The 288358-nt window shown below is 36.6% G+C and overlaps 1 protein-coding gene and 1 pseudogene across 6 annotated transcripts in view; both read right to left on the bottom strand.

Moving 5' to 3' along the window:
• The window catches only part of TP63 (tumor protein p63), a 137909-nt gene extending 41663 nt beyond the window's left edge, over window positions 1–96246 (bottom strand). For 2 of the 6 annotated variants that reach the window (XM_036017841.1, XM_036017840.1), the window contains exons 1-3: window positions 96122–96245; window positions 95140–95272; window positions 33717–33971 (exon numbers count right to left, since the gene is read on the bottom strand). In XM_036017841.1, the coding sequence (XP_035873734.1) occupies window positions 33717–33971; window positions 95140–95272; window positions 96122–96195 (462 nt within the window). In that variant the 5' untranslated portion in view covers window positions 96196–96245. Of the gene's footprint in view, window positions 1–33716; window positions 33972–52269; window positions 52477–95139; window positions 95273–96121 lie in introns of those variants that run through there. The other 4 variants (XM_028504748.2, XM_028504749.2, XM_028504751.2 and 1 more) reach the window with 3 other exon arrangements.
• Window positions 96247–130759: 34513 nt separating this feature from the next.
• Window positions 130760–287375, bottom strand: LOC114490655 (annotated as a pseudogene).
• Between the last annotated feature and the right edge of the window lie 983 nt (window positions 287376–288358).

The raw sequence follows: 288358 nt of genomic DNA, 5'->3' as shown, positions 1-288358 counted from the left end.
GAAGAGCCATTTTTTTCTTGAGCTTTAAACAAATGTTCTTTTACACAGTCTTGAACATGTACACAAACAAAGTATTTCTACAGTGGCATGGAACAGAAATACCTCAAAACTAACACACAAATTAAACTCTTGCTATACAATATCCCTAAAAAAACAAAAATGGAAAAGCAAGCTTTGCCTAAGTTTTGTTTTGTTTTGGGAGGGAGGGGAGGAAATCTGAGGTACTGAGGAGTGAGATGCTCAAAGCCAAATATCATGTTCAAATAAAATGAGTCCAGCGGATTTGGGAAAACAAGAGTAAATTCAGCTCCTTTACTAATAATATGTTGCAAAGAGAAGGGGGTGGATGGCATTCCTGTAACTACAACCTCACCATCACCACCTGCCTCAGTAGACATACTATATTACATGCTCTTGGCTGCCAGACTGGTAATTTGGTATCACAATGCATAGAGATGCCAGCTAATATCAGCACACACCTGCATAATTTTTCAACATCTCCCTTTCCTAAAGGTGCAGCAAAGACCCCACCTCTCCACTCCATCAAACAAACAAACAAACACACACACACACACACACACAAACAAAAGACAGTGTGGTGGTTACCAGAGGGAAGGGGATGAGGGGTGATAGGAGGTAGAGGGGGCCTAATATGAGGTGATAGAAGATGGTTTGACTTTGTGTGGTGGACACACAGTGCAATATACAGATCTTGTATCATAGAAATGTACCCTTGAAACCTATATGATCCTGTTAACCAATGTCACCCCAATGTTTTTAAAAATGCAAAACTTCACTCTATTAACCTCTCCCAGAAGAAAACAACATATCTTGTGTAAGTCCCATATCACAAGGCTACCCTGACCCACAAATGTCCAAGGATATGGATACAATAAAATTCCATAAAATAAAGAAATCAATAATTATGTAACCACCTCACAACTCAATCCATTGTCAAGGGAAGCAACTCTATAGAGCAGCGTCAAAGCTATCCTGATACTATCAGGCCAGCTTCCAGATAAATGCATATCTGGCATGCATAAATGCTAACGGGAAATGTTTTAAATTTTCTGTAATATGACACTATGTACATTATAACCTATTGGCCATTATCCCACAGAAGTCACCTCAGTATGTAAAACCAAATACAGCTGTGGCCACTAACACTTAGGGCAAATTACCTACAACTGAGGGTGGGTGGGGCTTAGTGAAAGGTAAGTTAAGGCTTAATTAAATACACCAATGATATTTTTGGCCTTCTGACTGAATTTGGGTTGATTAAAATAAAGTAGAAATAAGGAGATGCACAAATAATTTAAAACACACCAACATTTATTAACAGGAATGCTAGGTACACTCCTAATTTATGTTTCTTATTTTCAAATAGTTCAAAGAATCCAAGTGGTGTAAGGTGGGGTCTGTGCTACCTCAAATAGCCTAAAGTATTTTCCAGGGGGGAAAAAATAACAAGTCCCAAAGCTGTCATGACTCAATTCATCCCAGTTCAGCTATCAAGCACAAAGCCTGTTTGAATTTAGACAGAGCTATCCTAAAACATTCGGTGACTTCTTTTCTTTTCTTTTCTTTTCTTTTCTTTTTTCTTTTCTTTTCTTTTCTTTTCTTTTCTTTTCTTTTCTTTTCTTTTCTTTTCTTTTCTTTTCCTTTTCTTTTCTTTTTTCTTTTCTTTTTTTTCTTTTCTTTTCTTTTCCTTTCCTTTCTTTTCTTTTCTCCTTTCCTTTCCTTTCCTTTCCTAATCTATATTTTTGGGAACTGCCAAGTTAAGAAGGCCCTTTTATAAGGGCAAGAGGGTAATGAAATCAATAATTGAAATTAGTATCGAAAAAAGTCATATGAAGCAGATGGCATATTCAGAGAGGACAAAACTAAGTTCTGGCTATTGACTTGCTGGTGGAGTATAATGGGGGAAAAAATAAGATACCTGAAAGTAAAAAATATAAGGATCAAATCCCAATTTTTGATCAAGAATTTTTGGGAAATTAATTATATATATCCAATTAACTGAAATGTGAAGAGTCTTAGCTAGAAAGAGCTAGACACAGCTTCAGTGTGATCCACTTGAAATACATTGAATAATCTCACCACATAGAATTGCAGAGGCTAGTTAAATTCTATATCCCAGACTTGTACTCTACAAATAAACTCACTGGAGAAATGTGATAAATTGTACTTTTGGGAAGAGAGGTTTCATTTTAAAACATTTAATAATTAAACAGTAATCATGTCAAAAAGTTTCAGTTAAGAAAATATACTCTAAACAAACAGGTTAGCGTGTATGAAGGCTATGATGGATGGTGTACCAAAATACCAAAATACTAAAAACTAAATGAGAGAGTGCATGCATGTATATGGTTGGAGGGTGGACTGGGGGTGTTGTTTCGAGAAGTCAACTTTAAAAGGTTAAGTGGAAAACCACAACATCATTCAAGAGCTAACTAATAACCCTTCCTGGGACTAGACCAGTCTCATCACCTCATTTCTATCCTGCATCTGCATAACAGCACAGAAAATATTGCCCAAAGAATTGTGGAAGTCAAGGTTCTAGTCTTACACCTGCCCACTGACTTCCTGCATCATCTTAGGCAAATAATTTCCCCTCTTGGGCTCCAGTTTCTGTATTCACAAGTCAGACATTGCACTTCAGACAGTATCTACTTCAAAGGAATGGGAAATCTGCAAAGTGAGCTTGCAAGCAGGTCCTGAGCTACCGTATCCCATCGGATCTATCATAAAGATCGGCAGGAAGAGATCCCAAAACTGGTCCCATAGTCGTCTGGCAAGGCATTCACTTCTCCTCCCCGTCTCCTTTCCTGCCACAGCTGTCTAGGTGCCAGACATGTACGAATTGTGCTCTTGATAGTTTTACAAAAAATCCTTCCTCCAAGCACTTTTCCTGATGGCCCCAGCCAAAGGGCCGCCTGTTGCCACCTGTCAGTTGTGGGGATTAATTACCTGAGCTGAGGCTGGGAGCGGCACATTCTTCCTGGGGCCGCACCCACAGATGTTGACATCAAGCAGGTGGGCTGTCTGCTACCTGCTCACCGTGAAGACCAGGCTGGAGCCCACAGGGCCTGGCAGGTGTGTGTATAGGGGGCACTCAGACAGCACCACAAAGCAGCAAAGCCTCGGCAGGGAGGAATGTGCCCTAGGACTAATCTGGGAGGCCATGAGCAGCCCTGTGGTCAGCTCTGGACACCAGCCCGGGAGGCAGCTGCAACCTGCCTACTAAGGGGACAGCATGTTATCACCAACCCTGGGACAAAGTAGGGGTGGAGCTCACCAGCTCCATTCTAGCTGCCTGAGGGTATGAATTTGCAAAGCCAACTTGGAAAAAAAAAATTGACAGACCTAACTGATAAAGTTGCAATTTTATCTCCCTCCGAGAGTAAAATGACCTTTTATTTATTGTCTTCTGCCACTACCATCGCCAGCCAGCCCTACTTGACCAGTAACACCATTCGCAGTTACCTTCACTGGGAGGTACTTGTCAGAGTGGCTGGTATACAGCAGGTGCTCAATCAGTCTTAGCTTTCCTTGGATGTTTCCTGAAGTCACAACAATCAGGAAGAAAAGCTGGGATGAGAAGCCTTTCCTATTTTCCATGTGCAGAGACTGGGGCGTGAATGTTTAAAGCCACATTCCAATGAACAGTAGAAATGAGAATGCATGTCAGGGAGTTTGTCTTCTTTTCAGCTCCAATTGCACACCTTCAAACAACTGTCCTGACTACCTGTCATACATGTGCTCCTTGTCCCTCAGTAAAAACAACTTAAACATTCCTCAGCAATACAGGGAGATACAATTATCTGGGGAGCAAAATTTCTCCTAGCAGGAACTCTGGTGGGCAGAGAACTCTTCTCCCTCACACCACTAGACATAGCTCGCCTAATTCCTCAACGTATAAATGAGAGAAGAGGGTCAGACGAAAGGTCACACCAGAAGTCGGCGGCAATAAGACAGAAAGAATTAGAACCTGTGACTCCAGCTCCCATCCCCATGACCTTTTCAATATAAAACATTCCTACAGCCTTTTCTTCAAGAAGGTATTCTCCCAGGGAGGGTTGGTGGGCACACTGGACAGCTTCCTAGGCACGCATTTTCTAGACAGGAGACAATCTGTGCCAATCACCTGCTTCCCTTTAACCATGGAAGTAGCCAATCTGACTGACCAGGTTACCCTCCAGGTTTTTAGCTATCATTTGCCCTTAAGGGAAAAAAAAGTGTCTTCCATCCACCTCACTGTTCCCAATACCCTGCAAAGCCCTGGACTCCTACACCTGTTCTTTCTCTCCCCTTGGGACCCAAACCTGATGCCTTCCCCTGCACCCCTGCTGTTTCTATAGCTCTTACATTGGCATATCAAGAAGGCAGCCCTGAGACACAAAGACAGTGGTCCTGCCCACCAGGAACGTGTCCTTTCCTCTGATCTAGGAGACTGACTCACACTATGGCTCTCCAATGAAGAAGAGTCCCTCCTGGTGGTCGCCCTTCCATCCCCCACCCCAATGCTAGAGCTGAAGTTACTGTGTATACTTCCACACACATTTGGTGCTCTCTTTTAAAATGAATCACAGTGTACAGTTTCTAAACCTCTTTCCAGAGAACTGAAACATTTAGAAACCATTCTTTGCTGGAGGCACCTATGGCCCTATTACTGTGTTATATGCCAGGCACCCTTTGCAAGACAGTAGCACATCTGTTTGACTTTCGTCCACTCCATTGCCTATTTTGGAGTTTCATTTAGACATCAACCCTAAACATGTGCCCTCTTTTCCAATCAAGGTGATTTGTTTAAGCCTGTGGAATATTTTTTCTATGGGAAGGCTAGGTAGGAACAGGTGGGAAAATACATGTAAACAATAGGAAGGGTAATAGCATCTACTGATTTCCATAAATGACACCGTTACCCACCCATCTGGGCAGTCTTTAACAATTGATAGAGCATTTTCATGCACATTATTAATTTAACTTTCAGCTAACACTGTGAGAAAAGCATCTGCATCCCCTTTTGTCAATGAAGGATCAGATGCTCAAGTAGGTGAACCAGTTTGTTCACAAAATAAGGATAAAAGAGGAGGTCAAGCCCCTAATCTTGGCTCTAACTTCAAACCCAGGACACTAACTGTACATATATGCACACTGTATGTGACATTGTAGGATGCTTCCCCAGGCATTTATGGAGTTCTTGCTTGCTCACATCACAGTATTGCATGCTAGGACAGTAAAAGGTGGGGACCAAGTTCGTGCCCTCCAGAAACTTACCACTTAGGAAAGATCAATATATATAAATATTTATGATGTAAAGCAGAATATATAATTAAGACATGCACACACACAGGAAACATAAATACCAAAGTGCTTTCTGCCTTCAAAGTCCCAGAAGGCATGGAACAGCCTTAAAAAAAATTTTTATCACCTCGCCAGAATGTAGGCTTACGAAATTGTAAGCTAATGCCCTTCAAACCTTTATTGTGTCCTAGGTAATGCCCTTCAAACCCTTAATGCTTACCATTATCCATTTATTTATTTCTCTCTCTTTCTCTCTCTCTCACACACATACACACACACACACTCTGATTTAGAAAATCAAGAGTTTAACACTTTTTTTTATTTTGAGAAGAAAAGTAACTCAATTCATTCCTGAAATAATTTTATAGCTTCCAATTTAGGTTCCAAACAGTAGAATGGACACCTACAGTTTTCTTTTTCTTTATAAATTATTTTATTGTTGTTCAAGTACAGTTGTCTGCATTTATCCCCCACTCCCCCCTACACCTACACTTTTGAAGATTACTGAATGAAAGTGAAAAATCTGCACATTTTAATGAGCTACAGTATCTGCTATGCTTAATGTATGATCCACTAGTCTCAACACTGGGGCCTGGATGGTGCAGCTTAAGAAAATAGGATCCATGTTGGAAGCATAAAAGTTTTTAAAAAGCTAGCACTTACTGAACATGATTTAGTCTAGGTGCTTTGCTTAGTTCTTTATGCCATATAACCATCGCAGTAACCTGGGAGTAGATTACTATTACTCTCATTTACTAGCTAAGTGAACTGAGACTGAGAACGTTTAAATAAATTGCCCAGTCTTCCCCAGCTGTTAAGTGGCAGGACCAGGTTCAATTCCAGGTCCCCCTACTGGTAGTGCCCTTGCTTCAGCCTGCATGACAACAGCTCTGGGCAACAGGGAAGAGAACGGCCAGACCCACTGCAAAACTTTAGCCATGTGGTGAAGCCCTCCCGAACCTCAGGTCCTTCATCTCCAAGACAGAAATAACACCACTAACCGCCAGAAGCTTGTCATGGGGGTTAAATGGCAGGAAAACCATATGACGTTTGTTTACAGAGTCCAGCGCCTGAGCAAGATCTAGACGAACAACAGCTCTCATCATTGCATCGCCGTGGTGAGTCTTAGTAGTTATTTTCACTGGGGAGCTTTATTGATAGACCAGTGAACAGCAAAATTAATTTAGTGACACAAATTATTTTCAACATGAACTTCTCAAGATGAATCTTTGACTCAAGTACTAGCTAATATTTCATGGGAAGCTGGGCTTCTGAGTGAATCAGGAAACCAAGAAATGAAAGTAAAAATAGAAAGAAAACAAATTAGAAGGGTCAGTTTTAGCACTATAACTCCAATCAATATCACTGGACTCTTCATTCTATTTCTGACATTCCTCATAATGCATTGTGTTTTATTATGCTGTTTTCTGTTAGGGGAAGCATGACAAGTCCCACTTTGTGCTTCTACCCATAATATTTAAACTGTACGCCTACTGGACCAGCCTTGTGTCAGGAACTAAGTCAGATTAGCAAAGAGGGTTAAATCTCTTCAGCAATAATTGTTGAGAATCATTGTTACTCTGACATTTTATATCCTTCATTCCTTTCACCTCAGAGAAATGGATGCCCAGGTGTAGATATAATAGGGTTTAAAAATGAGGGAAATGAGTAGCAAATGGATTTCAAAACATAAACAGAGGCCATGCACACTGATCTTCTCTGATTTACTGTATTTCTATGACACTTAATATACCAGGTGCTTTTAAGTATGCTGTATATGCTGTAATGAATTTACAAAAAATTTAAGGGACTTAAACTCTTTTTTGTTTTTAAGTTTCCTTCGACTACAGCTGTCCCTAAGGTTCCAAGTGAAAAACAACAAGATGAATTTTTTTCAAGGCTATACCATCTTATAGGCAAATTGCTGAATTTCTTTATTACAGATTAGTATAGTAAGTCAACATGCTGAAATGCTGAGGCTTCAGGAGTATTGTTAATATACTGCCAAAAAGGAAGGTGTAACTTAATAAATTAGATTGGAATTGCCTTTTAATACCTTTAAACCAAGTCTTAAACTTTTGCTCATCTCCCACTTTGAAAATAAATCCATAAGAAATAAAGTAACTCTGAGATGTCTTGTTCCATGACTGGTAGTTTGGGGCTGTGAGGGCCACTAAAATGTGTTTGTGTTTGCTGGGAAGTAGGGGAGGGAGTAGGAGCTAGTAGGTGGGGAGAAATTTAAGCAAACCTTTTCCTCTACTTATAACACTTCTTAAGGGCTTATCATAATGTTACTTCCTACTTCTTTACAGTTCATTTAAGATGGAAACATGCTTCATCTTGCTCATTTTTTCTTCTTTGTTTATAAACTTAATATTCTAATTAGCCCCAATGCAGAAAAGAATGCAACATGACCGTCTTAGACTGTGAAGTTACTAAGTACATCTATTAAAATGTTGTAGCAATAACAAGAAAAATATTAAAACAAAACTGTAAAGAGCAGCTGCCCTTGCCAACAAATCTGAAATATTACCAGGAGAGACAAGAAAGGAAGGAGAGACATATGGTACTTACAAAGAAAACAGAAGACAGGAAGGAAGGGAGGGGGAGAAGGCTAAGAGTAAAGAGAGAGGGGAAAGAAGATAGGAGGAAGAGAAGGAGACACAAGAGGCTGTGGGAGACAAGAGTGGTAGCTCAGCTTGTATTTAAACTCACGTGCAAATTTTTTTGTCACCTCACTAATGCATAACTGATGCTCAGTTTCGTTAAAGGGATGGAAAGCTCATTTCTATTAAAAGAGCTGTTGTTTGAGCTGGGAATCAGATGGCCAGATAAAATCCAGCACACTTAGTTAAAATTTAATTTCAAGAACTATGACACATTTTTAACATAAGTATATCTCAAATATTATATGGGGTACACTTGTGTTAAACATGTTTTGTTGACTATCTGAAATTCATATTTGACTTAATATCTTGAATTTTCCCCCCTAAATCTGGAAACCCTAGTTGGGAAAGATATACATAAATTTTTATTAAAATGTTTGAATTTATTGAATTCTACAGGTGCATCACCTTTCTTCAACAATTAGTCACATTTTGCCAATATGTTTCAGGACAAAGGGAATTTTGACAGGAGTGCGGGGGGGCCTATTTTGGAGAGAGGGGATAGTAGAAGAGCAGGCACAGGAGTGGAAGAAATGAAACAAAAAGCGTCTTCCGATGACGGTGGAGCGCCACCCACAGCGGTGGCACAGAGTGTGCATCTAAACTCCAGGCGCACTGTGAGGAACAGAGGGACAGAAAGTTCCCTCCCTTATGCATCAAACTGTGCACGAGCTCAAGGAAAGTTACATAACTATTCGAGAAGTGAGGGTGATACCTGCCAACTGAACAGGTTTGTTGTAAGGATTAAATGTAATAACATACATGTGTGTTTTGAAAAATATAAAGCATTTTACAAACAGAAAGGGATTAGTAGTAGTAGTAGTAGCAGTAGTAGTAGTAGTAGTAGTAGCAGTAGTAGTAGTAGTAGTAGTAGTAGTGGGGGATTGGGCCAAAAAGGAACACTCTGATTGGAACACGCCATGCTGAGAGGTCTGCATGCAGTCACCAACAATGGTCCATCAGTGATCCTTCATCTGAGCTCTGTGTTAGAAAGACCCTCCGTCTGACTCTGAAGATGAAGAGCTGGCATGAGTGAGGATGGGGCCAATCACATGAGCTGAACTAGAGGTATGTGGGCTTGCTGGGAAACAGGAATATTTAGGACAGGTACAAGAGTTACTGTCAAAACTGAGTCAGAAACATGCCACTGACTCTAAGTTTCTGGGGAGAGTGAGATAAGAAACCGTGGCATAATTTGGCTAATTGATGTCATTATGTCTACAGGTCACAGGGCAGAACTTTCATGGTTTATCCAACCCTAGACAAGGTATACTTTCTAATCGCTTACTACTCCCAATCTTAGAAGCGATTTCCTAAACAATTCCATTTTCCTTAGGGGAAATGACCATTAATAAGTGTCAGTGATTCTTGTAAGCCTCCAACACTTTAGGCATATTCAATTTCATAACATATGTCAACTGAAACAGGAACATTTCCTCTTAAAAAGAGGCTTCTTGACATTCTAATTTGCATTTCTACATTTGATTTATCTCCGAAGAACCAAGTAAAAAATATTTCTTCTTCCAAAATTGCCATTTTCCTGAATGTGGAGTGGCACAGAATCAAGAATGAAATCTCTTGAAAACGGCACATACTCATAGAAATAACCCATTATCCATTTGGCCAAAGGAATGTTCATTCTGAGCACTTGCTTCAAAGATAGACCTGCTGATGGAAACGTCTGACTAGCAAGCCAAATCTTTCCTAACCCACTTGTGTGGAACATCTTACACTGATTCGAACCCAGATTTGCTCTGGTTTCAGGCAGATGGCTGCTAACAGAACAGGGACTGAGCAAGAGATAAGAATGTATGGCAATGCTTTCATTATGCTCATTATACCCAAGACACCAAAAGCCTGGTAACACATACACCATTGCTGACATTTCTACTCACTTTATCTTACTGGCTACCTGATTCATTTCCAATTAGGACTTAGACCAAAAAATAAAAAATGCTCAAAGAATTCCCAGAAGACTAAGGGGAGAGAGCTAGTAAAGATCTCTTGTTTTAAAGGCCGTTATCCCTACAATTTGTTTCCCTTCCTTTTAGTTTGTTAGCATTAGCTGTTAAAATTTATCAAATTTAATCATCTATCTGTATTTTTTCAGACTATACAAATCACCCTATGTGTAACTTCATAAACTATACAGAATCTGAAAATATAAAGCTCAAAGGAATTTAATTCTCAAACCCTGTAAGTCTACATGTGTTGGACTCAAATCTGGGCCCAAGAATGGACTCCACTGAGGTCACCAGTGAATCAGGGACATATTGAATTAAGGATTCAGGTTTTCTGCCTGACAGGATTTCTTCATGGGACCAGACCACACATCTCTATTAAAATCAAGACTAATATATTTAGAAACACATGATCCAGTTCTCAGTTCTCAAAGCTGAAATGTGTACCCTTTAACAGTTTAGCAAAAGAAAAAAGAAAGAAAAAAAAACAAGTTAATTAAATCAACATCCATTTGTTATATTTAAACAAAGTATCAACAGACACATGATTTTTCCTCCCAGAATGACTATAGTCTAAGCTGAGATTTAGGTGCAGAGATTTAGGAATTGTGTTTCTGATGGAAAAAAAGGGAGGGGGTGGTGTACTTGCTCTGTTGGTGCACCAAACTCTCATCAAACCAGTTGGATTATGGTCTTAATCACCACCATAGATGAAAGCAACCTACAAATTCGGGAACCCACAGCCAAAGTACGAGGAAGAATCCATCCTGTGGGAACAGCAGCAGTGCAATTAGGAGACACGTGCTCACAAAGTTCCAGAATAAATGGAGTTGTACTTTTGTTGGTTTTCAGTAGAAAGCCCTAATGGAAAATTTCTGACTTAGAGTTTATTAGGAGGAGGAGCAATTCCATAATTTGAATGGCACAAAGCCCACTCCCTTCCACCCCCACCCGACTAGCAAGTGAGTAAGCATAAGAGTCTATGTTGTCCAAATAGATTATTAAACTCCCCCCAAGTCTCTCCTTTCCAAAACTTAAAAAAAAAAAAAAAAGAATCTGTCAGACTATCAAAGCACTGTCAGTGCCAGTAAAACACATCATTAAGGTGAGTAATTTTCCTGTTTACTTCAAACACTTTTTTTTCCCAAACTCAAACCTGGACAGGTCTGATCAGGTAAGGCTTTGGAACGAGTAAAAGCGTCCCCAATTTCCACATAAACGCTGCAGGCCATGGGGCAGAGACAAGTCTCAACGGAGCACTCCACAGTAGTCAAGCTTCCCGGCGCCTCTGGTCTTGTCTCCCTCATACCTTACAAGTATCGTCATGTCTCTTAACCTGCAAAATCTGTTTTACATGCGCACACACATCCCGTTTGTTTTCTTCCTTTTACCTGCAATTAATGTATATGTATGTTCTGAACAACTCTTCACAACAATTCTTTCTTTCCTGTGCATCTTTCAAAATAAAATATTTTCCACTTTGAATTCACAGGTTCTTGATGTGAAGACAAATGGCCAAGTGCAAAAGAATAATCTTTTCTAAGTGTTGAAATACTCTAGTTGTGAAATCAGTGGAGCAGAGATCTAACTTTTCCCTTTTTGGGTGGGGAAACAGGTACTACTGTCTTAATAAAACAAATGTTTCAAGATCTATCCTTCATGCAAATACATTTATTAAGTAATCTGCGTTTTCCTTCTTATAAATAAGGAAAGTAGAGAAAATTGCTTTTTTTTTTTACATTAGATTGATCTTTCAGTGTGGTCTGTTTCTAAGGAGACAGGAAATTGGAGTTAGGGCTTAGTCCTAAATCTATTTTGTCTACATGGAGAGATCAGTAGAGGTCTACAACTTGACTCCCCACTCTATAAAATAGGGCATTAAAAAAATAAAAATAGAAGTTCCCTAGATCACAGGTGTACTGTATGTTCTACAGTCTGCAAAGCACTCTGCATTCTTTGGGTGAGAGGTGTTGGGCTTGTTATTAAGACACTGCACTTACATAATCCTAAATATGCTCACAAATTGGGAAGGCAGTTTTCAAGCCAAGGGTACAATTTTTTTCTATCCTAGAGATAAATATATTAATATATTCATCTGAAGTACTTACTTGCTCCTATTCATTTGCCCTTTTTTCTTGATGCCATCACTATCATCGCTACGGCTCTCTTGTCCACTGCCCCAACCCCACCATACTTACTTTGTTTTAGGTAGAGCAGAGAAACAGGAAGAATATTAAGTAATGAGTGACACAGAGCTTATGCTGAGTGGAAGTTCATTAATGTCCCCACTCTGGGGGCCAAGTAAAGGAAGCAGAATGAGGGAGAGCCTGAGCAAAACTGGTCCCATTGACTGTATACCACTAGGAAATAAGGAAAGATCCAGCTCATCTTTGCCCTTGATCTCTTTATCACATGGTAAGCACTTAAATTTGGACAGGCAACAATCATAGCTATGATAGAAACAGGTACAAATAATGAAGGTCAAGATACTAGTAAGATGGGCCCTCCTTTCAAGGGCCATTCATTCCTGAACTTAGAGCGTAGCTCTGCTATGTATTTGCCAGATGACTTCAGGCCTGGAGAGGTAAATAACTGCCTCTGTAAAACGTAAGTGCTAATTAGCTCCCTCGCAGGATCGTTGAGTGAATCAGTTAGCACAACGTGAAGTGCCTTATGCAGTTCTTCGCCCTATGCTCAACAAATGACAAGTTCAGTTTTGTCTCCATTATCTAAATTTTGGAGCTGGTCTTCAGTTTCCAACTTCTGACACCATAATACCATCCACAGAGGAATAAGCATAATCAATCCTATTGACAGAGGAAGAAATGTCAAGTCAAACATTATATTTTACTAGAAAATGAAGGAAGGACCAAACAGCTTTTATTTTATTCATCCTCCCCATGTCATTAGTATAACTTGTGGCCTTGGAAGCTAAGGTGTCTCTAGCTCCAGCTATTTCATGTAAGATTTATCAGAGCTACCAGTCTTCCCCAGAAAGTTGACTCTGAGGAATGTCCTTGGATTTGGGACATTGCCTCTAACAGCTGTCTGTCTGGCAGTCCTTGGGGTTGAGCATAAGAAGATTGGTCAAGCCCTATGCAGAGGAGTCTCAACTAACTTTCATGTTTTCCATTAGCCAGTCACTTAGTAAAACCCAATGAGAAGAAGAAATCTGAATGTGCACAATGTCTGAAGATCCACATCTCCTAATGAGAGCACGGCAGCTTTCATGGAACACCAAGTTCCAGGACAAAAATCAAAATGTAAGCCCTATATGTTATAAATTACAACCTACTATTTATCAGCCAAATGCCCACTTCTTTAATTACAGTGCTCCTATAATAAAGGGATAGGATTAGAAAGGGGAAGGGGCTCCAATAGTGCAGACTAGGAACAGACTTGCAAAGCTACTGTAAAGTGAACAACTGATCAGAAAACCAGTCCTAACTCTGCCACCTAGTAGCCTAGGGCTTCAGATTTCTCACTTCACCTGTGAGCTTCAGCACCCTCATCCTTAAAAGGAAGATGAGGATAACACTGAACTTGCAGTGTTGTGAAACTCAGTAGCATGGAAACGAAAATAATCTGTACATTATAAATATATAAATAAAAATTACTCAAAAATAATTTAAGCAATACCTACAAGAAAACTGTGAAACTTTCTCCCTATTTATGCTATCCTCTTCAATAGATTTATACTTAACTCAATTCACTGGGTGGAAAATTCATAATCAAGATAATTAATCAATTCAAGTGGAAATATTTCATAGGCACAGAAAGAACTTGGGAGCCAAGGAACCTGAATCAGCAGCTTTAAATAACAATCTTCCACATCAACATCACAAGGGTTTTTGTTGTTGTTGTCACTGATGCAAGCCTGTTCTCACCTAACTAGACTCTGGAGCCCCTATCAGTTTTCATTTCAGGGGAAGTTTGCAGCTTTGGCACCCGACGGGGAAACCAGGCGGAGAGCAGAGACAGGCTGCTCATCTGAATTAGCACTTCTGGCCCACCTCATTCAGAAACTGCTGGTACAGGAGGTTTTAGTTTTTTTCCATTTCCCTAGTACTGTAACAGGACAATTTTACACAATGTTTTAAACCCTACAGGAGTCCACAGGATTTTTTTGTTTCAATTGCTCCAGACCTTCAAGTGATATTCATCCCATGTTTACACATTCATTCCTTTATTCCAACAATTTTTACTGAATGCCTATATACTCTCTTACTCCTTCAGAGCCCCAGAGAAAGTGCATCTTTAATTTGTCTATTATAATTACAGGTCTCCTTTGTTTTCCTTGCCAAAAAACTATGAACTCCTAGATGGAGACCTCTTACCTTATCCATTTTTGACTCCAGCAGAAGGATACTAAAGCAAGGACAACAAAATTGCATTCTATGTAAAGGAAAATGACACATACAAAACCAATAAAAGGAAAACTATATTTAAGATTAATATATCACTGAGGTCTGTGACACAAATTCATTATTATAAAAAGATGCTAATGTTTTCAACTCCTGTTACTAAACCAGAAGTTTTTCACTCCAATAAAATTCATGCTGATATCCAATTTCCAGACGGTTTCAGGATGTTTTTTTTTAGTTTGCTCTAATGAACTTTGTCCCTAATCTTTGCTTTGAAAATGGGAGTTGTAGTAAATCACATTGAAAGGTAGATTTTGTTTTGCGTTGTTTTTCAAACCCACAAGTTATCAATCCTTTGCATCAAGAACTGTGGCAGATTGTTAAAAAGGTAGCTCTTGTAAGTCCCATTTATTCAGGTCTAGCTTTATTCACCACCCAGATTCCCTTTGTCAGATCTAAAATCTGAGCTCCAGGTAGGCTGTGCTGTCTTTGTTTCAGTGAGAGCTTCACACTCTTGCCAAAGCCCCTCCTTCATCGTACTCTAATCTCCTTGCCTTTCCACCACAGTCTGGGAAAAATGAAGGTCGACTGTATAGCTAATGTTTCATCAATATTAATAACCCCCAAATTGTATACAGAGAGAATATTGTATATCAGATGAGATGTGCCTGTGAAATAAATACAAATTTATCCCAGAAAAAATAATTCATCTCAGTTGAAAAAAAGTTAAGGTTACATTTTGCATTGCTAATTAAATGATTAAAAGGACAAATATCTGAATAAAATTCTCAGAGCAATATAGATATCATTGGCACTAAAATATAGTTAGAAGCAAATGAACTAATTTTTAAGGAAGTTGTTTCAAACACTGCCTAGTTATACCTTTAAAGTAATGCATGTGCTCTTCTCTAGCTCTTTCATTCCCGCCCTTAATATCTGGGCCAGATAATCAGGTGCAGCAGGGGTGGGGGAAGCAGATTCTCTATAAACTGAAAGTCAGATTCTAACTTGTTTGCATGGATCTAACCTTCAGAATAGATATTTAAAGTTCTTAACCATATTAAATGTAGTATCAATTAGAGCAATCTTTGTAGCACACATCTCAAAAACAGCACGTTCCAAGCACTACAGCAAGAAGAAACATTTAATAGGACTCCTGATTCCTCTTTTCATACAAGTTTCTAGTCAGGGGTTTGCATGGTCTTTTCTCTTAGTCCTGTTCTCATGCCTAGATTTAGAAACATGGCATCAGTCAAATATTTGAATCTTTTTTGGGGTACCAATAACAATGAAAGAAGTTTATTACCAGTAAGTATCCTTTGTTACACATCCACAATAAATATTCAAAAAGGAATAAAAAGATTCATAATCGAATTCACTAAATATTCACTGAGGACCAACCATGAGTCAAAGCACAAATACATTTTTCTAGTTAACTGACTTTATAAAAATAACAGTGCTGTTTTTGTTAGCATTCTTTTTTTTATTCCCAAAGCAAAAGATCCTTCCATTTTATTTGAGCTACTGTTAGATATATTCTTTTTTACTCAGTAAAAGGCCAAAAGTGTTAATCCTTATATATAGGATAAGAAACAGGAAGAAGGCTTAAGATTTTAGTCCAATACATTTCTTAGATAAGAAAACTGAAGCTCAAAACTGCAGAACAGCCTGGCCAAAGACATCAAGTCAGTCACTGACTTCCTAGCCAGAGCACTCCTTTCTTTAATCAATAAAACTTTCTCCCAGAAATTTCCAGTGCAAGGCGGGGCAGAGAGAAGAAAACATGTTCCTTTATCTGGCCAACTATAGATCTGTGGGTCCTCTGAAAGCAACAGAATGAACAGCCAAGACTAATCCTAAGAGAAGAAAGGAAAGCAAAGAACCCCAAACTCCCCAAACGGTTGAGGGATAACAGCATTTGACTTGTTGGTTACCGCAGGGCTGGTAAAGTGTAGCTCTAAACAAATGTGTAGGAAACGATACTATGTTAGGATGATGCAAAACAACCCTTATTATGGGAAGTGGGTTTCTAGCTCTAAAATATGTACTGCAAATCAACTCCCAACTTCACACTCTCACCTCCATTTCCCTTCTCCCTCACCTCTTACCTAAATTATTGCAACAGCCTCCCAATCAGCCTCCCTGCCTTTAGTCGTCTTCCCACCTGCACATTGCTGCCAGTTATCTCCCCCCAGTAGAATATTAGGTCATCCTCCTCACTGAGAGCCCTTCCATATCTCTTCGATGCCTGCAAGATTAGAGCCAAACCCTGCAGGATGATTCAGAGCCCTTCCCAACACAGCTCTGTGGACAGCTCTCCAGCCTCATTTCTGCTTCTCTCCCATTCTTCTAGATGCTGCATGGCCCAGACATAGCAGACTGCTAACCACTCCTACACTTACACAGCATGCTCATGTCTCCAGGCCTTTACTCCCACCGGTCCTCCCCCTGGAATGCTCTTTCTCTTCCTCCCCCTTGCACGGCCCTGGTCATTTCTGGAGAGCCATCTTGAAATGTCAAATCCTCTGTAAAGCTGAGGTAAATCAGTCTGTTTTCTCTGCTACAACACACTTTGTTCAGACAAGGAATCTTTTTTGTTTTTTGACAAATATTTGTTAAGACCCATTCTATGTGCCAGCACTCAGACATGAAGATAAAAAGACAAAGTTATTGCCTCTGAGTCCACAGGGTAAAGGTGAGCAGGCACACTGTGCACTGTCATTCTGAATCTGTGAACAGAGCATAGTGAAGATAAGAAAATCCTGAGCAAGTATGTGTGTGTTGGGGGCAGAGGGGTGACAAGGGAAGACTTCATCTACAATTAAGGCTTCCAGTGACTTTTAAAGGATGAGTAGGAGTCTGCCTAGCAAACAAGGAGGGTGGTACGTAGGGGACATTCCAGGCAGATTATAGCACCTGTCACACTGAATTATAGCTAGGTTTATCACTTTGCCCTGACAGGCTGTGAGCTCTTTGAAGAAGGGCTAACTTACCTATTCATATGACTGCTCAATAGCATTTCACTCTGATAGTGACCAGCATGAATTATCAAAGGCCTGCTCAGTGGCAGGCACTGGGCTACAGGCTTCACACATTAGCTCTCAACAATTTGCATGGGTGGCTATCTAGACTTTGAAGAGGAGGAAATTGAGTCTCAGAGGGCTCTGGTCACTTGTAGTAAACTGTAGAGTTATGTCTGTTTTCATTCAAAGTGTGTGCACATTCTGGTGCTCAAGAGATGCACTTTGAAACTAAAGGTGTGATTTAGTGAATTTTAACAACTGAGACCTAATGATACAGGGCCTTCAGCTTAACTTCAATAAAGGCACCTAGGGACATGTGTGCACATGCGTGTGATGTAAAATATACACAGCACCAGCTGAAGAAATCCTATGCAAGTCACGATAAGTGTACACTTCATTATCCCAGTGTGGGTGGGTGGTAATTCTGAAGCTTCCGAGAAGATAAAATTTAAAACATTTCAATGAAATTCATTTTAACTGTCTTTTTCATCCAATTACTAAGCTCCCTACATAGCTGGTATTTCTTAAAATTACGGATTAAGGATCTTCTTTATTTTTTTGTTGGGGTATTTCACTCAGATATTTACATCTGTATATTTCATTAATTTAATTCATTCTGTATTTTCTTAATATTTTCTCAAGTAAAAGTTGTGTGTGTCTTGAAGTGCCAAGAAAAGTTAAAAAGAGAAAATTAAAAATAGTTAAAATGAAAAATATACATAGTCTCACTTCCTAGAGAGGTGCACTGTTAACATTTTGGTGTTCATAAAGTCATTTCTAAATTCTTTATGAGCAAAAGGGAAATTAAGTTTCTGGAGGTGAACTAATTCCTTCCCAGGAAATCAGTCAAATATAATCAACCCAAATTCATTTCGGTGACCAACTGCCTCTGAATTTCCCAGGCAGAGGGCAATGCTTGTTCTTGCTGCATACGATACTCATAGAGTCCTCAGAAAGTGTGCCAAGATTTGGTTTTATGGACAAGAAATCTTTCATTATGCTAACCCCCCTTTTAGAAGCCCCAGAGATTCATTTTATGGAAAAGAGCTACTAAACTTTAAGTTTGGAAGTTCCCTTACTATTTTTCTTATCATTCCGTATCCATTCCTTGCTTTCTTTGTCTTTGGCCCATGTGGCTCATGTTCTGGGCAGAACAAAAAAGAAGCAAGAAGGGTAAAAGAGGAGGAGAAGACAGAGGAGGAGAAAAAAGAGGAGGCTCCAGGAGTAGTGGGGAACATGCATCTTGTGAACCCCGTATGTTTATTACACATTACAGCACATTCCCAAAGGTGTGTCAAGAAGTAGATCACTGCCATAAAATATCACTACTTCTTAAAGTACATAGATCTAGAAAGGCATACAAGTAATACCTGTGAAACAAACAAGCAAACAAAAACACCAGTTGGCTTCTCACTACCTCTCCCACAGGACATTTCCATATATATATATATAAACAAAGCACCCAGAGGAACAGACGCAATTAAAAATCATGCTAATTGATTTTGAGGATATTCAAGTTATTCTTCCTTATTGACTTATGTCTCCTCTTCTGCTATTTTCTTTCTGGTCAAGTTTTAAGCAACACCTCTGAGTACCTTAGCACAAATATCCAGGTGCTTCTCTTGTTATTCTTTGCCCCAAATCTCTATCATGATCATTTAAAAATTTGAAAAACACAGTTTCTTTTTGTGTATCACTGGGTTAATAGGTAGACTCATGAACTACTCCTGACATCCCTAATACTTATGTATACACTTTATGTTGACAAGCATTTTTCACCACTTGGGTCCATGTTGGCATTGCCCACACACCATGAGGGATACATTTTAAGCATCAGGCTATAAATACATATACTTACTATGAGAAGAAATACCATTCATTTTAAAGGGAATCCTCTAAAACTTTATAAATCTTTTTAAAATTAGACGTGTTTGAACAGGCACCAAAGCACAGACAAGCCTTGGCCCCATCTCACACAGAACAGGCTGGCTGCAGATGTTCAGGAGAACAAGCTCCATCTTGCCTCTGACAAGAACATCCGTCTCTCAAACACATCATTTCACCTACTCTGCCTGAAGGAAAACAAAACACACACAAAAATCACAGCGTTTTAAAACGGTTATTATTAACTCTTAACAAAACTCTTACACTCACTCTACATCCTTAAAGAGGAGAAGAACCGAGTGTCTGGTTACCAAAATGCCACCGTCTGATACTGGTCTGGTTTGCTTTCCCTCTGTGTAGACTGATGGCCATAGGGGGAATCTAACCTGAGCCTTCATTTTTCTTACCTGCAGGACTGATGCCTGGACCAGCACTGACTCATAAGGCTGGAGACATTAGCTCATGGCAGTGATTCAGTCATGAGAATTCTGACAGGAGCCTCTCCCCTTACAGTGCTTCAAGGGGGAAATCAGTCCCTGGGAGGGATGGCTCATGACCTAGGCACAGTGTTATTGTGTCTGTGATTAAATACTGTAAAAAAGGTGCAGTGTTATCTGAGTGAGAGCGGCCACTCTAACGATAATATAACTGTCTGTATAGGGAGGGAAGCATCTGCCACACACTCCAGTTAGAAAAGACTTACAAAAGGGTCCTTATCTCCTGCAGCCAGCCATTCCCAGCAGTCCAGGAGAAGAGTATGAATTCTGTTCTAGAAACTCCTTGGTTTTCTCCTCAGCAAGAGACGAAAGGCAGCAAGGTCAGGAGTTTGCAAGCCAGTTGGTTTCCTGCTTTTATTACAAGAGGTGAGAGAGAATATGGCAGGAAGTTTTGAAATAGGTTGGATATGAATCATCTCATTCAACCAGAACCTTAGGCTTGGACCCCAGGTGAATGAATGTGGTTGCAGTTTTACAGGATAGGAAAGTCCGAACCTTCTCTGCTGTGTGTCCCAAAGCAGCAGTAACGGTGCATGGGGATAGGCTTCTGAGTTTACAAACCATTTCCTCTCATTATCTCATTTGATCCTTACAACAACCCTCGTGGTTAAGCATCATGATCTCACTGTAAAAGATGAGAAAACTGAGGTACGAGGAAAATAAAGTGATTTACCTAGGTCCCGGGTAGAAGATGGCTGGCTGCATAGCCATTACTAACAGATTGCTTCTAGTAAGGCAGTTAATCATGTCAGCGCCTTCCCTGGTCTTGATTCCTTCTCACTACCTTCCTTTGCAGCCCCCAGGAGCAGGGTCTTCAGCAACTGACACTTGCCCTCTTCCATTTCTGTCTTTTGTGTGTTGAGTGCACTATATAACAGAGTGAGGGCTCAGCCCCATCATCTCATGTCTGCACGACCGTGGCCTTTTCCAAACTGCTTCTGTCACTCCAATCCCTCTCTAACTAACCTCCGCCATATACTGCTAATTAACTGACTTTATGTACAGAGCTGAGCATGGTAATTCCTGTGCTCAGAAAGTCTTCAGTGTCAGTACATGGCCCATGGGGTATAGTCCATATGTCTTAACCTACACAGGCTGGCCCCTTCCTGTCTTTTGAACCTTACTTTCTGCAGTTTCCTATACAAGACCCCAGTTCTAGTCAGAAGACTAGTGTTGGTGTCTTGGGGGGAGTGCAGCAGGCTTATCCCTGAATTTTTACTTTATCTGCTCACACTAGCGGACTGGAAAATCTACCCTCTGCCCACATTACCGACTGCCTGGCTCAGAGTAGCCCAGTCGTCATTCTCCTCTCTTCTGGTAGCCTCAAAAGTCTTCTCTCCTGGATGCACAGAATTTTTCATTCACAGGGAACTTCAGCATTTTTTTCCTCATCTAAAACCTGCATCAGCATCTTGCCTGCCTCTATTTTCACACAGTCCCGTAGCCAAACACTCACTACCACTAGGGGCAGTGCATCCCCTCCCTAGAAAACCCTGACCATTCTTCACTCTGGGATGGAACCGGCCTCTTTCTGTGGTAATTGTGCCCTCTGGAGCTCTCCAAACAAGATTAGAACTTGGCTATTTTCAAGGAAGCTGGCAATAAATAAGGAGCTCTGCACAACAGATTAGCAATATCACCATTTCATAGCATGGGTCCTCGTAAGTTGGGAGCTGCAGCTGTAATCAATAAATACACCTGCGCTCTCTTTCAGGGCACATTAATTTATTTAAAACTGTGCTGCTTGAGAAGTTGTTTAAGGTACTCATACATCGGAAGTGCTCATGGCAGTGTGCCTGCCTGGGTAAAACTCAAAGCCACAAGGTAAATATTACACATCTTCCTGGAACTTCAGTTTGAAAGACATTTTTTTTTAATGAGGAGAGGAGACATTTACATTTAAATAATATATTTATGATGAAGTGCAAAATTGAAATAAATGTTACAAGACAAAAACTAGAGATCATATGTCTTTTACCGAACACTACAGATTTTACCCTCAGGATACCCAAGGCGGACATTCATTTCCCACTGCTCCTAATTGGGGTAAAAGATTTAAAGTATGTTCTAACTTATTGTCTCCTCTACAAGGCAGAAGGCTAGGCACCAGAAGGTAGACTTATTCCACAAAGAGGGTACCTACTCTGTTACAGACCTGATGAATCTGTGAGTGAGGGCAAATTTAGTCTAAATTATCACCCTTCTGTTATGATCCATCTTAATAAAATCAACATCTACCAGGCACATGGTTGACAGTCTGAGGCGTTTTCCATTCATTATATCCAACCCTATCAATAACAGTGCTACCTAAGATGTGTTAGCTGTTTAGAAGCTGCCCTAGAGATGGTGTCTTGCCCAAGGCTATTCATAGAGGGAGATGGAACCCAACCCCAGGTCTACTGGCCATAAAGCTGGAATTCTTTCCACTCACCACCCTGCCTCCTTAGGCACTTTATTTAGTTTGTCCTTTGGTGAAAGAGCCATAGCCCTGCTTTCAGGAAGAGGCAAGGATATGCTGGGGAGCGAAGCACTAAGAAAGTCATAAAACCTGTTACCTTCATTTCTGTAAGATACTTAAAACAGGTGTACTGCAAGCGTCTCTCATGTTACAGGATTATGTGCTTTATACCACATCTCTTTATAAGTTAGCAGTTGAAAGAACATTTTTATTTTAAACCAGGAATTTATAAAAAATAATTCCCTATTCTGTTTCAATGTTCCAAAGTACTAAATTGTCTGCTTCTGAAGTCCAAATTCCAATGTCAAACAAATTAAGAAAGCAATAAATTAGGAGTAAATCTATGCCACATAACCATATGCCCAAGTAACAACTTCAAAACAAATTTCAAACCATTAAAAAAAAAAGAAAAATCTGTTAGCTTAGAAATGCTGCCCTGGCTGGCATAGCTCAGTGGATTGAGCGTGGGCTGTGAACCAAAGTGTTGCAGGTTCAATTCTCAGGCAGGGTACATTCCTGGGTTGCAGGCCATGACCCCCAGCAACTGCACATTAATATTTCTCTCTCTCTCTCTCTCTATCTCCCTCCCTTCCCTCTCTAAAAATAAATAAATAAAATCTTTTAAAAAAAGAAATGCTTATAAGCAAGTCTTAGAAGGAGGTAACCTCTCTCACTGTTCATTTGACAGTGTGAGCAGCACACAGGCAAAAGACACCCATTCTAATTCCTCCCCTTTCTAATTTACTTTGTCTTGAAATGTTTATTCTCCATGTGGTGAGCATGGTCTACAGTCTTTTGAGACCAGTGATAAGAGATATTGAAGTAGCTCTGGTCATTACTTTGTAGTACACATGGATATTTTCTGTGCAAAGGCAAACAATGTCAGAATCAAATCTAAGCTCTGTGAGTTAAGTTGTATTCTGAGTCAGTGAGAAGGAAAGCTTAGAATAGAAAGTAATCATAATAAGAATCCTTCTAACAGGTAGAAAGAACAATTAACATTTTTACAATGCTTCTGTGTGGAAGTACTGCTTTAACTACATTATGGCACTAACTATGTTAAGAGTCAAGCCCCACACTTACCAACTATCAGTACTACACATAAAAAGGACCTTAAATTTTAATTGCTTATCTTTATTTCACTAAAATACTTCAAGATAATTACAGAAACCTTCTTTCTTGGAAATTTCAAAGCATTTTAGGAAAGTACAGAGAATGACATATTTATCATATTCATTGACTATGACCACCTAGTATTGGGTTTATTTTGAAAAAAAAAATGTACAGTACTCAAAAAGGAACAAGACTTTCTAGACCAAAGAAAGTAAGAAGTTCCCTTTCTGCTCCTTTCCTGAAATAGGTCAATTTGCCTAAGAAGACAATCAAAGAAAATGAGTGTGTTCTGATACTTTGAAGCAAAAACTTAAAACAGCAATCTATAGAAGGTAGTGATCAAGAAAATAAAGATTCTACGTTGAACTTGAACATTCTATCTGAATTGGTTTGGCTGTTTTCCTCTAAATTGATGTCCATACCTTGAAAATATACTATAAAAGCTACAAAATTATGTTAGAAAACATCCACTAACACATCTGAAGTGAGCATGCTATACTTTTATAGAAGGACCCAGTTACTATTTTCTAAGCATTTCACTTCCTCTCTTTCATATTCTTTCTTTTGATTACCCTATCCCTTTTCTTACTCCTAATCCCAGAGTATCTAAAATGATAATTACACTTGGGTGGGGGTTGAGGAGAGAATCTATAAAAACTTAAATGAAAAAAAAATCTGTTCCCAGTTCTTATGCCTTTTAACACCTACCTCCAATGTTTGTGTGAAAAAAAGCATTATAACTGAAAACCAAGGAGTGCTAGGGAAGAAATCCATTCTGCAATATAAGTACATTTTAAAACTTACACAAATTGCTATGTATTTAGCTGCTTCTTGAGTAGGAAAATGGACTACAAGAAGTCTGTATTTCCTTGTGGTTCTGCTGCTGAGTAAAACATTTTCCTTTCTCTAGAGCACAAGTTCCCAGGCCCCTGACATTCTAGCTTTTACACCAAAAGGTTCACAGGTGAGTTAATGTTTGTGAAATTATATGATGATTCTCAGACATAGTCTATGAATATAAATATAAAATATAGTCTATTACCAGGGAGTACTATGAAAGAGCAACATAAGCCTATGAATGAGGTATCCATGGTAACTCCTACAGGTTGATGCTTTTATTTTCAATAGACCGATTAAAATAGTTATTTGCCAATTGTCTTCACAACAGGGTAGATTTTCTATGCATCCATTTAACTGTGGAAGGACAGAAAATATTAATCCCAACTTTTATTATGAAAATACCTTCCCAGTTACCTGTTAGTCAATCTGCTTTATCTAGTTATCAATAAACGCTATTTCCCAAGAGCCTTCCCCATTACTTCTATGGTTTTGTACAGAAAGGTTAAAAAAGTGCAGGTAAAAAACTTAAACAGAAAGTATTCAAAGGCAACACCAACCCTGTATCCAATACAAAACTTGTGTCCTTAAATACCTTACTATCATGGAAACAACAGATCAGAACTCTGTCCGTTAGCACTCCCAGCCCTTCTCAGAGCCAGCTGCCTTTGGGGCATGCCCTCCTCTCAGCACACCTATGTAGAGAGCACAGTGGCAGGCACAAACAAAGCCTATTATTTTCATATTAAACAAAAGCCAATTTTTTTAACAGATAAAAATTCTTAGTAATATCTTCAAAAGTTGATCCGGTCTCTGAAAAAATGGTCTATACTATAGAATTTCTTTTTCCCAGTATCATTCCTGGCAATGTTAGATAACTGTTCATTCTAATTTCCTAGATAAAATATTGAGAAACATAAAATTATTACACATCAAATGCTTCAAAATCCTGGCATGTCAATGCTAAATAAAATATTAATCATAATAGAATAACTGTTTTTGATGTGACATTTATAAAAATAACTTAAAATTTTATGTTTAAGTAAACTTAATAGACATATGTCAAAGCACACGAGATATTTCAGCAAATTTTATAGGACTATGAGAATGATTTTGCTATTTCAAATGATTATAGTGATTTATAGTAGTCAGAGCTTTGCTTTATGACACAGAGTGAATCAGATCTTTGACTTACTTGATGACAATCCTTTGCTCAGAAATGGAATCCATAATTATAACATTGTTCTTATGGAAAATGAAACTGGCTTTTCCAAGAATACAAAGGAGTGGGGGGAAACAGGAGAGGTAACTTACATTGGTTGGCATCAGGGCTGTATATTCATAAATATGGAAATCTCAAAGCACAGGGTAAAAGAAAAAAGTAAATAAAAGAGGAGAGAAAAGAAAGAAATACCTTTCTAGCCCAAATTATAATTATTATAAATTAACTTTTGTTACTCAACTAGAGTAACATACTTGCATTTATATAAATATGCATATTTATTTATTGCATTTTAAAGAAAAAGAGTAAATTTTCCCTAATGATTTAATCAAAATGATCATAATTTCAACTTTGTTATTGATTTGCTAGAAGTTAGCAATGAAACTCTAAGATTCTAAGAAAAAAGTAACTAACAGTTACAGGACCCAATTAATTTTAATAAAAACTATTTTATAGTAAAATATGTATATATACACCCATATATACTTTTATCTCATTTATTTATTGGGATTTATATATCACTATTTTTTCACTAATGTCTGTTTATAACTGGAAAAGCTCAGAGAACTGCCTGAATTGTAAGCATGGGTATGATTCTGTATTCATGTATTCATGCAAGTAAATGTAAGTCTGCCTAACATCTTCTATAGGTTCTTGGAACAGTGGCAAAGCGATTTATAAAGAAACCAGTTTTACCATAGGCTAATTGATACAAATAAGAGTTAAATTCCTACAGCAGCTCATCAAAATTATAATGAAACGACATTATTCGAGGCCCTGTGGTATTCCAGCACCTATAGAACAGGTGGCAGAGATTGAGCGACTTGCCTCAGATCACATGGGGTCGCAGGACCCCAAAGTTGTCCTTTTGAACCCTGTGTTCTACGTCATGAGCCACACTCTTCCCAGGCTGTCAGGTGACTTCTTAAATTTAGATAAGAGTTCTTGTTAAGTAATCATTAGATTTTTTTATTTAACACAACTTGAAAACCACTCAAGGAAAAGTCTTTTTAAATGGTGTCCTCTTCTTACTTATTATAATTTTCACAAAATTTAGTGATACGGGTTAACATCATAAAAACTAAAGTAAAAATAAAAATGAAATGAGTTACCCATGAAGGAACACCTGATTGATGAACCTGAAAATTCAGTATTAACTCTGTGTAAAACAATCAGAAATTATGTTCCAATTCCTCAGACCTTTCTAATATAATATTATGGTGGCAAATTATAGGGTTTTCTTTTTTCACTAAGAAATCACGATTCTTCACTATTAGATTCAAACAAAAAGAAAAGGCTCATTCTATTTGTAAAGTGAGAATCCCTCCCCAATTTGCCTCACAATAAACTAGATTTGGGTCTCTGGCTACCACCAATTTTGTCTTAAATTTCAGCTGAGAGGTACCTGACGACAGGGCCATCATCTTATTGAAAGCCACAGGAGAGACAGCTGTTCAGATCGTTACCTTTGGGCCTCTGTTTGCCTAATTACAGGACCCCTTGTTCTAAAAACCATTCCACGGCTGGGAAACATCTGCAGGACTTCAAAGAGCAGAAGATGTTTCCTTTCTATTTTACAACAAACTCTCCTTTAATCTCCAAGAACTGGAAGTCGCTGGGCAGAAAGCGGTGCTATCTCAAGTCCCTTCTGGTCCTAGTGACCTGAGCAGACATACTAATTGCTGCTGATAGAAAACTATGAGGATTTATTTCATATGCAGTTGCTTTTACTCATGACATGACAGCTGATTGCGAGACACCTTTCCTGAGAAAAAATACATCTGCCCTTTTCCACCAGAATGGGTGGGAACTTCTGCAAGACTTGGCCACACTGAGGAAACGGCTAACACTGGGGCAGGCAAACAGAAGAAGGTGCAAAGCTCATGTGGGAATGCATCAAGAGCAACAATCCCACAGTAAATGGCCCACCCTGTTCAGGGCTGATTTTAAGGGATCGCTAGTGGAGCTTAATGATATACTGTGTTTCCCTTGAGTCATTAAAAAATTCTCATGACATTATTCTGTTTACACCTCAATTTTCAGGTGGTTTTTGTTCCTACACACTCTCCATGTGCCAATTAGAAACAGGCCATCAGTTAATGGGCTCAGAAAATTGATGTGAAGCCTTTTAAATCCTGCTGCCCTTTTCCGATTACAGCTTTGGCCAGTTTTAGAGTTAAGTGACAGAAACCCATACATTCTATAATGATAAAAACAAAAACAAACAAATGAAATCCTTTCTGCAAAGGAACCAGAACTACATAACTTTTTTAAAAAAAATAAAAATGTATAGGAATGTGGAGGTAAGGATGTCATTTACCTCAAAAAACAAATTGAGCAAAATCTACTTTGACAATGTATTGCTTAGGTTTTTATAGGAAGAAAGTAATCTATAAAACATTTGAAAGGGATAGAGAATTATTACTTCTGAATGGAATATATTTATTAGTAACTTTTCTCTTAGATGCTTCCTGTAGTTTCCAGTTATTTTATTTAAATGTTAAGTCATCATCCCTTGTCATCATTAATATATTGTTAAGAATGGCATTCAGCCTGCCTATTGTTTTGTTTGGTCTGTAATGTTTTACAACTTTAAAAATATATATACTACCATTTAAAGAAATGGAGATATTATGTGCAAATCCAGGTTTCTAGCTGTTCCTGAAAAATTTCTCTTTTAACATCAGGCCTGCTCTCCTCCATGACAACAGGCTGGGGTTGCAAAGCAGCTACCCCTGTAGACAGGGTATGTAAGCTCATTTTGCCCCCATCTCTGTTTGCACCACGAGACTCAAGTATGCTGCCTTCCTGTGTCCCACTGATATTTAGGTTTGTCATTTCCATTACCAAAGTTACTTGTTCAATGAAAAAGACTCAGTGATCACATTCCTATTCTTGGAAATTTCCTTGGTGATTGATTCATATCAGGACCTTTCCCTTATAAATCCACCATTCTGAGAAAATGGAACTACAGTGAAAAAACAAGATACTTAGTGACTGGTAATATCTACAAAACCAAATTGACTATTAATGACAGCAGTAATGAAGAAGGAGAAGAAAAGAGGGGAAAAGAGAAAGGTAGAAGGAAAGGAGGAGGAGCAAGAGAAAGAATAAGAAGCACAAAAAGGGGTTTTGCTGTTATGCTTTTTGCAATAGTAAAAGAAAAGCCAATTTTATTTAAATTTGCTATTTATTTCCTTTTAATCAGTAGTATGTTCTAATATTGGATGCAATGAATCAATATGAATTTTTTAAAATAGAAACTCTACAATGTATTCAATATATTACTCACTAACATGTGGTACAGGCCATAAACAATACATTAGGGGAACTTAGATGATCACAAATGCATTGATCTAGAATCAATTTAAATAAGTTCAGGCAAACATGCTGATTAAGTTATTCTTCTCTGGACTTGTAACAACACCTCTGCAGCACGTCTTACAATGGAAATTCATTTGTAAGTCCAAAGTCAAGAGTTAAGTAAGTAACATGAACCATTACTAAGAGTCTCCAAGTACTTTATTTACAATATTCTTACTTAATACTCTGAACTAAGAAACAGCTTAGTCAACAGGTGAATGTGCTCAAACGTATTATTTTTATCAATCATGGAAAAGGTATAAAAAGGCACTTCTAAATGTATGTTGGGAGACTTACAGGACAGCTACAGCAAGAAGTGAAAATAACCTTGTTATGATTAACAAATGTATCACTGGCAGGAGCCAACTCAACTCATTTCTCTCCCCTCCTTCACCATTGAAATCTAGCAGCCACTCAAATGTAAGACCAGCTCAAGCTGCAATTAAAGGCTCCAGTTCTTAAGGGAGAAGTGTTCCCTTTGTGAAAGGAAGCTGATAAATCATATTCACCATTGAAAAGTCTGTCTGTACATCATGTCCTTTGATGAGCTATCCTTGAGAGTCCCAAGATTCCAGAAAGCCACGTAATGGGCTGGCTTGCATTAGGTTTCTGCAGAGCTGGCAGCCTCATTCTGGAAGTCTTACATTACAGGTAACCTGATGACATGGAGGGTGGGCCACAGGCACGCATCTCACCCCTCCTCTGGAGCCAAGAGGAGCAACTTGCAAGGCCAATGTGCTGGGATCAATGAAACTCTCCGGGGAACTGGCTGTTCCCCTTTCAAAAGCCACCTCCTTAAACTCTCCACTTACTCAAGTCAGATTCTTCAAAGTTCTGAGCACAACATGAGGCTGGCATGATTGGGAAAGGCAAAGGAAGAATGCTCTCTATTAATCATGGGTGGAGGTAAAAGGGACCAAATTCATGGACAGTTAATAATCCAGATAAGAAAGAATTGCAGAACACTCCTTGGAACTATAATTGTTTCCTTTAACGATGAGGGAAGAATAAAGTTTCTTAATATTTATTAAGGGCCTATCATATGCTGGAAATTGTGATGGTCAGAGTGCCCACTGTCTAAGATCTTGAAGTCTATGAAGGAAGAAATAGTCCATAGCAAAAAGTGGTCATACATCATAAGGCTGGGTCACTATCTCAAAGTGAGTGCAACAGAAAAACACTAATCTGAGGATTTTCACAGTGTTTGCACACAAAATACAGTCAGCCATTGGTTGTGAGAGAAAAAAAAAACTAGCTCTCAAACTGACAGAGGTACATGAGTTTAATAATCAAGACATTGACCTATATTCACAAACAGGCCTCTTCACTGGAGCAAAAGAAAACACTCTGGCCCCAGAAGTGGTGTCCTTACCAATACTCTCAATTCTTAAGTAGGTGCCATAGAAAGCTTATCTTTTCCCCACTAGCACTGCCATAAAGCATTGCAGATCAGTACTTGTGATTCTTTTAAATGTACATAGAGTATTTCTCTATATGGATTAGCCACAATATCCTGGGCCAGTTCCACACTGGTGAGTGTTTTGGCGACCTACAGTACTTTGCTACCACAAATTAATATGCTGACTCTTCAAAAAGTGTGGTTCACTGTTATCTGTTATTTAACATGGGGAATAAAAGAAGATATCCCTATGAATTAAGTGGCAGATTAAAAATGAGAAATAGCCCTGGGCAGTGTGGCTCAGTCAGTTGGAGCATCGTTCTCTGGACCAAAAGGTCGCAAGTTCAATTCCTGGTCAGGGCACACACACATGTGGTGGGTTCGCTCCCAGGTCAGGACACTTATGAGAAGGCAATCAATCAGTGTTTTTCTCTCACATTAATGTTTCTCTTTCTCTCTCTCCCTTCCTATCTTTCTTAAAGCAATGACAAAATATCCTCTGGGAAAGATAAAAACAAAAATAAAAATGAGAAATAAATGCTGGGAGTCTACAGGTCCTTAAATCTGGAAAGGGCCCATCCTTGAGCTGGTATCTGTCCAGGCAGGCCTAGGAAAGGAGCACAGCCAGCCTAAAGTCCATCTATGGGACACTCCGTTATCATCCTATGTCATCTATTCATATATTTGGATAGTGGATTATTATCACAGTCCCAAAAGCACTAGGAAAAGAAGTAGAAGATATTTTGCTTTGCATTTTTTCAAATCATTACTTGTACAAATGAACCCTCAACAAAACTACAACAAACTCATAAAACAAAGGAATTCAAACTCATACTCATTTAACACTTACATGTGCCTATGACTAGCCAGGTGCTGGTAGGTGTCCCTACACATGTCATGTAATCCTAGTGATAAGAAAACTATTAACATCTCCATTTGTAGGTGAGAAAAGTGAGGTTTAAATAGATTGAATTCTTTGGGCAGGTTCCATATGCTGCTAGTAAATTTCAGGGTTGAAATCTGTACCGAAGTTTCTTGCCATTTCCGAATTATCATTCTGTCAACTATCCTATGACTGATGATTCCTGGCTACAATACTAGACCAGCACTCTGTTAAATTAAATGGTAGGCCTTGATAACTAGTGGCAATTACACTGTAGACATAAGAAGTCTGAAACTAAATCCCAAATTCAGTGTTGATGTGTGTGTGTGTGTGTGTGAAATAGAGAATATGGAACAACATTATCACACTTCATTTCATTGGAAGAAGTTTAAAATAAATACCATATTTTTATGAAACTGGAAACACAATCACATTTGTTATTTAAAATATAGAGAAAGCAAAGAAAAATATGCATATATACTTTAAATATATTAATTACATTTTGGCAGTAACTCTAAGTAAACCAGAAATTAAAGAAAAAACTCAACATGAAAGGATGACAAGTGATAAAACGGTACTAAAAAGATTTTGTTAAAGAATCAGCAGAATAGTATGCAATAAGTGTGGCCTCTTTCTAAAGACAGCTGCTTCCAGTTTGTGGGCAGTTTTAAAATACAGTCTTTTATTCTGAAAAATTGCTTTAAAGTACACAAATGCCTAAGAAATAGGTATTACGGAATATGGTGTAGAAATCTCCAAACTTTTCCTGTGAGACAATTTACTTCTGTAAGAGAGGGGCTGTGGTTAAAGATGGTTGAGGATTGTGCTAAATCTGAAAAAACAAAAGCCTTCAAATGTCTGTATGAGGCAGGGACGAAGGAAAGAGGAAGACTGATAGGACGTTGTACTTGTATCAACCCCCATCCCCAAAGTTCTTAAACCATTTTAGAAGAGAAGTGATTAACATTTAGTGGCCCCAATCTGCCATCATCCGTTCAGATGTGCTCACTTCTAATAGAGTGGGACTCTGCCTGAGTGTGCCAAACAAGAAACAGCCTTGAACAACCGTGATTACAAATGTCCAACTGGTGACACTTATTCTAAAATTCATCAATGCTCGATTTATGACATGCTTATTTGATTGTTTCTTCAGCAAAAGATCACTTAGCTTGATCAACCAATATTTATTTAAGGCCTATGGGTTCTAAATTGACTCACCTTTAGTGTCCATCTCCAGGATTATTACTATAAAAGAAACTAAAGATTATGACACAATTGATAAATAACACATGAAGGAGAGATCAAGTTTTAAGCTACTACTTAGATATCATGGTTGAAATGTGAAGCATGACAAAACTGCTTCTCAAATCATAAAAAAAGCACTAAAATAAATTTTTAGATATGTGGGACATCCTGATGTGAAATGGTGATAATTGGAAGGGCACAATTCTGTGGGGGAGAGCAGGGTCAGAAACAGGTCCAGTTACACAAAAGCCTCTGTAACTTTAGGGAACTCACCTGACCTCCTCATTGTTCAGCTTTCCTCGCTAGTAAAGTGGGAGTTACAAAACGTGTTCTACCTAGTCCGCAAAGAAGTGAGGTCAAAGCAAGAGCACGTGTGAAATTATGTTGGAATGTAGTGTTACGAATACAGATTATTTCATAAACTCTTTTCAATTGGATTAAAGCCTGTAGTGAGTGGATACTATAACACAAAAAGGGGAATGCTTTCCAAAGAGGCCTATTTGCCAGCGAGGGGGAAAAACCTGTTAAAACTATTTTAAAGGCACTTCTCAACAAGATGATGATATTTGGAAGCATTTCTATAATTCATGAAAACATTAAATTGTTTGACAAACATGCATGCCACTTTGGTCTTGGGCATTCTTTAATCAACCAGTTAAAACCAGTCTTATAAATCCCCTCCCTTATGTTTGGACTTACTGATATTATAATCCATTACAAAATAAACTTTGAACATTCATGTACCTTTTGAATTTTTGAAAATATTTCCATGTTTTCTTAGAAAAGTTATATATGGAAACTTTTTTTTCCAGTGTTTTGAAAAAGAATATTTTTGGATTAATTCAGGGCTCTAATACATAGTTTTAGAGCCTTCTTTTTGGGAAAAAATGTTTCTAAGTAATAAATATATATGTATTAATAAAGTATAATTCATGTTATAGAACCTACATGTATAAACAAACTTAGGCCTGTGTTAATAATGAGGTTTGAATTTCTTGTTACAGATGCTGTATTTGTGGTTTTCTTCTTCTTTTTTTTTCTTTTTTGTTAAATCCCCCCTTAGTGTTTACTTTTTCAAAATATGAAACTGGTAACCATCTTACATTCTAGGGACTGCAAACACATCCTATGATTATGATAATTCTTGTTGGCATAATGCTTTACATTTTTCAAAAAACTTAACACATAAAGAGCTTCCCAGCAGCGTGAATGAGGCAAGAACAAACACCTCCACTGAAACTGCTAGGAGCCCGCCAGAACGCAAGGCTTTGGTTCCCAGATCCAGGCTTTTCCCCACTAAATGGCACTTCTTCTCACTCTCTCTTTCAGTGTTAAATATTCAGACACAAAATGCCCTCAGAGGACAGGAAAATTTTTCCACCTTTCAATATGGATCTCTCGGGTTTGAAGGGAGAGAAGTCTCTGCGGGGGTGTTAAGATGGCCCTTGTACTTGAGGTCAGGTTTAATGGCCTATTGGTTCTCAGTGCTCTTACCGTCCAGGTGGCTGACTTAGCGGTGCTGGACTGTTGGAAGGACACGTCGAAGCTGTGCGGACCCGGGTAGTCGGTGTTGGAGGGGATGGCAGGCGATGGTGAGAGGGCATCAAAGGTGGAGCTGGGCTGCGCATAGGGCGAGGGCGCCGTGACGCTGTTCTGCGCGTGGTCTGTGTTGTAGGGGCTGGTGGACGAGGAGCCGTTCTGAATCTGCTGGTCCATGCTGTTCAGGAGCCCCAGGTTTGTGTACTGTGGCTGTAGGACACCCAGAAAGCCCAATGTTAGCCATTTAAGCTGCAGATCAATGCTCCTAAAAAAAAGCATCATTTGGTGCACACATTCCACAGAATTTGACCTCTGGACCCTAACAATTGAGGTAAAATGACCAATTGGCATTACACAGAGACAAGAGAAGCCTCAGACATGCCTGTGTATGTTGTATGGCCTGCACAGATCACACAGCCCCTGGATGAAACCTTGGAGACTGTGGCTTCTCAAGAGCATTTGCAAGTAGGCTATGTTTTTATTCACAAATGGGGCAAGAAGTGCCTAGTCCTAAGTAGTTGCTCAGGAATTCTTTAAAATTAGTGAATACCTCCTACTTTTCCAGTGTTTTTTTTTTTCCTTTGTCTTTTTCTTCTGCCATGCTGTTCAGAAAGAGACCACAGGGTAGATGTGTTCTTGAGGGGATTTAAGCATCAGATTATTGTATATGAAACATATACATTATATAGTTTTATAACTCTAAATTCTGTCCCAAGGTATCCAGAATTGCCCCCAAGGGCTAGTTTCTTAAAGGCTGGAGGGACATGGGTAGCAGGGTAACAGCCAGCTGTATATTTTAAAAGGTAACAACATGCCAGTACAAACATAACCTAATTTTTAATCTGTTCTTTAATTTTCTAGCAGCTTATTCTTTCCTAGAGTACAATATATGTAAGTAACACCTTGTAGCTATGATTAATATTCTATATTCAATATAACTCAGAAGTACAGTAGCTCATGTAGCTCTTCTGCCAAATGCCGGTATGTGAACAGAACTGAGTACAGAGGAGGTACTCAGTGAGATGTTTATGCAAAGAATGAATTAGTTTCTTCTTATTTAATCTACAAAACAACTTTACTACAGTACTGTCAGAGAAGGGTAGCAATTTACTTGAGCATTGGCTAATAAGCAAAGAATGGGGCTTCTGAAACAAAATCATCTAGTTCAGAGTCTAGGGCCCTGCCCCGGCCACCACAACTGTCAGCCTGATCAGATCATTCAAGTCATTCCTAAACCTGAGTCAAACTGGACACATTTCCAGAATACAGCCTATTGTACAGTTTTTCCTTTGTGAAACCTTTGGACACATGGAAATCTCATTGTTCCTACCAGTTAATGAAGGGAGGCCAAACAAAAAGCAAGAAGAAAAAGAAGACAGTTCTGTGGTACTGTGGTACCTATTTTATCAAGGAAATGAGTTGTCTGGCTCTTCAGTTGATATAGAGGGTAGGACACAATAGGTTTACAGTCATTCATTAGAAAATTTAATAATTAATAAATAATAATACAAGAATAAACTCTGTGCTTCACATACTCACAACTGTAAACCTACATTTGTCCCACCCTGTGTAACTCTGAGACTCAGACTATGCAAAACAATGGAGAAGAAAAAGCTCACAAAGGAATAGACACTTGAAAAATTGAATTAAACTTAACATTTAATAAAAGTATTTTACTAAACCTTGTGTATTTCACTTCATGTGGGGAGAAGAAACGAACTCTGCCATTCCATTCAGTCCAGAGAGCATCTGTCTAAATGTTAACGGTCGCCTGCTCGTTCCATCACATTTATACATTCGCATTCCACTGCTGGATGCCACGTCCCCATTTGCTCTTCAAATAACTATTAATCTCTTTACACTTATCCCCATGCTGACAAGAGCAGCTGTTCATCTCGCCTTCTCTCCCCTCTGACTTCTGCATCTCTTCTCCTCCACCTTCAGCTTCCCCAGCTGACAAGTACAGCAAAAATGTAGGTAAGACAACTAGAGGGGGGAGAAAAACCCTGAGGCCTATACAAATGCATCCATACCCCTGGCTAAATTAAACCTGTTAGGTTTTCAAGCATGTGGCGAGAACCTGAGAAGGGGGTTGAAAAGATATTCGTGTTCAATTTAAGGGTCAATATACAAAGCACTTCTGAACATCCTGTGGGAATCAGATAATGCTCCCGGAGGCACGCGCTTCCCTACAGCAGTACAATTAGGGAGGCAGCCATCCCTGACCCAAAGGACAAAGAAACTTGGAGGAGCACTTTCTCACAGGCAGTAAAATGCCTGCTGGGCCACCCCTTTCCTCCTCCTTCTAGCCACCCAGAATGGAACTTAAGCTAATTGTGGGCTTGGATGAGAATAAAGAAACATGGCCCTTTGAATTTTCTTTTCAATATATGTAAAGAGTCAAGTTTTGGAACCCAGCTTTAAAAGCCAATAAGCAAACAGTGCTTCTCTTAAGAGAAATGAGAACTCCATTTATCTTAGAGACACAAAGAAGACCCCTGGACTGAATATATTGGGTGGTCCCAAAGCAGCAGAAACTGTATCCCAAAAGTCATTAAGCATGATTTTGAGTGCCATGATTTTCTTAAAAATATTTATTTAGCCCTGGCTGGCATAGCTCAGTGGATTGAGCTCGGGCTGCGAACCAAAGTGTCGCAGGTTCGATTCCCAGTCAGGGTACATGCCTGGGTTGTAGGCCATGACCCCCAGCAACCACACATTGATATTTCTCTCTCTCTCTCTCTCTCTATCTCCCTCCCTTCCCTCTCTAAAAATAAATAAATAAAATCTTTAAAATATTTATTTATTTATTTATTGTTAGAGAGAAGGGAAGGGAGGGAGAAAGAGATGGAGGGAAACATCCATTTGTTGCCTCCCACACACTCCCAACTGCGGACCTGACATGCAACCCAGGCTTGTGCCCTGACCAGGAATTGAACCTGTAACCTTCCAGTTCACAGGCCGGTGTTCAATCCACTGAGCAATACCAGCCAGGGGTGAATGTCATAATTTTTAATTCCACACAGTTCCAGGTGCAATATTTTACTTGACCATGACGGGATTTGCTTTCAAAGCAAATGCCTCAATTTATAACTTAAAGCTAGATTACTCAGGCTTGGGCAAAGCTGCTTACTATCCAAGGTAAAAATGAAAAAATACATTCCAATTTAATTTTTTCTCAAATTTTACTTTAAATAAACATAAGTAATGTGGTATGCTCAATAATCTTAAAAACAAATTAAAAAGCATTAAAATCAAAACTATGAACTTTGAATTAATTAGCTGAAAACACAAACAACAAACCCGTCAATGAAAGAATTGTATTATTGGAAATTCACTTGGGTACTTTTCACAGCTTACTTAAAAATCAATGTCATAAACTTGCCTTCGGAAATGGTACTTTAGAAGTTCATTTAAAACACATTTCGTTAACAACAACAAAAGTTTACTTGCTTATCCTTTGATTTGAAGAGAGAGTGGATATGTTGACAGTGTATGATTGGAGGTGCCAACAGACCAACACAGCCGAGAAGAACAAGTGTTACACAGGCAAGACCCACAAAATAACGTCCAGGGCTCATTGTAAAGTGAAAATTCAGGGCCTCTCGCTCGTAAATTATTAAGAGTTCCAAAATGGTGAGAGCAGAGCATTAAACCATCACAGGGCTCCTGTGATGGCACGCTGCACTTCTGTGAAACTGGTTCTGTACCAAGTTAATGTGCGTAATATTTGTCCTTTATTTTCCACCACTGTGAAGCTGGTGGAGTGAAGGGAACAGTATGTATGCCCCTTCTTTACTGTAATTCCATAAACAGAGGGGAGAAATTTGCATTAAGCTAGGATGCTAATTTAATGTCTATTTACAATGACAAAAGAGGCTTAGAAGTTAGAACATGACATTTTCATATCAGTCATAGAAACTGCCCTTGGAAGAACTCTATGGGGGGGGGGTCCCCTTTGTCCCATGTGCTTCTCACATAATAAAAACTATTAGAATATTTGAAATGAAATGGGAAGTAGACTATCCCTTTCTAACCAGTAGGTATCTTAATCTCTGAATAACCTTAACATACACTGTAGACCATGAATAAATGAATGAATGAATGAATAAAAATGTTTTCTGTTTCTCCTATCACATCTATAAAAGGTAAGTCTTCTTTTCACAAAATAGAAAAGATGGAAATGACCACAATTTGTCTGATAGCTACTATAAGATTGACAAAGTAAAATAATCAACTTCCTCTGAATTCTAACAGGTGCCTCATTTCTTATAAAATAACTTTCAAATAGAAGACTCACTGCCTTGGCCCAGGAAAATTCCCAACATTTGGAGCTGGAATTATATTCAGGTTCATTACAGACTAGCTGATCTGACCACAGAAAGGATGAAACAGCTTTGGTCACAGAGACTTAGCATATTCTAGATAATTACAGACGAGCCTGGGGTGCTCTGAAACATGAAGCTGTTGTGATAAGTGTAGGGAGACCCCGGGGCTGAGTCTTAAATTGCTTGCTTTCGTCATTAAGAAAAAACCAGTATAACTACCATTGCCACATATAGGAAGAGTGTTTTCTTCTTCTGTTTTTATTCCCCCTCCCATAAGCCATTTTGCATTCTCATAGCCTCTACAGACTCTAATTTATTTCTTCACTAAAATTCAATTTGGATACTTAGAATTAAAGTAACAATATAAAAGATCAAAATATTTTTCTGACTGGTCAATGCTTTAAAAGTGTCCTATAAATGCAATTGCTTCAGTTTCATTGTATTTTTCTTTCCTGGATTACACTGTTTAATGATCTTAAATTCTGAATGTAGCACAGGTCTGAATTTTCTTCTCATCAATTCAGAAATAATGTATCAGTAGATATTGCTATAAATAAAACTCATTATTGAATATCTGGATTTATACTTAATTAATACACTTACCTTCCTCTAAGGGGATTTAACATCAGAAAAGTATTCCAATCAAGTCATCTGATCAGTACAGTGGAAACAGGGGCTTAGATATAATTCGTGCTTCTGAAAACCTCTTTCCTAGATATTACTATCTATAATAACTACTCTATGACCACATGGCAATAATAGCCAACAATACATGGTGAAAGGGAAAAAGAGATAAATCAGGGGTGGGAGAGGTTACTGTTAGGATATATAACATAATTCATTTACCTCAATTCAAATGTTCCCTTGTCACAGGAAATAATTATTTGCCCACATTTCCTTTAGAAGAAATTATATTTATAAGCACTGAATGACTGTTATCTGAGCTTAGGGAACTGAACATTTTTCAGCACTCCTTACATTCCTGAAGGAATCCTATTAATGTAAAAGAACTCTGGACTTCGAACTCTGGTGATACAGGGGTCTAAGTCCCAAACCTGCCCCTGATGTGTTGCCTGCCCTGGGGCAAGGTACTGGAACAACCTGGATCTTAGTTACCTATAGAGAGAGTGATTCTGATGGTCAAACATAAGACTGAGTCAATTCTAATGTTCTTCTAGAAATGAAAATGCTCATCTGCAGACCTATTTTAAAATGCCATGAGATTACTTTAAAGAAAATAACTTTTTTCTTTACACCAATTTGCCTAGCGAAACCTAGAAATTGAAAATGTTTCAGGCAGCATATAGAGTTTCCTCAGCTGATATAACCTTTCACCTTCAGTTTCATGGACAAGCTTTTGTGAACATTCTAAAGCTCCTTCTGGGACAAGAAAAACAGTTTTTTTCATGACCCTGACTTTACAAGGCATTCACTCGCTTATACTCTAGCCAACATTACTACATTTTCATCCACAAATATCAGCAGGATAGTGACTTTTCAACAAGCACTGCCTTAGGGAGAAATACTTGTCATTTTTTAGTCTTCTACCACCTGCCTCACCTCAAACAATAATAGTTTGTTTTATGCTAGAATTAAACACAATTGACTTAAAGTGCTCCATTCAAGGTCAAGAAGATATTTATGTTATAATGTCAAGTTAAAGTACCTTTTTTCCATCTTAAGAATGTGTTTAGCATCACATTTTTCTCAAAACCAGATTTCATTAGATGTAAAATATTTCACTTCTTTTGTAGTTCAAATGATCCTAAAGAGTAAATGTTTGGAGGTATAATGCACTCATACCTTGTAACAAACAATATGCAAGAATAAAGCAATCAACACACACAAACCTGGAAAGACAGTATGCAGATTGTTTACCAGAATTCACTGTTGTTCTGACATGAAGTGTCGAGATTCCTTTGAGAACCAAGTTTCCATAATTTAGGAGAGGGTTTTTTAAAAGGCCCAACTAACACCACACATGGCAGGGGAGATAAATAAATATAAAACTGGCTGATGAGGTGGCCACGGTGTCAACAAATGGTAGACATAGTATTTGAAAAGCCAGGAAGTGTGAAATGTATTGAAATTAGAACTTGACCCAAATATAGCTAAATTACTCTGTGTAGAGCTGTGTAGAGCTTAATTAAGGAAAAATAAATTTAAAATTCTATGATTTCAGTAAGTACTCCCTTCTAGTAATAATGACAAATGAACAAAATTATAATCATGAGCATCTCAATTCTTAAATAAACCTATATCACTTTACATACCAAGGAAGCACTGGGCTTAGCAGAAAAGGGAAAGATGTAATTTCAATATTCAGTGATTCTTGATCCAGATAATAGAAAAAACATACAGAGTTTCAGTTTCTTTAAAGTGAACAAGGACTTATTAAAGTCCTTGGAACAAAACTATGTTTATTTGAGGACATTTTCAATCTATAACAATCCCATTTTGACAATTTATTTAACAAACATAATAACATTAAGTGAAGAAAGGATACAGTAATGAAAATTTTCAGTGAAGTTTAAACCATTTATATGGAAAGCATACAACGGTGACTTTAGAAGTTCATCAGTAATGCTTTGTTGGTTTTTAAAGTGAGTCTAAAATGTTTAAAAAGAATTTTGATGTCAGAAATTATGAATTAAAACAATGGAATGATTAAATGTGATGAACGTTATTTTTATTTTTTTAATTCTCTCTCTCTCTCTTTTTGTTGTTCAAGTACAGCTGTCTCCATTTTCCCCTCACCACTCCCCTGCCTCCCCCCACCCCACATTTTATCACAGGGAATAGCTTTGCTCACCATGATCTGAAACTTAAGACATCTCAATTTCAATAAAATAATTGTGACTATCAAGATTATTTAAAAATTGGCTTACAACCTTTCAGGGAACAAGGGAAGTACCGTGGGTAAGGAGGGCTCTGAGTCTAAGTGCTCTGAGCTTCCCCAAGGTTGGAATATTGTAAATAAAAATGTGTTCCTTCCAAAAAGGTTATTTAAAAATATGAAACAAATTGAACATCCATATTCCATCCTCTAATACTCAAAAGAGCATTGGGTATTACTATCACTTCTATTATGAACACTCTGAGTCAGTACTAAGTTCTTCACAGTGTTCGAGTGTTTGCATGTATTTACTCATTTAATCCCCATGAGCCGGGTGGCATTATTATCCCATGTTTTATACATATTTTACAGGTGAGGAAACTACAGCTCCACTAAATCAGGTAACTTGCTCAGGGTAGTAAGTGACAGAGCCCAAACCTGAAACCAGTATATCTGGTTATAGAACCCCCTTTCTTAAGTAAATCAGAGTCACTCAATTTTCTTCCTGGAATTTTTTTTTCCTAAAAGTTACACTCACTGCAAGCATTCCTTTTTTATACTTAAAGAAAATATTTTCTATTTATTAAAAACAGGATATCAAACTTTAACCACTCCTGGAATGTAAGTAATTACAAAGAGTGAGAGACCAAGCTCCTTGGAGCTACCACCTGGAATTCACTGCAGAGCCGATCACGTCATTCCCACGCGGCAGTCACTTGAATGTGTTCCTGTTCTCTCAAAATAAAGGCTTCAAGTCTGTAATATGTTACTTGAAACTTTCTTTTGCTCACTAAAGAAAGGCCAAAACCCTGTGTCTTCGGTTTTGCAAAAGTGAAAAGCTCATTCAGTCCTCAAGCCTTTTGCACATGTAAGTTTTTCCCACTCCTTTTGTAACTTTTAGCTTCAACGGCATCTCTCAGGAAAAGCCTCCTTTAACCAGACAGGTGTTCTTTGTTTAATACTGTCATAATGCTCTAGCTTTCCTTTTGTGTCATACAATTACAATTACAATTGTATTAATAATTTTTAATGTTGGATTTCTCTGCTAGACCATAAATTTATGAAGATGACTTTATCTGGTGTGGTTAGTGCTGAATCTCGTATCTGAAACAGTGTCTGAGACACAGTAGGTGCTCGGGAGATATTTATTAAAAGAATAAGGCAAAACCTTTCAAAATAAAAACCACTTGCAGCAAGCATCCCTTTTCTTCTAACACAACTAGATATTGATTTTTATGCTGAAGTCTGTCTCCCAACTGGATTCACCTCTTTATAAACTACTGCCAGGTGAAGGTTATAGTGCATCTCCAAATAATCTCTGTGACCTTTACCTTGTATTGTGCTTTGTTTTGGTAGGTGGGAATTGTGCTTTCAGCTTCAGCTTTTGCAGGAACTCATAGCAGAATAGCTAGTCCTGTCACTCACAAGGCAGTGACTAATAATTGAGCACACCTAACTGGGAAGTTTATTAATGAACTTCTACTTCCTTAAAACAAATACATTCACATTTTTGTGCCAATGTGGCGTCTTTTTACCTGGTGGTCTATATTTTGTTCCTAATGTATCTAGGTCAGCAAGAAAAATCCAAATCTTTTCATTCATGTAATTATTTACTTCCTACCAACAGTGCTTGTGGCCAAAGACACATTGCTTAGGAAAGAAATCACCCAGAAAAAAAGCTGAGAGTAAGATATTAACTTCTGATAGATGGGCCACAAAACTGGTCCTTCTGTCTTTAAATTCCATGATTTTCTGCCCAGTTATCTAGAATGCATTTTAGAATAATGCCATAATTAGGGGCTTACAAATGTATGTTTTAAGGAACTAAGATTGTAGTTTATCAAACCTAAAGATCGTTTCTTACAAATGGTCTGAATTTGTGACTTCATTTTCCAGACTGGAAAGTAAAAGCTCAGAGGCTGAAAAATGGAAAACTAATGAAACAAGGAGTATTTTTCTCAGTCCCACTATTCCATGCATATTCAAATGAGAAACACTGTTTCAAGAGTTTTAATTTGCTTTTGCTTGTCAAGTTCTTCTCTGATTGATACATTTTTCATTACATTTGAGATAATTAAATATTTTAGTTGTTTACTATGCTTTGTAATTAGACATGGTGACTTATGAAACATTGGGCTATTCCCTTTAAGCTGTCACTTTTAACAGCAAAATAAAGATGAAGTCTCCAGCTATGCAGAATACTTTGAAGGATACCCCCCTATTCATTTCATTCTGCTTACCCCATTAGAAAAGTAACAATCAATCAATCAGTTTAGTAATTACAACAGCTTATTAGTGTCTTATTTTTACAGAAAAAAAAACTGGGATACCATTTGTAAGAGCAAAATGAGGAAGATTTCTCAGGCATCCTTCAGTAGTAACCATAGAAAACAAAAAGGTGAATGTGTGTGCATATCATCAAGCTTACTCATCCATTTCAAACCGCCCTCATCTCTGGTGGTGATGGAGAGACATGCAGGGGACAAAATGAATCTAGGGAACAGTGTGGAAGCAAGTAAACACTTTTAAAAAGGGACTGCAAAGCCAGATAAAAATCTGATTTGTTCAGGGTTGTTTTTTTTTTTTTTTTTATCAAAAGCACTCTCTGTCTTCATGAGTAATCAATTAAGTGAAAGCAGCACACACTTTACACTGTTTACCTCTGTTAGAGTACATGTCATTCCTTAGGAAACTGCCCTGTCTTTTTTGAAAACGTTCTTGCCACTTGAAATATAATTGAAATAAATAACTCTCTGGGCTTATTACACACACACACACACACACACACACACACACACAAGACTAGCAAGATGTCAAGGAAAACCATATGATTCATAACATACAAGCGGAGACAGGATTTGTACAATGTGTGCGATTGCACGACTTTTTGCACAGGTCAGTTACAAAGACCTATTTCTGTAAGTATACATAAATATGCCACATTGCTTTGTGAAGGTACCACGTGTCCTCCAAGAGTCTTCAGTCTACAGATGGGGAGAAGGTACCTCGTCTCCCTATACATGGATAGTAATGAGAGAGGAGCAGAGAAGCACAGGAGTTCAAAAGAAGAAGGGGTTATTCTGAATGGGGCTGGGAGGTCTGAGATATTTTGAATGGTGAAGTGGCCCCCAGAAGAGCCTTAAAAACTGTAAAGGATTTGTCCTGGAGGTAAATAATTGAGTGGTGGTATTGGACAGCAGAAAGAAGTCGGGAAAAATGTCTTCTCTAAAATCTCACTGTTCAGATTTTTAGCCCTTCAAGCTGGTCGTGGTTGTCTATTGAAATAATTTCCCAGGCCTGAGGCTTACAAAGGGTGTTCTACTCCACCCAGTGTAACCATTTCTCTATGTCTGTCTTGTAGAGTCCCCAAACTCAGTCTGGTGACAGAGTCTCGCATGGTCTATTTAAAAGTAATCAAGCCATTCCCAAAACATCTGATGTTGCCCTTTGAGAGGGTAATGGTTTTCCTTTTAATTCTGACTGCATCAATAGAGTGACACTAATCCAGACTGATTTGAGTAAACAGGGCATATTCCTCATTGTCTCTGTGATCTGAGAAAGAATAAACTTGAGAAAGATCACTGCCTGGATTGGAAATGGCCCCTTTGGGTGTTTTGTGCAAGCTTAAAAGGAAAAAGAAAATGCCTGTACAGAGTTCTTTCCAAGACAAGCTCACTTTGGGGGTGGTAATTCTCATAGGGGTATTATGTTAAACTGCACCTATTAGTGGCTTTAGCACCAATAAGAAAGTAGAACAATTTCTTTTGTAGTGTTTCCAGACGAGCTGACGAGAGTGTTTCATAAATTTCCGCCTCTGGCAACACACCATATAGTTTGACTCAAAATTCCCTCTTTCAGCTTTCATAATAATTTTTTTCCCATTAAGAAACACAGACAACATGCAACTCGGATCACAACTTTTGCATGAGATATCAGTTTACACTCTACACACATCCACTAGCATTCCACACAAGTTTCATTCTTGCCAGTTATTCCCTCACCTAGAACCAACGTGGCCTTTCTGCTTAACATAAGTTACTGAATTTTAACTTGGCAGGCGAACATTATCCTGTGAGGCCATCTTAGCTTAAACCTACACGACAGTGCTATTGTACCTTGTCCTTGGAAAAGAAAGTTAGTGTGTATAAAGTTAGTCATTGTCAAACATGAAATAAGAAACTTTCCTTTTTGCTGTTGTTGCAAAAGATGGAAAGGACATTTTTTTAATAGTGTAGATGTGTTATATTATCAATCCAAATAAGAAAACCAAATGTGGGGAAGTGTAAAGTACTGTTTTTGAAAAGACTTAACAGACACTTCATTTAACTTATTTCTGCAGAGGAGGTTGTCTAGCAATGTAGTAGTTTGTGGAAATTCATTGTTTCCCCTGATGTTTTCACACAGTTAAATGCATGACAATCACATGCCACCACTGGATACTTTTCCAAAGACAGTCTGCGCAAGTGGAGGATTCAGTGGGAAAGGAAGAGAAAGGAATGAGCTATAAGATTCAACATCCCCTTATTTATCCTAGAGCTCAGTTCTTCCTCCCACCTACTCCTAAGGCCTTTAAATCAAGTCACTGAGTTTCCTCTCCCATGAACCTACCTTTGCCTACCCCACTATTATCTCTTTAATTGCCTACATTTTTTTTCCTGGTTGGAATGGAAGTAGTGAAGGAGGTTGTGGAAGGAGAGTATATTAATATGAGTAACACATGTCTTTGTCCAATATTTCTGTTCAGATTTTAAATGCAAATGTGTATCCTTAAACGAAATGAAATGTGAAAAATTTATAGCAAAGCTTTTTGTTTGAAATACTAAGATCTTGATTTTTATTATTGTTTGTTGTTGTTGTTGTTGTTGTTGTTGTTGTTGTTATTGTTTCATTTCAGGGGTTGTTTGTTTCTTAAATGGGACATCCACATTTGCTTCAGCTCTATCATTTCCCGATTAGAATTGGGAATTCTCATTCTTGGACAAATGTCATACTTGGTATATTGTCTCACATTTAGCTCCAGGATTACTATTTGCATTTAAAGCAAGCGTCCAGCGATCAAGGTTTTCTTGTCCTGATTCTAAGATGAATACTTAATAAAGTTGATCCTAATTAACATAGAGAATCAGTCTGGACTTTGTTCCCAGCTTTGATTAACTTTAAAATGTGATTATTGAATCCCTAAATGGGTAAGGCACTTTATCTGTCTACAGAATGAGGATGAGAAACCCTCACTTCACCTATCTATCGCAAGCAGTCCTTTGGGTTATTTTCTTCCTCCCTGCATAATGCCACTTACCATGCCTGAAGCACACAAAGTTTTGAATCTCAAATTCTGAACACTGTCCATGCTTTTAAAATATGCATGGGTTCTAGCTTCTAGTGAGATAAAAGCCCGTATCATCTTTTGTTGTTATTTCTGCAAAATCGTTCCATTTTGACCTACGTAATGAATACAGATCAGTGTTTAAATCAACATTCTCTTTCCAAGTCAATATACCATGATCTTTCTTTTACCTGGCCCTGTGTTATTCTCCTTGTATTTTTATTTATTTCCTACCCTTTACACAGCATGACCTTCCGCCTTTCCACCCTAGGCTAGATTCTGACCCTCAAACTATGTGAAATATGACCTTCGTCATGAAGAGTTTGAAGCCATTTCACTGTCTTTGGGACCTTTTGGTGTCTCTTACTACATTCCATTTTATACTGGGGTCATTTACGAACACTTTATGTGCACTCTAGGATTGTGAGCTCTTAGAGACCAGTGACTGCAACTTAGTAATTTCTGCTTTCCTCATGTTGCCTACCACAGTGACTATACTTAATTAGCTTTGTAAATGCGGGGTTGTAAGGAAATGCTTCTTTTTGTGGGGGAAATAATCTAAATAGTTTGGAGCTTGGGTATCAAAATCACTCTATCTGGTTTACAATAGTATAAGTTTGTAAACTTTATCATTTTGGAGTCAGGGGTTGGGAAAATAATAAACTAGAGAGTGAGGTCTTTGTTTACAGGATGACCATGCACTTTGTCTTCTAACTGGAATATATTTGAAAGTGCAAGTGGTGCTATTAATAATTATATTTGAATAGAACATAATTACATAAGGACAAACCAAAACTAACAGTTCCCAACTTATCTATGGCAGGGGCCACAGTCATTAAAGAGAGCTGGAGGCAGAGAATACACAAGTCATATGAGAGTTTAGAAACAATCCATTTCTACCCTTCCAAAGGTCCCAAAGAAGCAATGGATATTCTTGCAAAATAGGCAGCTGATGTGCAATGCAGTGAAAAGGTTTTTATACTTGTAGGCAGCCTTAAGCAAAGCCATTTTTTCTCCCAACTGCAGCCTTCAGATCCCATTACACCACTCCTAGGTTCAGAATCCTTCTAGGGCTTATCACTGCCTCTGTATTAAATGTGTTATGACCCTCTGTGAGCCATTCCATCTTACATTTCCAACTTTATTTCCCACTTCTTTTATGCTTTCAATTCTATCTGAACTTTTTGAGATTTCTAAGTACACCAGCATTCGCTCCACCTCTGTTCTTCTATTGAGGCTTGTTTCTTCACCTGAAATCCTCCTTCCCTCTTCTCTTTCTAGGACTTAGAAAGCTCTACCTGTCCTTCCAAGTACAGCTGCATCCTGCATATACATGTTGACTTCCTCGATCTTCCTGCTTCAAGGTACTCTCTTTCTGTGACCTTTACACTATTTTGCTCACACTTCTCATATGACACTGAATATATATTCTCTGTTATGTACATATATTGTCATTCCCCCTATAAATTGTTAACTTTTTGGTGCAGGATTTGTTTCTTACTCATTTTTATAGCCATATACCATCCTATATGTAACTGATGCTCAGTAAACATTTATTTAAAAAGAGTAAGTCATTCCTTCTTCTAACCTCAGTTTCTTCACTTCCATACTATTATTCATGAATATTACAACTTAATTGAAAGATAGAAGTGAAAAGTATAAAATATTTAGAAAAGTAGTACACAAACAAGCCACTGCTTACTCTTTTCTTGTGCTTATTTTACCCCAATATTTCAATACATTCTCTCCAAAACCAAAATTCACTCCCCACTAGATATCCTTCATAGGCAACCCAGTCCACTAAATCAACACTGAACAATAATGGTACACCAGTGTTATGACTTTTTTTTCTCATCACACATTTGAAGGAAAATTGAGTCCACTGGGCTTGAAGAATTTTTATTTTCACAATAGTAAGACTTTTCTGGAAATAGCCCAGTTATTTTTCACTGAGATGTCTTTTAGGCATCTGTGCTGGCTCTTCCTTATTTATTGACATAAAACAATTAGAAGTTAAACCTGTACTCAACGAGGGAAAAAGTTTAACTTCACAACATTGCTCTGCAGGAAGGAGACCTTTTACCCATCCCCCTCTATCCCATTAGCTCAGGTCCCCCCAAAGGAATCATACCAGCTCACAGAAAGCCTGAGTATACTTGTAGTCATATATTTCTCAACAGTTTGACCCATATCCTTCTTTGAAGGTCACACAGATACCGTGACCTCAGATGTATATTCTCTTAATAGGAAAAACATAGGATCTAAACTGTACATAGTCTCATTATCTAAGACTTTTAACAGTTTTGCTTCAGAAAATGTAGGATATGATGAAAGAACACCCAGGATATTTTTGGTTGCTCTGGCTAACCCAGGCGTTCATTCATGCTTCCTACTGTACTCTCCACACCCTTGTTGAGGATCACTGCCCTTCTAAAAACCTAACCAAACCAAACATGCTTTTTCCTTATCTAGGGAAAAGATAAGTGATTTATTACCACCACTCATTTCTCCAATAGTAGTGAAGGTAGGTATGAGCTATGATCTGTGATCTAAGATCTCTTTCTCCCAGTCCCCTCTGGGCTTGAGGGCAACCGATTGTAAAACAAGACGTGCAATCTAAGACGGGGACATGGAGTGAGAAACAGCCTGGCTGACACCTGAATTAAACCTGCAGCCTCTGTTCCTTACCAACTGTGCTTATACTTAAGGTGTTAACCATCTCAGGGGCACAGCATGGACAAGCTTAAGATAATGCATTTATTAACTAGTCAGAGAAAAATGACTCCCATGTGGAAAATAGGATACTGCCCTTTAGGATACTATTTCTTTTGACCATGAGGGCCCTGAGGACAATTATGGCAATGACCTGGACTTTGAGAGCTTATATTCCTGCCACAGCATTTTCTTTTTGCTCTCTAGATTTGTGCATCTATTCTTTATGAAAAGTTTTTTTGGAGCATCTACTTTCACAACAGTCATTTTCAGGTCTCTCTTTCCTTGACAGTAAAGAGAAGAAGGTTAGGTAAATGGGACACATTTCTAAACCTATAGCTCCCTCAACTACAGAAAGAAAATTAACTTCATTTTATAAAGACAGGTATTTCGATATATAAACTTTGAAGTCCTGTTTAGTTTTAGAATATTGCAACCCATTCCTCAAAGTACCATTCCCTCATCACCTAGGACCCCAGATAGGGATTTTTAAAAAATAAAAATGCCCTTCTAATGAGGAGTTTGAGTCTCTCTCTCCCCCTACCCCCCCCCCCGCTCTCTCACACACACACACACACACACACACACACACACACACCAGTTTATTGGCAGAGAGTTGAGCTAAAACTTAATCTGTCAAGAATTTTGTTTCTTTTGAGCCTCTCTCTCAAAGTCTGAGACCAGTCCCAGAGGCTGTGTCATTCCAAGCCTGGCACAATGGTGTGGTGATTGCTTGAGGCCTCTCCATTGTAACCCAAGGGTGGAACCTTAAGCCTTGCCTGTTACATCCTGCCCATGCTCTTTTCCCTTCCTGTTCATTAACAGCTTCCCAAAATCCAATTCTGCTTGAGGGGAAGGAACTGGAAATTTGTGGAGAATGGTATATGGTGTTCTTATATTATTTTGAGTTATCAACCCGAAGAAGTTACTAGCTAATAAATTTTAAAAGTACTTGAAGTTTGAGAATGGATTATAGTTTTAAAATAATATTGACTCTGATGGGGCATTATATGCTTTTTTATTCTTTTTTTTTCCTGCCATCACTCTGTTTTTATTTCAGCAAGGTAACTGCATCATTCGTCTTTCCAGTCACAGGTGGCTCCATTACCCGGGAGGCCTATTATTTTTCTGAGTTATACCAACCTGTTTCCAGACACCCACCACTACGTCTGTGTCCTCTACATTTAGTACATGCCTTTTTATTCTTCGTGGGCCCTATTTTTAGCAACTCTTCTATGATAATAGCAGATTGCTGTTTCTGTATTGACAATTACTGATAAACATTGCTTTAAGGTGAGTCCCAAAATGTTATAACTTTGAGTTAAGTTTCAGGATTTCCAGAGCCACGTATTCCCGGGCACTTCATGTACTCAGATGTGGAACTGCACTTTTACAGAAGTTAAATACAACCCTATACAGAAAAAGAAAGCTGTTCATGAGAATAGAATGCAAATCAAGCCATGAAGATAACACCCAGTACATGGACTGGCAGAAGGATAAGACATTCACAGTGACAATACACAAAAAGAGGCAGGGAGAGAAATCCAGCCATATTTTTTCATAGATATTTTCTATGTACATTAGCAACATTCCAACAGAAAACAGACAACTGCTACCTTTTGAGCACCTGACCACATATTTCCCTAATGTTTTAAAAACACAAACCCATGTAAAGGTATTTTTTTTTATCATAAGGATGTCATACTCTCACCTATAGCACAACTCTGCCTCCATTAAAGGCAATAATTCCCACAGATAACCTCTAGTCACAGCATTTATGCAGGGTTTTTTTTTCCTTTTATGAGAAATAATAATTTCTTTCCACTTTTTGTCAACTCTATTCTTTTCTTACAGATATCGCTAAACCAACATTTGCTTCTACCCCATTATACTCAGACACACAGAGTCAAATCCCAGCCTGCTTATACATACTGGTCGTAAAATAGCTCATGAACAAACACAAAGTCAGATATGATATGACTGATAGATTTTTTTATTCAATGATTAAAACTGGACCACAGAGGATCAAATAGACACAAGATACTTTTAAAAGTTACCTCTATTCTTTTAATTGTTTTGGTAACATTTTAAGCTAACTTTCAATATTAAAGTAAAACAAGAAACTCAAGTTTCTCCACTGACAAGCAAGCCTGCTGAATGTTTTAAAGGAAAATAGGCACTTCCTTTTCCTTCATTAGAAAGCTTGCTATTTCCCCTGTTATATTTACACAGTTCAGGTGTCTAGACAATAACACAGTCAATATGACAGCACAAACCCTGCTCTGCTGCCTTTGCTGGATTCTTCCCTTTGCCGTCCACACCAGAGCACCATGCATTTTGTCTGAATTTTCAGGAGCTCAGTTTCAGCACTCTAGTCTACTTTTCCAAGCATTCACCTGCAAGCATTTTCATCGGAAACACTGAACTCGCTTTCTTCACACAGCAACCCCCCCAACAATGTGATTAGTGTCAACACAGCTGCCCTATTCTGAGGAATGTAAACTAATATTGTTGTTAGACCTCCCTCAACCTTAGGAAACTTCCTCAAAGCCTTACAGTCTCTTCAGGAGTTTTTTTTCTTATCCCTTTGCCCAGTGATTTAAATCCCTGAGACAAATGCTGAGCAGAGATCAGAGAGGCAGATCATTAATTCCTTAAATAAAATTCCTCTATGTAGTAATACACATTTATATGTGTGCATGTATAAATATTTAATATCATATTGCTTCAAAATAACACAGCAAAAGTCTAAGTCAATCACCAGACAATAGAGACATGATTGAAGTCTCCTCGGGATTTAGGTGGGTCTCTGGATTGATAAAATTCAAAACAAAGATGACTTTAAAATTCTTGCCTGATTATCTTGAAATAATCTTTATTTGCTTTTAGGGTAAAATCTGAAGATAGAACTGAGAACTGAGTTGAGACACAGTCAACTACTATGTCTTACTGGTCTGTGAACACTCCACAGAGGAGTCATTTCAATGTCTCTAGCAGAATGTGATCTGCTTTCTCAGTTTATTCTTACAAAAAGTGATTTTATAAACTCCTGAATATTAGGTTTTTCAAATGTATAATATCACCGGAAAGTTTTCTTTTCCCGTTTCTCCTACTTCTTCATGTTCTACTAAAGAATAAAAATCTTACAGTCACCACAGAAAATATTAACCAAGAAAAGGAGACTCCTCTACATAATTTACAAAAACATTATGCTGGATAACTGAGAACCACAAATATATACGCTTTTATTTTAAAAATAAAAATGAAAAAAGCATCTCTAAATGAAGAGCTAAAATCTAAAATCCTTACCTCACTAAATTGAGTCTGGGCATTATTTTCCAGGTACAACATGTTAGCTGTGAGATTGATCAGTGCCGCTGTCCGTTCTTCTGGCTCCAGGATTTTGCCAACCCCCCCACCCCCTCTGAGACCCTTACAATAGGAATCTACTAGGAAGATAACAGAACTCAAGTCCCTCTCTCTCCTTCTCTCTCTGTACATAATTTTAGGTTCCTTAATATATACTCAACTATAGGCATGAGGGGGCGGTACTCTTCTCTTTACCTGTCCAATCCATCAACTTCCACCTGGACTCCTCCACTCCAATGGAGTGAGGCCTCTCCCATCTCATTAAGTAGTTAGAATTCCTTATCACCAATCTTTAAAGAAAAAGAAAGAAAGAGGGGAAAAAAAGCAGGAGAGACAGACAGGTAAAACTTTCCCTTGTCTCTTTCACAAGAAAGTACATCCTCTCCTAAAAATAACACCAAATCTCCCCAAACAAACCACAAAGCATACCACCACCAAGACTTACAGAAGGCATTTCAGCAAGTTATTTTACACTTTGCAACTGAAAAGTAAGACTCAAGTAAAGCTTTTGGAAGGGTGTTGTTGTCTTTTTTTTTTTTTTTAACCTAGATGAGGAGTTTCAAAAATGATTTCACAAAGATAGAAAAAAGTGGAAAATACTCAAATCCACGGCTATATTTCCTCAATATAAAAATTAAAATCCACTGCCTGATAGGTGAAAAGTTCCAACTCATTCTCCCCAAAGAAATACCAGTGGTTTCATACAAAACTATGTCAACATTAGCCACTTGATTTTTCAGAGCCTGGTCCCGTTAACTTGTAAAAACAAACAAACATGCATATTATGGGCAGGAAATAGAAATTCTGGGAAATGTGCCCAATTTTTTAAAGCCCTTAATAAAAACTGTTTCTTTTTATCATAATCTCTGGAGACAAGAATCAATATAATAGTTCATCTATTTGAATATTTATTTTCTCTATTACATTTATTTTTTATCAATGTTCAAAGATAACATCCTCTCCTATAAATAAGTAACAAATTACTAATAAAAAGACTTAACCTTAAAGTATGAGAGACAAATTAGCCTTTGCCTTAAAAATAGATTTATATAACTACATAAGAACATTCCTGTAGAATCTGTCCTTGGTTACCGTGGACTTAGGATGAAATGCACCCTGATGGTTATTTGTGTGAGTCACTAAAATACTCTCATTACTGTTGAGAGAGTATTCTATGTAATTCAGTTAGATTTATATCTGAACATCATTCCCCACCCCCAACTGCGAAACCAATTCCCTTTGTGCTACCACAAAGTTAAAACTGGCCAACATACTTATAAGTGAATATTTAGATTCCTTCTAAAAATTAAAAGATTAGAAGAAAAATTAAAATCCAGAATAGATTGGCATATAAACACTAGAAATAGTCTCCCAATATATTCATGACCTTGGATTGCCTCCTCTTTACTTCTCCTTTCATATCAATACAAAACATGCACATAAAGTATGAAGGGATCTTTGGGGTGATATTTATTTTAAAGCCTCTGAGCTCCTAGTAAGGATGTTTCTTTTTCCTTTTTCTTTTTTCTTTTTTTTGTAAAAAGAATTTCACTTGATCTCAAGTGTCCAAAAACATGACAAATTTACATCAAACACATTTACTTTCTCACTGAAATATTGGGAAGATGACTTCTTACTACCTGTAATTAACCAAATGAGCACTGAGTACAAGGCAAAAAGAAATTACTTACAAAATGCAGTATAATTATCTGTACCATGTATTTGAATTCTACACCTACTGCCCACTTTAAGGTCAATAGTAGAAAGCAGGTGGTGGCTTCCTTAGACCTGTGCTGTATTCCAGTGATTCACAACCTTGGGTGACCCCAAGTGCTTTTAAAAGCAGATTTCTGGACCTGCCCCCAAACCTCCCAGAGCAGACTTTCCAGGAATGCGGCCCCTATGTCTGTATTTTAAATAGCCTAGTAGGCAGTCCTGAAGGAGTCAGGTTTGGGAATCTGTGCTCTAGAGGAACTACCACTAGGTAGCACAACTTCCCAGAAAGTCATTACTGGATTCATTTTTATACTAGTGGGATACTGTAACTGTTTGAATCCCTAAATCTAGCGTTCACAGTCTTAACTATTGGTGATGTTCTATCAAAATATAAAGAAATTTCATCTTTACAAAGTCAGAAGGTTTCCATCAGAATTTGACCAACTAAGAGTCAAATTTCATCTACCGATTATCTCAGCTTTCAGTTTGATCTAGTCTGACTGTGGTCTCTGCCTAACATAACTACCAAGATTCGGGACAAAATCTAAGACCGACATATCTTATATATAAGATGTGATATATCTGTCTTGGCTGTTTTGGGTAGTCAAGGGAAAAGAGCTCTGAACTGGGGTAACATATGTAACTAGAAGACACAGGCTCTGTTCCCAGCTCTGTCTTTAGCTAGCTCTGTGCCCTTGGGGCAGGTTACTTAACCACTCTGGACTCAGGTTCCTCATTTGCGAAATGAGGGGCAGAACTAAACGATTTCTAAAGAGCACTACAAAGATAAGAGTCTCTGGCCTGAATTCACGTAAGTGGTTGAGAGGATTATTCACATTTTTCTTATTTTACCTGAATATTTGTACCTTAATCTGCTCATCTCTGAACTGTATAATTGAAGCAGTCGAGGTCATTGCACAAATACTAAAATGCTGAAATGACAAAGGAAAAGGTACAATGTTTGGGAGAAAATTTCTGTTGATTGCTTTAAGATATCTTCACAACAACAAAAAATTACCTAATAATGCATTTAAATTTGAATTTAGCACAAACATTTCCATAAAAGAGCTAATTAAAGTATATCTGATAACATTTAATTTCAGAATTAGTTTGAATACCTGATATAAATACCATATATTTACTTAAGCTGAAGGTTATTTACTGCACTTGCCACAAAACAATGCTTATCCTTGGATCTCAAAGGTTTAGTAATGTATATTAATTTTCATAACAACCTAGTGATGTAGGTAAGTATTATTATCCCCATTTTGCAGATAAATTAACTCAAAGAATTTGTGTGTTTCCCAAGCCCTCAGAAGTCAGAACAACTCTATTTGCATCTCATAACTTTCTATTCTCAGCCATTTCCCTCAGATTTATCAAAACTTCATGGCCTTAGAATTTGGGGTCAGCACCTCCTCCTGGAAGAAGATACCACTGCTATAAATGCAGTCTGTTGGCAGCAGAAGTCTTCCAAGATGAGGGGATAACACATAGGCTTTCCTGAACTAATACTGTTAACATTTTGTTGAACAGCCTTCTTAAAAGTTACTTGTGGAAGAGCTCTTCATATGTTGGAGATATCAACCCCTTATCATACATGCTAAAGCATTTTTCTGTAAGGTCAAGTAAAGACCAATATGGTCCCTATAGAACTCTAGAAAGCAAAACTGGGAGTATTTTGTGCTTCTGGATCTATATCTACATTCAGTGGCTGGGGTAGGTGTAGAGAGTAGGGAAATGCTTAGGTTTTATGAAGCCATGGAATGAAGATAAATGTTTAATGGGTTCCCTCATGAAGACCTTAATTCCATTTAATTATGAGGAAAAAGGAGTTAGAATAGGGTTGGGTAAGTTTGGCTAGGATTGGGTAGTCATTTATTAAAGTAAGGTTACTTTTATAGCAGCAGCTGAGATTCCAAGAAAGAATATGCACCTGGTTCTAAACAAATCAATCCTTCAATGCTTAACCCAAAATTTACCTGAGGGAGATGAAAAAAAAAAAGAAAGAAAAGAAATCCAACACTGTCTCCACTTTCTCCCCTCCCCTTTAGACTTCCCTCACCATCAGTTTATCTTTCCTAAATAACTCTGATCATGTCACTCCTCAGGCTACTTCAATGCCAATGTAGCAAAACCAGTATTTCCATAGGCACTCAAGGCCCTTCAGAGTCTGGTCCCAAGCAATCAGCTCATCCTCCCCTTCCCCATATTTCTCTCTGCTTGCCATATTCTGTCTTCTGATGACCATTTCTGCCCCAGGGCTCAACCTGGTCACTTAGTTTAAAATGCTTCCATTTTCTTTACCTGATAAATTAAAACATTTCCAAATTTTTAAATACCACTTTCATGTGGAGTTTTCTAATTCTGTGTTGAATTTCAATCTTCTCTTATATGAATGTATATTTAAAAATAACAAAATACAATCTTACAATGCAAAAAAATGGTATACTCAGTCTCCCCCACTAGGCTATGAACTTTGGAGGCTGGAGTGCATATCTGTTCATCATATTCCATTTTGTGTGGAAAAGCTTGAAGAATTCAAATGAAGAGTTTAATTCTGTAAGAACTGGAACACTGAACAGTATATTCCTTACCCAAAGTATTTGTTATGACACAGATGTGTTTCCTATACAAATCAATGCACAATATCTAATTCAAAAAGGAGAGGGGAAAATGATGCTTTCAATCCAAGCACAGTACCTCAAACCCTCAATAATTATTTGTCAAAAAGGAAAATTGTCAACATTATAAACCTTCAATAGTCAAAAAAGATTGGACTTTTATAAAGCATGTGTGAAAGCTAAGAAATGTGGGGACTTTCCAACTGCTGCAGAACTAAATCAATTACCGGTAGATCATTTTAACTCCTGCTGCCATAAAGCCAAACAGTAACCCACGGAACATGTGGAGTAACTTGCAAAGCTCTAATCTTTCCCAAGTCCAGTGATTTCTTTCCCCTCCTGCCTCAAATAGATAAGAAAATTAGCATTTGTAGAAAAACTTGAGGCCACTAAATTAATTCAACTAGATTAACTGTCTTTTCAGTTCAAGATCAAATTCCAAAGCCCTGAAAATGTGTAACCTTATGGGCACAGGACAGGAGATGAGTTTTGTCCTCAATTTTAGGGTTATGCTCAAGCTATAATTTATTTTTGTTGACCTTTGAGTAGAAGGTAAAATGATAGACAGGGTTGATTCTCTTTCTTGGTGTTTTTTAATGGGTCAAGTACTCTTCAAAGCATTTTGTATATCAAACTTATTTAATTATCAAAAAGTATACAATTTCAGTAGTCTTCTTATCCCTATATCAGATGAAGATGAAGACACTGCAGTGCGAATACTAAATTTTGAAATCAAGATTATAACCTGTATATTTTGGCCCCAAACGCACTTAAACACTATGCTATACAGTCAGATTGTGCCTTCATGTATCCTCCAACCAGTGTTTACCCTCCTTCAATGTCATTTCTATAGCAGTGGTACAGCTCATTGACCAGAGCTAGCTCACTTTATGATTGTAATAACACTGTCTTTATCCACTTCCCCAGATTTAAATAGTCTGTTACTTTTGAAGGGCTCCAGAACATGTCGAAATAAATGTAGAGATATTTTCTCTGCTCACATTTTCTTTCATTTTGTATTTAAAAATTCTTAGATTACAAAAATATTATTTTCATAGACAAAGTTAAAAAATTAAAATAAAAAATAAATGTTACTTGTTCTTTTGTGTTATGTACGTATTCTGTAAACAAAATTAGTAGCATATTCAACATAATTTTTAAGTTATTATAAGCATTCATGTATTCTTATAATTAAAAATACTGGGTCAAAGGTTACATACTTGTTATTTGTTAGGTACACAATTAAGTCATTTTCCAAAGGACTGCATCAAATTTCATTTTTTGAGGACATGATCCACATATTAAGGATTATATTTTCCAACTTTACAATAGAAAAAAAAATAGTTTCTTATTTTAATATGAATCTCCCTGACTGCTAGTGAGATTTTCTTACTTGTATTTCAATGTTTCTTAGCCCTTTGCATTTCTTCTTTAATGTTCTATTAATGTCCTTTGCATCCCCCCAGCCCTACTCCATATGTGCAGCAGTGTTTTCCTCACGAACACAGTTATTCACCCTTTGACATATTTTCCAAGTTTATTCGCTTTTTAATATTATGTATATTGAAAGAAGAACTCTGATTGTTTTATTGCATAAGAATAACATCTTTTGTCATTTATTTCAGAACACAGAGGAAATCACTATAAAAATTTTGTATATTCTCTTCCAGAGGTACATATTCCATGCAATTGTGTATGTTTTACAAACTGTACATTTGATAATATGTATTAAAATACATATTTTGTTAAGTATGCCTACCTATATGTGTCTGTATAAGTATATGCATGTGTCTAATTTTAAAAATTAATCTGTCATTAATATGAGTGCATACTCAGGTAATTAAATGTATTTTTTTAAGTAATGTTTTAAAACTGTTTCAATCTTATTGACTTAATTTAGCTGTTTCTCATTAATTGGGCTTTCAATTTGCTTGTTTTTCTTTAACACTATAACCTTAAAGCAAAAAGTACTACACTATCAGAGGCTAAATTATTTAATTAAGAAAATAAAAGTATTTTAAAGGTCAACAGATATTCCTACAATGATTTCCAGATATTACACCAGCTTATGTTTAGACCAACAACATAAAACAGAGCTTACTCTACCACAACAACATTAGCAGCTACTATTATTTACAATATTTTTTAATTTTAGAGTAAAATCTCACAAAATTAATTTCCTCCTATTGCTAGTATATATTGTTCATTAAAGAACACATACTCATCTCCATCACCATTGATTGGACTACTTGTGTAAGGGCAGGTCTTTAAATCAAGCCAACTTGTGCTTGTTTGAAAACTGGTATGTTTACTTAGCTTTTAATAATCTTTATTGGTAAAATCAAAATATCACCTCTCATATAACATTTAACTTCCTAACCAACCAAATAGCAATAATTAGTTTATGATAATTTTCAAATATATTTTAGTACCCTTTTATCATTGTGTTTATCTACATCTGTAGTTCTGGACATGGCTATTAAATACGTTCTATAAAATCTTCATTTTTTTAAATATGAGATCGTCTAATGTTTCAATAGTAGTCTGATTAAAATGATATGAAATTACTTTCCTATCTACTTCCTGCCATATCCTCCAAACGGCTGCCACCGCAGTAGGTGGTCACAGGCCATGCAGTCAATTGCCAGCTTGGAGCCCGGGAAGGGCACTGGAATCCACAACAGAAACCTGGGTTCCATTTCTCACCTCTGTAATTTTGAGTTAGTCCCTTTTGTTGAATGGATAGATGAACAAATATTCACTCAAGCTAATTGCATAACACATAACCTTTCCTTCTTGTTCCACACTGGGATATATTCCAATATAATACCAGCTTTTAAATAATTCTCCCTACTGAAAACCATAGGAAAGACAGCCTATCTTGCCTTTAAGTATCATGCCTGTCCTAAGAGTCATGGACTTTGAGTTAAGTTCTGCCTCTGCCATCAATGATTATATTACCCGAAGAAGGACATTTCACCTCCATCCTGAACTGTTTATTGGACTCGGTTTTGTTATGTATTTGGCATCCTATACTGCTGTGATTCTGGTCTTCTGGGAGTTCATGTGTGACTCTTTAACCATGGACTGAGTTTCACTATTGATAAAGACACACAATATTCCTATCAACTTTATATTTCACACCTTTTCCGTGTGATAGTTTCTTCCTGAAGAGCCTGTGAGGCAGTTGAGTCTATAAACCAGTTTATTTTGATCAACTTTTCTCTCCTCAGCATAAGTAATAGGTTGGACAGAGGATGCCTCATTCTTCCTGGAGGCTGTATTTTGAGGCAATGCAACTTTCTTTGTTACATAAATGCTCTTTGCCCCTTCTAGGAAAAAAAAATCCAGGCAAAATAAAAAGAAGGTCTATTTACTTTGGAGTCCTGGATGAACTCCAGGGGACAAAATCACATTTTGTCTCTTTTAATTCAGATGCTCAGAGACTTCCAGTGTCTTTTCTCTGTGGTGACAGGCCATGGGACAAAAAGACCCGTCTTTGGAAACTATTTCCACTCACCCTAAGGGTGGAGTGTAGGAGACTTTGGCTTACAAAAATAATAAAAACTTTATGTACCCCTATGTTCATTGCAGTATTATTTACAATGGCCAGACCATGGAAGCAACTCAAGTTTCCACCAATAGCAAGTAGATAAAAAAGCTGTGGTGCATATGCACATGGAACGTTACTCAGCCATGAAAAAGAAAGAAATGATATCATTTGCAATAGCATAGATGGACCCAGAGGGTACTATGCTCAGTAAAAGAAAATACCATATGATTTTACATATATATGGAATCTAAAGAACAATATAAACACAAAAAAATACAGAAATAGACTCATAGATACAAGGAACAAAATGATGGTTGCCAGAGTGGAAGGAGGTTAGGGGAATGGGTGAAAAACATGAAGGGATTAAGAAGTATGAATTAGTAGTTACAAAATAGTCATGGGGATGTAAAGTACAGCATAGGGAATAGAGTCAATAATATTATAATAGCAATGTATGGCACCAGGTGGGTATGAGAAATACCAGGGGGGACATTTTGTAAAGTATGTGTTTGTCTAACCAATAGGCTGTACACCTGAAACTATACAAAATAACATTGAATGCAAATGACAATTAAAATAATAAAACATAAAATAATTAAATCTAATATTATTAATAATAATAAAGACATCAAGATAAGTGCCTTTCTGGTGTCATTTTTGTCCTGAGTAGAGAAGAAAGTGAAGCATCCCTGGAATTAGAAAGCAGGGCCTATGAAGAAAGGTTTAGAGGTGAAACCTGGAGATTGTTTGCCAAAATGGAAAACAAAGTCCAATTTCAAGAGTACATACCAGTGTTGTGTTAAGAACTCCATGCACAATTCTAGTTTTAAAATATTTCATATTTCTGGCTAGGATGATCTTAATCAAGTCCTCCTATTGAAAAAGTCCTGTTAATGGCCAAAGAGGGCAGCAGAAGTGTAGAGCTAATAATAAGAGCACTGGGAAATGTATCATGCATTGCAGCCAAACAGTTCATATATCTTATATTCCATAATTTTACAGCTTAGTACACCCAGATCCCTTTATTCTCTCTGAAAGGCAAACTCATATATGTTCTCTAACACTCATATAAGTCATCACCTTCCTTTTGGTAAACATCTGAGTGTGTGCTAAGTACTCAGCATCACGCCAGCATCTGTGGACCCATTCTTGTCTTCCCTTGCTAGCCAGTTACCTTTGCCTCTAAATATTTATACAATTCTGAAGATACATAAATTATTACAGATCCATCTCATTACTTTTTAAATTCTGGTTTCAGGAACCCCACACTAAAATATGAGCTCAAAGGCAAGGGTAATGCCCAATTTAGTTCTGTAGTTCCTGCAGATTAGGAAGTGTGCAGAATCAGCACTGAAATTCTGTTTGCTAGATGCCTATTCTGGATTGAACCATAAAATATGCCCAATTCTCAGATAATGAGTTCAAGTTACAGCAGAGATAAATGTTATATTCAAGTTCACACACTAAGTATGTTTAAAGCTGCATGCTCTCCTGAGCCACACAAGTTCCTCTGTCACAGAAGAGATAAGCCCCTTACATGCACACCCCAATAATGGGGAGTAATTCTGTCTGGAGCAAATCAATTTGTCTGCATGGTCTGTAGGAGAAATCAGAGATCTTGTGGTCACAAATGACTCTCAAAGATATTCTTTCACTTTCAGTAGCTTTTGTTCTCTTAATGTTGATCTCCTTAGCTTTTCTCTGCTATAGACACAATAAACTAACCTAGTTCCAGCTTCCCAAGCCTGATTCACAACTCGATTAAAAAGTGGTGCAACCAAGTAGGTGTGCCTCTGTGACCTGGGTGGTTCAACTAGATCTTCTGGCCTAAGGAGGCCACTGGTTTGATTTTGGATGGCAGGGGGTGGGGGCGGGGCATCATCTGTGTGGATCTTTAATTGGGCTACCTGCAACAGTTATCACAAAGAGATTAACCAAAAGACTCAAGAGGAGTGCTATTATAAAATACATAGGTAATCTCTAGCAAAGACTGAGATGTGCTTTAGAATTAAAACATATGTTGCTTAAAAGTGAAGGGAAATGAAGTATTACAGCCTAATAATGATGAAGAAATCATTTCTTCAGATGGAAACAAGTACAGTAGTGTTCAAACCACAGAAAGGATAAAGTATATGTGGCAAATAGTCCAAACACTTTATAGATAACCTGAACACACACACAGTGGAGCAGTTGACCCCTACAAAAGGAAAAATAAAACTGAGAGATTATTTGCCAAATTAGTTGCTAAGTGAAGGGAATGGGTATACTACTTTCATCTTAATCAACTACACAGTCCTCTTTAATGATTCCTTCTCATTCACAGATTTTGTAACTGCAACAGATTTCTGCTGGGTAAGGTGTTTAAGCTACAGTGTCAAAGGGCGGAGTCGCTGACAGTGTTAAGTGGTATGTCCTGAATCTGTAAGATTATGACCAAACCATAGTACAGATGCTTCAGTCTGGGCATCTCTCTAAAAGACATACTTAACTTTTTCTCTCTAAACTCATTTCTCTAATGGGCCACATTCCTATCATTTTTATTTAGCAACCATAATAAAATCTTAGTCATGGTTAATAGCTTGAAGACCAGGTAAACTGAAGTTCATGCACAATACCGAAACATCAGACTACTTGCCTTTTGATTTTCACTGTTATTCTAGAGAGGCACAAATCAAAAATGTTTAATCAGTTCACCTCACCGGGGAAATTGTCAAGTTTGAGTTTTACCTCTTCTCCCTTCCTAACTGGGGAATCTAGACATAAAAATGAAAGTCGAGGCTAAATAGTAAACTGATTAAAAATTAGTTGTTTTGATTTTATTACAATTTCAAATCATAGATCCATTTGGGATATGTTATGCTAGAAGGAATATTAAAGACAATTGGTTGGAGACCATTTCATATCTTTTCAACTCACACACCTGCACATTGCATTTCAAGCAATCAATTTATACTTTATTGTATATGGCCTTGCGATGAGGCCTAATGAAGGATAAGATTCAGCACCTGTCCTCAGACTTCCTGATCTAGTGGAAGATTATATATACACACTAATACATTTACCACAAAGATGAAATATATATATGAAATAGTAACTAAAATAAATGCTAAATGAGTGTCAAGTAGCAGTTCTATGGAAACAGAAGAGTGATTATCTATAAGGACATAAGGAGCTAAGGCTTTATGGTTGAGCAGGATTTTGAAAGAAGAGGAGGAGGAAGACATTCCTAAAATAAAATGACAACATGGGCCAAAAGAAAGAGATATTAAATTATGTATTCAGAAAAATAAGACAGAGTTGGGTGAGTATGGAAGGACATGGGAGATGGAGATACAGTAGGAGAGATATATTGGTATAAGACTGACTGTGGTAGAGTTGAATTCTTTTTATATTTTTCATATTTAAGGTAACTAAACCTTTATGATTATAGTTTACAATTTAACTTCCCTGAAGATAAGTGTCTGAGGCAGATTACCTCTTATCTCCTATGGGTTCATTTTTCTAACTCTTAGGATTAAAAATAGAACATCTTCATGTGAATTGAAAGAATATATCAACAATACCCCAAATTCAAAGTAATGTCTTCTGTCATTGCTATCACCAAAGATCATTATCAACTGCTCTTCTTGGTCTCATCCTCCCCAGAGAGGCATGCCTTCCAAGCCTACCCAACTGTCACAACAGCATTTGCCCCCTGACCTTCAGCAAATGATGCACAGAATGCCTTTTTAAACTGCTGGGTGCTACATACTTGTTTCTTTAAGGACTTACCTACAAGGTTAATTAGAAAGTTCAATGTTCTCTCTGCCCAGAGCTGACATTTACATTTAGAACTATAGGCTTGGAGGATTCCAACCTAGCAGGAGCTGGCCTCTACTCTCAGGATAATTTAGGAAATCAAAGACAAAGTCTCATTTCTTCATCATTACACTTCTATAAGACTATGAGTCTCAGTGGTTAGTAACCAATTAAACATTGGCTCATAAATACTTCTTTCTATTATTTCCTAGGATTGTAAATGGACATGCCCATAACAATAGTGTCACTTTCCCTTCGTGTGCCTCAGCAAGAACAGCAGGGAAAGAAGACAGGGCTCTGTCACTTTTTTTGAGAAAAAAAAATTGGTATTTCAAAGTAAAGAGATGGAAGAGAATGCCTAGCTTATAGTGATGAAAATATATGAGCAGTAATTCTAAGCAATGCTAAAAGTAGAACTGAAGAAAATTACATCATTAAGAAACTTTAGAAATCATATAACCAAACACTTTCATTTTAAAGACAGATGATATACAACCCAAAAGAGGAAAATAAGTGTCCTGATGCTTTGCAACTATTTTGTGAATGTGAAATGATTCTCCTCATTCTTAGTACTGCATCCCTATTTGAAATAATTGCATTACCCACTTCATTTAACTAAGAGAAATACATTTACATATGTCACCATGGCTTGTCTTCCAAGGATACCAGAACTTCAGCTCATTGGCCAGCTCAAGTTCTACTTTGAAATATGTTAGATTTTGGTTGCTACAACAGGTTTGCTAATAAACACATTAAAGTATTAGTAAATGCTACATACTTCCTCTCTCTGGTGGAGATATTTTCATTTCTAAATTTAGGCATTATAAAAGGTATAGGAAATCTGTGAGGTGAATGAGAAAGGAAAAGATAGAACATCAGTAAAAAATGATGGCAAGATGCTTTAGACACTCAAAGAACAGTAATGGGTACACAAGTACATTGGAAGATACCTCATGAAAACCTGGAAGCAAAGAACACACCCAAGCAAACAGCATGACAAAACAAAGTGGACACAGGGAGGAAAAGGTGACATTAGAATCTCGGTAGTTGTGTGGAAGAAAGTTCTTGCCTTACACTGAAAGGGTAGAGCTTAGTACCTAGCAAGAGGAACAGCAGCCTCTAGATATGGGGTAAAAAAAAAAAAGACTGACTTGGGGGAGAATGAATTCAGAGTCTTAAAAAAACTTATCTATCTATTAAGTTAAATCAAGTATACTCAGTTCATGGCAAATAACTTGTTTATAGGTAGTTTTTAATTCAATTTCTTTTCTGTAGGGTGTTGGCTTATACCCAATACAGCCAATTGAATACCTGGGTCTTGAAGATATGTTTGATGAGAGGATATTAACATTTTGTACTAACGTTTGTACAGCACTTTATAAAATCAGACCAATGTGCTGTATCTGATGCTATATGTGAAAGCACTTCCAACTAGACTTGGAGAGCAGTGCCTTCAAGTCAAAAGGTCTGCCTTCAAGTCTTGGTTCCACTAGTTGCTAAATCTATGGGATAGAGGAAAACCTAAAACGGCATTTCACTTTTATTAAACGGGGATACCACCAACTACATGACCTCATGTTCAAGGTAACTGAGGATTATCAAATGAGATAGTGTTTTATAAATTATAAAGAGGAAGATAAAAATAGAGATTAGAATAACCAATAGTATATTGAGATGGCCAAAAACGGTGATACATGCAGTATCTGTGTGTTCTCCTTATCAGATCCCTTCCCCACAAACACAGACATACATGTGATTTCTTCCTTCAGTTATCTCAACTAGAGAACTGTCAGCTCACAAAAAAATTTAGTCATATTGAAAGATGGCTGCAGAGGCACAGTTAAGTATACACAGTTCGTTTTCATCTTCTGCCAAGTATGAAATGTGTTTTAGAGGAAATGCTGTTTGTTAAAAGAAAGCAAATTTGTCTTTTGACAAACTGTAAAACCTGAAACATCTAGCCACGAATCAGTGGTGTTTTTTTTCTTTATATTTTACATATCCAGTGATATTTTATGATCTTCAGAGAACACAGATTGGATGAATCTGTGTTCTCTTTCCCTCCTCAAGTTATGCCCTTTACTTACATATTATAACTACAGAACTAAAGGTCAGACTGCATGGGTGGTTAGATCTGATGAACTTTAAGACTTCTCCTAACCATAACATTTCTTTAAGTAAAGAAAAAAACAAACAAACATTACACATCGCCCCAACCCCATACATACAACATAGTTAAAGTAACAACAGCAAAAACAAAGACAGAGATGGACAGGATGATTCAACAATATTTTTAATATCACTTATATTTTTCATATTTAGTATTTATATTTGGTGGTTGAATTTCTAGAAAATTATTCTTGTCTTTTTAAAATAAGGAACAGAGTTGCCTACAAAAACATGTGGCAGTCAGTATGGTTCTCTAACTCTCCTAGGAAGTAGCTTCTGAATTTTGAGTCATGGTCTGATAAAATGAAAAACTTTGGCTTGGCAACTTAGCTTCTTTGTCTGAATTAACAAGATGCGCACAAATTAATGAAGGTATACTCAGGGAGATCTCTAACTGGATCCATCAAACTTACTAAACACAGCTTCACTTCACAATAGTTCCTTGGAGCCATAATGAACTGAAGCTGTCAGAAAGATTTACTATCTAAGGATTTTGACCTAACATAAGGTTTACAAGGGAAATTTTTGAGGTAGAAAATGAATGCAAGAATGAGAATTACTCAAAGGGAGTCAGTGAGCCTCACATGATCAGAAGGGATTTAAAAATACAGTAAATGCCTTCATTCGTATGGTAGAAGTTTTTTGTATATTTTTGCAGATCCAAGTATTATAAGGGAAATGCTTAGAGAACGTTGCATCAAGATCAAGATAACTTTTAGAGTGATTGCTTCATATCTTCGTGGCTTACCTTGCAAGAGAGAGGAAATAAAAATCTTTATCACTCTTTTTTCTGTGGGAATCTTTTCAATGATTTATTGATTGTGGAAGAGGCTATTGAGTAAAAGTAGAGACCCCATTCTCTCTTCACATGGAGACGCCTTGATGTTTTTGAGGATACGGCTGCTTTCAGATGCTCAGATAAAAGACATTAAGTGAAAAGTAGTGGTATTATGTACTTATTACCCCACTTATCTGCTTATTTCCCCCTTGAAGTCCTACTTCTGTAGCAGTATCAATCACTTCTCTGGCAGCTTGTCTCACTACAAAGAGAGGATCTGATCCCCTGCTTAGCCCTCCAGAAGCCGCAGACTCGTGCAAGACTAATTCATTATACCACCAGGGCTGCAGGACGAGATTGTCTGGGGGTTGGGGGTGGCAGGCTCTTAGAGCACAATTCTTGAAAATGAAACAGAAATTCAATCCACCTTTCCATCAAACATGATCATCTAGGCACTACACTTGGCATTGAATAAGCACCAAATACATTCGAGGAAAAGTCTTGATCCTTTCTCTAAGAAAATAAGAGCTGTGTTAAAAAAATGACAATGTGAAAGCAACTATTTAACATTAGCCAAAGAAAAGTTTAGTAGTCTCAAGATGGTATACATCAACTGATGAAATATAGTTAGTTTCAAGAGATATAATATATATATTTAATTTTTTTTTAAAGGAAGCATCATAGTACAGTGGACACCAACAGAAAACCTGGATTCTAGGCTGGCTCTTTGACCAACTGGCTGGGTAACTTAGAGCTTCTCACTTCACTTTTCTGAGCTTCAGCTTCCAAATTAGTTTTTTAAAAAGCACATGCTACTAAATGATTTCTAAAGCTAGTTACAAGCACTGACATTCTAAATGAGGGAGTACAGTGTTAGGTTATGAATTTAAAAAGCTGGCTTTCCATTAAATTCAAAATAGACCTTCTGCTTGGAAAGAGAGACATAAAAATTTGGGCCAAGGACAAGAGGCAAATTTGCAGACTGTGTCTGTATGAACTCCTAGATTCATTATTAAGATTTGTTTATTTAACTGTCTTCATTAGCTGCTCTTAGTACATCAAAGGAGTGTTTCTAAACCCTTACAATTAGCCATGCAAACAAAAGTACAATTTATCACTTTGCCATGCTCAACAAACAAAGTTTCTATGCACTACTAACTCCTACTGAGGAATATCCCAACTAAAATCATTAGGTTGGGCATACAAATATTAAACAAGGTCTTATAGAGAGAAAGGTTTCAATAGATTTTAAGAAGTGAATCAATCAATGAATTTGCTGAATGTTGATGAGAAATGACCTATTGACCAACATTAACTGACATTGAGCAACATTAACTGACACTGCCCAGGCATTTTCTGCTTTAGTTGAATGAGAGCCAAGATCTCACTCTCTGATAACCAATCAACCAAACCTTTATTTAACCCTAAGTAGAATTGATACTATTGAGTGTGCCCAACTATTCAACTCAGGAGGTCTGAATAGAGTTTTTAGTATTATTAAAAAGAATACAATCATGAGTAATTAGAGAAAGTAAGGGCTCTTCATGACCAATCAGGTAAGCAATGCTGCAAATACCTTTCATGGTGGCTTTATTAAAAATGTCACGTGAAGGCAGTAGATGAAACAATATTAAAGAACATGTACCTTTGAGATGCTATTATTTAAACTTGGAAATCCAGAACAAGAGCCATATTTCAATAGTTTAACAGTCTAACATATTATGGATGTCTTTCATTTAGTCATACATACTAACTTGTACACTAATGAAGTTAAATGGCTTTTAATAATACTTAATTACACCAAAAATCCAAAGAGTTAATATAATTAGAATGGCATGAAATATATATTGCGTGTGGTTGTGAAGATCAAGGATGATAATGGATGTGACATAACTTCTAAACTGCAGAAGGTTATTCAAACAAGATATTTATTTGTTTGTTTTTGATGAATAGGTACCATTTTCTAAATCCATACTACAATTAACTTTGATTCATTCAAATGAAAGCCTCTGACATAGAACATGATTTATACACTGAAAGTGACTAATTTCCAGAGAAAACTTGCAATATTAAGCATTTTGTCCTGTCTAATAATCTTTAGAGAGTACTTGGATTAGCCTTTTCAAATTTGCATAAACTCAAAAAATGTTCTTCAAAGATAAAAAGAACAGCCTTCTAGGCAAAATCCCTTTTGATAATTCCCTGAATGCCCAAACTTCTGCTGCTTAATTCTAATGCAAATTGCTTAATAGGTGTCAAAGAAGCATTTTAAGTGGATATTTACACATTCCAGATGAACAAAATATTGATAGATAACATAAGGAAATAGCAAAATAATCCAAGCAGGATGGGCAAGAGATTGTTGGGGGGATTGCATCTAGTTTTCAAACCCTATGTCAAGAAAATGGCAAAGTACAACTGGCCTGATTTTATTTTATTTTTTAAACATTTAACACTTAGTCTTTATTTTAATTTACTTTGAATCATAGACAGCATTAATTAATTTTCAGCACCATTAGTAATATTTTCTTCTTTTGGGTCACAGTCTTCCGTATTCTAATTAGTCAGTAGCCATGGCATTAGAGAAAAAAGAATGGAGCGATTTGTGTTTTCCCTGTGGATTGGATGAAGATGGAAGTTTTTGTTGCTGTTTCCCTTCTTCTTTTTCAGAGAAAATTACTGGGGAAATGATTTCTTTGTCTCCATTACTTTTCGATTTATAAGTGATTTTTATAGTTCTGAAATTTTTAGTCCACACTATTGACTCTGAAAATAAGCTTATAAGGTTTTAAAACTTTCCACTCCAAAGTTACACAAAATAAAAATTATTTTATATAATAAACTTCAAATTGTCTTAGTAAGCAAATTTTACCTTTAAAACCTGCTAGGGGAAGGAAGAAGTCTTTCCTGGCAAGGAAAACAGTATCAAGAAAAAAATAAAAAGCTTGTGTTAAGGAACTATTGGCTGGAGCCAAGGGTAGGCTGGGAACCAATGTGGGTGGGAGGAGGCATGAAGCTGAAAAATAATTATTAGCTGTATGGCTAAGATTATTTATATTTTCCAGCTATAGTTGACATTTAATATTATAATAGTTTCAAGCACACAGCAAAGTGATTACACATTTATATAACTTACGAAGTGATCCCCCAATAAGTTAAGCATCCGACCCCATAAATAGTTATTACAATATTATTGACTAAACAGCCTATGCTGTACTTTACTTCTGTACTATTTTTGTAACTTCCATTTGCACTTCTTAATCTCATTACCTTTTTCAGCCAGTTCCCCAAACCCCCTCCCATCTGGCAACCATCAGTTTATTCTCTGTGTCACTGAGTCAGTTTCTGTTTTATTTGTTTATTATTTTTTAGATTCCATATATAAGTGAAATCATATGGCTTTTGTCTTCCTATGTCTGACTTATTTCACTCAGTGCAATACCCTCTAGGTCCATTCATGTTGTCACAAGTGGTAAAATTTCATTCTTTTTCATGGCTGAGTAACATTTCATTGTTTATATGCACTTCACCTTCTTTACTTAAAGACCTATTGATGGACATGGGTTGCTTCCATAGCTTAGTTATTGAAAATAATGCTGCAGTGAACATAAGGATGAATATATCTTTTCAAATTAGTGTTCTGGATTTTTTTTGGATATTTACCCAGAAATGGAATGGCAGCATCATAAGGTAGTTCTATTTTAAATTTTTTGCAGAACTTGTGTACTTTTTTCCATAGAGGCCATACCAATTTGCAATCACATCAATAGTGCATGGGGGTTTTCTTTTCTCCACATTCTTGCCAACACTTGTTTGTTGATTTATTGATGATCACCATTCTAAAAAGCATAAGGTGTTACCTCACTGTGCTTTTAATTTGCATTTCTCTGATAATTAGTGGCACTGAGTATCTTTTCATAAGTCTATTGGCCATCTGTTTTCTTTGGAGAAGTCTCTATTCAGGTCTTCTGCCTATTTTTAATTGGATTGTGGTATTTGTGTGTGTGTGTGTGTGTGTGTTAATTATATGGGTTCTTTATATATTTTGGGTATTAATCCCTTATCAGGTGTATCATTGATAAATATCTTCCTCCATTTGGTAGGTTATCTTTTCATTTTGTTGATAGTTTCCTTTGCTGTGTAAGAGCTTTTTAGTTTGATGTAGTCCCATTTGTTTATTTTTTTCTTTTATTCCCTTGCCCAAGGAAATGTATCCAAAAAACTATTACTAAGGGCAATATCTAAGGTTTACTACCTATGTTGTCTTCTAGGAGTTTTATGTTTGGGGGGTCTTACATTTAAGTATTTTATCCATTTTGAGTTTATTCATGTAAATTTTGTAAGAAAGTGGCCTAGTTTCATTTTTTTTTTTTGCATGTATATCTCCAATTTTCCCAACACCATTTTGCAAAGAGATGGTCTTCATCCCATTGTATATTCCTGCCTATTTTGTCACAGATTAACTGGCCATATAGGCATAGGTTTACTTCTGGACTTTCTGTTCTATGTGTCTCTTTTGATTATTATAGCCTTATAGTATGGTTATAGTATAGTATAGTATATAGATACTATATACTATAGTATATAGTATATACTTTTGATCTCTTTTGATTACTATAGCCTTATAGTATAGTTATAGTATAGTATAGTATAGTATAGTATATAGATATAAGGTAGCATTGTACCTCCAACTTTAGAACTGACCCCATTTTAAATTAACAAAATATTAAGGACTTACTATGTAGTCTCCTTTAGATTCTGTGGGACACTCTGAAAGTTCAGATTGAACCACTTCTTTCAGGAGCCCACCGTACCTCCAAACCACTTAAAATAAATTTGCTAGACACTGACACCAAGCTTTGTAATGTATTTTACAGAAAGAAAGTAAGATTTCTGCTTTCATGGAGCTTTGAGCCTGGTGAACAATCTGTTGTAATTTATAAATCAGTTCGTGACTCATTATTGAAATACAATCAATGGTGACAAATCTTTAACCTTTAAAAAAATTAACCAAAAATGTATTCAGCACTACCACATTTAGTGTGCAGAGTGAGTGATCAAATTGCATAAGATAATTCTAATTGAGAAAAAAATCAGCATTAAAATAAGGACACATTTCCTTATGTTCCTGATTAGTTTTCACTAAAGATGAGTGACAAGGTGAAGAGCCAGCAACTGAATTGCCCAAAGTGGTCACTTTGAAAGGTAGCTTATCTGAATGTTTAATTGGGTTTAGTCATTTGAAAAGTTTTATTTCTCTTTTGATACATCCCTGACAGGGTACATAAATCATCTCTACTGTATACTATTTATTATAATCACATTTTCACTCAGAGACTATATTTATTCTATTTGATTAATTCTACCAAGTTATTATGCTTCAAATGCCAACTAAGTGGAAGAATAACAAGGAAGGATCAAACATAGCCTCTGTCAGGGGTGTCCGACCTTTTGGCATTTCTGCACCACACTGAAAGAAGAAGAGTTGTCTTGGGCCACACATTAAATACACTGCAACAAGAATTACCAAAAAAATCCTATAATGTTTTAAGTAAATTTATGTTTTTGTGTTGGGCCACATTGACAGGATCCTGAGCTGCATGCGGCTCACAGGCCGCAAGTTAGAAGCCCCTGGTACACCCAGTGGGCATACGATCTCTAACCTAATAGATAATAAATCTGGTTTCTCAGACATAAATCACAATAAACACACACACACATAGGTAACAACATCCATAACATTCCCAAAAGGACTGACTAGAGATAACATGTAAGAAAATAAAATTTTACTTTTTTTACACACAATAAATTTTTACTCTATCATTTAACTTGATCACTGCATAGAATCATAGTATTGGAGGCTGACAGAAATTATAGTACCTTTAAAATTAGGCATTTCAAAAATACTCAAATGAACAGTCAGGAAACAGCAATAGCTAATATTTATTAAACACTAAGAGTAGGCATAATTCTCAATGCTTTATTTATGTGATGTGATTGAATATTCACATCAGTCCATGAGGAAGTTACCATTATAATCCACATTTTACAAGTGGAGGGAGCTGATATAACTTGGCATATCTCACATCACTAGTTCAATGATAGGCATGGTCTTTGAACAAGACTGTGCAGTCAAATTAACCTGGTTTTGTGCCAAAAGTGGAATAAAACTTCTCTGGCCACATCTGTGCCTATACCAGTACTTCTTATAAAAATGTCACCATTGACTAGAAAGTTGTGCACCTGTGCTTTTTTTTTTTTTCCAGACCTGCATTTTATCCATTAGATGCACTTGGATCTACACATGAACTCCTACTGTGGTATTCATGTGCCACTGCTAAAAAATTTCTGTACATGCCCTTGTCACAACCCAGTGTTGTCAACTACACAGTAGGTCAGCCCCCACTGCACAGTAGGTGCTATTATACCACAGGTAGTTTTAATGCATATGATAAATTATGGATTTGGGAGTCAGAATTGTTTATTGTTTTATGATAAGAAATAAAAGTAATTGTTTGATCGAACTCTAACTTTAAAAAAAATGTTCCTGTTGCTCTTTCAGGATTTTGGAGCAGTTCAATAAGCAGTTATCCAGAGGGTTGCCAAAAAAGCATAGAAAAAATAACTTGCAACTACTTATAATCTTTGTGACTCAACATTTTTTAAAAAAGAATTACACAATAATTAAAACAGCACCAAAATAAAATAAGAATTGGATCCTGAGCCTGGTGGAAAAATGTAACTTCTGTACAAAACTATGTCTTGCTTTGTGTTTATTTAAAACAACCCTCTGTGTTTCATGACTGATCTAGTAAAAAGTAACATTTTAAAAAGTCAGCATTTATGGAGCTATGCTATTGGGATAATCTCTTTATATTTAGTATTTGATTTAGTTTTTACAGTAATCGTATTAATCCCATTTTATAAAAGAAAAAAAACCCCTAAAGCTCAGAGAGGTTCAGTGATTCATATACCCACGGTATTAGAACACAGAGCCCAAAGTACTGAGCCCTTGAAATAAATCTGTAATAAAATACTACTTGATTTATTTTATGTGTTGGCATACTGTGTGAGATTTTACTCTTATGGGTTGCTCTAGGAAATCCCTGATACCTAAGTCTAAAAACAAAATACCTAGATTTGAATATCCATTGTCAAGATTATTTTTTAAGTGAAGAAACTGAAACTAGAGAGGGTTTGTGACACATGTCGGATCACTTGGCTCAATGGTACAGAATTCATGACCAGCACTTTGGTTCCCAAACCCCCTCTCTGTACAATATTCTGTTTGCATGTAGACTATAAAGTCTATAGGGATGTTTGAATTGATAACTTTTTTCTTTCTGTAATTCAATCATAAGATAATGGCTTATTTCTACTCCTTACCAGACAATTTAGTTCTCTAGACTCTACATGATAAAAATTAAGAGTCATGGATTTCTAACCATGAGCTACTCTTTAGCTGAACTCCTTGATAGGTGAATAAGGTTAGTTTTATCATGTTGTTATAGAAGGAGAATTAGAAGTTAAAGCCAAGCTTCAAATTTGCCAAACCTGAAGTGATTCTAGGGATTTCTTCAAAAACAAAAACAGCAAATAAAGAGCCTATTTTGTTCCACACCATTTACACTTTCACTAGATGAAGCAAGAAAATTAAACGCTACAACACTCTGTATCAATGCACAAATTCAGGCATCGGCTCTTTTAATCTTTTCGTTTTCCTCACTAAATTCAAATCACAAGCTATCCCTGTTTAGTTTAGTTTAGTTTAGTTTAGTACACAATCAGAATAAGAAAACCTTAAGTGAATCATTACCACTCCTGATTATTAGTAGGACTAGATGGGCAACTAGGTCAGAAAGAAAAAGAAAAAAAAAAAAACAAACCTCACAGATACTTAAATTATTGTCTGAGACACTATTATACAATGAAGTAAAGTTTCAAAGTACATTATTCCATAATTATTACATTTCACTCCTAGATTAAGACCTTTTTATATATTTGTACGAAGGCAAGATTGGTTACGTGACAAGATTTGTGTCAGTCTGTAGTTTATATCTTTCACTTCACATTTTAATATTTGTTAATTTTGAAATTCCAGCCAAGACATCATACACATAATATTTTCATACAACCACCCTTAGGCTGTGGGATAAGAGATCAAGGAGGTGTGCGTGTGATAAGCAGGAAAGATTACATCAAAAGAGTTTAATTCCTGTCACCCCAAAGAACAAATGCAACCCAGAAAAAAAGTCTTCTCTTTAAAAGGAGCAAGGCAACTGTTGCCCTAATTGCTTTCTTTGTTGTTGTTATTTCAAGGTGGGGTAGGTAAGTTTGCTTGTGCATGTTTTTTAAACAAAGAAAAGATTTTGTGTGCAACATTTAGCAATGTTTTTTTAAGGTGATTTATGCTTTTAGAGAGGTTCATTTTCAGAAGAAATCTGAATGAGGAGACAGTCTGTAGAAAGACATTCCAATGAACTGGTTAGGCAAGTAGTTGTTTGGAAGGAACAGTGCCTCCGGGACTTGGGAAGAAGATAGAGAGGCAGGGCTTTAGAGGAGGGAGTGGGAGAGTAACAGAAGGAGTTAGTTACTTCTCCTTTCACCAGCTCCAGACAGTATTCGTATTTATGACTAATCTTTATGAGTGTAATCCCTCACCGCCCACCTCGCCTCCACAAAAAGCACTGATTAGGAAGCATTCATTTTCTCGGATATAAAAACGTTGCTTGTGTGTTCTAATTTTTACAAGTCTCCCCAGCCCCCTTGCCCCACAGAATAGAAAGAAAAGAAAGACAGTCACAAACTCTTTAGATTCCATGCCACATAACTTATTATTTAGAGTAGGTTTTATTATACGTTTCAAACAGGACACATGGGTGTATATGTGCTTTCACAAATGGTTCTGGAAAATGTGTTCCTGGCTTATGTTCCCATCAAAGCTACACTAAGACACAAGAGGAGTCCTGGTAAGACTGAATTAGGAAGAAAAGTATTGGCAATTTATCTATCACAGAGAATGGGAGAATTGAGTAATAACCTAGACCAATTTCATGTTTTTGCACATAAAGAAACTAGGGCCCAGTGGGGGAAGTAAAGTCAATTAGTGACAAGAACATGAGGACTAGAAGCCAAGGTTCCTGACTCTCAGGCCAGTGTTTTTTTGTTTGTTTTGTTGTTGTTTTTGTTTTGTTTTGTTTTTTTCTTGCTAAGCTTCATGCCTTCTGAAGGCCTTTCAAAATTCAAGGGATAGTAAAAGTATAAAACTTAAAAACTTAAATTTCCTTCCTAGGCCAAAGGACCTTCGATGAGCTCAATTTTACATGTGATGTTAAAATACCCTGGTTAGATGGGAAGTAGGCTGTGTGTATTTAATTCAGTAGCGGAGATGGTTTGTGCTGATTGCTCACACCTAAGGCAGTCAGCATTCCTAAATCCATGATGCTCTGCTAAAGTTCAGCTTATGGAAAAACCATCTTGATATCCAACCCAGACATCTAAAAGACAGGGCTATTTTTAAAAGCCATATTTGATAAGGACATCTAGTTCTGATTTGAAAGAAAGGAAGTCATGACATCTATTGAAAGAAAGCATATTTACTTCTAAGACAAATTTTGTGGATTTTACCTCTAATTTAGTTTCTGATTCACTATTCTGTGCTACAGAGATACAATATTGAGATGTTAAAAATACTTGCTCTCTTTTTACCTCTTTAAGAGGGTGTGGTGAGAAATGGCTTGAATAAAACCCATTAAGAGCTCTCAGCTTCTTGGAAGGATGGTAAGTAAACACAGTGAAGTAAGAACTGTTTTTTTCTTTTTAATCTATAGGTAAATTATGTCTTTCCTAAACACAAAGAATAACTTTGCTACACAAAAGAGACCAAACTTAAGCTCAAATCACTGCAGACAATCTACATACTTCTGATAGGCACTCCACTCAACTAACCCGTATCAACAAAGTGAGAAGCCCATACTGCACAAAATGAGTCACACACACACAGACACACACACACAGACACTTCGAATTTTACCTTTTACCAAATGAAAACTCTCATAATCTCTCTAACCAGAAATAATCAACCCAACTACTGATTGTATCAGCCTTGTTTTATATCTACATGTCAGCATTTTATCAATGCAATCCTTGTTGTCTAGTTAGTGAGATTTGTACCTTTATCCCATATTAGGTTGTAAAGTAAAGGGACTCTCTCATTTTCATCTCTGGTCCTACTTCAAGAACTAGCACTTAATATATTCTGAAAAAATCTTGAAGAAGTGAAAGGAGAAAATGAATCGGTCCAATAGTCCTCCACAGAGATGTAAGCACAATCTCAACACACTGCTTCCTTTGGCAATAAGCACATGATGTGGCAGAGTTTGAGATCACATGCACTGCAGGCACCTCCACCCCTCCAGCCACCCATCCTCTAGTTATCCACATTCCATGTCCTACATCCATTCGGAAAGGCCACCAGGTTAGAATCTCTTATGATTTTCCTTGAATTGACCCCAACTCAACCATTTGTCTGTTCCCATACTCCTTCTTTTGTCTGCTGGGTTCCAGCCAAACCAAATTGACCCTCCTCCCATTACACAGTTTACCAGATTCATGAATACACTTAAGTCAAAGAGTCTCAATCTGAAACCATAAGTGTGTGTGTATTCTGTTGTTCTGTGGGTCCTGGTAATTAAAAAATAATAATCATTGCATTACTAGGTGACACACATATTACCCAGTTTTCTCTAAGCATCACTATTTCTCTTCTCTTTTCACAGACTGCCTCACACATTTAAGCCTATTCCCTAACTCACACAAATAATCCTCTGCCTAAAATAACTTCTCTCCCTCTGCCTTCATATGGCCAACATATTCCCCAAGATTTCAAATAGAAATGTTCATCAGAATTCCTGCTGAGTTTTATCTATACCCTCCTCTGGTGCTATCCATTTTCTAACTTGAGAGTAGTTTGTACATGTCTCCATATAAACTAGGTGGTATTTGGAAGCAGAATGTGCTCCTTATTTACTCACAAATTCTCCAAATTCTCTCAAGTATAGCAAGATTAAATGTTTGTTGGATGCAGGACCACTGAGCTGCTTGATGACTAAGAGTAATCATTTCCATAGAGTATGATGTGAATACTGTTTCTGAGGTCATACAGTCCAGCAGTCATTGCTGATGACTGAACCTGGTCTGTTGTTCCTGATGGATACCCATTTATGGTCTAATTATCCCTCAATGCTAAGCATCAAATATTTTCTTGGTATGATTATTTAGATAATTTATAATCTAGTTCATTGGCCTTATATCTTTCTCCCTTGACTCAACTATTGTATCAAAACTTTGTGCCCTGAGCAGTGTATCTTGAACTTAGAAAATCATCAGTAAATACTTGTTGAATTGGTAAGAATGTAAATTTGAAACGTAAGCATTTTGCCAGGAAAAAGATTCCTATGAATCATCTCTGCAGTTAAAGAAATACAGGTATGAGAATTTCTTTAACACCATCTTACTGATAAAGACAAATGTAGCCAAGCTGTTTCATAAATATGACATATGTCCAGAAAGTATCCAGCCATGTGCTATGAAAAAGAGACATTTATTGAAGAAGATACAAGAAACATTGTATATAGGACAGTGGTGCCTCAGTCCCTTTAAAAGTAGGCAACTTGGAAACTCACACAGTTCTTCCAATTGCCATCAGGTGCCCCGCTGTATTTTCCTGAATCTTATCAATGGTGTGGCCTGAAATCTCTTCCCTTTCAAAGGTGATTTTAGTTTTAGGAAAACCCAGAAGTCACAGGGTGCCAAATCTGGGCTATAGGGGGGCTGAATCACCTGGGTGATTTGATGTTTCACCAAAAAACTCTTCATGAGACATGATGCATTTGTTGTGATAAAGCTACCAACCAATAGTTGCCCATTGTTGTGGCTTTCTGAATCATCTGAATAGTTTCTGTGGAGGAATGTTCAAGTTTAACACAAAATATGATGCAGATTCGTGGCTCTACTCACTCATTTTAAATGTCAAGGCCACACAGTACACATGCCTACTCAACAGAGTTTAACGTCCCTGCTGACTAGTACAGTGAAGTTGACGTTGTTTATGTATGTGCATTCCAGTCCACTCTCCTTGGCTGCCAGGTTACATTGACATGGTCAAACCAGTCTCATTACATAAACAATGGTTGGACTTTTTCCAGACATACCTCATTGTATATTTAATTATTTCTTCTAAAGTGTTCCACATTTTTATTTGTTAAATGGCATAATTCTGAAGACAATTTCACATGTTTTAAGATGAGTCACAACTATAAATATTTCAAAATAGAGACTGGCCTAAAAGTTTCTTCTCAACATGGCTCTGTACCCTTGGGTAAGCCCCTCCCCATTTGAGGCCTGAGTTTTCCTGCCTATAAAAACCTATATGTTGAATCACTGGATTTCCCCAGTGAATCTCAAACATCAAAATTACTTAGAGGGCTTACTGAAAGATTGTTTCCCTCCTTCTCCAGTTTTTGATTCAGTAGATATAGAGTAGAAACCCCAAAATTATACGAACTTCATATCAAGTTCTTAAGTAATGCTGACACTGCTGGCTTTGAAACTACACTGTGAGAACAAATGCATTAAACTATCTAGGAGTCCATGAAGCTGTGATTTCATTATCATGTTAAAATTCAAAACTAGGTATATCAGTAGTATATCCAACTCCAAAACTTGTGTTTTTAATTACTATAGTGGAAAGGGGAATATTTCATTATGATAAAATTACTGAATAATATTTAAATAACTAAAAATGATATTTAGAAATTCAATTATTTTTTGTCTGTGAGACCTAATAGACACAAGGGACTATCAATTATTTTTTTTCTGAAAAGAAAGGTAGAATGCCACATGCAGGATCTCATTTGGATGTGTCTGAAATCTTGGAAGCTTGACTACCCTACACTGTCCTACAAATGGACCTTGAGAACTTGTTTGGTGGTTCTAGCACAGGAGCACAGCTACTCCTATACCCGTGACTGAAGAACAGGGAAGGTTGTCCTCTTCCACCAAGCACAAAGCTTCAGGAGGGAACCACATGGAGCGGTGAGGACACCTATCCAGCAAGATCAGCTGAATCAACCCTGGCAATCAATGCGGTGACAGATGTTGCAGCCAGCTCACCCTCCCATTCACTATCAGATTTTAAAGAAGTCTGTTCCAAAATTTGATCTTAGCCCTGGCCAGGTTTCTCAAATCTGGTTTGGTTGGAGTGTACTCCCATATACAAAAAGGTTGTGGATTCAATTCCTGGTCAGGGCACATACTAAGTTGCAGGTTCGTTTGCCAGTTGGAGCACATACTGGAGGTAACTGACAGATGTTTCTCTCTCACTTCAATGTTTCTCTCTCGCCCTCTCTCTCCCTTCCTCTCTGTCTCTAAAATCAATAAACATATCCTTGGGTAAGGATTTAAATAATAAATTATCTTAATTTGAAGAAAAACTCAACATCATCTAGTTTAAAATGGAAAAGAGTGATCTAGTCAGATTTTATAGCATGCTAGAATATCTTCAGATATTACTTTCCCTTTTTAGAAATACCAAAATACAAATCTATACAAATTATATATTTTCCTGTATCAGTAACTGCTCTAAATGGAATTAATGATCACCATTTTTCAGATTTATCATGTTCTAATGAGCAACAGCCACAATCATCACCACTAACTGACTGCATGCAAGCTACCGTGCCGACTGCTTCATACGTCATATCTCACATCTCAGAACAGCTTTTCTATGGTGTGTCTCCCACACAATCATCCTCATTTTGGTAGATGGTGAAGCCGAGGCTCAGAAATATACCACAATTTAGCCATGGTCATCCAAATAGTAAGTAACAGCTGGAGTCAAATACAGACAGCCATTGACCTCCAGAGACTGAACTCTTACCACTCTGTCTGATAGTAGATGGAAAGGCAGATCTAGAAATTTAGAAAGTTGGGTTTAATCCTGACTCATCCACAAACTATTAAAAGTGTTGAATTCAACAATGATTAACTTGTACTTTAGCCTTCCCTTCTATTAAAGGAAAGTTGAATTAGAACTAGATCATGCTTAAAATTCCGAAATCTAGTATTCAAGAAGTTTCCAATTTTTATAGATTAAAATGATATTAAATAAACTGGTTGCCAGAGTAACATGGGTATTACTTCAAACAAATCAGATTCCCTTTAAGTCAGCATGCTAGGATTTCAACCTGATCAGGTTTTAAGAAGAGCAAGGTCAGAATGAGCTCCCCTGTTTCTGCTAAAATCCCTTTCTGTTTATCTGCCCTCTTCAACTTTGTCATTCTGAATGCATACACAGGGAGCACAGTGTCTTGAGTAACATTGTTGAGGTTACACCAAAGACAGGTGTTAGGGGAACTATTTCCCTGGGGCTATCATTTCCAATTCTTCCTTCTCAGAAACAGAGGGAAGGGTTTCTTCTTAGATTAAACAAGAGGACTGCAAACACCTCCCCGCAGGCAATAAATTCTCTGCTGGCGAGCGCTGCCGTTTACCCAAACACCAAAGCAGAAAGCAAACAGCCCCTTTTGTGAGGGAGGAGCTGTCACCTCTCAAGTGATGTTTGTGAATTTCTAGAGAAGAAAAAAAAACCTTTCCTATATTTTATTAAGCAGACTGTTTGTTCAAGGTTTGAAATGCATACTTGTGTTTAAGGTAAAGTCCCCAGCTTGGCACTCCTGAACAAAGTGGTGCCTTCCGATTGGCTATGCTGTACAAAGAACAGAACAGAAAAACAACCTGCTCTTCTAGGACACCTGAACTCAGTCTAAACTGAATGGATATTCAGCTACCTCATTAGCAACATAAGTAACTACAAACCCATTTTCCAAAAATTACAGGGGTTTTGCTATGTGTGATATGTTTTTGTTTCATTTGTGTTCATAGAACTAACTCATAAAATTCTATCTGGCATAAATTTTGGTTGAATGATTATGTTAATGGTACTAGCCATGAGGTAAGGCTAATAGGATTCCTTAAAGAGTTAAGATTGCTGGATGGAAAACGAGAAACGTTACGTCCATTCCCATGTTTAAGACAAATTGTAGGGGAAAGTGTGGAATTGTACTTTGCCCATCCTTCTTTCGCCACCTCCTTCCTCATATTGTTCCTATTCTAATTAGGCCTGCCCCTCCACTCACAGACACTCTGTTCTCCAAAATGTCCTACTCAACTCCAGTCAAAGCTACCCTCTTCCACAGATTACAGTCAAAGGCGTATATCAAGAGGAACTATTTCATCTTGATGTGCAAATGATGAGAAATTCCTTTAACCACCTAGAAGTATTTGTACATTTTGAAGAAGAGATTGTATAACCAAAATTGAATTTGAGTACAGAGACCATTTTGCATGGTTGGTGTGAATGTAAATTAAGGGCAAAACAGGGCTCATGAAAAGAAATTTGAAAATAAGTATCAAGAACACTGGTGTTCATACACTATTACTTAATGATTACATTTCTAAGTATCTAACACAAAAATATTTTGTATATAAATATTCTTAAAAATCTGTGAGTAAAAGAACAGTTAAATATATTATTCTATATCTATGTAATTATGTATAATACAGCAATTTAAGTTGTTTTAAAGATTTGTAAATAAAAGAATGCTTATTATAGGATGTAAATGAAAAGTAGGTAACAAAATTTATATAACATGATCCAAATATGTTTAATGAAATCTATTTCTTCTAGAAAAACAACTGGAAAAATTATTAAAATGTTCATAATTATTATTACTAGGTAGGAATTATATATGCGTTTGATACTTCAAAAGTTACTTTAATTAGTATGAATTGCTCTTGTAATAGGAGTGGTATATTTATTTGCATTTTACTATAAAAAGTAATACATATTCACCTATCTCACAGAATTCTTAGGAAGATAGCACAGACAAGTGATAACAAAAATAATAATTTTTAATTGACTATATAAATTTACATGCTAGGATCTTTGAATGAAAACAAATCAGATAATGAAAATAACTTAGGCATCACAATTCTCTGAGGCCTGATAGATACTATATCTATCCATACAAATGAGCAAAGAAAGGCTCATAGATTATCGAGTTCACACAGCTGAAATTGGTAAAGACAAGATTTTAATTCCATTGTGTCTGAATACAAATCTCATGCTGTAGCTCTAATGTCAGTAATACATCATAAAACCCTATTTTAAATATAAGATAGTTATAAACTTTTTTTAAGCCTTTATTCAAATATGCCTATACTGAACTATAGTGGTTTTCTGGAAGATCAGGAGAGGGGGAAGTGGAAATAGGGGAGAATTAGGGAACTTGAAAAGGAGCAAAGGAATGAATAGGAGGCAAGAGAAGAAGGTGGTAGCAGTGCTGTGAGAGGAGCTCTGGGAGCCTGAAGAAGACCAAAATAGTAAGAGAAGAGAAGGAAGATAGAGATGCTGTCCTTGAAGTGAGCTATTGATATTGATGTCAGGCCTACAACTGGGCAACATTGTGCATCTCAACTTCCTGGAGACGAAGACACATAGAAAATAATTGATGTTTGTATGGCATATCAGGAACCATATTCTTTCTGCTTTTTGACCCAGGATGAGGCATGTAGGAAGGGAGATTTCAAATGTTTGAGTGATTCCTGAAACAATGCTGTCAACCAGCCCCTTTGCAGCCAAACTGAAGTGACTTACTGAAAAATAATTTTCACACAGTTTTATTTATTTATTTATCAAATGAAAGCTTAAAACACTTGGCATACCAAAAATTATTATGATGCTATTTTAGAATATTTAAAAATAGCTATAGATGTGGTTCAAATTGAGTTATATGTGAGTGAATATATATGTAATTGTGTGTGTGTGTGTGTGTGTGTGTGTGTGGAGGTAGGGAGAGTGAAAAAGATAAAGAGCTAAAGAGCCATGGAGAGAATATTTATAAACTCTTGATCAATTCAAAATTCAGCAATTTAGAGCTTTGACATAGTGCACAATCTTGCTTAGAAAATACAGATATTTATTTTCCTTAAAAGTTCATTCTGATATATGAGAATATTTATGAAATTTTGTATTCTTCCTGATAATATCTAGTGACAACTATCACTTTGGTACAAAAGAAGGGCAACATCAAGGATAAATATTCTGTTCAATAAAATAGACTATTCCTTGAGTTCTTTAAAATATATTTGACAGTTGAAAGTAACAATTATAATACTGCCTTATGAAATATTCAATGTATGTAGATGTTATATATATATGTGTATATATATATGAATGACAAGTACAACATCATGGGAGAGGGTGATAAAACCAACATTGTGGTCAGTTTTCTACATTTCATTTGAGGTGGCAAAACAGTGACTATCAATACACTGTGAAAAATTATGAATATTGAAAAGTCCTCAGAGCAACCATGAAAAATATGCAGAGATGTAGCAGAAACCAAAATAGAAAACTTAAAATTGAATACTAAAAATAGGTCAAATAATCTACATGACAGCTTAAAAGGGAAACAGAAGAACAGAGAAGGAAATAGACAAAATATAAATGATTGAAAAAATATCAATAATTATACTAAATATAAATGATGTAAATATACCAATTAATAGATAGAGATTGTTAAAATGGATAAAAAGCAATTCAATTGTATGTTGTCTAGAAGATATTCACTTCAAATATAGTAATAAATATAGGTTAAAAGTAAAAGGATAGAATAAAGATTTACCATGCAAATGTTAATCAAAATAAAGTTAGATTGGTTATGCTAATTTAAACAAAGATATTAACTTTAGACCAAACTAAATTATGATAAAAAGAAATATTATATAATGATAAAAGGATCAATTGAAAAAGAAGATGGAACATAGTATACAAAAATGAAATCTTGTATGAATCTTGGGTCATATAAAATATAAGGCATTATGCTAAGTGCTATGATGTAACCCTTTCCAAATACAAACACACTACCTGCTCTTTTGATATGTAGAGGGGAAGAGTCTTCAGGTGTATCTGGGCTGTTAAAGTAAGAATTTATAAGAATGGATAGGTCAGATAATTACCACTCAAATCTCTAGGGAAAAAAATTAATTCAGCTAAACAGGGTGTCTTTCAAAGTATAAAGAATAAACAAATGCAAAATTAAAGAAGGGAAAGGGCCAAGTCAGTGATCATGTATAGAGGACCCATGGACAAAGACAATGTGGGGAGGAGTGAATGTGGGAAGTGAGGGGTGGGGAGGGGAGGGGAGAGTAATGGGGGGAAAATGGGAACAACTATAACTGAACAACAATAAAAAATGTTTAAAGAAAAGAATTATGTAGTTTGCAGCAATCGTTTCAGTAGAACATTCAGGTGTTAACATCACTATCCACCTCTTGAAAATATGATAGAAATGATTAGACAGTTCATAAATATAAAGCTGAGATGTAAAGTCATATATCAGACAACTGAATACAGAATCAAGAGCCAACAAGGGCCTTGCTAACCCAAAGGAGCACATTCTTCAGTGACATTAAAATCATTCTAATGAAGAAGGCACAGACATTCTCTACATTTCAAATTTCCTTTGTCAATAGCCGGAACAACACATTATGATCCCATTTCAAGACTGGGTGTTAAGGTGAAGGGTATATTAAAAAATCAACAAAAATGGAGTGACACTCTTAATTTCAAGATTTCTGTCCTTAATTTGACTTGTCAGTTCATGTCTACAGATTCATATTTCTTGCATAGTAAAACAATGCTTGGCTGAGATCCCAATTTTTTATATTATATTCAAGAGGAAAGGAATTTATGTGCAGAGTTTTGGGACTACATAGCTATTAACCTATACACAGAAAAGTGAACAACATGCTACCACGTAGTGGAACAAAAGAGCTCCACACCAGTTGCAGCAGCTGTCACTTTAGAAGGACTAGGAATCTCAGCAGATCCTAGCTCTTACCCTCCAAAGCAGGACACTAGTTACAACATTTGAGCAAGCTCACAATTTTGCCACTCCTGTTGTGTGGAACTGTTGTTATTATCTAGTCCTGTCTATGTGGCCTTCACACGTGGACATATAAAAGGATGTTGGTATAGTTGTCAGACCAGGTTAGACCCAAACTTCATATAGACCAATAATTTATTACCAATGTTTTAGTTCTTTGGAAACAAAAATAAGGCAGCCACAGACAGGCAATTTTTAAAAATTAAGTTCATTCTTACTTTAATAATATATTTCTTTCAATAGAGCTGTTTCCAAGTAACCTATTTTGTTCCCTCTACTGACAAAACCCCATATCCTTTTGTTTTCCACTTGTTTCTGACTCACTTCAATCCCACACTTATTTCAAATTTTTCTCTCCTGGGTGTTATTTTCTAATTTATTGTTACCTACAATTTAATCTGGTAAACAATTTCAAGCTCAAAGGTGCTAATAAATGATGGACAAACTCTGTTTCAGCAATCCTAATTAGCAATGGTATCTCTTCAGAGGAGTGAAAAGTGTGGAGATTCTGCATTGCACGATTACCCCATTGGGGAAGGGTGGAGGCTTCCCATATAGCATCTCTAAAATACATAGAAAAAGAAGTACCCAAGAAGAAATGGAGCTCAGGTTCTTCTCCAGTGCAATACTTTGAAGGAAGAAAGTCCTTTTGAACAGGGCTGTTTAAAAGAGAACTTTTGATTTCTTAGATAACTTCAAAGTCTCATTTTTTTTTAATTCAAAAATTCCTGAGGGTCTACTATGTGCAAAACATTGTAAAAAATAAAGGACATGACAAAATATGGTCCCTGTACTCTTCTTTAAAATTTTTTTGCATTTATTTTTTATTGTTCAAGTACAGTTGTATCCATTTTCCCCCTGCCACTTTCCCCCACCCCACCCTCTTCCACCTCCAACCCTCAGTCCTACCTTCCTTTGGCTTTGTCCATGGTCTTCTATAAATGGTCATTGATGTCATTTCCCCTTCTTTTCCTTGTTTATGCCCCTCCTCCTCCCCTCTGGTTACTGTCAGTTTGTTCTTTACTTCAGTGTCTCTTGTTCTATACTCCTTGCTTGCTTGTTTTGTTGATTAGGTTCCACTTAACAGGTGAGATCTTATACCCCCTGGTATATGTCTTTTACCCTCTGGCTTATTTCACTCAGTATAATGCTCTCCAGTTCCATCCATGCTGTTGGGAAGGGTAGGAGCTCCTTCTTTCTTTCTACTATGTAGTATTCCATTATTTAAATGTACCATAGTTTTTTAATCCATTCATTTACTGATGGGCACTTAGGTTACTTCCAGTACTTGGCTATTGTAAACTGTGCTGCTATGAACAGTGGGGTGCATAGGTTCTTTTGAATCAGTGTTTCAAGATTCTAAGGGTATAATCCCAGCAGTGAAATTGCTGGTTGAAAAGGCAGTGCTGATTTTAGTTTTCTCAGGAAATTGCACTTTATTTTTCACAGTGGCTGCACCAGTCTGCATTCCCACCAACAGTGCACTAGGGTCCCCTTTTCTCCACATCCCCTCCAACACTAGTTTATTGATTTGTTTATGATGGCCATTCTGACTGGTGTGAAATGGTGTCTCATTGTGATTTTAATTTGCATCTCTCTGATGGCTAGTGATGCTGAGCATCCTTTCATATGTCTCTGGGACCTCCATGTCCTCCTAGGAGAAGTATCTGTTCAGGACCTTTGCCCATTTTTTAATTGGATTGCTTGTCTTCCTGGTGTGGAGTCTTGTGATTTCTTTATATATTTTAGAGATCAAACCCTTGTCCAAGGTATCATTTGCAAATATATTTTCCCAAATGGTTTCCTTTTCATTTTGCTGATGTTTTCTTTAGCTGTACAGAAGCTTTTTAATTTGATGAAGTCCCATTTGTTTATTCTTTCCTTTCTGTCTCTTGCCCTAGAGGACATATTGGTGAAAATATTACTGCAAGGAATGACTGAGATTTTCCTACTTATGTTCTCCTTAGGACTTTTATGGAGTTGTGACTTATATTTAAGTTGTTTATCCATCTTCAGTTTATTTTTGTGCATGGTGTAAGTTGGTGGTCGAGTTTCATTATTTTGCATGTATCTTTCCTGATCTCCCAACACCATTTGTTCAAGAGGTTATTTTTACCCCATTTAATGCTTCCCCCCCCTTTGGTGAATATTAATTGACCATAGAGACTTGGGGTTATTGCTGTGTTCTCTATTCTGTTCCATTGATCTATGTGTGTTCTTATGCCAGTACCAGACTGTTTTGATTACAGTGGTCTTGTAATATAGTTTGATATCAAGTATTATGATATCTCCTACTTTAGTTTTCTTTCTCAAAATTGCTGAGGTTATTCAGGGTCATTTATGGTTCCATATAAATTTTTAAAATATTTTTTCTATATCTGTGAAATATACCATTGGTATTTTGATAGGAATTGTGTTAAATCTAAAATTGCTTTGCATAATATGGACATTTTGATGATGTTACTTCTTCCAACCCATGAACACGGTATGTGCTTCCATTTATTTGTGTCTTCCTTAATTTCGTTCTTTAATCTTCTGTAGTTTTCTAAGCACAGTTCATTTACCTCCTTGGTTAAGTTTATTGCTAAGTATTTTATTTTTCTTGTTGCCATAGTAAATGGGATTTTTTTCCTAGTTTCTCTTCCTGATATTTTATTGTTGGTGTACAAAAACGCTTTTGATTTCTGAATGTTGACTATGTATTCTGCCATTTTGCCAACTTCATTTATTAAGCCAAGTAGTTTTTTGGTGGAGTCTAAAGGGTTTTCTATGTACACTATCATGTTATCTGCAAATAGTGATAGCTTTATTTCCTCCTTTCCAGTTTGGATGCCTTTTATTTTTTTGTCTTGTCTCACCACTGTGGCTAGAACTCCCAATACTACGTTGAATAGAAGTGGTGAAAGCTGACATCCTTCTCTTGTTCCTGATCTTAGTGGGGAAACTTATAAGTTTTTCCATTCAGTATAATGTTTGCTGTTTGTTTCTTGTTTATGGACTTTATTATGTTGAGGTATGGTCCCTCTACTCTAACTTTGCTGAGTGTTTTTATCATAAATGGGTTCTGTACCTTATCAAATGCTTCTTCTGCATCTATTGATGTGATCATGTGATTTTTGTCTTTTGTTTATGTGATGTATTATATTCATTGATTTGTGAATATTGTACCATCCTTGCAACCCTGGGATGACACCCACCTGATCATGGTGTACGATCTTTTTAATTTAATTGCTGGATGCAGTTTGCCATCATTTTGTTGAGGATTTTAGTGTCTATGTTCATCAGCGTTATTGTCCTGTAGTTTTCTTTCTTTGTTGTGCCTTTATCTGGCTTTGGGATTAGGATGATTCTAGCCTCATACAAAGAATCTGGAAGTCTTGCCTATTCTTGGAATTTTTTGGAATAGTTTGAAAAGGATAGGGGTTAGCTCTTTCTTAAATGTTTTGTTAAATTCTCCTGTGAAACCTTCCAGTCCACAGCTTTTGTGTGTCAGGAGTTTTTTTATTACTGTCTCAATTTCACCAGCTGTTATCAGTTTGTTCAGGTTTTCTGCTTCTTCTTGATTCAGTTTTAGAAGATTATATTTTTCTTTAAGTTTGTCCATTTCACCCAGGCTTTCAAATTTCTTGGCATATAATTTTTTGTAGTAATTTCTTACATTCCTTTGTATTTCTGTGGTATAGGTTGTAATCTCTCCTCTTTCATTTTTGATTTTACATATTTGGGTCCTCCCCTTTTTTTCTTGATTAGGCTGGTTAAAAGTTTGTTGATATTTTTATCTTTTCAAAGCACAAGCTCCTGGACTTATTGATCCTTTGAACTTTTAGTCTCTATATCATTAAATTCTGCTATGATCTTGATTTTTCCTTCCTTCTACTCACTCTAGTCTTTGTTTGTTATTGTTCATCCAGTTCTTGTAGATGTAGGGTTAGGATGTTTATTTGAAATGTTTCTATCTTTTTTATGTAGGCCTGTATTGCTATGAACTTCCCTCTCAGGACTGCCTTTGTTGTACCCCCATAAATTTGGGAGTCCTGTGTTCATTTTCATTTGTTTCCAGAAACTTTTTGATTTCTTCCTTGACCTCATTATTAACCCATTCATTGTTTAATAGCATACTGTTTAGCCTCTATGAGTTTGAATGTTTTTGAGTTTTTTCTTTGAGGTTGGTTTCTAGTTTCAGGGCCTTGTATTCCAAGAAAATGCTTGATATGATTTCAATTCTCTTGAATTTTTTGAGGCTTGTTATGTGTCCTATCATGTGGTCTATCCTTGAAAATGTTCCATGTGCATTTGAGAAGAGTGTGTATTTTGCTTCCTTGGGATGAAATATTCTATATATATCAATTAAATACATTTGATCTAATGCATCATTCAGTTCCACAATATCCTTATTGATATTTTGTTTGGAAGATCTATCCATTGTTGATAGTGGATATTAAAGTCACCTACTATAATTGTGTTATTGTCTATCTTCTTTTGAAGTCCTCCAAGATTTTTCTTATATATTTATGTGCTCCTATTTTGTGCATATATGTTTATAAATGTATGTCTTCTTAATGGATTCTTCCCTTAAGTATTACGAAATGTCCTTCTATGTCCCTTTTTATGGCCTTTGTTTTGAAGTCTATTTTGACTGACATAAGTATTGCTACCTGGCAATCCTCTCTTGGAATATTTTTTCAATCTTTTCCTTTCAGTCTGTGTAGGTCTTTTGTTGTGAGGTGTGTCTCTTGTAGGCATAATGTGTGTGAGTCATGTTTTCTTATCCATTCAGCTACCCTATGTCTCTTGATTGGAATATTTAATCCATTTACATTTAAGGGTATTATTCATAGGTATTTATTCATTGCCATTTTACCTGCCTTGAACCTGTGCATCTCTCTCTCTCACTCTTTTTCTTCATCTTCTTAAAGCAGATCCCTTAGCATATCTTGCAGTGCTGGTTTGGTGGAGGTGTATTCTTTGACCCTTCTTTTGTCCAGGAAATTCTTTATTTCACCTTCCATTTTAATGAGAGCCTTGCTAGGTAGAATAGTTTTGGTTGCAGGTCTTTAATTTTCATTACTTAAAATATTTCTTACCATTCCCTTCTGACTTGTAGAGTTTCTGTTGAGAAGTCAGCTGCTAGTTTCATTAAGGTTCCCTTGTATGTTACTTCCTCTTTCTCCCTTGATGACTTTAAGATCCTCTCTTTGTGATTTTTGCCATTTTACTTATGATGTGTCTTGGAGAGAGCCTCTTTAGGTTCTTTTTGATGGGGACCCTCAGTTCTTGCTGGATTTGTGTGACTTTTTCTCTCATGAAATTAGGGAAGTTTTCCATCATAACTTTTTCAAAGATGTTTTCTGCCCCTTGCTCCTCTTCTTCTCCTTCTGGTATCCCTGTTATACAGATATTATTATGTTTCATGCTGTCCTGCAGTACCCTTAGCCCCTCTTCATTCTTTTTGAGTCTTTTTTCCTTTTCTTGCTCTTTCTTAGAGTTTTTTCCTACCTTGTCCTCCAGCTCGCTGATTCAACCCTCTGCTTCATCTAACCTGCTTTTGATCCCTTCTACTATGTTCTTCAATTCTTCAATTGAAGGAAATTTTGAATCTTCATTTCCTCTTGGTTCTTGTTGGTTTTTTTCTATGTCCTTTTTCACGCTGATATAGTTTGCAGTAAGTTCCTCATAGCTCCCCTATAGTTTTTGATAATTCTCACTGAGCTCATTGAGTGTCCTTATAACCATTGTTTGAATTCAGTATCTGATAGTTTACTTGCCTCTATTTCATTTAGCATTCTTTCTGAGGATTCCTCTTTTCCTTTTGATTGGGGATTCTTTGTCTTCCCATTATTTGTGAGACTCTTTGTTTGTTTCTTAAAATGATCTGTTTTGACTCCCTGACTTTGTGGTTAGATCTTGTATGGTAGGAGACCTGTGAGATTCAGTGGTGCAGTTTCCTTGATCTCCTGAGCCTGATGCTCTTGGGATGCCCTTTATGCCATTTATGTTGGCTTTCTGGATGTAACTGGGTTTTGATTGTTTTGGGGTCATTCTTTGGTGGGTCCTTCCCTCCAGCTGGTTGACTGAGGGTCACTCTGCCCACCACATCTTATATGCTATTGTGCAGGTGCTGCCAGAATAAAGCCATAAAGCCCAGAAAATAAACCCACACCAGCAAAACTAACTTTCCCTTCAATCCCACTACCAACAGCAAATGAACCAGTATTAATAAGGGTGTAAAGAGATTAAGACTATTATAAGAAAAGAGAATGAGTATGAGATGACCTACTGAAAGAAAAATGATTTTGAGAGGGTAGAGGGAGGAGCACTAATAAGAGCTGTGAGTCAGAACAATGTGAAGAAAGAAAGTAAAATTTACTTTGTGAATAAAAAAGGGAATGAAGAAGGCAGACTATGCACAATGTGGAATATCCATGTGATGGATAAAAAATTAATGTTAAAAATCTATGTAGGAAAGAAAATACCACAAATCATGGAGAATACCACAGTGGATTTCATCTTGGTAGCCTCTAATATTTACCACTGTTTTTTCTCTTTGGATCTCCTTCTGGTGATGTCAGATGTTGACTCCATCTGACCTTGGGCAGCCTATTGGAGGCTTCCAAGGAAGTACCTCCGTGGCCCTCTCAGTCAGTTGTTAATCTAATCACCCTGCAGTTAGGCTTAAGCCCCATAGGGTGGGGCAGAGTTCCTGCTGGGGTTGGAGCTATTGTTTCCCCATGAGGCAGCTGCCACTCAGGGGAGTGGTCTGCCTGAGCACAATGGCTGCTATGGTTTGGTGGATGACTCTCACACTGGGATCTCAGAGTCTACTCTCTCAGTTCTCTCCCCAGAGCTTCAGATCCCAGTTTCTCCTCAGGCATCTCAAACCCACTCTGCCTCCCTGGGAGCCTTTTCTGGAACCCTGGGTAAGTGGCTGCAAAAGAAAATTTGTGTGTTCGCCCTTTATATGGCTCTTTGTGTCTCCACCCATCTGTTTCCGGCTGAGAGCAACTCGGCCGCTTTTCCCTGCTGGTTGTTATCTGTGTACTTTTGGGGCTCTGCTGTTCTAGGCTGGAAATCCCAGCTTAGGGTTTAGACCCTACTCTTCTCAGGGCCATCCAACCAAACTGCTTAATTATTTTTTGGTGCTGCAACCTGTGGGCACCCAGGTAGCCTTCTGGAGTCTCCACCGCACCAGTCAGGTTGTGCTGTGTTCCCTATACTCTTTAAAGACAGAGAAACAAACTGTAATGTGGTGTAATAAGTAATACGTCTAAAAATATACATAGGTTGCTTCAGAGGAATGATCTCTAATTCAGACTGGTGGATAATAGTGATAGAGAAAGTTTTCTCAGAGAGGGTATGATAATTGGGTGTTGTGGGATGAATAAAAATTGGTCATAGAGGAGGAAAAAAATGGGATGTTCTCAAGGAGAAAATCTCTAATAAAACAAAGAAGCAAGAAATAGCATGGTGTGTTAAGCAAAATACTTCAGTATGGAAAAAATATAACAATAGGAACTTTAAATGAAAAGGATTGATTCTCAATTTTAACTTTATAACTTCTACTTGCTCTTATGAGTACAAGAGTAAGAACAGAAAATCTCTGGAAAAAATATACAAAGATAGATTTTCTTAGGCAAGTGCTACCTATTAATTTGAGGCAATATTATTTAGTAGATTGAGGTCATTTCTAAGTCACTGCCAAATCAGAATTTATATACCTTTATATTCCATAACAATACACTCCAAGGCCTTGAATGACCCACCCCTTGGATTTATCTGTCAGTTTCTTTTCAGTAGTTCAAGGAAAGCTGAGGACTATACTCCTGTTAGAATGGAAGGAGCCAAGGAAGAAGAACATTTTTCTCTGGTCAATATAGTGACAAAACATGATGTATTTGCAAAGTCACAACTTTCTATTTTGGGTTGTTTCCTCTATTTCCCCACTTCAGCTTCTCCCAATAATAAAAAGTACAATTCGTATCAAAAAATATATTGTGAAAATTCCTGTAAAATCTTATATTAGACAGGATAGGCAAGGCATTCCAACACATGCCATTCTATAAAATAAAGTCATTTAACACCCCCTTCCAAAATAGGCATTTTATAAAGCTCTCTCTTTTATCACAGCAGTGGATACTCTATGACACCCCACACTCTTTCTCATTTAAAAAAATTGTCTAGAAGTCTCTTTTTGTTTTAAATTTTTATAGAAAAACATCAGGACTTGTGTGGTAAGTGAAATGTTTTTAAAAAATTTAAAGAAGCCCTGGCTGGTGTAGCTCAGTGGATTGAGCGCGGGCTGGGAAACAAAGTGTCCCAGGTTTGATTCCCAGCCAGGGTATATTCCTGGGTTGCAGGCCATAACCCCCAGCAACCGCATATTGATGTTTCTCTCTCTCTCTCTCCTCTCCCTCCCTCCCTCCCTCCCTTCCCTCTCTAAAAATAAATAAATAAAATCTTTAAAAAAAAATTAAAGAGAGAGAGAGAGAAATTCCTCAGCATTAAGGACGGCACAGATACAAGAAATTTTATCTAAACATCTCATAAAAGTGTTTTACTATCATTAACCCATTGTGCTCCTTAGCGGTCTAGGAGATATGTGGCATGTAAGTTCTGATCATTTTATAGATGGGAAACTGAGGCTAAAAGTCATAAGTGACTCAGCAGTAAAGCCGAAGAAAGCCTATTTATGCATTTGTTATCTTCATTCTTCCTATTCTATTATTAGGTAATGAAATGTGTGTTCTCAGAGCTCCTTCATTAAAGAAGGATAGTTCCATGAGAGAGATGCAGTCTGCCATAGTACTATAGAAAGTGCTTTGGATAGAATTCAAATCTAGATTCTGGTTCTGTCTTCCCCAGTAAAAACTTGGGCTGGTACCATGCCCTCTAAATCAAAATAGGCATGAAGAGCAAGTCAGATACATGACGTAAAAAATAATTTCCAAGCCTACCCCTCACATCAGTGGAAACATGTATTATGGAGAGTTGAGGCAGATGCAAAATCTATAAGCTCCTACGTTTCTCTCTGCTGACCAAATTGACTCACTTTCCAATGGCCTTCCCCATTAAGAGCCACCTGCCTTTTCATACACTATGAAAAATCCAGGAGTAACAGAGGTTAGCATGGCTCCACATATCAAAGGAGAGACCCATGCCACTCACCCACATGGGATCACTCAGGTCCGAGTCCTGCATGCGGATACAGTCCATGCTAATCTCAATTTTGTTTGTCGCTCCATTTTCTGATGGTTCATCTACAAAGTTCAAGTCAATGGGCTGAACTGAGCATATGGGCCTATCATAAAGGAAAAACAAACAAAAAAGTATGTTAGGGCTTGGAAAGGGACTAAAACACACTTACCAGTTGGTAAACATTAGCTCTTTCTGTCTCTGAGTTGGCCAGGCTCAGTGGTTTCTATCAGAAACCCTAGATTTGAATCTTGGCTTAACCACTTGCCACATGTATAATCACATGCAGTTCAAACCTAGGCCCTATTTGTAAAATAGGAATTATGAAGTCTGCCCCCCATCAAAGAATTGCTGGATGTAACACGGGAAGGAACAAAGGCATCAGGGATGGAATATTTTACTACTCTTCCCTTACAGTCCCAAGTGTTCTGATATTCTTTCATCTTCCATTTAATTTATTCATTTATCCAATCCAGATCTTCAGAAAGAAGATAATAATCCTTCTCTTAGCAAGACATAAATGACCAACAAAATTTAGTTTTTTTACTTTCTCAGTGGTGTATTTCCATTGTAAGAGTAAATGAGTCTTTAAGCTGAACAGACTTTGAATATCAGAGAATTGTTGGGGAAGTTATTTTGGGTTGGGCAGGAGATACCTTCTGATCTTCCCAAACTACACCACCTTGGAATAATAATGAGCTTTTGGTGTTGGAAAATGGTATTGCAAAATGTAGTGGGTTCTCTACTATATTTTGAACACAGAGATATGTGTTCAAATAGAAATAAAAATTTTCCAATTTCATTCCGGAGAAATAAAATTTTTCCAATAATATTAACTGATTTTTATCAATTCTAGAAATATGCCTTACTAGTGCAATATTATGTCAATTCATATTTATCTAGTTATACTAGTTAAAATATAAGATTTTTTTTTTCCTGCTGATTTGATACTTACTGTTCCAGAAAGTCCCAGATATGCTGGAAAACCTCAGGACTGAGGAATTCACTTGTCTGTGTGCTCTGGGACATAGTGGATCGATAATAACTTTCTTTCCAAGAAAAATGAGCTGGGGTTTCTACAAACCTTAAAAGGACAAAAATGAAACTAGGATTATAGTTTCTGTATTTTTGCATATAAAATATTTAAATTAAATCATATTTGATGAAAAAGATTTTAAGTGAATCTTCAAAATCATGCAAGTATATATATATACACACATATATATATGTAGTAAATTTTACAAAGTTGCAAAATTGTATTTCTTCAGGTAGTGTCACAGATCTCATTTTGCAATAAAATCAGGCAATCATGTTTTCTACCAAAGCTTGTCTCTTTAACTAATAATGTTGCTACACCTTACACTTCTGCTATCCAACATCTATGTTCTGCATATTTCAAAAAGAAAATAAACATTCCCTCATTAGGTCTGACAGCAAGTCTGACCTATTATTAAACTCATTTTATAAGTGTCTTAACTGATTATCTGCTCATTCAGCCTCCAGCAAGTAAAAAGTAGAATCAGAAAACAGAAGCAAGTTCAGAAACTTAAGTTTCACCCTCAGCATAATCACCCCTCTCATAACTACCATCTTAGCATCATGCCCAAGGATAATAAACTCAAGTTTCTGAACCTAGACTTTTTTTTCTTAATCACTAGTTACCTACTTTGATGTGTGTGTGGGTGGCTTTTAATTGGAGAGTGGAATTCTAGTCAGACTAAAGGATAAGCAAACATCTGAATATGTTGCAAATGAATCTTATTTCTGTTTGCTTTATTTGGTTGCTGGATCCTCAAGTTTGCCTTTACATTAAAAAATTAACCTTGATCTATATATATGGAAAGGAAAATATCAGCTCTCTCGAGTGATGCTTTCTCCAAATCTTCATGTTATCTGCACAGATCATCTTAGTATGTAGCTCATTATCACTATCAGTAGACTAATTTTATTCCAGGGTGAAATTAGCTAAGCTGTTAAACATTACTTCTATTGTTACAAAGAGTTAAATAGTGTACTAGAATAGTCAATCATTTTAAATTTGCAAATGAATGCTCTGGTCTTATTACATAATAGAAGATAACAGCACTGAATTTACTGCTGATTTCAAAACTGTATGGAGAAGCACTTCCATTTACTAGTCAAACATGTACACAGAGCATCTGTTATTTGCCAGAGAGTACAATAGGCACCGGAAATAAAAAGCGAATGAGACACTCTCATTCTCTAGGAGATTATGGTGTAGAAGGTGAGACAGGAAAACAAATCTCTAATAAATGTAGTAATAGTGTGTATAAAATTATAAAAAACAAAGAAGAAATATATCATCTCATCTAAGGGGTCAAGGAAAGAACCTTTAATGATGATAAATTTGCAAGGCCAAGGAAGGACTAGTAGTATGAGTGATCAGCTATGGAAAGAGCATAGACAAAACACTAAAATGGGAAATAATTTGACATATATAAGAAAATTAGATGCAACTTAATATTAGTACAGTGCAAAAACTTGTGGTGGAGAATGTTGGGAGGTAAAGTTGAAGAGGGAAGTAGAAACTTGTATGCTATGTTAAAATAAAAGCTCAAATACTTCAATACTTCTGAGTATTGAAGAATACTTTTGCAAGGTATTTTTCAGTAAATTTTTCATTTTGAGATTATTGTGGATTCACATGCAGTTATAATAAATAATACAGAGTGAGCACAAGTACCTTTTATCTAGTTCCCCCAATGGTAACATCTTGCAAAACTACCATGTAATATCAAAACTAGGATATTCACATTGATAACAATCCATTGAACTTATTCAGAAATTCTTACTTTATTTTATAGAACTAAATACACAGAAACACACACACACACACATATACAAATAAGTGTGTGTTTTGTGTGTATTTAGTTCTATAAAATTTTTAGAACTAAAATTTTTCACATATTTAGGTTAGTATATCCACCTCTACAGTATTGACACAATTGGCTTGACACTGTCAGAATATGTTTTATATTGATACATCTAAAAGTTGTGAGAAGGAAGGATTTAGAGCAAAGCAATTTATAGGCAAAATGGTTATAGAAGTTGGTGCACCAGTTTTAATAAGACAATAGGATGATAGTAGACATGGGGATGCGAAGATGTGGACAAATTATTAAGGAAAAGGCTAAACCAAATATTGTGTATGTTATTAATGCAAGGAGAAGGAAGATTTAAGGAAACCATGTTTCCAGTTTTCTTGGACTCCACTAACTAAATCAGTAAATACAGTTGGGAGACCTGGTTTAAAGTGAAAGGAGAAATGAGTCCCACCTTAACATACTGAGTCTGAAGTACCTATGGAATATATCAAAAGTAAAGCAGACAGTTAAATAAACTTAAGCTCTAGAAAGACAAATGGATGAGAAGTTTAGAAGCGAAATCCTTATCACAAGGTAAAAGAGAATCAATGAGGGTAGATACCGTGACCTCTGCATAGCAGGGTTAATGAAGAGAGGAGGGACTCTATGTGGAGAGACTAAGAAGTTTACAAGAAGACACTGAAAAGTTCATGGGTCTTAGAAGCCAGAAGAAAAATAATTTTTAAAAGGACTGACACTATTGAATGTGGCAGAGGGATTCAGGAAGACAGGACCTGAAAGTCATCTATTAGGTTCGATAACAGTAGGTTATTGGGGTCCTTGACACTAACACTTTCCATAGACAAATGAAAGCACAAAGTACATTTTAGTGATCTGAGAAGTAAATAGAGGATAAAGGAAAATGTTCCTTTGATATATTTGGATAAGAGGAACTTGAATTATATTTGAAAAGGTAAAGCAGAAAGGAAGCAGTCAGTAGGGAGAGAGAGAAATTTAAGACATGGGGGAAGGGCAGGGGTGTCCAACCTGCAGCCGTGGGCCACATGTGGCTCCAGGATGGCTATGAATGCAGAGCAACACAGTATTGTAAATTTATTTAAAACATGATGAGATTTTTTTTGTTTACATTAGTGTTTGTGTATTTAATGTGTGACCTAAGACAACTCTTCTTCCAGTGTGGCCCAGAGATGCCAGAATGGTGGAGACTTCTAGCTTAGAGAATGGTCCTGAAAGAAGTAGACAGGAAGGGGTTGACAGTAAAGGTTGAGATAATAGCCTTGAAGTAAGCCACTAGACCCCTCATTCCAGGATGAAATAAAGGAGACAATATGAAGGGTGGTTATATGTGTTTACAGAGGATGGAGTTCATGCCTGATAACCTCCGTTTTCTTGATGAAGCAGGAGATGAGGGCATCTGCTAAAAATGAGGGAATAAGGCATTGAGTAGCTAGTTGGAGATAAAAAATGAGGGTTTAAAAAGGTCGGTGAGGTTAGGAAACATGATTTTTCTATAGTCCCAGCTTGCATAGTTTTGTAATTCTCTCTGGTTTATACCATCTGAGAACAGTGAAAAGAAAAACAGATAAAAGCACCATTACTGTTGTTTCACTGAATATGTGGTGGGTGCCAGACAACTGAGAGAACTGTGAAGACCAGCTTGAGATCCAAATTGGAGAGAGCAGAAAAAAGTCTGGGGCAGGGGTAAGGCTGGAGGAACAAAAAAAACTAGATATTTTTTTTGATTCAAAAAGCATGTATATATAGAGGAAGGTGAGAAATTTAAACTTGTGGAGAAGGAAGTAAGAGTGGCCTATCAGAGTATGTGTTGTCCCCAAAGACCATATCTAAAAAATTACCTATAGCTAGAAGAACATCTGAAAATACATTACCTTTAAATTGAAAGAGTAAATTAATTGTATTTATTTCCTTTTTAGAGTTGGGACAGACTTGGTTTGTACACTTCTGACTAGTGAGTAAAAAAGAAGTGAAATTTTATTGCTTTAATACTAAAGTGAGTGTTACAGAAAATAATTCCATGAGTGACACTTTTAGGTGTGTTTGATTTACAATAAACATTTTCCTCAGGTAAAAGTAAAGAAGAAAATGGGGAAAATATAAGTAAAAGAAATTCCTTCACAGTGACAAATTTGGAGGTGAAGAAATGAATTATTCAAATACCAAAGTGTGCAAATAAATTTGAGTTGTGATGTACATGGGCCCACAAGTTCATCCAAAGGCCTATGTATACTGTGACTGGTAGCTTGACAGCCAGGGGAGCCCTAGAACATAAACACAGAATACAAAGTAGATTCTCAGCAATAATGATAGTCACTGTGTGAGAATCAATACAAAAAAACATGCAAGTTTTTAAGTTGGCAGAAACTTAGGTGTAGTTTCTGAAAAGACTGGTACTTAATCTAACCTAGATCTTGAATAACAAAAAATATGAGATTGATTCAAGAAGAGTCAGTGGAGAAGAAAGAAATAGTCCCTCTAAAGCAAAAGAGAAAAATACTGTTGGCCCCACAGTCTTCCTCTATTTCTGTTTCTTCCAGTATTTCCCCACGCAAGTTGTGTGTTCTCTCTGTGCTTACTCTGCCATGCCATTGTTCTACATTTTCCCTCTAGTTTCTCTCTGACTCCTTTATAAAAAAAACCCTTTCCTGTGTTTAGGATGTCACCACTAACCAGCTGCAAAACCTTGGAGAAGCCTCCCTATTCCAGGAACTTCAGCTTCTTTGACTGTGACCTCTACTCTGCAGACTCCCAAAGCCCAGCCAATCCTAGGAGCTCTCCCCACCACGGTGGATATCCTTGCCCCTTTATTTAAAATATGATCTTTCTGAGTGGAGGAAACATTGGTTTTGGAGTGAGACAGACTTGGATTAAATCCTAGCTCTACTATTGACATACTGTGAGGTCTTTTTATACCATGCTTCCTTTGTGGCTTGGTTGAGAGATTTACTTGAAATTATATGCCTAGTAGTCAATATGGTGGTCTTATTTATACCAAGTACTACATAACTTGTATCCAGACAATAGTTGATGAATTGAACTAATTTAATGGTGTATCTGAAAGGTCCTTTACAGATATTAAAATGTCACACAAAAATAATTTTATTAAACCTGGATTATCCTTCCATTCCCTCCAGTTCAGACTATTCTTCCTCTATCTATGTCCCTGGACCAAAACAATGCCCCATCACCTCTCACTTTTTTGTAGATCACTTTTGTCTCCAGATTGTTACACTGACTTGGGCAACTTCCTCATTCAGAGATTCAAGTTTCAAGGGGCTTTGTTATGGAAGGTGAAAGTGGGGTTTAGCATTACAGATCAATGATTTTCAGACTGTGTTTCACGGAGCCCTGAGGCTCCTGTTGCCTCTGTGTTCACATATGTAAACAAATAGCAGTGGTAGTAGGCTTCTACACACCCTTCCGTCTTAACACCATGAAGTGTGGCTTTTGCTTGTCTCAGGGTTCTGAGCAAGATTTCATTTGAGAAAGAGTGTTGTTAAAGATCAAAAATCAATGGTCTAGCTCTGGCTGGTGTGGCTCAGTGGATTGAATGCCATCCTGTGAAACAAAGGGTCGCTGGTTTGATTCCTGGTCAGGGCCAAGACTGACTGGGTTGTGGGTGGGGTGTGCAAAAGGCAACCACACACTGATGTTTCTCTCCCTCTCTTTGCCTCTGTCTAAGAACAAATATATAAAATTTTTAAAAAACTCAGTGGTCTAGGTTTGGGGATCTTCAAAGCCTCTTCTTTGAAAACTCAGCTTCTATTTCCATTTTCTGAATAAATATGTAAAACATTGAGAGAAAGAAAGGAAAGAAATCAGCTGGTGCCATAGGGCAGGAGGAGTGAGATAAATCCTATTTTCCTCCAGGGCTTTGCCTTTGGGTGTAATCTCAGTATCAATTTACTCATAGATTAATCACTCTGTTCACATGGCTTTGTCAAGCCAGTCATATCCGATAATAGGAAGCCTCAATTCAATTTTTTATCCAGTTTATTTTTCCTAGGTTAACTATCATCCATTCTTTGTATTAACTCGGAAAACAGAACCAAAACCAAAGCTATTCTTTATAGAATTCACCAGAAAACATGAAGAGACACCTGCTGACCATTTGCATTTCTTCTTTCTTTTCCTGTTTTGCCTTAAAAATCATCACCTAAGTTTGTCTTACATGTAATTTCCTTCAGTGCTCCTGAAAAATCTCCAAATCCCCAGAATTTCAGAGCTTAAAATGTTAGTTTTATAGTTGAATTTTAGAATTAATAGATTTCAGAGATTAATTCAGTTTTTCTTATTGGAGAAAATGCTGAAATTTAAAAAGAACTGGTCCACTTTAGCTATACTGTATTTAACTTAGGTCTTTATCAATAACCAATAGGAATAGGTGTATGCATCAGACACTAATTCTGAGCATGAATTACCCACCTTGTGGCCTTTTGTACCAGTTTCCAGACTTACAATTTTCTGGATTTTTAAAGCTTCCTTGCTCTCATTTAGAACATCCAAACTTAAAGTTATAAAAGTAGAAACATACTTGATTCTATATAAACCCCTACCCCACTTAATACAATTTAAAAAAGCATTTAGTAGTAACTCAGACCAGCTCACTGGATGCTCTTCGATTTTCTTACTCAAAGGCCCCCTTGATAGTGTCAGTTGTTTTGCTAGACAGAGAGTGTGCTACCAGGAACTTCCATGAGAGCAGACCTGGTGGGGCCCCCTCACCCACTGAGCTCACGGTTGGGGAGATGGGTTCACACAGGAGTCTAAACCTTTGAGGAAGTTATAGAAGTCTAAATTGGCTGTGCCCTTAAGACTGCCTAGTCCTGTTCCTTATTTTATAGGAAACAGACGCCTGGACCTGAAGAACTTTCCCTAGATCCATTGTTGTGCTGAGTACTGGGTAATGGATGCAGACTTAAATTTTCTGGAATTTCCCAAGTCAGTTGTTAAACACAATCATTATCATTTCTTATTATAAAATATTAAACTTAAATTATATTCAAAACAGAACAAACACTTAAAACTGATCACTTCCTAGTTATTTTTCTATCATCTGTTTTTGAAAGCCATTTGAAAAATATAGTAAAGTTGCTCAGATTAAACAAAAACTAATAAAATTCTGTCTAAATTTATTTCAATTAAAGGTTTATGTGCAAAGGATTCAGCGATATGTATATTGAGTATTTATCATGTGAAAGGCTATGTAGGAATTTAATGATGAATGAGACATTATGCTTTTCTCAAAGTTTTTTAAGTTTAGTCCTGGAAATAAAACACCTTTAATGTTTAATTTTTACCCTTTGTCATAACCTTTTGTGTTCCAACTGTTAACTTCCCACTGGACGGTGAGCTTCTTAAGGGCAGGAAAACCAGCACTGGTCGTTCATTCTGGTTCGTGCTCCATTTGCCTGCAGAGTGGCAGGAGAGAGCTGCCATGGACTGTGAGAAGCTCTCACTTCACAGGGCCTGTTTTTCTCGTTTACGCACGGCAATCTTTAGGCTCAGAGAGGATAAGGAAGTTGTTCAATGTCACTCAGTAAATGATGGAGCTGGGATCTAAAGTTAAGGCTGTATGTCTTCAAAAGTTATGCTTTATTAAATTACACATATGCCTTATAATTTTTATTTATCATAAAACTTGGGTGATATGAAGTTTTCATAGTTGGTATAATTATTTTTTCTATAAAAGGAAATATATCCTACTAATTCTGTTAGTCACAATAGTTACCATTTTTCCTAAAAATAAGCGGAGAAATGGCATGAGAAAGCTAGTACTGATCAGTGAGTGATATTACAGAGTATCTGACCCTCAGAGTTTCTGCAGATGTACAGTGTTGCGTAAACAGCTGACTGTTAAATGTAGTGTTAGACAAAGTAGCCGAAGTCATTATTGCTTCCCAAGGGGAAGAGAACACACAAATACTCTGGTAATGTCTCCAATTCTCAGATAAAAGTGTTTTGAAATTCTGAACATGACTTTTCCTTCCTTCCTTCCTTCTTTTCTTCCTTCCTTCCTTCCTTCCTTCCTTCCTTCCTTCCTTCCTTCCTTCCTTCCTTCCCTTCCTCCAACCAATCTATTAATCCGTTACATTATTGCTTAAGACTGTGTTACCAGCCTCTCTGGATCTCCCCAGACAAGTCTTTTGGTTGGCCTCAGGAGCATTCTAAATCACACATTTCCTTTTATATTTTTAGTTCAGAAACATTCCCACACTTTCGGTTTACTCTGCTATTATTATAACCATTATCATTATAAACTATCATGCTTAGTTTTAAAGATGCCAAAGAGCACCTTGATGCCTTTCAGTAAATTACCTCTTTATTGCACCCAACAGTGCCCAAGTGCCCCAGAGAAGAAAATTTATTCACATGCCTCAGATAAATCCTCCTCCAGAAAGTCACTCATATAATCTAAATCAGGTCCATTAACAACTTTCCTTTGTTAGATGGAAATTTTTTCCATCAACTTTTCTTTTCAACTTTATGATGAAAATGACCAGTTTGCTCCTTCACTCTGCTCACCCCAAAGTCAAACCCATATGTCAGGTTCTTGGCAACAAAACTTAAAAGGATAAAATGCACTTAGAGTATAACTTATGCCTTAACATTTCGGTCTGCCACCACTTGAACAACGTTTCATCATGAAAGAATTCTTTCTTGTATACTTTTGCTGAACTAGTAAACTAAAGTCTTAAGAAAATCTCTTTTGTGTTTTTAACGTCCATTCCTCCTTCATTATACCATATAGTTGACTTCCCTTTAATCTTCAGAAGGCTTTTTTCTTCTGACTACCACCTGTTGTAAGACCTAATGGCCCACAGCTTGCTTCTTCCATAACCCTTTACTGTGCAACCCAAACCCCAAATCCTCTCATCAAAGTTCTGTGCATCTAGTGTTAGCTCATCAGTGGTTACTTCTGAGGGAGTGACCTTTTCCTCTCTTAGTTACCAAATCCTCTAAGTTTTATGTTTTGTGCCCCACCCTCTGTCCTAACCAATTACTGCCTTAGCAGCAATACATTAAACATACAAATGGACAAAAGGGAAGAAATGGTTTATATAATAAGAAACCACAACTTTTTAGAGGGCTTTTTTTTTTCAGAATAAGATCTGACACACGTTAATAGATAGTACCTAGCAGTAATGTCTTATATTTGGTCATAAATCATAAGGATTTATTTATTGAGCAACACATTTGTGGACATCATTGTGAAAAGAACCAGGAAAAAACAGAAAGACCCCTCCACCTCTGTCATATTCTATGCACTACCTCTTTGTGTATTTTTAGATCACCTCCCTGAAAATGTATTGTCTATTTACTTGACTGCTGTGAGTTTCCACCACCAGAATGTAAACTCAATGGGAGCAGATTGCCTGGCTCACTGCTGCAATTTTCAAGATCTAGAATACTACCTGGAAGTAAGCACTCTAGAATGCTTGTGGATAAAGAACAGGAGCATGGGGGATTTCATGGACTGGAATCCTCCTATGTATATTTAACTGTATCCCTCTCCTACGTTCCAGAATGATTCCTAGCACTTCAATGTTAGCTATTGCATCAGTTCCACTTAGAGATGTGAGGAAATCATGGCTATGAACAATTAAGAAACTTCTGCATTATAACCTCTTGAAGACAGAAACTTACATGAATACATATCTTTGCATCCCTATAAATAACAAAATGTCTGACATAATAATGGGGCACTCATAAACATTTGTTGAATGAATGAATAAATGGCCTTTGCTTACACAGACTAGTAGGGTTAGCATAAAAATACAGGTTAGATCAACTTCCAAGTCTTTATTTTCCTGATCACAATGACTTCTGTGAGGAGGAAAGTGGGTATTTTGCAACAATGAAAGAAAAAAATTTATGAACCAAGCACGAGAACAAAGAGACACATACCCCTCAGAATTTCCTGAAGACTTTGATGTGATAACACAACCCCAAAAATGAAGTTCCCAGTGGTGATCCTGAGTCACTGAGAGAAGTTTACATAGCACACACTATTCTTGGCTTAAAAAGACAGCAAAGTATGCTTTATTTTCAGAAATATCTACATTCAAATATAAAAGGAAAAATAAAGTACTAAAAATTATACGTGTATCTAGAAAACTCAGCTACTCAAAATGACATATTTCCAACCATCTCCTGGTAGGTAAGTCCCATTTTTACTAAATCATTATGGAACTTCTTATTTCTTTCTGATCAGAAGTACTTCTTGTTTTATAGTACAGTTTCTTTATAGTTTCTACTGAAGTGGTTGGTTCTTAGTGATAAAAAACTCATTGACTTCAGTTTCTGGCCTTTCTGGGTGGCTTCATAGTCTAGCCTAGTACCTGGCACCAAGGGGGTGTCATCAATGCTTGTTGAATAAAATGTGTGGAAAGTAGAGTAGAAATAACAATGCAAACATCTGTAGTAGAAACAATGGTTAATTGTTTCTACTACACCACCTCTATGGACAACAAGGTCCTCTGCGATGTGCCTGATGTGCATTAATTTTTGTAAGTTTCTATGATGTCCATACCATCATTATCCCATGTTACAAATAAGGAAACTGAAACCTAGTGGGAATTCACTTCCTCAAGATCACATGGTAACTGGCTAGATGGTGATTCTGGGGATTTAAGGATTTGGCTACAGAGCCTCTTTTCTGGTATTTACAAAGTTAATGATGCTGGGCAAGGTCTTCAGCCTCTTTAAGCCTTAAATTTCATACCTGTAACCATGAAAAAGAGAACAGTACCTATCTCTCACATGAAGAAGGACCTTGGATCCTTAACAGAGAAGGTTACTCCACTTCCCTAGCAAGGGGCAGGAGGTGTCCGGCATACTTTAAAGTTCAACAGAATCCCCTGGCCCACATTTGGAAAATACAGAACCACTGCTCCTACCTCCAAGAGGTTCTGTTTCAGATGACCTGGAGCGAGACTCAGAATCGGCACTTTACAGAAAACACATGGCTTTGGGATTCACCTAAATGTAGTATCTTTACAGTTTTTAAATCTGATTTTTTCCCAAATATCCATCTTCAAATAGGCAAGTTATTATCACAGTCTTGTTCACTGTGCTATATTTTAATCACTGAGTAAAACAGTATGGTGGCCTTGGCCGGGTGGCTCAGTTTGTTGGAGCGCAGTCCCATACACGGAAAAGTTTCGGGTTTGATGCCAGGTTGGGGCGCATATGGGAGGCAACTGATCAAAATTTCTCTCTCACATCGATGTGTGTGTCTCTCTCTCCTCTCTCTCTCTCCCTGTCTCTGCCTCTCTCTTTCTCTCAAATCAATAAACATAACCCTCCAGTGAGGATTAAAAAACAGTATGGTATAACAATTACAGTTAATATATAACTCAAAAAAAGCTAGGCATTGTTCTAAACACATTATGGATATTAACACATTTAATCCACCCCACAGCCCATGATAAAGTTAGACACAGAGAATGTAAGTAATTTCCATAAAGTGAGGACAGCAAGCCCGCCACGCTAACTCCATAGCCTGTGTTCTCATTATATTGCACTGACTCTCCCAGTTAGTGCAGACGGAGGTCAGAGCCCTGGCTTACAGGTGATCTGTGGCAAATCTCTGCCCCTCTGTGGGATTCAAGTTCATTCTCTCTGAAGTGAGGAGGCTGACTCCGATGATCTCTATGGCTCTCCAGTCCAAAAAGTCTATCATTTTGACTTTGCTATTTCATGCACTAAAACCTTGTAATTGCTGGCATAAGATACACTCTCCCTTCTAGAACTGCCCAATTATTATTATTGTTTTTACCTGTCAGTTCAAAAAACTTCCTTCTGAGTCATTTGTCCTATGCCATTTTTTTTTCTTGCTGAGGAAGCCAAAAGTTCTTCAGCCTGGAGACAGAGATGGTGTCTTCAAAGATTTTCTTCTAAGGCCTGCTGCCTTTGTGTAATCAGGCTTCCAAGTGCTTCTACCTGAGGCTGTTTGAACCTCATTACTCTCCCCCAAAGGCCCACCAGCTTCTAGCCCCTCCTTTTCCACTCTCCCCTTGAGCAATGGCACTCTTCTGACCTGATTTGTCTTCTCAATAACATCTCTGCAAACAGTTCTTCTTACCTCTTCACGTGCCTGGTATTGCCCCTTTCCAGGCTTGCACTCCCTCTCTCAGGCTTCTTGTAGCTTCCTACTTCTTAAACCTGGCTACACATTAGAATACCTGGAATGCTTAAAATATAGATGGCTAGGTACTACACCAAACCCCAAAAACCAGAATTTTGAAGAGTGGGATCTGAGCGGGAGTATTATTTTAAAATGTAGCAGTTTTGTGAGTGATTCTAATGTGTGGCATGATTAAGAATCATTGTCTAGCTCTGTGATTCTCAAGTGGGAAGAATAAACAAATCAGAGTCACCTGGGCAGCTGGTTACTACTGACTCCCAGGGAGGGGAGTCTGGGCATGTGAAATAAACAAGGACAGGCCTTCCAGTGGTTTGGAGAAGTCCCTTTATGAAACAAAGCTCTAGCTGAACCTCTAAAGCAAGGGGAGTCACTATACCCTCCCGACACTCACCTTAGCAGAATAACCCAAGGCTTCTCATGGTGTCCTGCACCGAGTTACTATTTCTAATCACAAAGAGCAATGCAGAGAAAAAGCACTTGGGAGTAAAATCCATATTCTTTTTCTCTGTCTGAACTAACTGCTTAGGTGACTTTGGGGGAATCCCTTTTCTAAGGCTTCACTTTCCCCTACATGTAAAAGGTTATCAAATTACTATATAATCACTAAGCTTCCTTTCTATTTTATTATTATATTATTTTAAGGCCTCAAATGTATTGTTCCTCAACTATTACGTAACCAGGCCCAGTTCTTTCTACCTTCAGCTGCCACCAGACAATGCATCTAGACATGCCTATTTCTGACCCCTGGTCAAAACTGTCCATTGCAAGCCAACACCAGCACTGCAAGGTCTTCTTCAGGCTTCCTCACTATACCAAGATCTATCACTGCCCACACTTCAGTGTAGGCCACTGAACCTCCACAGAGATCTTCTCTGTCAGTGCCCTCTGATAGTAACCCCCTTCCGCATTTCTGAGCTTCCCACTTCCTGCAGCAAGGCTGCCTTTCTGAAGATGTCTCAGAGAGATGAACTGTGTTCATGGACAGGCCCTCTGCTCTCACCACTCCAGCAGCCCAGTGTGATACTCAGGAGGTGGTTACAGGTGTTGCAGTGTGGCACTGCAGCCCTCTCTCCCTCCATCTATTTGTTTGTTTATTTATTTTTATTTATTTACTTACTTACTTATTTTTGCTTACTTGCTTTGTGTTAGTGTGAGATTGCCGAGTCTGTTAGCAGGTGCTGGTTGATCGCTGTGGCACTTGGGCAAGTGTAGCCCAAGTCTCGCCCTTTCTTCTCTTCCAGCTTCCAGTCCTTTAACTCAGGAGATGCAATATCTATCAGCATGGGAGAGAGGACGGCCTCTAAAGGCCACTTACAACAATATTCTTTCTAGGTACTATGCGCAAATGTGTGTGTGTTTTAAATGTAATTAAAATATACTTAAATAATAGTACTAAAGACAATAAAGGCAATATTGACGGGATAAAAAATTAAAATGAGGAATGTTCATGCTGGGTTTTGATCTGCTTTCTGGTGCCCTATATTCTCCCTTTTTGTCCTAGTTCTTCAAATTTTGAATCTAAGCACGAAGGAAGGAGAAAAAGAAAGAACAAAGATCAGCAAGGCTATTTTTGCCAGTCTATGAAATGAAGTGCCTAAGTCAGAGATGTCAAGGAAAAAATAAAACTGCGTTGGTTGAACTTGCTGGGAGAGGGGGATTTGGGACAGGGTTTGGTGGAGATCAGTGGAGTATAATGTGTGTGAAAACAGGAGAAAAGAGTAAAAAAGAAAAAAGTGTTATACAAGGTTTGAATTGGTTCTTCTGTAATACCCTTCTAGAGACAAAAGAACAAGTGAGACTTTTTAAAAAAAATTGGAGTTAAATGAATGAAAATTCTTTTATGTTCTACTTGATTGTTCTGTGCTTTTTTGTTAAATTCTCACCCAAGGGTATGCATATTGATTTTTTGTTTGTTTGTTTGGTTGGGTTTTTTTTTTAGAGAGAGAGAGAGAGGAAGGGAGAAAGAGTGTGAGAGAGAAACCTTAATGTGAGGCCAACTGAGACTGAACCCAAAACCTGAGGTATGTGCCCTGACCAGGGATCAAACCCACAACCTTTTGGTATACCGGACAATGCTCCAACCAACTAAGCCACACAGTGAGGGTGGCTCTGTGCATCTTAAATGCCATTCCACTTACCAAACCCATGCTAGTCATAGATTAAAGGGTATAAAAAGCATGATCATATTAAAGACATTTATCTACATTTCAGGAAAAAGAATTTCAAAAATAGTCCAGAGAAAAAGAGAGGCATGATTCCACAGAAAGAATCTCTCAAAGGAAATTTAGATCAAGAAAAATGAAAGATTCTCATCTAAAACAGGAGTCTACAAACCACCACTCACAAAACCTACTGTTGCCTGCTTCTGTAAATAAAGTTTTTGGAGCACAGCCATGCACATTTGCTTAGGTACAGCCAAGGGATGCTTTCACACCTCAGCGGCAAAGTTAGGTAGTTAGGACAAAGACTTTATGGCCAGCAAAGCTGGAAATACTAGTTGATCTTTTACAAAAAAAAAAAAAAAAAGGTGTTTGCTGACTTGACCTAAAAAATAAAATTTTAATTATACTTCAAATTCTAAAGGAGAGACTGGGCAAGTGTGTCAGTCAGTCAGGTGGCATGTTTATACAAATGGTTTGGGTGTATAAAAATATTGTGACAAATGAGATGCAAAAAGAGCATGTACCTAGGGAAGTGCGAAGTGTAGGCAAATCATCAAGGGTGAACAGACTGAATGTGATTCACACTGCAAGATCGGATTAGGAAGCTTGTAACTCAGAACAAGCTTTTCTCAATAAAGCTACAGATGAGTTTTAAAATAGATGGTGTATGAGACTGTATGATAGAAAGTCATGATTACTAGGAACAGCATGACTTTCCTAAGAACAAGACTTATGCCTTCCCCAGAACAATTTGGAACACTGTTTTCTGTGGATGGTTTTTTCCTCTTTCATCTATGCATTTTGTTTTTGACAGTTTTTTTTTACAATCCTCTTCAATTTTCCATTTGAGAAATCTTCCCATTTTCATGCAGTTATGTCCCTGTTCCTCACACAGAACACTTAAACTGGAGACAATCACACATCTAAATCCCCTTCATTACCTTCTGACTTACATTAAATATATCCCTCTGTAAAAATATCTACAACAGCTGATTTTTCTTTTTTTAGGTAAATTATTCAAGGTAAGTTTCAAGTTATTTTATCCTGTTTCCCCCACCTCCCCACCCCAACGAGCCAGTGTCACATTCATAGTTTCTCTAACCCCATGGAAAGTCAAATCTCTGCTAGTTGGCTATTTTAAAATGTGGTATGTTTCTTTAACACGGGACTATTTTCTCTAGTCATCATTTCATTTCTAAATGATATGGCAATGATCTTCATTCATAGTCTGTGTAATATTATTTATTCCGTATTCTCAGGTTTATTTTTCTCTATACCTAGTTTATTCAAAACAAACATAGTATCACTTCTGTTCCAGGAATCTATGCCCTCTTCTTCAGTCGTGGTTCTCTGGTCACTGCCAAGTTATCCCCGCGAATTCCCTCCAGACACTTGGTAGTCAATGCTTGTTTTTTTCCAGTGTGCATCTCCTGTCCTTCAGAGCATTAGATGTCTTTACCAATTTTTAATTTTAGCTTCCTGGAGCTGAGTGAAACCACAGATTACACAGCAGGCTCTTTTTTTCTCCATTAATATATTTCTTAATTTATTCCTTGAATATAATACATTCTCTATTACTACTAACTCTATGTCTTCCTTTTCTAAGCTTAGGATAAAGAGTGACTGTTGGAGGCTGAAAGAAAAAAACTTAAAAAGTAAGAAATCTGCTCTGAAAGAAAGAGCTTTATCCAGGGCAGAATAGATATCCTCAGGACTAATTGTCAGATTTTACATAAGTGGAAACAGTTTAGGGATTAGACAAACGTGATTACTTTTGATTAATGAGATAAACCTCTTTTAAGCAAGATGTTTATAACTCTGATATCAGATAGTCTCTGTGACCTGCAGGCTTGTGAGGTCACATTGTGCTGTAAGGGCTTAAAACAATTCAAATTCAGTATCTTTGTTTTTAAAAAGCTAGACAAAGAACATATATGCATCACCCATGGATGTATGCTATACGCATCAACAGTGGTGTGGGGATTGATTGTGGGAATAGGGGCTGGCGGGGAGAGACGAGGGGAAAAATGGGGACCGCTATAATAGCATAAACAATAAAAAATTAAAAAATAAAATTAAAGAAAATGCAAACATAAAAAACTAAAAAGCTGTAGCCATAGCTGTATAAGGACAGTATAGCTGTCCTCCCTTCCCATTCCGTCTAGATCTTTCTAATGGCAGTCAACTGCTATTTGTAGTTATGTTGTTCCCATCCTAGTTATCAAAAAACTTTATTTTTCAAAGTAATTACCTTTGTTTCAATTATTTCAAACACCCTCTCTTCCAGCTAAGTAAATGATTTGATCCACATGAAAGGTGATATTTAATACATTTTTTATTATGAGACGATCTGTGGTTATTCCAGTTGATGTTTATATATTTGTGTGTTGGGAAGGTCATCGAACAGCTTTAGTAACTATAATTTCAGAGATGCCGAAACACAGGAGCAGCTGTAGGGCAGAAAACACTGTGTGTTTTTGTTTATACATGCATGCAATTATGTTTCAGGAAGCTGTTGCAAGCAATGTTGTGAATTAGATCTAAAGATACTTGGAGATTCTGATAGCACTGGTCTCCTCCAAGAAAGAATTGTGACAGGTAGTTAGTTACATTGCAGAATATTTTCAGAAAAATAGATTAGTGCCACGATGGCAAAAGGATGCAAATGAGATAACTGTTATTTCACTCAGGTTCATTTTCAAAGGTTTGGCTGTAAAATTCAGGCTATCATCAAACCCTTCAGTCCTGTCACAGTAAGGGCTATGGACTTCTGGCATCTCCACTGTGTTTACTGTCGCCAAAGCTGAAATGTTCCCTTTCCAATGAGGCCATTCCAATTTTGTTACTGTGTGAGAAAACAGAGTGGTCAATTCCATCTCTTTAAAAGAGAAGTGATCTTGGAATAATGCTTCCCTGGTCTTTTGAAATTCAAGTTCAAAATAAGAAGAACATAAAATGAGTAAATTATTACATTGCTTCTACTTATATCCAAAGTTTGGTGACTGAGAATCTGAGAAAATATTTCTGATGTAAACTCATTACAATGTAATGGTCTTGAACAAATATGATATTCCTGGAAGTTTGGCCTCACTCAAGGAAAGAGGGGATTATATATATACTTCATAAAAGGGAGCATTAGTCATGAAAGAGAGGTAACTAATATAAAATAATGTAATGAAAGAATACAAAGGTCCATAACAGGAGCACTGAGCACTGATTAGGAACATGAATTTTTGAATCTTGGCTTTGACACACTACAGCTGTTTGACCTTGAGCAAGTCACTTAAGCCATCTAAGCCTCAGTTTCCTCATTTAGAGAACAGAAATACAAAGACCTAATGCATTATGTTTCTGTAAAAGTCAAGTGTCTAGCACAGTACCTGGGAGGTACTCAGTAAAAGGGAAGTATTGGTTATAGCCATTCTAGATCGTGGTCTAAAGATAAATGCTGAGACCTCTGGGAATGAGGAAGCACAGGCATTACAATGAGGAGTATGGTTCAGTTTCTGGGAGACTTAGTATTTAAGGATCTTTAGAGTAAATTCTCTGACAATTTTATGGTCTCTTTTAACAAAAGAAAAACAAACAAAACAAACCAAATCACTGCACAGAAATTTATACAATGATAAATCTTTACTGTTATACAGTAAGGTTCATTGTGATTTACATATAGTACTCAAATTCTTCACCTGACTAACCGCTATAATTTTTAGCATCAGATTTACATATTGTGGTGACTACACCCAAAATCACCACAGGGATGGTCTCAGACTCTGTACTTCGACCTTATTAAGGGTATAGTCATTTACCATCAATGATAGCATGAAATTGCAATAATCCAATCTGCTGACCTGTACACACCTATTAGGTCTTTATGTTGATCAAAACTTATTTCCTAGAAGAACAAAAGTAGTTCATTGATTGAGAGGCACAATATATCCTCCCTGATAACTTCCTCTAGCTGCCAGGACATGCCCTACCTGTTCTTGTTTTAGAGTAAAAGATAACTATAGTGAAAAACAAACTCCGTGATCTCAAAACAAATGTCACAATCAAACTTTATTTGTAACTCACACAAAGTCTTACAAAGATATTTCCTTTCAGGCAGTTCTCCTGAGCAGCTCCCTACAGGTAGTGACTCAGAGATCTAGAATCCTTCCATCTACTGCCCAGGCTACCCTTCAGGGCTCATAATAATGCCTCAGGGTCCTCTCCATCCAGCCTGTGTGCAAAGAAAGGGGGCGACCAGAGGGGAGTGATGGGAGGCAGTAAGAAAAGAATGTATGGTAATCTTAGCTTAGGAGGCCTTGAAGTAGCTTGGCACATTCCTGTCTATGGTGCGTTGGTAAGAACAAGGCTACATGTCCACATCAAACTTAAAGGGAAGTTGAAAAATGTAGATAACTGTGCCCAGAAGAAAAATGAAACAGTTTGCTTAACACATACCAAAAATTCCTTTTTGAATTTTTTTGAGGGGTATTGGATTTGGGATTTTAGACAGCACTTTAAAAATAATGCCTTTTAGACCCTGGCCAGGCAGCTCAATTGGTTAGAGCGCTGTTCCCATATATCAAGGTTGTGGGTTTGATCCCCAGTCAGGGCACATACAAGAATGAAGCAAAGAATGCATCCATAAGTGGAACGATAAACCAAAGTCTCTCTCTCTCTCCATCCCCTCTCTCTCTAAAATCAATAAATTAAAAAATACATTTTATGTAAATGTGTGGGCACATACAGGCATATATGGGTAGAACTGACTTAATAATTCTGAGAAACATGCTGTATAAAATCTTTGGCATTTTTCACCCCTTCGTGCTCCCTCCTAAGAAAACCGAGACCTCATTTTTGAGAGTACAGTACTTTGGAATGATGTAAAGATGATCCCCAACCAAGAGAAATCTATCAAAATCTTTTAAAATATATATTGAAAGAAAGGTTTTTGAGACACTTAAATTGGAAAGAAAACTTCCCAGTATTTCCAAACATTTGACTACAAATGTACACCTTACCGAACCTCTACCAAAGCAGGATATGTTTTATGTACTTACCTTTTGAATGTTGATATCTCTGTATTTTTCTCTGGTAAATTCTATGGCTTGGGCAATAAGTCTGTACTATGAAAAGGGACCAGAGCTAAGACCTAATCTCTTTGCATGTGTCTCTGTAAACTTTTTGGACAAACAGAGCACCAGGAATAGGAGAGGACACTGGAAATACGACCACCTTTCCATATGTCATAGCAGGGAAGAGCATAGATCTTGAAGGGAGAACACTTAGAAATTTAATAAGGCTTTTCCACATTCCAGCTTATGAGGATCCTGTGCCGTCATGTCACACAACATGCATGCACACAATTCAGTTTGCATGGTGTGCTTTAATTTACCTACAGGTAATGACAATATACCACTGAGTATTAATGACAAACCTATACAAACTGGAAAGTTAGACATCCAAATGTACCCAAATTGCATGTAGGTTTTTAGATGTGTTAAGTAAAAAGGGAAACTATTAAAAACATATTTTGAAGAGAATAAAGACCAAGCTTTAACCATTCTTTCCATAGTGGACAAAAACATTTCCCTTGATCACATATTTCCTATTTAGTGATTTTGGATGTCTCTTAAAAGACTTAGAAATTGATTTGTACTTATTATTTTATGATTGACTTATTTATTAATATAACAGACAATTGTAGATGTTATGAAATCAAAATGAAGGACACTCGCTTCAGGAAAATGAGCTATTTATTCAAGGATCAAATGAAATGACCCAAGGCTAGTTTTCTGTCCTGCTCAAAAACACATGCTCCTGTGTGGATTGTTTACTCAGGTGTGGAGAACCAGGTTCTTCCCCGCAAGTCTGCAGTTCATTCATTCAGAGAACATTCACTGAGTACCCGTTACTTGCCATGAAGTATGTCTTGTGCCAGAAATACAGAGAATAAATCAAATGCTATGAGAGCCCACAGATGAGGTGGAGATGGAGTGGCTATCAAGCCCATATTAAGAGCTAGATTTGTGCATTTTAGTATATATCTGACCCTTAACCCAAATAATCTAAAGCTCCAGCCCTGGTTAGTTAGCTCAGTTGGTTAGAGTATCAGCCTGATATGTTAAGGTTGTGGGTTCAATCCCTTGTCAGAGTACATGCCAAAAGCAACCAATGAATGCATAAATAAGTGGAACAACAAATCTCTCTCTCTTCCTCCCCCCTCTCTCAAATCAATAAATAAATTTTTAAAAAATAATCAAGAACTCCAATCCTGACTTATGCTTCTATGCTATGGTGATCTGAGGAATTCTCAGACAAATATAGCTTGTTTCTGGAGCATATGTGGCAATAAAGAACTTCCTGGTACACCTGAGTTCCTACATAGATTTAGCTGTCATGTCATGTCTCAGATACCTTCAATGGCTCCTGGTTGAATTTTAAGTTCAAATTCAATGACATGACTTTGAACATGTGTGAAGATCTGACCTTAATTTCATCTCATAATAAAGTATAAATCACATCCTTGTCTTAATTTCTAAAATAATTCTTGCATTTTATGGCTTACTCTTTCCATCAATCAAAATGCTTTTTCACATTTGTTTACTAATCAACAGCCTAGCTAATCTTTACATCTCACTTCAAATATAATTTTTTAGAAATATTTCTTATCCATTCTAAGTCAAAATAAATCTGCCTTCATACTCCCATAGCAAATTGCTAGCTCTTTCTGAATTCTACCTTGTGCAATAGTTAGTTGCCCACATGTCTGTCTGCTTTTATTCCTTATGACTAGAAACAAGGACAATGTATTACTGTATGTCAATATCTACCACTATGCCTATTACAGTGTTTGTGCAAGTATGTGCTCAATAAGTGCACATTAACTTGAATTACTCTGTGTTTTCCTTGTCTAGATTGGGTGAAACTTTCAAGAAGAAAGCAGACTCAAATCCTGCCCACTCACTAGCTACTACTATTTTTCCCCAGGCACTGGAGGCCCACAGATCATCTCCACTTTGGTGCTTCTATCCTTGCTCTTCTTCTGTCCATCCATCAACACGCAGACCAACATCCTCCTATTACAGAAGCTTCCTCAATCCACCTGTCCCTTCTATTTTTTATTTAAGCAGAAGGATCACAAATTCAAATGCCTATAAGTGCATGGCATATGATATAAATGCAAGAATCCAGCTGCTATAAGGTAAGATGTAGAGCTGGAGACAACATGCCCCTATGAAGTCAACCACGCTGTTATTTTTTTAATTGCCAGACAAACATGCTGTTTGTATTATAATATAGTTACAATGCTACCACTGCAACACACCATTCTTATAATCCACTAAACTCCATTTTCTGTATCTTTGCTTACATTTGTTTTCTCTACCAGAAGTACCTCCATTTATCTGTCTTCCAAGGCCTGGAGCCAATATTACTTCCCCCTTGAAACTTTTCCAATCCCTGTATGTAGAATTTGTATTTTTTCCCATATTCCCATTATGCCTTTTCAACAACTTTAGTATACAACTAATCAGAGCTAATCTTGTATTAGTCCTATTAGTGTATATTAATTAGCCTTTTCTTATGTTGTCATCCTCTACTTCACTCAACATAGTGTCTTGCACACATAAATTCTCCACAGATACTGCTTACTTAAACTCATGCACCGTTTATTCCTTCTCTGAGCAGTAGCAACTGGGTTCTTGGCCCTAAACTCCACAAAGCAGGTTTCTGAATAGCACTACACCCACACAGTGGATGGAAAAAAAATCTATGTTTCAAATGATTAGGCAATGTTCCTTGACTCAATTAGAAAACTAGTGGCAAATCAAGGTCAGAAGCTTTATCTGCCAAAACAAGACCCATACCAAGTTGCCTTAGACATGGGCACTTGTACCAATGTGTCTCTCCAAGAGAATATTTCAAACTCTCCAAGAGAATAGAGAGGCACTATAATTGATGAATACACTCTTGATATTGAACTTACAGTTTTTGAAGGGTAAGGAGGTAGTTTGGTGAGTGTGCTGTGAAAACTCTAGGAACTTGGCAGCAACCAGTGTAGAGGAATTTTCCCCCACTCTGCATTTTAACACTGCTGTGATTTGTAGACATCGCTATTTAATGAAGCACACAGCTGTGCAAGAAGAGCAGGAGGCAGGATTTAGCAATAAAGGGCCAGCGGGAAATCTGGCAATCCTGGTCATCTGGAATTTCCCTAACTCACAAGCTGCTTCTCCTTCCAATGTCCTCCTTTAGCTCAACCTCCAGTCACTCTCAGAAACAACATTTTAATTACATAAATAACTGAGCCAAGAAATTGCAGCATAAGTCCTGCCCTTTAACTCATCTTTAGCAAGTGTATTTTTATAAGTCCAGGACATAGAGTTCGACAAATGAGCAAGATAAAATAAGACATGATCTACAGCTTCAGCTAAAACTGTAATGGAAATATTGAGGGAAGCTAAAAAGAGAAATCTCTTTGGGTAATGTAAATTACTTCTTCTAATTAAATTAGCTCTGTCCTTTCCCATGTTAGCTTCACGCAAAAGTTTCCAAAGCAGCAATTAGAAAAACTTTGTGATGCCCTGTAAAGCTGAGTTTTGCAGTACAGTTTAAATCCTTAGCTCAGTGACTTATTGACTGTCAGACATAAGCAAGTCATTTGACCTGTTAGAGGTATATTTCCCTCCTCTAAAACATGGGGTAATAGGATAGTCCCAATGAAGTTGTTGGAAAGATTACCTGAGAAAGTACATTTATAAGATCTAGCACCTAGAGATACTCAGTTAGTGTATGTTTCCTCTTTTCCTTTTCTCCCTTACCCCTTTGCCCCAACACATACACAGAGCTGTATGACTTGATAGTGTAGTGTAAGTCCAATAAAAACTAGACTGCTTTTTAAAGCATAATAGATTTAAGTACTTAATATCCGTACTTCTTGCTATTATACATCTTCTTGCTATTCTTCACACAACACATTCTGCTTGCTATTACTAAGTAAATGATAAGTGCCTTTATTTTAGGAATTCAAAGCATTTATTGATACATATATTTATCCATTTCCAAAATATTGCTATGAAGTAGAGCAAAGGCACAAGTATCATTCCTATGAGTAAAGGACAGTTAAATTGCATGACCGAAATCTTTAAAGGAGAACTGAGACCCTTTTGCTATATACTTCCTTCCTTATACTACACTGCCTCACATTTTTCAAAATTGAAGACAAGATGAATGATTCACAGAAATATTTACTAAAGTCATTACCAATTAAAAAACAGCTATAATTATTTAATAAAGAAAAAATCAATCTTCTCTTCACTACTTTTCCATTAAGAATAAATAACAAAACTCCATCAAGTAGAGATAAACTTAAAATAAAGGAAAAGGAAAGTTTTAACATTATATTTCAGTTTTAGAGTTCGTCCTCATCATGGAAAAAGAAAAAAAATTAAACAAAAAAATGATGCGTGCCAGTCAAAAATAGATCTCAATGTTTGCCAAAGACTGATGAAATAAAGCCATAAGTAGTTGATAGAGTCAATTCTTTTGAGAAACAAAGGTATTTAGATTATAAGTAGGAAAAATTCATGGTGATTTTGTTACAAAAGCAAATTTAAAAGCATACCAAAAAAAGGAGAGTAGTAGTTTATTTAATGTTTATTTAATATGCTATCTTTCTTGTTTTCAATAAAACCAAAGAGTAACTGCTGACTTAATTGTGTGAAAAAATATCCATATTGCAGCTGATTTTTAAACTTAAGTTATACATAAAACAAGCAATATACTATATCATAAATAGTCAAAAGTGGTATGAAAGAAGAAAGATAAAACAGGGCTGAAAACTAAACAACTCCATGGGGGTATATAATAACATACACCACAAAACTTACATTGTAGATATGTGAAATGATTGCTTTTTGTAGGAACATGTGAAAAAATAAGTTGACACTCTAAAATTTATTGAACAATAGAAAGGTTTATAACTCTACTGTTTTATCACAATCTCTGAGCCATAGAGCAATTTGTAGATATAAGAAATCTATGAGCAGTAATGATAATTTTAAGTACTTTGAAAAGTTAAAAGTTTTTTCCTTGCATATTTCGTTATTTTTTCTAGCAATTTAAGCAATACTAATTATAGTCTGAGAAAACAGTAACTAACGAAATAATTGATGAATGATTCTGCATTTCTGAGTGCAGGTGGTCTTGGGGACTTAAGCCCCTGACAGGGTTGCTCTAACTGCTCTTGCATGTGTCCTTCTGTAATCTGTTCATCTTCAGTCAGCAAACATGCTTTAAGGGACCACTTTATGTGAGCACTTCAGCATAGTGAACATGTAACATTTGAGTTAATCCTCAGATATTATAGATTCAGGCCACAGAAGCAACCAAATTGAGTGCTGTTATATATCATTAGTCAGAGTTAAGATTTTAATATAAAATGTACAAGGTGACAATCAAAAATCCGATTCTAGCCAATGAACAAAAGAGGAAACACAGACTGTGGTTTCTTTCAGACCTTTATTTACAAAACAAGTTGGTTTCCTTAAGTGAATATATTTCCCTTGACAGTTACCATTGGCAGATAAATTATTTGCTAAAACTGGTTCCACATATTAAGTTAACAGGTAGTACATATCATTGTTTGAATTCAATGTTAGTAAGCTATCTTATTCTACATATTGTCAAAGCTGCTTTTAAAGAGTATTTATCAGTCTGTAGGTCAAGATCAAATGTATGGGCTACAGATAGCTTAAGAAAAGAAAGGGAGAGAGAGAGGTGGGGAAGGAGAGAAAGGGCAATAGATGACTCTGGAATGGAAATAATGGGATATATCAGATCCTAGTGCATGTAGTTTTATGAAATATCATAGGTCAATTTACACGGTAGGGTCTGTCCATAAAGTATCCAGCCATGTACAATAAAAAATAGAGGCATTTACTGAAGAAGATACAAGAAACATTGTACATAGGACAATGATGCATCAGTCCCCTTCAAAGTAGGCACCCTGGGATCTCACACCATTCTCCCAATCAGCATTCGCTGCCCCATCCTATTTTCCTGAATCTCATCGATGGTCTGAAATCTCTTCCCTTTCAAAGGTGGTTTTAGTTTTTGGAAAAGCCAGAAGTCACGGGGTGCCAAATCTGGGCTATAGGGAGGCTGAGTCACCTGGGTGATTTGATGTTTTACTAAAAAAACTCTGCATGAGATGTGATGCATGAATGGGCACATTGTCGTGATGAAGCTGCCAATCACCATTTGTTCATAGCTGTGGCCTTCTGAGCCACCCAAATAGGTTCCACAGAGGAATGATCAGCTTAATGCAAAATTTGATACAGATTTATTGCTCCAGTCACTCATTTTGAACACAGTGGACACACAATACACATGCTCACTCAATAGCATCTACTGGCCCCACTGACCAGTACAGAGAAGTCATCATTGTTCATGCATGTGCATTCCAGTCCACTCTCCTTGGCTTCGAAGTTACATTGATGTCACACAAACCATTCTTGTAATATTGACAATTGCTGGACTTTTTCCGGATAGAACTCGTGGATGTTTATGCATATTTATGTGCATATGACATACACAACATATTTTTATTATGGCTAGTGTCAAAAATATTGGAAAGCCACTTCAAAGAATAGTTAAGATCAATTTTTAATTAAGTTTCTATTTATGTAAGTATACTAAATGTTTAAAAAATTTTTAATGTGAGCTTTAAATTTGCCTTACTGATTAAAAAAATTTATTACTTTTATTGTGGTATAATTGACATACACTATTATATTAATTTAGGCCTACAATATAATGATTTTATATTTATGTATATTGTGAATAATCACTACAATTAATCTAGTTAACCTCTGTCACCATGTATAGTTATAAGTTTTTTTTTTCTTATGGTGAGGACTTTTAAGATCTACTCTCTTTGCTACTTTCAAATATATAATACAGTATTATTAATTATAGTTTCCATGCTCTGGTACATCCCTTTGACTTATTTTTTTTATAACTGGTAGTTTGTACATTTTTACTTCCTTCATGAATTTTGCCCCTAACAATAAAATGATCACTTTATGGCAAATTTGGAAAAATGCAGATGTGAGACATATAAGTAATACAATTTTATGTCTGCTATGAATATAGTTATTCAAACATTATGCAAACATCTAGCTAGATATTGAAAATGAACAGGAAAATGGGAATGTTTAATTCACTGAAGTAATAGAACAGTAGATGATTTCTAAAAATTCTGCTTTTAGCTAATGTTATCATAAAACTGTGCTATTAAAAATTACATGTTAGTATGGTTCTAAAATCTTTCAATGTTGACAGAAATTATCAGCAAAGTTAAAATGCTCCATCCACATATATATCACTAAAATCTTAGGTCAGTGAGCTAGCAAGAGTGCTTTCAAGGAATCACAATGAAACAAAGTGAGATGAGACCTAGTATATAGAGGGTGTAGATCTTTTTGCAGGAAGAAAAAATTATGCAAGATGTGAAGGTTTGTTTCTCCTGAGTTTGGGGGCCCCTTTCCATTGAAGCAACATGGTTTGCAGTCAGGTCCTGCTTTAGGCAATGTTTCAAGCCCTCTCTCTGGTCCTACTTTGTTAAACAAAGCAGGAGATAATCTGTATTCCTTGGTATCCCTTTCTCCTGGCTGATATTGAGGATCTAGGTAATTCTGATTTATAGGTGTTAGACAAGTTCACCAATATCTGATGTATGGCTGGATGTCATGAGATGCTAAAAGTCCATAGGCAGAGGATAGGAAGAGTCTCTGGGACATAAAACAGAATTAAGGACAAAGGTCACAATGGCAACCTGACCTCTCTGTTTTCTTGACAAAATAATGGTTGCCATAATTGTCATCCTGTGCACCAGTTAATTGTATTGGGGGAGGTGGAGCTGAAACCAGGGAATAATCATAAAATATTCCAATGTAGAGATTTTCCCCATATTTAAAAAGCACATTTCAGATGAAAGTAAGAAAAGTCCATGCCTTGGTAGACAGAATACCAGATAGACAATATAGAATTAATAAATTCTTTCTTAGTTCTGCAAGGCAGGCTGGCTTTCTTCTAGGATATTCCAGCCCTGAAGTGTCACCGTTCTTGTTAAAGGGCTGCTGGCATTGTTCATCCACAGGAGACTGTTGTTTTCTTCCTAATATGAGCAACTTAAAGTGGCAAATGATCTCCTTCCAAATCTAAACCAGTCTCCCTTTCTACCTTTTGACATGAAAAAATCTTTCATATGTTTAGAGAATCCAATATATCCCCAAGAGGATGTTCCTTTAGTGAATGTCTTAAAAGCAACAGGCTTCTTCTCAGTTTTCTAAATATAAATTTTTTATCTTATATTAAAATCTGTTTTATGAAGTCTACATGCTCTCCAGCCCATTAGTGGTTCTGACTTAACTTAAGGGCAAGAGGCATGACCCCTCCAGGGTTGTAACCACCTGACAATGATGATCCTGTTCTTGTGGTATTGATATTCCTGTTATAAAGTAGGGTGTCACCATGTGGAATCAGCTTATGAAGTGGTTCCTTATTTGATGTAACATTGATTGTTTGAAGACATGTATTATATATTGCACACTAACTAGAATACTTGTTCTTAGCACTTGCTGAGACTGGTGACTTATACCTGCTTGATTTCATGGTCCTCCTATTGTCCTGCCTCAAAGTCCTAAACATAGTTACTTAAATTTAGCTAATAAAAACATCTGTTATTATAAGAATATTTTTTGAGAACCCAGATAGCTAGATATATTTATTTTAATAGCTCAAACTTATTTACCAACTATGATTATATATTAAACACCATGCATTATCACCCCGTATTACCAATGAACCCTATTACCCAGTTAACTTTTATGCTAATCCAGTTAGGTAGGTTTCACTGTTATCCCCATTTTACATATGAGAAAACTGAAGCACAAAGTGGCCAGGTAATCTGCTTGCAGGACACATCTAGAAAGTGACAGAGTAAGGATCATAACCCATTCTGATGCTCAAGTCCCAGCTCTTGGGCCTGTACTATATAGCTCCCCAGATAGCTCAGGCATGGAAAAACCTGAGCTGCCGACAACTAAGTAACATGCTTAATGACCGTGTGTTATACAAAAACACTGTACCAATGTGGACAGTACTTCTAGGAAGTAACACAGCTAGATACATGTAAAGCTAAAAACCACAGCATTTTACAAATATTTGGGACACTAGATTTCTATATACTTTTTCCTCTCAAGGAGAAAAAGTCAGTTTGAGGGATTTTTCTAGCTGCCTGGATTTTTCAAAATTTATAAAACTTCCATGGAGAAGGGATTTCAGCATAATTTATTCATTTTACTATTTCAAAACTTAAAAATAAATTGGCATTTACTAAGTGCCAACATTGTACTAAATTCTAAGGAAACAAGATTCAATGATCATACAAGGTACAAAAATTTATGCCACACTGTTTATTCGGCAAGAAACATTGAGTGGTTTTCTGTGCTGAACATGATACCAGGTCCTGAGGAAATAGAACTCTGACCAAGAGACCTGTCCCTTCTTAAACTTAGAGCCTAGTGAGGGGGACAGACATCGATCAGATTGCCCTTATATGACTCTGGCAAGTGTGTGAAGAAAAGAACAGAGGGTACGATGAATGTATATGGAAGGCCAGAAGCTGGTATCGAGGTATTTCCCTGAGATGCTGACAAACTACGACCTGAACACTGGGTGGATGTTAGGTGCTGGGCTATCTAGAAAGCTGAAGAAACTATTTTATAAGCTATAAGTTGCTTCACAAAGGAAGTGAGAACTGGGGCTTGAAAAGTTAATTCAGTATTGCCACATAGAAAGCCAGATAAAGAGTATCCTGGGAGAAAATAGTATAAGTTGATATGACCTTGCTATGTGACCTTTTAAGTCAAAACAATACAGACCCACACACAGGCATCCACGCAGCTATCTACACACACTCACACACTCCTCCATGCTGAGCATTTTCCTGCCACCACTGTGGTTCTTCCTTCTTCAAGCCTATTGCACAGGGCTAGGCTAATGTGTAAATAACATCTTTTGGTAAGTGGAAAGAAGATATATGTGGCTTGGTTTTCCAAATAGAAATCCAGAGAAGTGATCTCTGGGACAGGTAACGACAAAGTGCCTTTAATTCACACTGAAGTGTGATTCTATCAGACCCTCTCCAGTGAGTAAGATTTTGTTAGAAATCATGAGGCTGTTCATTTACTGCAGTTCCTCCATTAGAGGCAAGTTGAGGTTGCACAAGGTGTGGTAGATTGGCATGCTGGGGAAATACAAGTGTATTTCAGCCTTTGTTCTCCCAACAACTGACTTGTGTGACTCTGGATAAGTCAACCCACATTTATGAGCCTCTGCTTCCTTCTTTTTTGAGAACAAGAACAAGTTGCAGAGCTCTGAATTCTACAGATCGTTGATGACCCTGTAACCAAACTACAGTGTTGGTGCACTTCCTGGCTTTCCTCTGTCTTAGGATTTAAGCAACTGGGTTTTGAAAACTACTTTTATTTAAAGCCATAAATAACTCTTCACTCTTCCTCTCCTTTCAGTCCATACAAACTTGGCTCAGACTGGCAGACCTTTTCATGTAGGCAGCCCTCTGGATTGGGCCCCATGAAAAAGCAACAGTGAAAGGGGTGTTAATGGATGTGAGATGCGCTTTGGAGTCAGGCCTGGCTCTAGTTCTGGCCACACCTCTAGCCTGCTGGCTAGAAGCAAGTTACCAAGTCTAGTATGTCTCATTTGAATAATAAAAATGAAAATGGCACCTACTTTGAAGACTGCAAGGTGATGAAATGTGAAAATAGTATGGTATACATAGCATATTGCCTGAGTCAGTGATCAACTCCTATTGTTAATGATATGATTTACTAATTTTCTATTATTCTTTATACACACATTATATTTCCTTATAGTCACTATTATCAATAACAGTTTGAGAAATAAAATATTTAGTGAACATAACAGAAGAGGAAAATAAATGTGAGAGTTCAGTGCTTCCAAAAGTCACATTTCAAATGATAGAGCTAAGACTCAAATTCAGGTCTGTGCTTTTTGATCAGTCCTGATTCTTTATCTAGTTCAAAACAGAGTAGCAGACAGGATGCCCCTCCACCCCCAGCACCGTTCAACCTGGGCTTTATCCTTTGGTTCTTTCCCTTTGGCTTCTGCCCTGTTGTTACACCCTTGGCAAGGCACAGGCTGATTGCCTTGGGATCCAGGCAAGGAAGAAAGCTTGGTGGAATGTACTGTCAGAGTCCTACTGATCTTTGAATAAGCAAAGAATTTAAAAGCCTTAGGGAAGAGGTGACTTACCAATCAAATCTTCCCCTGGACAAGTCACGAAACAATGGGGAGATAATCTATGACAGCCAGAAAAAAGCTCTCTAATGCTCTAAAGTCCCAGAGAGGCCCCTGGAGGTTTTTAAATCTGAATCATTTTGGCTGAGGAGGAAGTTGGTTTCAAATGAATTTGGAAAGTTGAGATTCATTGTCAATACATCTTCCCTACAGTTTCTCTCTGATGTGTCACATTCACTTAAAACCCTTAATTCTCCCAGGGAAGCTCCTAAAACAACAAGAGATCCATTGGAAGCTTAGTAACTAACACACTAATGCAGCTCCAGAGCCAAGGTACTCCCAAAAGGCCAATTCAGCAGGGCCAATCCTCAAGCACAGATGAATTTATAATTTATAATTAATGAAGTTGAGCATCTTTTCATATATATGTTGGTCATCTGTATATCTTCCTTGGAAAAGTGTCTATTCAGATCCTCTGCCCACTTTTTAATTGGGTTTTTGCTTTTTTGTTTTTGAGTTGTATGAGAATATTAGCCCCTCATCAGAAGAATCATTTGCAAATATATTCTCCCATTTGGTTAGTAGCCTTGTTGTTTTGTTTCTTTTGTTGTGCAGAAACTTTTTATTTGATGTAGTTCCAGTCATTTACTTTTGCTTTTACTTCCTTTGCCTTTGGGGTCAAGTTCACAAAACTGTCTTTGAGGCCAAGGTCCATGAGATTAATACCTATGTTTTCTTCTATGTACTTTATTGTTTCAGGCCTTATATTCAAGTCTTTAATCCATTTTGGGTTATTATTTTTATTGTTTCAGATAGCAATCTAGTTTTATTCTTTTTCATGTGTTTACCAGGTTTCCCAACACCATTTATTGAAGAGGCTATTTTCTCTCCATTGCATGCTTTTTGTACCTTTGTGAAAAATTAGTTTCCCATAACTTTCTAGATTAAACCATGAAGAATTAGAAAACCAACATAAAACAATCACAAGTAAGGAAGTTGGATTAATAATCAAAAACTTTCCATAAAACAAAAGTCCAGGACAAGATGGCTTCACTAGTGAAGTATATCAAACATTCAAATAATATTTAATAACTATCGTTCTCAAACTCTTCCAAAAAACTGAAGAGGAAGAATATTTCTTAACTCATTTTCTGATGCCAACATTACTCTAATACTAAAACCAGACAAGGAAAACACACACACACATACACACACACAATGGTTAAGGGCCAATATCTCTGCTGAACATATATGCAAACATTCTAAACAAAATACTAGCAAATTGAATACAACGTTGCATTAAAAAGATAGTAAATCACAATCAAGTGGGATTTATTCCAGGGATGCAAGAATGGTTCAACATATGTAAATCAATCAATGTGATATACAACATTAATAACATAAAAAATAACATATACTCATGTAAATAGATGAAGAAAAAGCATTTGACATCCAAGATACAAAATCCATTTATGATTAAAACATCCAGTAAAATGGATATAGAGGTTAAATACTTCGAATTAATAAAGACCATATGTGACAAATCCTCAGCCAATATCATATTTAACGGTGAAAAACTGAAAGCTTTTCCTCTAAAATAAGAAAGAAGACAAAGATGCCCACTCACTGTTATTCAACATACTACTAGAAGTCCTAGCCAGAACAGCCAGACAAGGTAAAGAAATGAAAGGCATCTAAATTTTGAATAAAAAAATAAAGCTGTCACTATTTGCAGATAACATAATTCTATATATAGAAAACTCTGAAAACTCCACCAAAAGACTAATGGAACCAATACAGTAAAGTTGAAGGGTACAAAATCAATATACAAAAATCCATCACATTCTTATATATAAATGATGAAATATCAGGGAAAAAATGAAAATAATCACATTTATAAATGCAAAAAAAGATAAAATATGTAAGAATACACTGAACAACAGAAGTGAAAGACCTGTATACTGAAAACTACAAGTTGAAAGAACTTGAAGAATACACAAAGAAATGGAAAGATATTTTGCGTTCATGGATAGGAAGAATCAACATTGTTAAAACGGCCATATTACCTAAAGCATTATAATACAATGCAGATTTAATGCAATACCAGTCGAAGTCCCAATGGAAATTTTTCACAGAACTAGAGCAAATAATCCTAAAATTTATATGAGATCCCAAATAACAAAAGCAATCATGAGAAAAAAAGGGCAAAACCACAGTGATCATAATCCCTGACATCGAACTATACTACATAGATGCAATGATCAAAGCCGCATGCTATTGGCAGAAAAACATACACACAGGCCAATGGGACAGAATTGAGAGCCCAGAAAGATAAGGGTATCAAGATCAACTTTAGAGGGCTTGTTTTGAGTGTTAAAATGAGGCAATAAGTTTGGAACTCCTGGGGCAGAAGAGGTACTGTGATTTGTGAAGGAAAGGACTTATAAATTTTAAAAGCAAGCAGGAAAATTAGTCTTTCCACCTAGTCTGTATGTTCTGTCAAAGCAGAAACCATGGTGGTCATTTCATTGTGGGCCACAAACTTTACCATGGCCATTATTTAATAGGCATTCAATAGCAGTTTAATTGAATCTAGTTGTATTAATTTTTACTGTTTCTTTTTATTCCAGTAGAATTTTTGTGAGGCAAGTGTAATTGATATTAATCTGTTATACATTGTCAATTCTACAATAGTATAGTTCTATATCTAAATAAAACATGATATAAAGTAATCAAATATTACTCAAAAAGTTACCTTAAGCAGTAATCTAAATATCATTTGGTTTAAGTAAAATCAATAGGCCTTTACTTACAATGGGCAAAGTAATATGCTAAGTGTGAGTGATAGAGATATAATAATAAAAAAACAATTGTATAATTTAGTATATGCAGATATTGTTCTAAGAACTTTAAATGTGTCAATATATGTAATCCCCATAACAAGACAGGTCTTATTACTAGTCTATTTGTACAAGTAGAGAAAATGAAGGAGTAATGTATATATGGCTTTATAGCCAATTAAAAAGTAAAGCTGCACTGTGAACTCAGGCATTCTGGCTTTAGAAAAGTATCATTAACTACTCTATTTCTCTTTATGAAGTGTAACTTATAGCTCCTACCTTACAGGAAGAAATAAGTGCCAGCTCTAATTGATGAAAAAAGCAAAATATAAAGAAGCAAGGGAAAAAAACCTAATTACCAAAGCTCAAGAGACATTTTAATTTAAACATTTAAAAATTATTTGAACAAGCAAAAGAAGAAAAACTCTGTGATCATGATAACTGATACAGAAAAAAACATTTGACACTATCCAATATCCATCTAAAGAACTAGGAATTAAGGGGGAACTTCCACAAGTTTATCAAGAATGTTTACAAAAAAATAATAAAATTGTTTATGTCACATGTAATAGCAAGAAACCAGACACTTTTTAAGATCCTAAGATTAGGAAGAAGGCAAAGGTGCTCTCTTTCAGGTGTTCTGTTCGAAACTGTACTGGAAGCCCTAACTGGTAGAATGAGATAAGAATAGCATACAAAATGTATACAAATTGGGAAGAAAGAAATGAAACTGTGTGTATTCATACATATATGATTGTCTGTGTAGAAAACCCCAAAAAATCCACAGAAAGCTCTTTAACTAATGAGTAAAATGAGTTCACAAAATACAAGGTTACTATGTAAAAGTTAATTTCCTATATATCAGATATAAACAATTAGAAATTAAATAATTTTTAAATTTATGATAATACCAAAAAGAAATATTTAGTGTATAGCTAAATATTATAGCTAACAACATTATAGCTAATAAACAATATAGGACTTATATAAAGCAAACTATGAAACTCATGAAAAGTCAAGAAAGATCTGAAAACTTGGAGATATATTTTTGGTTCACAGACTGGAAAACAGTACTGTCAAAGTGTGAGTTTTTTTAACTTAGTCTATATGTTCAACACAATCCCAATCAAAATCACAGAAAGTTATTTTTTAACCTATTTAAACATATATTTTTGGGAAATAATTTAAAAGGTTGACTTCAATTAGAAAATAGACTCAAGGTGACTAAAAAAGTTATGATGCCTATTTCAGCATTTCTTCTATGTGACTAAAAATGCTGGGGTCTTCGAGTGTAAGCATTACCAAATAAGGTTTGCTGTTAACAAGGGCAGACAAAGCTGCCCTGGGAATTTTGTCAGACCTGGTTTTGAGTAACTGACACACACTACATTTTGAAAAGTAGCCACAGGGCCAGTGCTCTGTCTAACCTGTTTCACAATTTCTTCCAAAACTTGTTTCTCAGTTGTATGTAAACCTTTTCTCAACACACAGAGGGCTAAAGGGACATGACCTTTCAAAAGATCTTCCTTGCCAACAACAGCTCAGGCTACCACAATGCCATGGGAAAGGACTTTTCAATGGCACCTGCAGAAATCCTGCGACAGGCAACATTTATCACATCATCAACTCGACACATATATGAAATAGCCTTTTTCATCCATGTGACCATCACCCATGGTGTCATAGTATCTAGGAAAATTTTCAAAGTGTAAATGCTTGACTGCTGATTCTCCCCGAGTCCTGAAAAAGCCCCTGGAGGTAACAGCAACTTCACCACAATATTGCCTAAACACTAAGCCTTCTATTTTTGCCTGTTGTCATCCCAAATCCTAACTTTCCATGCCTAGAGATGTCAGTGACTTCATGGAATATCTATTTCTGCCCTGTAAAAAAGTCTTATGTCTTTGTATAAATACATTTTCTGGGTAAAACCAAATGATCCTCAATTTGTTAACTAGTCATTGTCCATCATATCCTGAAACACATTTTGTTGTTCACAGTAATACTAGTAAAATGATTCTAAAGTTTATGTGGGAAGGCAAAAAATATAAAATAACCAACAAAACAAAGAAAAATAAAATTGGAAGAGCCTACATGATTTCAAGACATACTATAAAGCTGCAGTGATTAAGACAGCTCAGTGTAGGCAAAAGAATAAGCATGTAAGTCCATGGGGCATGGCCGGATACAGATAAATAAGGGGAGCAAGCTAGTTCATGTGGGACTGGATAAAAGTTGGGGACATAAGTTTAAATTCGTAAATTCATATTTAGCTTAATATAGAATAGGTAGTTATATATAAAAATTGCTATGAATTGTACATACTTTAGTATAAATATTCCTTTGTTCTGTTTGTTGAGATGGACTAGAAGCAAAAATACTCCAGCAGCAATCAGAATACCTAATGTCCAGATCTTGGTTTATAATATTGCTCTTCAATGAAAGGGACCAGGGATCTTTGAATACATAGTTGACTCTGGGACTGGGACAGAAAACATGCAAGATGAGCCTGGAACATATTGTATAAACATAAATTAAGAAAGAGCCAAAAACATTTTAAAGAAACAGTGACATACACAGACAGCAATGAAAGTATGTTGAAGCAACACAGAAATCAGCTGAACTCTCCCAATGGCCCAAACTGGAGCAACTTAAACAACAAAATAAAGAAAGTGGTACTGAATTATATCCCGAAGTATGAAATCACTATCTATGATATGACTTCATACTCATATGAAGAAATAATTAAATAAATAAGTAAATGTGGAAGAAAAGGCAAATTTCCCATGCCGGATAATTTCAAATAATTTGTGCAGATCCTCTACCCTCCAAGAGGTAGAAAATAACTCCCCACTCCATAAGCGTGGGCTGTACATAGTGACTTTCTTCCAAAGGGAAGTGGGGAAAATAAATAGCTTTACACTAGAGAAACCTGATAACACAGTTCATCAGCCCTGTACCAATATTAACATCAACAGTGATTATTCAAGGTAATAGCATGTATTCTTAATGTGAGAGGAACCTAAACAACAAAACAAAGAAACAAGCAAAATATAACCAAAGACACTGAAATAGGGGACAGACTGACAGTGACCAGAGGGGAGAGAAGAGGGAATTTCAGGAGGGAATGGGAAGGGTTCACAGGAACAAATTTAAAGGACACATGGACAAAAACTAGGGGGAGGGTGGTAATGCGAGGGAAGTGGGGAGGGTTGGGTGGGTGGGCTGGAATGGGAGTAAAAGGGAGAAAATTGTACTTGAACAAAGATTAAAATAAAATTAAAACAAAAAAGAAAATGTCACTTTACCTCTGTGGTTTTCCTCCCCAAAACCCATAATCCCAGTTTTATCACTAAAAAATCAAATTATAATTGAAGGGTATTCTATAAAATATCTGACCAACAGTTCTTAAAATAGTCAAGTTCATCAAAAATCAAGAAAAATCTGAGAAAATGTCACAGCAAAGAGGAAACTAAGGTGATATCCCCAAATAAGTGCATATGTTTCAGGTGTTTTACCAAGTTTAATTCATACAGAAAACCTGTCACACCTCATTCCCTTCTCCCTTGGGTTTAATTAATGTGCACTTTAAAGGAAAACATTTCCTTGGATATCTACCGCTCAAAATTCAAAATTGTTCTGAGGAATATGAATGTATAAAAAATCTTTAATGAATTAGTTAAAATAATTTGAATATTTAGTTGAACACTACAATGCATATATTTTTAAAAGTGTTTTGTTTCCATTTACAAAAAAATCTCAACTCAGGGGGAGTACCCATTTTATCTATTCCTGTCATTTTACCAATGAATCCATGCAAGTGGATGCTTGAGACAGAATCATAAATCCAAGATTATATGTAATATGTGCCTGTAACATAGCTGAAAACAATGGTGATTTTTTCTTTGTTTGTTCATTTTTGTTTGTTTTGATTGGTAGACAGGTCAGCCACTCATAAGTGTGTGGACACTCTTCCCAACACCTCAGTTCTTTGCCTCTTCTTGCAGCTATAGATTCTTTTCCTTTTTTAAATACTTTTTTAAAAATTAAATTTATTATTGCAACATTGGTTAACATGATTATATAGGTTTCAAGTGTAGATTTCCATGATACACGATCTGTATATTGCATTGTGTGTCCACCACCTAAAGTCAAATAATCTTCTGTCACCATATACTTGGCTCCATTTACCCTTTACTACACCCCCACACCCTTCCCTCTGGTAATCATCATACTATTGTCTGTGTCTTTGCATGAAATCATATGGATCTTAGTTTCTATATCCCACATTTGAGTGAAATCATATGGTCTTAACTCTTTCAGCCTGACTTATTTTGCATAGCATAGTATTCTCAATGTCCATCCATGTTGTTGCAAACGGCAGTAATTTTTCTTATGACTCACTAGTATTCCATAGCACATATGGACCACAACTTTTTTATCTGATCATCTACTGAAAGGACAATTGATTGTTTCCATGTCTTGGCCACCATGAATAGTACTGCAGTGACTGTAGAGGTACATATATCTTTTCAAATAAATGCTTTCAAGTATTTAGGGTAGATTCCAGGAAGAGGGATTGCTGGGTCATATGGTAATTCTTGTTACCATATTGGTAATTTTTAAAAAATGATTGATTGATTGATTGATTGATTTTTAGAGAGACAGAAAAGGAGAGAGAGAGAGAGGAACATTGATTTGTTGTTCCACTTATTTATGCATCCATTGGTTGATTCTTGTATGTGCCCTGACCAGGAATCAAACTCACAACCTTGGTGTATTGAGATGATGCTCTAACCAACTAAGCTACCTGGTCAGGACTCTTAATTTTATGAGGAATCTACATACTGTTTTTCATAGTGGCTGTACCAGTTTACATTCTCACCAGCAGTGGATGAGAGTTCCTTATCTCCACAACCTTTACAACACTTGTTATTACTAGTCTGGTTGATAATAGCCATTCTAATGAGTGTGACCTGGTACCTCATTGAGGTTTTGATTTGCATTTCTTTAATAGCTGGTGAAGTTAAGCATCTTTTCATATATATGTTGGCCATTTGTATGGCTTCTTGGGAGAAGAGTCTGTTCAGGTCTTCTGCCTATTTTTAAATTAGATTGTTTGGTATTGAGTTGTATGACTTCTTTTTCTTTAATTTATTTTTTATTGTAGTTTTCTATTGTCATTTATTCCCCTTATACCCTTTTTCACCTCCACTCACCCCCCCAACAATTGCCACAATGTTGTTGTCCATGTCCGTAAGTCCTTTTACTTTTTTACGTGATCTCTCCACTCCCTAACACTCCTCTTAACTTCTCATGAGAGCTGTCAGCCTGCTCTTTATCTATGAGTCTGTCTCTATATTGCTTATTAGTTCAGTTCGTTCATTAGATTCCACATATGAGTGAAATCATACGGCATTTGTCTTTCTCTGACTGGCTTATTTCCCTTAGCATAATGCTTCCCAGGTCCATCTATGCTGTCACAAAGGGTAAAATTTTCTTCTTTTTTATGGTGGAGTAGTATTCCATTGTGTAAATGTATCACAGTTGTTTTATCCATTCATCTGCTGATGGACACTTGGGCTCCTTCCAAATTTTGGCTAATGCAAATAACGCTGCAATGAACATAAGGGTTCTTATATTTTTTGAATTATTGTTTTGGGTTTCTTTGGGTAAATTCCCAGAAGTGAAATAGATGGGTCATAAGGGAATTCCATTTTTAGTTTTTTGAGGTAATTTCATATTGCTTTCCACAGTGGTTGCACCCATCTGCATTCCCACCAACAGTGCAAAAATGTTCCCCTTTTTTCTCATCTTTCACAGCACTTGGTGTTTGTATATTTACATATATTGATGACAGCCATTCTGACACAATGAGATGATATCTCATTATGGTTTTAATTTTAATGTCTTTGATGATTAGTGACATTGAGCATATTTTCATGTCTATGGGCCATCTGCATCTCCTCTTTGGAGAAGTGTCTATTCAGTTCCTTTGCCCATTTTTTAAAATTGGTTTGTTTGTGTTTTTTTGGTGTTCAGTTTTAAAAGTTCTTTATAAATTTTGGATATTAACTCCTTATCAGATGTGTCAGTGAATATGTTCTCCCATTCTGTGGGTTGCCTTTTTATTTTGTTGTTTGTTTCTTTATTATGCAAAACTTTTTAGTTTTAGTCCCATTTGTTTGTTTTTTTCTTTTGTTTCCTTTGCCTGAGGAGATATATCAGAAAAAAAATACTGCTACAAGCCATGTCTGAAGTTTTGCTACCTATGTTTTCTTCTAGGATTTTTATGGTTTCTGGTCTAATACTTAAGTCTTCAATCCATTTTAAATTTATTCTTGAGTGTGGTGTAAGAAAATGGTCTAGTTTAATTTTTCTACATGTATCTGTCCAATTTTCCCACATCACTTATTGAATAAACTATCTTTAGTCCATTGTATGTGCTTGCTTCCTCTGTTGAATATTAATTGACTATAAAGGTGTGGGTTTATTTCTGGACTCTCTATTCTGTTCCATTGATTAATGTGCCTGTTTATATGCCAATACCATGCTGATTTGACTACTATGATCTTATAATACAGTTTGATATTAGGTAGCATGATTTTTTCAACTTTGCTCTTTTTTCTCAGGATCATTATTGCTATGTAGGACCTTTTGTGGTTCCATATAAGTTTTTAAATATTTGTTCTAGTTCTGTGAAATACATCATTGGCATTTTGATAGGAATTGCATTGAATCTATAGATTGCTTGGGGTAGTATGGGCATTTTAATGATGTTAATTCTTCTTATCCATGAACATGGTATGTGCTTCCAGTTATTCGTGTCTTCTTCAGTTTTTTTTCTTTAGTGTCTCGTAATTATCTGAGTACAGGTTTTTCACATCTTTGGTTAGATTTATTCTTAGGTATTTTATTCTTTTTGAAGTAATTACTGTGAATATTAATCCCTTGTTTCAGCTGTTGTTTGTGAATATCATCTACCATATAGTGGATGGCCTTTCTGTTTTGTTGGTAGTTTCTTTTGCTGTGCAGAAGCCTTTTAGTTTGATGTGGTCCCATTTATTTTATTTTGCTTTTATATTATTTGCCTTTGGGGTCAAATTCATAAAATCTTCTCCAAGACCAAGCTCCATGAGTTTAGTACCTACGATTTGTATGTAATTTATTGTTTCAGGTCTTATATTTAGATCTTGATACATTTTGAATTAATATTTGTACATGGGAACAAACTATAGTCTATTTTCATTCTTTTACATGTAGCTTTCCAATTTTCCCAACACCGTGTACTGAAGAGGCTTTCTTTTCTCCACTGTGTGGTTTCAGCTCCTTTGTCAAAAATTATTTGCCCATATGCATGTGGCATTATTTCTGGACTCTCAATCTTTTCCATTGGTCAGTATGTAAATCTTAGGATTTTTGTTTTATTTCTTTTAAAAACAGCATTGGAGCCCTGGCTGGTGTAGCTCAGTGGATTGAGCGCAGGCTGGGAACCAAAGTGTCCCAGGTTCGATTCCCAGCCAGGGTACATTCCTGGGTTGCAGGCCATAACCCCCAGCAACCGCACATTAATGTTTCCCTCTCTCTCTCTCTCTCTCTCTCTCTCTCCCCCCTTCCCTCCCTTCCCTCTCTAAAAAAAGTAAATAAATAAAATCTTTTAAAAAAACCAGCATTGGGATTTTTATGGAAATTGCATTAAATCTGTATATTCTTTGGGTAGTATGGGCATTTTAACTGTATTGATTCTTCCAGTTTATGAACACAAAATGTCTTTCCATTTGATTGTGTCTTTTTCAATATAATTTAATAATGTTTTGTAGTTTTTGGTATATAGGTCTTTCACATTCTTTGTTAAGTGCATTCCTAGGTATTTTATTCTTTTTGTTGCAATTGCAAAATAAATTTTTACAATTTATTTTTCTTATATTTTATTCTTAGTATATAGACATACAGTATACTTTTATACATTGGTTGTGTGTCTTGTAACTATATTGTAATGGTTTATTGTTTCTAATAGTTTTGGGTTTTTTTTGGTGGAGTCTTTAGGGTCCAGTCTTTCTGTATACAGAATCATGTCATCTGTAAAAAATAACACTTTTTTTCTTCATTACCAATTTGGATGCCTTTTATTTCTTCCTCTTGCCTGATTTCTCTGGCTGAGAATTCCAGAATGATGTTGAATGAGTGGTGAGAGATGATGTACTTCTATTGTTCTTGATTTTAGAGGGGAAACTTTCAGTTTTTTACCATTGAGGATGATATTAGCTGTCAGTTTGTCATATACAGCCTTTATTATGTTGAGGTACTTTCCTTCTATACCCATTTTATTCAGTGTTTTAATCATATATGAATGTTTTATCTTATGAAATGCTTTCTGGTTCAGTGATTTTGTGGTAGCCATACTTTTTTTCTCCCATTGTTCAATTGCTCAGATTCAGAATAAAATGAATTTATACATTATATTTTGTCCTTTTTGTTACATTCTATTATAAATGATATAAAATTTATTTTCACTTATGGAATGAGGAAAGGTTCTATTTTTTTCACCATGACCATTGTCTATTTTTAGCCTTTATATTGCAAGTTATGTCACATTCCTATTGGAATGAAGTGTAATCTATATTTAAAAATGTAAGCATGGAGAGGAAAAGGAAGAAAGTAAATAGCAGAAGATATAAATAAAATTAAAATACAAAGGCAAGTACAGAAAATAAAAAAGAATGAATAAATAAAAAAGAATGGAATGAATCAAAAAATTAGAGAATAGAAGGAAGGAAAAGAAAAAGAGAAAAACAAAGAGCATCTGTTCTAAAAATAAAATCAAAGTCTTTCAGAAGTATTTTACATTTGTTGAAGTAAATGTCAAGTGCCTAAGGAAACAACTTAAAAGAAAACCAAGCTCATAGAAGCAGAGATGAGATTTGTGATTGCCAGAGGTAGGGGATGAGGGTTAGGAATGTATTCTAACTCTAGTTGAAAACACATATAAGGTATCACACAGAAGAATCAGATACACTTCTAAAAACACTTTTGTAACTTTCAGAAGGTACACTAGTGAATAAAATGAATAATACCTAGATTGAGTTGATCTGGATAACAGAGAGGGAAAATTCAAGGAACAGTTAAGTAAGCCAATGATGGGCCTAAGCCATCATTCCTCATTTTCCCTTATTCTAGCCAGGTTTGGTTTACTTCTTGAGGAACTCAATTCCTGGACTATGAGAGTATCATCCAAGATCAATGCAAATAAATGTCTCTCTAGGAAGTTTAACAAGGTGAAGCTGTGAAGGAATCATGAAATAATAATAATTTCCACAGATCCAATGAGACTTCATTGGCAGCTGGAGAGACCACAGAATGTTAGAGCTATAAATAAAGGAGAAATCTGTTTTAACTACCTGAATCATCAGACAAGGAGAGAGAGGTCCTAACATGGGGATGAAGAAGAATAGTCCAGTGTAAAAGAAGAAATTAATGTTAAAGCCAGAATCCTATTCTCCTGAATAGCTTGACCCTCATTAAACTGATGATGGACATGCAGGTTAAGTAAAAATATACTCCATACAGTATTCATTTGCTCCTGTATATGTTGTTGATTTCACCCATGTAATAGAAAGCACTATATTTTATTTGACTGAAAATGTTTTCCAGGAGATTGGAAGTCTGAAAAGGTAACTTTCCCAAGGTACAAAGCTAGCAAGTAGCAGAGCCTGGATTTAAACCCATTTCATCTCATTCTAAGTTCAAAATTTGTAATTATTTGTGTTCCTCAGAGTTGCAGGGGTGTAGTGAGGTAGAGAAGAGAAGCCAAGGATTACCATTACATTAGAGATGAAAATACTCGAAGATTTTCATGGATACAAATATAAAGATTTTTATATAAAAATACAGAAAATTTTAGAAAACTGACTCCTTGTTTTCAGCATCTTTCTTTAATTGCCTATCCTGTAAAGTAGATAATAATATCTAAAAGCAGACCCATTTATAGAAATATTACTTTAACAAAGACATGAAGGACTGGAAAGAGTGTTCCAGTAATTCAAGGCAGAATCTCCTCATGTGCATGAGCTTCAGCCATTTTTAAAAATCATAACTGCCATTAAGAGCAGGTAATCTAAAACATACTTATTTTCAGGGGGATCAGAACCGTTTTGAAAATCTAGTGAATGTTATCAAAGCTCTCAGAAAAAAGGTACACATTTGCACACTGTTTTGACACATTTTCACATACTAACAATTCATGGAAACCCTTAAACTTTTAGGTGAAGAAATTTTGTTTTAGAACAAGCTCTGCCACTAAGTAGACGTATGACATAGTAAAAGTTAAATAAACCTCAGTGTCTCAGTTTCACCACCTGTGAGAGAAGGTAGATTTGTATGTGGGCCACTCCATCATTCTGTTGCTGATGGATACAAGTCAGTATGGTGGAAAGTATTCCAGGATTTGGGAAACCACATCTGCCTTTGGAGCTGTGTGATTCAGGGAGGTTTACTTCTTCTCTCTGGTGCTTCATTTCTGCCACTGTAGAGTGAGAAATTAATACCTGATGACCTGTAAAGTAGCTCGTGGCTCTAATGTTTTGAGATTCTTAATTCAGTGAAGAGTAATGTGGTGCAGGAAACAGTTTTATCTCTCTAATAAGCATGTAGAGCCAGAGTCACATGCTGTAAACAGAAACCTTCCCATGACCTCTCAAGCTACCACTTACATAGTCAGGACATCTACTAGCTCCTGGCTAGGTCATAGGGTGTGACAGGTGAGTAGGAACGCTGCAGCAGTGGATAACAGTTTTTTGATCAGCTTTCTTGCCAGACTTTGTGGCCATAAATCCCTGGAGGATTGAATGCTATCAGCAGCCACATCTTCACTTGCTAAAGGGCACAGCGATAAAGACTCAATTGAGTTTGGGGAGCAGACTGAGTCAGGAAGTAACTTTGGAGCGAGAGGAAACTAAACAGCTGTTTCTTGGATATAGGGGTGTTGTGGCCAATACTTTCAGTGTCAGAAGTGTGTGTAAACTGCATCCCAAGAGTCTGCCTGCAATCAAGGAGGTTTCCCCAGGCACGAAAGGCCTGGAATAAATCTTTCTTGTCTTAGGAAAGATCACACCCTATAATCACATTGACTGATTACATTTTTGAGACCTGGAGATCTGGAGACATCAGTTAAATTATATCCCCTTTCTAGGTCTGAAGTTACTCATTTCTACGATTGGTGAGGGTCCAGGTGGAGGGAGAGGGAGATGACCCCTAAAGCATTTCAGTTTTAAGATTTTTAGTGTATTTTTGTCAAAACCAAAAACATTTCTTTAAATTCAGTCCCCAACCCCAAATTCTTTCTAAGGAACCAGTCATTAAATCTTATTTCAGGACTTTCTGATACAGTCACTGCTTTACTTTGCCTCCAATAAAATTGCAGAGCCATAATAGTTAAGCAAGTTGCAACTTTTCAGACCACAGTGCATTGAAAGTTTCTTTGTAATGAAAAGGAAGTAAAGAGCAATAACACATTCTAATCTTGATAGAAGTCCTTCCAAACAGACCTCCAATTGTTTGCTTCACATTTTATACGTTCACTCAGTTAGCAGGTATTTTTGAACTCTTGCTACATTCCAGAGAACTGTGAATAAGACACCATTAGCAATCTCAATACTCATATGGTAGAAAAGATATTGGGATAATGATAGCATGATGTTCACAGTGCCTCTATCATAAAGTTTTAGATTTTGAAGGTACTTTAAAAGGCATGGAGTGCAACCCTGACCCTCACCCCATTTGAAGTTTGGTATTTCTTTATGGTGGCCCTGCCATGTGGTTGTCTTGGTATTTGTTGGGCAACTCAGATAATTGGGTATCTCACTATTTCTTGTAGCTGACCACCTCATTTTCATTTCTAATTTCAAATTCCTTTGAAATTATACAAGAGCACAAATTAGGTTTCCAATTTGTAAAGAAGTACAGGTGTAGGTGTCAAGGAAGGGCAGGGCTGGGAAGGGGGCCATCAAGGTCATGCCGCAGGCTGGCATAGAGGGTAGAAAGAAACTGGTTTCTGACAGAGAGATGAAGTCTTTCAAACCAAGCAAGTGATTTTCCATCTCTTGTCTTGGTTTTCCCATCTCTAAAATGAAAGGGTTAGATTGTGTAAAGGGAAAGCTTTGTATTTACATAAGCTCTAGCCTAGGAAATATTGAAACAGTTCCATTTCATTACAACTGAGTGGAATCAGGTGAACCAATAAGGGACCATGGACTTGGAGTGATCCTGCTTCTTCAATACTCTATCAAACCTAACAGAAGACTTTTTCCTGATCAATGAATGGTGTGACTTATTTTACCCCACTGTGTATAGACTTATAAACTACTCCTCTCTTACTCAGAGTATGAATTTTTCAGTCTTTCAGTAGCTCAGTCAAAATGAACTTCTTATTTCTAACCTTTAAAAACCTTGATCTTTATCTCAATAGACATGTCAGTGATTTTTTTTTTTAACTGGTGGTGTGTTCCCTTACCTGGAAAAATAGTGAACTTTGTAGTTATTTTTTAGCTCTTGGGTGGTTTTTGAGTTATTCTTTTTCAATTAAGTGGACTGTAAAATCCTACCTAGTTTGAGCAGTCCATGAATCCTTGTTTCTGAAAAAGCCACCTGCAATTCCCTTTTCAAAAAACAGTGTTTGAGCGTCTGTGTTCCCAAAGAATCAAGGGCATTCTGCTCTGCGATGTCTCAGTTTCTTTGAATGGCATTCCCACCCTGCCTCTGAGTGAGTCCTGCCCCTAGCCTCTCTTGTTTAGGTTATTCACGCTCTTCCTTTCCGAGTCCGTGTGCAGTAGGACAAGATGCAAAGGCTGGTTCTATTTTTTTTTTTCTTTTGGTCTCACAAAAGAAGCAAGTAAGAGCAGGGACAAACTTAGAAATCAGTACCTGGGATGGATCTGGACCTGAACACTCAGAGCACACATTCTTACCCGACTTTCCTCTCCCAGAGGGACTAGTCACAGCTTTGCACTCTCTCTCTCTCTGTCCTTCTACCAAAAAAAAATAATGTATGGACTTTCTAGCTAGACTCCTCACTGTACAGGGGAAAACTGCAACTCAGAAACATGAAGTGTAACATTCAAGACTGCTGAGTTACTTGATGGATAGCCAGGCTGGAATATGGCGTTTTCAGTTTCAAAACTGTGCTCTTTTTACTGCTCCTTTCTCCTTTTCGTGCTCATTTGTATTTTAATACAATAGTCTCATTGTGTGCGTATGTGTGTATGGGGATATGGTGTGTGTGTGTTCATATTGTCTCCAGGTTGCTGCTTTCTTTAAAAAGTGGAAATATATAACTTCTGATACACCCTTTCACTCTTTAAAGGTAAGACAAATGCATTAAATAAATATTGTTCTCAAATTTCTAATTTTATAGAAAAACCAACTGAGAGGAAGATCTTTCTTTTCCTTTTGTCCTCTTTTCTATCCTTCCCTCTTCCTTCCATTGAACACACAGTTATTGAAGACAGACTACAGACCAAACCCAGAAATAGGCCCCACATGAGTTCTTATAAAAATAATGGAGTACACAGAAAATAATGTCCTACAAGAGAGATTCAACATAAAAGCTACAGGAAATCAGATATAGAAGACAAAACCGGCAGGTGGAATCTGGAAAGTCTCATCTGTGTGGGCCTTAGAAAATGGAAGCTGAATAAGATGAGTAAAAGCAGGGGTGAAAAGAAAGTGATATACCAAAGGCAAGGAAGAAAACTGTTGGAAATACTCAAAACAAAGTGAGGCCAAGGAGGGAACACATGCAAAGGACAAAAGCAGGAAGACAACTGGCAGAAGAGACCATCTCTAGTCCATTTGGCTCTTGGTCGTTTTACAAACTCTAACTCAACCAGATCCCTTAGAATACCCGCCACAGCCTTTTTCCTTCAGTCCCTCCTACCTCATGCAATCTTCTCCCTGTACTGGAGTCCCTTCTGTGCTATGCTTATCTATTCACTGGTCCCTGTCTTTGGTTATATTCAAAATGATCTCATATATTTTTAGGAACTGCTTATCATTTTCTTAGTATTCTGTTTGGCTGTCCTCATTTCTAGTTTTTCTGGGCCCATCATATTTCATGATCTTCCCTATGCTCTTCTTTAAAAAATATTTTACTCTACATATTTGTTTGTCTTCATTATTATATTCATAATACATTAGTACATTCCCTTCAAGAAATTCAAATAATACAGATGATTATAGAGTAAGACAACAGGGACTCTTAATTTTACACACTCTCATTCTTCTCCTCACAGTTAGCATTATTAATAAATGCTTTTTTATTTTTGTCTCTACATCCTTATTTCTTTATAGTCCCATTCCAAGAATAAATAGTTGCGAATGCCCTAAAGATATATAGATTAAGTCTATACCTCTTAGCGTCACCCACAAGGTGACAACTTTTCCTCTGCCTTAAACTACTCCCTCTTTTTCTCATAAGCTTCAGACACACTAAACTACCCATAATTTTCAAAAAACAGCTCTATTCACACCTTTGTGCCTACTTACATGCAATTCACATTTTCTGAAATTCCCTTTTCCAGCATTTCTTAAAGTATTTCTAAAAATTTATTTTTACAGATGGAAAGAGAGGGAGAAAGAGAGAGAAACATCAATGTGTGGTTGCCTCTCATGCATCCCCCACTGGGGACCTGGCCTGTAACCCAGGCACGTGCCCTGACAGGTAACCAAACCAGTGACCCTTTGGTTCACAGTCAGGTGCTCAGTCCACTGAGCCATACCAGCCAGGGCCTTTTCCCAGCATTTTCAACATCCTATAGTGGAGTTTGTCACTCTGTCTATATTATCTTTACAACTCCCTGTCTAGCTGTCCACCATAGCATTTATGTGTATGGAAATTGTTTGATTAACCATCTTTTTTCCCTACAGATGTTAGCTTTTTGAAAACAAAGAATATATCTTGCTCAGTTTTATATTCCTGGCACCTGGCAAGCCATAGGTACCAAATAAATGATGAATTGCTGAATCAAGGAATAAAAATAAAAGGAAAGCATTTATTTTAGGCAATAGGGCCCAATAGCAACTATTCTCAACCAGTGTGCTTCAGAATTTTTAAAACATTTGATAGCTGACTGTTTAGTCTGGGGCACTGACCTTTATTCCCCAGAGATTGTCAAATAGAAAAATGACAACAGCTAATACAACAATGGCCCTCTGGTATGAGTGCCCTGTCTTGAACCATAAATTATATGTCATATAATAGAGTTGCATCATATTGGTCATGTCACATAACAAGGTTTCACCTGATCTGTTAATTCTTGGGACCAAAATCCTATATACAAATATAGCCACCTGATTTTTTTTAAAAAGTCACTTTGGAGCAAAAAAGGTAGGTAATTACAATTTTTTTTGTAAATCAATAAGAATCATACTTTTTTTATCAGATAGGCAAAAAGATATAACATAGCTTTTGGTGTGCCACAAAATTTTAGTAATTAGTTTATATGTGTCATGAGATGAAAAATGTTGAAAAAACACTGCCCTACAGTCATGAGGGGTTGCCAGAATTCTAAAGGAAGACAATACCACACTATGAGTTCTCTTTCACCCACTCACACTCATATATTTAGTCATAATGATATTTCACCAACTGCTTTCCTGCAGTTGTTGAAACTGCAGATGTCTAGGGTGTAATCAAATCTTGTTAGTCTCCAAAACTTTGAATATAAAACCTTACTGATCCTAGGTGACACGTCTGAATTCTACAGATTTCCTTCTGGTGAGAACATTGGGCGCTTTAACACTTTGAGAGCAGGTGCTGAGTTATTATTCCTGGTCATGCAAGACAGAGATTCTAGAGATTCAGAAGTAGTGAGCAGGGGTACGACTGGCAGGCTACTGCGATGACTTCATATTCAAGTATAAAGAGGAGAGCATGTTCCCAATGAAGGAACACAGGATGAAGTCATCTTCTGGGCTGTGTTTGGAAACTGAGGTTGTCCAACTATATGGTGAGATATTCAATATGCCGCATATGATAGGGGATGAAACTGATTCACCGGATGCTGAGGAAGAAATATAGCCCATCGTCTTTAGAAATGGCATTTCTCCTGCTTCTTACTGTGTCTGCTGCCCTGGCATCTTGTATTTCAGCAACTGAGTTTTCAAAGGAAGATCTGAAAACTTTCTTTGTTTGCTTCTTAATGAAGCAACAAAGTTTAGCATGTGTTATAAATGGTCAAACATTGTACAGATGGTAGGGGCTTCCCAAGGCAGAAAAGGGAAATGGATGTGGCTTCATTTGAGCTCTGCGACTCCCTAGCTGTAAACCCTGGGACAACTTTTTTAATTGTTCTGTAACTATTTTTTCATGTATAAATTGGAGGTAATAATAGTCTCCATTTCATGGAGCTGTTGTTAAGCTGAAATAAATAGATACATGTAAAGCATTTAATACAATGCCTGAAACATAGTTATCTAATATGAGCTAGATATTATTTTTTTTTTTAGGTCTTTATAATCATTAATAGTTTGACGATTAGAACAAGATAACCCTAGGCTCATATCTCAACTTCACTGCTTATCCTAAGTTTTTTCACCTTTACAATGAAAATGTTAAAAGCATATAAAGCATAAAATTTTTGTGAGCATTAATTGATATATTATGTGGAAAGTGTTTAGCATGATTTTTGGTGTATTTAAGAACTCATCCATGTCATTTACACTACTCTCCTCGTGTCATTCCATAACTATGATTCTGGGGATCCAAAGATTCATCCTCTCTAAGAATCTCAGTCTATTGTAGGAAGTGAAAGGGTGGTTTTGGTGCGGTGGGGTCAGTGCCCAGGAAACATATAGGGAGGACTGTAGAGTCACAGGCAGGAGTGATGCCTGTGTTACTTGTGAGTGGGGTTTTTAGAGCAGAACAAGGGCAAAAGGCTTCTGAGGCAAACTCAATTGTTGAAAGTCATAGAAAACATTTTATTATTGATTTTCATTGATTTTTTTTTTTGCTATTGTAAATATCATTTCAATGAAGCACTTTGTATACAGCCTACATCCAATTTTCTTTTTCCTTAGGATCAATTCCCAGAAATGAATATGTTAGATCAAATGGTGAAATTCCTGAAGGCTTTTGCAAAAGATTATCCCCTTTTCATCCAGGATGGCATAACAATTTTAATCTAGCCATAGGAGAAGTTACTCACTCAACAATGAGTATTAAATTTGAAAAAGAAAATAAATTGCCAATTTATTTAGCAGAAAATGACAGCTCATTCTTAGTTTTTTGTTTTTTGTTTTTTTTTTAAGTTTCTGGCCAAGGTGAGCATTTCTTATATATTCACTGGTTATTTGCAATCTTTGGGCCAAAGAGCACTGGCAACCTGGACTTGAGAAGAATATGAGGTTAGAATATACTTCTGATCTCTAAATTTCTGAGTTAACTATATTTTTGTAAACATTTAAAAAATGACCTATGGGCATAGTGATTTTTTCTATGTAGAATAACATTAAATATTCTAATTTGATAATTGTCCTTTGAGGAAAATATTTCTAGAGTATACTCTACTTCCCAGAATTAGTAAACAAAACCTAACCTGTGTTTTCAAACTTGTGTCATAGATTGGTTCTTCAACTTGACGTCATGTCACCTCAGCTTATCTTTTATTTCAGAGCCATTCCATGCCAGTTGGGACCCACCACACAGTGATGGAGTCTCATCTCAAAGTCTGTGTGTCTGCTGCATTCTGTTTCCAGGCTTTCTCTGATGCTACAAGAGTTGGCTCAACCTAGATAAGTAGAGAGCATTAGAGGACTTAATGCTCCCCCAAATAATCTTTAATTCATGAATCTGTGGATGAATGCTCTAATTTTCATTCTGTTAGTAGAAAATTCTTAGACACATTCTGTATGTCTCTCAGCTCCTGGTGGAAACAAGCCCCCAACACCCATAGCAGTAACCTTAATAAATCACTTTATATTGATTCTGCCTCCCCATCTTATTTCCTCTGTAATTTTGTTCTTGCTTCCTGGGGTCATCACCCAAGTAAACTCCAGTCCTTGCCTCAGCAGTCGAGTCCTTGTCTCAGTCTCTGCTTTAGAGGGATCCCGAATTAAGACACTTGAGATCCTCATTCCAGATAATAATGACGACTGTGATTTTTGGTGTTATGTAAATTTAGGTGTATGGCCCAGGATCCAATGGGCCCTGATTAGAAGTCCTGATCATCTTAGGGGGAAAAAGTCCTTCATATTGACACACTCTTGTGTCACTTGCCACTTGCACAGAGATCTGGGATAAAATAGGTACACTAGTGTGTTTACTACCCATACATGGTTTACTACTTATCTTCAGAATTTATTGGTAAATACAGGACTAAAGAAGCCTGGTTTTCTCACCATTATAAAAATTAATCTTCATTCATGATATAAATTATATTTTGTTTGCTTTATTCAAAGCCTTGCCCATGATTTCTTAGCTACTAAGTAGTAAGCACAAGTGTCTCTGTATCCTATTACTCATAATTACAAAATTATTTCCATTTGCTGAGCCTCTGTCACATATAGGCTCTAGGCCAATTATTTTGCATATTACATTTCTAATTCTATTAACAACATATCTGCGAAGTGGATTTTAGTAATGAAACAGTTTAAACTAAGTACATTGCCAAAAAGCTGTAGATGATGGAATTGTGGTGTTTTCTGTTTTTACTCCAGAATGTCATACATTAAAACATGTAAATTTCTCTTAACAGTATTTCAATATAGTTGTTGGTTTTGTTAAACTCACTCCTAAGTCTTTTTTCATTTTATTTTCATATAAGTGTAAGTAATACTATTCATTTTTCAATGTGTTTTACAGATATACGGAAAATTAATGGATTTTTTTTTGCATTTATACTATGCGACCTTGCTAAACTTATTTATTCTAATAGGCTGTTTTTGTAAATTCCTTAGGATTTTCTTTGGTTTACTTTGTATGTTCCTGATAATGATTTATTTTACTGTCTGTGTGTTGGTTTTTTGACTTATTGTCTTGACTGGAGACTCTAGAATAATATTGAATATAATGGCAAGAACAAACTTTCCTTTTTCCTCACTTAACAGGAAATAATTCAATGTTTCATTAAGTAAGGTGTGACCTGAAGATTTCTGTAGATGTCCTTTGTACTAAGAGAATCTCTTCCTCCCTAGACCCACCACAAAAGGATGTTAAATTGCATCAAACGCATTTTCTGAATCTGTTCAGATAATTATGAATTTTTCATTCAAATCTGACAATGTGGTAAATTAAATTGTTTGGTTTTAAAATTTTAAACAAATTTTAAGTTTATGGGGTAAAACAACTTAGTTATTAAGTGTTGTTAGTTTATATACTGCTAGCTTTGATATGCTAATATTTTTTGTTAGGATGTTGCTTTTCTATTCATGAGAGATATTAGTATAAAATTTTCTTTCTTTATTTTTTTATAATGTTTTTACCACATTTTGGCATCAGGAACCTGCTGGCTTCAAACAGTGCTTTAGGGAGAGTTCTTTCCTCCTCTACATTCTCAAAGAGTTTATGTAATATTCATATTACTTCTTGCTTAACTGTAAAATTAACTTCATCAGTGAAACTATCTGGGCCTAGAGTTGTATCTGTGGGAATGTCTTTGATACAAATTCAACTTATTTAATAAATTGAGAGCTATCTAAAACTTTTTATTTCTCTGTGAGTCAGTTATATACAATATGTTATATTTTTCTAAAAACATGTCAATTTTATCTAAGTTGCTTCATTTATTGGCATAAAGGTGTTCATAGCATCCCATATTATCTTTTTGCTGTCTTCAGTATTCCTAGTGATACCTCTTCTTTTACCCCTGATACTGTCTTCTGTGATTTTTAATTTTTTTTCTTAAATGTCTTGCTAACTGTTGCCTTTGTTTATTGTTTCTAGTGCTAACTTCTCCTTATATCTTAATTTTTTCTTTCCTTTTATTTTCTCAAGTTTCAATTTGCTCTACTTTTTCTATCATCTTAATGTAGAAACATATCATTTACTTTAAACCTTTCTTTTAATATAGATATTTTAAACTATAAAATTTTCTCTATACCACTTTGACTGCATCCCAGTTATTTATTATGTTTGATGCTATTTATTATTTCCTCTATATTTGAGTTCCTATCTGGTATACTCTCTTTAAAACTGGAAGAATTCCCTTTAACATTTTTGTTGTTAGTACAAGCTAGATAACAACAAATTTGCCACATTTTTTTCTGAGTATGTCTTCAAAGCATCATTCTTTTTGAAGGATGTTTTCACTTAATATAGAATCCTGGTTTAAGGGGGTATATTTTTGTTTTGTTTCATTTTCAGTTATTTTTTTTCTTTTGATGTTTAAAAGTTGTCATTTCATTGTCTTTAGGCTTCCACTTTTCTAATTCAAAACCAGCCATAATTTATATCGTTCCCTGAATAAAGCTCTTCTACTTTCTCTGGTTCCTCTTAATTTTTTTTGTTTGTTTGTTTTATTGGGGGGTGACTTTTATAAATCTATTTATAATATACCTAAGTGTTCTGTACTTTGTGTTGTGTTGGTCAAAAAGTTATGTATTTCATTTCCATAAAATAAAATACATATTTTTCATTTTCACCATAACTTTATTGATTTGGATATTTTGTGTTTGTTGGCTATCTTCTGCATGGTATAACATTGATTGTTCTCAATTGATGTCTTGATTTGATTGCTATTAACTTCAACTAGTCTACCTGACTGCAGAGCACCATCCAGCAAGATATCTCCAGCACAAAACTTTGCAAACCACTTCTGACATGTTCAATGGATCACAACACCTTCTCCATACATTGCGCAAATTTTTTTTTTGGCATTTCAGTTACATTTTTACCTTTCTTGAAATAATAAAGCATAATATGCCAAAAATGTTGTGTATTTCCTTCCATCTTCAATATTAAAATGGCTACACAAAAATTCACCAAGTTTGATGTTTTTATTTAAATACATGCTATTATGACAGCAGTCACAATACAATGTAGCAAAATGGTTTCAAATGAAGTTAAAGACAACTAAGTGTTACTAAAACCACGTTACAGAAAAAAAATGAACTTTTTGGCCAACTCAGTATTTTTCTGCTTGGAGTTTCCTGGGTGTCTTAGAAGTTTATAAGTGTATGTTTTTCATAAAATGTGGGGAAATTGTAGCCATTACTTATTTAAACACTTTTGCCATCCTTTCTCGCTTTCTTTTCCTTCTAGAATTTTAACATTTGTAATATTAGTTGATACTGCCTCATATGCCCCTGAGGTGCTGCTAATTTTTCTTCAGTCTTTTTTTTTTCTTTCATGCTGGATAATCTCTGTTAGCTTCAAATCTATTGATACTTTCTTCTTCGATCTCCAGTCTACTGTAAGGCTCATATGGTAGATTTTTAAAATTTCAGTTATTGTACATTTTAATATTAGATTTTATATTTTGTCTTTTACATTTTTATTTCTCTGCTTAGATTCCCTCATCTGTTTATCATTAAACATACATTTTCCTTTCACACCTTTATATTACTCATTACTGCTCCCTAAACTTTTTGTTTGTTGAATCAAACCTCAGGGCTATCTCAAAGTGTGTTGATATTGACTTTTTTTCTTGTCTTGTAATTGTATAAGGTAGTTTCATACTGAGTATTTGCAGTCATATGATGTAGATACACTGGATTTTGTTGGGTTTTTTTTTTTTTGAAGGTTGTGAGTTTTTGTACAAACTCACCTTACATACTGAGTATTTATCTTGAACTTGTATTTTTTGAAGATTGTGAGTTTTTGTACAAACTCACCTTACATACTGAGTATTTATCTTGAACTTGTATTAGCTTAGTTTTATGCATTGTTAAGACATATCTGTATAGACCTAAAGTGTTTCTCAACCTCCTCTAAATTGGTGAGACTTAACCTATGAACTCTGTATCTTCTGTGGATATTATCAACACTTAGTTTTAGGCTTTAAAAAAGTAGGTAGAGAGTAGGCCTTACTGTAGGACAGGAGTCAATGAACCATGGCCTATGGGTCAAGCCTGGCCAACACTAGGCTATTTTGTAATTAGCTTTATTGGAACACAGTCACATTTATTTATTTATATATTGTCTATAGATGTTTTCATATTACAGAAGCAGAGTACATTTTTACAATGGAGATCATATGGACCAGAGGCCTTAAAATTTTCCTCTCTGGCCTTCTACAGAAAAAGTATGTGATGCCCCCTCTAGAACATAGCCCTTCTTCTTAAGGAATGGTCTCTCTGTTATCTCAGCTGAATGCTCAGGACATTAACAAGAACTCTCCACTCTGTCTACTTCTGGAGCACTCATGTCTCCAACAAGACACAGTCTGCAGTCTTTCTTTTCTGCTCTTATCTCTGGAGCACTTGCTTGCTTGTAAGCCTCACATCATCTCTTCCTGAACTTGGAAAGCTCAGCCCTTAGCCGGAGACCTGATAAAAAAAACCTGTGCAATTTTTGGAATTCTCCACTCAGCAAAGGTCCTCCTCCTGGTGCCTTCTCCTACAGATTCCTGCTATGGCAGCAACCCTAAATTCTGCTCTGCATTCCGACATCTGTGGGACCTCTGTGCTCTGCTTAGGATTCAGCTTCCTGTATCAGAGTTTTAGAACATTATTCTCAGGCAGAAGGCATGAACAATCATGGAACACACTTCATGAGTTTTCTTTCATTCAAGTATAGCAAGCTTGCACTATTTGTTCTCAGTATCTGAAAACATTTTTCTCATATATTTTGTCCATTGTTAGTATTTATATATGGTCACAAATATAAGTTCCACTATTGTCACTTTAAGATAACAAATCCATTTTTTGTAAATATATATGACTGAGTAAACACATATAAACATTTACTTTTTAATATACATTGAGCCAATTACAAGATCATACTCAAATTATCTTACTAGAGAGCCATCAATATAAAATAAGCTTAAATTTAAGATAATGCATCATTTTATTCTTCTCATAAGCTGCAAAGAATTTCTTTAGCTGTCCTACAGATCCCTAATAACTCACAAGACAAAAAAGCAAAAGATTAAGTAATACTGCATTATCTTTTACTATTTAACCCTGCTTGTCTATTCCAAATCACTTATTAATATTAATTATTTCTTTTTCTCTCTTTCTCACTTTTCTTTCAATAGAATATTAGAATTCAGAGTGTAGGTTGAATTTGAACACTTTCACTTGTATTGTTCTTGTTAGAATATGCAACACTATGCTTACCATAGAAATCTATTTCACTATTCTTGGTCCCTTTGTTGCATAGAAGAAATGATTTCCCCTAAACCTGTAATCATTCTTTTTGTGCCAGTTGGTATTACCTTTGTGTGATACTTTTCTGGTTAATGTAGAGTGTTTAGTTCTTCCTTATTCAACTAAAATGGAGCTTCTTTGTTAAGGTATCATATTTTTAATAGTATAAAATCAGATCAGTAGATGTTCTTTCTATAACCATTTGAATATCCAAGGAATTTGAAGAATGGTGTTTAATGAAATGTTACTCATTATTTTGTAGTTGGATGCATGCTTACTAACATATTTGATAAGTATGTTATGGCTATAAACAGCCTCCAAAAATAAGAAAGGCGTAAATATTTAAATAACTGGATTCTTATGTCACTTATTTTGCTAAAGAAAGCTATATTTATTTGAGGTTAGATATTGGACATTTGTCATAGTCATTAGCACTAATAATTATGTGATATAAATTTGGAGTTTCATACTTTTTAAAAGGTTTCTTTCTGATTATGTTTTACATAAAGAACTTAGGTTCAAATAACATTTTCATAGACTGGAGGCTATAATTAAGTCAAAGTTGTACTTAAAATTAAAAATAAAAAAGCAAGCCTTTAAAATAGAAGTGCTAATAAGACCTTAAGTGAACTTTCTTGTCTTGGCTGTAGAAATTAGTTGACTTTATCTATAAAAAGGGTAATTGGTATATTAGCTAGGTTACTTTCTGCTGTAAGTAATAGACATCCCAATTAAAAGTGTCTTTAAAATAATGTATTTTTTCATATTACAAGATGTCTGAAGTGTGAGTCCAGAATTAATTCATTCAGTAGTTCAATAAGATCATCAAGGACTGAAGTTCTCTTTTTCCTTCTCTATCATCCTCAACATGTTGGCTTTAGTCCTCAGATGTGCCCCCTCATAGGTTCAAGCAACTTGTGACGACTGCAAGTATCTCACTTACCTCGTCCCCAAGTTTCTTAGACTCAAATCTATTCAGGATTTTTACATAGAATATACCAAACTGGGATCTGATATTGTACAAAAGGAGTTTAACATAAGCACCAGATTACAATATCAAACAAGGCTTGCCTTTGTGGCTGGAGGAGACAATTGATATTTGTGATATTCTCTTATTCCCAGTGGTATGCTGATACATGAGGAAAATATCCCTGAATTGCAGGATATGTCAGTTTTCATTGTGTAACAACTACAACCACGGCCAACTCTGAGCTATAAAAATAGTGCCATTGAATGCAGAATATAGAAGACGCGTGGTAGCACTCTCTAATAAGGAGTAGTTTCACCTCACAAATGCAATTTGTATATACCTGAAGAGCATAGTAGCAGTAAAATAATTAAGTTGATAAATTTGATTATTTTTGCCTTCATTTCTAATGTTATTTAGTTATAAGGTTATATACTTTATTTTAAAACATTGTCTTTGTTTAAAAACTGCTTTGCAAAATTCCTGAAAGTTTAATAACCAGCTGTTCTGAGCAGATATGAGCAGCTTCAGCTATTTCCCATATACCTTTAATAAAATTATAGCCCCATTCCATGAGGACACATGAAAATTTAAGGATTTTATTAAACACTGTACAAAAAAGTTAATATTTCATTCATTATAATAGTAGGTAAAACTTTATTTTATTTAATATCCAAGGCAGAAAATTGAGCAATAGCCTTAGCACACTAAAATGTTTTATAAGCTAAAACAGAACAAAAAGGCATAATTAATAGTCTTATTATACCATTGCTGATATTTTATCAAGAAAAAAACTACAAAATAGCATCTTGAATAAACTATGGGGCCAGAAGTCTTGAATTCTGAGTCAATGTTTCTTATTTAAAAAATATATTTTATTGATTATGCTATTACAGTTGCCTCAATTTTCTCCCTTTGTCCATTCTGCCCAGTACCTCCATTCCCTCCAGCAATCCCTTCCCTTAATTCATGTCCATGGATCATGCATATAAGTTCTTTGGCTTCTCCATTTCCTATACTACTCTTAGTATCCTGTCCATTTTGTACCTACCAATTTTGCTTCTTAATCCCTGAAACTTTTCCTCCATTCTTACTCTTCCCTCTCCAAGCTGATAACCCTCCAAATGATTTCCATATCTATGATTCTGTTTCTGTTCTGTTTTTATTTTTAGTTGTTGATAATTGTGAATTTGTTGTCATTTTAATGTTCATAATTTTGATCTTCTTTTTCTTAAATAAGTCCCTTTAATATTTAATGTAATAATGGCTTGGTGATGATGATCTTCTTTAGCTTTACCTTGTCTGGGAAGCACTTTATCTGCCCTTCCATTCTAAATGATAGCTTTGCTGGATAGAGTAATCTTGGATGTAGGACCTTGCTTTTAATCACTTTGAATACTTCTTGCCAGTCTGTTCTTGCCTGCAAAGTTTCTTTTGAGAAATCAGCTGACAGCCTTATGGTAACTTCCTTGTAGGTAATCTCTGCTTTTCTCTTGTTGTTTTTAAGATTCTCTCTTTATTTTTTAACATTTGGCATTTTAATTATGATGTGTATTGGTGTGGTCCTCCTTGCATCCAACTTGTTGGGAACTCTCTGTGCTTCCTAGACTTGTATGTCTATTTTCTTCACCAAATTGGGAAAGTTTTCCTTCATTATTTTTTCAAATAACTTTTTAATTTCTTGTTCTTTCTCTTTTCCTTCTGGCATCCCTATGATTCAGGTGTTGGTATATTTGGAGATGTCCCATAAGCACCTTATACTATCTCTTCTTTTTTTTTTTTTCAGTTCTTTTTTCTTCTTGCTGTTCTGGTTGAATGCTTATTTCTTCCTTATGTTCCAAATTGTTTATTTGAATACCAGCTTCATCCCCTTCAATGTTGGTTCCCTGTAGATTTCTTAAAAATTTCACTTAGCGTAACTTTCATTTTTTCCTGGGTCTTTTTTATATTGTTGCTGTATTCAGTGAGTTCTTTGAGTATCCCGATCACCAGTCTTTTGAATTCTGCATCTGACAAGTTTAATTCTTTTTGAGGGTTTTGTTCTATTCTTTCATTTGAACCACATTTCTTTGTCTCCTCAATTTGACAGTCTCCCTGTGTTTGTTTGTGTGTATTAGCTAGAGTTGTTTGACTCTGTCTTAGTAGTGTGGCCTATTGCAGAAAAGGCACCTATAAATTGTGTGGGGCAGAGCCCTAGGTAATCACCAGGGTGGGGCAACCCACTTCACTGCTTTGTGGCTTTGTGTAGGGGGAGGGTTTGGGGAAGGGACAATGTAGCTGCCTGGATTCTGGAGGTTTGCCTGCCACACGTCTAATGTGATCGGTGCCTTCCTGCTATTGACCTGATGCTGAATCCCAGAGGGGGTGAGTCTGCATACATTTTAAGTCCATGTGGGTGCTTTAAGTGGAGTCTTCTGAAAATCTCACTGTTTGTTCTGCTGCCCCAAATCCCACTGGTTTTTACCAGTTGGAAAGTTATGGGGATTTATCTTCCTGATGCTGGAAACATGAGCTATGCAGTATGGCCTAGGGCTGGGTTTGCTCACTCGCAAGGTATCCCTCCCTATTTTTATTCACCACATGTAAATATGGGATAGCTTGCTCTACTGCCACCTCCTCTCTGTGCCACACCATGTCTCCGAGCTTCTCCACCCATCTCTGAGTCTCTGCCCTTCCTACCCATCTAGATGAATGTGGCTTTTTTAAATCCTTGGTTGTCAGACTTCCATATAGCTAAATTTTCTGACAGTTCTGAGCGTTATTTGTTTTGAGGTCTAGTTGTAATTTTCTCTGTGATCATGTGAGTAGATGAAGCATGTTTACCTATGCCTCCATCTTGAGGAGAAGTCCTCAATGTTTCTAATCTAGCTCTGGTTCCTATGTGATCCCCGTCAAGGGAAGCAATGCCAGATAATCTTGAAAGACTATTCTAGCTTTAAAGTTTGTCATTTTGATAGTTTCAAAAAAATGTTGGCTTTGAATAGAGCTCTTCTAACCTTTATAATTTCAATTTATTGTATAAAAGCTATGTGAGTAATGAAATAAGACTCAAATAATTTGTTCAATTTATGTTGACTAATATTGCTGGGCATTTTATTATTGTTGTTATTGTTTTTGGCATATCTATTATTGTTTTACATGTCTACTTTTTCCTCAAACTTCTCAGTTCTTTAAGGGAAGATGTTAGGGGAAGAGATAAAGAAGGTAAAAGAATAAAGCCTTGCAGGACAGTCAGATCTCAGTTAAAGGCCAAATATGTATTTTACCATCTGAATAAGCATAGACAAGTAATGTAATCTCTTGTCTCATGGAGATAAGTAATGAGTCTCCATGTTGTTAGGTCTTTAAAATATTTTAAAAATTAAATTAGCTAAAGTACTTAATTTGTATTCAAGAAATTATGTATATGTGTATGTAATTTTCGGTATCCAAAGCACTTAACATTGTGCTTGGCACATATTAGAAACTTACTGTTTGCTAAAAGCATAAATAAATTAAAGAATGACAAAAAAAGAATGAATGAGGCATTCAAATTATGAATTAGATATTTTAGTTTATCTTCCTTAGAACTGACATTGACATTTTTTTTAGATCTATAGCAGCTCATCCTCATGGACTGTGAGGAATAGTGTAAAAGATTTGAGACCCTTTGATGATTCTGCAAATTTATTCTTCTGAGTCTTGACTACCTCCGCTGATGAAATAGGGCTTAAATGACATGGACTCCACGGTTCTTGACAACTTTGAAGTCCTTTCAGACTCTATCCTATGCTATTGACTATAATTACTCTTCTATGGAATGCAAATGGTGTTTTAAAAATCAGTTGTGTATTTACTGATATTTGTAAACATTAGTGAAGATTACTATCCTTCAGATGTTCACAAAATGAAATTATGAGGAAAAGAGAGTCTTAACCATTTTATGGGTAATAGATACTTTTTAGAATTTGGTCAAAACCATAAACTTGTACCCCAGAAAAATATCTATTTTACAAAAGCTCAGTTTAAAAACCATTTCAGGGCCTTATAGAAGCTACAGACTCCCCATTTTACACAGAACAAAAAAAAAGAATCCAAGAAAATCTCTTAGTGGTCAAATTTGGATTCCAACTACATTTCCTCATCTTTACTAATGTTCTCTTTAAACTATATGTTTAAGAATCTGAAGAACCACTACCCCTTCCACAAAAAAGACTGGTTGAAAGAGCAGATAGGAAGTGATATATTTATGGAAAAATATTTTCCTTTTTTTTCAGTGACTTTAATTTTAGAATGGGAGTATAGAATTAAACTCTGAATAATTACAAAGAGTTACAGATCACTGTTGGTGTTTATCTTGGTCACTTGTCTGGGCAGTATTTGTTTGATTTCTCTACTTAGAAGTTATTCTTTTTCAAGTCCTGGCTGGTGTAGCTCAGTGGATTGAGCACGGGCTGCGAACCAAAGCATTGCGAGTTCAATTCCCATCCAGGGCACATGCCTGGGTTGCAGGCCACGGCCCCCAGCAACCGCACATTGATGTTTCTCTCTCTCTCTCTCTTTCTCCCTCCCTTCCCTCTCTAAAAATAAGTAAATAAAATCTTTTTTAAAAAATCTTAAAAAAAGAAGTTATTCTTTTTCATCCCTTTCTGTACTGTGTTCTTGGGAAGGAAGTCACTTCATGTAGTCTACATTGAAAGGGCAGGGATTTCTGATCCACCTATTTGAGGACAGAGTACCTACATAAATTGTTTAGAACTCCTCTGTTCAGGAAATTTGCCTATTCTGCCACATTTTTTATTTACTTAGTCATGTAATTCATATTGGTATGGACTCATGAATATTGATTTAATGTTTTTATTATGATCCAATACTACTTTATTAATTTTGTTACTCAAATGGTTTCAGCTTTGGGCTTTGGAAGCTTTATATTTGGTTCCTTTGTCCCTTCATCATAACCCCATCACTGTATTTGTGGTTTTTAACCTTAGTAAACCTTTACTTTCTAGAACTACAAAATGCTCCAGATTTATCTTGTGTATTTGCCTCAGTCCAAAAGTAAATCATTTTTCCAAGGAGCTATAATATTAGAGACAGGCATTAGAAACCAAATTCCTGGTGCTAGGCATTCTAACTGCTACTGGGGTGTTAATGCTTCTAATTCTGTAGCTGATAGAGCAAAGAAATGTATAGGTATTTGTATCTATATTAAGCAAAACATGCATGAATTCATACTGATGTCTACAACTCTAATCCATCATCACGTGGGTCAGTCTAGTTTCCTCTCATTGTTTATCCATAACCTCTCACTCCAATGTTGGGAAATCTGACATTGCCATCCACAAATAATTAACTTAATTACTTAATTCCAGTATACAAGTGTAGTGGTTTCAGAATTGTTAAACTTTATCTGCATAGGAAACTGCATGCTGTTTTCCACAGTGCCTGCACCAGTCTGCATTCGCACCAGCAGTGCACAAGGGTTCCTTTTTAACCATATCCTCACCAACACTTGTTGTTTGTTGATTTATTGATGCCATTCTGGCAGGTATGAGGTGGTATCTCGTTGTTTTAATTTGCATCTCTCTGATATTTAGTGACATTGAATATTTATTCATATGTCTGTTGGCTACCTGTATGTCCTTTTTGGAGAAGTATCTACTCAAGTCCTTTGCCCATTTTTAAAATTGGATTGTCTTTCTCATGTTGAGTTGTAGCAGTTCTTCATATATTTTGGAAATTAAATCCTTATCACATATATCATTGGCAAATATGTTTTCCCATGCAGTGGATTATGTTCTCATGTTGTTATTTTTGTAGTGCCAAAGCTTTTTAGTTTATGTAGTCCCATTTGTTTGTTTTTCCTTTTTCTTCTTGCCATAGGAAGTATTTCAGCAAAAATGTTGCTGTGAGAGATGTCTGATATTTTACTGCCTATGTTTTCTTCTAGAATCTTTTTCATGGTTTTGTGACTTACATTTAATTCTTTAACCCCTTTTTAGTTTATTCTCATGTATGGTATAAGTCGGTGGTCATTTTTTTGCATGCACCAGTCTGATTTTGCCAACACCATTTACTGAATAGACTGTCTTTACTACATTGTATGCTTCTGCTTCCTTTTTCAAATATTAGTTTGATGCAGTCACCGACAAGAAGTGTCCATTGCATTGTGGATGAGAAATGACAAATTCACATGGACTACTGAGTCCTGTGGAGGAAAAGGGACAGCATGGCCACTCTCTCAAGGGGAGAGTGCCTCAACCCTTGCCTTGACAAGTTTTTATTGCTTTTTTGGGCACATTACATAATGGTCCTCATTTACTATGCAGAGGCTCGCTTGAGGTGGTTACCTTTTACAGAAAACAAAGGAGAGGATGCTGCTAATCACATCACAGAAGAAGTATATTTGAAAATGCAAATGGAAAAGTGGTTGAACTGGTTACACTCGTCCTTGGAAGGTTTGGTATAGATTTTAGGAAGTTACTTTAAAGCTATGCAGTAAATGTTTGCTGTCTCAATTCAGGGTGAGGGAGTTTTAGCAAAAGCAAGTCTCATAGCAGTCCAGGTAGAGTGCAGGCCTGATTCCCCACAGGAGAACCTATTCATGGGTGTGGATCCTGTGCATCAAACCTCTCTTTCCATTGGGCTTTCCAAGTAGGAGCTGGGCCCATGCCATGCAGAACGGTCTCCTATATTAATTGACCATAAAAGCATAGACTTATTTCTGGTCTCTTTGTTCTCTTTCATTTATCTATATGCCTGTTCTTTTGACAGTAATAGGCTCTTTTGATTACAGTGGCCTTGTATTATGGTTTGGTGTCAGGTATTGTGATACTTTCAACTTTGTTCTTTCTCAGGATTGATGAGACTATTTGAGGTCTTTTTTTGTTCCATATAAATTTTCGGAGCATTTGTTCTAGATCTATGAAATATATCATTGGCATTTTAATAGGAATTACACTGAATCCTTAGATTGCTTTGGTTAGTATAGACATTTTAATGATGTTACTTCTTTTACTTAGTGTATATACTTCCACTTGTTTGTATTTTCCTCAATTTCTTTCTTCAATGTCCTATAGTTTTCCAAGTACATATTGTTTATCTCCTTGGTTAAATTTATTCCTAGGCACCTACTTTTTTTTTGTTGCAATAGTAAATGGGATTCTTCCTTGGTTTCTATTTCTAATAGTTTATTATTGGTGTATAAAAATGTCACTGATTTCTGAATATTAATTTTGTATCCTGCTACTTTGCCAAATTTATTTATTAGATCTAGTAGTTTTTGGTGGAGTCCCTAGGGTTTTCTATACATATAATATCATGTCATTCACAAATAATAACAATTTTACTTTCTCTTTTCCAATTTGGATGACTCTTTCTGTCTGATTGTTGTGGCTAGGACTTGCAGTACTATGTTGAATAAGAGTGGTGAAAGTAGATATCCCTGTCTTGTTACTGATCTTAAGAGAAATGCTTGTAGTTTTTGCCCATTGGGAATGATGTCAGCTGTAGGTTTGTCATATATGATCTTTATTATATTGAGGTATGAATCTCTATTCCCACTTCGCTGAGAGCTTTTTTTAACCATAAATGTGTGCTGAATTTTATCAAATGCTTTTTCTGGATTTCTTGATATGATTATGGGATTTTAATTTTTATTTTGTTTATGTCATATATGACATTTATTCATTTGTGAATATTGTACCTGCCTTGCATCCTCAGAATAGATCCCACTTGATCATGGTGTATGATCTTTTTAATGTATTGCTGGATCCAATTTGCTAATATTGTGTTGAGGATTTTAGCAAATGTTCATCAGGGATATTGGCTTATAATTTTATTTCTTTGTAGTGTGTTCTCTGGTTTTAGAATTAGGACAATGCTGACCTCATAAAAAGAGCTTGGAAGTCCTCCTTCCTCTTGAATTTTTTGGAATAATTTGAAAAGGATAGGTATTAGTTCTTCTTTCACTGTTTGGAAAATTTGATTGTGAGGCCATTCACTCCAGAACATTTGTTTGCCAGTAGTTTTTTGATTACTGTTTCAATTTCATTAGTTTTAATTAGTGTACATTAAGGTTTTAAAATTTTTCCTGCTTCAGTTCTGGAAGATTGTATGTTTCTAGTAATTTATTTTCCCCAGGTTGTCTAATTTTTTGGCATATAGTTGTTCATAATATTTTCTTACAATCCATTGTATTTCTGTGATGTCAGTTGTTAGTTAATTCTATTTCTTTTCTGATTTTATTTATTTTTGTCCTCTCTTTTTGTCTTGATTAGTCTGGTCAAAGTTTCCTTGATCTTGTTTATTTTTCAAAGAACTAGCTGTTGGTTTAATCAATCTTTTGTATTTTCTTTAGTCTCTATGTCATTTATTTCCTCTCTAATCTTTATTATTTCCTTCCTTCTACTTCTCAGGGTTTCCTTTGTTGTTGTTGTTTTTTCTAGTTTTCCAGTATCAGTGTAGATTTTTTTGAGATTTTTCTTGCTTCTTGAGGTAGGCCTATAACTATGAACCTTCCTCTTGGGACTGCTTTCATTGTGTCCCATAGATTTTGTGTTATTGTGTAGTTCATGGGAGGGGGCTAAGCACTTTGTTATAGTTCCAGAATATAGCCTCTGAGTGTCTCATACTTTAAAAGTCCCAGCTTTAAGCCGTTCTCCCTTACCCCCAAGGAACTGAGGGTGTCTAGTACTTGGTAGGACCAATCCAGTCAGTCTCCCGTTGGAAATGGTGCCTGCAAGCCTCTAGGAGAAAGGTGGGCACTTCTTCCCCTCCCCAGGGTAGCCTGGGCTGAACTCAGAGGGGAGATAGGATTCGTGCCACTCCTAACAATGCAGTCACACACCCCAGAACTCACTCGTCTGGTTCCTAGAAAAAAGCTTCCCTAAGGGACACAGTATGAAAGTCCCAGCTCTGCACAGCACTCAGGATCCTCTGCACTACTGAACTCAGCAGGACAGAGCCCAGGGCTGGCCAAGTTAGAGGGAGGAGCACCAGCTATGCACCTCAGGTGAAGGAGACAGGCCTTCTTTTCCAAGCCACCCAGTTTAATCACTGTCTGAGTCTCTGCTAAAAGAAAAAGAGAACCCCCTTAAAGCCAACAGACCCCTGCCCAGGACCTCAATAGAGCAGTGTGTCCCCATTAGCAGTGGGAGACCAGGCAGTGCACTCCCTGGCTGGTGTTTAACAGTAGGAGTGCTTGTCCCTGGGAAGGTGAGATCTAGGTCTCTCAGGTAGACCGAATCCCCACTGATTTATACCACCAGATATGATGCAGGATGCTTTTTCCTTCTCTGTTGCTCAGGGTTGAGGATCCCTGCATGGGGTCGAGACCCCACACTCCTTGAGGGAGGGAGTTTTGAAGCTCCCTCTCTTCTCAGTTACTGCCACCACCATATCTGAGTGCAGGGGCCAGCCTATTTTGCATCTCCATCCTTCTTACCAGTCTCTCTGTAACTTCTTCTGTATCCTTGGTTCTTATATTTCAGTTTAGCTAGCCTTCAGTTGGTTATTCAGGTTGATTGCTCTACAATTTAGCTGTAAATCTGGTTTGGGAAGGGGAGCAGGTGAGTGTGGCGTCCACCTTCTCTGAAGCCATCTTGGAATCCCTTTTCTTCATTCTCTTTTTGATTACTATTAGAATGGTGTAACTTTTCATCCCTTTATCTTTAACTTATCTGAATCTTGATACTTAAAATGAGTTTTTGTACACAACATATGTTTTTTCCACTCTACTTTGACAATCTCTGTCTTTTTATTGGTATGTTTAGGCCATTCACAATAAGGTGATTTTTGCTCTTGATATATTAGTACCTACCATGTTGATAAGACTTTTTTATTCTTTGCATTTGTTCTTTGCCACAGCTACCTTTTTAATGCATTATTTAGTTTTAATTGAGCATAATATATGATACCATGTTATTATCTCTCTCATGTATCAATTACAATTAAACATTCTTCTAGTAATTTGCCTGGAATTCACATTATGCATTTTTAACTAATTAAGTATGCCATTAAGTAACACTATACTACTTCATGTGTAGTGCAGGTACTTTATAATAAAAAACTGCCAATTCCTCATTTTCATTCCTTGGGACACTGCTGTCATTCCTTTCTCATAGGTGTATGCTTTAATCACCCAAATCATTGTTACTATTATTGTTTCAAACTGTTCAGGATCAATTAAGAATAAGAAATCATAAATTTTATTTTACCTGCATTTTCTTTCTCCAATCCTCTTCCTTGCTTCACATAGGAAAAATACTTTTATTCAAGCATCTTACCTATATTATCTCCCTTCTGCCTTAAGACTTTCTTTTAACATTTCTTTCTGGCAAACCTGATGACAATAAATTCCTTTAGTTTTGGTTTCTCTAAAAAGTGTTTAATTTTCACTTTTGAGAAATAGTTGCACTATGTGCAGATTTCTAGGCATCTGTCTTTTTTTTCAGTGTTTCATTCTACTATCTACTTTTCTGAATAGCTTTTTGGAAGTCTACTATAATTCTTATCCCTTTTTATCCTTGTTTCTCTCTAGGGAAGGTGACTCCCTCATATCTTCCAAATCTCTCATCTCTTTTCCAAGTTTTTTCTTAGCCTTTGTTTTTTGTTTTTGTTTGTTTGCAGTTTAAACATGATGTTCTGAGGTATGTGTGTGTATGTATGCATTTGGTTTTTACTACTTATTATTATTTGAGCTTCTGAGATCTGTGGTTCTTTGTTTCAGTACTTTGGGAAATTTCTCAACCATTGTTACTTTAAATATTTCTTTTTGCCACTTTTATCTTCTTCATATATTCCAATTACAAGTATATTAGACTTTGGTATATTCCCACAACTCTGTTTCATTTTATTTTTGAACTATTTTTTTCTCCTTGTACTTCAGCTTTGGAAGATTCTATTAACCTACCTTCCAGTTCATTGCTTTTCTCCCTGGATGTGGACTATGAGTTTACTGATGAACTCAAGGAATTCTTTTTTTTAATTGAATTTATTAAGGTGACATTGGCTAATAAAATGATAAGGTTTAAGGTGTACAGTTCTATAATACATCATCTGAATATTGTATTGTGTGTTTGCCACCCCAAGTAATGTCTCCTTTCATCACTATTTATCCCTCCTTTATCTTCTTCTACCTCCCCCTACCTTCCTTTCCCTCTGGTAATCACTATACTGTTGTCTGTGTCTATGCAGAAGGCATTCTTCATTCTTGTTTTACTGGTTTTTTTGTTTGTTTCATTGCTTGTGTTTGTTTTTCTAAAACCTTTATTTTAGGTACACAGTCTCATCCAGTATCAACTAGAGTGGTATATTTGTGACACTTGATGCACCTAAATGTGTCATTATCACCCAAAATTCATTGTTTACATTGGTGTCCATTCTTGGTGTTGTACAGTCCATGGGTTTGAACAAATATACAGTGAACAAATATACATGGTGAACAAATATTTGTCCACCATTGTAGTATGATACAGAGTAGTTCTACTGCCCTAAAAATATTCTGTGCTCTTTATATGCATCCATTGCTCCCTAAGACCCCAACCATCACTGATTTTTTTTTTAAAGATTTTATTTATTTTATTTTTAGAGAGGGAAGGGAGGGAGAAAGAGAGAGAGAAACGCTGGGGGCCGTGGCCTGCAACGCAGGCATGTGCCCTGACTGGGAATCGAACCTGCGACACTTTGGTTCACAGCCCGCGCTCAATCCACTGAGCTACGCCAGCCAGGGCGACATCACTGATTTTTTACCATTTCTATAGTTTTGTCTTTTCCAGAATGCTATATAATTGAAATCAGACATTATGTAGCCTTTTCAGATTGGATTCTTTTACTTAGTAATATGAATTTGAGGTTTCTTCATATATTATATTTTTATAACTAATTTTTTTAAAACACTGAATAATATTCTAGCATCTGGATGTACTACAGCTTATCAATTCACCTACTAAAGTACATCTTGGTTGCTTTCAGCTTTTGACAATTATGAGTAAAACTGTTATAAATATTCATGTGCAGATTTTTATGTGGACATAAGTTTTTTTTTAAGATTTTATTTATTTATTTTTAGAGAGGGAAGGGAGGGAGATAGAGAGAGAGAGAGAAACATCAATGTGCGGTTGCTGGGGGTTATAGCCTGCAACCCAGGCATGTACCCTGGCTGGGAATCGAACCTGCGACACTTTGGTTCGCAGCCCGTGCTCAATCCACTGAGCTATGCCAGCCAGGGCTTGGACATAAGTTTTCAACTTACTCGGGAATAAAACAAAGGAGCACAATTGTAAAATTATGTTTAGTTTTATAAAAACCTGTCAAACTGTCTTCTAAAATGGCTATATCATTTTGTATTCCCATTATAGTGAACGAGAGTTCATGCTGCTCCATGTTGCTGCCAGCATATTGTGTTGTCAAAGTTTTGGGTTTTAGCCAATCTAATAGATGGAAAGTGGTGTTTCATTGTTTTAATTCACAATTCCATAATGACACATAATTTCAAGTATCTTTTATATGTTTATTTACTATCTGTATATCATCCTTGTAGAGAAGTCTGTTCAGGTGTTTTGCCCACTTTTCAACGTGCTTGTTAAATTTCATTTGAGTTGTTTGTATATTTTAGATAACAGTCTTTTATCAAATATGTCTTTTGCAAGTGTTTTCTACCAGTCCATGGTTTGTTTAGTCATTTTTGACATTGTCATTTACAGATGAGAAGTCTTGAAAATTTTAATGAAGTCCAGCTCATCAATTATGTCTTTCATGAATGGTGCCTTTCGTTATAATGGTGCCTTTCATGTTATAACTTAAAAAATTATTGACATATTTAAGTCATCTACATTTCTCCTGTCATATTTTAGGAATTTTATAGTTTTGAGGTTTACATTTAAACCTGTGGTAAATTTTGAGTTTATTTTTATGTAGAGTGTAAGCAAGGTCTGTATCTAAATTATAACTACTGTTGGTTTGATTATTTTATTGTTATTATTGTACATGGATGTGCACTTGTTCTAGCACCAACTTTTGAAAAAAAAATATTCCATTGCATTACCTTTGTTTCTTTGTCAAGGATCAATTGGCTCTACTTACATATATCCATTTCTGGGCTCTATTCTGTTCCATTGGTTTACCTATTTTCTCACTAAGACCAAACCATCTTGATTATGGTAGCTTTATGTTGTTAAGTCTTACAGTTGGGTGGTGTGAGTCCTCCAACATTGTTCTTCTTTAATAATGTGTTTACTATTCTGGGTCTTTTTCCTTTCCATAAAAACTTTAGAATCAGTTTGTTAATGGCAAATAAATAACTTCCTAGAATTTTGAGATGGATCATGTTGAATGTATAGGTCAGTTTGAGAAGAACTGACATTTTGGCAATATTAAATCTTCCATCTCTTCAGTTATTCTTTGATTTCTTTCATCACTGTATTATAGTTTTCCTCATATAGATCTTGTACATATTTTGTTAGATTTATACATATTTCAGTTTTTGTGTTCTACTGTAAGTAGGATTGTGTGTCATTTCAAATTCCACCTGTTCATTGCTAGTATGTAGATAATCGATTGACTTGTGCATATTAAATTTATATGCTGAAACTTGACTTATAATTGCTTATTAGTTCTAGGAGTTTTTTTTATTGATTCTTTTAAATTTCTTACATAGACAATTACGCCACTTACAAACAAATGAGATTTATTTCTTTTCAATCTGTATAGTATTTATTGAATTTTTTGTCTTATATTATTAGTTAGGATTTCAATCATGATATTGAAAAGAATGGTAAGAGAGAACATCCTTACCTATTTCTGATCTTAGGAGGAAAGCTTCTAGTTTTTCACCATTAAATATGTTAGCTGTAGGTTGTAGGATTTTTTTAATCATCTGAAGGAAGATCCATTTATATCTAGTTTTCTCAGAGTCTCTTTTATTATGAATGGGTTTTGAATTTTTCAATTTTTTTTCAGTTTCTGTTAATATAATCATGTGATTTTTCTTGAGATTACATTAATTGATTTTTGAATGCTGAACAAGCCTTACATAACTGGAATAAATCACGTTTGGTCATGGTGTAATAGTATTTTTTATTCCCACATTTCCTTTTGCTTTCTTAAAATTTCCATTTCTCATTTTACCTTACTCATCTATTCTTGCATGTCTCCTATTTGATAATGCCAGAACCTGTGTCATAGCTGAGTCTGTCTATCTTGATTATTTTGTTCATTTTGTGATTTTCTACCTTTCACGTGCTTTGAAATGTTATGTTGAAAGCTAGACATGTAATAGGGTAATAGGACCTGAAGTAAGTTGATCTTAAATGTGATGATTTATGTTAATATAACTAGAATTCAGACTGTGATTGAAATGTGCTTAGATATAGGTATGAGAGGCCTCAAATATCTCCATTGTCCTTATCATTATCTCATTTGACTTTGGGCTTTCCAGTGCTATAGTGGTAAAGTATTGAGGAGGGGAAAGGCTCTATAGTATTCTAATTAAATCTGTCTTTTAGTGGATCTGTATCAGAAGGTTGTTATTTTCACAACTATTTCTCAATGGTATAGTTTTATGTCCACCAACACTTATTGCCCTTTCTGTCTACAATATCCCAAATCTGTTTCCTTGAAGTCCTGACCCCTGTCAATTATGTTATTTTTCTTAAAACATTAAGCCTGAATGTGGCCTGAGTGGGAAGATCCCCAAGTGATGAACTTTTCTGGCAAAGGTTTTTTTCCCTCAGATTATGGGCCTGTGGTGGAGTATGAGAAAAATCTCTGTGTATTTCACAATGATCCCTCATTCCCTCCCCTTCAGTGAGGGATCTTACTGAGATCCTCATACTGAACATTTGGACAGGTTTCTATTAGAAGCCTACAAAAGTGTGTGTTTCCCCCAAACTGAAGTTCCAAGGGGACTCTCACTCAGCTAGTTGATAAAACTTTAATTTATCAGTATTACCAATTAAGTGTTCCTACCACTTTGTGGTTTCTGTTTCAACTAAGCAGAGCTCTAGCAACTTCTCTGAATAAATCATCTCTTCAGATTTTATACTGCCATTTGTCCTGCAATCTCAACTCCCTGAAAAACATTATTAAAAGTTAGTGATTTTTTCAGTTTGTTCAGCTTTTCTTGGTTGTCAGAGAAATCATGAAAAACTTCTGACCAGTTTACAGCAGGGCTGTCCAACCCACAGCCTATGGTCCACATGCAGCCTGGGATGGCTATGAATGCAGCCCAACACAAAATCGTACATTTACTTAAAACATTATGAGATTTCTTCTGTGATTACATGTCACAATGTCACGGTAAGTAAATGTACATATGCTCTAGTTATTCGTAGGCATGCGTGGTTTCAGTTTCACTGTGGTGTGTGGCTTGCAGTGTGTTATCTTCCAAGGGCAAACAGTAGAATTGACACTGTCAAATGTTACATGTGCTCGTGGTGACTTAGTGAGGCAGAGATTATCAATAATATTTCAACCAACCATTGCAATGTTAGGCATTTAATGTTATTTAGAAGTCAGGTAAGCACCCTTACTTGATTATTAAAGGTGCCTTCACTCCTTGGCAGCACCTCATACTTGCCCTGGCATGCTTTACAGTCAGCATCCCACCTTGCCCTGCATCAGCAGCCAAGAGGGCTGTGGAAGGGCCCAAACCTTGCTTTCTATTTTCTTGTCAATGAATTTTCTTAATAAAAATAAATAAAGTACCTTATTTATTATTATTTTTAACCCAGCATGGCTTCTATAACATCTCAAGAGAAAAAAAGACCTAAGAAAGAAAAGTTACAGATGAAGAAATACTGTTCAATGAAAAGTGGACAGGTGAGTACTTTTTGTTGAAGCAAATAGTAAGGTACTCTGCTTAATTTGTAAGGAATTTGTGCAAGTTTTCAAAGACTATAATTTGAAAAGGCATTATGTGAAAGAACATGCTGCTAAATTCAATGTGTATGAAAGATTGTGTCATAAGAAAAAAATAACAGAACTGAAAAAAGTTCAACTTCTTAATAAAATTTTTTTCAAAAAGTTACAACTCGGGCAGATTCCATTGTAAAAGCTGGTTATATGGTAGCATACTTAATAGCAAAAATATCAAAACCATTTACTGATGGTGAGTTTATTAAGCAATGTGTAGAAAGGGTAGCAGATATAAGTGGCCCTGAAAAAAAGGGGGATATTTCTAAAATCAGTTTGTCCCACAAGACTACAGCCAGGTGAAGTGAAGAAACTGGAAAATCTGTCAAAAGAAGTTTGAAGAGTAAAGCAGCTAATTTTAAATTTCATGTTTTGGCAATGGTTGATAGCACTGATGCTACAGACACAGCTCAACTTGCTATTTTTATTAGAGGCATTGATGACTAATATGATGTCACTGAAGAAATGGCTCCTTTAGTATCATTAAAAGACACAACTAAATCAAGAGATTTACATGAAGCAGTAAAAAATATGTTAAAGAGATTTTCCTTGTCCATTGTCAACATATCTGGTACAGTTACTGATAGTGCCTCGCTGATGGTAGGTAAAAGAGAAGGGCTTGTAAAATTAATAGAAGATGATGCAATTGCCACCCAAAACTCATGTTTGGTGAAGTATCACATAGTACATCAGGAAAACTTATGCACAAAAGTTTTAAAAATGGATAACATCATGCAAATCATCATCAAGACTGAATTTCATAAGAGCCAAGGGATTGAATCATCACCAATTCCAGGAATTCCTTAAAAGTATTAATGCTGACTATGGTGACATCATTTACTTTTTGGAAGTAAGATGGCTAAGTCAAGGCCAGATGTTGAAAAGATTTTATGATTTGCAACATGTTATCAAGTCGTTTATTGTATCAAAAAAAAAATTTGTGCCAGAACTTGACAATGAAAATTGGCTTACATATTTAGCATTTTTAGTGGATTTAATTGCTCATTTAAATGAGTTAAACATGCATATTCAAGGTGAAAACTAACTTATTAATACCATGTTTCAAACCAAAACAGTGTTCCAAATGAAACTGAGATTATGGCAATCTTAAAGTAAGGCAAACAATTTCATGCACTTTGACACATGGGCTAAACGCAGTCCTGTGAACAGCAAAAAAAAAAAAACATGCAGCCTTGCTTTTTGATTTGATATAAGCATTTGAAAACAGATTTCAAGATTTCCTGGAAAATCAATATTTTGCTATATTTGTGACTCCATTTTCAGTTGACATAAATATGTTACCTGCCAATTTTCAAACGGAATACATAGAGCTGCAATCTGACCTTCAATGTAAAGAAAAATTTGATTGTGTCTCTTCACTGAACTTTCATAGGTCTTTTCTTCCCAGAGACAAATATCCTTTGCTTCACAATCACACATTATTCATGTCATCACTATTTGGCAGCACCTACACTTGCAAGCAACTATTTTCAAGAATGAAACACATTAAGAGTAAAATTAGAACCAAAATATCTGATGAGCCCCTTGAGAACTCACTGAGAATTGCAACTATTTCTATCAAACCAGATACTGATGCTGTAGTTTCTCAAACCAGATATTGATACACTAGTGGTCAAACATCCCATTAGTTTTGTATTGCCTTCTTTTCTTTTACTTTTATAATAAAAACTATTTTAAAAAATCAATGACATTTTATTACTTAGATATGTACATTTTCTATATTAGTGGTCAGAAACCTGAGACCTGTGCAACAACTTTAAAAGATTATCAAAAGGGTCACTGCATAATTGGGTTATTATATAAAGAACTTTTTTGCTTATGTCAGTGGCAGATATCATGAAAATTATGTACGGATCTTTTTTTCACTCATCAGTTTTTGTTAGTGTTTGTGTATTTAACATGTGGCTCCAGACATCTCTTCTTCTTCCACTGTGGCCCAGAGATGCCAAAAGTTTGGGCTCTCCTGCTTTACATGTTAGAGTTAAACCAGAACTCTACGTAACGTATTTTTAAAGACTACGTAGAAGCAGGTCTCATAATTTTCATTTATTTGTGTTCTAAGAGATCAAAAGTAGCTTTAAAATGTCACTAATGTTTCTTTTCCTCTCTCAAATTCTTTGAGTCTATGAACACGTTAACTATGACATTTCTTCTTAACTGATAATCAAGGCTTGACATCACTACAGAATTCATTGCAGAGTGCTGTGGTTCAAGAGCTGTCCCATGATCTTCTCATTCAGGTGTTCTCAGTGGAATGCAAATGCTAAAATTTGGCTTCTCTCTAGTAACCCAATTAAGATAGCTTCCAACTCATCAGGCTGAACAAAAACTGTATTGAGGGCATGTGACAATGGAAAATAATAAGACATGGCATGAGAAAGCTGGGCCAGGAAATGGTATGTTGAAATCTGAGTGTTAGGTGTCTCTGAACATAAGAGACTTCTAAATAATTAGGTCATTAGTACAAAAAAGAAAAGAATTTGTGATTTCTAAAATTTTCAACTTATTTATTCTGTTGATCATTTCTTTAAGGTGATTTTAAAAAGAATGTTTCTGTAAAAAGCCATTACAACATTGGCATAACTGAGAAACTCAGTCTCTTCCAAAATCCAAACAAACAAGAAAACACCATTAGTAATATTATTTTTCTCCCACAAAGATGCAACTAAAATATTTTTTTTAATTAGTTTATACAAAATTAAAAATATATACACCAAAAACATGGGCACTTTTATCCCATGTAAATATTAAATTTCTTAATTTAATTACTTTTCTTACACATACACCTCCGTTTAATAAGCTACATTTTTATTTCATCATAAATGATCTCTGTCATTTGTTTCTTTGGAATGATTAACTTTTTTAAATGAAAAACTTGGTGCTATTCTTTTACTTAAATAAATATTTCATTTCATATTTTAGAGGGATACTTCAACTGGTTTTGTATTTGAGACATCTTTCTGGCAAATGGATCTTACGCTTTTCCAGCTTTAGTTAATAAGCACAAAGTTGTCTCACAAATAAATGAGAGATTAGGTATATAGCATTTACTGTGAATAACATAAACACACATAAAGAGAGAATGTAATCATCATTTGATTCTTTAATCTCTTCAGTCTTAGTGAAGGGTGGGCTGAAATTCAACCATTTCTCCCCCAAGCACAAAGGACCACATGAAAGACTTGAGATGCTTCCCCTTAACACACTCTTTTGGTGCTAAAATAACAAAGACTAAGAATAAGTTTAGATTTAATCCCTTAAAAATATAAAGGTTATAGAAAACTAGACAGGCATCTTATTATAAATTAAACATGGGCAAAAGCTTTACGAAAATTAAACACTCAAGGAATTTTTGCTTAACGATTATAGCTCATGAAAACCTGCCTGCCATACACCTAAAAAGGTCTAGGTTTAGGTAAATTGAACTGGGACATCTGGAAAATTGGGTTGAGTTATTATGATAAAAATTATAACTATAATAGCAATAAAAATGTCTAGCAGGCACCATGACTTGAAAAGAAAACTGTACTTGTGTTGATTCAATCAGTCTAAATTTAGTAGATAACTATTGAGCAGAGTTTTGGGAGAATTTGTTCATTTATAACAATGACATGTAATTGGGACAAATCAGAAATTGAGACATAAAATTGATTGCCTTGTGTAAATACAAAAATATAGTGGATCTCTTTGAGATCCGCAAGGTCACCAAAGAGATGAAACAATCTCTGCCAAAACTAGAGTGAAACTGATCAAATATATTAACATATCTCAGGGAAAAATGTGTTAGTGGATGGTAGGGGAATCTGTTGGTTATTGGTTAGGGCTGAAGAACAGGAAGAGAGAGAGATATTCTGATGGTCAGGTCTTTAACTCTATGTCAGCACATGTGTATTCTGACCCAAGAAGATAAGTCTATGTGGTATACCTTTATGGAGTTAGCTGCGGGGAGATGAATGCACCAAGCTATCGAATTATTCACCTACCTCCCATTTTTCTGCTATGCCATATTTACCTAGAAATATGCTTAATATTATTTGGTATCCTCCAACAATATGTCTGCAGGAAAACGTATGCTTATTGGCCAACAGAAACTTATTCAAGGCAGTTGTATTTCTCATTTTAAGAGGTGGTACATTGACTTTCATATTTTCATATATTTATATCTGAATGTTTGATTAAGCAAGAAATTAATCTTATGCTGACACATAGGCATCTAAGCTTTCAAGCTTGAGAGGTACTCAGGTATTGTGCCTTCTACAGATGACACATATGCCCAAAATAAGGTCCATCTCTGTAAATGTCAATACTTCTGTTGATCATCTTTTGACACATATCTTTGACACTACCACTCTTTTCCATCTTTTCTCATCTAGAACAATAGCCGCTAGACTTGGTCTCTATAGTTTCTTCCCCACCCAGCACACAACAAAAGTTATTACTTAAAACGTAAGACAAAAACTAATTATGAGAGAAAAGAAAAAAATATATATTCTTTGCAGCCCTACTCCCTGACAATTGATCTTATTTTCTAACTTCTTGTTCTTACTTATTCTGTTCCAGCCACTCTGATCCCTTTGCATTCCATGCCTGAAATTATCTTTCCCAAATTCCTTGATTATTTTTTTCTGATCTCTACTCAAAGGTCACCTTATGTAAGAGACCTTTGTAAACAAACATCTCATTTAATATAGTATTCCTTCCAACATTGACATTCTTTCTCTATACATCTTATTATGCCTCATTTTTATGCAGAAACTTTCCACCACTCAATATATCCTGAGCTCACAGGTGGACTGAAGACATAAGATCCATGATATCAGGGGTACATTTCTTCTCACTAGTGCCTGGAATAGGTCATAGATGGTACTCAGTACACTTCCTAAATGAATAGTTGCAAGAAAGAATAGTATATAACAACAAAAAGCTCATTAGAGTAGATCCCAGGAATTGAATCCTCTTTTGTCCTCAGTTAAGCATCCTTGTGAGGGAGGTCCAGCAGTCACTAGGTCCTTCTCTTCAGTTTCTTTATCTCTAAAATGTAAATAAAAATATCTATGTGGCTCAAATACTCCATGTGAAAAGGTTTTATAAGATAAAACCCTGAACAACTTATAAGGGGTTTGAACAAACAAGATGTGTAGGCTTATAAACAGAATAGGTGAGAAGTTTAGTAAGAAGAACACTGAATTAATTCTGAATGTGAAATGCTGAATATAAATTCAGATTCTCCCAGTGATCAGCTCTGTGACTTTGTTTCAGTCTCCCAACTTTTTAAAGCCTCATCCTACCCCCACTCTCCAGAAAAAAAACCTTTCTCAATAAAAACTTTTTATTCTTTTTAAAGAAATTGTTTCTTGGTCATCAGGGAAAGCAAGATAAGCAAATAAGGATTTTGTATGAACTGTTTCTCCATTATTCATTCAGTCAGGAGTTATTTACTAGGCAGCCACACATGCCAAATGTTGGTCTAAGTGTTTGGAATAAGTCAAGGCACAAAGTGGACAAATATCCTGTCCTCATGTTTTGTACTCACACATGTGGAGAGACAGATAAGAAAAACAGTAAATGAGTAAATGGAATAGTATTTTGGAAGGTGGCATGTGTTACATAGACAAAATACCATAGTAAGAAAATGAGGGTTGAAAATATGCCACACAGGGATATCAAAATAAACAAGCCATCCCTTCCCCTTGAAAGTTGAACACGTGGGTTCTCAAACTTCAGTGTGCATTAGAATGCCCTGAAGAATGTGTTACTAAACAACACCGTGCTGGGCCATGAGTCCAGCTCTTTGATTGAGTAGGGCTTATATGAGGCTTGAAAATTGCATTTCTATTGCTGTGCTCTCAGGACCACACCTAGAGAATTACTAGATTAGAACAATGCTTTTCAAATTTAATGTATTCACAACCTCCGCAAGAGTTCTTGTTAAAATATAAATTCTTATTTATTGGGACTGATGTGGGCCCCCAGATTCTATATTATTCTGCAAACTTCACTTTGAGGAGTGAGGGTCTAGTACGTGAACCAAAACTTACAAATAAGCATGCACAAAAGACATTATGAAATACATAAAAATGAAAACAATACTTGAAGAAAGGATTGAATTTTCGCAGGGGAGATTGGGAGGGTGAGCAGAGGGAACAGACTCAGTACAGACTAGAGTGTGAGAAGGCCAATAACAGATTGTGACCAGAAAGGGAAGTAAAGATAGTATGATTTAGGACAGAATAACTTCAGGTAATGATGAAGTCTAGGACATGGTTGTGTGGGCTGATGTCTGGAATGGAGTGGAAATTGGAACACCTTGAGCTGAGGAAGTCCAGGAACTGTGAAACTTATATTGTAAGAAGGTCATCAAAGGAATAGAGGAGTTTCCAAAGAATGGCAGAAGAGGAAAATGGAGCCAAATTACAAAAGAAAATCTCCTAAAGATCAATGCATTGCCACAAAGTTCAGTAAATCTCTTTGATGAGAGAGACTTCAGAAGACATGAGATTGTTGACTGACAGTAGATAAAGAAGAATTTGAAAACAGCAGTGTTGTGCAAGATACATGTTAGTTTCTTTTCTTGCCCTCTTAATAAAAAGAAAAATATGTGTGGAAGGCTTTGCTTCAACTGGGATCAGTGGGCAATAGGAGTGTTTTTGGAGAAAGAACAGCTTCTAATTAAGATACTCTGGCAGAAAGTAAAAGGAAAAAAAGTCAGATATGGAGAGAAAATTTGTTTTAAAATGCTGTTAAGTCCAAATATCACAATAGAAAAGGAATATCATATTAGTGGAGTGGAAATGGGAAAAAAGTAAGATTAATCTGGATAGGGTTGAAGGCAGGTGGAAGAGAGTTCTATCTAAACTGGAAAATTTCAATAACAGAATTAGTGTATAGTGTAGTTATGAGTTATCAACAGCAAAGAGGTAGTAAAAAGAGTGAAGGCATAAAGGATTGTTAAAGGTGGAAAAAGTAGTGAGGAACATATATATAAAGGACCCACAGACAAAGCCAAAGGGGGGTAGAATTGAGGGTGGGAGGTGGGGGTAGGTGGGGTGGGAGAAAGTGGTGGTGGGAAAATGGAGACAATTGTATTCAAACATTAATAAAAAATAAAGTAAAATAAAATCACTTTTTTGCCAAAAAAAAAAAGAAGTAGCGAGGAAAAGAAGATAATTAAAGGACAGTTTTGGAAGTGGTCCCAAGTTCCCAAACTGGGCAGTTCCAAGCTTGTGCAGTTGAAACTTTGTGTAATAAGTCCCTACTTATTCTGACTGAAAGTTATGCATTTCCATATATCTATTAGATTGTCCTCAAATTTGGCTTTCCAAGGTTGTATTAATGGTAAAAATGATACTTGGTAACATTTTCCCTCTTCAGATTCAAACTATTTCACTAGAATGTGAATTCATTTTTAGGGTCCTTTTTATAAGTTTCTTTATGCTTAAAAATCATTCCTACATAGAATTTACTGGTCATAAAAAAATCACATTGCAGGAATAAGGATCTTACTCATCTTCTCTATGTCTAGCCTGGGCAGGTTACAAAGTCAATCAGTGCCTCAATCTCTTCACTTATAGAATAATGATAATTAGCCCTGGCTGGTGTAGCTCATTGGATTGAGTGTGGACTGGGAACCAAAGGGTCACCAGTTCAATTCCCAGTCAGGACACATGCCTGGGTTTCAGGCCAGGTCCCCAGTGGGGGCCATGTGAGAGACAACCACACATTGATGTTTCTCTCCTTCTTTTTCTCCCTCTCTTCCCCTCTCTCTAAAAATAAATAAATAAAATCTTTAAAAAAGGAATAATGATAATTAGAGTTACTACCTATATGTGCATACCATGTGCTAGAGTCTGTCTTCAGCTATTTCTACAATTGACTCAATTCTCAAAACAACCCAGTCATTTCGGTACTACTGTTATCATGCTCATGTGTACATGAAAAAACAGACACATAGAGAGTAAGTTGACAGATCTAACAATTGGTAGAGAGAGAATTGACCAAGGCACACGGCCCCCAACTGCAGTTTCTTAAGCATTATACTACTATCTCTTGGTTAGCAATAGATGATAATATTGAATATCTCTTTAAGTGGTTCAAAGTTTAAAGTGTAAAATTAAATATCTAAAGTGCTTAGAACAGTTTCTGACACATGGTAAGAATTCCATAAATAGTAGATATTTAGCTTGTTTATGTCTCATCCTCATTTTCTAAAAATATAGGATCAAAAGTTGAGATCTTTTAAAATTAGTAATTGTAGTTTCTGTAATTATAATTGTAATTGTGGTTAATAAAAAAGTGCTAATTAAAACTACATCTCATTTTACATCTATTAAATTAGCAAAACGTAATAACATCCAAAGCTGGAACTTTGGCAAAATGTACCAGCACACCCTTTTAAATAGGCATGTTTTCCAGAAACTTAAAAAAGAATACATCCTATTATTTGCCACTCTCTCACTTCTTAGGGGGCAGCATTTTCTATGGGGGAAGCAGCAAAATCTTTAGATAAGAGTCCAGGGTTCAAATTCTGACTCAGATGAGAGTGAAAACATAAAGAGTTCTTTCCCTTTACTGGTTAAGTCACCCTAGTTAAATAGGTATTTCTCTGAGAATCATTTTCCTTTTCTGCAAGCTGTGGATATTAACTAAAAAAACCTGTATTTTATGACATAATAAAGGTAAATACATGGCAGTGTGAATGAATTGAACATATATTATTTTGCTTTTTTTCAACATTTGTTCCCTGGAACAATCTCAAGTAACTCAAAAAAGGTGGCTATATGATATTTTAATCTATAGTAAAACTTACAATCAACCTAAAGGCTCAATAAAGAAAAAGATAAATGTATTGAGTTGCATTGCTATGAGATCATTATGCAGTTAGTTATATAATGAATGCAAACATACATGACAAAGGGAGAGTTCTTATGTAATTTATATAATGAATAAAACATTGAAATTATTTTATAATTTTAACTCCTATGTATAAAAAATTAGCTACCTGAAAGATGACATGGAAAACAACTGTTTTAGCTAGATTTTTCTTTGCTGGCTCCTATTATTGTTGAGAACATGTCATTTATTTAATAAATAATTTTATATGATTAACCCTGGCTGGCATAGCTCAGTGGATTGAGCACGGGCTGGGAACCAAGGTGTCTCAGGTTCAATTCCCAGCCAGGGTACATTCCTGGGTTGCAGGCCATAACCCCCAACAACCGCACATTGATGTTTCTCTCTCTCTCTCTCTCTCTCTCTCCCTCCCTTCCCTCTCTAAAATGAATAAATAAAATCTTTAAAAAATAATAATAATAATTTTATATGATTAATATACAATCACAAGTACTCTTACCTGTACATGGTTCATCTAAGATACCTAAAGTGCTCTGACACTTATGTGTTTGCTGAGCTTCAAAGATCTTCCTTTACCTCTCACTTAATTCAGATGATTCTAGAACCAGATTTTCAATAGCAAAAACAAATGCTTATAAACATTGAATTTTTAAATTGATCACATGCCCAACATCTAGCATTTAGTAAATATTTACTGAACATATGGAGTAGTTTTGTAGTTTACAAAGAGGTTGAACTCTTTCGGGCATTATTATTTTCCTTTTTCTATTCCTCCTTGTCACTCCAAACAGTATGCTACATTTATTTAAATGGTAGCTAATTTATAAAACCCTTTAAAATGTGCCTAGCAACTCATATAAACTAATACTTAAAAACAATTTTTTTCCTATAAAATCCAAGCCATATATTTTATCAGTTTTATGTTTTTACTTTTGAGATGTTGCTGTTACAATTTTTCACTTTTTCTTACAAAATGCCCTAATTTTACTTTGCCAGAGCAAAGCATGGGCTGGTTAAAGAAAATGCTTTGTGATATTTTTACCTATTCAGGTATATCTGTTTTCTCAAGAAGCAAAGAAATACAGAGCTTCTATGACAGGGAGGAAGAGAAGTACAAAGGAAAAACTGAACTTTCTATTTTACTTCTTCGAAGGATTCAAGATTTAAAGGTGAAATTGTATTTAAATTGCATGTGGAACAACAAGGTCAGACCTCAAATGCCAGACAGAAAGGCCAGTAGTGGATTCACAGACAGGGCAACACCGAAGGTTTTTCTCAGTGAGAAGAGATACTGTGTCCACCAGACTCTGTATGAGAGTGAGTCAGCACAAGTGTAAAATCTAAGAGGGCCTACATTCATACCGGTGCCAACATGAAGAAGTCATTCATTCATATTTCAAGTTTTAGTGAAGTAACCACAATTAAAGCTACATCCGCCTTTATAGGGAATTAAAGTTGTACTTGTGATATTTTAGGTGTATATTATCAATTGAGATGTCGAAAAAATTCATTTTGACCAGAAGTCTTTTTGTTGCTCCTAATTTAGTCTGAAAATCTTGTCAAACAGAAAGTTTTTATTCATTGCCTGGGATAAGAAGTGCTTTAGAAAATAATAAAATGAACTACACATCTTATTAGCACTTTTTATTTAGAGGAGTTTGCAATATCATGGAAAGGTTGGAACAAAGTTTTTTCATTGAATAAATAATTCAGTAAATACACTATAATTATTTATGGACTTAAGAAAGTACAGGAAAGTACAGGTAAATGGCACTATTTAATTCAGTTTTATGCATATATATCAAATATAAAATAAATGTTTCAATGAATCAGAAAAAACAGAAAGCTAATGATGAATTTCAAATAAAAGATTTAAAACTTGGTATTTTCAAAACTCTAAAAATTGAGGCAATGTCAGAATATCATGGGGGATTAAGTTAAATGCAATCAACAATCTTAAGGCATAAGATACATACCTTAAAAAGCAAAAGCCTCCATCGTAGTGTTATCCCTATCATGAATTTATATGTAATATGTTATTTACTTCAATCTACACTACATCTGTAATAAAGGTTACATTAAAAATTTACTCTAGGTAACGATATGGCTGATTAAATTATCTCACCAGTTTTCAATTTTATACTTCTTGCCTTAAAATGCTTTACCACTCTTAACCTTATTAGAATGCTGGTTTTGCCCTCAATTATGAGAGACCTACCTAGGTTAATGGGAAGTGAGAGTGGGTGGTAGCTATTCAAGTTGGCAAATTAGGTTTTATTCATTTCAGAAAAAAAACAAACAAAAAACAGGTACTGAAAATTTGAAAGTGGTAAGGGGATTTCGAGCCCTTACATTTCTCTTAAACTTAATGATTTCATTTTGAACTTGAAGAATCTAATTCATTATAAAAGAGAGTCAGGTTTAAGTGAGGAATGGAAGGCAAATGATAAGAATGAGAATAGACAATTCTCTCCATCTAAATCATCCACAAATATTATGGCTTAAGGTAAAACAGAAATGTTAATAACTGTCATTTCCAAAACCTTGACTAACCAATAAGTACACCTCACCCCATGTCCATTTCTCATCCTATTTTAAATGGAACAAAGTGACTTTCAGAGGTTGGGAAGTGCATAATTATATAGACCAGAGTCTTAGGACTTTGATCATAATTATAGTGCTTTCTCCATCCATCACTTGTTGCTTGAGGACTATTCCTTGCTGAGTGCTTTAAAGAAGATAGAAACCCTGTCAGGACAAATTTGAGCTGCAAAACAGCTAATCAAAAACTTGGCTTTCTTAACTTGAAACAGATTGAAAATTGCCACTTTAATCTCACAATCCATTTGGCTTTTAAGTAAGAGTACATGAAGTCTGTCTTTTGGAAGGCATGTGTCTGTTGTTCATACCCCTGAATACTGTTTTATGAGCTTCTGTTGGGACATTAGGTCCAAGTTTCCCTCACTATAGGTAACAGTTCTCAAAGTTAGGTTCGCAAACAAACAAATAAACTGGGGTGCTTGATAAAAACGTTAATTTTTAATTCCTTCTGCTGCTCGATGTCAGTTTTTCAAAGGGAGGCATCACAAAACCTAGGAATGACCGGGCGCCTTACGGCATCAGAAATAGTGGAGCTGTTTTGCAAGAGTGGTCTGAGAGCTACATGAATGAAAATTGTTTGTATTTGTTTGTGTGCAATTCCAAAGCTTCACCTAGACTTGTCAAATCATTGTCTCAGGGTGTTGCTTTCACATCCCTCTGAATTCCTGGGATCAGAAGTGAAGGTTATATATAATTACTGTATTTTCCTGAATCTGAATTTGGGCCTCACACTTAGTTACTAACTAAGAGTCAGGTATATGTCCGTGTAAAGCATTTTGAGATACTTTAACAGATGCTACTAACAAAAATCACCCTTCCAATTTGCTGCCTCCAGGATGAGTGCTTTGCAATTGCAGGCTATAGCCAGGTTGCCTGGGTTCTTCTATCCTCTCTTGTACCTTTCTGTATTATGCCTGTGCATGTGGTTCTACTTTGAATTTTCTGAGGTCTGGGATTGTATTTGACTCATAGTTTCTACCTTCCCCACTCAGCATCAAAATAAATAAATAAATGCATAAGTTCATGGACTATTTTAAACAAACAAATCAAAACAAAAAAAAATAGTTTTAGTTTCCATGGCTGCAAATAGGGATTAAAAGTCCTTAATCCAATGAATTAGTTTCCTAATGCTACTATAACAAATTACCACAAATTTACTGCTTAAACCAATACAAATGTATTATTTTACAGTTTCTGTAGGTCAGACCTTTTCAGGCTTCCAGGGCCTGCCAGCCTTTGATAGCTCACGATCCTCTTCCATCGTCAAAATCTGTGGAGCCTTCTTACACCACATCACTCTTTTTTTCCTACTTCCCACTTCCACTTTGAAGGACTCATGACTACATTGCATCCACATGTATAATCCAACTTAATCTACCTATTTTAAGGCCAGCTGAATAGTCGAGTTAATTTCATCAGCGATCTTAATTCCCCTTTGCTGTGTAATGTAGCGTATTTGCAGGTTCTGGGGATTAAGATATGGCTACCATTGGAAGTTATTATTTTGTCTACCACACCTACTCACCTTCTAGGTAGATAGATGAATAATGTTTTGGGAAATACTTTCTTAACTGTAAAGTCCTATGCATATCTCATAGAATGTTAGGTACCCTTGTAGAAATGGCATTGAACTGGAAGTCAAAAGACTTGAATTCCAGACCTGGTTCTGCTATTTTGTTGTGTGATTTTTGGAAAATCACTTAACCCCTATGGGATTCAGATTTCTCAAATCTAAATTCTAATAATTGAGGGAGACAAGCCAAGATCCTATCCAGACCTATAATGACCTTTGTCCTTAATTTAAAGATGATATGGAGCAAAATGGAATGTAAGGTATGCCTACATGAAGACATAATTGTTGCTGGGAAAGACTCCCCAGTCTGCTGGTGTGCTGCCTACAAAATAGTAGGACTGAGCAAATTCACTAAGGAAATGAATTTCACAGTTTAGCTGGGCTCACACTTAATTCTCAAAGTCTTATTTGTGAATAGTAGACCACATTTGTTATCCCTACTTACCTTATGAGAAATCTTTGATTTAGACTGTTTGAGTGATTTCATGAAGGTCACATAATGAGTTAGTGGTAGAGTTAAAACTATTATCCAGATTTTTGACCAGTCCCGTGTGCACTGTGCTAACACGCTTCCCTGCCTCTCTGCCATTTCAGTGCACTCACAGCTCAGGAGCAGCATACAGAATATAACACACCATCCTTCTGCTAGCCACAGCTGACCATAAAGGTCTTTTAAAACTTATTCTTGTGAAAATTGTAAGGCTTTAAAACAACTCTCGTATAATCACAACTGGTGGATACATTAGTGCCTGTTGACAAATTGTACCTTCATATTTCTTTATGAAATAACTCTCCTGTTCTCTGCCTTGCTCCTTTTGAGTACTAGTATAAACAAAATACCCAGACTGCAACATGTAGACTCATCCTTTTCAGTCAGATACAGAAACTTAGTGACTACAGAGATAGCTAAAATTAATAAACTGGCCTTACTAAAAAACTGGTTTGCTTATTGCCATGGATGGATACATCCTTTATTGCACATCAGAAATGATATTGTATTAGTATGTAATATCCATTTTGGAAGTCTTCCTGTGCACATAACACTACAGTCATATTTTAATTTTTGCACTTGCCATGATCCTGGCAGGAAAAAGAGCACCTGAATGAAAAGCAATTGAAGAGAGATTAATGAAGAGACTATTCATCAAGGGGTAAGAGATTTGGTATGGGTTGTTGAGGTTAACAGTGCCTGGGAATGGTTGCCACCCCTAAACTTGAAGGTAAGTGAGAGGAAGGAGCAGTTACTTGAACTCAGGACATCTGGACCTGGGGCAGGGGCCTCTGACAGGACCTACAGCCTTCAGTAGAAAACCCAACAAGGAGGTAGCCAGGGAAGCATACACCCCAACTTCACTCTCCTTGTATCCTTCGATATATCCTGCTAGAGGTTCCCAGTGGTTGAACACAAGAGGAAACTGGACGTGAAAGGATGTGTCAATGGATTTTTAGAAGCTAACTTTCTGGGGTACAGAACAAGAAGCAGAAGGATGGAAGGCAGATGTAAAGAGGGCACCCAACACAGAAGCATATATGCCTTTATGTGATTTTAGTGAAACTGTCTCCCACTAATAAGTTCACTGTCCTCACCCTTCCTTTTAGGATATATTTAGAAAGAACAGTTAATAAAGTTGACCTTTAAGCTAGAAAAGCATAAAATTCACAATCAATATGTAATTTTCACAGGAAATACTTCTTACTCACCCACACAGCACTTTAACAGTTTCAGCTTCTTTTGAAAGAAAATTAATCTTTTGGTATTCCTTGGTTAAAATACCTATTTTAAAAACTGGATGGCAATTGTAGGGATTCAAGGAGGCCCAAATTACAACTCTCAAAATAAATTAGCAAAGGTTTATCTTGTAAAAAGTTAAATTTTAGGTTTGAGTACTGACCTAATAAAAAATCAACAGAGCTTATTTTATACATTTTTTATTTTAAGGAAATGCTACTTTACCCACTGGCTCTTATTTATTGATCTTGTATAATTTCATCTATGTTTGATATTTTGTTGAAAGTAAGTGAGCAATAACAGGACAAGACATAATTCTGTTACCTTCTTTTTGTAATGGTCAATATCAGTGAAGTGGAAATCTAAGCTCTGTAGCTGAACTGCGTTTTTGATTTTCAGAGAAGTTTTTACAAAGACTGAAATAAATTAGCAACAACTTCAGAGATCAACTAAATGCATAACATGTCCATATGCTAAGACACAAAAAAAACAAAGCATTCATTCAATTTTAACTGAAAGAATGATTATTATAGCACTGTAAAATGTATACTAAAATTGGTTTTGGGGGAATGGCATTAACATTCAGTAATAAATGATAATAACATCTCTCATTTATTCTGTTCTGTGATAAAATGAAATTTATACATTAAGGTAGCTTGGAGTTAAAAAGAACAAGATATTTTTCTTTCTGTTTTTGAAAGTTCTCTCATGACTTCTTTCTAAAGACAAGGTCAGGAAAAAGACAAATTTAACTATGTAGATGACTATGATTATAGAATGATTAAATTTGGTCTATCTTGAAATAGATTTTGTAAACTGAGAACTACAAGTGTTGTCTCTTTAGAAAACCAACTCAAACCAAATGACACTATATGTATGATTCTTACACTTTGACAATGTCACTTAACAGTGGTTTTTCACTTATTCATTAATTCATTTACTCACTAAATAGCACAGATAAGAAGGTACTAATAAGTCACTCCTTAAAATATATGACAAAACAGTTAAGAATATTGGGTTGGCCAAAACGTTTTTTTGTTGTTGTTTTTCTGTAAGATGGCTCCAGTAGCGCTTAGTTGTCTTAAACTTCATTCACAACAATTTTGTTAGATTGTATTGTCATGGCTGTCATATCAGCATACATTAAAAAAATCAAAATTAGTGAATTTTTGTGTAACCATTTTAATATTGAAAATGAAAGTAAATATGCAACATTTTCAGCATAATGTGCTTTATTATTTCAAGAAAAGTAATAATGCAACTGAAATACAAAAGAAGATTTGTGCAGTGTATGGAGAAGATGCTGTGATTGATCAAATGTGTCAAAAGTGGTTTGCCAATTTTCCTGTGGATTTCTCGCTAGGCTATGCTCCACTGTTGGGTTGATAGCTGAAGTTGATAGCAATCAAATCGAGACATTAAATGAGAACAATCAACATTATGTTAGGTTGCAGCTAGGAATGAGTGGCTGGAGGGGAAATAAAGGCAGAGTCCTCACCATTACAATCTAACAAAGAACTTATATACAGGAAGCTAGAAGCAAAATGAAAACAAGTCTCAGCAATTGACTCAGCAGTCCTGAGTCTCGGTTTGATAAGTTTGCCTGGTGCCCAGAGCATTACAAGCAAAATAGCACAGGAGGGGAGAGTCCGTGAGACCCTGTGCTGAGAAAAGGGGCTTCCGTAATGACCTCACTGAGATTGGTGGGTGTTCTGAACATCACAAGCAGTAGGAAGGGATACAAAGTCCTTGAGATTTTGTACTGGAAAAGGGGGGTTTCTACAACGATTTCACTAAGACAAAGAGCTTTTACTGAGAAAGAAAGCGTTTGTAGCTGTATATTGTTCCCAAGATTTAGAAGGGAAGGAGGAATACCTCTAGAAGCCAGCTGAGAGATACAGCCCCCGGACCCCAATAGTCAGGGCACTCCGATTAGCCGAGTACCCACTTGTAGCTTTTACTCAAGTGTATAAATAAACGATCTCAACTCTACTCTGCGTGTTTGTCTCTTGCTTGAATTCATCTCTTGTGGTGAGACAAGAATCAAGGTGGGGGAAAAAGCCCCCTCACTGGGGTCTCTCTCTCCACCATAACAATTACACCATATGGGAGATAGCTGATGTACTCAAAACATCCAAATCGATACAGTTATAGGTGAAAATGAAAAATGTGTCTTTTATGGAAAAAAACATACAAACTTTTTCACCAGCCTAGTATTTGAGAAAACATATTATTAAACATACAGGTACTGTAGAGTTAAATAAACATTATAGTGGTAGCTTATTTATTTTGTATCTCCAGTGCCTTGCACAGAGTAGATGCTCAGGAACAAATATTTCCCCGCTCTTTGTTTTATTTGCAGGTTAAGTTCCATTACAAATGGGAAGTGCATAATCACGTCTAAAACAATTTGTTAGGCAAATAAAAATGACCTGACCACTCTGCTCTCCAGTCTCGCAGTTCTCCAACACACCTCCCTCCTTTCCCCAAAAGTGACAGTCACCGTGATTAAGCTGAGGGCATTCAGCAAAATTTAAAACTATTTTAACATACTGTTACTATTTTGAAGTTTACCATCTTCCAAAACTGAGCTTTCTGACGATGTGCTCCATTAATTAACAGTTTGTTAGAGCAACATGGAAAGCAATTTCCTCATTTATTTATATTTACAGGCATCTCTCATCAATCACTCACTACAAATGCCTCTAGACTAGCGATTTGCAACCGTTTTCATCTCATGGCATATAAACTAATTACTAAAATTCTGCAGCATCCCCAAAATATATTTTTTGCTGATCTGACAAAAAATACGTACAAATTGGATTCATTCATACCAGCTGACTATTGTGTTGGCTGTTGTCTATTTTTATTTGACAATCTGAGGGAAAAGAGGTCAGCACCCCTGACTAAATAGTCAGATATTGCATATCTTAAAATTCTTGTGGTGTACCAGTTGAAAATTGCTGCCGTAGACAGAGGTGTACAGGATGATTAGCGTGTGAGTTCCTAATCAATAGAAAAAGTTTCTTCTGGAGCTAAAGCATATCCAAATACCTACTTTTAAAAAGATGCCTTCAAGGGAAGCATAATCCAACTAATGTTTCATCAGAATTATGCTCTTAGAAATACTGTTTCAAAGGATTTTTAGTGGAATGGGAATTTTTGAGGCTGTAAACAGCCTCAAAAGGCTGTTGAAAATGAGAAAATCTTTGGTATTTTGCATTTTATCGATCCAATCTCCAACTCTAACTAAATCTGATTTTCAAGCTATCCAAGAACATATAGACTCCAGAGAGAGCAAGGAAGGAATCAAACATCATTCACATTTTCCATTTCATCTTGGAAGACCACAAACTTGTTCCCTCCCTTCTTCCCTCCCTTCTTTCTTTCTTTCCTTCCTTCCTTCCTTCCTTTCTCCCCACCTCTCTTTCTTTCTTTCCTTTTCCCTATCTTTTTTCTTTCCTTTTCCCTCTCTTTTTTTCTTTCTCTTTCAACCATTCCATATACTTTTCTCTTCTGATTTTTCACACAGCCTACCAGAAACCTCACAAAAAGAAGAGCAAAGCCTACACAGTCCACATTAGTGTTCTACATGGTAACAAATTATATTAATGAAAAAAGATCACTCATCTTCCATAATTTCCTGGGCAATGTAACTGAGCTCTGCTCAGAAAGCCCACTTCACTTCTAGTATGAGGCTCCAACAGACACCTGTGGTGACTAACAAGTTAACCCCTTCATAACCCCACTGTTTTCAACACTCAGAGGTCCTCTCTCATTAGTCTTATAAAATAAAGTATGAAATTCCAACATCGAATCTCATGCTGTTAAATTAACAACATCACACTGCTACATACAACTTGAATATCTCTCATAACTTTATGACTGGAACAACACTGTTCAGATTACACTTACCAGTTTAAAAATAGCAAACTCTAATTTGAAACACATACACACATCGTGCATGCTCACTAATATTCCTTCTTAGTGCTAGGCAAATTTTTTTCCTGTAAACATAAATAAACTTCAGTATAATCATAAGTTTTAAAAGTCAGACTTGTCAAAAGATGATGTTTGTTATGAAACAAATTAAGAAGAAAATATTCGTTAGAGTCAAAATGACAAGCCATGGTCTCCTTGATATAAATACAATGGCTATTTACCTGTTTTTAATAAGTTAAAATTATTCTGTGTTTATTTTGACTTAGAGATCATTCATAAATGATCCTTGTCCAATGAAATTGCTTCTTCTTGGGTGGGTGAGTGCCGAGCAAGGCAAATAACAGATTTTAAACACCTTAAAATGGTGTGATTTTTTTTAAGAAACCATGGGAAGATTGTCTTCAAACTTAGTCATTTTGTCCATTTATCCTTAAACTAAAAAAGAAAAACTAATTAAAAAAAAAGATGCCCACAGACCACTTTAAGTCCACAGAAAGTCCAAAATAATATCACTGTGCTCATAAACAAGGAGGGGTTGCTGTTTGTACACGGCAGAAACACTCATAATACACAAGGCACTGCAATTAAGTTTTGACAGAAGTTATGTCACGTTTAAACTCACCGCTGGATGTAAGGGTCGGGACAGTACTGTAGGGTGGCACATCGTGAAGTTTCAAGATTCATTTCCTCCAATTCTCTTTGATATCAACAAATGGAGAACAATTATATAACATATACACATATACCTGTGTATATAGAGACAGAAAGCCAGAAGGCTAACTAAAAGCAATAGGGTCAACTGCTATCAGACATAGAAGTTTAGACACTTTCCCCTTCACACACATTTGCAAAGAGGCGGAGCGTGTCTTGATTTTAACCAATGAGATTCATCAAGGAACTAAAACATCAGAAACAGTCAGGTCTTACCAGCTGGGCATCCTCTCTAAATATGTTCTTCCTCTTCTATCACGGCTTTAGAATCCTTGACGTATAGTGGCCACGCTTGTTGGCAACTCGAAGGCATCTCTGAACTTCTGGTCTCCCTGGTGATTGGATGCAGGCATGAATGGCATCAGAGTTTAATTTCAGCAGCCTGGACTTTTATAACAGAACTGAGATTATGAGTGTCCACTCTGCTGCAGCTAATTAACACTTCCTCGTATTTGCATACTGACTTGACTTGAGGGCTTCTGTAGCTGCTCTGGAGCTAAATTTTGTACAGAGCTGCTTGAGAGGGTTGTTTATTTTTCATCTCCACTTCCCCCCCAACCCCCACCCCCTTTCATTCTCCCTTTCAGCCAACCGCCTGTTGTGGTCACAATCTCAAATAGCAAAGACAGGGAAATTCCTTGATTATATTTAACCTAGAACTCACTCTTCCTCTGAACTAAGAGAAAGAGATATCTGTTCACAACCTCTCAGAAGTGTTGCCTGCCCCAAATAAAAGAAAATAACCTTTGTTGGGTTTTGTAAATATCTTACCTCACACACAGACACTCACACACACACACACACACATACACTATTCTTAAAGTGACATTAAAATGAAAAATACTATAACATTTGAGACTATTTTGAAGTTTGAAAAATTATTTCAAATTGCCTGTTAGTGAACACATTCTACTTGATTTTCGTCCCTATCAGTCTGTCTCAGTCTCTTATTTATGCCTTATTGTTTTTGCTGGTTTGGGTTTTGCTTTGTCTGAAACTACTTGAGAGTAAAACTATTAAATTATCCATATATCCAAAAATTATATAACACTAAAAAGTCTGCCTATGGAATAATTTACTACCTTTTGCAATACAGTCTGTAAACCTATCCCGGTTTTGTGGATTTAGAAATTGAATGAAATATGATTCAGAAGCTAAATTAAAATAGACTCCAACAGGAAAAAAAAATGTGTGCCAAAGTGTCACTAACACGACAAGTTCACATCTTCCATGCAGCCTCTAATCACAGGCTACCTGTAAACTGGGGACATCAGTATTTGTCAAAGTCGTGAGACAATCCAAAGTTTGTTTCAGAGAATTTGACATTTCCTAAAAAAATATTCAGATTCAAGAAGTATTTTGTAAAAACTATTTTATTTGTTGCTTCAGTCAGAATAGAAGGAAGAAGCTATTTAAAACTTGATATTCTCCTCCCTTACTTAGCCTGACAGTGTCTAACATCTGTGAATTGTGAAATTCACAAATACGCCAGCCTGAGCCCCAGCCAAATCAAACAGCTTGTTCTACAAAATGTGAAACTTGAAGGGAAGATCATTTTACTAATTAATTATAGATTTGTTAATTGGAGTTAAAGTGTTTGGCTTTATTCCTTGCTGTCGGCAAATACAGATGACCGTGATATACAAAGTTCTTAAACTTAAAATACACAGTATCCTTTGGCAATGGCCAAATTGTTCCATCACACAGGATTTTGCCTTTCCCATTTATGAAGCAAAAAGTAACATAATCATCTCTAGTGCTGTGCTATTCAAATTGAATGCTCCAAGTCATCTGGAAGTCTGTTCCAAGGTCTGGGATGGAGCTTGAGTCTCTACATTTTTTAATCTTTTTATTTAATTTATCGGGGTGACAGTGGTTAAGAAAATTATAAAGGTCTCAGGTGCACAGTTCCACAACATATCAGTATATCATCTGTACACTGTATTGTGTTCACCACCTCAAATCAAGTCTTCCATCACCATTTATTCCCCCATACCATCCATCTCTCCCCACCCTTCTTCCTCCCACCCCTCAATCACCCACTGTTGTCCATAAGTGTTTTCTCTCTTTTTAATTTTTTTTTGCTCATTCCCTCTACCTTCCCCACCCCCACCACGGCTGCCATCCCTCTCTCTATGAGTCTGTGTCTATTTTGCTGTTGGGTCCATTGTTCACTAGATTCCACATTTGAGTGAGGTCATATGGTATTTGTCTTTCTCTGACTGGCTTATTTCACTTAGTATCCTGCTCTCCAGGTCCACCCATGCCTTCACAAAAGGTAAGATTTCCTTTTTTGTTTTTTAATGGATTGGTAATGAATGTACCACAGCTTCTTTATCCACTCATCTACTGATGGAGACTTGAACTGCTTCCAACTCTTGGCGTCAGTAAATAACACTTCAGTGAACATGGCAGTGTGTATGTTCTTTTGAATTAGTGACTATTTAGGTTCTCTGTGCACTGAGACTCTGCATTTCTAATGAACTCCCAGGTGAGGCTAGTGCTGCTGGTCTTGGTGTCATACTTAGAGCAGCAAGACCTATGCACTTCTCGAGCTCGACATTTATTTACTCTAGGACATAAGCAGGACTGTCCTAAATATTGTAAATTACCAGCAGAGGCTCCAGATTCTCAAATAAATTATCTATTTGGAAACATTTCTAACATGTTTTTAATTTCAAAAGGTTTATATCCTTATTTATTAAAAAAAAACACTTAAAATGCATGTCCTCACACAAATAGTTGTTATAAAAAAACCCTAAATTTACTTAGCTAATAAGGACAAATACTAAGTGGCAAACAATTTTACATAAATAATTATGGAAAATATTGATTCCCATTGCATTGTGAAAATACATGCAGAGAGTTACCTAGACTAAGAGCAAAAAGATAAACTCTCTAGGATCCAACCTCACCAATAGCACACAGCCATCACAACCTGGGAAAGTAAGTGACAGTTATATTTTAATGACCATAATTGCCACTTATATACATATTTCATTCCTCTTCTCCCAGGGAACTCAGGTTACTATGCAAATGCATATTTTTTTGTTGTGTGCAAGCTAGATATGTTTCCAGCAATTAAAGTTTCAGGCAAGAGATGGTAATAGAATAAGCTGTCAGATGCCTAGAGAGGCAATTGCCTTTCTATGACTTACATGTTTGAGTGATGCTGTGTGTGAAGACTTTGATATGTATGAAGAAGAGGAGAAAGTGAAGGACTTAGGGAAACCACAGCGTTAGGGCCTAGGACTCTGGACATAATGTAAGAGAAAGGAACACTTTCTCCTTCCCAGCTCCTTGCAGACAAGAATGTGTACTCTGTCACACATGATATTCAAAACCCGGCTCACTTGCATCCACATGAGTTAGTTCCCCTGCCCTCTTTCAGGCACTCCATCCAGTCATTACATACTCTTCTGGTTGCTCTCCTGCCTTGGGTCATATTTTGTCCTCTGTCCAGAATATTTTTAGACCCCATCGACATATATCTTATGTCATCTTACAAATCCTTAAAAAAACAGGAAGCCTTTCTTAATCCCCCAGGTAAAAGGAAGCTGTCCTCTTTCTGATGCCTTGAATCATTATACACTTGTGTAAGGGCAGCTGCTACTTTCTTCCCAGGTTTGAGCTCTTTAGCATAGGGCCCATCGCCTGTACTGACCGGGAACAACTTACAGGTGAATTTACTGTCTGATTCATCTCCGTATCAACAGGAACCAGCAAAATATGGTTAAAGGAATGGTTTGTTTATATCTTTGCAAAAATAAACTAACAATAAGTATTATAGGTGATTAAAACAAAATTTGCATCAAACACCTGACCTTTTAGAATCAACCTTATTGAGGTGTGATTTATATACAATGAAATTCAGTAATTCTAAGTGTTCAGTTTGAGGCCACATGCCATGTAGCTTCTACCACAACCAAGAGAAAGAGTCTTTCATCACCCACAAAGTTCCCTGATACCTCTTTGCAGTTAATCTTCCCTCACTGCTGGCCCTAGAGAATTGCCCTCTTGCTTTTCTCATCAGATATGAGATGTATATATTCTAGAATAGCATTATCCAATAAAACTTTCCATGATGAAGAAAATATTCTATATTTGCACTCACAGTGACCAATGAAACTGAGGAACTAAATTTTTATTTTTATCTAACTTAAATCAACTTAAGTTTAAATAGCCACCTGTGGCTAGTGGCTACCACATTCAATGGTACAATGCTGGAATATCACATAAACAGAAGCACATGGTGTATATTCTTTTGTGTCTAGGTTCTTTCACTCAACATATTGTTTTTGAGATATACCCATGTTGTTACTTATATCAGTAACTTAGTAACTGGTTCTTTTTTTATGGCTGTTGAACATGTGGATTATTTATCTTTTGTTGTTATTAAAAACAAATTCTGATCTCAGGTACTCATTTATGTCCAGAAACATAAGTCCAATAGACTTTAAGAGCTCAATAATAACACACTCAACTGGGTCCCTTAGCAATGAGGAATAACTCCTTCCTTCCAAGATTGCTGCACCTCTAGATGGGAGAGCAGATGTAGTGTAAAGAAACTGGCTGACGTTGGTTTAGTCTGGGTTTTTGTCCCAAAATACTCTAGGACTTCAAGCAAGTGGCTTATTCTTCTTGAGCCTTGGATTCTTGATCTTTAAGATGAAGGATGGATCAATGAGGATTCTTTTGTTATAAACAATAGAAACTCACTCTGGTTACCTGAATTTAAATACATGAAAATATGTAAAAAAATAAAAATTCACTAATTGGAAAAGAAAGTTGAAAAGCAAGTGTTGGGAAAGGACTGGAACCAGGATAATGTCAAGGGTCTAAATAACGGGAATATGTAGACACACTCCACAGAGCCTCAGAAGAAACATGTCAGACCTAACAGATTATTTTGACCTTGAATCATTTAGCTTAAGATTCAACTTTTCAGAAGGAAGATGCCATGTTTGGCTAGGAGAACTCTGAACACTTTGATCGATAGTCCTACCAAGAGTGGGACAAAGAGAACTTCCAAAAGAAAATAGAAGTTCTAATGGCCAAGAAAGAGCAGTAGGTATAGGGCAACTGATAATAATGGATGCCACCACAAGGGACTAGAAGTGGGTGATCTCATAATTTCTTAAAGCTCTGGCTGTCTGTGGCTTGGTGATTAGAAAAGCTGAACTTCTCAGTTTCAGGACAACTATACCTCAGGCTTTGTCCTTTCTGTTATACTGATGTGCCCTTTTTTCATAAGGAGGATCATGAGAGAAACTTTTAGCATTGTAAGTGGTGGAATAAATTCACCAAGTGTCACTCAGACTGAAGGAACTGGGAAGTTTGGTAATTTTTGTTTTAAGACACTTTTTCTGTACATGACTTTAGTTCAGTCCCACAACCTGTATTTTATAGGAGTGGAAACCTAGTCCTGTTTTGGAGGATCCTACTAAACTTTATAATTTTCTGCTCTATAAATCTAATATTTGCTGAGGTTGGACATCTAGTAAGAGAACAGCTAGGGCCTAGAATTTAATTGTGCTGATTTTATATATATATATATAAATCCATATTATATATATATATATATATATACACCATACATTTTTCATATGTATATACATATATATATGAAAAAACAAATACATTGCAAGCTTAGCCACATGCTTCTTCTTATTTGACCTCTACCTCCTTATAGGTCACTGGAACTCATCAAAAAGAAAAGAAATGTATAATTAAGCTAATATCTCAATCTACTGAGAAGGAAGATGCTTCAGTTGGGTGTCTGAGGAAAGGGACACTCTTCTGTTCAGAGCGCTGCAGGGAAACACAGAAGCCAATTGGGGAGGGAGGAGTTTGGCAGTTTCCCTGACAGACAAACCTGATATCCTCCAAGTCACACCCAGTGTCCAAAAGCAATGTGGGTGGGCTTCTTTTGCAGACATCCCTGAACAGCTGTGTGTGGGCTGCTCTCACTTTTCCCCCTCCTTTGTTCGATGCCCACGTGAGTGAGAGATAAATAAGGAGAAACAGGAAGTCCTTATTTGGCAGTTTCCAGATTTATTTTGTCTGAACTATTTGTCAGTCGCAGATATGATTCACCTTTTCTCTAAATGTTTTGGCGTGTATTTACTAAATGGAAGAAATCTCTTACATAATCACAGTTCAATATCTGAAATGAAGAAATGAACACCTAATGGGTTTTGCCAATTGTCCCAACAATGTTCTTTATACCAAGAGAAAATCCTGGATCATACGTTGCATTTAGTTGTCCTATTTCTTAATTCTCTTTTGATCATAACAGATTCTCAGTCTTTGTGATTCACAACAGAGATATTTTAAAAATGTATGGGACAGTTATTTTGTAGAATGTACTTCAGTTTAAGTTTGATTGATTGCTCCTCATAATTAGAGTTAGTCATTTACTTTGAACAGAAATATCACAAAAGTGATTCTGCGTCAATTTCCATTCATATCATGAATTGCTCAGTTATTAAAGCTCACCAAAGGTGTTTTCCTCAGACTTCCATCTCAGAAGCAGATTTACTGTAAAAGTGATAAAATGTAATCATCAAAACCTCTCAGGTGCACATGGTTACAGGAACTAACTATGTTTATATGATCATTAATGTTTCTGTACAATACAGTACATTAATATGAGATATTTTAACTATAATCTTCTAACACTACAATCCCTTTCTACTCCAATTTGTCCTCCAACACATTTCATGTGACATGGAGTGGTGATACAGTGGCTGTGGGGCTTTTAGAATCCAGCCAAGGGCAAGTCGAATGGGTTTGAGGAAAATACATTTATGTGGTTTATAGTTACATTTGTGTAGAGTTACATTACTACTACTCATCCTGTTGCAGGAATGACTTCCAAGAATACTCCTCCTGCCCATGGCCTTGCCTCACTGGGCACGGTGTCACTGAAACTCAGGCCGGAGGTCATATCACAGTATGGATCTCCCGTACAAAAACTGCCATGGGAAATGTGTGAATAATGAAAGAGAAACAGGGTTTGAAATGCACGGAGCTAGATACTAATCAATGGAAACTTTCCCCTCCCTTTATCAGGCAGGCAAAATTGTAAGTGGAGGACTCAGTATCATCAGTATTTAATCAAAACCCAAGTTTTCTCCTGTCTATTATTTAGCAAATATAATTATAAATGCACTGTACATTATTTGGTCTCTGATGATGGGAAGTACATTAAATAGAGTTTATCCTGTACATGTTTGTGGAAACACAAATGGACGGCAGTGCTACAAACAGCAGGTATGTCTGCCAAGACTCAGACTAGGGCTGCAAAAGATAGGGCTGTATATATGAAGTTAAGATTCTGTCCAAATCTAAGGGTCCCCAGTTCTGTGACTGCAAATGTGTAAGCTACATTTATATATGATCCATCTATTGATCCATTTACAAGAAATCACTTTGTTCCACAATAATTTGAGGCAGCTTATAAAGTGCCTATACTTATAAGAAATTAAAAACTACATATGCAGGTCACCGGAAACTGACAGAAAGGGAAAATGGGGAGTTTTTCAATGGGTATAGAGAGTCAGTATTGCAAGATGGAAAAGTTCAGGAGATTTATTGCACAAAAATGTGAACATACATAACTTTACCAATTGTACACTTAAAAATGGTTGTGATGGTAAATTTTATGTTATGTGCTTTTTTTTTCCACAATTAGATTTTCAAAGAATTTAAAAAGAATATGTAGGTAAACAAGGAAGTCAATAACCAGTAGAAACATCAAGGGTAAGAAAAATAGAAGGAAACCAAGAACAATATCTGTTCACAAAATGTATTACACAAAACTCTACACTTCTGCTAATAGGCCATGAATTAATCTGTGAATATCTAAACAGCCAGTGTAAGGAGGACTTATGTGTAATTTTTAAAAATCTGCAATAATAGCTCAGTCTCTTGGTATGAATAACATATTTTTGGCACAAAATATATACCTGGAAGAATAAGGGGGGAAAGGTAACATATGCTGAGTCTTCCAAATAAATTGACCTTTAGCTTCTATCTGAATCTACTGCATTTGTCTGATTACTTTTTCAAATAAATGCAAATGAACTGATGTTGTGATGAGACCTGAATTTATAGTGGTTTCCAGTAGAGAAATTCTCTCACAAGATTGTATGGTAGTCACTGATTTGATATTTGATTAATACTCAACATGCACAGCCTAGTTGGCTTCTTCTGTGTGTCCATCAGCATGTTGGGTGCCGTGAGTACCAACCGAATCAATAATACCTAGTGCCTACACTTGGATAACCCCAAGAAGAGTTGAAAATGATATTCTTTTTCCTTTTTGCATCCTAGGCTTCACAGACAAAAGAATGACTATAGCATAGCTGTGTCCCTAAGTAACTGATAACCAATTTGTCTGCTGGGCTTTTGGTTTGAGTTGTCTGAAGCCTGATTAATACTCATGAGATAAGAATATATTCACTAGAATTAATGAAAGTGTGTGTAGGTGGGAGAGAATATAATATCACATTCTTATTTACTTTTCTGTGGTTTGAGGCCAAGAAAGAGAGCTGTGGCTGGACCTGTCTCTCAGACACACATGTACAAATTTGTGCCTTATTGTCTGAGTTGATCATCAGGAAGTCACAAAAGCCATCATTTTCAGAAGACAGGGAGTGGATAGTGAGCCAAGAAAACAAGTTCCTATCAATATATACTGAAGATATGGCATGATAAATTTTTTAAACCACTGAGTGCTTAACTTTTGTGTTGCTTCCTGAGGCATACTGTTTATCTGTGTAGCACAGCTCCAAAAAAAGGGGCTAAGAGACACTTATAAATACCTTTTTTTCTAATTAACTATACTCAAAGTTTTTAAAAAAATGTTTAAAAAAAGGAATTCATGTACTTAGAAAACATACCAGCAAATGAATGACTTAAGAATAACAATCCTGTGTACAATGGTTTGTTTTATACAACACTTTCACAGACATCATTACCTTATTGGAGCCTCCCAATTGTCACATCATGACTAGAACAAGCTGTGTCATTATCTCTACTGTATGCATAAGAAAGCTAATACTCTGGCAGCTTAAAAAAAACAGACTCACTGTTGCAAAAGCATCGCTGGCAGTGGCTGGCACTACACCCGATTCTTACTCCCTGTTCCAAATCCATCTGCTCAATTAAATAGCTCATTAAAAAAATTAAATGCCTATGGTATGCCTGGTGTTGTGCAGCACTCTGGGAAAATAAAGGTAAATAACACACAGTCCCTTTTCTCTTTACAGTACATCTGCAAATGCAGAATTTTTCTTAAATATTTTATGGTGATGATCTGTTTAGATAACCCCTAAAATTCTAAGAATTGGTCAAGTTAGGTGTTATTATCTCCTTTTTATAGAGGAAAAGACAGTTGGCAACCCTGCATCAATCACTTAGCCAGAAAGTGGTAGAGCTATGATCTAAACTCCGGGAAACCTGTTTCTCTGAAATTACTACCACACTTTTGACCTCCAAATGCTTCAGAATACATTGTGCACATTTTTATATCTTGGAGTCCTATGCATGATATCTAGCACATGATCTCTAACAGTGTCCTTTTTCTGGTCCAGCTAGCCTGTGATAACATAACACCACAAATGCCAGCCCCCAAAGGAAGGCATGAGCTCATGACAAGCACCCACATTTGGGCCAGGAGTCAAGAATGTTAACTCTGCTTATTTTGAAATCTGGGTTGTGTGCACTATTTAAGCATGTGGGAGTGGATGCACTGATAAAAATGCTCCTGTGAGATGGAAATGATTCTCAGGACTGCCTTACAGGGGAATCCACATGGGATGACCCTTGAACTGGTCGTGTTTACAGATTCTAAGGAGTCAATTTGAAATACAACCTTGGAGAAATAACAACAGTCTGAAAACACGACCACTCTTAGCTGCCTTTGGGTAGGTAACACACTATTCTGTCACTTAGCCACTTATCCCTTTAAACCATTTGGGTCCTAGTCAAATATATTCTGTTTTATACTTCTGAACAGAATAAATAATTTTCATCATGGACCAAAAAGACCATTTATGTTATGATAATGATTGCAAGAAATATATTTTGAAAATAAAAATTATCATTCTCTGTCAGATCATGAGACCCTGGCTATGCACATATAAATGTGTATAGTGTGGAGAGATACAAGGGAAAAGAGCAAGACTGAGAGTGAGAAAGAAATAGATACAGTGATGATATTTACATAGTCATGTATGTGTGAATGTATATGTGTAGGTGTGCATGCATCGATATTACTTATAATATGTGACTGTGCTTACATATATGTGTATACTTATATACATATATTTCAGATAAATATATATTAATACATGCACAATATCTACATACAGAGAAAGTATTTATTAACCAATTTTCTTCTCTAATTTGCTTTTTTTCCCCTAACAATCAAGGCAAAAAATCAAGACAAAATATAAAAATTCTCTAATGGAAGAGATAAAACAATTTAGGCAGTGTATTCTCATATTGTGGAAAATTTTATGGACACCATCACAAAGGCAAAACAAAAGAAAGTAAGTTTATAAACTTTTAATACTAATTATTTCCTGGTGGGTGTGGTTAGAGTACAGAAAGTATGTTCTTGATAATACTTCTCTGTATTTTTCAAATTTTATGCATTACTTTTATACTCAGAAATAACCCACAAGAAACAACCATTAAAAATAGTTTTGCATAGAATTTATCTCTGGAAGGTGTTTATAATAAAGGGGAGACACATTATGCCAGGATGCATAAATGTAGAAGAATGTGCCTCAATTCCCTGATGGATTGGGATCTACATGAAGAATCTCTACTAAGGAATGGGGATGACTTATGCTCGCCCTTATTTGAATTGTGCAGTGTTAGAGACTGAATGGAATTCAGAGAGTTTTCATGGGTTGTTTAGATGATGGTAGTTTATGTAAACCAGGATCACAACGTCAATGTGCAGTGTCTCATCTTGAGTTCCCCCCATTAACAACCATTGGCTTAAGAGGGAAAAATGTCTCCTGTGAGATATTTGAGGTAGAGTGTGGCAGCCACGGACATACATAGCTCAGCTCCTCTGAAGTGAAACACATAACTGACAGACAGCCATAGTCAGTGTTCCTTCCATCCCATGGCATTCTGACTTAGACCTTCCTACCTCCAGACTCCTCCTGGCCAAGGACAGAGCCTGGTGAGGCTACTAAACCAGGCCCATTCTGGCAACACATAGGACACCTCCAGCTAGTGATTTTGACTTGAGTAAGCCTCACTGACTTGTCCAAAGCTGTTTTGAATATTTACTTCAGTCTTAAATCCTTCTACTGAATCCTTCTTTTCCTCTCTTTCTCTTGGTTTTCAGAGAGAGCATTTATTACCCTCTGAAGTATACACCTCTTCTGCTTCCTTCTTCATTGTTTTCCAAAAGCATTCTCCCTAGTGCATCTTTAACACATCCAGCTGCATCCTGGGGTCCACTTCTCAAAGGACAAAAAGTAACACAAGAGGGTCTGAGAGTTGTCCAAAAATGAAGATCAAAGTTGGGTGTTTAGGACTGACTCACTGTCCACTGGTCAAGCAAATACAGTGGCATCCAGAACTATGTAGATTATGAATAATTTCTGGCTCAAGGTGGGGACCCATTACTATAGATTCCATTGTTCTCCACATAGGAAAACATCCATTATAGGTGGCAAACTCTCGCAGGCTCTAAGATTCAAGCTTTTAGAAAGATACAGGGGGAACTGTGCCTACAAGGAAGTGAAGTTGTATGGCTACTGCTAGGTTGTATTGACACTCTGCAGAGGGATATTGAAAAAGTGAGAAGTCTTAACAAGCAGTTGAAGGCTAAGTGTGAGAGCCAGATGGTCTCTTTAGTAGCTTACAAAGAAATAAGGGCCTATTTGCAAAAACAAACAAAGCTAAGCAGCACACTGAGAAAAGAGCTCAAGAGACATTTGAGTGCTCAGCCAAGGTTGCTTGGAAACACCTGAGACCCTAAAATGTGGTATAGGGACATTAAGTAGATGCATCCCATGAGCTGGTTTTATAGACTGTCTGTGTTAGTTGGGGTTGTTATAACAAAGTTCCACAGACTGGGTGGCTTATAAATAACAGAAATTTATTTCTTATAGTTCTTAGAGGCTGAAAGTCTGAGATCAGGTCCCAACATAGTGAGGGGAGGCCTTCTTTTGGATTGCAGATTTCCTAATGTGTCCTCACAGGCTGAAAGAATCTAGAGAGTTCAAAGGAGCCTCTTTTATAAGAGTACTAATCTCATTCATGAGTGTTCCAGCCTCATGACCTTACCAACTTACTAAAGCTCCACCTCCTAATAATATCACATCAGGCATTAGTATATCAAGATATGAATTCTGTGGGACACAATCTTTCAGAACACAGGACTCCCCTAAACCCTCAAAGCTTGTAGAGATGGACCACCCTTTCCTAGTAAGACCTAGCATTTTCTTTATACTGGAAAATGCTACAAAAGCAACAGTTATCTCCCTGTATAAGGCAGAGTCCCAGCAGAACTCAGTTGATCAAAGAGTTCCCTTATTCAAAGATAAGGGATGAAATAAATTATATGCCCAATAAATAATATATCAATTAATAAATTAACAAGCACATCCTGGCAAAAGTCACAGAAATATCTCTGGGTCTGGACTGTGAGGGTACTTGATTTAGGGAGATGGGAAATAAGACTACATAAGAAAGAGGAGAGAGAAGATGGCAGTGAAGGAAGTGGGGACTGAGCCCACTTGCTCGTACACCCAACTGGTATAGTTGGCAGATCTTTCGAAGGATGAAGTGAACAACCAGCAGAATCTTAGCCGATATGAAGTTTGGAAGCCAAAATATGCAGAGGACGCTTAAATACGGGCAGTAAGGAGGGTTTCTAGGCGAATGGAGAAAGTCCGCGGGCGTTGCGCCAGAACCTCAGCTGCCACAGGGACAACTTCGGAGGAGAGTGGGTCAATCCTGGCAAGCCACAGATCTCTGCCACAAGATACCTGAATGGGAAAGTGACCAGGGGGACAAAAAGGCATGCAGGCACACACACCGCTGGAAGGGTACCCGAGCCAGGCGGTGGTCGCTGGCCAGGACTATGCCAGTGTGTGGGGAGGATCGTGGCGGCACCTGGAGCTGAGAAAGAGGTAGGCTGTGACTGACCATGACCCAAACAGACTTTGGACTTGCCAGAGAGATGGAGTGTGTGGAAAGCCGGGTAGTGGCTCAGAGCAGCAGCAGTGCCTAAAGAAACTTTTTCAAAGGAAAACTGAGGCTTGAGGTGCTGAGACTGCTTGCGCCTGCGCGCATGCAACTGCCTGCAAATTAGGAGGCAGGATTGTGGGCGTAATTTGCTCCCACTCAGTGCACCACGCAGAATGACCTAATTTTGGGAACTGCCCTGCCTGGTATCAGAAGCTATAACCCCCACCAAGTCTAAGGCTGAGGGAATGACCTTGGACCGTAAGCCAACAAGGAGACAAAAGCTTATCTCCCTGGCAGGAGCACCACTTCTCCTTTTACTTCATCTTGCCTGGCCCCCAATGCTTGGTCAGTTAGCAAATGATGGGTAAGATTCCCCAAGGAGGGGAAGGATCTAAGACAGGCACGATCACATGGGAGGCCCCCAAGGAAGGACTTTGGGAGCTGCAGCAAAAGGGGGTGATGGACCCTCACCCCTCGGCTTTGACATAGCCTGAGTCCTCATTGTCTGTGAGAAAATCTCCTAATCTTTTGGCTGCCTTACTTCCCTTGCTCCACCTAAGCCTGAAACAATGACAGAGTGGTGCAGCCCTGTGCTGGAAACAGCGGGTTCCCCAGGTGATCAGGCCTAAGAAAGAATATGTAAAATCCTGTGAAACCTGTTTTGTATAGAATGCTCTCACTTGAATGATAAGGGTCCAAGGAAGAAGTAAGTTTGTTCCTCAAAGTCTTATAGCTCTTTGACCCTGATTCAAAATAGGCCCTCAGACTTCCTTGTTATCTATTTATTGTTTGATCCTTACTTCCTAGCAATGAGTAATGAGCTTTTACGTGGATTCTTATGAAAACCAAACCAATAAAAAGCCTCTCTGGTGGGGGAATGGGACGCTCCCCACTAGAGAGAGTGGCCATTCTGTTTCTACTTCCCCACAGGATCTGGCTGTCTCTGTGTATGTTTTTCTCATGTGTTGACGAGCCATCCACAGTGTTCCGCAGTCACTGCTGGTTGGTGATCGTGACATTCTAAGGGGTGCAAAATGGGGTGATTTGTTAGTGCCAGCTTAGCACAACTGTTCAGGGTGGAGAGTTGGGGCTGCACAGCGCTCTGATGCATTGTTGCTGTACTGGTAAGAGAAACACATTACAGTTGTTCATTCCTCTGCCTCTAAAGAGTATAGGGGCCACAGCACAACCTGAGTGGTAAGGAGTGTGGTAGAGACTCCAGAAGGCTGGCGGGGACCCATTGGTGGCAACGCTGGAAGGATAATTAAGTGACCAGGTGGATGCCCCTGAGAAGAGTAGGGTCTAAACCCTAAGCTGGGATATCCAACCTAGAACACCAGAGCCCAAAAAGTATTCAGATGACAACCTGCAGGGAAAAGCGGCAAAATTGCTCTCTGCCAGAGGCAGATGGCTGGAGATGCAAAGAACCATTTAAGGGGCCAAAAAAAAGTTTTTCACTTGCTGTCACTTACTCAGAGTCCCAGCAAAGTCCGGAGCAGAGTGGGTTAGAGACACCTGAGGAGAGACTGGGGACTGAAGCTTTGGGGAGAGAACTGAGAGAGTAGACTGTGGGATCCCAGTGCTGAGAGTCATCCACCATACTGCAGCAGCCATTGTATTCAGGCAGACCACTCCTGAGTGGCAGTAACCTCAAGGGAAACAACAGCTCCAACCCCAGCAAGAATTCTATCCCACCCTATGGAACTTAAGCCTGAATGCTGACTGCAGAGTGACTAGATTAAAAACTGAAAGAGACACCAACACAGCAGATCCCTGGAAGTCTCAGAGCAGGCTGCCTAAGGTCAGATGGGGTTAACATCTGACATCACCAGAGGTGGATCCAGACAGAAAAAACAATGGTAAATACTAGAGGCTACCAAGATGAAATCCACTGTGGTCTTCTCCATGATTTGTGATATTTTCTTTACTGCATAGCTTTTTAACATTCATTTCTTGTCCATCAAGTCTGTGCATATTCCTCCTTCTATATTTTCTTTTGCATTCATGATGTGAATTTTACTTTCTCTCTTCGCATTGGTTCAACTTCCAACTCTTACTAGTACTCCTCTCTCTACACTCTCAAAACCATTTTTCTTTCAGTAAGTCATCTTATATTAATTCTCATAGTCTTAATCTCTTTATACCCTTATTAATACTGATTCATTTGCTATTGGTAGTTGGATTGGGGGGAAAGTTATTTTTGCTGGTGTGGGTTTGTTTCCTGGGCTTTGTGGGTTTTTTCTGGCAGTACCTGCACAACAGCATATAAGATGCAGTGGGAGCAGTCACCCTCAGTCAACCAGCTGGAGGGAAGGACCCACCAAAGAATGACCCAACAACAACCAAAATCCAATTACATCCAGAAAGACAATAAAAATGGCATAAGAGGCATCCCAAGAGCATCAGGCTCAGGAGATCAAGGAGACTGCACCACTGAATCTCACAGTTCTCCTACAATAGAAGATCTAACCACAAAGTCAGAATCAAAACAGATCATTTTAAGAAGCAGAGGCACCCCTGTCTGGTGTAGCTCAGTGGATTGAGCACAGGCTGCGAACCAAAGTGTCGCAGGTTCGATTCCCAGTCAGGGCGCATGCCTGGGTTGCAAGCCATGACCCCCAGCAACCCCACATTGATGTTTCCCTCTCTTTCTCTTTCTCCCTCCCTTCCCTCTCTAAAAATAAATAAATAAAACCTTTTTTAAAAAATGAAGCAGAAGCAGCAAGGAGTCTCACAAATAATGGGAAGACGAACCCCCAATCAAAAGGAAAGGAGGAGTCCTCAGAAAGAGTGCTTAATGAAATTCAGGCAAGCCAACTGTCAGATATTTAGTTCAAAACAATGGTTATAAGGAAACTCAATGAGCTAAGTGAGAATTATCAAAAACTTCAAGGAAACTATGAGGAACTTACTGAAAACTATATCACCATGAAAAAGGACATAGAAACAATCAATAAGAATCAAGAAGAAATAAATGAAGAATACAATTTCTGAATTGAAGAACATAGTAAAAGGAATAAAAAACAGGCTAGATGATGCAGAGGACTGAGTCAGCAAGCTAGAGGACAAGGTAGAAAAAAACACCCAGAAAGAGCAAGAAAAGGAAAAGAGACTCAGAAAGAATGAAGAGGTGTTAAGGGAACTGCAGGACAACACGAAATGTAATAATATCCATATAATAAGGATACCAGCAGGAGAAGAGGAGTCTGAAAAAGTAATGATGGAAAACTTCCCTAATTTGATGAGAGAAAAGTCACATAATTCCAGGGAGCAGTGAAGGTCCCAATCAAGAGAAACTCAAAGAGGCCCACTGCAAGATACATCATAATTAAAATGACAAAATTTGCAGACAAAGATAGAATCTTAAAGTCAGCAAGGAAGAAACAGGAAGTAACATACAAGGGAGTCCCAATAAGGCTAGCAGCTGACTTCTCAAAAGAAAATCTATAAACCAGAAGGAAATGGCAAGAAATATTCCAAGTAATGGAAACCAAGGGCCTGCAATCAAGACTACTCTACCCAGCAAGTCTCTCAATCAAAATGGAAAGTGAAATAAGGAGCTTCACAGACAAAAGGAGGGTCAAAGAACACATCTCCTCCAAACCAACAGTGCAAGAGATGCTAAAGGATCTGCTTCAAGAAGATGAAGAAAAAGAGTGAGAAAGAGAGGAACACAGGTACAAATGGGGTAAAATGGCAATGAATAAGTACCTATCAATAATAACCTTAAGACATAGGGTAATAATCAAAAGACATAGGGTAGCTGAGTGGGTAAGAAAACATGACCTGCACATATACTGCCTATAAGAGACCCTCCTCACAACAAAAGACCTACACAGACTAAAGTGAAGAGTAGCAAAAATTATTCCAAGCAAAAGAACAAGGGAAAAAAGCCAGGGTAGCAATACTTACATCAGACAAGATAGAGTTCAAAACAAAGGTCATAAAAAGAGACACAAAAGGGTACTTCATAATATTCAAGGGAAAATTCCATCAAGAAGACATTAAATTGTAAAGATATATGCACCCAACATAGAAGCACCCAAATATATAAGAAAAATCTTGGAGGACTTCAAGAAAGAGATAGACAGCAACACAATTAAAGTAGGGGACTTTAACACCCCACTGTCAACAATGGATAGATCTTCCAAGCAAAATACCAACAAGGATATCGTGGACCTGAATGATGCATTTGATCAAATGGACATGACTGATATATTTGAACCTTTCATTCCAAAGAAGCAAATTACACATTCTTTTCAAATGCACATGGAACATTTTCAAAGATAGACCACATGATATGGCACAAATAAGCCCAAACAAATTCAAGAACATTGAAATCATATCAAGCATTTTTCTTGGACCACAATGGCTTGAAACTAGAAATCAACCTCAAGGAAAAAAACTCAAAAACAGTCAAATGCATGGAGACTAAATAACATGCTATTAAACAATGAGATCAAGGAAGAAATCAAAAAGTTTCTGTAAACAAATGAAGATGAACACAAAACAACCCCAAACCTATGGGACACAGTGAAGGCAGTCCTGAGAGGGGAAGTTCATAGTAATACAAGCCAACCTAAAAAAGACAGAAACATTTCAAATAAATAACCTAAACCTACATCTACAAGAACTGGATGAACAACAACAAATAAAGCCCAGAGTGAGTATAAGAAAGGAACTAATCAAGGTCACAACAGAATTCAATGATATAGAGACTAAAAGAAAAGTTCAAAGGATCAATAAATCCAGGAGCTTGTTCTTTGAAAAGATAAACAAATTTGACCAGTCTTTGACCTCACTCATCAAGAATAAAGGAAACATGACCCAAATAAATAAAATTAGAAACAAAAGAGATAAAATTATAACCAATACCACAGAAATACAAAGGCTCATTAAGAAATTACTATGAACAACTCTATGCCAAGCAATTTGAAAACCTGAGTGAAATACACAAGTTTATAGAAAAATATAGTCCTCCAAAACTGAGTCAAGAAGAAAGCCTGAATAGACCAATGTCAAGTAGTAAAATTGAAGCAGTAATCAAAAATCTCCCGTCACACATAAGCCCTGGACCAGGTGAGTTCACAGGAGAATTTTACCAAACATTTAGAGAGGAGCTAACCTCAGTCTTTCTCAAACTATTCCAAAAAATCCAAGAAGAGGGAAGACTCCCAAACTGTGTTCATGAGGCCAGTATCATCCTAATTCCAAAACTAGATAAATACACAACAAAGAAAGAAAACCACAGGCCAATATTGCTGATGAACATAGATGTTAAAACCCTCAAAAAAATATTGGCAAACCAGATCTAGCAACACATTAAAAAGTCATACACTATGATCAAGTGGGATTCATTCCAGGGGATGAAAGGATGGTACAATATAAGCAAAGCAACATATGTAATATAACACATAAACAATATGAAAGACAAAAAACACATGATTGTATCAGTATGCTGAAAAAGCATCTGATAAGGTACATCACCCATTTATCATAAAAACACTAAGCAAAGTGGGAGGGAGCATTCTTCAACAGATTAAAGACCATAAATGAGAAATCTACAGCCAACATCATACTCAACACTCAAAAACTAAAAATTTTCCCTTTAAGATCAGGCACAAGACAAGGGTATCCAGTTTCACCACTTCTATTCAACATAGTATTGGAAGCCCTAGCCATAGCGATCAGAGAAGAAAAAGAAATAAAAGGCACCCAAACTGCAAAGGAGGAAGTAAACCTGTCACTGATGCAGATGACATGATAGTGTACATAGAAAACGGTATAGACTCCACCAAAAAATTAGTCAACCTAATAAATGAATTTGGCAAAAACGGTGGGGTACAAAGTCAACATTCATAAATCAAAGGCGTTTTTGTATACCAACAATGAAATATCAGAAAAAGAAAGTAGGATAATAATCTTTTTTACTATAGCAACAAGAAAAATAAAGTACTTAGGAATAAGTTTAACCAAAGAGGTAAAAGACCTATGCTCAGAAAACTACAGAACATTGAAGAAAGAAATTAAGGAAGACACAAATAATGCAAGTATATACCATGTTCATGGATTAGAAGGATTAACATCAATAAAATAGCCATACTACCCAAAATAATCTATAGATTCAATGCAATCCTTATCAAAATACCAATAACATATTTCACAGATATAGAACATATATTTCAAAAGTTTATATGGAACCATAGATGACCCTGAATAGCCTCAGCAATTCTGAGAAAGAAGAACAAAGTAGGAGGGATCACAATACCTGATATCAAACTATATTACAAGGCCACTGTAATCAAAACAGTCTGGTACCATCATAAGAGCAGACACATAGACCAATGGAAGAGAATAGAGACCCCGAAAATAAACCATGTCAGTACAGTCCATTAATATTTTACAAAGGGGATAGAACATAAAATATAGTAAAAATAGCCTTTTCATTAAATGATGTTGGGAGAGCTTGACAAGTACATGCAAAAAAAAAGAAACTAGATTAATAACTTACATCATACATGAAAATAATCTCCAGATGGATAAAAGACTTAAACATAAGTTGTGACACCATAAAAATCCTAGATGAAGGCATAAGCAAGAAAATTTCAGATATTTCATGCAGCAATATTTTTACCAATACATCTCCTAGGGAAAGGGATATAAAGGAAAGAATAAACAAATGGCACTACACCAAACTAAAAATCTGCTGCATAGCTGAAGAAAACATCAAAATGGAAAGGGAACCAACCGTACGGGAAAACATATTTGCCAATGATACATCTGACAAGGTCATATTTTGATCTCTAATATATAAAGAACTCACAGGACTCTACACCAGGAAGACAAGCAATCCAATTTAAAAATGTGCAAAGGACCAGAACAGACACTTCTCCAAGGAGTACATGCAGAGGACCAAAGACATATGAAAAGATGTGCAGCATCACTGGCCATCAAAGAGTTGCAAATCAAAACTATAATGAGATACCACCTTACACTAGTCAGAATGGCTATCATTAATAAACCAACAAACAACAAGTGCTGGTGAGGTTGCGAAGGAAAGGGAACCCTAGTACATTGTTGGTGGGAATGCAGACTGGTGTAGCTACTGTGGAAGATGGTATGGAATTTCCTCAAAAAGCTAAAGATGGAACTATCTTTTGATCCAGTGGTTCCACTGCTGGGATTATACCCTAAGAATCCCTAATCACCAATCAAAAGAACCTATGCACCCCATTTGTTCATAACAGCACAATTTACAATAGCCAAGTGCTGGAAACAGCTTAAGTGCCCATCAGTAAATGAGTGGATCAAAAAAAAAAAAAAATGGTACATTTATACAATGGCAGACTACACAGCAGAAATAAGAAAGAACTACTACCCTTCGTGACATCATGAATGGAACTGGAGAGCATTATGCTAAGTGGAATAAGCCAGATGGTGAAAGAGAAAACCATATGATCTCACCTATAAGTGGAACCTAATCAACAAAACAAACATGCAAACAAAATAGAACCAGACACTTGGAAGCAATGTGACCAGAAGGGACTAGGGAGGGAAAAAACTGGAAAAAAGAGGAAGGGGCAAGCAAAGGAACAGGAATAGATGACTCATTGGCATGAATAAGGGGGGGGGGGGTAACTGTGGGGGGATGGGAAAAAAGGCGGCACAACTATAACTGAACAAAAATAAATGAAAAAAAAAGACTACATAAGAAAGAATTCATTGAGTTGAATGTGCTTCCTCATGGCATAGGGTTTGTTACTCTGGTGAGAACCATTGTGGATGGGGAAGCTCACTTACAGGCTAGCTCTTAAAAGTCTCAAAAAGTGAGAAACAATGCTGAATGAAGAGAAATTACAAGTTTTCTGAGACCGATGGTGGAAAAGTTATGAAGAAGCTAAGGGAAATGGGCACTTAAGGATAGCTCTATGATGTGAAGCCAGAAGATCTGTCAGGGGTAATGTTACACAGGTAGCAAAGAAGACATATGACTCTCCAAGGACATCAGAAATGTACTGGGGAAAAGGTTAGCAGAATCACTAAGAAGTTCATTGCTGGTTCTCTTTCACAGCCCAGGGAAGGTAGTAGAAGAGGTGTTCACAGAGTCGGGCTCATTAACATCAATAGTAATAATGCTCATCTACCCACAAAATAATAGAAACCAGATGTCAGAAAGTCATAATTACCATAATGACTAGCAATGTCAGAGGTGCAACCAGGAAGGCAGATTTGACCTGCAAGAAGTTGGTCAAAAGAACATGGCAAACCAAGGGGCAGGATAAATGGGAAGTCAAGAAGGATTTTACTTAGATCTAAAGTAGAAAAAGCAACAATGGTGACTAGATGACTAAAGGTAGCCACCCAACATAAAGTCACAGTCCCTTGCTTGATTTTTTTATCTGAATTACTTTTTAGATCTAGAATCCTTTGACTGAAGAGGTAACAGGATCCCTAGGAAAAAGTAACCTGTAACACTATGGCAAGTATACTATGGTAATGTCTTCAGGCTTTTTGAAAGAGACCCACAGCCAAGGATAACTTCAGGGCTGTGGACTGAGTTCTTTATTCAGAAGGTCTACTCACTTGGTTTAGTGTTGTATTGTTGGCATCTGGAAATTCCTAATAATTTTAAACAAGTGACCTCACATTTTTATTTATACTGGACCTCACACACTACATAGCAGTCTTTCCTACAGCTATTGACTGGGGTGACTTTAACTAGGTAATGAGCACCTGAGTTGACATTGACCTTAAGTATAATTATCATTTCCTGTTAAAGTGGGAGCTCAACATGATCACATAATAAATGGAATCCAGGTTAAAAGCAATGAGAGTGTGAAAGATCAAGCAGAAACCTCTGAAACTGCTCTCTACTCACTTGGCCAAGTGAATAAATAAAAAGTAATACCACATTCCAGAAAGCATGATGATTAGTGCTGTCATTTAATAGCCAAAGAATATGGACCCTGAGGAGGAGGGAGGACACTGTTTAATTTCTCAATGTGACCCCTGCAGAACTCAGATGGATGCTGGAGACAGAGTGTAGACTCTGGAAAGCTCAGTCATATCTCTTATTGCAACTGCTATGCCAGAGATGATGTTCTGTGTTGCTAGAACAGATTAACAAGGTCTCAGGTAGGTACATGATATGTATTCTCTGATTTGGCAAATGCATTCTTGTCTATTCTGATTATAAAGGAGAATCATAAATAGTTTACATTTGTGTGAGATATGCAAACATATTTATTTATAGTTTTGCTTCAGGACTATTTTAACTCTCCTGCTCTCTGTCAAATTGTACACTAAAGATATGTGGGCTGCCTTCCCAACCCGTAGAATATCACACTGAAGCATTATATCAATTACGTGTTGATCAGGCAGGACAAACAAGAGATAGCCTTCTGGAAGCCTTGGTAAGAGACATGTGTTCCAGAGGATGGGGAACAAACCTTGCCAGAATTTAGAGTCTTGACACTTCAGGGAAGTCTTTAGGAATCCAGTGGTCAGGAGTTTGTCAGTATTGCATTCGAAAGGGGAAAAAATACTGCATTTTGTATCCCCTAACAAGAAGAAGGAAGCAAAGAGACATATAGTTCTCTTTGGGTCCTGAAATTCCATTCCTAGGAATAGTGCTCTGGCTCATATACTGGGTAGCAAGGAAGACTCAAGGTGTCTGATAGAAAAAGACACAGCATGGAGCTTCTGGCAAGTCACAGTGGGGGAATCACAATGCAGACCCTGCTATTGTGGAGTAAGTTAACACCATCCACAGGGGACAAAGTAATATATCTTTGAGTAAAACAACTCCTGGTGTGTTACTGGTTTCTGGTAGCAGCAGAAAACTTGGCCATGAGGCACTAAATGACCATGTCACTAGTTGGGTTATTTTAGTTCTTCCAAATTATTAAGTCAGTCCAGCATCAGTTAAGCATAAGATGAAAATGGTGCACCCAAACTGGGCCAAAGCAGGACCAGAGCTTGGTCACCTTTATGAGCAGGTAACTCAGAATCCCTGCCACCTACAGCAGTTATATCAGCACCGTCCTCTACTTTATAACCAATACCAGCTGAAGGTGGTGGAAAAGTCTGTCAATGCCCTTCAGCTGTAGTCAACCAGCTATACCTATAGCTGAATAAGTCAGATTTATTAATATGGGAAAGAAGGCATGAGGATCTATGGAGCATCTCAGTAAGAAGGTGTTAGGAAGAACTTACTATGGAATTGAGGCTCTGCTATGGACTGGATGCTGTTGTGGGCCAATTCTATGAATTGGTATCTTGATAAACCTTATCTCTAAGGTGGGATAAATGGATTGAAGCTAAGGCTATAATTGGGTAATTACAAATTTTTACATCACATGTTAACTCCCATCAGAACTCTGGAAAGGAGATCAAACAAGCAAATAAATAAAATTATGCCAGTGTGTTAAATGACATTAAAGAAGGCAGAAAAGAAGCTGAAGTTACGAATCACGGGAGGGAAAGGCAATAGTGGTGCTGGTAAACTTACTTGACATTAAATCATTGGGAAAGCTTTTTCTGAAGAAGTGATAGTTAAGCTGAGATCTAGGAGACAAGGAGGGTTAGTCATGTGAAGAGGGGGAAGAACATGCCAGGTAAAGGGAACAGCATATGCTTGGCTTTGAGGCAGGGGGGAATTTAGAGGGTTTAAGAGATTGAAAGACCATAGTGCATCTGGGCCAGAGTGAGGAATGGGAGGATGGAAAAAGAGCAGAGTAACAAATTAAAAAGCCAGACTACATGAGGGCAAGAAAGGAGTTTGGGTTTTATTCCAAGAGTAATAATTTTTTTTAAGTGTTACACAGAGTAGTGACTGCTTCAATTAATATTTTAGAAAAGTTACTCTGTCCTGCCTGTGGGAAAGAGACTGGAGTGGGGCAAGAGCGGAACAGGATGATTCATTAGGGAGGTATTGCAATCATATGGATTATTAACACCAAACAAAGACAGGCCATCATCACTCTACTCTGTGAATGGGTTACATTGTCTGTCCTTGAGTGGGACATAGCTGTGTAGGCGGAGGACACAGTCTCTTTCTTACAGCTGATATCCCAGTGTCTGGACTTCTGACTAATTTGGTTCCCAAAATATATGTGGTATTTTATACATACAGCTCAGCAGGATCAGCACAGGTGAAGCACTAAGAGTTTACCCTCTGTGACATATCGCCTAAAACATCATCCTCAGTATCATGTCTTTTGAAAGCCAATTTGTATAGTCAATTTCAGATTAAATGTACTCCACATGAGCCTCTGCCCCTAGTCCCATATTAAAATAAAACAAGAGCACCAAAATAATAAAGGAAATTAAATTTCTCTGTGTGTGCACAATTATAAAAAAAGCAAAGTTCCCACTTAACTTTGATGCGCCAGTGAAGTTGTTTGGGTGCTAGCCATACCGGGCAACACTTCCCCAGGGAAAACAGAATCCTCAAGGACATTTGTTAAGTTTGGATTTAGTCCATTGGATTACTTTTTTTAAAAACCACCTAAGAGAAATAATAATATACCCACTCTTATTAAAATATCATAATTTGATTCTTATTTACTCTCTATTAATTGTATCACTTCATTAAATATTACTGCTTTCCAAGAAAAAAAAAAGGAGACCTTCATTTGGCTAAACTAGGCTCACAATTTGTTCTACCCTGTGTGAAACTCACCTATCACTCTTGTGTAGGAAAAACTCTAAAAGGAGTTTTAAGGAGATGATTAAAAAGTATACTAAAATGATTTCTTATGTGTAGTTTATGAGAATTTTTATTAGCAATCTCCAGTTAATGGTTATTAAGTCAAAAAAATGTAAGAATGCAATCAGGCTCACGGTATCTTAACTAGATAATAAGAAAAAGGCAAAGAAAAAAATCACATGAATCTACAGTATTTTTCCCCTTGAATCTTAAGGTTGAAACTAGTTGTACTTATTATATCCATATTTGATGTTCCAAATTTTGAGGAAAAGACTATTATAAATTACTGAGAGCCAGGGAGTTTGGGAAGTTTTTAAAATGTACTCTTTTCATTTTAATATTAAAATGCTGTAAATGTTAATTTTTTTAAGATATTAAAATAGTCTTAATTATAATTCTAACAGAATAATCAGGGCTTAGTGTTTGGGCAATAAATTATGACATAGCTGATTGGTGTTCTAGCTTCAAGAAAAAAAAACAGGATAAAACACCTTCAGGGACAATTTATGTAAATAGCTGATAATGTATTTAAACCACATTTTGCTTTGAATTTGTTTGGAAATGAGGTACAAAATGAACCAAGTCAAGTTACATAAACAGCCTAAGAATGTAAAAGATACTAGTTTTTTATGTCACCTGCACTCTGGGATTTTGATCTGTCATAGTCTAACATGTTAATCATTGCCAGTCTCCTCGTGTTTCTGCCTGAAAGGTGTCACAGCCTCGGTAACACTGGCTTATCACATGTGCAAGAATTCAGGCCCCTGAGCTGAAGGGTGGATCACAAGGAAACTCATTTCTAGGGTTCCGAAGGCAGAGGAGCTAGGATGAGCACTAATGAACTGAAGTCCTTGCAGTGTTCTCTAGACACTGCTATAACTCCTTGCAGACCCTACTCACTCTGTTTGATGTTTTACTTAAGGAAATGTCTCTCCCCAAGATTTTTCAGGTTCTTTTTTTAAGTATTCACAGCAACTACTCCTAACACACACACACACATTTCTTCTATTCCTGAAATTAGAAACTAAATGTTATTACATCCATAAATTTATCTAAAAAGCCAGCTTATAGTAGTTAATGATGTCATATCGCAAGAATTTGTGTGAGGAGAGCTGTTTATATCTTAAGCACTTTAAGACCATTTCCTTCTTTTTTATAAGGGCTAACTCTCCCAAATCCACTGTTCTTTCTTGATGTAAAATGAAGTTTTCAGTTATATTTACTAGCCTTTCATTAACTTTTACCATCAAATAAAAGAATATGAGAATCAAGACTTGGAGAGATTGGATACGGCATTCAAAAAATGTTATGTTCATCTGAAAAATTTTATGAATACATAAAGTGAAAAACATTATAATCCTGCTATCTACTATCGTATGTTTTGGCACGTCCTTCTAGACTTCATTTAAAGGCATACTAAGTTATATATGTTCAAAACTTTTTGAATATATAGATATTCATAATGCAACACACTATTATTATCTACTCTTTTTCATTTAACCTTATATTAGAAGAAATTTTCATATACTCACAAGGGCCACAATTATCATTAAACTACTACTTCATGCCTATTGACTTCAAATAAATACTTCCACTTAGCCATTTTACTATAATAAAGTTTTGAACATTTATTTTAATCTTCACAATCAGGAAAAATCTTTGAAAACAGATGAATACTTTCACACAAGTAACCTTTTTGCTATTGAATGAATGTTTTAAAATAAGCTTTTTATTTTGAAATAATTTTGATTTTCAGTAAAGTTGAAAAGATAGTATAGAAATTTCCATATACCCTTTACCCATTTTCCCCAAATGTTAACATCTCACATAACTATGGTACATTTGTCAAGATTAAAAAAAATATATTAACATTAGCTCAACTATAGATTCTAGATAGATTCCCTGGTTTTTCCCCTAATGTTCTTCTTGAACCTTTGGTTGGTGTCTTTCATCAGTCCTGGAAAATTATTAGCCTGTGTTTTTTAAAATATTGACTATGCTCCATTCTTTTTTCCTCCCACCTCCTTTTTTACATTTTTCATCTCTGTACCTCTATATTTCATTTTGGGTCATTACTTCAAATTTGTGTTCTAGTTTTTTAACTCTCTCATTTGCTGTGATAATCAGCTACAAAGCCTTTCCCTGAGTTATTCTATATTTTTCATTGTTGCATTTATTTTTATTTGTAGAAAGATTTATTTGGTACTTTTTCAAGCTTGTCTTTCATTTCTTTAAATATAATAATGTATTTATTTCCTATTATGAAACAATTACCTGAAAATTCAGCAGCTTAAAACAATACACATTTGTTAATTCCAAGTTTCTATGTGACAGAAATCCAGACACAACCTCACTGTGTTCCCTGTTTGTAAGATTCTTATAAGGTCGCAACCAAGGTTTCAGCCAGGGCTGTATCTACATCTCAAGGCTGGACTCATGTGGTAGTTTTCTGGGTTCAGTTCCTTGAAGACTGCAGGATTAAGGGCCTCGGTTTCTTACTGGTGATTGCTGGACATCACACTCAGTTCCTTGCCTCATGAGCCTCTTACACATCACAGCTACTTCCTCAAAGCAAGTAAGTTAAGGAGGCATGAGTGAGAGAGTGCTGGTGAGAAGGAGTCACAGTCACACATAATCATGGAAATGACATTTCTTCACTTTGATGTATTATCTTCATCGGAACATCACCACAACCAGCCCTCTCAGTCAAGGGGAGACAATTATACAAGTGTGTGAATGTTTAGATTTTTTTGAAATTTTATTTCTCAGTTACAGTTTACATCTCATATTATTTTCAGGTAATAGGTAACTATTTCAGGTAACTATTTCCGTAATAGTTTCAGGTACACAGCATAGTGGTAAGACAATCATATACTTTACAAAGTGATTCTCCTGATATTTCAAGTACCCACCTGGCACCATATGTAGTTATTATAATATTATTGACTGTATTCCCTATGCTGTACTATACATCCCCATGACTATGCTCTAACTACCAATTTGTATTTCTCAATCCCTTCACCTTTTTCACCCAGCCCCTCAAACTCCCACCCTCTGACAACCATTAGTCTGTTCTATCTACATGAATTGTTAATTTTAATCAGTATTATTTGTGGAATTTTTCTGAGGTCTTGAATAAAGGTCAATTTCTTTAGGAAGGACTTACATTTGCTTCTATCAGATGCCTATGGGAATTATCAGTCAATATGTAATTAAGTTTTTATCTTGACATGTTGGGATCAATAAGGTAGAATGAATTTAGGATGAAAACTTGCTAGGAACCAGCCTAAGGTTCCAACTTAAGAATACTGCTGTTTCCTTCCTCAGCTCTGTGTTTAGGTTTGTGACCTTTGATTTCCCTTAATGCCATTGGGTGGGAAGGAATATGTTCATTTTTTTCCAATATTTTATACAGTGTATAATCTTTGATATTCCCAGTGAATGTCAGGATGATATAAAGGCTCCTCAAAATTGAATAGATATTTTATCTCCTGTTTTTGTATGCCCTTTGAAACTATGACAACTAAAACTAAAATTCACCTTGGTCAATAAACACCCTCAGAGTGAAACTGGCCTCCATCACACTTCTGGTTTCCTGCCTTCACTTCTGCTTTGTCTGAAGGATTTTTTGTTGTTGTTGTTGTAGCTTTTGCTTTAACTCACTGATCCATATAAGATTTATTTTTTCTAAGATGGTTTGGTGTTTTTAATGAGATTTTATTCAGTTTCCTAGCCCATGATATTATCAGAAAAAGACTTGAGGATTTCTAATGTTTCTTCATTTTATTGAATGAATATTTATACTTGGCTTTGGAAGATCAGACTCTGTTCTGTCCTCATTTAGTATAGAGACAATCATACAAGTTGTGGCATAACAAACGTAAATCCTTTAGTTGGGGCAGACCTTACCATGTGGGCATGGGGAAAGACACACACACAGCTCAGCCCCAGCAGGACTCTGTGGTCTGCATCTAGCTTTCACCTTCTGAAGGATAACTCAGATACTCTTGCATTTTCTCCAAATAGCATTGATGCATTTTTGACAGAAACATACTTCTGATAAAATATGCACTAAAGGTATAACACTTCTTGTCAAACTGAAATGAAGCAGTATTGTTAGAATGAGCAGTGACCTAATATTAGGAGCCTGCATTTCGTTTTTTGGCTTTAGCATCAGTAGGATAGCAAGGCAAGCATCTTTGTTTTTATTTCATTCATAGGATATTGAACCCCTAACGTCATATGCCTTTCTTTTTCCACTCTGTGTTGTTTCAGTGAGAACAAGTGATACCATTGGAAGAGAAACAAGCTACCAGAAAGCTCTGAGATCCTGAGTAGGAGTCATGGGGGAAAGAAGGCAACATTAGAATCTGGTCACTGTTGTGATTCAGAAGAAATAATTTGTCAGGAGACATGTGTTCAGAGAAAACCCTTCTGCTTACTTCCTCGGTAACTTAGGAAAATGACTTATTCTCTTTGCTTCTCAGGTAAATAAAACATGTAAAATGAGCTTCTGACCTATCTATAAACCTAAGATTTTTAGTGGTTCAAATGACATAATGAAAGCAAAAGCTGCACAAATAAGTTTACAGACTATAAAGGTGCATTTCTCTCTCTCTATTTTTTTTGTTTGTTTAGGAAGCAACATAAGAAAGTATAGGTGAATTAAATGGCTCATTTCCCAAACTTAATGCCAACTTTTTTCTCCCTCATAAGCAATCTAAACCTTGCCAGCTCATGGTTAAATTTTGGACCCTTGGTAGTCTAGAAATTGTATTCCATTATGCTTTCAACCAAGACCTTGTTTGCATCTCCCTAGAGGTTATATTCAGCTAAATATCCAAGAAAGGAAAATTGAAGAAGCGTAGATTTCTCCTTTACCCATCCAAAAAGTGTGGAAAATTTTAGGCCCTCCTGCTTTTAAATTTTTACCAGGAGGGCTCTCAATTTGGCTACATGGGTCGGGTTTGGGTGGGGTGGGTGGTAAAGAAGAGTGAGAATATATTAAAAAATCTTATCAAATAGATGAGAGTTGGACAGTTGATAGAATTTAATGAATACCTGCCTTCCAAGAATTATATTTACTAATTCTTCTCTCATCCACCTTGCAGTCTATCATTTATTTTTTCTGTTTCATAGATGAGGAAGAGAAAATTCAGAGTAGTGAAAGAATTTTTTCAAGATCACACCGCAATGAGGTGGCATATTTGAAATTCAGACTGAGGGCTCTGACTCCAAAACATTTGCACAATGCTTCCCTATAACAGTAAAATAATTTTGTCTTTTCTGCTAATTCTATGTTAAGAAAAATACATTTATTTTTTCAAGTGATCTATTAACCTATTTATTCAGTATCTGATCATTTAGTTTAAAGCAAATTATCAGTCGGTACTTGGCTGAAAAGTTAACTGTTGGGGCTGATCTTAGAAAGAGATAGATTTTTGTTTGTTTTATCCCTTGTTACTTTTTGTCTAGTTTTTCTGATGAAAGAATAAAAAGAAAAACATCTTCATTTCCAGATAAGGGCTGAAGTCCCAGGCCACTGAGTGATGTACACACTTTTGTGTAGTAAGGAAAAGTAGTTCAGTGTTTAGCAGGTGAAAGTCCTGGCACTTCAGGAGTGTGAGCCTTCTGCCCACGGAGGCAGTAACAACTAGACTGGAATAAAACCCCCAAAAGCAACTATCCATTGCTTCAGTGGGGTGTCCAATGGTTCCTGGCAAAAGAAAAGCAGTAGTTAGTTTGAACCAGCCACCTATCTTTCACCTCCTGTGTCAAACCAGCAGCAACAACAAAAAAACTCTGAAAGGAAGAACCCCTCTGCCTTTCCATGTTCCTCACAAAAAACTTAGTAATAGTGTATTTACTATAGAGGAAATAGGTATTATGGTGAACTCAGGAAGGAAATAGAAAAAACCATAACTTGAAAGGCCCTCATTGATTATCCAGTCCAACTTCTATACCTCATAGGCGAGGGAAGAAAGGCCAAGAGGAAGGTAGCGACTGGCCTAGCAATCCGCAGGAGTTGGAAGCTAAACTGAGTTTAGCACTCCAGCCATCTGTTTGCAGCCCAGCCCTGGTCCCTCTGCTGCATTATTGCTTATGTGGAAGGGATGAGAACACTAAGTATTTTAGAAGTTAACATGTGTGCCTGTCCTCCTATAAAAGTGATTTTCATCCTCATCTTCCCAGCAACTGAACCCTGGTGAAAAGGTGCTCTTCTTTTGCATCAGATGTTTATTCTTCAGTTTATTGCTAGTGCAGCTGAAAGGCATATAAATAAATTCTTAACCCAGGAGGGTATCTATTGCAGCACAATAGCACTGTGCTATTAAAGAGAATCATGTGCCTCCATTTTAAAAATAAAATGTTCTTTATTAAATAGCAGACTCTACAAGCAATATAACTGAATCCATGGCAATCCAGAGTTGGTGAATGGAATTTCTGGTACAAAAAGAGAGTGTTTGAAATAAGTGTCATGATGAAACAGCCATTCCCTGCAGCCCAAAGAGGCTGAAAAGCACAGTCAAAGAGATTTAATATTTTTTTGGCACAGATGCATCCCTGGCTGCACAAGGTGATTTTACTGTGCATTATACTTTAATTATAACTGCGCTGTAGCCATCTGCTCCACTTCATTCCCTAATTATAGATGCAAAAAGCATTTCACAACTCCTACCAGTAAAAATAAAAAGATCTGAGGGATTTCATGGCAGGCTTGCTCTGAGTGCCTCCCTTTTTTCTTGGCCTGTGGACTCTCCCTTCAACGGTACATTTGAATAGACCAGGAAAACGTTTGTGATGCACTGATCATTTCAGCAGGTCTGGGGTGTCTGAGCTTGTTCAATCCATTAATAATTCTCTTCTGTTATTATGTACTTTTTGGCCAGGTCTTCATACGCCATGATAATATGTGACTTCCTGTTCACACATCTTTTTCTGTATTCTGCTCCCCTTCAAACAATCATTTAAAATTTAGTCATTTTATTTTTTTATTTTTGTCTTATTTTATTCATCTCCAGAACAATCATTTCAGCATCTCCCAAAATCCTTCTGAGAACCTTCCAAGAAAGCTGTTATTGTCCTTCGTTTCCAGTGGAGAGGAGAGATTCAGAGAGTTTAAAGGTTTTCTTTGAGGTGACAGAGTTGGCCAGTGGCAGAACAAAGCTTGACACCCATACATCATTCCCCATTGTTTCACATGCATCACTGTCCTGCACCATTTAAAAGTGATATTCAAATCCCACTGGAGTCGCAGAGGTGTGCTGGAGCCAACTTACACTGTACACAAAAGCAAATTCCAGGCAACTTTTTCTAACCTCCTGTTCAGGGGCTCACGTTGGTAGCCTGAAGTTGGCCTCAATGGGAGTATAAAATTGGCATACACAATAAATCCTCCTACTTCTCTGAGAGCCAGGTATTAATCATTTACCAGAATGCCACTGAACATGGGAAATTGACCTACTCATTATCAGAAAATGAGCACAACTTGAGAATAACGCCCTCTTCATCTCTAAACTTGACTAATATGCATATAAATACTACTCATGAATGAAGAAAAACTGCTCAACTAAACTTCTTTTCCTCTCATTACTCATTCAGTATTTTAAAGATAGGATAGTCATCTGATAGAATGAGAGCTCTTACTTGAGGTGGTAATATTCAGAATTTTTTTTAAAAGATTTTATTTATTTATTTTTAAAGAGGGAAGGGAGGGGGAGAGAGAGAGAGAGAGAGAGAGAAACATTAATGTGAGGTTGCTGTGGGTTATGGCCTGCAACCCAGGAATGTACCCTGGCTGGGAATCGAACCTGGGACACTTTGGTTCCCAGCCTGCACTCAATCCACTGAGCTACGCCAGCCAGGGCTCAGAATTTTTTTAAAGATTTTATTTGTTTATTTTTAGAGGGGAAGGGAGGGAGATAGACACAGAGAGAGAGAAACATCAATGTGCGGTTTCTGGGGGTTATGGCCTGCAACCCAGGCATGTACCCTGGCTGGGAATTGAACCTGGGACACTTTGGTTCCCAGCCCGCGCTCAATCCACTGAGCTACGCCAGCCAGGGCAATATTCAGAATTTTTAAATGAACATTTAGCTTTAGACATTTTCATGGTTTTAAAAGCAATCAGCAAATTAGGAGCTTAAGTGTCCAGCAGGCTCCAGGAAAACCACTTGTCCTTGGTTGGCATTTGAGCTCATTCCAACTAGACATGTGGGACATGTGAGAAAATGCTTTCTGGAAGCTAGATTTGGGTATTTCTGAAAAAAATATCAGTGTATGTGGCTTTTTCCAGGGTGCTAAAAGTAACAATTTAGAAATTCCCTATTTCCCTCTCAAAAAAATTCTGGACTTTCACAAAAGCATAAATTTTAGCTATTCACAAGATTGAAGTTCAAATGCAAGAGCACAGTCATTAAAAAGAAAGGTTTAAAACATCAACTATAGGACCAGAAACAAGTACTGACATTCTAGGCAGAAAAGGAAGTGTAAGCTTTTTACTGATCATCTAATGCAAACCTCAAATCACAAATAGAAGCACAACGTTAAAAATCATCACATGTTATAGTGATTGGAGATTCAATTAGGTTCTCTATATAGAAAAGACAGCTGCATCAGATGGTGTATATGCTTCCTAATGGACATTTGAATTTATATATGTGCTGATACAAGAAAAAATGTATTTGTGGTGACCTCAAAAGTACTTAGTTAAAGCTGATAGGAAGATTAAGCACTAATGTGCAACTGTCAGATTCTGCAGGTGTGTGTTTGCAGCCATTATTGGACCTACCTTCGGAAAGTCCCTAAAAGGCAAGTTTTTTTCAACTAACAGAGTTCCATACTGACAGTCCGTAGTTTTAGCAGTCCTACATCTGACAATAATTAGAATAAAGGCCTTAGAGAACATCTAAAATGGGGAAAAATATAAAGAGGCAATGGTGTGTCATAAGTAGGAGAATGAACTTGGGAGCTGGACTGCCTGATTTGCCTCCACTTCTGCTACTTACTAGCTTTCACATCTTAGGAAAATTACAGCTGAGTAAGTATAATATCAGAACTGCATTTTTTACGACTAGTGCAACAAAGAATTATACATGTAGAATGGCATCTGACATGTAGCAAGTTTCCAATAAATGTTAACTTTTAACCCAGTTCACCTCCTCATTTTATTTAAAAAACAACAACAACAACAAAAAGTCCCCAAATCCCTGAAGCCTAGAGAGGTTAAATGTATTGCTTAAAGTTGCATGGAAAATTAAAAGTAGAATTAGATTTAGAAACCATGACCCTTTTTTTTTCATTCTACCACCTCCTCCAACAGTACTAAATAGGTTATTTGTATTTATTCAATTAAACAAGTATTATCCAACTCTTCTGGAGTTTGGGGTTTTCTAAGCATTTTTCCAATGCAAGAGTAAATGACAAATTCAACTTTCAAATAAGTTTTTATGATTCCAAGTGAGTTGTTTCTATCTCTTTGACATGCTACAACTTCTTAATTATGAGTTTTCAGAACGGTATCTTATCCATTTGTTTGTGAAATAGGAAAACATCCTGCTTTAACAATAGTAACAGAAAAGATCCCAGAAAGCTTATGTAAACAAAGGAAATGAAATCATTGTTGAGGAAAATAATGCTGTTCAAAAGACAAAGAAGAGGAAGGATCGAATGAAATACAAATACTTGCCCTGGCTGGTATAGCTCAGTGGATTGAGCGCGGGCTGCGAACCAAAGCATCACAGGTTCGATTCCCAGTCAGGGCACATACCTGGGTTGCAGGCCATGGCCCCTAGCAACCACACATTGATGTTTCTCTCTCTCTCTCTCTCCCTCTCTTACCTTTCTAAAAATGAGTAAATAAAATCTTAAAAAAAAAGAAATACAAACACTTTTAAAACCTAATATTTTATGTAAACAATGAAAAAGCCAGCTACCAAAGAGACTGACAGGGAGGCTTGCTCTGCATCCCCGGTGACAGAAAACAGGAAACTTTTTTCTGGAAAAAAAAACTTTAAAATAGGAATTAGCATCACAGAACCTACTAATAGTTTGGTTTTGGCAAATTCTTCAAACTACAACTTCAAAAAGAGCTCCTAAGAAAGAAGATGCCAGATCTCACTGAGCATTACTGTCACTATTGCTGTTACTGCTGCTGCAGCTCTTACTGTCTTGGCTTCCCATCATTTACATTAGGTGTTTTTTCACTTTTGAAAGAAAGATTATTAAATCATTATTTTCTCATAATACTTCAGTTTCAAAATTAGTTTAGGAAGAACAGAGAATCTCTGAAAAATCAGGCTGTGATTGTAAATTCAAGGCCCTGGTAAAGTATGGGAATTGATGAGGCCAGAGAGTTCATAGAGACTTTAGTTCTCAATTATTGATTACCTTTCTCTGCCTAAATGGATACAAGTATGAGATTGAAGCTGTGAAGTAGCTGGTACAGCTGAAAATTGGTCCAAAGTTAAACATGTGGGCAAATTCTAAGAACAAAGACTAGGAAAGCAGAATCTGAATGATGAAATAATTATGCATGCAAAGATTAAAATTAAGGTGGGGGAGAAAAACTGAGATATATAAGGGTGAATATAATGTTAAAGTAAGTTACAAATTTAAAGACTGAACAGCTGAAGGTGAGAGAGCTAGAGGGGCCCAGATATAAGATGGGGCATTATCCAAATCCATTTGAGCTCTTCAATTTCTGCTTTGTCATGGTCTTGGTCATAGGACTCCTTACAAAGCATTAGCAGCTATGCCTCAAAACCTTAGAAATCTCTGGAAGATCTGCCTTGTCTTAGTGTCTCTGAAGAGTTGGCTCAGTCTGGGACTTCCAGATTCCATTCCATGGATACAGTAAACTCTAACAGTCTAGTTTCCACCTCTGTTAGACTATTCAGATGGATGTTTTTTTCTGGATATGGTCTTTCTGGTTCCTTTGACTTAATATATCTCAGTCCACAGGCCAGGTTAGATCAACATTCTCGGTAGGCTCTGGAATTCTATTTTAGGTTCAGTGCTCTGGTTCTCACTAGACAAAATTTAAGTGGACATGTGTTTTACTAGTGATATTGCCACAGCTGTTTATTAGCCAGGCTCATATCCTGGTCTCAGGATGCTATGTAAGGCTTCATAGTGTGGAAAAAGCTTATACACTATAAGCTCAGTGCTTACACTTGTGTAAATTTGGTATTCTTTTTGAGTTTATTCAGACTGAGCTTCATAAAGCTTTTTACATTCTGTGGTTTTGTGTCTTTCACCTATTTTAAAAAATAGCCAGAATTTCTTTCAATATTGCTTATGTTTCCTTCCTTCTCTCCCCTCCCAACCCTCTTATTCCTCCTCTCTTCTGGGTTCCAATTATGTGTCATATATTTTTTAAATTGTGTCTTACATCTTTCTTAGATGCTTTATTTTATGCATTTTTTTGGTGCTTCATGCTAGATATTTTGTATAGACCTGTCCTTTAGTTTACTCTCTTCTGTTGTTTTACCTTTAATATGCTACCAATCCTATCTGTTAAGTTTGTAAGCTCAGTTTAGTATTTTACAGTTCTACAATTTCCATTTAACTTTGTATAAATTTTAAGTTTCTGGTAAAACTATGTATGTCTTTCTCTATTTTCTTATATATTAATTCCAGTTATTTATATTTTCCTGTTCAATAACTACATTATGGTTCTACCTTTTTTTTTCTCTAAAATTTGGGTCATTTGATTCTGTTTTTACCATGTTTTATACTTTTTAATTTGATGTCAGGTATTTAGGGGGAAACATTTAGAGATTCTAAATAATGTTATCTTCCTTGAAAGAGGACTAAGATTTTTCTCAAACCAGAAGATAAAGTATCTGCACATCATCTTGCTCCTGCCAAGGACTGGTTTTGGAGTTTGTTAGGTCAGGTTTATTTCAGCTTCGCCCATACTTTGAAAGCATGGCCCTCACTCTTAATGCACAGCCCTTCTCCTTAGTCATGGTCTTTTCTGGGGCCTCACCTGAAAACCTGAGTATTTACCAAGGTTCCTCTACCTTGGTAGGATCTGAGTTCCAATCCCTGTGTCCCCAGCCTTTCGTGATTATTTAGATCTTTGAGCATGACCTTCATCTCCAGGCTCTTTCTTTGGGATTTCCAGTTCTGTGCATACCCAGCTTTGGAATTAGCTAATAACTCCAACAAAATATGTATATTATATGTTGGAGTTTACTTGTAAGATATTCACTTCTCTGTGATTTTTTACCTTAAATTCTAGACATTCTGGTAACCATAAACTTTAACCTCTGACTCCTCTACCTGGACTATTGCTTTCTGCTTGGGCTTATCACCACCCACGCCCGGTCACCCTCCCAGACAAATTAGAAAGTTCTTCCAGGGGAAATGCCAGGTGAACCTGAAGCTTTATACTTGTGCTTTTCTTAACTCTTTCAGTGTTTATAGCCTTCAGATCTTGTTTGCATTATCTGCTTTCAAATGCCTTCAAATATATGTTTTATATATAATATGAAACACATATTTTAGTAGTTAATTTGTCTTTAGTGTATTATAAACTATTCCATCATGGTTGAAATCCAAAGCTTATTAGACAACTTTAAATATGTAAACAGCACTAGCTGGTTTGGTTTAGTGGACTGAGCACCAGTCTGTGAACCAAAGGGTTGCTGGTTCAATTCCCAGTCAGGGCACAAGCCAGGTCCCAAGTAGGGGGTGTGTAATAGGCCACCACACATTAATGTTTCTCTCTCTTTCTTTCTCCCTCCCTTTCCCTCTCTCTAACAATAAATAAATAAATATCTAAAAAATATGTAAACAAATGTTTATTTTATCCATATATTACTTAATTTCAATTTTATTAGATTTTACAATGGCTAAAGGGAAAAAGGCAACTTGTGAAACTGGTTTATTAAATAGGAACTTAAAAATCAGTATTAAGCAAAAGTGAAGTAAGCAAACATATAAACCAGATAGGTTAATATGATTCTGTGAATAAGCATTATATTTGGATCTGAGTTTCCAGGCACTCTATGGGAAAATTTCTTATCTAATATGTAAATCTCATTATAAAAAAATGAGAAGATATATGCTACTTACACAAAAAGTAACTTTTAATAATATAGAAATTTTAAATAAAATATTTATATGAGACTTTTTATAAAGTTTTTTTTTAAATCTGAAGTGTTGAAGCAGTTTTTACAATGTATATTAAAATCCAAGGTATGTCATTACATAAAGAAGAATAAATGCATTTTACTGCATTGATGACAAATAATAATAGCAAATACCAAAACTTGAAGGATAATATAAGCTTCTGCTTTCCTCTTCTTTTATTATATTTTCCTTCTTATATATTTAGAAATATGAATAAAATGGAAATAATAAAAATCCATATTTACTTTATTAGGCATTTAATTGTTAATAATATCTGAAGGTATTGAGGCATTGAGGACATTTCACCATATATACATATTTATATATATATAAACACTCATCTTATAAAGTTAGAAATAGGTGTAGGTAGACTGGCATCAGGATATCAGTGTATTGCTAACAGGAATAATATGGAAGAGGTTGGGTCAAACTTAACACATGCCCTTGTAAGACTGTCTTGCCCATTATTAGACACAGCTGAGTTTCTAACAGAAGTATGTTTGTGCTTGTTGAATGAATGGGTAAATACATGGATGAATGAATAAATACATGAAAAAGTGAATGAATTTTGGCCCCAGCCTTTAGGACAGTGCTCACCTCACAGATGGAGTTTAATGACCCCAGCTGTAAGATTTGGAGAGCTTGGTGGGTGATAAACCAGGCATCTCAGTACTCTCCAATTTCATCAGCATCTTTTATAAGCCATCTGTAATGTTACAGTGATACCTCAATTAACAAAGCCTTTGGAACAAAGCACTTTTATAATCAAGTTGGCAGCATTGACAATAGCTCATAAACATGCAAAGCATGTTACCATGTGTCATTCAACTCAGTGACAATGTTCCAATTAAACTGCATGTATGCACATGGCAAAATACTGTTGTACACAGCTACCATTGGCAGGCACAGTCAATAGAACTGACCCCAGATTTCCTGTGGTTTTGCTAGCTTGTCCTCTCTCCTTGGATTTTTTTTCTGATCTCTTCTACATATAATGGTCATATATCTTTTCCACTCAAGTGTCTGATGTCCATCTATTCTTTAGCTACTTATCCCAACCCTACTGTAAGTAAAAAAAAAAAAGAAAGAAAGAAAGAAAAGGGTGGTCTAGAGGATAACTGTATATTCGTGGCTCACCTGACTGACCTCAGTTACTTCTTGCATGCATGCAGTAGGTAGAATGCATTCTATTTTTTCCCTGCCACAGGAAGGTAGGCATGGACAACAAATGCTTTAGAAAGAGCCCTGGGAATAGCATTTCATGAAGTCATGAAGGCTTCACTGCTGACTCCCATGCTGCTCAGCAGTCTTTTTTTGCTGAGCCTCAGTTGCCACACTTACAAAATGAGCAGATTGATGACTTTATAAAGATCCTCCCAGATCTAAATTTCTAGGATCCAAAATCCATAACTGAAGACACATGAAAAAAAATCAACTGTCTTTCTCCTGTTTCTGAGAGTTGGGAGAATAAAAAATGCAAATTCTGGCTGATGCCATTTTATGGTTCTGAGTCACAAAAGGAAACACATTTCTTTTTTAGGCAGCTCATCCTTTTGCTTAATTCATTCTGGGCACTTTGTAATTTGGTACATTATTTCCTAGTAGAGTAGAATCCTGTTTTTTATCTCTCTCTCTTTTTAAAAATTGTTTTATTGTTGTTTAATTACAGTTGTCTGCATTTACCCCCCGCCCCAGGAAACACATTTTTTGATATTGTTTCTCTTAAAATATAAACACTATTCACTCTGGGATACTTACCAATTCATCCTCTAGGAAAATTTTAAAAAACTGAGAATTACAAAACAAAGTGGTGTGATACCTATGTTATCATCCCAGAATGTGGACAGAACTTTCAAGACACAGGACATGAGTCAGCGTGTTATTTTTTCCCTCGCTTCTGCAATCATGGAAGGAAGTATCAAAATGTGGCCTTCATGGGTCTTCATGCCTGAGTTCCTATGATGACCACAATTTCACCCACTCATTTCAGGCATGTAATGAGTAAGAGAAAAATTGTGTAGCACTAAGCTACTGAAAAACAAACCCATGTGAAGTTCAGCTCTCTTTCACTCTGGTAAGCCTGCCATTCCATCAGTTTTGGGAAAGTAGAAGGAGAAAAATCTAAGTGCACTATTTGGTATGACCATAATACTTCTGCTGGTATGGCAAGACTGGGCATTTTGCCTGTAATTCTTCAGAGAGAATATACTAGGGGCTGTTTTTGAGCTTAGAATTTTGCTACCATGATGGTACAGGACTTAAAAGGTAGGAAGTTCATCTTTATTGCTACTAAATATATGAAGATATTCTGTCTTGCTTTCTAGTTATTCTGACCTCACAGAGTTTTGGAATATCAGATTAACAAGGACTTTTTAGGAAATGTCATATATATATATATATATATTTAAAATCATATATATATGATGCAGAATCTCCCATAGCCATTTGAAGAGAAATTGGATTTTGCCAGAGATTATCTTTGCTAGGGGACTCACAAGGCAACCAGCTCCATTTACACACAGCACTGAGTCTAATATAGTTCTCTTTAGGTTAAAGTATAGTACGCATCACTGCAATTTCTACCTAATAGAATTCTTATTCCCACCTTGTAGGGCCACATTTTAATTCTTACTTTTGATAGCCCTTAGAATATTCTAAGACAGCAAGCAAATTCTCTGAAATGAGAATCCTTGAAATTTTCTCCCAAAGAAGGACCTTGAGTCACAAAATTGATTTAGAGAGAAGATGATAATTATGGGATGGGAAATAAGTTTCAGGTGGTCATATGTTATTATTCTCATTAGCACAGCTGGGGTGAACTTTAGATGGTAAGGATGAAATAAAGCCTTCAAATTCTCATGTCTTCAGTGAGTTGATAGATCATTTTGACTCATCAAAAACAGTTAAGAAGCAAAAAGCATTTGGCCGGATTTCTATTTTGGCAGGCGGAAATCTCAATTTCTTGTTCCCCTTTTTTAAACCTATCTCTTTTGATGTCCTTCATTGCTACACAAAAGAAATTTGAATATAAGGGAGCACTTTATAAACAATATGAACCACCTAATGACATAATACGATAGAAAATACAATAGACTCCTCAGACAATAGAAAAAAGTTGAAAATGAGAGTCCCTAGCTGGCGATGTATTATTGGCAATTCAGGCATCTGATGAACATCCCAGTTCAGTAAGTCCTTTAAATATAAAAATTGACCTTGGAGCAAGATGGTACCCTGAGATGTAGATTTGCTCGAGTCTTAAGACAAGGTTCATCTAAGTAGGAGGAAGGGTCCTACCTAGATTAAAGTTTTAGTTTGTGCTATCCATGAACGATTTCACAAACTTGAAGCAAATTACTTTCCTTCTCTCAGCTTATTTTCCCTTCTACAAAAGTCAGGGGTTTATACTTAGATCAGTGGTTTTGAAACCAGAAATATTGCCTAAAAGTAATAAAGAATTCAAATAAGTTATTTTCTAAATGTACCTGAGTTACAGTAGGGATGGGATCTTTCTCTCCACCAAGGCTTCTCAAGGCAGTGTCTATGGGGGCCCCTCACAATTCTTTAGATTGTCCAAGAAGCATTGTAAGCCATCTCCTCGCTGACCTCTGAGAGCCTAGGGTTTGCTGTTCTAAGTGTGATGCAGCATGTCATATCTCATAAAATCAGAAAAAGGATTAAGGACTTTGAAAGCTGTCAGGAAAGTGACTCCAGGAATTGAGATACTTGCTAGGCATTCAGACACAATTATCTGAACATTCTCTCTGTCTTACTGTTTCTGAGCCTTTGTGTATTCTTTTTCCCAGATCTGGAATATATTTCCACCTTTTTGCACTGGCCCAAATCCTATACACTCTTCAAAACCCACTTCAAATTTCCTCCAGAAACTTACTGAACCAGCCCCTCTCCCCCAACTCCTTTGCAATTTCTTAGACCACTACATTATATACATTTGCTTTGTCACTCCCAAAGGATCTGTGAACTGCTTAAGGCAGCGTAGCAAAAATTGGTTGGGGTTAAGAGTCATAGCTTCTTCACTTGCTAATTGTGCAATCTTGGGTAAGTGATATGGATTTTTCTGAGGTTCAGTTTCCTCATCCGTAAAACAGGAATGGGTGCATCCATCAAAAAAGTTTTTGTGCAGATCAAATGAGATAGTATGTGCAAAACACCTGGCACAAAGGAAAGAGTTGACAAGTTATTAATTCCATCCAACATTCCCTTTGCCCCAGAGGACAGGAAATTTAAGCATTTCTAGAGGAAGCTTTTTTCATTTTCTGTAATTTAGGTATTTCTACTCCTTCTCTTCCTTCAATTCAGTCACCTTTTAATATTAATAAACAATAAAAAAGTTTAAAAAATAAATTAGCTAAGTAAGGAGGAGAGACTAATCTGTCATTAGCAGCTCTTTCTAGAGTGCTTAGAAAGCACTCTAGAGTTATATAAACTGAGGTCAGTTTATATAACTGACCTCATTTGACCCTCACAACAACACCCTGTGGTAGATGTTATTCTCTTTCATTTATAGCTGAGAAAAATAGAAGCTAAGGATCAAGTGACTCATTAAAGTCACTCACTGGTTAGAAAAGAACTGAGATTCAAAACATCCTTTCTTATTCCAAGACTCATGACTTTTCTACTTTTTTTTGCTGCTAAAATGAACCCTTCTTGGTTTCTGTCCTTGGGAAAAATTTGATGCACCTGTTTAGTGAAGATACCAAAGAAGACGTGAGATCTCCCGCAAGATCAGAGAGAGCTGCCTCCCCTTCCAGGAACCAGTGTGCTCTAGCCTTGCCTCATCTACGGGAACTCTTCCTGGCAGAGCTGCTCTGGGACATCAAGCTGTATAGCTTTATCCCATGGGAATAGCCAAGTTGCTCCCTGGGTCTCAAAGCCTGTGTCTGAGGAGTTAAACTCCTCTCCAGAAGAGTTCTTTATTTGTTCTAGCCTTGCCCTTACTTGTCTCTAGATTGATCCACAGCTCACTCTTCACCCCCTGCCATTCCATGAATTTTGCAATCACCCTGAGGCCTTTTGAGGAAGAGTCCTGTTTCCTAATGGGGTTATCCCTGAAGTTCATTAAGGACTGTTCTCCCTGGCACAGCAGTTATGATGCCCCCTAAGCCCTTGGCTGAGACCTACAGATTCAGACTGATCTCTGAAATAAGCCCAGGCAATTCAGTAACCCCAAATTTGGGAGGTCTGGGTATAGGAAAACCCATAAAACTCTTGATGCAACAGTTGCTGACTGATTTCACCTACCTCCCTTCACCACACACCCAGCCACCCACATCTCACCCTCATATGCAGTGCAGAGGAGTTACGCACGTGCTCCTGAAGGAATAACTTGGCAGCGGCCTTTCATTCCCCAGGGCATGGCTGGAGATGATGCATAACCGATAACTCACCGCTAAGGGTTGTGCTGCATGAAGGCAACCATTTCAGCCAAGGGCGGAGTTCTTCACTCCAGCTGCATTCACAACAAAAGAACAAACTGCCAGCTTCTCTCTGGGCTTCACAGGAGAACACTGGCCTGTATTCTTCTGTGGAAGAGATAGAAATAGGCCTCAGAGCTTTCAATAGTACAGCATCATTAGCTTCTTGGTCTTGTTTAGTCAGAAAAAAAAATGACGATCCAAATTAGGATTGAGACACATACATGGGCTTTTCAGGAGCCAGGCCCTTATAATGAAGCTCAGAGAACTACATGTGGATGAGGAAATTTCATACAAAGAGTATAACAGAACAGAAGGCATCAAGCATAGTTTTTTTCTACCTGTCTAACATATTTGGCAAAGAACTGAAAGTTGCAGAGAACTGAAAACTCACTAGGAGTATGAGGACCCTGGCCCTCTGTTAATAAGGAGATTGAGAAGCATCTTTTCCTGTGTGCTCTGAGGCAATATGGAAACTAGAATTTACTGCTTGGGTACCTACTACTTGCAAGTGGTTTATACACTTCCCTCATTTTGTTCTTAAAATAATGTGTGAAGTTGGTACTAAAATGACCATTTTCAAATGAGGAATTTGAAGCTCAGAATGCCAGAAAGTCAGTAATTACAAGAGCCTGGGTTCAAATTCTTCTCCCTCTGACTACAGAGATTCTTCAACTACCCCATGCTTAATGAATAGCCATTATGTTCTAGATCTCTAGCCTTTCCTAATCTATTGCACTTCAGCTCTTTCAGGAATCATTGTAGTGACCCTTTACTGAGTATGAACTGAATACCATTCACATACCCTATACATGAAAGGATGTACTAGAAGTAAAAGGCAGCTGAGACCCTCTCTTTGACAAGTTTCAAAACTAATTACAGAGAACTACATGCAAGGAATTTATAAGTAGGTTCAGAGTTGTGTGGTGAGATGCAGATGGGACCTAAATGCCAAGTGGACACTCAATGAGGGGAGCATGACCATAGGCCCTGGGAAGTCTTCATGGAAAAATTGTTCTTTGAAAAAGTAAGGCTTAGTGTAGGCAGAATGCTAAACCTAGGGAAGATTATGGTCTTCCTAATGCAGCACTTGACTTCTTTTTCCCCATCGAAAAGAGAGGTTTTTTCCAAAGTCTTCATTTTGCAATGTACAGTGACCACAAAAATGGTTCCAGAGGCTACAGTCTTCAACACAACAGGGCCATCCACCCTCTGGGTCTTACTCTTAGGGTCCATGCTGCAGTAGACAGATTACTAGAAGGTGAATTGAGGCTCTCATCCTGCCTCAGCTGTGTGATCATGACAAATCTTTTCTTTTGCTGGTCCTCAGTTTCTCCAACAATGAAATAGGGTTACTGGACAAATAGTGTGTGAGGGTGCCTCTAGTGCTGGTATGTCATAGGTCTTCTTTCAGAAAGCTCACATTTTACAGGAGAGAGGAATGAGCACTAGACAGAGAGTCAGGAGCCACTGGTCTCAGGACTGGCCTGGCCCTACCTCAGTCTGTGGTCTTGGACAACTACTTTTTATTCTCTGGGTTTCAGTTTTCCCATCTATAAAATGTCCAAGCTGGAGGAGTTCTGTAAACTCCCCTCCCACTGTAACATCTAATGGCTCTAAATATCCTATCTTAAATTATTCCCAATAAAGGTATCCATTTGGGTAAAAAGTAAATAAACAAAATAGGCCTCCTGAAGGCACCAGATTGAGTATTTGATGTTATTCATTTAAATTGGTTTTGACTAGAATATAGCATCTTCTGCACAAACAATGACTCAGAAAATTAATTAGCCTCTGCTTTAATTAAATAATAATTCTGTTTAATGCCAATTAAAATACCACATCTGAGTCAATTCACTGCAGTAAGGTGTGTTTAGTGCAGGAAAAATGGTCCTTTGCCATATGGAACTGGGATGATGACTGAGGCACTGGGCCTTTTGATTACCAGATACGCACACAAGGCCTTGAACCACAGGACGAAAATTCCCAGAGGCCATGGGTGCAGCCCACTCTGATGAAATCTTGCATACCTTCTCTTTCTTCATCAGATTATTTTGCAGGCCTTATTATTAGCATTAAAGACACAGACCAAATCTAATAACAGTGCTGAATTGTCCAGATGTATTTCCAGAAGCCAAAGTATTTTGCCCAGTGCAATATCATCCAGAAAACTCAGTTATGCCTGGACTAAAAAGATTTTTTAACTTCCCTGAACTTTAGTATGGTATCACCCATTAGGTTCCTGCATAGTTAAGTTAGCAGAATCATTGAATATTAATAATAAAGCCTTCCTGCTATTGCAATCAGATACACTCTTTCTCTCTTATGAAACAACAGGATTTTGGTCCATGCTAGTTTAAGGCAGCCACCATACCCTATATTAATTTTTGTGTGTAATTGTATTATATGCCACTTTGATTGTGTCTTATTTTCTTGACTTAATAGGCACATTAATAAAGACTGCTTTTTAAAAAGTATTTTATTATGTAAAAGATTATTCCATCCATTAATACTACTTCTGGAGTCTAATAAAAACTTCAAAACTTTGGGCAGGTATTACTGTCCCTCTTTGTACAGGTAAGAAAATCAAAGGTTAGGGAGGTTAAGTGGTTTGCCCAGCATCACAGATCTGGTCTCCCTGCCACAGCTCTACCCAACTGCCTCCAGACATCACTCTATGCATAGTAGAAACTCAATTAACACTACAGTGAATAAGTAGAAAATTGTCTTCTTCCTTCCTAAAAAGCATATCATTTTAGGGTTATATAAGAAGATTTTCCTATTGTCTCCCCACACAAGCAGTCAGTGATTGTCCGATGGTGAGACCTGAATGAAACAGCCAATAAGGAGTTAAGCAAAAAATTTTCCAGGTATAAAATCAAGTGTAGTTATTTAAAAATGGCCACAAAACACTTATTACTACTTTATGCCCTGAAAGATGGAGACTAATTTTTCTCTCCTTGAGCCTGGCCTGGCCTTAGTGACTTGCCTGGCCAACACATTTGGCAGAAGTGATACTCTGGGACTTGTAAGGCTAGGTCATATGAACTCTTGCCACTGGGTCTCCTGGAGCATTTTTTCTTGGATCCCTGAGCTGCCGTGAAAAAGTTCAGTTATCCTGAAATTGCCATGCTGGTAAGGCCATGTATGGGTGAGCTTGTTAACAATCCCAACCAATTCTAGCCTGCTAGCCATCACTACCAAGGCACAAGACATGTAAATGAAGCTGTCTAAAGAACTCTAGACCAATCATCTGCCAATTGAAGACTATCAAGTGACTTCAGTTCATATCATGTGGATCAGAAATATTGCTCACCTAAGCCTATTTCAGAATTCCTGACACACAAAATCGTGAGATATAATCAAGTAGTTTTAAGTCACATAACTCTGGGATAATTTATTACTCAGTAATGGGTAACTAGAACATCATATTATAAAGAAATTCCTTAAGGGGTAATTATGGTACTATGCAATGTGTTGTTTGTTTCTTCAGCGAAATTAGAAGCTAAAATTTCCAAGTCATGGCACCTTAACTACTACTTCGCCCCATAAAGTCCAGAAATCAACTTTCTCTGCCCAAGGCAAGCCCCTCCTCCTTTTCTTTTCTCTTCCTTTATAAATTCAGTAAACCTTTTGGGAGTACCATACGCTAGACTCTGCACTAGCTAGTAACAATGGTTTAACCCTCCTATGATACAAAAATGTACACATTAATAATTGCAATCAAAATAATTGCCATGATAGTTAAATACATGAATTCTGGAGTCGGACTAGTGGGACTGAATTATTGCTGTAGCAATTTCTAGCAAATGATCTTGAGCAAATTTTAAGCTTTTTATAGCCTCAGTTTCCTCAGCTATGAAATAGGGAAATTATCAGAAACTATATTAGAGATTAAGTTTAAGAATTAAGTGAAATAAGTATATAAAATTGTTAACTATACATAATTATCAAGTAAATAATTTTAACACACTATATTTGTAATTGGAGGGCATGTGACTTTATGGTGTCAGGAATAGTGGAGCTAGCTGAGATTTGACATATAGAAAAAGTAAATCCATGCTTGACAGTAAGCACAGGGGAGGTCAGAAGGGAGCAACAGGGGAAAACAGAGGGAGGGTCATCTAGGAACAAATATATAGGACCTATGGACAAAGACAACCTATGGACAGAAGATAATTGAATGCGGGAGGTGGGGTGGGTATGGCAGGGGAGAGTAAGGGGGGAAATGAGGATAACTGTAATTGAACAATAATATTTTAAAAAGCAATCCATATTTAAAATACATACCTTTCCTTGTAAAACAAGCTGCTGGCCCTTCCAGTATAGAAGGGGCCCAATGTTGTCAGCTTGCTACTAATGAGCAATTGGTTTCATGTAGGAATAATGCTGTTTTAAGGAATCAGTGTTGGTCTCTCTTGCTGACATTAAATATTCAGAGGCAGCAGTAGCTAAGTCAGCTTTGTTAACTATGAGTCTGTGCTGTTGAGCTCATGTGTAGATTTTATCTTGACCACCATGGCTACTCTGTTCATGTGCCTTGTGCTAATTCTGGAGTGATCAATGACAAAGACTGCCTAACTTCAGTTGACAAGTTATTTTGTCTGTTTATTTGCTCAGTGCTTCTTTAGACTGTCTGGTGGGTATTAACATGTGATGCAAAAGTATTCATACTTTGTGTCCATCCTATATGTCCAGTCCATGCTCCAAATCCATACCCTAGATCTTTGTTCCCCAATATTCTTTTTTAAATAAAATTTTAAAGATTATTATTTATTTTTAGAGAGGGGGGAAGGAGGGAGAAAGAAAGGGAGAGAAACATCCATGTGTGAGAGAACCAACATCAATCAGTTGCCTTCCACACATCCCCAGCTGGGGACCTGGACCACAACCCAAGCATGTGCCCTGACTGGAAATTGAACTGGAGACCTTTAGGTTTGCATACTAGTACTCAATCTACAGAGTCACACCAGCCAGGGCTTTCCCCCCAATATTCTTAAACAGATAAGTAGACCGTTGGCCACTATTCAGGGAGCTACTTATATTCACTCATTTATTCACATCTCCTTCCACATAAAAAGTATAGCAATGCTTATTGCTCAGATCCATGCATTGGGGATATTTTTCTTCTAGACTGTCTTTCAGGGCTATTCTTGAATCTGGTTATAATGAAGCACCACCTATTTTTGATGGGTTGTGTTTTTTTGTTGTTGTTGTTTTGTTTTTTTTTGTACTCAGAAAGCAAGCTAATCCATTTGTAATCCAAGTGTTCGTTTTTTTTCCTCTTTATTCAGGATCCTCCATGTGCTTGTAGGTGCAAGCCAAGCAGTGTCACCGGTGCAACTGTGTGAGTGGCATGGAAGTCTGAACTAGGTGGTCATGCAGTTTACCAGGTGTCTTGCTCAGGCTCACTCCCACATATGCCATTTCCAATTTCTGCTGATCATGGCTGTGCTCATCTGACTTTATTTGGTGGCTGTCTGAGAACCCAGCTCAGAATAAATAGTCCAGATTCATGGTAACTTGGTAATACATGGTCAAACATTCTTTCTTTACCAAGAACCAGTGCCATGAGCTTTGTCCAAAGGGTATACAATTCTCTACTATGAATGATACAGCCTTGCTTCAGAATCCAAAGGGCCTGTGCTGCAATTCTCTAATTGGAATTTTCTGTAATCCCCATACTGTATCTTTCCCCCACTGACATCTCAAACACATTGTAGTTTACAGGATCATTTGACCCAAGTGGCAGGGCTAATTCTACTGTGGTCTGGATCTGCTGCATAACCCTGTGCTGCTGAGGGACCCACTCAGGTTTGCCTGTCACCCAGTAGATAGGCTAGAGCAGTATTCCTAAGTGTATCATGTTTTGTCTCCAGAGGACTGCTGTGTGCTATGCTTCCTTCTCTGTGGTATGGGTTAGAAATTGCAGCATTTTCCTTCACTTTGGAGGGGATATCCTACATCATTCTAATCAACCCCAGATGAAAGAGTGAGGGAAGGAAAGAAGAAAGGATGGGTGATGAGTCTGTTGTAAAAATGTACAACATAGTGACTACAGTGGATGACACTGTATTGTATAATTGAAATTTTCCAAGACAATAGAATTTACATGTTCCCACCAAATACATATAGTTATGAATTGTAACCAGCTAGATGGCAGAAATGTTTTTTTACAATGTATACATTATATTAAACCATTACTATATATATCTTACAGTGTTATCTTTAAATATAATTTTGCTAATTATACTTCAATAAAGATGGAAGGAAAAAAGTAGATGTGGGGATTATAAGGAAATTTGAACAAGGTTGTCATAAACCCTTGCACAAAAGTTGTTCATCAAGGAGCTCTCATCGTTGGGGAACTGGCCTGCCTCAAGGTCCCTGCAGAGTTCAGTCCTTGGACAAGAGCAGTTGTGGGAAGAGTAGTCTCAGTGCAAATGCTGAAAAGGAAATCAGGAGGCAACAGCTGAGGCCCAGGCCGTTGATGCTCTTTACAGTAAAAAATCAGAAACGAAAAGGTCTCTTGTTGTTACATTGATCCAAAGGGAATCCAGGAACAGATACTAAGCATATTAACACACTATGACTGCAAGTAAACCCTTTAAGCAGGAATTGTTCCTACATTTGTGGAAGAAATCTCCCAAGTTCCCTTGAATTTTTCCAACCAAACCCTACATACTACTCAACTCTATCAGTTTTTATAACTGTCACCAGACAAGTAAAGGAAATACCTTATGGAAATTTCAGTCTAAAAAGGAAAGGTAGTACTTCTCACTACATCCAAGTTTATTACTTGAAAATCATTTCAAAGACTCATCAAACCATGATGAGTCTTTGCACCTTAGTATAAGAGTTAGCAAATGTTCTACAAAGGGTCAGATAATGAATATTTTTAGTTTTGCAGGCCATAGGTTCTTTGCTCCAACTCTGCTATTGGAACATGAAAGCAGCTATAGACAATAGACAAACAAATGGGCATGGCTGTGCTCCAATAACATTTTATTTACAAAAACAGGAGGCTAACCAGATTTGGACCATGGGACATAGTTCGCCCATTCTTGCTAGGGATCAAATATTGAGGTTCATACTTCCTGGTCTTATGCATTCTAATGAACCAATCATCACCCTTCAAAGGTTATTTGCTTCCTTAGTTTCCACGTATGTAGCACATCCCTGTGTCCACAGCACCTAGCATAGCCTCTGATACATGGTAAATAATAAAGTTTGCTCAGTCAACAAATGCCTGATACACTTGGGCTGGATGGCTGCTACTTTTCTTCAAAATCTAATCCCTCTGAAAATGTCATCTAATTTAGATAGGTAAATTTATCTCCAGACCCCTACAAATTATGGATTTTGCATGTGCTCATCTAATGAGATTAAACAAAAATGCAAAGGGTTCTTGTCATCTAAATCAAGTATGTGCAGCCAACATTCAAGGGCATTGTTGAAGAGTTTGAGATGTCTCTTTAAACTTGCCAATTATTCTGACTGGAAGGAATGTCAAACGGGAAAAGTGCATATTGGATATTAACAAGATTATATATCCATATAGTCCTTGACTTTGCATCCACAGCCCTGTGTTTGGTAATACAAAATTTAGCTTTTTTTTGCATGATCTAACAAGCAAGTCTACCTCTGTTTTTCTCCTTTGTAACAAAAGGGGTCTAATGCTAATCTTTCACCTATGTCACAGTAAGGCATATTAAGTGAGGCATTAGATAAGTTTTAAGAATTCTACTGCAGATTTAGGAAAATAAAATCAAAGAATCTGAGAATATTTGGAACCTTGTACATCCTCTAATCTTCCTTTTTATTTTGGCAAAAATAAAATTCAGAGCAACTTTCTAAAAATGTTGTGCATCAGATCAAGCCACTTCTCTATTTAAAATTCTTCAATGACTTCCTAATCATTTACTGAAGAGATATTTATCTAGCATCTGGCTGTACATTGGAGATACAGTTCTACACACACACACACACACACACACACACACACAACACGTTTCCTTCTCTGTGGAACTTTCATTCTGGTAGGACAGAAAAGTATAAGACAAATTATTATAAAATATAATTACAAATCTACAGAGAAAAGCAATGAATAAAGAGTGCTATTGTGAAGCAGGTGGGCAGTGATTCAGATATTTCAGCTATAATCTGAAGGATGAATAATGGTAAATCCTAAGTAAGGGCTGAGAGAAAAAGCACATGAGGTAGAAGGAATAATATCAAATGAGACATTCTTTGGAACAAAAAGAAAAGAAAAAAGAACCGGTCGCCTTCTAGTAGCCAAGTATAGTATGTCAGGGTGAGCAGAAAAGTAATATGAAATAAAGTTAAGTGAGTTAGAGTGGGGCCAGATCACGCAAGATCTGAATATCTTATAAGAGATAGGAATAATTTTTTTGCATAAGAGTACTATTATTGTATTTGCATTAAAAATGCTCTCCTACTCTGACCACTTTGTGGAAGCCTATTAAAAAGAGGTAAGATGTGAAACAGAATGATGAGTTAGGAAGCTAGTGTAGTAACCCAAGAGAAGATAATGATAGCTTGGACCAAGGTCATGGCAGAGAAGATAGAAAATCAATTGAGAGATCTGGGAGACATTTTGAATCAACTGGGTTTGGCGAATCATTGGAAATGATGACTTACCATATTTTTTCCATGTATAATGCACAACCACATTTTTGGCCCCAAATTCCAAGAAAAAAATCTTTCATTTTAATTTTTTAATTCAATTATGTATGTATGTATGTATTTATTTATTTATTTATATTTAGATACTTGTGGTTTTTTGTATGATAAAGTAATTTTAGCATTCATTTTTGAACATATTATGGTACCAGAAATTTTATGTAACAAATAATTACAAAACACAAGAACAGATACAGAGTACAAGAAATTTTATGTACCTACTGGCAACAAATTTATGAAATTTATGCATCATGGAAGGCCATGAACTCTTTATCCCTGTCAATATCAGAAGTATCATCTTCTTCAATTTCTACATTACATTACAAGTATAAATAAAAGAATTAAAAACATTTATATAGATGTGGAATTAGTAGTACCAGTGTATAATGCACATCCTTATTTTCCCCTCAAAATTCAGGCAAAAAAAGTGTGCATGACACATGGCAAAATACAGTGTACTATGTATTACTATATCTATGTAACATGACACAAGGAAGATACTTAGTAAAAGTTTGTTGACTCAGTGATTAGGATTCACTGGTGAAGTGAGGCCACATGGTCAAGAAAGACAGAGAGCATTATAGAATCTCAGTTTCTTAACTCTTATTCAAAGCCTTTATTCTGTCTACTGGTCTACCTTTCTGCCTCACCAGCAGTAGAACTTTAGCATGGTAGTTCTTCCATACAAATGAAAATGTGTGCAATTGTATATCAACAGGAACTAAGTTTGAATTATCTTCTTGACTTCCTACTCAAGTAATATTTCAAGGTCTCAGTGAATTAATTTCATCATAAAAAATAATAATGAAACAGCACTCTTGTTCCTTAAAACAAATTGGAGATTAATGCAATTTTTTAGTTATGTTACAGAGACTGCACTGTACATGTGCCATCCTGGTCCTCAGGATGATCTCAGAACCAAGAATCTTCAGACTAGGAAACTCAAGTAGCAGAAATGTGACTACCCAGATCCCTTTATGAAGAGAAGGGTCCTTCAATAAGGAAGAGCTAGTGCATAGATCTTATATGGACGAATATAGAAATGACCGATCAAACCCTGCCAGATCAAAATTCCTTTGTGCTTTCTCTCTTCCCCCTTGATCTTATATCATAAAGGATCATGTTTTAAAACCCTCCAATCCAAACTTGCTGGGCCAGTGCTTCTGCAAACCAGCTCCTTTTCCCCTTAAATTCCACCCCCAACCTTCCATCAGGAGGACAGACGAGCAGTGCCTCCTCTCTGCTGACAGTCAACTGCACATTAAATAAATCATTCTTACTTTTCTCAAAAGCCAGTGTCATCATTGTGCCTTCTATGTTCATTTGACAGTGGGCTCTTGCTCAGTAGCAATGAAAATTTATTAAACAAAGATTTACCAGTGACAATAAATAGACTTGTTGCTCATACTAAGAAAACAATTAGAGGCAGAATTGTCCAAATCACTTTAATTATGGAATTTGTTTCAAATAAATGAACAGGTTATGATCTCAGCTCCATTGTTGCCTCTTCTGTAATCCAGCGGACTAGATGCAGACATTTCCCTGACTGCCTTGTCAGCTGCCATCTGGCTAGGTTCTGTCAATGGGAGGCAGTCATGGAAGATTGGAAAGCAGAGGGAAGTAAAGGGTCCTCTTACCTAGTCTTTGGAAGTGCCTCATGCAGTGGCAACAACAATGGCAGTGAATGTGTGTTTCTGGATTGATGCTCAGGCAGCAATCTCTAATGTATTCAGGAAATTAGGAGTCACTATATATATTTCCAACAGAGAAAATTTATTATGTAGATTTCATTATAACATCAAAATAGCTACTAGACTAAAAGAAAAAGAGAATTTATCCAGAGAGTAGAAACTACCATCACAAGGACAAGAAGAGTAAAAGGAAACTGCTGTTACCCAGGGCAAATGTACCACCTCTGTTAGCTGTGCCACTGAGGCTGCTGCAGCCTCACTGCTGGTGCCACTCCTACTGGGACCTCTGCCCCTGCTGCTTTGCAGGAAGTTAAGGGCCTCTATTCCAACCAACACAGTAGGAACCCCACACACAAGTCCATAGTCCTTTTCTCCCTAAGAGAAATTCCAAGAGCTCTATGCAACCAATTCTGCTGGTGCTGCTGTAATTTTTTCCGTTAGAATCACACTAGCTGGGGAGCTTCCTGGAGCCCACAATGACAGCCACAGCTGCTGTCACTGCTCCAGGGATGGCTTGTCTTTTCCTTCTGTCTTCCAGACTCCTGATGGATGCTCTCAATGACAGAATTTATCCAGAAGTTGAGTTATAATCAAATCTGGAAAACAGTTTGTAGGCTTCCAGTCTTGTACCTATGAAGGAACAAGGAAGGGTAGAAATGGAACAGTGAGCCAATAGACACATACCAATCCAGTAAACAAAATACATAAGCAAAGTATGTTAGAAGGTAATAAGTGCTGTGAAAAAATAAATCAGGAAACAGATAAAAATTTCTGTGGTGGAGGATGAGGGAGCAATTTTAAATTGCTTAAATTGTGCTTAATGAAAAAAAGTGACATGTGGGCCAAGACAGAAAGGAGTGTTGAAGGAAGCCATGTAGATATCTGGAAGAAGGCTACTGCAGGCATGAACAAGAGTATGTACAAGGGCCTTGAGTCTGGAGTTCACCTGGAACATTAGAAGATGGGCAAAAAGGCTGGTGTGGCTGGAGTGCAATGAGGCAAGGTAGTGCGTGGAAGGACCAGAGATCAGAGAAGTACTGGGAAAGAAGAGGAGGAGCTGAGATCACATCAGGATGCATAAGCCATTCTAAGGATTTTTTTCTTTCACTCTGAGTTAAAATAGAAGCCACATATAAGTTTATGAACAGAAGACTCATGTTAACTGAATACTGAGAGAATACTACCACACAGGACTTTTATAAAGATTAAATTCATTGAAGAAGTATAGTACCTAACCAAGTATAGGGAATATAGTATGCAAGTTATATTGCTAGTTCATTTCTCATAATGAGTACTAGAAATTTTAAATGCATATTTTGATGAAATTTGTGTTCTGATCCTTTGAATACTTTTAGACAAGCAAATACCTCCTCCTTTTCCAATTTAAGGTTTAGTCATTGTGATAGCTAGTTTTATTTGTCATTTTGACAGAGCTAAAAGATGCTCAAGTAGCTGGCAAAACATTTCTGGGTGTGTCTGTGAGGATGTTTCTGGATGGGGTTAGCATTTGAATCAGACAATATAGAGAATATCTCCCTCAACAATGCTGGTGGGGATCATTCAATCTACTGAGGGCCTGAATAGAGCAAAAAGGCAGAGAAAGGGGGATATTTATTTGCTTAAGCTAGAATACCCATCTTCCTCTGACCTCGGACATTGGTTGTCTTGATTCTTGGGCCATCAGACTCAGACTGGAACTTTCACCACTGGCTTCCTGGGTCTCAGACCTTTCAGACACAGACAAAATTACACCACTGGCTTTGCAGCCAGTTTCACAGTTTGCAGATGGCAGGTCATGGAACTTCCTACCTCCATACTCAAGTGAGCCAGTTCCTATAAACTACCCTGGTCTCTCTCTCTATCTCTCTTTCCCTCTGTCTCTATCATTATCTCTATCATCATTTCTATTTCTCCCTCTATCATCTTTATCTCTATATCTATATCTATCTCCATCTCTAGCTATTTTATTAGTTCAGTTTCTCTGGAGAACCCTGACACATCATTTTGCTGAAAGATTGCACTATAGTAAAGTTACAATATGGAGATGACTACTTTGACCTATCAGTGTTAAGGGCTGAACTATATCTCCCCCAAATTCATGGGAGGATAATTCATGTTGATGTTCTAATAGTGACTACTTCAGAATGTGACTATATTTGGAGTCAGGACTTTAGAGAGGTACTTAAGGTAAAAGGAGGTCATATGAGTGGGTTCTAATTCAATTTGGCTAGTGCCCTTAGATAAAAAGTTATGAGGACATAGACACTCACAGAGGGAAGATGATATAAAGATGGAGAGAAAATCAATGCTGTCTACAAACCAGAAAGAGGGGTCTATGGATAAAAGCAACACCAGATTGAAGACTGGTGCTCTAAGGGGTTGTTAGTCTTCACTTTCTACTTCTCACTGACATGAGACTACATATTATTTTGAAACAAACACCCATTCCCTCTTCTTTTTATTCATAATAATAATCACAACTAGCATTTATGCTTTGTTTTTTAATTTACTATAAAATATATTACTTAATCTTTATCCTTACAAACTTGTAGAAATGAAGGTAAAGCAGGTGTCATTTTTGTATATTTGTTATTTTCTAGATCTTATCCAGAAAAAAATTATTATCAGGACAACTTGTAGTGGCTCTGTAATATTTCTTTGTTGCCTTGATCTATCATCAGCTTCTGCAAATAAATGCATCAGCTTCTCCTTTAAGCAAATGTTAATGAGCATCTACTATGACCATAAGAAGACTAATCTAATAACAGTGTGAGGATGGACATGGAAACCATTTAAAATTGAGATTATTGAAAAGTCAAGGAGAGAAATGATAAAGGCCTTAACATCATAAGATGCTGTGGATGTGGGAAGAAGGAACTGATCATAGATGGCATTGTGCAATCAGAATTCACAGACGTTATTTATTGAAGGGATGTGGGGTAGTCCCAAGTGAAAGATGTGTAAAGATAATGATTAAATTAAATGGAAGTTTGAATTAGACATAAAGTTGCCTTCTTGTCTTGAGTTTATTTCTTGCCAGAAGACTGAGGAGCTAGTCTCACATTTGCCATTTCAGGTGACCTAGCTAATTCTTGTCTTCTCTCTTACTCAGGCAACTTCATGTGTTCCTCCTAATCTCAGATGCTGAAAAGAATAGCAAAAGCTTATATTCTAAGCTTGTAAAATAAGCATGAAGACATGTCCACACACTGTAATGCAGCACTGGTCTTGAATCAGAAAACTTAGCTTCATGTCTTGATGACACTGTTTATTAAATATCACCATAACCAAAGTTCACAAGAGAATGGTGAGGATAAAATAAAATAACAAAGAATAAAACTATTTGCAGATGTCATGTACTGAACAAATACTTATTACAATCTTTAGGACTCATGGTTTATTTAATTTTGTTATTTAAAAGGCAATAGAGCAGTAAAAAAATGAACAGCAGAACCTTAGATTTGGATTCACTAGGAATAATGGAAATGAAAGTGGGTGTTCTTGAATGAGTTTTGGCAGGTCACCCTATTCACTCAATAGACCCCTTATCACTAACAACAGTAAACTACAAGCTTTCAGGGGAGGTTTACTAACAATTATAACTTGACAAAATCGTAGCACTGCTTTGAAGGAAGCTGACAGTTTCATGGCTGGCTCCAAATAGGAAGGCTGCCCTGACCAACTACTCCTTTTCACTTCTTTTTCTCAGGTTGCTTTTCATTGCTTCTTAACAGTCAAAACAATAGCAACTGAGAAGCTGGCATCAGCACGAATGACAGTAAAGTGTTCCAAGAGAGCTCATTGATTGATTGATGGACAATGATGAATATGTCTGAAAGAACATAAAGCTATGTTTCTTTTTTCAAGCCATCCAAATCTGGACAACATGGGCCAACAATCAGACATTTCTGAAGTTAATATGCATATTGTTTCCAAATATGCAAACAATGATTAACACTACCACCCACCAGGAATCACATACATTAATAAGTGTCAAAAGAATTCAAATATCAGACAGCTCCTTTTCCACCTGCAGAGATGCCATAAGTCATAGTTGATGAATGACACCAAAGAGAGCATGGGTATATAAATTCTAGCTAATGATAATCATAGCAAAATTTCACACCTGTACAGTAACTTCTTTTATTTTATCCTTATCTAAACACTATAGTTGGTGACTGGGAAGTGTACACTTAAGATTACACTATGACAGGTGACCTTCTCTAAAGAGGCTCAGCCAGTCTGAGTAAATCTTACAGAATGTGGTGACCAGAGAAATGAAGTCTGACTCTTCATTTCTCTCCCTTCTTCTAACTTCTTACTGGGGCTATTTACTGGCTGAACACACAGGAGGGTAGAAGGTAAAAGCCTGTTGATATAGTTCACATTGTCAAGCTCTCGGAGCAAAGGGCAGAGGGTGAGCATATAGAGTAAGGGAAATGAATGCTATCTGGCACAAATGCATGAATTTTCATTTCACTATATGAGGGCAAGAAAAAGACACAGGAAGAGATAGCTAAAAAGAAATTATAGATCAGAACTATTGAAGCAGGCTGAGAAAAAATGCTGTGCAGGGGACTTATGGGAATTTCCCATTGACCACCTGCTCTCTAGTGTGTATGGGGGAAATTCTAAGAGGCTTTAGGGTACAGGGGCTAGAGTCAAAAACAACCTTTAAAATTGCAGCTGCAGTTTATTTTTATTTGAGCAACTTGATACACATATTTCAAACCATGGGAAAGCTTGCTGACTGGGACAGACAAGAACTTCTAAAACATACAATATTGTGGTATAAGTTGACATCCACCTTAAAGACTCCTCATAACAAAAAGAGAACAGTGACAACTAACAGTCCATTTTCTGTATCTATGTGTCTGTTTCTGTTGAGTTTGTTTGTTAATTTTGTTCTTTAGATTCCACACAAAAGTGATTATATGGTTGTTGTCTTTCACTGACCAGCTTATTTCACTTAGCATAATACCTTCTAGGTCCATCCATGCTGTCACAAATGGTAAGATTTTATTCTTTTTTTATGACTTTGTGATATTCTATTGTACATAGGTACCATGACTTTTTTTTATTAACTTCTCTATCAATGGGCATTTAGGTTGCTTCCAGAGCTTGGCTATTGTAAATGATGCTGCAGTAAACATTGGAATACATATATTCTTTCGAATTAGTGTTGTCTGAGTCTATGAGTTTTTGTTCATTTGTTTTTGTCCATTTGTTGCATTCAGTTTTATATCCCACATACGACTGAAATCATATGATTCTTCACTTTTTCCATTTGACTTGTTTTACTTAGCATAATATTCTCAAGATCCATTCATGTTGTAGGAAAGGGCAGTATTTCATCTTTTCTTACCGCTGAATAGTATTCCATTGTATATATACATATCACATGTTCTTTATCCAACGATCTATTGAAGGGCATGTTTGTTGTTTCCACATCTTGGCCACCATGAATAATGCTGCAATAAATATAGGGATGCACATATATTTGCAAGTAAACGTTCCCCAAACTTTCAGGAAGATACCTAGAAGAGGGATTGCTGGGTCATATGGAACTCTAGTCTTAATTTTTTGAGGACCCTCCAGACTGTTTTCTATACTGGCTGTACCAGTTTACTATCCCACCAGCAGTGAATGAAGCCTCCTCTTTTCTCTACAACCACACAGTAATTGTTATTAATTGTCTTGTTGATAATAGCAGTTTAACAGGTGTGAAGTGCTATGTCCTCAGAGTAATGATTTGCATTTACCTAATGCATTTACCTGATAACTGGTGAAGTTGAGCATCTTTTCATATTATCTGTTGGCCAATTGTGTATTTTCTTGGGAGAGGTGTATGTTCAGGTCATCTGTTCATTTTTTAATTGGATTATTTGTTTGGTGTTAACCCTTATGAGTTCTTAAAGATGGTGAAGAGATTAAGAAGTACAAATTGTTACAAAATTGTCACAGGGATGTAAAGAACAATATAGGGAATATACTGAATAATAAGGCAATAACTACATATGGTGCCAGGTAGATACTTGAAATATTGGAGGAACCACTTTGTAAAGTACATGATTGTCAAACCACTATGCTATACACCTGAAACTAATACACAATAATAGTAAATTAAACTGTAATTGAAAAATAAAATTTAAAAAAGAGTTATGAAAAATGATAGCTATGTAGATAAACAAAATATGGTACATAATTACAGTGGAACATTAGTCAGCCTTAAAAAAGAAAATTCTTATACTCACTACAAAATAGATGAACCTTGAAAACATTACTCTATGTGACATAAGCCAGATACAAGAGACTAATACTGTGTGATTCCATGTATATGAGGTACCTAGAATAGTCAAGTTCATAGGTACAGAAAGTATAATGGTGGTTACCAGGGGCTGAAGGGAGCAGTAGTGGGGGGTTATTGTTTGATGGGTATAGAGTTTCAGTTTGGGGTGATTAAAAAATTCTGAAGTTGGATACTGGTGATGGTTGTACAACAATGTGAATGTACTTAATGCAATTGAATTGTACACTTAAGAAGGGTTAAAATGGTAAATTTTATGTTATGTATATTTTATTACAATAAGATGTTATAAAAGCCCAAAAAGAAAGAAAAGTAATTATTTAAAAAGATGTAAAGTTTTATTTAAGTAAAATTTTATAATGTGATAAATGTTTCACTATTTTTCATCTCTCAATAGTCCTGTAAGACAACTGAATCTGGTATTTTTATTCCTATTTTATAGTGTGGAAAACCCCAGGCAGAAGAAATGGTACCCTGATGGTGTACAAGGAGTGAGTGACCTCAAACTCAAGCCTCCTAATTACAGATTCAGTGTTCTTTGTATTCTACTTCACACCTCCTCACTTACACATATTCACAGCTACAGGGGGTGTGATTAGACTTTGCAAGCTCAATCTCTGACATAGTCAAGTGTTAAACATAGGTAATGTTCTGTACACATTATCAACCTCTCCCATGATCCTGGCAAGGAACTTGGGAGTCTGAGCTAGCAATTTGCAGCTTGCAAGCACCCTTTAAAAATGTGAAAAAAGATATTTGGGCTGTCATAATGACTAGGTCATGTTACTAGCATTTAGTAGTCAGCGCCAGGGAATCCATCCATGTTCTGATGCCCAGGTCAATTTTTTTTAGTTTATTATTCATTTACTTTTACAAAGAAGGGAAGGGCAGGAGAAAGAGAGAGAGAAACAGCAACATGTGAGAGATACATGGATCAGTTACCTCCCATCCCCCCTCCCCCCAATCAAGAATCTGGCCCATAGCTCAGGCATGTGCCCTGACTAGGAAGAGAACCAGCAACCTTTCAGTTCACAAGCCAGCACTCAATCCACTGAGCCACACCAGCCAGGAGCCAGGTCAATTATTGCACAATGAAGAATTGTCCTGTCCAAATAAAAACCAAAGGCCCTTTCCATGAGAAACACTTCAATTTAGATTGCCTCTGCACTATTAGCCAAAACTCTACCTAGACAAGGAGTTACTAAATTTTTCTATAGGTTCTCCTGAAACATGTATAGAAAACAGATTACTTGGCCACATGTCTAAAGATGCTGATTCAATATGTGGAGTATGGCCAAAATTCACATTTTAAAATGTGCACTTCCTTAGTTAGTCTGCAAATAATGCTGTGTGAAACATTGGCATAAGTTATTGAGAGGGAACACACCCCAAATGTTATGATCAAAACAGTAAACTTTTATTTCACAGTCCTCTAACCTCTTGTTATCCATCTGTCTGTGCATCCCTCCCTCCTTCCCTCCCCCCATCTGCCCATCTATCCATTCATCTAACCTGTATTTCCATTTACTTTTTCTGATACCTAGAACCTATTATTGGTGACAGTTTTTCCTGATTACCTGTCCTATCTTCTGGCCTTTGATATTCTGACTCCACCAGTTAAATCAGAATATCTGCAGATATTTCCAAGAGATCAGAGTATCTGTTCTTAAAACACCCCAGCTAGTTTCAATGTACATCTAAATTAGAGAACCAAGAACTTAGACCTTTTTTTACTCAAAATAAGATCTGCAGACCAGTAGCATGTAAATTGTGTGAAAATCATGTTAAAATTCAGATTCGAATTCATTAAGCCTAGGGTGCGTAGAGAGTCTTCATTTCTAACAAGCTACCACATGATGTGGTGACTCTCTGAGATTCCTTCAGTTTGTACCCCTGAACCCTGTACTTGGACTTTTATTCAACCTTGGTGTTCCTCATGGATTTTGACAAGATCAAGCACCCAGGTCCTCAACTCAAGAATGTTGGCTATAAAAATCTTCCCACCTGACCCCAGCTCTGCAGAGGGCCATTCCAGACACTTTGTGAGACTCCATAGGCAAAGATATTTATTGTTAATTTGCTACCATCGAAACTCACTACAGATTAACAAGTAGGAACATTTTTGACCCACCCTTGGTGCTTCCTAAATATAAGCTGCCACCTTTGTTAATTGTATAGCCCACTCTCTGAACATTTGTTGGTTATGTTTCCTACAAGTATCTATCTCATGATTGTCATACCAAAAGTTGACAGTAGAAGGGTCAGGAATGGAAGGGAACTGGCCTTCCAGTTACTTTTCAATATCTCAGTTTCCCAACCCCATAAACAATATTTTTATTTCCACTTTTTGGAAAGTTCCTGTGACCTATCTGCTTAAACAGGACCAGGGTATGTTTTCATTCATGTACTGCTTTCTTTGCATGGAATACACTTCCTTATGATATCTACTCATCCTTTGAAGTCCTGTTTAACATGACTTTCTCTCTTTGTCTTTCCTTGACTTTACCAGACAGAATTAATCATTCACTGGAATCTAGGGTTTAACTCTACATTGTTACCATAGTGCTTATTATGTTATATTCAATTAGGTGTCTATTGAGTCTAAGGTGTCTATTATATATTGGAGAAGTCCTTAATATTATAATTAGATTATTATTCATATATGCTTATGTTTCCAGACTTTATGGACACCCGTATTTATTCACACACAGTCTCTTGTGGACTCTGCTACAGAGTTGACCTCTAGCTTTTGCCTAATTCATTTTCTATTTTCGGTATCAAGCAGAGCCCCAGACCTTTTTTGAATTTCAATATAGATGGTCAAATTGCAATGTAAGTTGATTGCTCTTAATGATACCTTTGTCAATAAGTTCCATTTTAAGAACCTATTGTCTCTTCATAGTATATGACACAGCCTGTACCAAATGCCACTTCACATTTAGAGGAAGAACAAGCCTTTTCAATGTCTTAGGCAATAAACTCCAGTCTCTTAATTCCCAAAGTAACCTTCATGTTGGGCTTCTCATGGTAGAAGTATAGAGGCCACTTTAGGATAATCTTAAAAGATAGAAATATAAAGATGATTTCAATATGAAATCATCTAGTAATCAAATTTCAACTTTAAGTTCAGAAGCCTGAGGCCAAGCTACCCCTATCATTGTAAAGCAATATAAATGAGAGGGTGCGGCTTCCCTCCCTGTCATTCATAACCTTTTCCTTGAGCTGGAAAAAGCTTCTGTTATTAACATGTTAAAATAAAACCTCCTCCAGGGTACCCAGTCATAGCAGAAATGCCTGTGGGTAACCAAACCCAAAGTCACATCCCCAGTAAATGATTCAGTAAAATGAGTCAGTGTCTCCTTGAATTTTCACACCAAGACACAGAAGACAGCAGCACTCCTGGGCTGCTCAAGTCAGCGCAGCACTTGCATAGCCAGAAAAAGTGCAACACAAGGGCTTCTCCTCCTTCCAGGAGTGCCCTGTTAGGTCATATTGACTCTCCTGAGCTGCTTCCAAATGCAACTCTGAGCAAAACAGCTTCAATTTCCAAGAATCTGAGCACTTACAAGTCCTTGAATCACCTGGTTATGAAACTTATGAAGTGCTGAAGTAGCATTGAAATGGCTTTTAAAATTCTATTATACAAGTAATGAATACTTGATGAAGAAAAATTTGATCCAAATATGCAAAAACAAACAAACAGACAAACAAATAGAACAAAATAAAACCACCGGAAATAAAAACTTAGTTAAATTTTTTTAATATACCCTTCAATATCTTATTTTGTGGGTATGTGTATATAAGGTATATTTCTGTCAAAAGTGAGATAATACTGTACATAGTTTTGAAACCTGCTACTTTTCCAGCCAAAGTATAAATCATTAAGGTCATCCCCTCACAATTATTAGTGTTCCATTATATAATTTTATGATTGATTAATATTCTATATGTGTATATTTTAACCCATTTGTTCTTATTAGACATATAAATTACTTAAAATATTATAAGCAAAGTTTATATGTAGTTATTAAGTTTTATACATGTGCATTATTGGCTGCTTGGAATTTTTGTGAAACTTTTGCTCATGACTTTTGCCTTTTTTATCAAAGTATCTTTTTCTTATATACATGTAAAATTGTTTATAGATTAAAGCTATTAACTCTGAAATATTTGTGACATATATTTTATTAATTTAACATTAACTCTTTAACTTTGTGAGTGATGTTTCTTATACTTAAAAAGTTTTGATTTTTCATGTAGTTAATCTATTTATCAGTATAGTTTTTGCCTTTGGTTTTTAAGTTATTCAACAGGATACCTTTTGAGGCTGAAAAGTAACTCTAGAAAAAATAGTGCTAGAAAAACTGCCACTTTAAAGCTTAAGTATTGCCTTGTTTTGAGAAAATTACTCCAGGAGACTGATTAGTTATGCACTATGAATAAAATACCCTAATTCATGGTCACATTTTATAGACAGGCAATTTCCATTAGAGAAAAGTGAAGTGATATCTACAACCAAATGACTGGAAGCACCAAGGCAAAGATGCCTGGGAAGAAAACCTTTGAATGGTGTGTGGGTTTATGAACTATAAAAGTAGCCCAGTGATATACTTTTAAATGTTTGGTATTTGGCTCTCTGGGGAAAAATTAATTAATATTGTTGCATACTTAAGTTTGCTATAAAAAAGTAGGACTTCTGGCCAAGATGGAAGTGTAGGTAGATACACTTTGCCTCCTCACACAACCAAAAGGACAACAAATTTAAAAACAAAAAGTAACCAGAACTGCCAGAAGATTGAATTGTACGGAAGTCCTTCAACCAAGGAGTTAAAGAAGAAACGTTCACCCAGACCAGTAGGAAGGACAGAGACGGGCAGCTGGGATGGAGAGGATGCATGGCAAGGTGGCAGCCAGGGGGCCGGGCAGGCAAGGTGGTGGCTGGTGGCCCTATATTTGCATATAGATAAACCAAAGGGATCAACTGGGGGACAAGACAGACCATGCAACCCAGGGTTCCAGCTTGGGGAAATAAAGCCTCAAAACCTCTGGCTACTAAAATACTTGGGGGTTATGGTGGTGGGAGAGACTCCCAGTCTCATAGGAGAGTTCATTGCAGAGACCCATGGGGTCCTAGAACATACACAAACCCATGCCCAGGGAATCAGCACCAGAAGGGCCCAATTTGCTTTTAGGTAGCAGTGGAAGTGCCTGAAAGTGGGCTGAGAACCAGCAAGTGACACTTTTCCCTCTCAGACTCTTCCCACCACAACACAGTGATATGGGTTGCACCACCCTGGTGAATACCTAAGGCTCTACCACTTATTACATAACAGGTGGGCTGAGACAAAAAAAAAAATATGGCCCAAATGAAAGAACAGATCAAAGCTCCAAAAATAGAACTAAGAGATGAAGAGATAGCCAACCTATCAGATGCATAGTTCAAAACACTGGTACTCAGGATGTTCACAGAAATGGTTGAGTGTGGTCGCAAAATAGAAGAAAAAGTGAAGGCCATGCAAAGTGAAATAAAGAAAAATGTACAGGTAACCAACAGTGACAGGAAAGAAACCAGGAGGACTCAAATCAATGATGTGGAGAAGAAGGAAGAAATCAACATTCAACCAGAATAGAATGAAGAAACAAGAATTCAAAAAAAATGAGGAGAAGCTTAGGAACCTCCAGGGAAGCTTTAAACATTTCAAGACCCAAATCATGGAGGTGCCAGAAGGAGAAGAGGAAGAGCAAGAAATTGAAAACTTATTTGAAAAAGTAACAAAGGAGAACTGCCCTAATTTGGCAAAAGAAATAGACTTCTAAGAAGTCCAGGAAACCCAGAGAGTCCCAAAGAAGTTGGAAGTACATACCAAGGTATATCATAATTACATTTCCCAAGGTTAAAAATAAAGAATCTTAAAAGCAGCAAGAGAGAAGGAGGCTGTTACCTACAAAGGAGTTCCCATAAGATTATCAGCTGATTTCTCAAAAGAAATCTTTCAGGCAAAAGGGGCTGGAAAGAAGTCATGAAAGGCAAGGACCTATATCCAAGATTACTCTATGCAGCAAAGCTATCATTTAGAATGGAAGGCCAGATAAAGTGCTTCCCAGATAAGGTAAGTTAAAGGAGTCCATCATCACCAAGCCCTTATTATATGAAATGTTAATGGGACTTATCTAAGAAGAAGAAGATGATCAAAAATATGAACATTAAAATGACAACAAACTCACAGTTATCAACAAATTTTATATATATATAATCTTATATTATATATAATTTTATAATATATAATATATATATATATATATATATATAATAACCAGAACAGGAACACATTCACATAAATAGAAATAACATGGAGACATGGACGGTTATCAATGGGGAGGGGGAGGGGAGAGATTAGGTGGGGAAAGTATAGGGAATAAGAAGCAAAAATGGTAGGTACAAAATAGACAGTGGGAGGTTAAGAATAGTATAGGAAATGGAGAAGCCAAGGAACTTATATGTGCAACCCATGTACATGAACTAAGTGGGAGAAATACTGGTGGGAGGTGGGGTGCAGGGTGGAGGTGAATAAAGGGGAGAAAAAATGGGACAACTGCAATAGCATAATCGATAAAATATATTTAAAAGAAAAATATAATAAACTATAAAATATTTCTATCAAATTTTCGCAGAACTCTTGTATAGCCAACTTGCATTTGTAACTGATGAGTAAATACAGTTTTGACATGAATGTTGGTTGATATTTGGTTTTTGTTAATGTGTAAGACAAAAGTTTAACAACAAATATATGTCTCACAAGTTTGGTTTGTCAATGACTAAAACAATTCTTTAACTGAATCAGAAATATGTTTCAAAAACTGGGATAATATTTTTCTGGCTAGTGAAAATATGACATAGACATGCTACAACTTTAATATGTGTTATTAACATTTTAAAACTTATTTTCTTAATCACCAACAAAACAATATATCAAGCCCTGATTTGTAATATTTGCTGATTTCTGTGGTGTAAATATTCCCATTATGGCTAGTTTCAAGCTATAAACATCATGTGACTGAATACGGACAGCTGGGAAGAGGATGTAAACCTCAAAACCACAGATAATAGTAAATGTAGTGAAGTATGAGTGATGAGCCTTGAGTATCCATTGTCTTTGTTTTTAATATAGTTTAATTGTTAGTGTATAATTTAAGTTTTAATAATAGCTGAATTTAGCCACTAGCTTATAAAATTGTTCAATGTTTAACAATTGGCTTTCATTGGACAATAGAAGCCAGCTCAGCACATCACTCATAGTAGTCATGTATTCATATTCTAGATTTTCATCTCACAATTTATGTCAATTATCTTGAAACCTTCAGGTTATAGTAAAGTCTTATTATTACCAAAGGAAATCATGGCCACTTCTGTGACCAAAATTTGAGTTAACTGGTAGAGTATAAGCAATGATTGCCTAACATTGCTTGTTTTAAGACATCAAGAGCTGACCTGCAGAAGAAGAGAGTATAGTGTCCATTTACTCAGGTAGTACATGTGAGGGGTGAAGACAATATATGGATCAAGTCATCATTCCAATGGAATTCCATGAATAATATGATATTAGCTTATTTTCCCTGCTATCCAATGGCATGTGAAGTTCTGGGCTCATCTGTGATCATTGTCAGCAAGAAAGAAGTATGTATTTTCATGAACAGAAATTAATAATTGTCAAACAGCTTTACTGTAGTATGATCAACATACAATAAACTACACATGTTTACAAAGTACAGTTTGTTAAGTATTGCCATAAACTTCACCATAATCAATATAATAGATATCTCTATAATTCCAGTTAGCTGAGGGACTTTTCCTTACTCTGACTTACTAGTTCTACACATAGCCTTTCCTGGCTCCTAACCCTGGGCACTCCAGGTCCCTAAAAAGGCAGGTGACTCTTGTTAGAGCTCCTTAGCAGTGATATAATTTCTCTCCTTTGTATTGCGAGTCATCTGACCTCTTGCCCAGTGCCATTTCCTCAGGAAAAATAGATCTGGGGAGCCAGCTCTTTTCTTTTTTGCCTTTTGATTGCACTATCACAGCAAATGAATAGAAATGTGATTGTTACTTTAAATTTGGCTTATTGTCCTAAATGACCACCTTTGTATCTGGCAGCCTCACAACCTATTAGCTATTTTTACACTAACGCAAATTGTTTTTCATTGCTATAGAATTTTAATAACATGTAAGATCAGGTAATGTTAGTGCTTTAACATCTGTTCTTCTTTTTATATATATATGCTAATTATATAATATTCAGATTATATATTTTCCTTGAGTAACCTTTGACAATTTGTATTATTCAAAGAATTTGTCCATTTCATCTAAGCTGCTAACGTTATTGGCATAAGTTGTTCATAATATATCCTTATAATCCTAATATCTGCCAGATCTGTAATGATGTTATCACTCTCATTCCTAATAGTGATAATTTCTGTCATTTTTCCCTGATCAGCCTGGTTAGAGATTTATACATTTCATTGATCTCTCTAAAAATCAATTTTTAGTTTCATTAATTTCTCTACTATTTTTCTGATTTCTGTTCTGATCTTTATTATCTCTTTTCTTCTCACTCTGAGCTTAATTCATGACTCTTTTACTAGTTTCTTAAAGTTAATGAAGTATTTGCTTTGAGAAATTCTTCTTTCATATTATGGCCAGTTGTACTATGAACCTCCACCACCAAGTATAATTTAGTGATATCTCACAAATTTTCATATGTTGTGGTCCTTTTGATTTCTTCTTTGACCCATGGCTATTTAGGAGCATGCTATTTAGTTTTCAATTATTTGGGGATTTTCTAGAGTTCTCTTTGTTGTTGATTTATAATTTAATCCCACATGAATAGAGAGACTGCTTTTTCACTTGAATCCTTTAAGTTTATTTTATCTTGTTTTATATCTCAGAATATGGTCTGCTTTGGTAAATGCTTTCATTCATACCTGAAAAGAGTGTGTTCTGCTGTTGTGTGGATTGTTCTAGAAACATTTTTTAAATAAAGTTCTTTAATAGTGTTATTCAAGTATTTCATATCCTTATTATCTATTAATTCTATTAATTATTGAGAAATGGAGTGATAATAACTATTTTAATAATTCTACCATCTGTGCCACTGCTTGGTCAATTTTGATTGATTGATATCATCCTCTTTATGGGTTGTATTGTCTTGCTTCTTTGCTTGTCTGGTAATTTTTTAATGTAAATACTACCTTGTTGAGCACTAGATAGTTTTACATCCATAAAAATGTATCAGTGCTTTATTCTGGTATACAGTTAAGTTACTGGGAAACAGTTTCATCTTTTGGGCTCTTATTATTAAGCCTTGTTGGGTAATCCCAATGCAGCATTTTGTCTGAGGTTAATTCTTCCCACTTCCACTTACTGAAACAAGACTCTTGTTAGTAGTCTTATATCCTCTGAATTATCAGGATTTCCATTCTGCCTACCAGGAACAGACACTATCCCTCAGTATAAGTTCTAATTACTTTTTCTTTTAATACTTTCAGATGTTTTTTTCCCGGTGGCTTCAAAAAGTTTCAATGCATATGCTAATCAGTGCTCCACTGAATGCTTGAGGGGAACCATCTGCACAGCTCAGAAGTTCTCCTCCATGCAGCCCTCTCCTCTCTGGCATTCTGCCCTGTGAACTCCAGCTTCCTTGGCCTCCTCAGATTCCATCTGCTCAACTCAGGGAGAGCTCTGAGCTCTGCTTGGATTTCCTTTACTGAAATCCAGCTTGGAAAGTCTGAAGGCAATAAGCTGGGGTAATTATAGGGCTCACCTCATCTACTTCCTGTCTCTCAGGAATCACTGCTCTTCCTTTCCTGATGCCCAGTGCCTTCAATGTCACTGTTTTATGTATTTTGACTGTTTTGTTGTTGTTTCAGTCGGGATGGGAAATTTAGTCTCTGTTACTCTATTTTGACCAAAAGCAAAAGCTGAGAAATATAATTTTAATGTCATTTTTAATTTCTTCCTACTCTTCTTTTTTCAGTGAGATGATGATGTTGGTTTATTTTACTTTCTATTATTAGTAGTAAATATTTCAAGTCACAGAAAAGTAAGGGTGTAGTACCATGTACTTTCTATCCAGAATTTATAAATGTTAAGATTTTCTATATTTGTCTCAGGTATCTCTTTCTCTCTCATTTTTATTTAGGCATAAATAACACGGATCCATTTAAAACCAGTCTTTCCTTACTTTCACCTTCATAAAAAAAAAAAAACTGCCCTGAAGTTAGTATATATCTTTTCTGTCTGTACTCTCTTTTTCAGTCAAAGTGTGTATCCACAGTGACTTTAGTGTTCTTTCATGTGCTTAAAATTTTACATAAATAATATCTATTATATGAATCATTCTCTAATTCACTTTTAACATTGTTTGTTTTAGAAACCTATTCACATTGATATTCCTACACTTAGTTGTTTTATTTTAAAAACCTTATTTTATCATACTGCCAGTATTTTGGTCACTCTGTGATATTTATTATTCACCACTTTCTTTCTTTAGAATGGCTCTTAACCACCCTCTCATCTATACCAGTCAAAAACCAAATTTTGGTAGTTTCATTCCTAGCAAAATCCCCAAGATAAAATAGTCAATTATTTGTTTATTATTAGCAAATGAATTCTTTCATTCTCTCTCTGTTCTTTTCTTCCTCTTTCCCTCTTGTTTTTACTTCATTGTTTCATCTCTCCATGCATTCTTTCATTTATTCATTAATTAATTCCATTTTCACTCTCATTTTACATAACAGGCTGATTTTCTTCTATTTTCTTGCATATGTGCTATATCACCGTCTCCTGAACTAGTCTTGCCTTTTCCCAAATATGTTTTAAAGTGGTATATCTAGGTTTTTTCTAACTTTAACTTAGAATTCTCTTTTGTCATGTCTGCTTGTCCGCTTTCTCTCCATTCTTCTAAGGCCAGTTCAAATGTCACTTTCTCCCTCAAGTCCACTTGGATTACCTCAGACATAAAAACTCTCCCTGCACATGCAGTTCTGTACTATACCGTATGAATAGCACAGTATTTCTGGATTTGATGCTCAGCTCTGACTCTAAGAATCTTATAATTTTAATCAATCTGATAACTCTGGGACCCACTATGTTAGGAATTAAAAAATAATTCCTAATCACAAAATGTTATATTGGATCAAAATAATTAATATGGAGATGAAAAGACTGAGGCAAGTAGGAGACCCAACATGCACCCGTAATATGCTCATTTTAATTTGAAAACAGAAAGAGAAAGTTCATAGGATGCCCACGAAATGAGAGACAGACCCCTGCTCTTTCTTTGGTGACCTTTAGTTTCTGAGTGCCTGGATTCCATGATCATCTCACTGGGTCACATGTCAAACTTACGTTTTAAAGTTTGCAGATACTTAATGCATAAATGTAAATTAACTATTTCATCAGTCATTCAATTAAAGAAATGACAATCTTTTCAAGACCTGAATGAAAACCTGGGTGTATTGAATCTATTGAAAGACAGAAAGTTAGTCTCTAGTCTTACGAGACTTTAAAGGATGTTTTGACTGTGGACAATTTCAGATTTTAGAATAAAATGTCTGCCTTAAAATGCCTTTCTCTGTCCTGAGTGAATGGCTGAATATGGAGAGAAAGAAGAGATTTGAGGTTTCCAATTTCTAGCTTGGGTAGCTGGGTAGATGGTGGTACAGTTATTAAATGTAAAAAATATCATGTGAAGAAGAGAAGGTTTTAAGAATGTATTAATCAGAAACAGACTTTTAGATACCTTTGCATTCTCTCTGCCTGGCAACAGGAGTTTTCTTGGAATTGCCAACAAAGTGACTAAGCTCTAACCACTTACATTTTTTAGTTTCTCCATTCAAGTTTCAAGTCTCTGGGCAGTAGAATAATATGATTGGCCCAAACTAAACCTATTAGCTTTGTTTACTCAAGCAGCAGGAAATATCATGGGCCAGGCAGTCATTCCAATTTACATCCACTTCAGGAGAAAGGGTAGCTCAGTTTTCAAACACATCAAGTTTGAGGTTCTTACCTAGAGGGTATTACACTAAGTGAAATAAATCAGACAGAAAAAGACAAATACCATATGATTTCACATATATGGAATATAGAAGACAAAATAAATAAGTGAATTAGAAGCAGACTTATAGATACAGAGAACAGACTGATAGTTGCCAGAGTGGAGGGGTGTTGGGGGCTGGGTGAAAAAAAAGGCAGAATCAGAGATTATTGGAACCAAGGGCTTGACGACTGCTAGTATTCTTTCCATCTTTCCTCCCTGCATCTTCCTGATTGCTGCCTTATTCATTCAGATTATGTCACCCCTCCATGCTGTTAGAAATACAACTGCTGGCAAATCCTAGGTGACATCTTCTTGCTTTACCACCATGGAAGGACTTATTTCCCTGGTCTCAAATTGAAACATGTGATTTCAATTATTCACTTTACTGCTGAGCTAATTTGCTGAGATAAGGAAAGCAGAATTCCATTATTACTTGCTATTGTGCACCCCTTCCAGACCTTGAGAAAGGGTCTTGGGTCATACTGAAGAGCCCTCTATGAGTATACAACCAATCATAATGTTGGGTGGAAACGCACATTGCAAAATTAGATGCAGAAAATATGACAAGTACCTAAACTTTAAATACCTTAAATAGTACTTTCCTTTTATTACCTATTATTTAAGGAAAGAGAGGTGTAGTACAAGTAGAAAATATGTGTGGGAATGACACCAAATTCAAACAGTGGTCTCCTCTGGGTGGAAAGATAAGGAGGGACATGAAGGAAGAAGAAATTGAAATGTATTCCTAAAGTTTTAGTTAAAAACAAACAAATGGAATAAAGGAAGGAAAAGAGAAAGAAGGGAGAGGGAGAGAGAGACATCTGAGGAAAGTAACAGTGGTTTCTAATCAAGCTGGAAAGCCAAACTCTCAAACTTACACTGAGTGAAAAGAAGGAAATATAATTGTATCTCTTTAAAAAATATGCAGAAGCATTTTCAGAAGTGGTAGGAGGAATGTTGGTCAAACACTAGATGTCCATGGTATTTTAGATCTCATTTATTTTCTTCAAGCTGCATGGTTTCTTAAATACAACATAGTTATAGAATAGAATGACCTTGCCTTTCCTCACTTAAGCTATTACAGACGCTCCCTGATATGGTCATAGTTCTTATTCAACAAAGAAGTCCTATTTAAAAAAAAATTATACAAAGTACTACACTGGGTATTGAAATAAAGGCTGACTTGTTGAAAAGATCTAAAATAATCAGTAACCTCTTGAGACAACAAAAAATGAGACACTTGGCCATCAATTTCTAAAGAATAATAGATAATCTTTCTTTGTGCAAAGATGTGGAGCCAGGTAAATGTAAGAAAAGACACAGCCCTCAGATTATTTTTTTTAATTTACTGCTTTCTGCCAAGAGACAGAGAAAACAAACAAGGACCTTGCTTTATCATGAAAGAAAACAAAGCGAGGTAGAAAGGAGGCTTTTATGTGAGTAATAATTTGGGCCATAGGTGACTAAGTTTTGTGCTTCTGATTTGCATGAAAGAATGGGTGCTTCTCATTTTAAGCAAGCATGACATAAAACTAAACATTAACTGATAAAAGAGATATTTATACTTAAAAAACTTATGTTATGAAAAGACCTAAAGTAAGATTATTTCTAAAAAAGGTTTCCTTAATGTATTAAGCATTACATTATTTCACTTAAGAAATAATTTTTTTGGTTAGCTTATATCTGTCCCACTCCATGGACATAAGCATACTTTATGTTCTCACCTTTAATCAAAGAGACAAATTTAAAATAAAGGAAACATCAGATCCACGTGGAGGGTTCAAACTCTAAGCGCTCACTCTGCGCAGACGCTGGGACTGGGACACATAGAGGTCAACTGGCTACACACTGGGGACCCGCCGCAGTGAAGGCATCAATGTGGAATGAGCATGGCAGTTGTTCAAAGCCTATTAAAATACAACTCGATTTACAGGAATTTGACACACATTGTGCTAAATATATTGATTTTTTTTGAGTGTGTCTTTAAATACAATGAAAGGATTAAAAATTTGTTCAATGAGCAACTGGTTCCCTTCCATGTTGTTTACTCCGTGCCTTCGTGTGTGAGGGGGCAGAGAGGGTAATAGTCTTTTAGAAAAGAATATCTTTCTGACCCTTTCAAGGAGATAACTGCTGGTCTGCAGTTCCAATTTTGGAGCCATATTCTCCTGAAACTCATGATAGATTCAGCCTTGCATTGCATATCATCAGCCTTGGATAAAATTTCTCACCTTATCAGTTTCCCTGGGATGATCAGGAGAAAGAGGTGGTCAATTTCTAAGAACAGGACTCAGGTATGCTTTGATTTTTTGCTTTCTTTTCAGAGCCTAGCACAGCACTTGGCTCATGCATGGTAGAAATCAAGTTTATTAAATTAATTAATTGATTGATTAATGCATGAAGCAGAAAGAAATAAAAATGATTTTTCAAACCTTTTATTGAAAAAGATCTTTTCTCGGCCTCTATTATGCACCAATTCAAAAGGATTTCGTTAATGGACATTACCACATAGCAAAGCATTTTGTAATGTGATAAGGGGACTTTTGCCTCTAAGACACCTGCTTGGATCCATCCCAAGTAGATAGAGACTGGACATTACTACTGCCAATATGAAGGGAGCTTGTAATGGATTAGAGTTTAGATCCCAAGTAACAGGTGTCCTTACCATAAAATTAGCCATAGCTATGAACCAGAGAGTTTAGAAGCTGAAAGAACCTTAAAAAAACCCTTCTATTTAACATAGGCAACTCCTATGGATGAAGTTCATGGTCCCAATGTAGTGGCTATAAATGGTACATGAAAGTTGCTTAGAGAACTGAAGTTTTCAGTTATTGTTTTCAGCATGACATTGTTATTTTTGCCCAGATCTGAACTGCCCTTTCCTCCAAAAATCCTTGTGTCTTTCCATGGGAAAGGACATTTCAGCACCACAGTCTGGGTGCTGATCTAATAATGTTCAATGCTACTTCATTGGGCTTTGCTTCTAGGTCTCTTCAGTGGGAAGAACTAGGAAATATACATTTATTTAAAACAATTATCTCATGAGATCATACTGATATTTGCAATTCAAATTCAGGATTATAAAGTTTTTACTTATTTTCTTCTGTATTATGTTTGTATCTCCTTTCTTCCAAAAGTAGAATCCTGGTTCTCAGTGACACAGGAATTGATAGAAATAGCACATACTTCAATTATTCCTCCCCTTTTCCCTCATATACATACCAGTCTCAGAATACCAATGTTAATGCTATCACCAGAAATATGATTACTGAGGACAGGTAAACATAGTTTGCCTACATTCTCCTCATTCTCTTCCCATTTTTTTATGGTTGTACCATATATACTGTCTGAGCATATGACCATTACCTACTATATGCTCTCCTTGAGAACTGTCATTTAGTCTTAATTCTCCTAGTACCTACTCATTCAATAGTAAACCCCAGACCTATAATGATGTCTTTTTAATCATTTTGACTTTCTGAAGCTTGTTTTCTAGCAATCCCTTAAAATGGAAATAAAATTCTCCGAGTTCTTAAATACTGACAACTTTGTACTTGACTTTTCTGCATGAAAATCAGTTATACTAGATATAAAATCATCAGCTCACATTTTCTATAGTATCATATAAATGCTACCCCATTTTCATTTGGAATGAAGCATTGTCAAAGTGTCTGATGCCAGTAAGATTTTTTGTTGTTTTCCAGTAGTGTTCAAAATATTACTGACTTATTTTCTGAGACTTCCTGGTTCAGATTCCCTCCCCATATTTATCTGCCTCTTCTCATTCCTTTGCTTCTACTGTCTGCATCTTGCTTACTTTTGATTGTCATTGCTCTTCTGTGTAAGGCCCTGTCCTAGAAGGGAATCCTGGCTGGTTCATGAGTTCATAGATTCACGGGGACTAGGCTGCTCCAGGCTCTTACGACTGTACTTACCACAGTCTCCTTGCATTCACCTGAACTAGGTGATATAAAACTAAGAAAACCAGCTTTAGTCCTGCTTTCAAATTGGCCTGCTATGATTTACAGTAAATACACATGGTCTATTTTTGAATTTTTTTTACATCTATTCTGTTTTCAACAACTCAGAGGTTGATATTTTAGGTGGTTATTTGTGCATTTTGGTATTTGTAGTGCTTCTTCGTCACCAGAATTGTTTATGAAGTTCATGGATTTTTGTGTTTTAACTATTTTGCTTTTGCTCTCTAGTTGTTCTGTTTTATGTGGAGGGGTAACAAAATTGAAAAACTATGCTGCATCACTATCTTTCCATTGAGGCATTAATTTTAAGTGGTTTAAGGTATTTTAAGAATCCTAAAGAAATGTCCCCTTCTCTTTAATTGTAGTGTGGTATGCAACTGTACTGGGATAAAACAAGGATGGAACTTGAAAAGGTCTGGTCCCTGGATTACTAAACCAAACTGGAGTCACTGAATGAACTTTGTACCATAGCAGATGTTATCATATCACTGATGCCGTCACAGGCAACAAAGCAGACAGAGGAAAATGTCAAATGGTACTGTGTGGAGCCAGACAATCAATCCAGAATGAGAAACACTCTGCAGGAAAATTGGCCTAAGTTTATTCCAAACAAATGACATAAAAACAAAAGGTGGAAAGGAAGGACTATGCTAGGTTAAAGGAAATATAAGAAATATAAAAACCGAAAGCATTGACACACTGAAATAAAACAGCTCTTTATCCTAAAGCACTATGTAAAGGTATATTTTGATGAGTGGTTATTCCACTGTGTATGAGAGATGGCAAAAAGAAGTAAGAGGAAAATGTCCCAGTATGAGATTATTATCTTGAAGAATGACACTTTGATTCTGTAACTGCTGTTGATGAAAAGTTGCCAGTAGAAGACTGTGGAGGGCCCAGATATGGTACTTGCCCCAAGGTGTCTATTGATATATCTTTCTCTGTTATTAAAAAAATAAGAATTCATCTTTAAAAATTACTTTTTCATTGTTTCCCTTTTTGTTATGTTATTTTTTTAAATTTTCATCTTAAGGAAAAGTTCCAATAGTGCAAAGATTTTTTTCTCTCTGAAACATTAGAAAGAATATTGCTCATACAAGGCCACATCACCTCTAAATAATTTGGCATGTAACTCTGACAAAGAAATTCTTGTATAACAATAATACAGTCATTAAAATTGAGAAATCAACTTTGATTCATTATGACCATCTAATCCTTGGGCCCCATTTACCTTCTACCCAATTATTTTTACAAATTCCTTTATTGCCAAAAGATCCAATTGAGAATCACATGGCGCTTTTAGTTATCATTTTTCTTAAGTTTCTTTCAATCTAGAATAGTTCCACAGTCCTTGACTTTGCTAAACTTGACACTTTTAAAAATAGAACACAGTTTTAATCTATGTGTTTTGAGTTTGCCACTAAATAGCTATGTTTTCTTGGAAGGACAAGTTCTTCATTGAGAATGTCATTTTCTTTATTTATAAAGGAGTTGGATACTGGGAACTCCAAAGCTCTTTCTTGCCTTAAAATTTCTAGGATTTGTCATTCGTTTACTCTGTTTCACTAGGCTGATATTATGCCTAAATCTAGTCATTCCTCCAACAAAATAAGAGCTTATAAATGGTTAAATGCACATCTATTTACTCTGCCAGAAGGTACCTTCAATGTCAGATCAACAGATTTAAAGGTTAGCCCACATATATTTTTTAACATTTCTCAATTAAAAGAAGACAATGTGATAGGTAGAAAGAGACAGAGTTCAGTTTAATAACAAGACTGAGTCAATCAAATTAAGCTCAAGAGTAAAAGTATTATGGAGAACTTAGTGCCTATTGACTAAGCTAGATTCTAAATAAATATTTTACATGGTCACTATACTCTTTCCATCAGAGTTGCTTCTGACAGGAAACACTCATATGCTGGAGCAAACATGAAATCTAAGAGAAGTCAGCTCCTCCCTCTCTTCACCATTGATTATTTCAAGGACTCTTCAGATTACATTCAACCTAGATGCCAGAAAGGAAGTTGCCTCTTCAAGTAGAATGCTTTCATAGCCCTTTACCTTGTTCGGGCACCAGTTTTATATCAAACAGTGGTAGAAAGCAAACAAGACTATTTTTCAGAGCTCTTGGATTCATTTTAACAAAGTGAACTTGAAGCACACTATCCTGTTACAGCTCTTAAAAAAAAAAAAACTAAGTCAAATCCCAAGTATCAATCCCAACCCACACTAACTCCTTCAAACCATAACATAGAGTTAACACAATCCCAAGGTGGTCGAGTGGTTTAACCACAAATATCCTAGTGGCATATGATCTGACTCCTAGTATACATAGCTGAAATGGGATGGAAAGAACTGTAATGATTGGGTGTCTACTGTGGTCAAAAGTGGGCAAAACTGCCTTTAGGCAAATATGGGGTGAGTGTGAGGTGGGGTCTGTGCCTGAGTCAAAAAAAATAGCCAAAGAGAACAAGAGAAAAAAACATTCATACAGCAAGTATTAATTAGTACACACAGGAAATGTCTATGTTGGGTGGAGATTTTAAATAGAAAAGAAATACAAAGATGAGTAAGACATGAATATCATCCTCTAAGCTAGGCATGACACAAAGTGGAAACTACCAAATGCAATCAGAAATAGGAAACAATCTTATAGAAAAAGCATAACACCTGCAGCTAGTGAACTATTAGTAAATGTAACAGAGAAGGAGGAAAGGAAGGAAAAGAGCACAAACAAATATGCTTAGTTCTGGCTTTGGAGGGTAAAGTGTCAGGGAATGTATACTGAAAAATAAAGAGAATATTATGTTAGATACTCTGAACTGATGAAAAGGAAACTAACAGCTTGGGTGCAGTTCTTTAAAAAAATATGTATGCCACCAACTTGTTTGAAATAAATTGTCTTGGTTTTGTGTCACACTGGACAAAATGCCTCACCCTTCTACAGGAGGAAGACGCTCAGAAACTAACAGATGTTAATTTCCAGAAGCAGCCCTCTTTAACCCAAAGGTGAGGTTGGCTCCTAAGATTCTGAGAATGCAGCCTCAAGGTGTTAACAGGTATACTACTTCACCAGGTTATGCCACCACACTCACCTTTCTGGAACATGCCCTTCATTTGCTTGTTTTGGGGCTGTTCACCCAACATCACACTCTATGGACTCAAACACTATCATTTCTGTACATCAAAATCCTATACATCCTTTAAATCTTGCTCTATAGTTACATTCTCTTGGGAGCTTCTATGATGTTTCAATAGGAAGTAATCATTATCTGTTCAAAATCTCCTTGTTTTTTTCCCCTAGGTCTGTGACACATTCTGCCTTGTTTCGTAGTTTTCAGTGCATGTCCTGCCTTCTCCTTAAAACCAAGAAAGCTCAGGATCTGTCTTATTTGTTTTGACCCACCCAGTAACAATCATGACCAAAAAGACCCCATAGGAGTTCAACAAATTTGGTAACATGAATAACTATGATGATGTCTTAGAGTGAATAATGTTGATTATGTAGCCAGAATAAGCTAGGTTGTGCAGGTGGTCAAATAGTTCCAAAATTCAGTAACTTAAAACAGCAAAAGACCATTTCTCATTCTAATGTAAGTCCACTGTGGATTTAAGGTAGGTTTTTTTCTATATTATTCTGACTCAGGTATGCAAACTGACAGAGCCTTTGTTGCCTGGAGCATCATTAGTTACCATAGCAAGCAGAAAGAAACATGATGAGTCAGGTACTGGTTTGTAAAGTTTTTTTTTTCCTGGAAGTGACATATATCATACACCAATATGATCATATTCCATTGCCCAAAGCTAGTAAAAAAAAATGCCTTATTTTAAGAGGGTCAAAAAATGTAATAATATTATATACCTAAAATATTTAAGGAATAAACAGCTCTAATGATGGTTAAAATGATGGCAAGAAATAACTTTAAGTCTCTAAGTTTGAGTTGCTCATGCAATAGATGTGAGAAAAAATGACAGCTCTTACCAAAAACAAATTCTAAAATAAGTTACCTAGAACCCTGGAAAGGAAATCGTGAGATCCAATCTTGACCACGATGTTTTATATTATAGATAAAGAGATAAATAAATAGTTACACAGATAAAGATATAAATATTTGTAAAGAAATGGGTCTAAGAATCCATTAAATTTTTTTAATCCAGTAAATTATTTACTGACATATATATCAGTAAATAACCACTGGAAATAGAGTGATGTATTGCCATTCTTAGGAAGTGAAACACTAATTCAAGCACTAATTCTTCTGCAACTAATTAAAGAAGAGATAGAGATGTGTGATGTCTTGAGAAGTTTTAAGAGTCCCTGTATTTGCTTACAATATGTTTAGCTACACCCATAAACCAGTGTATTCATCTGTGTATCTCCCTAGAGAAGCCTCAGAAGCTAGTTTTGTTCTTCTCTGAAGATCGTGGTCCCATTTCAGAGCTCATCCCTACACACACACACACACACACACACACACACACACTGAAACCATTTTCACTTTTTGATACTGAAACTCCTCTAAAGATTAATTTTTTAAAAAAGATTCTGTAACCTACAAAGTATTAGTACTTCATTTTAAAACATTGCTTAAGGCAAACCAATTTCTTGGCTCAGAAGGATCATAACAAATATATAGAAGTAAGATGTATAATGAAGCAGGCTGGAGAGTTAGGCAAGGAAGCTGGCTCTGTTTTTTTCTTTCCTGTTAGAGTTAGTTCCAAGCACAGGCCTTCTGAGAGCGATGATAGCACTAAGGTGGTCTGTAGGCCTGAACCTAGTACCATGCTGCTTTAACGCAATGATACTAAAACTTTGTGATTTCATGAGCCATAACAAATAATGCTACTATTACAGTTACTATTACTGAGTAAGTTATAGGCTTGGCACAAAGTTGTCAGTTTTGAGGGAAATGCTTACCAGATACCCCTTGGCTGTGCAGGGCTCAGTCAAATAATTTTATGAGTCCCTATCTCCGTAAAGAACTTGATCTTTAAAAATATGTTATAAAATTATTTGGCCCCTGTGAGGTTTAGTTATGAACCAGTGAAAATTATAATAATGATTAGAGAAGAGTTACTTAAAGCATTTGCTTATTCATCAGCCAATGTATTTGGAAATTCTTACACAATGTCTGACTCTCCACAGAAAATCTTCAAATTCCAAAGTGGAAGGTTGAATAGTTTTGAATACTACAGTCATTGATAAAAGCTTGTGTTTTTCGTTTTTGTCACCTAGACCTTCCTGGGAATGAAAACAAAAAGGGAAAACAATCTATATTACCACTATCCTCTTAGTAGGAAACAAAATCTTTCTTTTTCTGCAGCTTCATTTCCACCACCCAGATCACTTCAATTCATCAACATATGATTAATTACTTGTTTTTAATCTATCCTCCCATGTATCTTGCTGTTCTGAATGAAAAGCAGCATCTCACAGCTTTAAATGGAATACTTCTGAACATACTCAACAAGGAAAAAAGAAATGATACCCTTGACCATGTACTGTTTTCCAGGCATCTTAAAAGTTTTTCTGTCATTTCACTCTCTTGATAACACTTGAGATGTGTATGATTATGCTCAGATTTCAGATGAGGAATATGAGTCTAAGAGAATTTGTAAAACCAAGGGAGGTTTGCTCTCCCTATAGGCCACTGCATTTCTCAGGTCTTTATCTGTTCCCTAAACCTCTTCCCTAAAATGAGGTGAGCAATTACAGTTAGTTTTAAATATGTACATATAAATGATATGACTACTAAAATTGCTCAACTACCAGAGAGCAATATTGCCACACTGTTTTGGTTGTTTTAATGTAATTTAGCTCTTGTCAAGAGCTGTATATTTCTGTGTGAATATATGTTTCTGAATAACAGTGAAACTTCTGGAATAAACTGATATGCATATGTAACTCAATAGGTAAGCCAGAGTCAAAACGGGGCCGGAGAGATGACTGAGGCTGCCTTGAAGTAACAAGTTGAAAGCCCATGTTTGTTAACAGGAACCAATACAGAAGAAGATGCTCTGCTACTTAAAAAGTTACCCTTTAAACTTGTAATCCCGAATAACAGAAAAATAAACAAAGGGTTGGAATTGGAGTAGCTCAGAACTGAGTTACAGGGAGAAGCAGTATCTTTCTGGATATACCTAACATGTATTTTACCCCTGAACAAGCCATTCTTTTTTTCTCTCTTTATTTCTTTAGATAAGATCTCCAGAAATATTTCTATGGCTGGAAATAACTTTTGAGCTGAAATTGTCCATATACATACACAACCACCTACGCACATATGTACACCCACCTATATATACACATATCTATATATATACACACATACATATATATACACATACATATATTCATATTGGAGTTCAGTTCACTCCTAGTTTCAGTCACCTTTATTAAACAGTTTAATAAACTTTAATAGTTTAATAAATAATAGTTTAAGCATGTGGTCATAAGATATTCAAAATATAAAAAAACATCAAATTTTTCTTCATTTGAAAAACAGAGGTAAGTTAAAGAATGCAAAATATTGATAACAAGAATACCTTACATATGGGTAGCACTTCACAAAGAGCTTTTAGTTTAGTTCATATGGAAAGCACTTTACAAAAAGCTTTCAGTTCTCATTTGATTTTTAAATAAGCTGATCAGGAAGCAAGGTTGATGTAATTACTCCTTTTAAATATGAATAAGCTGAAACTCAGATTCATGTTGAATATTACATTTAAGGTAATACAGCTAGAACTGAAATCCAGCTCACCTCAGCAGAAACCCCATATAGTTTCTACCATATTTTTTCCTAAAAAGTTACTATGGTCCCGATAACTATCTATATGCATATCTGTATCGTCTGTATCTATCTATGTATGTATCTATCTATCATCTATCTATCTATCTATCTATCTATCCTTGTATCCTCCTATCATTTAGCTATTTAGCCTTACATTTTACTACATTTCAGGTTTTTCCAAGGTACTAGTGATTTTGGTAGACAAATGGGTTCTCTTCTGTTTGGATTTAGACTCTTGGCCCCAGAGTTCTACTCGTACCCCCCAGCACTAGAAATCTTTTCTACTTTTCACAGTTACTGTGATACAGCCAGCCCACCAGTGTTGTGCAGAAAATTTAAATACAAGTCTTTAATTTAGCAGATCTACCCACAAGGTTCCAGAAGCTTAAGTCAGCATGAATCTTTGGGAAAATATCACTCTGGAAAAAAATAGTACATGTGAGAAAAATACTGTGAATTTAGAAGCATTTGTTTTACAAACTACAGATGCAGAGTGAAAGAAAATGACATCTCACTTTGATGTTAAGCATTCCTCCATAACACATCCATCTGCGATGCGTTGTGCAGTCACTTACCCGCTAAACCTCACAGCACACAGATTTGCACACGAGGTACAATACAGCTGACCCCGTTTCACAGATGGAGAGAATAGAAACACAAAGAGATGCAATAGGTTTCTCAAAGTTTCCACTCAGTTTTCAGACATCTGTCATTGGACAGAAGTAAACTAAGTCACACTAGTCCTTTATTAAAGTTGGAAAAAGGAAAGAGCATTTGTTCCTGGCTTTCTCTTTATGAGGTTCTTATTTGCTCAGATATAGTTAAAACACAGACAGCAGACTTATCTTGAAGTCACTTTTGTGTAGCAAAACTAGTCTTTAATAGATTGTATTGCTTATTTGGGGTAGGTTTTAGAGGAAGTCAGTGCCTTGGCCGTGCCAGTGATCTAAATCTCACATGAATAAGCTCAACAAAGTGGCGATTCAGAAATGGGAAGCAGTTTTACAATGGAGGAAATTTTAAAATAAGAAAAGGAATATGCAGATTTTGTTCATGGCCCTGTCTCTTTGAGCCATTTTCCTTATTACTCTGACATTCAGTTATTTCATTTTTAAAATAACGAGAAAGACAAGATCAGTGGTTCTCAGAGTATAGATAGTTCTCAGCATCAGCATCATCTGGGAACTTGTTAGAAATGTGAATTCTCAGAACTTGCCCTGTATCTACTGAATCAGAAATGCTAGGAGTGGGACCTAAAATTTATAATAGTTTTTTAATTCTTTCAGGATGTTCTGATACATGATGAATTTGAGGACTCTTGGATCAAAACTCCTCTAAAGGCCTTTCAGCCTGAAGATTCTGAATCCATCATGTTATTCGCATGATGAACTGTATCTTTTCAGATACTTTTAAGGATATGTTGGGGTCTTCAAAACACATATTAATTACTTTTCAAGCTCTGTGAAGAATGTAGGTATTCATTTCCTCTATTATAGGGGCAGAGAAATTGAGGTGCAAGCTTCTAGAGACCATAGGAAGCAAGAGGCGAGGGAGCATCATGTAATATCTTTCATCCCCAGAATAAAATGCACTTATCCTTTTTTTTCTGCAACTTAAGTTTTGGAGCTACAGTTGACCAAAATAGAGACTCAGCAGATCTGGAATACATAGCTATTCTCCTGTTTACTTAGTGACCTAGATAGAACCTAGAATTGGCAAGATAGAACCTAATGCTACCTTGTAGTCCCCAGATAAAATATGGCATAATATGAGTTATTGGTTTCTTCCTCCCTAGACTGTTACAAGGATACATCAAGTAAAGCAAATAAAGTTTTTTCTAGTTCTTGAGTAGCAAGATACAATTTAGAAACATTTCATATGTAGAGGAACCTGAAATCAGGGCCTTTGAAGTTGCCTCATTTGTTTAAGCATACAGCCAGACACAGTGGGTGGTGGGTGTGTGCTTAGAATGCAATTGGTCTGTGCAGATTTCTCTGGGAGATATAAAGCAAAACATTTGTCTATTCTAATTGGAGGAACATAGCAAATTGGACTGTGGACAGGGTAAACATACTCCAAACTTGTCAAAAGAGGGACACTAAAAGAAATAGCAGGTGTTTAATACACAAAATAAATGATAACAGTGGAACAAGATGGGCATCTTCAAATAGCTGAAGAGCTGAAAGTCTTCCATTTTAGAAAAAGAATGTGGAATAATGGATACAAATAACAAAAAGATTTTTTTTTACTCTTCTCCTACAAAAGTGAGATTTTTCTGTCACCAATGTTTGCATTGACTAAGTAGACTCAGGAGACAGACACAATAGAAGTGACGTGGGATGTTGAAAAGATAATGCCGGCAGTTGACTTGGAGCACAGGAGAATCCAAGATGTTGTTTATATGCTGTTACACTTTGTTTTCAGCTCCCATGCATAACTCATTCTCTGTAGTTCTCTGCCCTACTCATTGCCCTGGGAAGTTGTCCTCCCTAGACTCTATTAACTCGATATAATTGCCCTTCAACTCAAGTGGGCTTTGCAAAGTGGAAGACACAGGTTAAAGTTTGGGACTTGGGAGAAGAGGATACATCGTGCATTTATTCCATCCCTACCACTATATTTTCACATTTGTGCGGGTCAGACAGGCCACGTCCTGTTACATGAACCCTATTGCATTCTCGAGCTCTTTTCAGATCTCTCTAACGTCATTTCTTCCCTGGGCCTGGTGTGGTAACCACGTCAAATATTACTAATTCTAAGCTGCTTCATTCCTCACTGGTCCTCCTAAAACTGCCCATCCTATACAAACAGTCCGTTCAGTAAACTCTCTTCAGTCACTATGTAGGAGTGTCATCTAATGAGATGGTTAGTCGGTTTGCCTCAGAGCAGGAGTTCTGAAACTTCAACCTGCATCAGAAACATCAGAAGACTTGTCAAACTACAGATTACTGAACCTCACCCTCAAAATCTCTGATTTTGTGGGTCTGAGATGTGGTCCATGAATTTTCATTTCTAACAAGTTCCCAGGTTGATGGGGATGCTGATCTGGCACCCCATTTTGAGAATCATTGCCTGATAGTGATTCCCAAATGTGACCACACATCAGAATGACTTCTTGAACTGCATAAAAGTACAGATTCTTAAAATCCCCTCTGTAGAACCTAAAAAAATGGGAGCCTTGTAATATATATTTCCTGAGTTTTCTCAGATGATTATGATGAAGTTGAGTTATTTCTCCAAGATGCTTCCAACTCTGAAATAATGAGCAAGTGAGATGTTGCTTATTCTGTGCCTTTTGTCTTGAAGGTAACGGGAAAGCTTTGAGCCTCCTGAGAAAGAGCAGGAAGCTTATCCCTCCTCTTGATCCAGGATCCAGTTCAGCAGCTTTAACTTTGCAAAAGGAGGCTCCTCTGAATACCATAAAGAGGTATGATCACTCCACTCTCCCATTTCACATCAGTACTTGGCACGCACCTCATGAGTGTATGCAGCCATCACGGTGCATTCATGTTGTGGTTCTTCCATCTGACTCTCCTAGAAGATGATGAGCTCCTTGAGGACTGGCACTGAACCATACCAATTTTGTATGACCAACATTTAGCACTTAACACATCTTTGTATTAAAACTGAGCACCTGGCCTGGCACAGAGTAAGTGCTAGTGGTGTGAGCAGAAGGAAAGATTGTTGAATAAATGAATGAAATAATGGAATGAGTGAATAGATGTTTTTCCTCCCCACTTTTTCTATTATGTCAACACAAAATAATAATACATTTTTATTTTGCTCTTAGATGCTAACTTTATCAAGTAAATTTGCTAAAACAGAGGGACTTGAAGTAAGTTGGATGGTCTCTTTTCTGTCTCTTAACTTCTTGGTTCAACAAGTAATTGAAAGGAATCAATCTCCCACTGACTGACAGTTTTGACAGCTGCTGTTCTCAGGATGTCAATGTATAATCTGTTATTCTCCTTCCCAAATTAAAACTGAACAGGGACATATGCTCTGTCAGTCTCATTCCTCTGATCTTGCTCCCAGTCCTCCGTTCCCCCCTCTTGCCCTGTTTTATTCTTTCCCTGTCTCATGTCAGTGAAGTGCCTTTAAATTCTAAGCAATTGAGAAGCTCCCTTGCCTCAAGCTAGAAGCCGGATTAGAGCTCATCTTTTCTGGGTATTATTACAGCACGTTTACAGTGGAGTCTCCAGCTTTGCAAACTAATAGGGCATCATAAATATGAAGCTGTTCAAATAATAAATGAATCTTTTCTCTATGCTTAGCCAAGGGAAGGGGATATTAAAATGAATAAGAGTAATAATAAAAATCAAGCTAGTAGCATGGGTATAATTAAACTGAATAGCTCACACTCAAAAAATAAAGCTCTGAACACTGGCTTTCTCCGGGACACACCTCAATACACCCAGGCCTCGCCTCAGAAAGGTATGCTCCACTTGTCATTTTAACGTAAAGCAAACACCTACACTCACCCTCCCATCTGCAATTGGGAGACAAACTTGGCTTCCTGAGTCAAAAACTCTTCTAACCCTTGGAGGAAAAGAACAACTATTTTTCCTATTTTCAGTATTCAGGAAATCAGAATGTCATTCCTTGAACTGATAAGATGAGTGACCTAAGGATGAAACCCTGATGCAGGGGTATCTCATTTGCATTCAGTGTTATAAGTGCATTTTCATCTGTGCCAGAACAAGAAGCCAACAGCATGGTAGGGATAGTTTGAGACTCAAAACTGTTCTGCGTATCACTGGAGGGCCTTCCTTCCAGAGAATTTACTGGGAAGTATATGCACTGAATGAGCTCAGGCACTATGAATGGGGATGCTGCCATTCGTACTTTCTTCCCTGGAGCCACTTAAAACCCCACAAAATACCAGTCACCCAGACTAAGTTACACCTACCTTCCTTTTTCAACAGCTCTGGGTCCAAGTCAACTCTAGAATGAAAGCTGGGCGTATTTACTCATTCTTCCTGGCAAGGTAAGCTTGTAAGAACACAGTCTCTAGGTTATTTATCATTTGGAAACTGTGCATTCATGTAGCCCTTTTCCTTCAAAGAGGCTATTTACACAGAAGCCTCTCCTAGGAGTCTTTCATTTTAATGAAACATATTCACCATAAAATTAATATGTCTATAATTCTTTTAAACCTCAGTAACTTCTCTTGCTTTTTATTTTGTGTTCCTGCACTTTTGAGACTCACATATCTTCTATCTAGAGAAGCAAAGGGGAAAAGCCCACACATTTCCATGAACCTGCCTTAAATCTCTGTTTTCCAAATGCCTTTTATCATAGTCTTTCTTAACCTGGCAAAAAAAAATGCCTCTGTGGCAGATTATGGCTTAATAAAGATTTCCCCTTCCAACCACTTTGTAATCATAATCAACTGCTTGCTCTTTAAGCTCTAGTTCCATATAAAAGAAGATTCTTTTTTTTAAGATTTTATTTATTTAGTTTTAGAGAGGGAAGGGAGGGAGATAGAGAGAAAAACATCAATGTGCGGTTGCTGGGGGTTATGGCCTGCAACCCAGGCATGTATCCTGGCTGGGAATCAAACCTGGGACACTTCGGTTCCCAGCCCGCGCTCAATCCACTGAGCTACGCCAGCCAGGGTTAAAAGAAGATTCTTAAAAAAAAATACAGAACCTTAAAGGTCCTCTATTCTAATTTCCCATTTGATTTTGGGTAGAGCTGACAAGAAAAGAGAAGAGATTTGCCTGATAGCACTAAGAAAGTTGAGATCAAATTACTTCAACTTTTGTTAGCAGTTTTCTCTTTCTTTCTTGTGCTATATTTGGTATTTATGATATTAACTATATTGATAACGGATACTGAAGATGTTAAGCATAAGATAAAGCTCATAGTATTGTGCAAATTTTCCTTACCATGTGGGTGATCTTGAGAATTCGCTTGTCTTCTCTAGGTTCTACGTGTCCCTGTTAGTAGGGGTGTTACAGCAAGGATATTGAATGTGCCTTCAAAGTTTAATATTCTCTGGTGTTGTATTCTCAATGAATATCAGTTATCGAGGTGAGTATTGCTTCTAGTAGTATGGTTAAACAAAATTTAAAAGGTTAAATAAGATTGGATCTCATCTTGTAGAGTTAAATGAGTTGAACAAATGTATTTATGCACAGAAGATTTGTATGCATGAATTAAGTTCATAAAATGACCCCTAATACCATACTGGAACTATTGCCTTAACCTTTAATTATTTTTATATCATGATTTATTTCATTATGTAGGATGAAATGAATAGAAATCCTAGACTTGGAATTTTGAGTCCTGGTTTATCAGTCCAGCTTTACTATATAATTTTACTCCATGACTGTGGGCATTTAATAGCAATGAGCCTCAGTGACTTCATCTGTGCAATGAGAACAGATAGTAGGATAGGGGAAGTGGAGAGATTTCATGCTACATTTCTTTAAGAGTTCTTCTAGTTCTACTATTCAGTGGGATAGGAATCTGGCATAGCTGTCTAAATATGCATATCTTCATAAATGGGAATATCTAGATTATTTGGGTGTAAAAGGCAAAGGATTAGAGTAAAAAGAGTCAGCAACAATGGGAACAACCATAAAGATTCCAAGGAGTTCTCTTCTTTGTTGATAAAGTTGTGTGCTTGTCAGGAGCAGGGGGACAGTGTGGATGGAAGCAACAGGAAGCCAGATGTTAATGTGAGTCTTCTTCTTTTGGGTCTTTGCCTTTACCCTTCTTATGCTTTGAATTTGGTTCTTTTTAGAAGAAAAGAGCCCCTGGACAGCCATAGCTGTTCCTCAAACAAAATTATCACCCCAGAAAACCATATTCTTCTGAGTTCTAGCAGTAAACTTACAAACTCTTAATTTAAACAACACTAATTTATGCTATGTTAAGAATGACTTTAGCTAAATAATTTATTGATTTTTTAATAAAGGAGAGAAATCAAAGGTTAGCATATAAGAACTTGCATCTAGATACTGGGTTATAGTTTTACGCAGCTGATATTTTTAACAGAAAATCATTAAAATACATTGAAAAGGGAGAAGTCATTACCAAAAGTGACTCTCGTTTTTAGTGAACATCACATAGAAGGAGCAACAAAAAGTAAATTGTGTCCTGGTTTCTGACTTCAAATACAAATACGCACCAATAAGCTGAGAGCTCCAGGGTCAGCATTCGCACACACTAGTTTGCTTAGAAAATTGCCACAGTCTCCCATTTTGTAACACATACACACCTACCTGAACAGTCAGAAAGTGAGTACAGAGCCCATGAAAAATGTTCATCACCAGGCCATGCTAAAGGTCAATTGATTAAAATATCAGGAATGTTCTTCCTCCCTAGTATAATCACCTTTCCAGGATAGAAGACACATATGGTCAGGACATGTCCTTTGTACAGAAGGGTTAGTTAGTCCACTCCTGCACTATTTTTCCTCTCCCCTAGCTGTAATCACACTCCTGATGACAAAATGGCACATGACAGTGTAGTGCAGAAAGCAAAGGGAGTTAGCTCCCTGTATTTCAGGACCTGACTGCCATAGATGACCTGATTTACTATGTGACTAGACCAAAAATTATTTAGATAATAACAGAGCACAGTTAACTATGCATAGGCATTTTAATCAACTACAAGTCAATCTGTGTGATCCAAAGACAAGCTATTTACTTAAAGACCTTGAGAAGATGACTTCCCCTCTAAGGGTCTCAAAGGGATCAAACCAGATCTGTGGTGCTGCACACTGGCCCCACACTGACATTCCCTGGCACCTTTGGAAACTACCGATGCCCAACCCTGCCCCCCCATCAGAATCTTCACGTGGGGGATTCTGGACATTGGTATTTTTAAAAGCTCCCTAAGAGATTCTGCTATGCAGCCAAGGCTGAGAAACACAGGTCCTTTCTGATCACAAGCAGGGGAGGGCATCAATTACAGACAAGGATCGACCTTGAGAACATTGGGGTTAAACTTGAATCTCCAGAATATAAATAGGAAGGATCTTTGGAAGGGGACATGCATGTATTGGGCCTCCTCCTCAGGGCCATGCCCCATAGTCTTGCAACTGAGCAAGTGGCAAACTGCAAAATCTAAAAACTGAATAAAGTCTTGTAAGATTATTCAACTTGTTTGAGGAAAGATGAGATTGCTGCTTTCTGTGGTAATAGTCAGACCCTGAAGTTTGTTAGTTTTCCATTAGTGAGGCTGCTTACGAAATAATATACCACCCAGCAAAATAACACCTCAAAAGTGCAATTACCTCATCCTGGCAACAAAATACTGTGTTTCCCCTTAGGCCTTGCTTCACAGGCTGGAGTTGCCATGGGAAGCAAAGCTTTATTGGGATGCCAGAACAAACGGGCTCTGAAACCACACCAGCATAACTTATAGAGCTGCCTATAAATCAGAGAGAGCCCTAGGGTCAAAGCCACTTAGACACACACACACATGTACACATACTCCCTCAAAAATATTACAAAGGAGAAGGTGTGTCAGGGAAATCCAATTAAAATTACTGCACGTAATAATAACTGAAATTTATGTGTCCCTTTCATCCACAGTTCTCAAAAGACACAGAATGAGCTAAGATTACTTGTCTTTTGAAAGTTTTCCAATGCTCTGAGGGATATAAGAGGAGGGATTCTGCACATAAAATCAGGCAGGTGGAAATGGCTGTGAGGGGTCATCTCTCCTTCCATTCTTCTGGTTTCAGGCATAGTTACAATGAAAACCAAACTGTTTCTCTCCTTCCCTTTGGCAAAGTCAATTCTACACCATTCCAGAGTATCATCTTCCATCCAATCTATTTTTCTCTACGGGACTTTCTACCAGAGCTCATTCTACTAGGACATGATTTTAAAACAGTCTCTCCTATCAAAACATTCCAGCGCCAATGTGGAACCTTAAGGTTAGCTACTGTTAAGCTAGCCACCTCTTCTCCCCATTCTCCCCAGTTACTTGGGTTCTGATTTCTACCAAGAATGCCCTTCCACTAAAGAGAGGACTCCTTTGACTGTGGGGTACAATATCTTACTATACCTAGAAATCTGACAGTATCCAGAAAATTTTGATATTTAAAAAGCATCTATACTTATACAGTATTTCTGACCATAGTGTCTCAGTTTGAATATTTCTACTCCATCATCTATAGACATGCAGGAGAGCTGGTCACTATCCCCAGCTAGAAGAAGCTTGGTAGATATTAATTCTACATATTTCTTTTCTTCAGGTAGTTCTACTTTTCAATTTTATGAATGCTAAATTGAAATGTAAGACTACATTTAGTATCTTTATAAGAAATGTTTTAGAGAATCCCACTTTTCTATTTAATAAAAGAATATGTTGCTGTTTTAAAGTCAGGGACATTTAAAAGTCAAAGTCTCCTTAACATAAAGGCTGTTTGGATAGTATCTCACTCATATGTTTGCCCCTATTGTCACCAGTTTCTGCAATACCCACCACTACCTGCAGTGTGCCAGTTCATCCCTGCTCTGAGCTCTGGCATCAGTCCATCCCCTAGCCATGTGATTGATTTAGGACTAGTTCAATACCCTGGAGTATTACCTCAAGGGACATTCACTGCTATCTTAACCCTTGACCTTATGTTAATAACTCACTTTTTTGTCTCATCCTTGACACCCATAACTTATTATTTGTAACCTGCTTAGCATACCAGACTCTCTAAGATTCTGTCTTCTCTTGCCATCTCCCAATTTCAGCACCTTCTAAATGACGTGGAGACCATATGGACCTAGTGACCATAGAGGGAAGAAGCGGATGGATGGGAAGCAAACTTGGAATAGTCCCTGAGTCAAACTGCAGATTCTGCATATGCTTTTTATTTACTGAATTTATTTGGGTGACTGGTTTGCAAAACTATACAGGTTTCAAGTGTACAACTCAGTAAAACATCATCTGTACACAGCATCATGTGCACATCACCCAAATTAAAGTTTCTTTCCATCCCCACTCCCACCTCCACCCCCAACCTCTGCCTACCACCTACCTTGTTCTTTCCCTCTGGCTATCACCACACTATTGTCTGTATCTACCAGTTATATAGCCATTTTAGGTTAATCCCTTCACATTCTTTTATCCAGTCTTCCAACCCCCCTCCACTCTGACTGCTGTCAGTAGTTCCGTGTTTTTACCCTGTTCTCATCGTGCCTGGCTTTTGATGTGGATTAGTCAAAGTGGAGCTTAACTAGCATGCTGACTCTTTGGACCAGTGTGTGTGTGTGTGTAATTATTTCACTTCTTTATATCATCCATGACTAGTTTTGGGTCTCCTTTTCCTACTTGGTTTAACTCAACTTCTCCAACTCAAGAATTGAGGCAACTATGGTATATGAAAAGATATTCTGCACTACTTGTCTAAATGAGTACCAATTTCTCTATTTAGTAGCAGAGAGACTGGGCAAGTTCCTTTCCCTCTCTGACCTTCGTATTTGACGAGGATGAAATGAGTTGTGAACACTGTATAGCACAACAGAGAGTAGGCTGTTTTCTCTCTCTAATCCCATGAGAACAGAGTGGTAACAGACAGAACCCTCTTATATACTTCCTCAGAAAAACATTTAGAGTAATGTGGGGAGCCTTTTACTGTCAAGTACTAGTCAAGTTTTTTGGTCAGAGTCACTAAACCATAGCTTTACAATTGCTCATACAGTGCAAAGTTTTGGTACCTATGTTTGTTTCTCTAGTGAGCATTTTCCCCAGGTCTTTGACTAGACACTTCAGCGAAAAGAAACTTCAAAGGAGTCCTAACCTAGTGGGAGAACTTCAAAGGCTTTCTTTGAGGTCAATTAACACCTATAAAATGTATTGGTGTTGTCACTAATGGCTATTAAACTAAAGTTAAGGCTAATGAGGACTGATAACCACTACCTCCTGGGATTGTTGTTGTTTAAGTGGAAAATAACCTTTAACTTTCTACATTGAGTATACAATGAGTGATTGGTTTAAGATTCATTAACTAGTATAGATTTGAGGTTCTTCTTAGAATTCTTTCAGAGAAAGAGTATATTTTAGGTGCCCATCTGGACAATTTAGTAAATTGGCAAGCCTGCCTGATGAAATGAGAACTGACCTCCCAAAATGTATGTGAGTTCTGAAGGTTTCCAAAACTCATGTGGGCACATCAGCACCAGGTAGTATATCATACTGTCTAGGTTACAGCTCGAGACTGAGGTCAAACTTACCTCTGCCATTTTGTAGTCTCTAATGTTGGACAAGCTCATATCTGTGCCTTTGTTTCCTCCCCTGTAAGACCAGCTAATAAAAATACCAAATTCTAGGAGCTATAGTGAGCGAAAATGATGAATACAAATACCCAGTGGTCATTTGCATTTGGTGGCCATGTGAATAGGTTATTTTATTAGCAAAGATAAATACTATTTAAAGTTTCCCTGGCTGGCGTAGCTCAGTGGATTGAGGGCAGGCTGTGGACCAAAGTGTCGCAGGTTCAATTCCCAGTCAGGGTACATGCCTGGGTTGCAGGCCATGACCCCCAGCAACTGCACATTGATGTTTCTCTCTCTCTTTCTCCCTCCCTTCGATCTCTAAAAATAAATAAATAAAATCTTTTAAAAAATAAATAAAAAGTAAAGTCAGTGGTGATATTTTTTTAAAGTTTGAATTGCTATTATATTTAAAGATTTTATATTAATATTTTCACAGAGTATCATGTAATTATAGGTATATATTTCTATGTAATATAGATAATGTGGTTCAATATGCAGACTTTTGCATTGTCTTATTTATATCTTCCAATTACAAAATTAGCACGCTCTAAATCTGTCTTAGGAGAACCAAAAAATATAAAAGAACAGGGGAAAAAAAACCCTTACCTACATACAGTTATCCAAAGACATCTGTTAATTTGTCACATTCTCTTTTAAACAATTTTTACCATCAGGAAGTCCTACTAAAAAACAAATAAACACAAGTTTTTGGGGGGAGGGAGTTATACAGGTATTTTGTTATATGTAATATTTATCATAAATACAAGAAAATTTTAGTTATTTTGCTCATAAATATTTGGCATTTTATTATCATTTCCACTCTCTTTGGATTCATTTTTGAGCAGGATCCTCAACCTTGGCTGCACATCAGAATCCACCTGGAGCTTTAGAAACAGACTGAAGGCCAGGTTTCACTCCCGACAAGTTACAAGAGGAGGTGAAGTAGGGCTGGGCATTTGTGGTGTTTAAATCTGTCCAGCTGTTTTTAACTTAAAGCTAAGATTGGAAAGCACTGCTTCAGAGGGACTGGATTTTTTCCTGGGCTCACAAAGAAGATTCCTTTCCTATCTGAAAGCAACAAAGACAAACCTTCCTTCAGGGCTGCTGTCCTGCTGTTGGTGACCCCTCTAGTGTGATCATGAGAACTTTTTCAAGGTCAGTTAGCATCTATAAATTTTTCTTTGTTGTCACTAATGACTATCAAACTAAAGTGAAATTTTAGTGTAAAAACTCCTGGAAAAGCTGTCAGAACTATATTCCTCAGCTCCTTTCCTGGCCTTCCTTCCTTATCACTGTTCTTTGGAAGGTCACAGATTATTATTACCTGTCATATACTCAATGACTAAAAAAAAAAAAATAAACAAAAAAGAAAAAACAAAAATACATAAGTATTTTTTTAAATTAGTATTAAATTATTTTCTTTCTCCACAGCATTTTCCTGTCAAGTTTTCCACCCCAAATTAAAATTGCCCTCTCCCAATTTACTAGGAAGATTGATGTCATGGAAAAAAGAGGAAAGAAAAAGTGTCTGGAAGGAGTTGGAAGAATTCAGTCCCACCATCTACCCCAAAACGGGAAAACCAAGTAACACAATGCAAGCTCTTACAGCTCTGCCTAGCACATCTTAGAAACTTTTGTTCGCTCCCCATTTCCCACACCTACTCCTCTTTCTGCTCCTTTCCTAAAGAAGGTGGATGCTTTTATTCATCAAAGTACCACAGGAATGTATGCTGGAGAAAAATATCTGCTCCAGGAGATGAAGCTAACACACTTCCTATTTACTTTTGTGGCAAGAATAGGCGAATCACAAATATAAGGGAAATGGAATAAAAAGAACAGGAGTAGGAGAAGTTCTGAAAAATTTAATGTGTGATGTGCTGTGGAGATTTCAACATGGCTTATTCAAGAGAAGGTACTGTAAAAATCATTATTTTTCAAAAATTTTTGAGTTGGATTATTGGCTTGGTTTGGTTGGATTATTGGTTGGTTAGTTGGTTGGTTTTGGGTTTAGGAGAATGTGTATAGGAAAGAAGCAGTCCTCAGGGTAGCCAAACTATATTCCTCTTCTCCCCAAAGTAAATCTATCCCAAGTGTAGTAATCAAGAGTTACTACTTACTGAAGGCTTACTCCATGCTGTTCTAGATTGGTAAACCTCAAAATAGCACTGTAAAAGAGGACATTTTCTCTAGCAACAGAAAACTACTTATGTTTTATGTGTGTGTGACATCATTTCCTACCCAAAGCCCTTGTTTATGCTTCTTTTGAAAAGACCTCCTCTTCATCATCTCCCCAACACTGAATTCCACAACAACTTCATCTCAGTGAAACTGTACTTTTCTGAATGCACATAATCATTGGCCTACAGCTATTTTCTCATCTAACTTCTTTTTTCAAACTTCACTTGAGTTCCAATGTCTTATATCTAATATTTCTTTAAAGATCTATTAGACTGTAAACTTTTTAGTGTGCTTTCACAGTAATGCTTAGATAGTGCCTGACACATAGTATCACTCAATATTTTTGAATTAATGAATAAATTTATTCCCAGTAGCCCACAGTTGTCTTTCTCTTATTCCTTCCTTTCTGCTTTTCCTTTAATGGAGATTATAAGTATATGGATGAGCTATACCTGTAGACATTAACATTTTACCTGATTTTATTCTTTTTTTTAAAGATTTTATTTATTTATTTTTAGAAAGGGAAGGGAGGGAGAAAGAGAGAGAGAGAGAAACATCAATGTGCAGTTGCTGGGGGCCGTGGACTCCAACCCAGGCACGTGCCCTGACTGGGAATCAAACCTGCGATGCTTTGGTTCACAGCCCACACTCAATCCACTGAGCTACGCCAGCCAGGACGATTTTATTCTTATTATTTTAATTTTATTATTTAATATTGAACACCATTATTATACAGTATTTCTTGAAAGTTATGGGATAAAAATTCTTGTGAACTTTGACTATGCCATGTTGAAAAAAATAAGGATTTCATTAGGGGATTATGAGAGAAAAGCTCCTTATAGTCCCTAAAGTATGGGGACTATGCTAGTTTTTGTATGAAGCATACATACAAAAACACAGCAGCTTGGGATTTATTTGGTGGAAAATAAAGTTTCAAATTATGTCTCTTTTAGTATTTAATATTGTTGAAACATATAACTGGAAACAAGACATTTTAGAGTTGATAATCATATTAAATAATAGTTCTTAATACTGACAGGTTTATTTATACTAACAAATCACTTTGCACTAATGAATTACTAACTTGGTTTAGCTTGAAGAACTTACTTCTTTCTCTAGCAACTAGCAGGATTTGGTCTGAGACAAAGCTGACCCATCCTAAGTCACCAACACCCTAGATCCATTTCACTATGTATAGATAGTCAAAACAGAATAACACTTTAAGCCAGTAAAATCCCAGCATATGTGTGACTTGAAATGTACACCTAAGTAATTAGGCTATGGGGGTTGGGTATTGAATGTTTTCTGTCATTAAGCAAGTATGAAGTTCTGTATAATTAGACAAATTAAAGGAAATTAGAATGTTCAGTCAATCACTCTGCATTCAGTACATTTTAATTAGGGTCTTTGAATAATCATGTGTGACCACAAAGGATAAATTTGATACTGATGCATGAATACTACAGGGTAAACAACGGGAAAAAGAACACTTTATATTTTAGCACTTATCATAGACTGTGATTGATCATAGCAGGTACTTTTTGAAAGACAGAGTTGTCTGCAAATAGAGTAGTCTGCTTTAAAAGATAACAGGTTTCCTGTTACTAAAGGCATTCAAACCAGATTGGTGCTTAAGTTTCACTTATTCCAATAAGCTTTCTGGTTACCACCATCCTAGATTTCGAGTGATTCTGAATCACTCACTTTGTATTCTCTAACTCATCTTCCTGCTTTTTCCCATAGCCTGGTGTATTCTCATTCCTTTTACTCTCCTCCAAGTTCGCCATGCTCCCGACCTTAGGCCTCCCTTCTCTTCTCTGAACAGGCCAAGCTTATGCTTATTCAGCTCCTTTGCATGTGCCATATCTTCCATCAGTGATGTTCTCCCCTTAGACCAATGCTAGCTCCATTTCATCTTTAAGATCTCCAGCAAAATCTTTTCTCTTCAGAGAAACCCATCTTAACTATCCTGCCTAAAATATAAAAGCCTCTACTTGTAACCACCACTTTGAAACTCATTTTCCCATTGTATTTTCTTCATGGTGCTATTACCACTTTAAATTTCTTTATTTATAAGATTTTTATTATTGTTATTTTTCCCCCAGCTCTAAAATGTGTGCTTCATGGCAGAAGCCTTGTCTATTTGAGTAATGGCTGCATCCCTAGCACCTAGAGTAGTGTTTGGATGGAAAAAAAAAAAAGGAAGGAAGGAAGGAAGGAGGGAGTGTGGGAGGGAGGGAAGAAGAAAGAAGAGAGGGAGGGAATGAAAAGGTTTTAAACTATCTGTTTTAAGCATTTTATTAGCCAGTACATGTCTTAATAAGCATTGTACATTTTACTTTTTAAATGTTTTGTGTGGACTTCAAAAATCAATAAACTGACATCATCCTATCCAAGTCCCTTCTTCTCCAACAAATTGTCTTATTCAATTACTGTCTTTTAGAAATGTAGAAACTGAGGGCCTGTACAGTTAGTCGACTTGCCCAAGGTCATGTGGCAGAGCTGAGACAAGTTCTTTCCACTGCATCACCCTGGAATTTCTTAAACTCTCCAAACAGACTTACACCTTTTCTCCAAAGAAAGTAAGAGCGAGTTCAGAGTCCTTATTTTTAAACGTGCATTAAATGGAAACCTTTGGAAGAGCAGGTGGTGGTAATGCTATGAATCTGGCTCAGCAAGGGAACACTGAGGTCATAATATTTTTCACATTTAGTAACTTCAAAAATATAGAGATGATGTAAACTTCCTAAGACTTGTTGCCAACCTAGTG

Source organism: Phyllostomus discolor, chromosome 2, assembly GCF_004126475.2.
Source record: "Phyllostomus discolor isolate MPI-MPIP mPhyDis1 chromosome 2, mPhyDis1.pri.v3, whole genome shotgun sequence".
Taxonomy (NCBI): domain Eukaryota; kingdom Metazoa; phylum Chordata; class Mammalia; order Chiroptera; family Phyllostomidae; genus Phyllostomus; species Phyllostomus discolor.
Note: the sequence above shows the minus strand (reverse complement) of the source record. Positions and strands in the feature narration are given on the sequence as shown.